At 35.2% G+C, this 283,393-nt stretch overlaps 2 pseudogenes; one reads left to right on the plus strand and one right to left on the minus strand.

Annotated features, from left to right (window-relative positions):
• Nucleotides 1-38,142: 38,142 nt before the first annotated feature.
• Nucleotides 38,143-182,795, plus strand: LOC117705693 (DCC-interacting protein 13-alpha-like; annotated as a pseudogene).
• A 12,892-nt stretch (nt 182,796-195,687) lies between these two features.
• Nucleotides 195,688-201,184, minus strand: LOC117705694 (large ribosomal subunit protein uL6 pseudogene; annotated as a pseudogene).
• Between the last annotated feature and the right edge of the window lie 82,209 nt (nt 201,185-283,393).

A 283,393-nucleotide genomic window follows, 5' to 3' on the forward strand; every position in this document is an offset into this window, starting at 1 on the left:
GGGTTTATAAAGAAAAAACTGCAAGTGGGGTTTCCAAGCCTTGACATTACATGAACAAGTAAAGGAATGTCCTTCAAACCTGATAACCTGTTTGTTCAGACAGCAGGGTGGGAAAGCGCAGCTGAAAAGGGACATTCCTGACCTGGGAAAAGTAACTTATTGCGTTATCGGAAGCTAGTGAGTTTTTATAAACTGGTCGTAGCTGTCTGGGAACACTTAATTGCCTCTTTCCCATAGTCTAATACTAGACTTTTATCACTTTGAGGATATTGGTTCCTGCTTACTTCAAGGGCAGGAGTCTGGATGCATTCTAATATTCAATAAAACAGACTTTCAACCAAAAATTTTCAGGAAACTTAATACTCGTCAAAGAAAAAAATTCACCAAAATGAATTCTTAATTCTGAACATATATGGCCCAAAATAAAAGAACAACCACATTCATCAAAGAATCTTTGCTAAAACACAAAACATACACTGAACCTTACACAATAATAGTGGAAGACTTAAAAACTCCGCTTTCACCAGTGGACAGGTCACTAAAATGGAAACTACGTGGAAACACAACGAATCTAACAGAAGTTATGAATTAAATGTATTTAAGAGATATCTATAGAACATTTCACCTTAAAAAAGAATATACTTTCTTTTTAGCACTTAATGGAACCTTCTCTAAAACTGACCATATAGTCAGACACACAGCAAGCCTCAAAAGATAAAAGAAGATTGAAATAATACCATGTATTCTATCAGATCACCATGGACTAAGGCTAGTCTTCTATAACACACACACACACACACACACACACACACACACGCACACACACACACAAAGGAAGCCCACATACTCATGGAAACTTAATAACTCTCTACTCAAAGAAAACTTGGTCATGGAAGAAATAAAGAAATTAAGGACTTTCTAGAATTGAATGAAAATGAAGACACATCATAGCCAAAGTTATGGGACACAATGAAAGCAGTTTTAGAGAAAAATGCATGGCACAAGGTGCTTTCATATAGAAAATGGAGAGGTCCTATACTAGCAACTTAACAGCACACCCGAAAGCTCAAGAACAAAAAGAAGTCAATACAGCCAAGAGGAGTAGACAGCAGGAAATAGTAAAACTCAGGGCTGAAATCCACCAATTAGAAACAAAGAGAAAAATACAAAGAATCAATAAAATCAAGAGCTGGTTCTTTGAAAAAATCAGCAAGATAGGTGAATCTTTAGCCAAACTAACTAAAGGGCACAAAGACAGTATCCAAATTAACAAGATCAGAAATAAAAAGGGAGACATAATAAAAGAAACTGAAGAATTTTTTAAAAATCATCAGATCTTACTACAAAAGCCTATACATCACAAAATTGAAAAGTATACATGAAATGGATGCCTTTCTAGACAGATACCACATACCAAAGTTAAATCAAAATCAGCTAACCTCTCAAAATAGTGCCACAACCACTAGGGAAATAGAAGAAATTATTAAAAGTCTTCCAACCACAAAACCTAGGGCCAGACGGTTTTAGTGCAGAATTCTACCAGACATTCAAAGAAGAGCTAATACCAATATGCCTCAAACTATTCCACAAAATAGAAACAGAACGATCATTACCTAAATCCTTCCCTGAAGCCACAGTTACTCTGATATGTACACCACACAAGGACCTAGCAAAGAAAGAGAACTTTAGACCAATTTCACTTATGAATATCAATACAAAAATACTCAACAAGATTCTATCAACTCATTTCAAGAACACACCAAAATCATCATTCACCATGATCAAGTAGACTTCATCCCAGAAATGCAGGGATGGTTTAAGATAGGAAAACCCATCAATATAATCCATTATGTAAACAATCTCAAAGAAAAAAATCAGATAATCATCTCATTAGATGTTTGAAAAGATTTTGACATAATACAACACCCCTTCACTTTAAAAGTCTTTGAGAGATTATGAATTTATGGCATATACCTAAACATAATAAAAGCAATATACAGCAAACCAATAGCCAATATCAATTAAATGGAGAGAAACTTGAAATAACACCACTAAAATCAGGGATAAGACAAGGCTGCACACTCTCTCCCTTTCTTTTCAATATAGTACTTGTAGTTCTAGCCAGAAGAATTAGACAACAAAAGGAGATCAAGGATATACAAACTTCAAAGGAAGAACTAAAGACATCACTATTTGCAGGCAATATTGTAGTATAAATAAGTGATCAGAAAATTTTACCAGAGAATTTCTACAGCTGATAAACAGCTTCAGCAAAGTGGCTGGATATTAAATTAACTCAAACAAATCAGAAGCTCTTTATATAAATGATAAATGGGTTGACAAAGAAATTATGGAAACAACACCTTTCATGATATTCACAAATAACATAAAATATCTCAATGTAACTCTTACCAAGCAAGGGAAAGATCTGTATAACAATGACCTCGAGTACCTGAAGAAAGAATCAAAGAACACTTCAAAAGATAGAAAGATCTCCCATGCTCATTGATCAGTAGGATTAACATTTTAAAAATAGCCATCTTAGCAAAAGCAATATACAGATTCAATTCAATCCCCATCAAAATTCCAACACATTCTTAACAGGAATGGAAAGATTCATTTTCAACTTTATATGCAAAAACAAAAAACCCAGGATAGCAAGAATAATTCTTAACAATGAAAGAACTTCTGGGGGAATCATCATCCCTTACTTCAAGCTGTACTACAGAGCCATGATGATAAAAACTGTATGTTATTGGTACAGAGACAGACAGATCAATCAATGAAATAGAATTGATGACACCAAAATAAACCCACACATCTATGGATACTTGATCTTTGGCAAAGAAGAGAAAACCATACAGTAGAAAAAAGAAAGTGTCTTCAAAAAAGTAATGCTGGTCTAACTGGCAGTCTGCATGTAGAAGAATGCAAATTGATCCATATTTATCATCCTGTACAAAGTTCATGTCCAAGTGAATCAAGGACCTCAACATAATACCAGATACACTTATAGAAGAGAAAGTGGGAAATAGCATGGAACACTTCGGCACACAGGAAAACTTTTTGAATAGAACACCAGTGGCTCATGCTTTAAGATCAACAATTGACAAAATGGAACTCATGAAACTGAAAAGCTTCTGTAAGACAAATGACACTGTCATTAGGACAAAACAGCAATCTACAGATGAAACTCAAATGACTTAGAAGCAATTAAAGGAATGTTCAACATTCTTAGTCATCAGTGAAATGCAAATCAAAATGACATTGAGATTCTGCTTTATATAAATCAGAATGGCTAAGATCGAAAACAAATCAAGTGACAGCACATGCTTTTGAGACTGTAGAGAAAGAGAAATACTCTTCCCTTCCTGGTAGGATTGCAAACTGTTACTACCATTTTGGAACTCAAGCTAGCAGGTCCCAGAAAATTGGAAATAGTTTTATCTAAAAACCCAGCTATACCACTACTGGGCATATATCCAAAAGATGCTCTACCATACTACAGAAACACATGCTCCATTATGTTCAGAGCAGCCTTACTAGCAATTGCCAGAAGCTGGACACAACCCAGATGTCCCTCAACTGAAGAATAGATATAGAAAATGCAGTTCATTTACACAATGCAATACTATGCAGTTATTAAAAATGAGGACATCATAAATTTTGTAGCCAGATGCATGGAATTAGAAAATATCATCCTGACCTAGGTAATCCAGACCCCAAATGACATGCATGGTATATACTCACTGATAAGTGGATGTTAGCCAAAAAGTACAGAATAGCCATTATACAACTAACGGGCCATATGCAATTTAACAAGAAGGAAGGCCCAAGTGAGTATCCTTCAATCCTATTTAGAAGGGGGAACAAATAATCATGAGAGGCAGAGGAAGGGAGTGACCAGGGTGGGAAAGGTGAGAAAGTGAAAAACAGGGTCCTGATCAGGTATGTGGGGAAACAGGATAGAAGCCCAAAGGGCCTGGAGAATGAATGGGAAAATGAAGCTGTGAGTCTTGCAGGGTCAGGGTGGGGCACCTCTAGATAGTCTCAGAAACCTGGGATGTGAGAGTCTCTCAGTACTCAATAGGGATGACCTTAACCAAAATGCCCAGCAGTGGGGAGATGGAACCTGAAGAGACTACCTTCAGTAGGTAGACAGGGCCCCTGGTGGAGGGATGGGACCATCTGCCTACCTTCAAAATTTTTGACCCAGAAATGTTCCTGTCTAAAGGAAATGCAGGGACAAACATGGAGCAGAGACTGAAGAAAAGTTCACCCAGCAGCCAGCCGACTAAAATTGGGATCCATCCCATGCACAAACTCCAAACCTTGGCACTATCACTGATATTATGTAGTGCTTAAAGACAGGAGCCTAGCATAGCTGTACTCTGAGAGACTACCTGACTTAGGCAGATGCAGATACTTAGAGCCAACCATTGGACTGTGGTCAGAGACCCCTTATGAAAGAGTCAGGAGAAGGATTGAAGGAGCTGAAAGGGATAGGAACTCCAGAGGAAGAATAACAGTATCAACTAATCCGGACCCCTCAGAGCTGCCAAACACTGAGCTACCAACCAAAGAGCAACATTGGCTGCTCTGTGGCTATCAGAACATATGTACCAGATGACTTCCTTGTATGGCTTCAGTGGGAGAGGGTGTACCTAATCCTTTAGAGCCCTGATGACACAGGGAGGTTTGATGATGGTGAAAGGGGAGGGGGCGCGGCTGAAAGGTGTGAATGGGTGGAAGAGCACACGCTCAGAGGCCATGATGAAGGGAGAGAAACCACAACCACATGGCCAGAAGAAATAGCAAGTATCTGGGGTACATTGCTGGGAGGTAGCCAGGCCTGTAGTTAGAAGAGTAGATTAGGGGTGACCCTCTTTAATTGTCAAAGCCAAATAAAACTAACCACAGTATTAATCTCATTTATTTGTAAGCTACTCAGGGATAAGTTTAAACTGTTTGTTCCACAAGTGTGTGTAGCATCCCCAGGTGAGCATGGCAGCTCTCTTAATCTCAGCATTCACGAGATAGAAACAGGATCCCAGTAGGAAGCTGGGACTAGCTACACTAGCCAGAAGTAATGAGCACAGGTTTAAGTGAAAGACTGGGCCTTATGTATAAGGTGGAAACTGATTGAAGAATACACCAGCCACTGACCTCCACATACACAAGCAAGCACCCACACATATGAATTTGCTTACAAGTTTGCCCACAGAGGTGTGAACATGTGTTCTCATACTACACATGTGTTGGCCCCACACACATATGCACACATGCACATAAACACAGGCATGCAAACAAGGACACAGTGAGACACCCTATACAGGCACATGCACACACATTCACTCAAAAACTGTAAACATATATTAACAAATATATTCATGAGTCTTATAAGATTAGGAAAAAGTGGAGGAGCTTATTTCATTAAGTCAATAAATGCCATTTTCCTGTTTTTATTCCTTATAAATATGAAAAGTCAAGATTGCAAAAACTAAATGAGACTGAACATTTTATTTTACTTACCGAATTTTTAAATTTCTTTTTACCTTATATTTAAATTATTACCTTATAATTGTCGTTATTTCACTTTCTAGTGATCATATTTGTATTGTTCTTTGTTCTTTCATGCACTGCATTACCTGTTTCACATTTGTCTGACCTAACATCAAATATATATGTATATATATTCACCTCAAGATTGAGAAATTCTTGAAAACTAGACTTAATGTATTAATAATAATCATTGTGCTATATTATTAAATGCCTCACAGATAATTTTATCTATGAATCTTCTTTAATAATTGTTCTATGCTGAAAGGAAAATATAATCCTCTGAAGCTTAAGCAAAAATTCTTCTAAGCATTTACATGTGCAGAAAGTGTTCAGGACCTATAAACCAAATCTGCTAATCATTATCTTGGTGATTGCTGTCCACTTAGTAATCTTCCTAGCTAAAAGGCTCTCTGTACCTACAGAGTTTTCAGGAGCCAACATAGGACAAACTAATAACTAGCAGATGATCTCTTAAGATGAGTCACCTTAGATTATAATCCACAATGGATTTGCCCCAGCAATCAAAGCCCAGGAAAAAATAATTTTAGAAACAATTCCTGCTACTAATGTGCTTTTCTTTCTATTAGTAAACATATGTAACAATCATTAGGTATTAGCTCACCCTTTTGAGCAAATCTCTGCAGAACAACAATGTACTGTCTTGTAGTGATATGATATAGACAGATTTCTTAATTCTTAATGATGATCCCATAAAAATTGCTAAATTTATATCAGTATTTATTAAGCTCTTTGTAGTGGAACTGCTATTAGGTTCTTTCTGCAGTGAAAACTCTGCCAATCTTTAATGTTGTGTGCTAATTGCTTCTGAGAGAGTAAGAAGGAGTTCTACTACTCAGAGCACATTCCAAAAGGTTGGAAAACCATTAAACAAAGGACACAAAAAGGGAACTAGAGATTTATTAGATACTAATATAGAAGATACAATATTTGCTGGGTTTATCTATACAAAACTTCACTAATCACTTTGGTATTTTCTTAGCTGTTCATGAACCTGTGGCTCTGTGACAGACGATGAATGCTTAGACATATAATTAATTACTCCTAATGATATTCATGCAAACATTCGCTGTTGTAAACTTCTTATTCAATTTGTGATTTTAATTTATGTGTAAACTTATGATGAACTTTTTACTATGTGATCATGTATTCTGAAAGATGTATAAGTGCTGGGGACAAACAGAGGAGAGCAATTCTTTTTCTCCTGGTTTTCTTAACAGTATTCCACTGATCACCTTTTTCTTAGACCCTTTATCCCCCTTTTCTTACAAGCCCTTTACACCTTAGGGAGCTTTCATAGGAAACATTTTACAACTTAGAAATAAATGCTAAAATCACGTCTCTTTTTTTTATTAGATATTTTATTTATTTATATTTTAGATGTCATCCCTTTTCCCCATTTCCCCTCCCTAGAATCCCCCTATCCCATCCCCCTTCATCCTTTTTGCTTTTATACCATAAAATCACTTTTCAAAGTGTCCTCTTTTCTTCTTGAGACTTCAACTAGCAAGCTGAAAGTTAGAGCTGTTCAGTTCCTGTAGAGGTAGAACAGAAGCTGCATTACTTAACCATCTCTGCCCCTGCCTCCTGTTAGGGTACACATGTTAATAGCCTAAGCTGGTGGCCTTTAACCCTCAGAATGAGCAAGAAAGTTTTTAAGACATTTTAGAAGTTATCATCAGCATTCAGTATAGTTAGAGCAGGAATGTTCAGAGACTATCAGTCTTTAATCCTACACTGGAGTCCAATTCTGTGTCTTGTTTCAAACCACTGCAGGTGGGTTAGAACAGAATAAAAAAGTTGACTTTTTAAAATGCAATGAAGCCAGAAACCTCACATCAGAAAAACTAAAAACTCTAGTAAAATGCTATGGTTACCCACAAGCAGGAGACGTGAATACTCAAGGGGCCAAAAATTACAGAGCCTGAAATCCATGCTATTATTTTACGTAAATTTTCAATGATAAATGTGTTATATCAAGACATGGTAATCTGCATATATTATAAATAGAGAACTTTGTAGGTATTAGATGTTTAGGAAGATAATTAGAAGTGATGAGAGCGTTCAGTATAATGTGGTAGAAACAATGTCTAAGATGGGTGAAATACCTGATACACAAACACACACACACACACACACACACACACACACACACACACACATATATATATATATATATATATATATATATATATATATATATATATAATTGATTTTATATCTTAATTCTTTCTCCCCTACTCTTTCATCACTTATTTATTGTATGTTCACTGTGAGCCAAGCATTGCAGTAATTGCTTAAATATATATCAAAATATAATTAATTTCTTGCCTTAGAAATAACATGGTAGAAGCAAATCACAAAATGTGAAAACAAATATTCTGAGATTGTGTGAGAGAATACATAATCAGATATATAATGTTAAGATAGTCATTTGGAAATGCTTCCTCTAAATTAAGGCAATCTAATGGAGAAAGAAACTTTTCCCAAAGGAGGAATTGAAAAGAAGTGTGGAGATAAGTGATTTTATTAAAGAACAATATCGATTTCAGACTTGGATGAATGAAGATAAACATATGGGTGTGTTGTAGACTGAAGCAAAAAGTGGTAATTTTGAAGACTTTGACTTTATTCTGCAGGCAACAAGAAGTCGTTGGAGGGTTTTTGGTTTTTTGTTTGTTTGTTTTTGTTTTTTGTCAGAGCATAGAGAATGGAGCTAGAGCACTGCCTGAATGTCATGATTGTTAGCATATGGTAGAAACAATGTCTATCCCACAGTTACCTGACAGCAGCCAGGTATGCCTGACTCACTATAAAAGGGGCTGCTTTCCCCTTCCTTACTGTCTTGCTCCTCTCTTGTTCTTCCTCTTGCCTTCCTGCTCATGCTCTGTCCTCTCATTCCTTCCCTCTCTCTCTCCATCTGCTCATGGCCAACCTCTACTTCTCTACACATACACACTCTGAAAAGTGGTTTGGCTACTCATCAACAATAAGATGATGGTCTAAATGCTTCCTTAGGACTAGCTGTGTGCTGAGGTTCTGTGCCTATGAACTCTCTAAATCCTTACATGGCTCTGTGGCATAGGGTTTATTGTTCTTTTCTATTCCCATTCTTCATGTGAGGAAACAAAGAAAGCCAGACTGAATATAAAGAAAGAGTGGAGACTGGACCAAGGAGATATGCTTCCACTGAATACAGAATAGGCAGAGACAGAAGCAGAGAGAGAGAGAGAGAGAGAGAGAGAGAGAGAGAGAGAGAGAGAGAGAGGAAGAAGAAGAAGAAGAAGAAGAAGAAGAAGAAGAAGAAGAAGAAGAAGAAGAAGAAGAAGAAGAAGAAGAAGAAGAAGAAGAAGCAATTTCAGAGAGTACCTAGGGAGGAAAAAAAAACACTGTTTCAAAAATAAGAGGAGCAAAACATGCAAAAGGGACCCAAAATTAAAGGAAGTCAGGAAGGAAGGAATATCTCATGGCCACATCACAAAAATAGAATCACTTTCTCTGTAATGAGGAATAACTAGAGCCAGGACCTGCAGCTCAGAGGAAAGCAATCCTGAATACATGCTCATTGTCTTCACCATATGTGTGTATATATATATGTGTGTGTGTATACATATATATATGTATATATATATGTGTTTATATATATATATAATCAACCATTCTGTTTCAGAATGTCTTATTGAACCAACATATATATATATGATAATGCATATATATATATATATATATATATATATATATATATATCTCAACCATTCTGACATTCTGTTTCAGAACGTCTTATTTGATCCAAGTTGTATACTGAATGGGATGATACAGAACAAACTATAGATAAGAGATTCAGAGATGTCAATGTGGGTCATTTCTAATAAAAGAATTTCTCTTATGCTTCTCTTTTTGAAGATTCTACTGCATCTACACAATACTTAAGTCCCTGTTGTGTTCACAACATGAAAAAAGTTTTTTGTGATGGGATATAAAATAACTTAGCTGGCAGTCATAACATTCAATAATTTAAATAAGTCTAGGATATAGTTACCTATAAAGGACTTTCCCACCTAGTTCTACTGAGTCAGGGAAGGGTATTTATTTATTGCTTGTGAATGATATTTAATAAGTCTTTAATTCTAAAAGCATTGAGAGGGGAAGTTCATTATAAAGTGTTGAGATTACTTATTTCTTTATTCATTTCACACAATTACAGAGCATACAGGGACTCATAAGGAAATTCTTTTCTTTTCTTTCTTCTTTTATAAAAAGACTTAATTGAGCACAACTGTGACACTGCCCAGCCTTAAAACAGGAAACAAGTATTTTGATAATGCTACATTTCCACAAAACCTAAATGTTCTGCGAAAACATCAGCAACAATCAAAGTAGTTCAAGACCTCCCATTTTCACAGATTACGGAAGAAAAAGAAGAGTTGCCTTTTTTTTTTTTTTTTTTTTTTTAAGCTACCCAGATATGCCAAAAGCAAAAAATAACAGTAAGTAGTAAAAAGACACTGTGGAGAGCTTTTGAGGCCACCTTGTAGGAATTTGGGAGGAATTTGGCAGGAATTTGGCAGGAATTTGACATTAGGCCCAGAAAGGGAAGTAGACTCAGGCAAGAATATTTACATTTGGGCTAAAACAAAGCTCAAGGCAAACTCAGATTCAGAATGTGTGACATTCTTTTTATCTTGGACATCCTGTTAAGCCCCTAGAAGCAATGATCAAAGGACTTTGTTTATTGTCTTGTTTCTTGACTATTTGTGTTTACTGCCTTACTTGTTCCTTGACCTATAAGTGACCTTATTCTTTGCATGTACTTAAAATGCTGACTGGAGAAAAATAAACCCTGTTCAGCCTTGGCACCGGCTGAAATCATGTTGCAATGAAGAACAGACCCTTTGGAAAATTCCACCAGGCCCCCTCCGTTTCCAAAAAAGGAGAGGTCCTTAGATCAAGTAGGCATCCCTCTGCTCCAGAAGGGAGAGGCTGATAACATTCCTCAGAAGACCAAAAAGCAATCAATCCTTGGCCACCTACAGATAAGGGAAAGCTGAGAGCATCTAGACACATTCCTCAGGACAGACTGTTGGTCCACACACAGATAATAGAAGCCCTTGCTATCTCATTTCCTTAAGGACCAATCAGTTTAAAAGTCACACTGTTCTGCCAATCACATTTTACCTAGTGGCTGTTGCTCTATTCTACCCCTGCCAACTGTATAAAAACTGGCTGAATGGGCTGCCCAGGGGCTTCACCACTCCTTTGGGTGCAGGATGACCTCAGCAGGCTGGAACAATAAACTCCCCTTGCTTTTGCATTGATCTCTGGCTATGCATGGTTCACTTGGGGGTCCCCAGTAGCTAAAGTTCATCAGAGTCTTACAATAGTATTGCTTAATTGTCTTTTTTTTTTTTTTTTTTTTAATTCTCGATCCCTCCCTTGAGACCCAGTTGACTGAGTTGGCTTGGTCAAGACACTTTAAAAAAAAAAAGAAGAAGAAGGAGGGTAGATACAAAAGAAGAGCAGACTGACATTGTGAACAGAATTTTTTCTGCTGTTACTGCCAAGTGTAATTTCACAGCTTTTGACTTAAGATCTATATTTTCAGGACCACTTACTCATCAGGAATACGGCAGTGATGATGTGCCTCAGCCCCTGGACAACATTCTCAAGCACTTCACAAGGGATTGGTTCAGTAAAGTTTTTGTCGTTGTTTTCCTCAATGTAAATAAGCATGTAGGAGTAACCAATCAATAATTTATTTGACTTAAGGACCACTCCACAAGATGAAAACCATATTTGACACTGTTTGGTTGACAAGAAACCTGACACTGGATAGTCCAAGGATCTAGGATAAAAACAAATGCTACTGATCCAAAAAAAAGGGGAAAAAAAGTCACGATAAATGACTCTTAATGATATTCTGTCGTACTTATAGAAAAGCATCTTGTTCAACCAGCATCAGAGAAACTTCCTCCTGCAGCTAATGGGAACAAATATAAAGACATACAGCCAAACATAGATTGAGAAAAATTGGAACACTTTGGCCAAATACAGTGTTTCCATCAAATCCCTTCCCTTAGAATTCAGGGAATCCCTTGGAAAAGAAGGTGAAAATACTATAAGAGCCAAGGGACTAGAGTATACCAAGAGAGCAAGGCCTTCTAAATCCACATGAACAAAGCTCATATGAACTTACAGATACAGAAGGAGCATGCACAGGGTCTGGAAGGGTTTGAACCAGAGCCTCTGCATTTATATTAGTGCTTTCAGTCTAGCATTTTGTTTGTTTGTTTCCTTGCTTGATTTGTTTTGTTGTTGTCCAAATTTGATGTGATAATTTTTTATCTTATATTTATTTTACTTTATTTTGTTAAAGTTTTTTAAAAAGAATGAATGAAAACATAGTCACTAGGGTAAAAGTTAACAGCTTAACTGTCATTCATGCTTACTAGGAAAGGGAAAATCAGTTTTCTTCAATAGAGTGACACTGGTTATATCAATCATTACAGGGCAAGTTTCATGCTCAAGTGTAGTTAAATAATTTATAATGTACTCCACAGTTTATTTTTTGTGCTTTAATTTGGCTACATTTTGGCATTTTGTTTTTTCTTTTTGGGTATTTTTTTTTTCTTATTTGGGTTTTTTTTTTTTTTTTATTGTACTGTAGAGATGAGGAAAAAATCTGAAAGGATTTAGGAGAGAAGAAGAATATGGTGAAAATATATTTAATTGTTTAAAATAATAAAAAAGTTAATAGAATTGTGAAAATTGATGTTAAATGTTAAAGTTAATTAATATAACTCACACCCTTAGTCCTGTGTTTCATTATTCCTAAACTGCTCTGTCCTATGCACTCACATTCTCAGCCATTTGTACTCACACTCTGAACCTTATACACACAGACTCTTAGCCCTGTGATGATATATAGTTTCTTCAACATGATGTCACACACACCCACTTTCATTCCTCTGCCACATATCAATTCTATCAACCCTATATCATAAACATTTCTTCAGCCCTGTCATACATGTCCTTTCAGCTCTCTCAGCCCCTAGTTTTCTCAGTCTTGTCATTACAACACCTAGTTCAGTTGAGGGTATATTGACATCACTGACAGGAAACCGTGCACAGTGTTATTGTTACTTACATCAGAAGAGAACTAGGTCTTTAGATCATTTGACTATTATATTCTTGGTCACAAATTCCTGAGTTTGGGTCAGCTGCAAATGTGCTCAAATAGTAACTTATGGATTCTGGTTTTCAAAGTAAATTTCCTTGAAGAAAATAAAAGGAAATCAAAAGAAACATAATGAAGTAATCATACACTAAAAATTATACACAGTATTTGCTTGTGGTAGATTCACCCTTAAATGAAAAGACACATTAAGCTATATAAAATTATCAATAATTGATCATTTTTTTCTGATAATTTCCTAAGATTTATTAGGTAGTAAGACAAAGCTAGTGAAAAAATATTTGGAGATTTTTTTCTGTAACATTAAAAAAATTTCATAGATGAAGATGTCAATCAATTGTACTTTAGACTATTGCATCAAAAAGATGAATTTTGCTTTACACTTTGATGAACAAATGGGGAGAACAAGAAAGATGGAGAAATAAATACTGTGACATCAACCCTCACCCCACTCTCACCCCTAGTCATAGCAGTAGTAACATAGAGGGCGTACGCCTGTATCAGTATTTTTCTCTAGAGTAACAGTGCTTATGGAATGAATGTGTGTGTGTGTGTGTGTGTGTGTGTGTGTGTGTGTGTGTGTGTAAAAAGAGTTCATTGGAATAATTTATAGGCTGCAGTCGAACTAATCCAATAATGGGTAGCTATGAGTGGAAAGTCCATGAATCTAGTAGTTGCTCAGTTTCATAAGGCTGGGCATCTCAGCTGATCTTCTGTATATGCTGGAGTCCTGAAGACGTGGGCTCCAATGCCAGTCAAGAGGTAGACTTGCAAGCAAGGGAGGGCAAGCCAGCATCAGCAAGGGTTTCCCTCTTACATATTCTAATATAGGCTTCCAGTGATAAGTATGGCCCAGATTAAAGGTGTGTCTTGCCAGCACAAGATCTAAATCAGAGGAGTATTTTCCTACCTCAACTGTCCAGACTGAAAATGGATTCATCCACTTCAAGCCAAGCAGAAAATCTCTCAGAGGTGTGTCCCCCATTTCTGGATTGTAGTTACTTCCAGCCATCACAATGCTGTTTATATTTTATATAAAGTTAAGTTAGTGTATCTAGTACCTTGTACAACTCACGAAAGTGCTGAACTTTATACAAAGAATACAATGTCATACTTAACCAGACAGATATCAAAATATGATCTATATTCTAGCACCATAGCTTCAGTCATCTCTTGGACTCCATAGGACATTTGTTGGCCATTTAAAAAAAAAAAGACAGAAATTTATTAAATTATACCTTCCATATATCAGGGAAATGTTTTAATATATTGATGTTATAATAAGGCACAGAACTTTCATCAGTTGTAGATTTCTGAAAAGTTTCCATCAAGTAAATGTAGAAATAACCTTCAGTGTGAATGGTACTTATGAACTACAGCCTGTCTGTAACAGTGAGAAGCTTTTCTAATACTCTTGCTTACAGCCAAAGAATGGGGAACATTTAGAAATGGACGTAGCAATGGTTAAAAGCAAACAAAATCTATGAGCAGCCAAGAAAAAGGAGGTAGAATTTGCACATTCTTCTGAGATCTGTATGAGACAACTGTATCGAAAATGTTTCCTCTAATGTGACTATAAGTACAACAAAACAGTACATTCAGATTAACAATTATAGTTTGGCCATAATAAATGTAAAGTAAGCAGGAAACGCAGACATTCACTAAGAGAGGGCTAGAACTTAGGAAAGAATTGATGACATTCCCATGATTGTTCAAAGGTTAAATATATAAATAATGGAAGAGAGGGCCAGGGGAATCTAATCTAGAAATTAAAGGCAGCAGTGACAAAAATATACATTTAAGTAACAACTCCAGAGATAACCAGAGGAAAGTGATATAGTGTACTCCAAAGAAAAGAGCACTATCCTAGCACACATAAACAAAGAAAATATTCATCTTGTGAGAGCAAGTAGGCTGTCCCGGAGTCAGCAGGTCAGTAACAACTTATAGGAGCACAATCTGACCAACATGGTGATGATATAATACATCTGGATGAAAAGGAAAGATGAGAAGTGCAAATTAGAAAACAGGCTTGTCAATTAGTTTTGCCACTATGATTACAAAAACTCTAACTGGACAATAAATGACAAATAAAAGTAAATGTTGTTAGAGTGTTGGCTTTTGGTTAGAATTGAAATGTTATTTAAATAAATTAAATACATAATAAATTATTACATTCATTCATAATACATGCTGAAGAAAAAGACAATGAATTCATTTCAAAGGGGTAAATACAAACACTAGAGCATTTTCCCCGTATTCAACATCATATGGTTAATTGCCAAGTAGGCAGTCTAGGCTGGGAGTATTATGAATTATGTGCCATTAAACTTATCTCAGCTTTATCACCTAAGTATTACTGCATCTGGGTTAGAATTGAGAAAAATATTTTTCTCTTAGAGCTTGGAGATATTTATAAGTCAAAGTCAGCAATTGGGCCTTTCTAAAGCTTCCTCCATTAAGAAAATTGGGGGTTGAAACTGGAGAGAGAGAGAGAGAGAGAGAGAGAGAGAGAGAGAGAGAGAGAGAGAGAACACACCACCTCTGATCTGATACTTTTTAATGCCTCATCTTATGATTAAGAATTAAGGACCAGAAAGTGCAATGATTCTTCCTAAATGAAAACATTCTGCCTCTACACATGAATTCTGGAACTTGTTACAGTTGACTAATATTTAACTTCTTTTAAATTGTTGGTTCTCTTTTTAGTCTTACTGTATCCTTTGAACACTTATCAGTACTATTAATTCTTTGTGCTTAAATCTTGCAAATCCAAGATTTGTTCAGTAGACACATTTGAGAGCACACTTTTCTTCTGTGAGTAAATGAAACCAGCATTCCCAGGAACGTAGCTTTCTTCTTCTGTGATAAATCAATAAAAGTACTTTTCTCTACCGAATGTCACTCAAGCTGCTTTTCACTTGTACAAAGAAATCATCTGCCAATGAGTCTCAAAAGGGATGACTCTATATATTATTCCCAGCAAACACCCAATGCTGAATCATTCTGAGTTCACCTAAGTTTTGATGAGACACAGTGATACATACAGGAAAAGGGCACCTATTACCTCAGGCCTCTTTCCTGGATATGTCTGAAAGTCCAACCTGTACACTGAAATTTTTTTAAAGATTTATTTACTTTATATATGTGAGTACACTGTTGCTTCTTTTGGATCCACTAGGCAAGAACATTGCATCCCATTACAGATGGTTGTAAGCCACCATCTATAATAAACCACCACGTGGTTGCTGGGAATTGAACTCAGGACCTCTGGTAGAGCAGTCAGTGCTCTTAATCACTGAGCCATCTCTCCAGCCTTATCTTTCCCTGACAGCAATAAAATATTAAGACTTCCAGAGTGCAATGTTTTCAGAGTGTAATCAGACTGGCAGGGTAGGAAAACATTTAATTTTTGTTTTATTGTAGTGATGGAAAAGGAGTAAAGTTATAATTCGTTGGTTCCAAAGTTAGAACTGAGATGCAAAAAGTTGTGTAATCCACTATTTAGGTCACCAAGAGATGGACCAGAAATTCAACAGTGCTTAAATATAAAGTGATGTGCAAAATGAAATATTAGAACACAAATAAAAAATCAGCATGTTTCAGAAGTTTAAGAGAGTGAAGACAGCTGACTTGTAGACATGAACCAATATAGTATTTTTGTCTTATATATTTTTAGCAATTTCTTAAAATTTCTCATAAAACTGAGTAGTTCATAACTTTTTATTCTTAACAATAATTGAGTTTGATACTAGGGAAAAAAAGCAAAAACTAGTGGTTCATTTTACCATGAGATGTTCTTAGAGCTCACATAAGAGTTACAGATGATCAGGAGGCACCAAGCTCCTCTCTGCCATAAATGCAGCTGTGGCCTGCTTGTCTTAGAAATTTGAGGGTTTTAAAGTTGCAGATAGTTGGCTATGTGACTGAGTCCAGGATCAGAAAAAACAAGCAGCCTTTAATTAATCTCAGGATACAATTTGTTACATTTGTCTTTGCATCCTGAACCAATAGAATGGGAAACTTGGGAAAGGGCACTGTTCTGGTAGAATGAGAACACAAAAACCACTCTGAAATACTGTCCTATCGAAAGAAGAGGAGGACCACCTATTTTCTACACCTCTACACCGTTTCCCCAATGCTGGCTCAAGCTAATTGCACTTTTTCTTCTTTCTCTTTCTTTCTTTCTTTCTTTCTTTCTTTCTTTCTTTCTTTCTTCCTTCCTTCCTTCCTTCCTTTCTTTCTTTCTTCCTTCTTCCTTCCTTTTTTCTCTCTCCTCTCTTTCTGTCTTTTTTTAAAATTCTAGTATTTTGATTTCCCTACTCTTTCTGTAAAGCTTCCCTCCCTACCATGTGACTGCTTGTCAGCCATGTGGCAAACTTCCATTTGGATAACTCAGGTGGCATAGTTTTTCTCCTGTCCCCCATTTGCCTTTTCTGAGAACCTTTTGAGAGCTGTGATTTGCCTGCCCTGAGTTTTTCTGTTAAGTTCTAATTAAATTTTCTGATTGAGTAAACTTCAGCTTTTCTTAACTTTCAACTTTATCTTGCCTTTTCATTTTTCAATGGGCGGAGCAAGAATAGCCCATTTCTACACCTCTAGACAGTATGGCATAGATGAAAGTGGTATAGCAGAGTATATTATTTTGCATGCTAACTACGCACAAAATAAAACTTAACTAAAACAACAGTGGATTTTTTTTCTCCAAATTTCCCCAATTTGTCTTTTACACAGATTGAAAATACTATTACTGTTTGGTGTGGCATATTGTTACCACCGTTGGGTTACAGTCTGTGCTCCAGCAAGTCACACTTGTCTTCTATGTCCTGTTCACATAGTAGTGAACAGCAGAAAAAGTAGGTTTAATCAGTGTGGTCGCATTGGAAAGAAGGCTAAAGAGATTCAGTGATTCCCAAAGTTCATTTTTAGGGTCTTAACCTGTGGGTAAGATTTGTGCAGACAGCAAGAAATATGCATAACTACAAAGTAAGAATGAGGTATTTTCATTGCATCTACTCCACAGCTTTCATTCCAGGTCATTTGTCACACTATAAATCTTACCCTAGGAGAAAATGCCTCCTCTGAATGTTTTTAGGAATTTATACTTCTATGAATAGGAGATTCGTGGGGAAATTCGCAGTTGAGTCCCTTGTTTCACTAATAAACAAATGAGGGAGTAAAGTATGGAGTATACATTCACTTCTGCCAGACAAGCAGGTTTTAGTGCAGGAGTTTATACACCAATAGTATAAAGAAAGAATGTCATTGAAAACAATGGGATATATTTTGCCTTACTGATTTTTTATTTACAGTTATTTAATTTAAATGTATGCATTTTGTGTGCCAAATGATGAAAAGAATTTCCAAAATTTAACTTTGAAATGAATAGTACAAAATTCCAGCAGAGCAAATAACATGGTCAATAAAAGTTTTAAATTCCAGCTCTAATTCTCATACTTGCACCCAAGATAGACAGTGAACCATGGTCTTCTCATATGTAAATTCCTTTCCAAATCCTTGGCTGAATGTAAAAATTTGATCTTAGACCTTGAATAGGCAATGTAATTTTAAGTTTCTATATTAACAATATTTTTTTGCTTGCACCTTGTTAAAAGAACTTCACTCTTGCTCTTGTATGTTCACTTGCACAGAGATGGTATTTAATTTACTGTCATTTAGGTTATGTGGCTCTTACTAAAAGATCAGAGCACATTTGAGACAAACTTATTTGAAGGCATTCTGCTTTCTAGAGTGGACTAGCTGTTCCTCCTTGCCTTCTATTAAATGAGTCAGTGACTTCATTATTCTATGCAACTTAATATGTTGCTAGTAAAGGTCACTGTTTACTTCAGTGCATACATTCTAGTTTAAAAGTGTAAGAAGCATAATATCCTGAAGGATTTCAGTATCACTTGTCAGCTTTTATTGATGTTAAGAATTACCTATACTATGGGAGATGCTATGTTGAAAACAATGTAAATAACATTATAGACTTCATGTCGGTTAAACACAAAAGAATTATGATTCCAATGAATTGAGTTTCCTGAGGAGTTAAATGCATTGCCGTGTTGTCTAGACAACAATGTATGTAACTGTAACTAGGGATAAGTAAAGAACAACAAATATTTTCAGTTATACAAAAAAACTTAATAGTCTTTCAAGTCACATATGTTCTAAAATCTCAATTCTGGGGTCTTGGGAGAAATTGCTCAGCTAATATGAAATTTTTATTCCCTATATCAATATCAGGCAAAGGAAAACCAAGTGGAACTCTAACCCCTGGGGATCCCTCTTCTTACTGTCAACTATCACAGCACTATTTACATGAGTATGGACTTACATAGGGTAGGGATCACAGAAAATAATAAAAGAAAACTTTAAATACCATCAGCAAATATTTATGCATACATTTGTATGATGTATACACACATGTACACATATTTGTGTATGTATAACTCAATATAACCTGACATACATTTCTTTTAACTTTTATTCATCTAAAACTTCACAGATATTTTCTGGACAATCCTTCAAAGATTAACATGTGTTGTAAATTGTATTTAAATATGGAAATAATGGATTAATTTGTTTGTTTAGTAGCAGATCTTACTCTGTAGCTTAGGCTGGGCTTGAACTTATTATTTATTCCAGCTACAAAATTCCTGTGTTGGCTTCTCACTCCCATTCAAAGTGTGTGTGCTCCTTCTTCATGAACTACAAAAAGAAACTCCAAAGTGATTCTTTGTATGTATGTTATTAAAGTTGGTGTTTAATTTTTAACAAAAGGTGGATTTATAGTGGATAGTATAGTGCTAGCCAAGAAACTATGAGGATCCAAATTTGATTCTTAGTACCCATGTTAAAAAAAAAAAAAAATGTAGGCATAGTGGTTAACACTTGTAATGCCAGTACAGGAGACATAGACCATGTAGTAGATCTTAAGGACATTCTGAAACCCCAGTAGAATGTTGAGAAAGATGTTTAAACTCAACTTCTAGCTCCCCCACATATGTGTACACCATGTACATGTATATTTCATTTGACATTTAAAATGGAAGTTAAGGGACACAGATAAACCTAGGAAAGGATATTTGAAAATACCAAAGAAAGGCATGAGTGGAGTTTACACATAGAAAAAAAGAAGAGGAAAGGAGGAGAGGAGGGAGGGAAACAGATAGATGGGCAAAGATATGCTGCCCTTTTAGATCTTGCATTGTACTTATGTGTGTATATTTATGATAAAGAGAAAAAATGAACTTCCCCCTCACCTAAGAAATATACAGGAGAAAACTTTCAGTTTTAGCTAAAACCTGGATACTTTCACTCAAGAGGAAACAGAACTTTATTGACAAATGCCCTCTCAAACATAGATTCATTTCAGTGTTGCATGAACATAAAATCAAACAGCTCTGACAGTTCTGCATACACAGCCATGCTGGAGATTCAGGCCACAATGTTTTGTGTTTTGTAGCAATAAGTTTCATGTCTCTTCAAAACCATAACTCTTTTTAGTCTGAATTTTGGAGAAAAAAAAAATTCATATAATCTTTCTTTGTTTGATGCCTTCAACTAGACTATGCTTTCTAAATTATACTTAAAAATCAAATTTGTATAATCATACAGGTTCTTAAAGGTCATAAATATGTGAAGTATTAGCATATTCTTTTCAAAACTATATAAAATAGTTAAGGGATAGTGAAGCTAGCTAACTGATGAGATTGACAGTTCACCTGAGATGACTACTCAGATAAAGTTTATAATCAAAGGTTTTTTCTAGGGGATCTAGGTATAGCTTCAAGTATCCCAAACACGGGGGAGTGGGGGGGTGGTTTAAAAGCAGAAACCATGTCATGTCATCTTGCTGAACAACTGCAAGGGGACTTTGCAGTAAATCTAAAACCCTAATAAGCCCTTGCAAAACCCAATATATATATATATAAAACCCAATATATATATATATATATATATATATATATATATATATATATATATACATATATATAATCTAGATTGGGCCAATCTCCCACTATACTAATCTATTCCTCAGCTATGACATCCCTAGCTACTTGTGGCTTCTCTGTACCATGTGATTCTGTTCCATCTTCCTTCCACCTCTTCTTCCTTAGTCCTTCTTCCTCTATCATCCCCTACTCTTCTTCCACTCTCTAAAACCTCCAGCCCCACTTTTCCCTTCCACTGGCCAATAATAGGCTCTAACCTTTATTTGACTAGTTAGAATGAAGAGAAAATTCACATGAAGTCACCTGAGTTATTAATGCACTCCTTGTCAGGGAAGCCTGGCTTGAGGAAGCAGAATTAACATCAGAATACAAACAGCACCAGGGCAAACCACATTTTCCCCTTTTTGTCCAATTAAAAGACTCTCTTCTCTCAGATGTAAATTGAGCACAATCATTAAAATTATGCAAATTATAAAGTATAAGATACAGTTAATATCCAGTACATCATATTTGTCAATTTAGATAAAGCACTCTACCATCTATCCTTACTTTAAAAGCCTACAATTCTATACTTGAATTATGTTCTGGTTTTAGCTTGTCTTACCATCTGAAAACCATCCTATCAAATCTATATCATCTCTCTCAATGCTAAACAACTTGAGTTGTCTATGATACTATAACTAGCCTTCAACCCCATCAGAATGACTTAAATATCACCTGAAAATATAGGAAGCATAAAATAATAACTTCCAAAATTTTACCAATTTGTAGAGACAGTTGACTACCTGGATAGTTTCTCATTCCTCAAAACATTGCAGCATCAGTCTTCAGCCTTCTGGCCTGGGGTTATCTGACAGACCTTTGTAAACATAATTATGAAGGACTGCTTACCCTGTCTTGGCAGAGCTATCAGTCAGTTAACTATTCCACATAGTATGTCCATTTCCCAGAGAATATTTTTGTCTGTAGATAAATTAAGGCAATTCTTGCTCAGTAGCTATCTTGCTGCAACTGGAGAAACTCCATTAATGCTCAATTTCTTCTTTGAACCAAGAAAGGGGTGCTGTCAAGAGCAGACATGTCTCTAGTTAAATGATCTTTAATAATGATATGGCCTTAAATGTCAAATTCTGTGGACTTCTAAACTGTTAAACTATACTTAGTCACTTCTATTTGAGTAAATTAAAAAACACTTTATTATAATTAAATCAGAATTTAATGTAACCATGAGTTTACTATCTGGGCCTTAACTTGTGTTACTTAATCATTCTTAACAGTTTATAATGGCAGTTAGTAGAAAGACTGGGTGTAAACTTTGTATTCTTACATGAGTTGCATAGGCACAATGCCTATCAAAGAATAAAATATTAACTTCAAATTTTGTATCAATATAAGAAATTTCCATCAATGAAAACCTTAAACCTGCATCAATCTATAAATTCTGTACTGATTTAAAATTATAACTCTAATTTGAATTAATTATAAAGATTTCTTCCAATGTAAGATATGATTATACAATGTTTTGTTTAAGCATAAATTTGACAACTTATTCCTATTTGTCTATTCTTCTAATTTCTATGATATCACTGTACACCCCCCTTTCTCTTCCTCCTCCCTTTCCTTTACAAAAGAAGAAAGGATAGAGAAAAGGCAAGGGAATGTAAAAATCTAGTTTCCTCCCTTTGAAAGTTACATTTGTAGATTATTCCTTAAAATGACAACATATCTATAATTCATAAAATAACCAGAACCATCTACCCCAACATAAGGGACTGAGATGACAATCTTCTTTTGCTTGCTTCCAGCTGAATTGGAACAAAGAATTCCATTGTGGGGGCCCAAAGGGAAGTAGGAAAATTTGTTTTGTCAAAGGAGGGCTAGCTGGCATCATTTGCCTTCCAGTCTCTATGTACTAAAAAGGTTCATGGCTTAGCTGACATCCTGACTATGATAGACTGAAAGGTGCATGGGTGAGCTAGATGTTCTGGAAATGTCCTGGAAGCAAGTCTTTAAAGGAAACAGCTTCAATTTAGTTGAGGTAGTACTAAACAAGGAGCTGGAATGGAAAGTCCCAGAATCTCAGCATCCCAGAGTGTGAATCTGTTTTTTTTTTTTTTTTTTTTTTTTTTTTTTGCAATTCCAAAGCTTATTGCTTCCTATCAATAGCTGGTCAATTTCATTATTACCTTGTGCCACAGGGCCTGCAAACCTGTACAGGATCTTATGAGTGTTATATATAGTAAATGACTTCTATTTTAGAGCATTAGATGTAGCTAAGTAAATAGTGGAGTCAATTCAGATTCATCCTGAATAAGTTCAGCAGTCTCTATGTGTGAAACAAACCATTCTTCATATTGAGAGTAAGTTACTATATTAAAAAAACTTTTGAAAATCTCACAGATCTATGAGTATTACATATAATTCAGATTTTTGAACCAACGTGTAGGAACTCTCAGCCATCTTACTTACATCTTCTGATTTATATCCTGCCTTTCCTGATTTACTAGCATCAGTGTTAAATGTAGGGACTCCAAAATTTGGAATTCTTTTTATTATATGAGGAAGAGTCCAATTTTTTTTTTTTATCAACTGAAGTCACTTGCTTTTAAGGTATCTGTTGTTAATCTCTCGCAAGAAATTATTGAATGCTCTTTTCCAATGTTTATCTTCTGCCCATGATGAGGTAATCTCTACATTAGCAAAAGGTACCACAATCTCAGCTGGATCCATTCCAGCTAATTATCAAAGTCTCATTTTTTTTTTTATTTTACTATCAATTCAAAGAACTTCTCTATGTAGGTTTTTAATTTCTAACTCATATTCATTCTAAGACATCATCTTTCCTCTGCATGAGAATTCTGTAGGGGAATGAGTAGAAGGTAAGATGTAGGCCTAAGATGTAGGCCATCTTTGGGTCAGTATAATCTAGATATGTATTTTGTAACTCCCTTTCTACCAGAGCTAACTTTTTCTCAGCCTTGGCTGATAATTTCCTTGAGCTTTTAAAAACTTTATCACCTTGTAAAGTTTGAAGTAATTTGCTTAGCTCTTGGGTAGCCAAGCCAATCCCAGGCTGCAGCCAGTTAATATCTCCCAGTAACTTCTGAGAATCATTAAGAGTTCTTAATTGGTTTCTTTTGATTCATACCTTTTGTGGCCTAACCATTTGCAGGCTTATTCTATATCATAGATAATTAATACAATCCCTTCTTTGTATTTTTTTTAGGGACTATTTGCAATCCCAGCAAGGCAAGGTATTTTTGTTTTTATTTTTGGTTTTGTTTTGTTTTCTTCATCAAACATTCTTTCCAGGATATTTATATCTGAATCAGCCAATAGTATACTATTACATATAATGATAAATAATGGATTGGGGAAATTGTTTGTGAATCATCTCCAATGGGTGCTGAACAAAAAATATGGACACAAGGTAGGGCTATTTAACATTACTTGTGGCAGGACTTTCCAATGATATATTTTTATTGGACAACATCTATTAAAGGTAGGTACTGAGAAATTGTGAAAAAGCAATATTTAGATCAATCACTATAATAGACCATTCTTTAGGCAACAAGGAAGGCAATGGGATTCCAGGCTACAAGGAACCCATTAGCTAAATAATCTTATTAATTGCTTTGAGATATGTCAACATCCTCCATTTGCCAGACATTTAATATTAATTTTATTTATTTATTTTTTAATTATCTAATCATAATTTTTACTTTTTTTGGTTTTTTTTTGTTTTGTTTTGTTTTTTTGTTTTTTGTTTTTTGTTTTTTGTTTTTTGTTTTTTTGTTTTTTTTTTTTTCGAGACAGGGTTTCTCTTTGTAGCCCTGACTGTCCTGGAACTCACTCTGTAGACCAGGCTGACCTCAAACTCAGAAATCCGCCTGCCCCTGCCTCCCAAGGGCTGGGATTAAAGGCATGCGCCACCACCGCCCATAATTTTTACTTTTTAACTCAGGGGTTATAAACACAAAAAGGCAAGTAATGGGAAAGGGTGTGACCCGCGCGCTTCTCGCCTGCAAGAACGCCCGCGGACACACCAAGATCCTTCTACAGCAAGCTTTATTGCATCATGAGGAGGAAGACCCCGAGCCCTGAAAGGGCTCTGCCTTTATGCCCCCTGGTGCGGCGTGTTCACTTCTCATTGGCTGTTTGCTCATTACTCATATCCTGCCCTGGTTTGGGCCGTGAGTTTGGCGCACTTTCACCACTTGCACATGTGCAGTCTACTTATTATTTGCAGGAGCACCGGATGTCAGTGCCATCTTGTAATGGCGAACGTTGTCACCACTCACCACGGCTCTCTACAAAAGGGGATGACATAGGAGCATAGGTGTTCAGGGGAGTGCAGATATCTTTTAGAACAGGGTATCAGCTGGGTAAAGGTTCAGGGGACAGGTGACTATGACTCTGCCTATGATTCACTTGTCCTTATCTAAGTTGGTACTATCCGCCAAGGCTGCCTATTTACAAGGTCTATAACTACTCAGGCTGGCAAATTTCTACAGAAGCTGCCTATTTACAATAGCTTATAGCCATCTGTTTCAATGTTTTTCCACATCGATGTAAGACTTTGTGTTAGCAGGCATGTAAGTCAGGCCTATTGTTGATTTTAGGCTTATGGCTGATTTTAGGCCTTCAGTGTATAAGCAAGGCTGTCTCTGACATCTCCTCCCTTCTCCAAGTATAGAAGGGCCGTGGTGATTCTAATCTTGCTAACGTGGGGATAGAGGCCTGACCTCCAGTAATTAAGTGAGACCTTGTAATGGTTCTGGTCCTTCTGTCATTGTCCAGTGAGGCATGAGGGTCATACCCATCCCGATGTCTTTTTCCTGGAGAGAGGAGATACTTTTGCCATCAACTACTATGCAGTCAAGCTTGTCCCTCAGGAACCCAGAAAGATATTTTTAACTTTTATTTATATTCCCTTGCAGTGCTTAGCCTCGCAGCCTAAGCAAGAATTCAGATTGCCAGTCAGAGGGGGTTCTGTGTGGCCCCTCTCTGCTTGGTCTAGGGGCAGAAGTCCCCTCTTTTAGGTTGGGTGGAGATGTGATTTGGAAACACCCTGGATAGAGTAACAACCTTATCTTGAGTCTCAAAAGACTGTGTATAGCTCTAGACTATGTACAGCTCCTAAAGAAGAATGCTGCTTTTACATAGACAAGACAGGGATGATTAAAGAGCATGAAAAAGGTCTGAGAAGGCCTTGAGAGAAGACAATGAGAGAAAGAGAAAGATGAGAGCTGGTACAAGAATTGGTTTTCAACCTCTCCATGGTTGTTAACCCTACTTCCTTCCATCTTGGGACCATTAATTGGGTTATTTTTGCATATTTCTTTTGGTCCCTGGGCCTTAAATAGGCTGACTAACTTTGTGAAACAACAAATCGATAATTTGATAGCAAAGTCTATTCAGATACATTATCATAAGTTAGCTATGGAGGAACAGATGTTTTAAAAGACAAAACCAGAGAATTTCAAGGGCTGGTGGACTCCTCTACAAGCTGAGCCTCCAGATGCTCCTGGACTAGCTATTCTAGCACCTGTAGTTTTTCTTTTGTCACAGACCATTGATCAATTCAAAAGTCAACCACATGAGTGGTAAGTCTGTTGGTGTCTTAACAGCAGTGGCTCCTTAATGTAAAGCTAAATTGTGAGCTCCAGCTGTATCTTGTTTGTGAACATCTTGGACAATCAGTAACTGTCTTTGATAACATTACTTAACTAATTTTGTTTTAGTTTTTTGGTTAGGAGCCTGACTGTTTTTGTGACCAGCCTCTGAAACTGATGTGAAATTAACTTGTGTTTTCCAGACCTTCAGGTGCTGTACATTTAAGCCATCTGGTACTTTGCTTTTTTTTGGGATAAATTCCCAAATCTTTGAAATTGGATGTCTAATTCTTGAAGTAGCCAACTTGCAGGCCAAGATTTTGGAAAGATAGTAGTGACATCTGCTCCAGATGATGCTCCAGACCATGCCTTCAATTTCAATATTGTTTACTAGTACTCTTAACTTAGGCCTTTTATACTCTATAAAAGTTTACCAAAATATTTATTTTTGGCCCCCTTTTAGATATTTTGAATTAACTATAGAATTTGTCTAAGCCTTGTTATCTGGTCTTACAACATCTGATTTCAGAGCAGTGATGTTTAATTGTCCTGAGAAAGAGAACTCCCTCTATCTGGCATTGGGGCCTTCTAGACACCCACTGAAGATTTTTTTTTTTTTTTTGTTAAGATGTTACCCCCATTGTCGAAGGTTGCTCTACATTGCCTAGCCCAATGTCAGCCTTTGCCACATATTTTACATATTCCAGGAGGCATATGTTCCTTTTTGGGATTAATTTAGGTTTTTTTTTTTTTTTTTCAGTTTATTCTGAGATGACCCTACTCACTACAATTAAAACAGTTCAAATTTTGGATCACTGCAAGACCTCTGGGGGTAGTCTCTCCTATTAAGATCATATCAGGAAAACAAGGTTTAATATCAGCTATATGTCTTATTCACTCATCTATTGATATTGGCCTTGCCTTCAACAATCTGATTACTTCCTTGCATTCAGCATTTGCATTTTTAACAGATAAAGACTCAATTATTGCCTTTCTTGCTGTTGGATCTGATACACCTCTTTCCACAGCTGAAGTCAATCTTTGCAAAAGTCAGGAAATGTTTCCTTTGGACCTTACATGACTTGAGGAAATGGTTAAAGGTTTTTCTCTGATTCTGCAACTTTGTCCCAAGCATTGAAGTCTGCCAAGTGACACAGTGCCAAGGTTTCTTCATCATATGCAGCCTGAAACTCTATTTCAGAAAAGCAACTTTTACTAAGCATCTGATTTTTAGAAATATCTCTACCCCTGGCTCTATATAGTCATGCTATCTCCTTCATCTCTTCTCTCCACCATGAGAACCATTGCATATGTGACACAGGTTCTAGTATTGCTTTTCCCATATCCTTCCAGTGTTTAGAGGTTATTCTATTCTTAAAAACTCAAGAAGTCAGGATTTCTTTTATAAATGGTGAATACATTACAAAATTAGTGACACTTTCCTTAAATTTTCTGTTGTAACATGTCCACAGGTTGCCATTCAAATTTCTGATAACCCTGCAGATAATCATCATTTGGAGGTCTCTGTTGTATAATAGTGAGATAAAGTAAAGTTTGTTTTCTAATGACCTGTGGTTGGCTTTCTCTAATTTGTCTTCTGTCTCTACCTGAGTATTTTCCTTAATTGAAATTTTAAGTTCCTCCCTTAATGTTTGTGCCCATGGTTCATATCTCTCCTTTTGTTGCTCCTCCTGTTCTCTGAGTTCCTGTATTCTCTGTTCGAGGTTCTGCTTCCACATTTTAAATTTTTCTTTATATTGCAATTCTAATACTTTGCTATTTTGATTGACTAATTTTTAAACATTCTCTGCCAAGCCTTGCTTCCAATCCTGTTTATCTTCTCTCTGCTGCTCAGTATGATCTGTGAGTTGTTACCTACTTTGTTCTAGCATCATTTCCAGCTCCTATCTCCAGTGTTCATTTTCACCTTTCTGTTCCTTATTATGATCTATAATTTCCTGTGCCTTCAATTCTAGTGTTTCCTCTAATCCATGGTGCCAAGTCTTAAATTTCCCTTTATACTTAAATTTTCCATTATTTCTGCTTTATACATTACTTTATCTTCTGTTCTAAGCCCTGCTTCTATAGTATCAACTTCTCTATATTTTGTAATTCTAGTATTGTAACATTTATCTTATTTTTACTAGTCTTAGTAAATTATCCTTTTTGGAAGGATAGACTCTACTTCCAAATTTTTTCTCGACTTCTTTGCTGTTCAGTCTAAACTATGAAATTCTACATCTTTTTTTCTAACATCTTTTTCAGCTCCTGTTTCCCAACTTTATTCTCTCTTTCTGTTACTTATCTTGATCTATAAAATTCTGTACCTTTGGTTCTAATGTTTTCTCTAATCTCTTTTCAAGACATGTAATTTTTTTTACCTAGGGCCCTATATTTTGAGAATACATAGTAAATAAAGAGAATAAAAATTGTAGTAATAGTAAGTGAGAAGTGTCTATCACCTTTAAATCCATCTTTGCTGAACCATTCAAAATATCATCCCATAAATCCCAAAAGGTATTTATTGTGTTTCTCATCTTTAAGTATTAATATATGCACACATACATATTTATGCAAACACACACACACTTCTTATTACCTGATTATCTGATCTGGAGCTTTTTGTACCTTTGTCTCCCTCTGCTGTTTGATTCAGAATACTGAAGTCCTCTCTGACACTTATTTGCAGAGAAGGGCTGACTTTAGAAAGACCTACAGCTTCTATGCTTCTGAGCTGGCTCTTTGTCTTCCCTTTGGGTTACAGATGACAGCAGGTACAGTGATTTCTGGCAGTTGCACTCCAGGGTCACCCACAGGTGTCAGTCCGGAAAACTATACTCAACAAAACATTTAATTACAGTATATCAAGAAAATGTTCTTTGATAGATTCTGATTTAAACAATATTAACCTATAAATCCAGCAGTACAGAAGGTACTAGTAAGAAAAATCCAACTTAAATTTTGACTACATCCATTAAAACACATGAAATAACAATAAATCCAATAACAATAAATCCAATAACAATAAACCCAATAACAATAAATCCAAAAAATAAAGTGCTGGGTCTGGCATGGCCTTGGTAGAAAGAGAATAACATGGTTCCTGCCCCCTGGGACAGGAACAGTAATCCTGGGTCTCTATAAGTGTCAATGCTGCAGGGGGCATAAGGCTAATTTATATAATAATATACGTATTTTATATTCCTCCTTCAAGGAATGTCCTCCCTGTTAACATTATGACTCCATGATAATCAGAAAAGCAGGAGTCTAGGAGTTGAAGTTGTGACTAAAGTCTCAGCAAAACAGTTAACACTGGAAACTTTGGAACATTCCTTAGGTTGTAGAAAAGAACTCTAAAGATGTGAGTTCAAAAATTACAATTTTTCAACTGTGCCAAACATAAGGATGCAATATGAATTTTGAGGAGCTTCATGAATCTAAAGAAATACAATCAGCTGAGCTGTAAGCCAACATATCAAATAGATACTAAGGAATGTAATAAATATAGTGATTGGTGATACCAGGAGTTTCTAACTAAGTTTTTCTTTGTTTTGTTTTTGTTTGTTTGTTTGTTTATGATTACAAAGGCAGAGAGATTGCTGGGCTCAGAGTTGGCCTGGGAAGAACCAAAGTTAGGCCCATGCATGGTAGAAATGGTAATTGTAGGACAGGATCCCATTCAGCTAGCTTATCACCTGTTCTTAATAAACAAGAAGACCTCTGATATTTTTTTCAATTAAAAAGAAAATGTATCATTTTTGTCTCCTAAGAGTTAAATGGCTGGCTCTATGGGATGGTGATTAATAGAATAATCAAAAGGAAACCTGGAGTAAATGACTGCATTGATATGTAAAATTAATGACAGGGCTTATGATCTTTGTGAGATGAGCTATCCAGAGGGTTTTTTTGTTTTTGTTTTTGTTTTTGTTTTTGTTTTTGTTTTTAGAATAGCAAGAGAGAACTACCTGGAGAACTGCCACGAGTAAACACAGACAGAGAGCTCTGTGGAGACATCCAGAGACCAGAGACAGAAGAACACAGAGAAACCAATACGGAAATGTGTCTCTAGCAGAACATAAACTCCCAGCTTGTACCCATAATATGAATTTGAGTCGACTGTTTTCACCTCTCCCAGATACTCCTTCTCTCAGCACCCCTCTCCCAGATGAGGCTGGTCCTTGGCATACACACATACTACCACATACTACCACCACCACCAAAATCAACAACAACAAAATGAAACAATCATTGGTGACTGGTATTTCTCAATATTAATTAGGGACTATTAAGATTCAAGTCCCTGATTTAAAACAAGCAAAACAAAATCCATAGTAAAAGAATCAAAAGAGGATCCATCCTTCTGCTGCATCTAAGAAACACACAACATCAAGGACGGACATTTTCTCAGAGTAATGGGTTAGAAAAAGATATTCCAAGCAAATGAACCTAAGAAGTAATCTAGTAAAGTCATTTAATATATATCAAAATATACATCAAACTTAAACTACTTGAAAGAGATGGGGAAGCATACTTTATACTCATGAAAGACAAAAAACTAATCAGAATATTTCAATTTTTAACATCTGTAGCAACTCAGCGACCATGGGCAACCTGGGTTCACTTGAAAGGGAGGCTGGAAATGAAAAGGAGATGAAGGGGCAAGAGAAACATGGAACCAAGACAAAGTTTCTGATTAAAGTTCAAAGTTTAATATTTAGCATATTGTATATATAGAGGAAGCCAATGGAATCCATTCTTTGTTTCAGCTGGATTATGTCACAAGCCAAACTCTGTGGGCAGTCTATTCTTTTAAGTTCCTGTAGGATATTGTACTTGCAGTCAGAGTGGATAACACCACCTAGGATCTATTGTAGCAAGGTCTATTGTGGTAAACAAGGTCTTTCTGGCCTGCTGAAGGTTGTGGGAGGGCAAAACATCTATGGATCAAACCCAACTTTTGTAAAAGAAACCTTACCACAGCTTAAATCATTTAATGTCCCTAACACAATTATAATGGGAGGTTTAATACCTCACTTTCACTAATAGACAGGTCACCTAGAGAGAAATGAAATAGAAATAGTGGAAGTAATAAAAATTATAAAAACAAATGGATCTAACAGATATTTATAGAACATTCAACCCAAACACAAAAGAATATATCTTCTTCTCTTCATGTCATGGAGGTTTGTTTGTTTTTGTTTGTTTGTTTTTCAAAATTGACCACATATTTAGGCACAAAGAAATTCTCAACAGATATAAGAAAATTAAAATAATTCCATGCATCCTATCAGAGAGCCATGGATTAAAGCTGGATATCATCAGCAACAGAAACAACAGAGAGCTTACAAGCCATGGAGTCTGAACAATTCTTCTTACTGAAGAATGAGCCTAGATAGAAAATAAAAAAGAAATTTTAAAATCTTTAGAATTCACTGAAAATGACTATACAACATGCCCAAACTTAAGGAATACAATGAAAATCATGTTAAAGACGGTTCATAGCATTAGGTGCTTACAAAAAAAAAAAAAAAAAAAAAAAATGTATAGAGATGATGTAGAGTGAAAAATTATAAAGACCATTTTATAAAATATATACAGGCTTTTTTCTTTACCCCTAGACCTGAGCAAAAGAATGCAGGTTCCAAAAAGCAGAACTGAATGTAAGATTTCAGGCCTTCACTGCCCCGGGATACATTCTGGGAAGAGTACATTATCCCTGAGTTAGAGGACACTTGCTACATTCCTCAAGCCTCAAGGAAAAGAATCCACCTGTGGGTGGAGAAGGCCCAAAGCAGGAAGACACATTCCTGACAACAAAGAGAAATGCAAGCCATCTAGGTGAGACTGAGCTAGTGACAGGGCAAGACTACATTTTGAGAATACAGAGTGTTTTCCACATAACCCTGATTCAGTTAGATTGCGTTCCTCTGGAATTCTCCACTGTTTTTATTGTTATATTTCCTTAGCAACCTTTCACCCCACCTCCTCACTCTCCAAATTTGTGGTTTCCCCCTTTAAAAACCCTTCTCAGACTGACTGGCTTTGTCAATTCAACTCCTACGTGAGTGAACCGAATTGACCTTGGCTAGCCAACTCTTCCTAATAAACCTCTGCTGATTGCATCCAGGTATGGTGTCTTGTGATTTTTGGTGGCCGTGATTTCCCGAGACTTCAGTAAGGGTCTCCCGAGTTTGGGGGTCTTCAATGTTATAATAGCAACTTAGCAACTTAACTCATACCCATAAGCTCTAGAACAGAAAGAAATTGTGAGAACAAAATTTGAAAGTGAAGACCCCCATACTTGGGAGACCCTTCCTCAAGCCTCCGGAAATCGAGACCACCCAAAAATCACAAGAAGCCATACCTGGATGCAATCAGCAGAGGTTTATTAGGGGAGGAGCTGGCGGTCAAAAACGACAAGCTCTTTAGCTCCAAGAGCAGGGTTTTTGGCCCCGTGTGGTGGGTTAAAGGGTCTTTTATAGCATGGAGTGGGGGGAGGAAGGCATTTTCGCACGCTTACACATGATTGGTTGTTTTACAAATTTTGAACATAGCACTGGGAAGACCAAGGGAGGGGTAACCAAGAACAGTGGAACATTTCAGAGAATCTAGCCTAAATGATCTAGAGTCATGTGAGATCACTCTGCACACTCATTCTTCTCAAAAATGTGGTTTTCACCATGCTATTGTGTCCTATCCTGCCATTTCAGATTACTATCTTTACTTTTTCCGGCTATAGGGCTATGGCCCCACCTAGGTGGTAGCATCTTTATCTGTAATCAGGAATGCCTTCCTGCCTTGGGTGAGGCTTGGGGAATGTAATCCAGCAAGTGTCCTTCACCTGGAATGTGAAGGCCTGAAATCTTATTTTCAGTTCCAAGTTCTGTAAGGCGAAAAATCTACACATATTTCATAAAATGGCCTTTATAATTTTTCACTCTACAAAAGCAGCATTGTAACAATAACAAAAAATTCATGGTCAGCAAAGACCACCAACAATTTGTTAAATATAGTCATAATAAAAATATTAAGCCCCTGCAGGGGCAGGGTGACCCAAATGAAAAGGCATGCTAGGACGTGCCCAGCCAAGTCCAGACAAGCCCAAGTGAGTAATGGGCCATCTGGTGTTTACTTTTCTCTCCCCCTTTTCGAGAAGTCCAAGGTTTCATGGTCAAAAATAACTAGTCATCTGCCAGCTCGCACATAGCCACTTCTGCAAGTTGCTGATGTTTGAAATATCCAATCATATGTAAGCATGCCAAATTTTCCTGCTCTCCCCAACCCCTACCCATAAATATCCCAAATTTCCTGGGTTCTGGGTCGGAACCTCTATCTCCTTCGTGAGATATGTTCCGGCCCGAGGGCCCTCGTCATTAAACCTCCTCTGCAATTGCATCAAGAAGGTCTCTCATGTGTCCTTGGGGCGTGCAGGTCCGGACTTGGGTGAGGGTCCCCTTGTGAGGGTCTTTCAAAATAAGTATACCCAAGAGAAGGAAAATAGCAAGAAATAATTCAACAAAGAGTTGAAATCAAATACAAAGAATTAATGAAACAATGAATTTATTCTTTCAGAAAATCAACTAGGTAGACAAACCCTTACAAGTCTAACTAAAAGACAAAAAGAGGATATCCAAATAAACAAAATCAGAAATGAAAAGGAGGATATAACAACAAGGAAATTTAGAGAATAATAAGAGATGACTTAAAAAAAAAAAACACCTATACTCCAACAAATTGGAAAATCTAAAAGAAATGGATAATTTTTTCCCATAGGTACTGTAGGAACCACATGTAAGAATTTCAGGTCTTAGCCCAATTTTAAAATCCCACTGTCCCAGGACACATTACAGGAGGAGTACATTCCTTAGTCAGAAGACACTTGCTGGATTAACATTCAGAGGAGGAAGGGAGGGGCTGATTAACATTCCTCAGACCATAGGGAAGGGAACCCACCAGTGGGTGGGGAAGGCCCAGAGCACCTAGACACATTCCAGGATGGGAGGTGGTCAGGAAGCCAACCCTTAACATAATAAACCTAGGCAAATGAAAGACACTCATTATCATAAAAGTAATGTGAGAATCTGAGTCATCTAGAGACCAGACCTGAGAAAGTTAGCCTTTGTGGTTGCCCTCCTGAACTTTTTATCAGAATTGCTCCCAGGTTTTGACTGGGGCTCTCTTCCCTGTATGTGAGAGAGCCCAGGTGCACTGGTATCATTAAACCTTATGTTGTTGCAGTGAATCCTCTGTCTATGTGTGATTCTGCAGGAGTGTAGCCCTTGGTTTGGATCTTAGAATCCAACATTCCAACAGTACCACTTAACCAAGTTAAATCAAGATCAAAAAAAGAATCTAAATAAACCTATAACTCCTAGTAAAATAGAAGCAGTTATTAAAAGTATCCCAACCATAGAAACCCCAGTGGCAGAGGGGTTTTGCACAGAATTTTACCAGACTTTCAAAGAAAAGCTTATGCCAAAACTCCTCAAAATATTTCACATAATAAAAACAGAAAGAACATTTATTAAATCACTTTATGAGGTCAATGTTACCTGATACCTAAACTACAAAAAGATTCAACAAAGAAAATTACAAATTTTCATATGAGTAGACATGAAAAAAACAATAAAATACTTGCAAACTAAATTAATTCATTAATTGTAACTATGATTTCCTATGATGTTGAATCATCAGGTTAAAAAGTTATTGAGAATGAGAAACTAGGATGAAGGTTCATGGTTAAACAATGAGAAATTACTCAAAATATTATCTTTGTACTTGGAAAAATGCAGTGAGATTTTGTAAACACAGTGACCAATAATTACTTTCACCTTGTTAAAGGAAAAGTAACTAAGATTTTTGTTTTGATATAGTCCTCAATTAGGGCAGCAAGAGCACAGTGTGCTGAAGCATATCCTTAACTATTATGACTAAGGTAAATAGCATTCTTAAATAACAGGTATGGTGCTCTGATACTGTTACCATAGATAAACTGAACTCTAGATATTTATTCAAATCACACTCCTTTTTTCTTCATCTACTCCTACAGGCTTGTAATCCCTTAGGTGCTAGAAATAGTCTTCCCACTAAATTAGACAAAATAAGGGAGTACATAGAATGTGCCTCCTTGAATCATATCTGTATACATCTATACAAATGCCTGTTCAATATTTTTTCTCTTTTTCAAGTAGTCATTGTTTATCGAAGCAGTTAAACACTGGACAAATAAAATACCTTTTGAGAGTATATTTTATGTGTTCTATAAAAATGATTATATTATCAGTGTAAAGACAGTTAAAATCAGATGTTATGGAGTATAAAAAACAAAGCAGAAATTTACAAAAAAACTGTTAGTTGTTGAAACACACTAAAGACCACTAAATAGATGCAAACTAACTTTCTTATGTTTTCTAACTCCCACTGCTCCAGGTATGTGACTAGCTACAGAGCAATGATATTTTTTTCATGACTCTATTCCTGAATAAATGTTCCCTCTACTCAAACTGTAGATATAAACATTGTTTGGCACTTTTGGTTAGAAATCCACCACTTTGATTTCTATGTATTTCCAATAGAATTAGGAAACAGCAGTTGATAAAGTAAATGAGTTTTTAAAGAGTTTGTTGAACAAAAGGGAAACGGAAACTGAATTTTCTCCCCAATAGTGCCTGTGGTCATGTTACAAGATACTTTAGGGAAAGCTTGAATTGGTACTGAACTTGCTGGATGTAAGTGAAGGGGTCCATTCTCACTGTCTTCCAAGCCTAAATACCATCAAGTTCAAGAATAATTTCATATTTAAATGTTAGACAGTTTAGCCTTTCTTTCTTTCTTAGAAAGTGGACCTTAGAATCCAATTTGACATTCTTGTCTCCATATGCAGTTTCACAAAAAGTTTTAAATTCAAGGACTGCTTCCTATAAGGTACACATTTGATCATCAAGATCCTGCATTTTTCAAAAGAGAGCATAGTCTTTCGGTCATTCAGAAATAGGGAGGAAATATTGTGTGCCTTTTCTGCAGAGATAATGCTGGAACTCTTGCTGTCTCTTAGGCAATTGATTTTCTAAGTGAAAAGAAGTGAAAGGAGGGTTTGAATGTCAGTCCATAGATGATGTGATCTTTCACTAGGTCTTCTGCAGATCATGATAAATGTGAAATGTTTTCAAGAGTGATTTTTAATACCCATTCTAAGACATTTTTATTCATGAAGTCAAGATATGAGGTCATAAACACACATTTAAAATATTCTCCTATCAAATATAATTATTTGCCACTGTTTTAGCTATAAAAAACGTGTTTTCTTGGATTTTTTACTCTTACTGAAAACAGATTATTTGCTCATACATTATATACTGATTATACCTTCCCTTCTCTTTGCTCCCTTCTCCAGTGCATTCCCTTTAGGTCTCACATTAGAAAAGAACATGGCCCAATTTGTATAACAGTGACATAAGAGATTCAGAAAAAAAGATTATCAAGAAAATAGTAGCAGATGCTGTTTTGTATTCTCTAAGCCTCAGAAGTCATCTCTGCTACCCAAGTCTCTTTCAGCATGCTTATTCTTCTGCTGTCATTATATTTCCAGATTGTCAAAACTTGATAAGAAGAGATACATGATAATTAACTTTGACTGTGTTCCAGAGGGAAAGATGAGTACTGCTCTCATTTAAGCAGAAGGCTATATGCTCACTCTACTTACACAGGTGGTGACTAAGATATAAACATTTCTGCAGGGGAGAATTGGGGAAGGCAAAATTACCAGATTACTATAAAAGTTCCTCTTATGAAAGTAAGCAGCTCCCTGTCTGTAATATTTTTTCTATTTGTCAGGGAGTCAAAACTATTTAAATATTTCACTTTGGGCAATAAAAATTTAAAAGGATAGAATAGCTATCCTTGGCTTTCTTTACTTTTTTTCTTGCTTGATTTTGCTCTTGCAGGAAAGCATAGACAACTCTGACAGACATAGAAAATATTGCCCTAACAATTTACCAACTATAATTTATTATAAAAAAAAAACTTTGTAATTACCAGAAATATAATGTTCACATGTTGGTTTGCAGATACGGTCCTTTCCAGGTATTTACCATATATGTTCACCCTCTCTCTACACATGAAACTTTAACCATATATTAAAAATAATAAGAAGAAAAGCAGAATTCTTTTTGGTTCATGTCAAAGAAACAATCTCAGGTCAACCACAGACCTTAAATATTGTTTTTAAGAGTTTTTTTTTTTTTTTTTCTCTCTCTCTCCTATACTAGTTAGCCTGGGTTCATTTTTTAGGCACTAATGTGATGACTGTGATGGGCACACCAACCTTCTAGTTTCTTCCTAGACAGTTCTATCTTGACAGGAAACTACCTAACCATTCAGAAATCTTATCCATAGCCATTGCCATGTTTTATGAATCTAAGGCTTGACAATGTCCTGCAATTAGTAATCTCTGAGAATGCATCAGAACTCACTTTAGCATTGCTGTTTGCTTGTGCTTTCATATGAAGCTCAGAAAGGCAACTAATACCCTTGTAGTAAATTGAGAAGAAGCATGTTGACATTGCTTTGAATTACATTTATTCTGTGGAATAATTGGGTATCTGAGAGGTTTCAGTTAAGTCTAGTTCAGATATGGCTTCTTATATTGCTAATATGGAAAATGATTTCAAATTAGTATCAGGGACTCAAATAGAATCAATGGATTTTCAGTAAAGCAGCAGGATCACACCAAATGTTGCCATAATCTGCTCCATGAGAGAAAACAAAGTTATATAAGGTAAAGTAGAAGTGAGATATGAGCGAACTGCCGGTGGCTCAGCCCTTAAGGCGCCCGCCCGCAGAGGGCGCGCATCTCTTGGTGCTCGCGTTCGACGTCTTGTGGGAAAAAAAAAAAAAAAAAAAAAGTGAGATATGAAAGACAAAGGAGGTCAGAGTAAGTTCAAGAAGAACAGAAATGCTACTTTATATGCATTTCCACACATTTAGTTAAAATAGAATCTTGGAAGACTCTTAAGGCAAGTTGGTTGTTTAGACTCAGAGGAAATATGATAATAAATGGGTGATTGCTGAAATGAATGTTAAAAATACTAGTGTTTAATCAGTTCCTTTGTTCAGCGACTTAAGAAAGCACCTTTGAAATCAGTCAGACACTACTCATATAACCACAGGCAACTTCTTCCAGAAGAATATGTACACTGCCTTTGGACCTTTCCCATCCTCTTTTATCCAAGACTCAGTTCTCAGGGTCACTAACAAACTGAAGCATAACACTAGCTAGAGCTTCCCCTTGCTGCTGTGCACACCTCCTGTGAATCACACAGGCCAGCTATCACATGCCCACTCCCGAGCTTCTTTTTCCTCCTCATAGCTATGTCCCAGTCCCCAAATCAGGTTGACCCCTTACTTGTCCACAAACCATACCTATTAGAAGACCTGGTAGTCTATCCAAGGACTTCCACTACTATCTCTATTAGCCAGACACAATTCTCAGGGTTGGCCTGAGTGTTGCAAAGGAAAACCTGGGGTACCTTATCCTTTGCCTTCTTTGCACTTCCTGTAGATCCCTCAGACCTTACCTTCTTCCTCCAGCTTCCAACATCTGTAAGCATTTCACTTGAACACACTAGCAGAGCAGGTATATAAAACAGAAAAAACTCAGCCAACACAATCTCTGAAAATCCATAGAGGAAACAGAAACCAAAGAACAAAATTTCTACCCAACCAAGACAACCCCAGAAATGAATACCTAGACCTGTAATCACTCCAAGTTCTGATGCCTAGACATCAGTATAAGAACACAATCAAAGCAGCCAGGTCAACATGTCACCACGAAAGTCCTGCCAGCCTAACACAGCAGGACCTGAATATTCCCACATGACTGAAGCACAAGAAAAAGACCTTAAAACCAACCATATTAATATGATAGAAATCCTTAAAGAGAAAATAAATAAATTTCTTAAACACCCCTTCATTGTAACAATTAGAGGAAATTAGTAATTCCTTCAAAGTAAGCCAAAAAAACCACAAACAATTGGAGAAAATATATAAGCCCCTTAAAGAAGACCACCCCCTCAAAAAAGAAAAAAAAACTGAAGAAAATAAATAAAACTCAAAATGTAAATAGAAGCAATAAAGAACAGACAAACTGTGGAAATCTTGGAAATAAAAAATTAAGGAATTCAAAGAGACATTACAGAGGCAAGTTTAACCAAAAGAATACATAAGATGGAAGAAAAAAACCCAAGCATTAGATTTTCAATAGAAAAAATACATTCATCAAAGAAACGGTTAAATCTAAAATATTCCTGACACAAAACATCCAGAAAATGTGGGTCACAACAAAAGGGACAAAAAATAAGAATAATAGGAATAGAGGAAAGAGGAAAAACTCAGATCAAAAACCCAGGAAATATTTTCTGCAAAATCATGGAAAAAATTTTTTCTAACCTAAAGAAGTAGATACCTATAAAGGTACAAGCATACAAAACACCAGATAGATGGCACCAGAAGAGAAAGTTCCCTCATAACAATAATCAAAACACTAAACTTACAAAATAAAGACTATTAAAGAAAAAAAAAAAAAAACAACCACTGAATAACATCTGAAAACAGAACCTCTAGATTTAAATCCTACTTTTCAATGGAGACACTAAAAGCTAGAAGGGACTGAGCAGATATGCTACAGACCCTGAAAGAGCACAAATACAGCCCTAGTTACTCTACCAAGCAAAATTTTTCAAACATCATAAATGGAGAAAACAAAATATTCCTCAATAAATTAAATTTAAATTTAAGTATAAATTTTGGCCCTACTCAAGGTACTAGAAGACTAAATCTAAACCAAAAAAAAAGGTATAAAAGGTATCTACACACAGGAAATAAATAATCGTGCATTAGAAAAATGAAATGAAAGGAAACCCACATCACCACTACCACCCACAGAAACAATAACAAAAATGATACAAATTGACAATCAATGTGGATTAATATCTCTCTATAACAATAGTCCCAATTCCCCAATAAAATTACATAGATTAACAGAATGGATATGAAAATAAGACCCATGCTTTTGCTGAATAAAAAAAAAAACGCACCTAAATATGAAAAATAAATATTCCTTTAAAGTAAAGGGTTAGAAAACAGATATTCAAAGCAGACAGGTCTAAGAAGCAAGCTGGTATAGTCATTTTAATATTTAGCAAAATAGGATTTAAACCAAAACGAATGAAGAGATGGTGAAGCACACATCATATTCATCAAAGGACAAATCCAAGATTACACTTTAATTCTTAACGTTAACAATATACCTAAACTTATGGGACACAATGAAAGCTGTGCCATTGCACTAATTGCCTATTAAAAATATTGTAGAGATCTCAAGTTAGCAACCCACAATATATTTGAAAGATCTAGAACAAAAAAAGAAGAAAGCACACCAAAAGTGGCTCTTTATGAAAATAAACAAGGTAGGGAAACTAACTAAATACAAAATAATAAGAAAACTGACCAATGATATACAAATTAAGAAGAAAAAAGAGTCAAAAGGGGGATTATAACAAATCCAAAGAATCATAAGGATATACATTAAAATTCTGTACTCCACCAAAGTAGAAACTCTAAAAAAAATGGAAAATTTTTTCCATGGGTACCACTTAACGAAGTTAAATTTACATAAACAGTGTACATTAACCTATAACCCCTTGTGAAATAAAAGAAGGCATTAAAAGTATGCCTTTCAAAAGAAGCCCAGGGCCAGATGATTTAAGTGCAGAATTCTACCAGATTTTCAATAAAAAATAATACCAAAAGTGCTCAAAGTATTTTACACAGTATAGAAACAGAAGGAACATTTCTCAACTCATTTTATATGGCCACGGTTACCCTTTTATCCAAACCACATAACATCTCAACGAAGACATACAATTTCCCTTATAACATAGATGAAGTGTACTCAATACAATACATGAAAGCTGATTTTAAGAACACCTCTAAAAGGTCATTCTCCATTATGAAGTAGGCTTCATTCCAAGGATGCCAGGATGGTTCAAATATAAAAATCAATGAATGTGATCCACCATATGAATAAACTAAAATTAAAAAGTTAGATGGTTCATTTCATTACATACCAAAATTTTCACTGACAAAATTCAAAATTAGTTCTTCATAACACATCTGAAAATATGAGGGATACAAGAGATATACCTAAACACAATAAAGGCAATTTATATAAACTTATAACAACAATTAAATGGAAAAAAACCCGAAAGGATTACACTAAAATTAGGAAGAAGACTAAGTTTTCCACACTCTCTGTATCTATTCAATTTATTACTTGACAAGAGAATGTGGGGGATAGCCTTGAATACAGTACAGTAGTCAACTGCCTGAACAGAACAATTGAGCAGGCAGCAAGATCAACAACTAATAAATGGGACCTATAACCTCAAAAGTTTCTGTAAATTTAAAGACCCCCATTCAGTGGGAAACAGAAGCAGCCTAAAGAAATTAAAGAGTTTTACCAACTTCACATTAGATAGAGGTCTATTATCCAAACTATATAAAGGACATAAGAAACTTATTATTATTATTATTATTATTATTATTATTATTATTATTATTGTTGTTGTTGTTGTTGTTGTTGTTGTTGTTATTTTGTTGCTGGTGGAAATACAAACTTGTGTAGCCACTATGGAGGGCAGCTATGCTCACCACTATACCACCAACGCAGTACATGTAGCCACTATGGAAATCAATATAGCAGTTCTTCAGAAAAGTGGGAATTGATCTACCATAAGACACAGGCATGTCACTCATAGGCATATATTCAAAGAATGCTACATCCTACCACAATGACACTTGGTCAAATACGGTAATTGTGGCTTTAATCATAATAGATAGAAGAAAGAAACAACCTAGATGTTCCTCAACTAAAAAATGAATAAAGAAATTGTGGTACATTTATATAATGAAGTATTTCTCAGTGGTTAAAAAATTACACCATGGAATTTACAGGTAAATAAACCCAACTATAAAAAAAAGTAATTTTCATTGGTCTTTAATATCTCTCAACATCAATGGACTCAGTTTTCCAATAAAAAGACACAGGCTAACAGACTGAATGCATTAAAAAGGACCCAGAATTTTGCTGAATACAGAAACATACTTCAGTAACAATGACAGCCACTTACTGTCATTACTTTTTCAGAGTAAAAAGGCTGGAAAATTTTTCTGAGCAAATAGACCCAAGAAACAAGTTGGAGTAGCCATTCTTATATAAAATAAAATAGACTTTCAAACAAAAGTTATCAAAAAAGATAAGGAAGAACACTATATACACACCAAAGGAAAAAAATCCACCAAAATGAACTCTCAATTCTGAACATCTATGCCTCAAATGCAAGAACACCTACATTTGTAAAAGAAATGTTACAAAAGCTCAATGCACACATTGAACCTCACACAGTAATAGTCGGAGGCTTCAACTTCCCATTCTCACCAATGGAAACAGAAACTAAACAGAGACAGGTTGAAACTAATTAGCAGAAGTTATGAACCAAATGGATTTAATAGCTATCTACAGAACATTTCACCCTAAAACAAAAGAATATACCATCTTCTCGATACCTCATAACACCTTCTCCATAATTCACCATATAATCAGACAAAATATCAAGCCTTCAAAAATACAAGAAGATTGAATTAATCCCATGCATTTTATCAGAACATCATGGACTTGGATTGTTCTTCAATAACAACATAAACAACAGAAAGCTAACATACTCAAGAAAGCTGGACAACTCTCAACTCATTAATGATTTGGTCAGGGAAAAAATAAAGAAAGAAATTAAAGAAATTCTAGAATTTAATGAAAATGAAGGCACAGCATACCCAAACTTATTGGATACAATAAAAGCAGCACTAAGAGGAAAACTCATAGCTTTGAGTGCCTTCATAAAGAAATCGAAGATATCATACAGAAGCAGCTTAACAGCACATCTGAAGACTCTAGAACAAAAGGCATATACCCAACAGATGCTCCAACATATAACAATAACACATGCTCCACTATGTTCATAGCATAATAGCCAGAAGCTGGAAAGAATCCAGATGTCCTTCAACAGATGAATGGGTAGAGAAAATGTGGTACATTTACATAATTTTACATAAATACTACTCAGGTATTAAAAACAATAACTTCATGAAATTCTTAGGCAAATGGATAGAACAAGAAATTATCATCCTGAGTGAGGTAACCCAGTCATAATATAACACACATTATATAAGTTCACTGATAAATGGATATTAGCCCAAAACCTTGGAATACCCAAGATACAATTCACAGACCATATGAAGCTCAAGAAGGAAGAACAAAATGTGGATGCTTCAGTCCTTCTTAGAAGGGGAAACAAAATACTCATCGGAGGTAGAGGGTGGGAGGGACTTGAGAGGAAGAGAGGAGGGGGAGGGGGAAAAGTAGGGATAGGATCAGGTATGAGAGGAGACAGGGATGATGTACAGAGGATGATGGACAGATGGTAGAAGCAGAAACTAAACAGAGATATAGTGAAACTAATAAACAGAAGTTATTAACCAAATGGACTTAACAGCTATCTACAGAACATTTTACCCTAATATGAAAGAATACTATCTTCTCGATACCTCATAATACCTTCTCCATAATTCACCATATAATCAGACAAAAAAAAGCCTCAAAAAATACAAAAATATTTGAAAAGAGGTGTGTAGCAATGGGTGATAGGAAACTAGAAGTAGCCACCAGCAAGTCCCAGATGCCAGAAAAGCAAGAGGCTCTCAGAACCCAACAGGGATGAGATTAGCTGAAATGCACAACAAAGGAGAGGTTAGACAAGGCCCTTGGTTGGGGGATGGGACCACTCACTCATCTCCAAATTTTTAATCCAGAAGCGGTTCTGTCTAAACTAAATAGGGGGACAAAGTGTGGAGCAGAGACTAAAGGAAAGGTCATCCAGAGACTGTCCCACCTGAGAACCCATCCCATATACAGACACCAAACCCAGACACTATTTTGGATGCCAAGAAGTGCTTGCTTACAGGAGCCTAATATAGCTGTTTCCTGAGAGGCTCTGTAAGAGCCTGACAAATACAGAGGTGGATGCTTGCAGCCAACCATTGGACTGAGCATGGGGTCCCCAATGGAGAAGTTAAAAAAGGACTGAAAGAGCTGGAGGGGTTTGTAATCCCATAGAAAGAACAACAATATCAACCAACCAGACCCCCAAGGGCTCCCAGGGACTAAACCATCAACCAAAGAGTACACATGGAGGGGTCCCTGGCTCCATCCACATATGTAGCAGAGGAGAGCCTTATTTGGCATCAATGGGAGGAAAAACCTTTGGTTTTGTGAAGGCTTGATGCCCCAGTGTAGGGGAATGCCAGGGCTGGGAGGAGGGAGTGGGGGTGGGAGGAGCAGAAGGAAAAGAGATGGAATAGGAAGTTGCCAGGGGTGAAACGGGAAAGGGGATAACATTTGAAATGTAATTACATAAAATATCCAATAAAAAAAGAAAAAACAAAGAAACACAATGAAGAGGAATAGATAGCAAGAAATAATTAAACTCCGGGCTTAAATCAACCAAGTAGAAACAAAGATAACTATACAAAGAAGCAACAAAACTCGATGCTGGTTCTTTGAGAAAATCAACAAGATAAATAAAATCTTAGCCAAACTAACTAGAGGACACAGAAACAGTATCTGAACTAACAAAATTAGATGAAAAGTGAGACATAACAAGAAAAACTGAGGAAACTTCAAAAACTCCAGGTAGCAAATACCAGGCAGCAAAGTTAAATCAGGTTAAAATAAATTATCTAAATAGTCCCATAACCCCTAAAAAAAAATAGAAGCAAAAAATAAGTCTCCAAACAAACAAAAAAACAAACAAACAAACAAAAAAGGGGGAGGGGGAAGGCCAGAGTCAGATGGCTTTAATACAGAATTCTACCAGACCTTCAAAGTTCTAAGATCAAAAATTGATCAATGGGATTTTAGAAAATTGAAACCCTTCAGGAAGGCAAAGGATACTATCAATAGAACAAAATCACAGATTGGTAAAAAAAAATCTTTACCAACCCTACATCCAATAGAGGCTAATATCAAATATAGACAAAAAACTCAAGAAGTTAGACTCCAGAGAACCAAATAACCCTATTTAAACATGGGAAACAGAGCTAAACAAAGAATTTTTAACTGAGGAATCTTGAATGGTCGAGAAGTACCTAGTGAACTATCCAATATCTTTAGTTATCAGGGAAATGAAAATTGAAATGATCCTGAGATTCCACCTATACCAATCAGAATGGATAAGATCAAAACTCAGGTGACAACAGATGCTGGGGAGGATATGGAGAAAGAAAAACACTCCTCCATTGCTGATGGGATTGAAAGCTTGTAAAACAACTTTGGAAAACAATCTGGTGGTTCCACAGAAAACTGGAAATACTTCTACCTGAGGACCCAGCTATAACAATCATAGGCATACACCCAAAAGATGCTCCAACTTATAACAAGGACATGTGCTCCACTATGTTCATAACAGCCTTATTTACAATAGCCAGAAGCTGGAAAAACCCATTTTTCCCTCAATGAAAAAATAGGTACAGAAAATTTGGTACATTTATAAAATGATGTACTATTTTGTCGGGCCTAACACAAGGTCTAATCTCCATTCCACCTTCACCCTTCAGTCATGTACACAGGTGGAGGGCAAGAACAGGCCCTAGAGAGATTTACATACTAATGAGGTACCTGAAGGCCAGAGGTGGAGCCGATTAAACATTCCTCCTCAGCCCCTCCTCCCTTCTCCCCTCCCCTTTTAACTCAGGTCCATCCTGGGTTTTTAGGGGGTATGCATCCAGATCCATCCACCATCCGCCATGTGGATAAACCGGGTTTTGGAAACCCAAGGACTTCCTCATGTGTTGGAGCCGTGCCACCATGAGGAACCGTGAGGAGCCAGGGAGAGGCTTTTAGTTAATGAGCAGCCAGGCCTAACTTCCAGCTGGAGGAACCCAGAGCATTCCCAGCCGACTACCCACAGCATGGCGGGAGGAACCCTGGGATCCCCAGCCTTATTTTTTCCCTACACTATTTTACCTATTTAAAACAATCACTTCATAAAATTTGCAGGCAAATGGATGGAACTCGAAAATATCATCCTGATTGTGGTAACCAAGATCTAAGACTAAGGGTCTTCCCTCCCATTGATTTCAGATAAGGACATTATCTGGTACATATGTAGCTAAAGTTATGGATTTTTCCATGTATGTTCTTTGGTTGGTGGTTTAGTTTCTGGGAGCTCTGGATGGTTCAGTTAGTTTACATTGTTCTTCCTATAGGATTGCAATCCCCTTCAGCTTCTTAAGTTCTTCCTCTAGCTCTTCCATTGTGGGCCCCAGGCTCAATTCAGTAGTTGGCCGTATCTGAATCTATATTGGTCAGCTACTGGTAGAAACTCTCAGGGAACAATCATACCAGGCTCCTGTCAGCAAGTGCTTCTTCATTACAGCCTTATTTAAAGTAGCTGGAAGCTGGAAACAACCCAGACGTTCCTCAACGGAAAAAATGGATACAGAAAGTGTACATTTACACAATAGAGCACTACTCCGTCATTAAAAACAATGATATCATGAAATTCGCAGGCAAATGGATGGAAATAGAAAATATCATCTTGAGTAATGTAACCTAGACACAACAGGACACACATGATATATACTCACTGATAAGTGGATATTAGCCCAAAATCTCAGAATACCCACAATACAACCCACAAAAAATATGGACCTTAAGAGGAAGGAAGACCAAAGTATAGATGCTTCAATCCTACAGGAGACAAGAGAGAAGTACAGAGGGTCAGGAAATTTAATAGAAATATGAAGCAGTGGGTGATGGGAAACCGGGGTGGCCACTAGAAAGTCCCAGGCTACAGGAAATCAAGAGGCTCCAAGGACCCAGTGGTGATAACTTTAGCCTAAATACCCATCAAAGGGGAGATAGAACCTGCAGAGACCACCTCCAGTAGATAGGCACAGTTGAGAAATGGGGCCAGCCATCCTTCTCATAATTTTTAACTCAGAGGTGTTACTGTCCAAAGGAAAAACTGGGACAAAAAAAAATGGAACAAAGACTAAAGAAAAGGCCACCTAGAGACTGTGCAACCTAGGAACCCATCCCATCATCTGATATAAACCACTCTTAAGGCCAGGCTTCATGCCTACATATAAAAATCTCAATAGAATCATTGAAAGTTTTTTGTTTCTCAGTGTTTCGTCAGAGAACTTATATATGCAATTAATTTTTATTTTTCTTTGTATTATGCTTTATTCTTTTACCTTAAAAGACATTTGTTAATGTATAATGGCTTCCATTTTTTGTGCTTTATGAGACTCCTCTGTATGAATATTGTAGCTTTCCATCTATGTTTCTTATATTTTTTCTTTGGCCTTTTTTTCCCTCTTACTTTGTTTTATCCTAGTCAATTTGATTATTTTTTGTTTTATCCAATTAATTCTACTAATATTCTTTAGGGTTTATTATAAATTATTATAAGTATTTATATTATATTAATATATTGATTATTATATTATATTAATATTATACATTAATATATAATTATATATTATTTATTATTTAGTTTTTATTATAAATAAAGACAGAAAGTGTAAGAATTCACTGGTGAGGGAAGGTGGGGAGGATCATGGAAGAGTAGGGGGATAGGAAACCATACCAAGAATATAATATATGAAGAAAATTATTTTCATCCCAAAATTGAAAGAAACATATGCAAGTACAGATTAACTTTTTTGATCAGAAAATGAAGTGTGCTTTTAGATCTAGAAACTTTACACCTTCTCACAACACTAAGTCTCAAAGTTGCCTAAGATTTCTATATTAACAGAGCTGTTGCCTTCAATGATTTTTCTAGTCTCCCTGACAAAATAAAGTGCTTTGAATATATTTTTCTTTCTTTTGTTGTTAAAAAGATTATGGAAAAATATCTAGCTTGCATAAGATTGGAGTTTTATGTCTCATCAGGCTGGAGAAAGTTGATGAGAGCTGCCAAACCTTAGGTGCATTCACTGGGCTTCATTAGTGCTCATTCACCTTCTGAAGAGAATATGGATCTACCTGACTGTCAAGGACTCCTGGCTACAATACACAATGCTAAGAAATTTTTCCCTGAAACTGGAACTAGATAACATAACAATATGCCAGATACTGAGTGGCTTCAGAACAGCAAACATTTATCTTTCCTAGCTGTAAGCTGAGAAGACCAAGTTTGAAGTGATAATGTGTTTAAGTCTGATGACAGCAGCCAGCCTCTTCTGTCTGCAAATTTCATGCTAAATGGCTGAATGTCAAGGCTATGGTGAGCATTCTCAGCTTGAGGTTTTGCTTTGCCAACTATGTGCAGATGGAAGTATGTGTAGGGAGTACAGTGGGCAGTTCACATGAGTGGTCTTGGAAGTCTATACATGGGAATGGTAATAAACACATTTAGTTCCTGTGCAGTTTCCTGACTCTCCAGTCAACCATTTAACATCTGGTAAAACACTGTGTGAGACAACTTGAGATATCATGTCTTGATAGAGGAACCTAAGTAGATGTAAAAAGAAAGTATTAAAACCTTTCAACTGGGCACTGTTATGCAGTACACACTTATAAATTTATTATCTGAGGATACTTCTTTATCACTCTAATACACATTTTAGCAAGCAGTTGCCTGCTTTTGGTGTGTGTGTGTGTGTGTGTGTGTTTCGTTAGTAGGCAGTTAGAATAAAGTCAACATTGAATTATGGCATGTTACTCTGATCTGGAGTTCTATGTAACCAAAGGCAGAGAAGGCATTCTTGCTGCTGGCTAACTGAACTATTTTTAGTTTACCATTTTCACTTCAGTTTCATAGAGAAACACACATCTCAGCAGAAATTTATGTTACAGTCTTTGTATGTATAAGTACATTGAAAAACTGAACCAAGTATACCAGTATTTAGCCAATTGTTATATACATGGTAAATTCTTATCATAGAAAGTTTATTGCTTTTATTTACTCAAGGATACTTGGTTTGACTTCCAGGATCATCATAAAAATCTGTGTGGATTTGAGGAAATAACAAGGCTTCTCTGGGCCTCAAGGTGTATACTAACAATATAAACTTGTGGGATGGGTAAATATCCAGGTTCCCCTGCAGTTTCACACCTTATAGCTCATGAGAAGAAAAAGTCTCAAGAACCATGTAACTGATCACTACGCCAAAGTAAGTTAAAAATGTGCTAAATTCTCTCATAGATCACCCTTTCCTCACTAATTTAATAGTGTGGTTTAAGCATCTGTGCTAAGAAGCCTTAAGTTTATGTAGACCCTGCACATTTGCAGAGGCATTATTTTTTCAAGGTTATTGAGCACAAACCTTGTCTTTTCATGCTTTCAAGGAGCAACTACAATGCCCTCTAAACCCCACAACCTTGGCTTTTCTCTCTTTGATAATTGTGTATTGAACAAAGTTACTACCAAGTAGTATTCTTTGGAAAATAGATTTCCTTTGATTATACAATAATCTATTATTTCTTTCACTAAAATTTTGGTCTCTAGTAAGTCATAGGCACTGTGATCTTTATATACATGAACAAAATACCTTCCAGCCAGTTGATACTTTAATGAACTAAAAAATAACTTATCAGGAGACAGAGCTATTAAGAAACTCACAAAGCTTCCCACAGTGGAGGGTATTCTATAGGATTTCTTTAACTGTTGAGAATAATGATATTGAGGAAAAAACTCTTGAAATAAATACAATTTTTTAAATTAATGTATCAACTTCAAGAGAATAGGAAAGTCCAAAAGCTAATAAATAATTTTTATTGAAGCAATACATCAGAGTAAAAAAGACAGACACGTAAATATGCTAAGAAAATTGTTCATGCCTGTGCCAGCTAAAGGTCCATTAAAATATTTATCCTTCTGTCTATTCTGTTATTTATTAATTACATTTTATGAATCAAATATGCTACAGGAGAAAACAAACACCTTTTTCCAGTAAAAATGAGATGGAAGAGATTCTGAAGATGGAAAACATTCTCTGTTGTGGACAGTGGTGCATGAGAATTAGGACTTAAGGGTTTCCTAAAGTGAGAATTGAAACATTCATTTAAAATCAGACTACATATTGAAGAAATGGGGGGTGGGAATCTTGCTCCCCACATAAAATACCTGGCTGGTTCACACAAATGTCAAGAAAAGAAAACAGAAAGTTCAGTTTGATAAAATATTGATTTCCAAGTGTGCTAAGGCATGGCATGAAATGAGGTTGGTAATCAGAGAGACATTTTTGAGAATTTTTTTTTAAGGGATGTAAGCAGAAAAATTATGTGTTTGTTTCTGGATATTAAAGTAATTATTTAAAATACGTCAAAAAGACATTCAATACAGTGATAACAAATAGGAGACTAACATCATAGACTAATTGTTGCTCCAAGGGTGAAATGGATTGAACTAAGAAATCACTAATGGCTTCTAGAAAAGCAACAATTTTGGGAAGTCATTATTAGTAAGTAGAGATGAGACACAAGTTGTTGATTAGATAGGAGAATGAATGGAAGAAACTGAATTTCTTCCTTGATTTTGACATCATTTTGCAAGTGAGAATTAAAAGCTGATAAGGAGGAAACTAAATTGCTTCTAGTATTTTGAATTTTATATGTACACTGTAGAAATAAAATAAAATCTTCAAAGATCAGTTCAAAACCTACATCCAAGGAAGATAGAAGGATTTGAGATTTAAAATCCATCACCATAATAAAAAATAATTGAAGGCAAAGGAGTGTATTACCCATTGTCTAAGGTTTCCATTACTGTGAAACATCATGACCAAAAGCCATCTTGGGAGGAAAGGATTCGTTTTATGCTACATCTTGTAGTCCATCATCCAGGAAAGTAAAGAAAATGTGGTGACATGCAGCTTAGTTGGTTTTTGTTGTTGTTCTTTTTTCTATCTGACACAAATTTGCCATATTTAAGAAGGAAACTTAACTGAGAAAATGCTTCTATAAGGCTGGCCTATAGCTAGGCCTGTGGAGGCAATGTCTTGAGTAATAATTGAACTAAAATGGCCTGACTCACTAGGGGCAATGCCATCCCTATGCAGATGGTCCCATGGTGCCTCAGAAAGTAGGATGAGCATGCCATCAGGAGCAAGCCAGTAAGCATCATTTGTCTGTGGTTTCTATTCAATTCCTGCCTCTAGGTTCCTGTCCTGACTTCCTGTGATAGACTATGTTTGAAAGTATAAGCCTAACAAACCCCAAGTTGCTTTTAGTTGTGGTGTCTTGTCACAAGAATACAAATGCAAACTAAGAAAGTGCTTAACCTTGATTGTCAACTTAATTAGATTGAAAATGATAGAAGAGACAAGATCCTTCAATTCTCTATTCTGAACCCAGGAGCTGAGGCTGTCCCAAAGCCCTCTGCACACAAATCACACCTGGAGAGAGCTGGTCTCCCAGGAGTGCTCTCACTCCTTAGTTCAGAGATGAGATTACCACTTTTGCTCTAATAACTATCCAAAGCAGGACCCAACCGGAGTGTACAGGGCACAGGGACAGCGAAGCAGCTGAAGACAGGATCCTTCTGTTCTCCATCTACACCAAGGAACTGAGGCTGTCCCACAGTGCTCTACAACCAAATCTCACCGAGGAGAGAACTGGTCTCCTGAGAAATGTTGACACACCTAAGATCACAGGCTCACAGGCTCAAAGGAGAGACAAGCTCCAGTCAGAGACAGCAAACGCAACTAACACCAGAGATAACCCAGATGATGAGAGAAAAGCACAAAAATATAAGTAACAGAAACAAGGCAACTTGGCATCATCAGAACCCAGTTCTCCCACCACAGCAACCCCTGCATATCCCAACATACCAGAAAAGCAAGATTTAGTTTTAAAATCACTTCTCATGATGAAGATAGAGGACTTTGAGAAGGACATAAATAACTGCCTTAAAGAAATACAAGAAAACACAGGTAAACAGGTAGAAGCCCTTAAAGAGAAAACACAAAAATGCTTTAAAAATCAGAGGAAAACACAATCAAACAGATGAAGGAACTGAAGAAAGTACTGGAAGAAGTAAGTCTGGCTTTAAGCAGAAGCAAGAGGGTAGTGGGCTTGATTATTGGGTATAACAGCTTTAATTACATTCATTGCTAGCACTACTGCTTCTGCAATTGCTGTGACACAAGAAGTTAATAAAGCTACTTTTGTTAATCATTTAGCAAAAAATGTTACTAACGTGTTGAATATACAAAAGGATTTAGATAGGCATTTAGAAGAACAGACTGATGCTCTTTATCCTATTCAAATTACTGGAAGGAGGTTCAGAATTTAAGGGTATAGAGTCATCTTGAGTGGCATGCCAAATGGTAAATAAATCCAATGGTAATTGGATTTATGTTAGTTCTATAATTTACAGTGATAGTCATTATTAGGAAGACGTTAATGACACTTGCAGTGTATTTCACATAACTCTAACACCTCTCTGGATGTTTTAACATTGCATAGTGAGCTTATGAATTTCAAGAATGCTGCTCTGCTGAGTGTTGATGCAGTAGATACTGCAAAAAAATACCCATGGCCTGTGGTCAGTATTTCTATTTTGGTCAAGCGTCAAAAATGACACATATAGCTTGATCATGATAGCCGTTTTGTCCGGGGAATACTTTTATTCCTGCCCATTGTGTTAAAGTTTTCTTTAACAACATCAACATGTTGACTGCCAAAGTACATGGCTTGAACCTGAAAATGGATCCCCAGACAGAGTTATTAAATTAACAGGCTGGCAAGCCAAGGACAGGTAAGATTCTGCACAGAGCCTTACCAACCTAATACATAAGTGCATTGCTTTTGATAATGCATATTCTGTAATGGGTAAGGAAGGCATTCTTGTCAGAATGACCTAAGACAGGCTCAGTCTTGTTAATGAAATAAAAAGTGGGGAGAGGCAGAGAGACGTTGGGGCTGCTAGGCAAGAATCTGACATGGGCCAAGGACAAGGAAGTAGGTTTCAGGCAGGAATCCGACATTAGGCTAAAACAAAGAAGTAATCTCAGGCAGAAATCTAAATATCTGGCTAGAACAAAAAAGTAATTTCAGACAGGAATCTAATTTTTAGGCTAGAACAAGGAAGACATGAAATGACTTTGGGCTAGGACAGGAAAGTTGGCTCAGATATTTTGGTCATCCTGATAAGCCCTTAGAAACAGTGATCACAGGAGTGTTCACGTAATTGGGTGTAATACCTTGTTTTTCTTTGACTATTTGTGTTTATTGTCTTGCTTGTTTCTTGACTATTTGCATCTATTGTATTGCTAGTCCCTCAACCTAGAACTGACCTTAATATATGCATGAAACTAAAATTATATAAAAGCATAAAGGAGGAGGGGGATGGGATAGGGGGATCTAGGAAAGGGAAATGGAGAAAGAGGATGGCATCTGTATTGTTAAAAAATAAAAAGCTCAAAGCACACATTGCACCTCTCACAATAATAGTGGGAGACTTCAACATCCCATGCTCATCAGTGGACAGATCCTGGAAACAGAAATTAAACAGAGACCCAGTGAAAGTAACAAAAGTTATGGATGGAATGGGCTTAACAGACATTTATAGAACATTTCATCCTAAAACAAACAAAAAATACCTTCTTCTCAGCACCTCATGGTACCTTCTCCAAAACAGACCATATAATTAGTCACAAAACAGGCCTCAACAAATTCAAGAAGATTGAAATAATCCCATGCATCCTATCAGATCATCATGGAATCAACAAAACCAGGAGCTGGTTCTTTCACAAAGACAGTATTCATATTAACAAAATCAGAAATTAAGAGGGAGACATAACAACAGAAACCAAGGAAATCCAAAAACATCATCATATCCAACTACAAAAGCCTATACTTAAACAAAACTAGAAAATCTGGATGAAATGGGCAGCTTTCTAGACAGATTCTAGGTACCAAAGTTAAATCAGGATCAGATACATTATCTAAATATTCCTATAAACCCTAAAGAAATAGAAGCAGTCATTAATAGTCTCCCAACCAAAGGCTAGGACCAGATGGGTTTACTGCAAAATTCTATCAGACCTTCAAAGAAGTCCTAATGCCAATAGTCTTCAAACTATTCCACAAAATAGAAACAGAGGAAACACCACCCAATTCACTCTATGAAGCTACAGTTTCGCTTATAGCTAAACCACACAAAGACCCAACAAGAAAGAGAACGTCAGACCAATTTCTGTTATATGTCGATGCAAAAATACTCAGTAAAATTCTCGCAGTCTTGTAGGTTTGAAGTCAAAGCTGATGGATAGCATTGTACAGTGTTTGATCTAATCCCAGTGAGAATCATGTTGAAAGTACATGTCCTCCCTGAGCGTAAATATAACAAGCAGATAAGAACTTTCTTCTGGAAGCTCTCATGAACAATTAATTTATATCCCCATTAATGTTCATAGTTTTTTGCTGCTATAAGAGGAAGGAGTGACTTCACTGTTTTCTCAAAGAATTATATATACTTTACTAGATTATTAGATTATTCTCAAAGAATTATATATACTTTATTAGATTATTGCTTAATCAGTTTGCTCAATCAAAAACTGTAACATAAATCCTGTGCCTCAGTTTTCATTTTTATTTGTAATTGACTCTTAGCAGTCTATAACTCTTTTCTACCTACTTTAAATGTTTAGATAACTAATTAGGATGCTTGAATTATGTTTTGTTCACCAGTACAAGTATCCAATTTTACAAGTAACTGTTTAACTCACATATTCTATGAAAAGAACTTGATGAAGTTAAAGGACTCAAATGGGTCTATAAAATGTTCCAGAGAAACAGTCTGAATAAATTCAATGTGCTTCATTTGTTTTCTTTCAAACTGTCATACATTGTTTGCTGATGATTTATACAGCAATGTATTTCAGATAACATCAGACATTTATTAGTCAAATTCTATTTTGCTCCTATTAATAGAAGAAGCTCAAAGCTCCTATTAATAGAAGTTCCAGAAGCTCAAAACTATAAGGGCTACATGGGCCACAGGATAGCAATAAATGAGTTCTAACAAAAAATCATAACATAAACTTTAAGAATGTGATGTGTGTGTGTATGCAAGCTCATGCATATATCCATACACATGTATGCTGTACAAATGTGTGCATATATAAGTACATGTCTGTGCTCTCAGAGAGGCCAGAGTAGAACATCAGGTAACCTTCCGTATAGATCCCCACACTAATTTTTTAGGATAGCATTCTTAATTTAATTGAAACTAGTCTGAGCAAAGACTGGGTTAAGCATTATTCCTATATCTGCTCACCTCAGTAATGAGGCTGCAGATGCATGTGTTGTCATATCCATATTTTAACATAGGTGAAACTAAGTATTAAAACTAAAGTTATATAATTGCAAAGAAAGCTCTCTTACCCATTGAACCATTTCATCAACTGCCCATCAAAAGACTTTTATTTTTATGTACTTAATTATAAGATTCTGTAGTGTGAACTTTGTTGAAAATCCTGTCTGTTGAAATGTCAGAAAGTTAGACAAAACTGTTAGAAATTAAGTGTAATATATACATTATCAAGATTTTCTGTGCTAACCAAGAGCAGATGGAAGCACAAAAGCAGCTATTTATCCTAGAGTTATGGCTACATGCTACACAATTAATAGTAGGTTTAAATATTTTTTCATTTTTTATTTATACTATGTCATATATGGTAGATACCAGAGTTCTGAGAAATTATATATTAATGTTAACTTTTTTTGTCTACTAATTTAACAATTCACTCAAAACACATTGATATTGAAGTACATCCATTAAATATGTATAATGATGAATTAGAGAAGATTGGGATGATTATTTGTTAAACTGTTTAGATATCAAAATTATGTTTATGTATCTTAGAGTATATATAATCTATATGTATATTTGTTTCATGTTTCAAAACTTTGAATCCTTTTCAACATTTCCCATAGAAACTTTTATTGTCACTGTGTATAATCTACATTATATAGCCTTTTTTATTATATTATATTGAATGCAGACAGATTAATATGTGCCTTTAAAACAACAAATTTCAGGCTATTATTCGAAATAATAAAGGATTTGAGAAAAAAGAAAATGATTAGAAGATTAATGAAGTACATTTTTTCCGGTGTCTCTGAGGAACGAATGTTAGGAGCAGCATCCTGTAACCTGGGTGTTGACATGAAAGAAAAGTGGTAATAAGGAATCAACAGGATTGCCATTCTCTTTCTGTCTCCTAGGTGCCATATATGCGCTACTCTTCTCTACCTCATCTTTCCTCACGTTGAATCTTTGTATCTGAGCTGGTGTATATTTGTCCCTCTTAAGTTGTTTCTGGTGACATTTCATGATAATTTTGATTTTAAAAAGTGACTGATACAGGAAACATGCGTGTGATAGGCAGGAGGATTTATTGGTTATCATTGAGCCAGTACACGGACTTTAAGGGGAGTGGCAGAGTTTTTAAACTGTGAATAAATTATAGATTTAGGTTCAACCTTCAGGTCTCTACAGAGTTTATCTTCCCAAAAAAATTGGAAAAAGAAGAATCAAATAGTTCTTTAGAATGCCCACTTGGTAAGAATAGGGACAGATGTTAATGCAAAGGCCCTTACCTCAAAGATGTTCCAAAACTTCAAAAATAGCAGGCCTTATTATTAAGCACAACTATCCTGTATCGTCAACCTTTCCAATATCAAACATCAAACCAAAAATTGTATTTTAATATGATGTTAATATTTTATGAGGCTACACAAGTACAATCATGGGTGCAATGAAAGCTAGACTGGAGATGGAGGAAGCAGCTTGTCAAAACCAGCTGGGATACTGATTGACATCACTTACTTTTTTCATTAAATGAGATCGAAATTTTTTCGAGATCACTTTAAAGTTACATATGACTGTGTGAGTACAGAAAATTTATAAAAATCAGTCACATGCACTGATTTTTTATAAAGCACTTTAATGGCTTCTGTTTTAATTTTACATATGTGGACAGCCCAGGGGAAATATGAATATTTTCATATCAATTATATCAATTTCTCTTCTCTCTCTCTCTCTCTCTCTCTCTCTCTCTCTCTCTCTCTCTCTCTCTCTCTCTCTCTCTCTCTCTGTGTGTGTGTGTGTGTGTGTGTATTTGCATGCACGCACAAGTGTGTGCATGTACAGGTGCACTTGCCCATAAAGTTATTTGTAGAAATCAGAGACTGTTCTAAGGATGTCTATCTCAACCAATTCTTAATTTTATCTTTTTAGGACAGGGACTTGTAACTAAACCATAAGTTTCTGTTTTAGCTAGACAGACTACCTAGTAAGTCCCCAGGAAGCTTCTGCTTCTGCCTCCCAGTATAAGGGTTACAGGACTATGCTATGGCACCAGTTTTTATTTGGTTCTTCAGATCCAAATTCAGGTCCTCAGTACTTTTATAGCAAAGATGGTACAATTAGCTACATCTTTAACGTCAAAAGTGAAATTTAAATGAATTATTTCATAAACTGTGCTTGGAAGGAACTCTTATCAAGATCTATTAATCAATTTTCTGATTATCCCTGTCATCAATCAATGAGTGTGTGTGCATGTAAGTATTTTAGAATCAAAGTATAGTTAAGTGTCATAGCTTGACAATTCAGCTTTGACTGCATCATAAAAGCTGCTTTCAAGGTTAATGCTGCTGATCTGTTTATAAATTCAAAAATCTAAACACACACACAGTTTTTTTCATTCATTTTCAGAAACCAACAACACTTACAAATATTTTCCTTCCAAGCATATGTTATCTACCCTTGGATTCAGCAGCAGCCATATGCTTTCACATATGATGTACCATCTTGTACCAGATACACAAAATTCAGATCTGAGAAAATGAATAATCTACATTTGGGCTTTCATAGGCTATTGGGTTTTCTCATGTTCACTATGTGAATAAGGCAGAGGTGATGTTCACATATGTAAACCTCAAAAGCATCCAATTCTATGAATGCATGTGTGTTTACCTAGTCATTCTTAAAACTACAATAGAAAATTAATGTCTTTATAGTATAATTTAATGTTGTGAACTTGTTCTTGCCTTACAAACCCTATCTGCTACAATATAATCTGTAGATTATTTTATATGTAGCAACCTGACATATGCAACACTATCTTGGAAATAGAATGATAAAAGTCATTCATAAGTTTTATGCAATCTATCCAAATTAAATATTTTATCACAGTGGCATTTTTTTATATTATTGTTTTATTAGTTTACAAACCAGCTAGTTTTCTTATGGTATTTTTTTACCTATTCAGTTTTGTTTGAACCACACCCACACACCCTGTGCCCATCTTCAAGACTCTTATTGATGTTCTTCTTTCCTATTGGAAATATTCTCCTTTATATCACATATATTTTACTAGCCTTCCCAGTCTTCTAACTTAATGCATCTTATGCCATCTCATGGGCCCATTTATGGTTTCATGGCCTATGCACACACTAACACCACCGTGAATGTACACCTCACTTCTTATAATGTATTTTTCAGTTTCATTTATTTTCCTGCAAATACAATAATTTCATTTTTATGGCTCAGGAAAAATCACATTCTGTGTACAGAACATATTCTTCTATTTATGTCTTAATGAACATCTTGTATGATTCAATTTTACTGCTATTGTTAATAGAGCAGCAGTAAACATTTTTATGTGTATTTCTATCATATGATATAGAATCTTTGGAGTATATGTGCAGGAGTGGTATACCTTGGCTATTTTGTAACCTTTTGAGATAGTTTCACATGGATTTCCATAGTGGCTGTAGTAGTTTATACTCCCATAAACAGTGAATGAGAATTTCTCCTTTATCTATATCTATGTCATTACTTGTTCCCCAGATCATATCAATTTATTTTTTTTTTATGACAGATATTTTGACTGGGTTTAAATAGTTATTTCAAAGTAGTTTTAACCTGCATTTGTCTGGCAGATAAGGATTTCAGACACTTTTAAAAGTATTTATTGGCTATATTTCCTCCTTTGAGAAGACTTTGTTCAGATCATTAGCTTATTCTTTGACTGGGTTGTTTACTTGTTTAGGTTTTCTTGTGTGTACTTTGAATATTTTAAGTATTAATATTCTGTTGGATATATAGCTGTCAAAATATTCTGTTATTTAGGCTGGCTCTTTGTTTGATTAGCTCTTTTCTTTGCTCTACAGAAGAAGCCTTTTAATTTTGAGAGGGCCCACTTGTCTATGTTGGTTTTAGTTAATCAGCTAATAAAGTAATTTTTAAAAAATTTCTTATACTTGTTTCTTAAAGTATTTTTGTACAGCTTTCTTTAATTAATTTTAGACTTTTAGATCATATATTTAAGAATTTTATCTATTTAAAGTTCTGTGTGTGTGTGTGTGTGTGAGAGAGAGAGAGAGAGAGAGAAAGAGAGAGACAGACAGACAGACAGACAGACAAGCATTTATATTATTTATGTTCACTCGTTTATGTGGCTATGCAGTTGTGCAAGAATTCTTTGTCTTTTCTTCAGTGTATTTTAAAATTTTTGTCAATATCAGGTGACTATAGTTGTAGGAATATTCTGTAACATAACATGAAATCAGACATGGTGATACCTCTGGCATTATTCATTTTGGTCAGGATTTCTATGTCTATCTAAGAGCTTTTGTGCTTATGGATCAACTTTAAGATAAATTTGTGTATTTGTTTGAATAATATTACTAGAATTTATGAGCATTGAAGTCAGTGTATAGACTGCTTTTGATAAGATGGTCATTTTCATAATATTGCATCTCCATGAGCATGTGGATCAATCCATTTTCTTATGTCCTCAATTTCTTTCTTGAGTGTTTTTAACTTTTCTCTATAAGTTGACTTTCACTTTCTTGGTTACACTTATTCTATGGAGGTTTTTGAAGTAATTATGAATATTATTGGTCCATGGTTACTTTATTTGTATGTTTGTTATTGATACAAAATGGTTAAATAATTTTGCATGCCAAATTTGTATCTTGTCACTTTTTGAAAAAAAATCTCTTATTTCTAAGAGTTTTATGATCGAGTCATATATAAAAATTGGGATGTATATGTATGTGCATATATGTATATTTGTATATATACATATATACATAATTATACCAACTTCAAATAAAAATATGGTGACTTATTTATAATTTGCATCTCTTCTATTTGTTTCTCCTGTCTTACTGCTTTAACTTCCAGTTCTATACTGAGTAAGAGTGTAGAAAGTGAATTCTTTTGTCTTCCTTTTTATTTTCATGAAGGCACTTGGAGTTCTCCACTCAGCATAATGTTGGGTATAGGATTGTCATGTATAATCTTTATGACCCTAAATATATTACTTCTTCTCCAACTTTCTTCAAGGCTTATATCATGAAGAGCAATGAGTTATTTTTAATGGCTTTTTAATTTTCATATGATAAGATGACTGTGATTTCTGATATTGAGTCTGATTTTTTTGTATTAACACAACCAAAATATCCATATACTGACCAAAGAAGAGACGAGAAAGAATTTGGGCAAAAAAACAGTATATCATTAAATCTAAACACAGAATTCTACTCAGTGAGAACTAATGGATCCTGGCATGAGTCATTGACAGACAAGGAATCCTAGGACACGTGGACACTGAAGTCTACATGGCTTAGAAGGTAGAAAGACCTTTCCTGTATGTCCTTCACAGAGAGAATGAGTGTAGAACATGTGAGCACCAACAGAATTTGGAGTAGGTTCTTGGTAGCTAGTGCTACAGGGACAGCTTTTGGAGTGGGATACTTTTCTGACCTAACATTACCTAGGGGTTTACTTCTAAGGAATTTCAGCTACATATATAAGACATAAAAATTCCTGGGTAGCCATGGGAGAGCTATGCTATTCCTATTCACAGTAAATAAGAATAGGACCAAATTGGTGTTAGGAAATACAGGATGAGAATTAATAACAAGAAATTGATGAGATAAAAAAGCAATATAGAGCATATTGGACTTATTCAAATATGGGACAATGAAGGTTGGAGAATAAGAAAATGCTGAAGGTAAAGTTAATAAAACTTAATTAATAAAAAATTAATAAAAATTAATAAAAGTGATCATTGAATTCTATTCCTCATCAGAGGTACTTTTCCCATTTCTTTCCACTTTTTACTTCACTCTAAAAATTTATATTGCCTGCACACCAGGAACTGCCTGTTTCCCAAATCATCTCTTGGTTTGCTTAAGGGATTATTTTTGTGGTTGTTATTCAAAGAGTATTAACCTAACTTAAATAGATGGAAAGCCTAAACAAGGGCTTTGAAAAGCCAACTATTTTATATGATGCATAGTACCTTAGATTTTCAATAGATTTAACATCCTACTGACAGAAAATGCTAGGCCTATATATTTCTTTGCATTTGCATGGTGAATAATTTAAAATGGAGACAATTGAGGTGGTAGGAAGAAGTGTACCTTGCCTCTTCTCTTGTCCATCCAAAGGCTTTAGCCTCCTATAAAGGTCAAATCGAAATCCCTAAACATTCTAGGCAAATACTCTACTACTAAGTTCTCTGGGAATCTTAGAATTAAGGAAAAAAAGAGGCACATTTTACGTTCATTAATCTTTTCAGTAATATATTTATTTTCTTCCAAAATGTTTATTTTCCCTCCATTCAACTTTTTAAAAGAGGGCACATAGGCCTCTAGAGCTGCTCAGATTAGTAAATATTCATTCTCCCCTAAAAGGCTTATCACCGCCATCCCTATTAAGAGGGTGTATAAGCCTTTAGAGCACCTTGGAATTCATGATAGTTATTTTATTTCATTTGATACTTCTTTGTGTATAATCACATTCATTACTTTTCTTCTGTTAATTGTCAACTATAGGGGTGATTCTGATGCTAAGGTCCTGTTCCCCAATTGGTTTTTGATTGGTCAGTAAAGAGGCAATTGGTCAATTGAGAAAGGAGAGACAGAGTTCACCATGCTTTGGAGAGATAAAGCCAAACAGCTATGTGAGATCTCAGGAGGAGTGGCAGACTGTGGCTACTCCTACAGGCAGGTAATCAGGGATGTTTAACAGGGAATAGATGTGACTGAGCAACTAAAGTTTAGGGCAAGTGGAGAGGTGCAAAGATATGCATAATAATGAGGGCACACTTTTCCAGGCTGGAGATAGTAAAGCCCAGCAATTGTGTCAGAACGAAAGTTGAAAATGAGTAAACTGTAAGCCTTTTATTCATGGATTCAAGGAAAGCTGGGTAAGGGTTAGTAGTGGGACTCATACCCACAACTTAGGCAGCGTAGCAAAAGGTCCACATAACTGTGAACTGTTTTTTTGTATACTAAAATTTTTAAGCATTTTAGAAACATACAGAGTGTAAACTTGACAATGTAATTTACCATACATACTACTAAAACTCCCCCTTCCAGAAAATTTGCACCCCCATTCCTACAGGTTTCTGCACTGACAGTTCAGAGAGCAGCTCCCTATAAGTACTGAAGGTGAACCTATCAAAATTACTCTGCTTTTGAATCATCATGCTTAGTGGGTTACACGACTCTTCTTTTTTCTTATAACCTTTGCTGTGAGCAGAAATAGAGAAAAAAAAAAAAAAGAAAAGAAAGCAAAAACAACAAAATGTCCAGTATAATCAGATAAATATTCACATAAAAATTCTACTTTTCTTCTTCTTCTTCTTCTTCTTCTTCTTCTTCTTCTTCTTCTTCTTCTTCTTCTTCTTCTTCTTCTTCTTCTTCTTCTTCTTCTTCCTCTTCCTCTTCCTCCTCCTCCTCCTCCTCCTCTCCTTCTCCTTCCTCCTTCCTCCTTCCTCCTTCCTCCTTCCTCCTTCCTCCTTCTCCTTCTCCTTCTCCTTCTCCTTCTCCTTCTTCCTCTTCCTCTCCCTTCCTCCCCCTTCCTCTCCTCCTCTTCTTCCTCCTAAACCTAATAAACAACTTCAGCAAAATGGCTGGATACAAAATTAACTCAAACAAATCAGTACCCTTCCTGGACTCAAAGGATAAAGGGGCTTAGAAAGACATTAGGGAAGTGACACACTTTACAATAGTCACAAATAATATTGAATAACTTGGTGTGAATCTAACCAAGCAAGTGAAAGATCTGTATGACAAGAACTTAAATTCTCTGAAGAAAGAAATTAAAGATGACCTTAGAAGATAGAAAGATCTCCCATGCTCATGGATTGCAAGATTAACATTGCAAAAATGGCCATCTCACCTAAAATAAAGCAAACTACAGATTCAATGCAATTTCCATCAAAATTCCAGCTCTATTCTTTACAGAGATAAAAAGAGTAATTGTAAAATTTATCTGGAATAAGAAAAACTCAGAATATCAAAAACTATTCCCAACAATAAAAGAACTTCTGGAGAGATCACAATCCCTGACCTCAAGCTGTATTACAGAGTAGTAGTCATAAAACCCATATGGTATTGATAAGAGACAAATAGATAAATCAATGTAATAGAATTGAAGACCCAGAAATGAACCCACAACCTATGGTCACTCAATCTTTGACAAAGGAGCCAAACCTTCCTGTGGAAAAAAGAGCATTTTCAACAAATGGTGCTGGTTCAACTGGAGGTCAGCATGTAGAAGAATGCAAATTGATCCATTCTCATCTCCTTGTACAAAGCTCAAGTCCAAGTGGATAAAGGACCTTCACATAAAACCAGATACACTGAAACTAATAGAGAAGTAATAGAAGACCCTCAAATACTTGGGCACAGGGGGAAAGTTCCTGAACAGAATACCAAAGGCTTATGCTCTAAGATCAAGAATTGACAAAAGGGACCTCATAAAATTGCAAAGCTTTTGTAAAGCAAAGGACAATGTCAATAGAACAAAATGGCAACCAACAGATTGGGGAAAGGTCTTTACTAACTCTACATTTAATAGAGGGCTAATATCTAAAATATACAAAGTACTCAAGAAGTTAGACTCCAGACAACCAAATAATCCCTATAAAAAATGCAGTACAGAACTAAACAGATAATTCTCAACTGAAGAATTTCAAATGGCTGAGAAACACTTAAAGAAACGTTCAACATCCTTATTCAACAAGGAAATCTCTTCAGTGAATGTATGTGCATGTGCCTGATTTGCTTTTGCAAGTTTATAGGGTATTATATTTCATACGATTAAGAACAATTTATTTATCACTCTTGGCCTTGTTTAGAGCTAGACAGGTGATGGGTATATACTGGAACAAGTTATATCCCATCCTAAAGAAAAAAAAAGATTGTAAATGTGATGTATTAAGTACTTGTGTTCACTATTTTTTAGTTGTCAGTTTGACTTCATCTGGAATAAACACTGATCCATAAGCCTTATCCATCAAAGTTCATAGTTCAAGGAAAGTCCCTAAATGTATTAATTTTGCTTTTTTGGCTGTAGTTTCACTTCTGGCTTACTATTCTAACTGACACAAACCCAAAATACGTTTTTTATACTTAAAAGCTCACCATGAGAAAGGATTGGAACTACACTTGGGTCCCAAACACTCAATATCTGGCTAGCTACTAAAGACTTCTATTGTTCTGGACACATGCCTGGGTAGTTTTCCCTAGTGGATATATAACAATAACTCAAAGAAACTAAAATATATTTTAAAAATTTTATTTATTTGTATGTGTTTGCAATATAGATATAGGTGCCTGCATAGGCCATAAAATGGTGTTGGATCCATGCCAAGGATCAGCTTCAGCTTGGAGAGGGTTTCTGAGAGAAGGGGTATCTGGAGCAGGAACATTGAATACAATGACTTGAAGTCAAATCATGAATTTGAGCTGGTGACCTGTGTTCTGCTTGATACAGCTATTCCAGTCTGCTTCACTCTGTGTTCTTCTTTCTCTCTGGAGATGTCTCTGTGTATATTCTGCTTTCATGCTATTTTAAGAGATCTCTCTGTCCATGTGATGCTTGCGTGTGTGTGTGTGTGTGTGTGTGTGTGTGTGTGTGTGTGTGTGTGTTATGCACGCACAAGCAATTCTCTCCATTTTATCCTTAAAACTTCTCTGGATAACTCACCTATTTCAAAACATAGGTCCAGTCTTTTATTTTACGTATCAATCTAGTCATTTACTCCAGGTTTCCTCTTGATTACTTTATGAATCAGCATCACATGACCACAGCCCTTTGATTCTTAAGAGACAACAATCATACATATCTTTCTTAGTATTATAAAAGAATTGAGAGATCTATCTGCCTTTGTTAAGCACAAACTATAAACTAGTTGTGTGGAACTCTGCCCTGGAATTGCCATTTCTACATAGTTCAGCCTAACCTTGATCTGTCCTAGGCTAAAGTTGAACTCAGGTGTCTGCCTACATTTGTATCTTCCTGTATCTTACTGACAAGCTGGATCATAATGTAGCTGCCACTGTTACTTTAGAATCATGAAGTCCCTCATATAATTCATATTGCATCCTTATTTTAACAAAGTTGAAAAATTATATATTTTTGAACTCATGTATTTTGAGCTCTTTCCCACAGTCTTAGGGGCTGTTCTAAAGGTTTCTGTGTTTAGCATTTTTACAGAGGTATAGCCACACCCTTGACTCCTGGAATTCTGCTGTTTCTAATTATCAAGGAGTGATTAATTTTTAACAGGCAGAACTTTTTTTTTTTTTTTGAAGGAAAAAGTACTCCACTGCTAGTGGGTCAAGAAAATATAAACATTATTACACACACACACAGAGAGAGAGAGAGAGAGAGAGAGAGAGAGAGAGAGAGAGAGAGAGAGAGAGAGAGAGAACCCTTAAGCCCAAAGCAGCCATCTATACTCTTGGAGACTAACACAAGCCTTATCCAAGAGTCAGGAACCATGTCATTCTGTCCTCACCAGAGCCACTCCAGGTTCAGCAGATCCTATGCTAGTAACTGAACTCTAGTTTTCTGGAATGCCAATGAAAGAACTAAGACAGGCTGACTCCATGACAGGCTTCAATTTGGCAGTTCAGGACACTAGGCCTAGATCTCTATTTTCAAGAACTGAGCAAGTCCAGGCAAGTCAGTTACTGGAAAAACCACAAGCCTCAGGCAGCCAATTAGAAACTCACTGTCATCAGTGACTGTCTCACCTCCTGGCCTCAGGCAAGGACAATATGTCAGCAACAGTTTCCAGACTTCCCCAGAAATAATTTCCAGCCCCCCCCCCCCCCCCCACACACACACACTCCCAGTCATGGTTATAAAATGCCCCTAGATATAGAATCAACCAATTAAGATAAATGTCACCTATACCTCCCTGCAATTTCCTTAATGTGTTTTAAATTGGCTTGCAAACTCACTTGGGGTTTTCCATCTAAGTAAATGGAAGACCCAGCATTCAAAACTTCAGCAGAATAAAATGCTGTTTGCTTTTGCATAGTATTTGAGACCCGGGTATCATTCTTGGGTTTATCATGGACCTTTACACCAGCAGGTACACTGAGCCTTCTTTCCAGTCCCAAAATTTCTATTTTTGACATTATTATTGAACTAATTTATTTTTAACTTTTGTTTGAGAACAATCCTCACAGTAGCTAAGAATTAAATGTATTCTGAACCACAAATGACCCTTGTGTTGAACAAAGAGGGAAAAAAGGCTTGTGGATGTCAAGGGGAGGATGGCTGATGAGCAACTTGGTAAGAAATTGGAGTTCAGTGGTTGCCAGCTCTCACAACTGCCTGTAGCACATTCCTGAGGTCTCACTAATAACTTCCCCTGTTCTCCCACTCTGATAGGAAATAGCTTGAAACCTTCCCAGAACATAAAGGTGAGCCTGAATTTGTAGATGTGCTGGCAGGGAACTCAAGAGGTTTTGCAAGAGGACCTGGGACACTGCTTCTGTTTTGTCGTCGTTGTTGTTATTTGTTTTGTTTGATCATTTTTGTTTTGGTTGTTTTGTTTTTTCTATACTGTCCCTCTTGTCCCCAGCTATGATGCAAGGGTGATGCTGTAGAGAGCAGGATTAAGGCTTCAGGAGATATGCCTAATAGAAAAAGAAATTAAAATATTTGTGGGTAACAGCAGGGTTTGTGAGGAAAATGTTTCTCCTTTTCTCCATCTTTGAAATAGGATTTGTGGTAAAAAATCAAATGAAATAATCAAAAATCTTTCTGATTCCTCACAGAAAGCCCTGGGCCAGAGGTATACTTTCAGGAGAGACCTTGTTGTTGCTTTTTCCAGCATTCTCTAACCAGCTCTTGGGAGGAGTTGATTTGCTGGTTATTGAACCTGTAATGGTGAGCTGAAGGTTGACTTTCATTCAGAATTAGGTAGAAATAGAGGATCTAAACTGCTTAAAATTGATACTGACAATGAAATATGGAATATATTTGTCATTTTTTCCTTTTTATACAATTTTTGTTCTAACTAGACAAGTTTAATGACCAAGTTATTACAAAAAAAAAAAATTGGCAGTTTCATCAGGGGATTTAAGAAGAAGAGGTATTTTTTTGATCCCACATTTGGGATTCTTTGAAGCTCCTGTGGAGAAGTCATTGTCTTTCTGAGAAGCTGAATCATGAACATTGCAATAATATAGACAAAAACAAAATCACTTGAAAACTCATAAGTAGCTTAAATGCAGGTTAGTTATGTTTAAGCAATGCTTGACATGTTATTGAAAGCACTTCTCAAAACTAAGATATGGATGTCAATATCTTAGTACAGTAGTAATTGTATTAGTACAACAAATGCATCTCCCCAACATATCGAGGGAGAGAAAGAGAGAAGGGGGAAGGGAAGAGGGAGAAAAGCATTGTCTTCCTGTAGACTCAAGCTTCTTATGTGCGTTGCAACTCCCTAAGCAATTACATAACTGAAAAATATGACAACAGCTAACATGTTCCCGAACACGTCTTAGCAAAAATTAATTAAAAATTAAATTCATAATGGGTCTGATGTTTTTCTGGTAGCACTTGACCATGATACCTTATGTGACTTGACTTTATCCTTGGATATAAGTATATAACATGCCACTTTATACTATGTTACTATACCATGTAATAGTGAGTGCTGGTGGAACATTTGAATGCATACACTAAACTATTGTAAGTTATAAACTGCTGTAATTTCTTTTATGTTCACACAGACTTTTGTGCTATTCTAGAAATATGATTTAACTGCAGAAAACAAACAGCATTCTCTTGCCATTATTCTTTAGCATATAAGTGTGACTTTAAGGTGTACTAAATTAGAATGTTTGATTTAAAATTTCGTCATTTGTTGAAAAGCTGGATCAGCTGATAATAGCACTTCTTATTTTGGCACTTGATTCTGGTTAAATTTTCAGAAGTTTCATGTTAAATAACTATACTTACAGGCCTAAGGGATGGGGATCTAACATGCTCTCCTGACCTTCATAGGTACTGCATGTACATTATACACATACATTTATGCACACAAATAAATAAAAACAAGTAACTGTTTTCTTCTAAAGAAAAGTGCTCTGTGAAATGGAACTAGGACAGAATTTCCAGGAACTTCGCAGATGGTTCTAAACACACTTCTGCCACTGATGTCTTTTTAAAAGACAATGATGTGTTTTATAGAGAGAAGTATGCTGTGGTGGGAAGGGGTACATCAGAAGGTTCATGTTGAGGCATCCCTCCCTCTGAGGTACCAGGCATATGGTGGGTCTAGTATAGAATAGTGTTTAGTTGTGGGCATAGGAAGGGGAGTTGAGAAGGGAATAGAGGTAGAGAAAGGGGGGACAGAGAAAGAGATGAGAAGAGGAACACATGAAGGGGGGTAAGAGAAAGGTGGGAGAGAGAGAAAGGTATCAGAAAGAGAGAAGGGTGTCAGAGAGTCAGAAAGATTTAGAGAGGCCAAACAGTCCATTTTATAGCAAGCCAGGCCTACCTGGCTATTGCTAACTAACTGTTAGGTGGAGGGAGGAAGGAATGCCATCAGCCATTTTATATTAGACTTTTGTGAAAAGCTGTATTCTCACCATTATTATAAAATAAAATATATGATAAAAATATTTATCAACTCTGAGAAATGATAAGAATATTCTACAACATGTATCATTAGCCAAGACTTAATTGTTTATATAAAAATAAATGTCTTTTTTAATAAGACCCAATTTTTTCTTTTGTAATATAGCAAAGTTATATGCATACCAAAGAAACATTTTAATTTTATGTGACACTTTTTGTCAAAAATGAAAAGATATTATGTAGCATATAAATTTGAACATATAAGTTGGCTTTGATGATACTAGATATGTGCTTAAAATTTATTATCTACACAAGGCACTTCCTTGTGTTTCTTTCTAGGACCTTCACAGTGAGATTCAAGAGCCCAACAAATGGATGTGTCTGACTCTGTTCTTTCTTTTAAATAATTTTTATTTAAAATTTTTTTATTTATGCATATGTATATGTACTTACATGTACCCACACAAATGCAAATATTTACACATATGTATGCATCTTTACATGAACATTACTATGCACCATGACATTTGTGTGGAGGAGGTCAGATTGTAATTTGTGAAGTTATCACCTTCTATATCATGTGTCTCTCAAGGACTAAGCTCAGCATATCTTGCTTATGGCCAAACACATTACCCCTTGAGCCAGATCACTGATTTCTTTTCAAACAAACAAATAAAGATTACATAGTGGCAAAATGTCAGGCTCAAATAGCCATAGAAAATCCTCCTCCTACCCAAGAATCTATTGTGTCAGGCATATCACATCCACTACTACAGAAATGCCACCAAAGGATTTCTCATTGAAATGTTGACATCTCTTATTTTCTTTCCTGTAGATTCTGTACTGTCATACTTTGGACTCTACTTCTTTAAGGAACAAAGACTGCTAATTAGAAAACTGCTAATTAGAGACAGGAAGATACCTGAAGCTCATTGGCCATCTGCTCTAGCTTAATCCATGAGGCTAGATTCAGTAAAAAGATCTGTGTCAAAGAATAAGATGGGCAGGGATTGAGGGAGATACCAAATATCTCAGTACACACACAAATGTACATTCCATACACAAAATATCATAGATTTGTCTACATGATTTTTTTTTAGTTTTAGTCAAGTCCCCTTATTCTCCATTAGTATGTCCCAATTTAAAGCATGTGGGTAAGAAGTGAGAAACAAGGAAATGATTTCTTCCTGCAGTACAACAATACCAATCTTGAGTCACAGGCCATCTACTCCTGTTAGAATACTGCATGTTCCTACTTCCTCACGACTAAATACTGCAGCTACTTTTCTGTTCCTTTTGCTTCACATTTCATTCTGTGCCATATTATACTATCCAATTTAAATATTAACTGAAGTTCCTTGCTCACTCTGTGTTTCAAGTCTGAAATGTCACAGTTGAGGTAGGAAAACATTTGGAGTAAAGCTAGAGGCACATGATAAATAGAATGTTGGCCACCTAGCATCCCCTAAAGCTATCTATTGCACAATAGATGGATGCCACATCATTGACCAGGCCTCTGTATGTCTGCCTGATGTCTAATGTCAAAATTATCCATATGGCTAATGGGTAGCTTCCTTAAGAAGGATGAAGATGCATGGAATTGGGCTGCAAGTAGTTCCCAAGTTATTGTCCAGCCCATGATCCTCCTGCACTACATTCCATCAACAGCTGATAGATAGATAGATAGATAGATAGATAGATAGATAGATAGATAGATAGATAGATGATAGAGATAGATATATAGATATATAGATATTTAGATATATAGATATATAGACATATAGACATATAGACATATAGACATATAGACATAGATATATAGATATATAGATATATAGATATATAGATATAAAGATATATAGATATATAGATACATAGATACATAGATATATAGATATATCATGTCTCTCATTCTCTTTCCTTTCTCCAATTCCTCAATTCCTCTCATTATCATCCCTCTTCCAATTTTCTGGACTTTCTTCTATGTTTGTTATTGGTATATAAGCAGACACGCTTAAATATATAAATACAATATCTTGAATCCATTTAATATTACTTTTATGTATATGATTTCTGGGCTGACTACTTAGTAGTGGATAATCAATTAGGAGCCTAATCCCTGGGAAAGAGTACCTCATGTGAACTCATGTCTCTTAGTTGATTCCAGTTCTTTGTTTAGGGAGAGTCCTGTGAAATTTTCCCCTTCAGTGTTAATATGTATCTTAGTTGTAGTTCTATTGCTGTAAAGAGACAGTAAGACTAAGGTAACTCTTATAGAAGAAAGCATCTAATTAAGGGTTTCCGTATAGTCTCAGAGTTTTAGTGTGTAATTATCATAACGGGAGGCATAGTGTCAAACAGAGAGGTATGGTGCTGGACCAGTAGCTTAGGGTTTAAATCTGATTCACAGGTTCATGGCAAAAATAGAGTAAGTCTTGGCCTGCAGTAACACACTTTGTCCAAGACCCCAACTGCCAATCAGTCCTTAAACAGTTCAGAAAGTGGTAACCAATCATTCAAATATTGAGCCTATGGGCAATATTTTTATTTAAGCCACCATATCATATCTATGGGAGTTATACTTGTTCAGGTTTTGTTTAGGCAGCTGTGTACTGTTGAGCTATTATGGGTAGAGTTTTCTTGTTATGTATGGAAGATACAATCCCACAGAAGATTTCCTGTTCCTCTGGCCATGGAAAGTATTTGTTCTCTTTTCTCTTCCTTGATGGTCTCTGTGCTTTAGATATAGAAATTATGTGGTAGAAACATTTCATGGAAATGGGTATTGCAGATAAATTGTTCTCTGAATTTTGATAAGTGGTGGTTTTCTGTAATAGTCTCTGTCTATATTGTTAAGATAAGTTTCTATAGTAAGGTTTGGGAACTACACTTCCTGGGGATATAAAGATAAGTATTTGTAATGCATATATGCTGATCTAGTAAATTGGTGGTAATAGGTTTGCCTCTAAGATCCATGACTACACAAGCCCCAGGTAGTTGACTAGGTTTTCTGTTTCAGACATGATTTACATTTTGTTGAGAAGGCCTTAAGTCCAATTAGAAAAATATTCATTAATACCAAGATGGAAGTGCCAGTATTATACCTTTAAAGTTATATTGTTATGCTAGTGGTCTTTGTTGTGTTTCATGGTTTCCCAGCTAGAAAAAAAAAAAAAAAACCTGATTGTTGCTTCTTTCTTTCTTTGGCTTCTTGCATAAAATGTTCCAGGGCTATAAAACTTATTTCTCAGAGAGGAGGTTGTCAGGTGGGAAATAGCTCAGATCCTCCTAGTCTTTGTCTGAAGCATATGATATCTTTAGCAATAGAGACTTACCTTCCACTCCAGATGGCAACAGTAATAACTGGTATTGTTCTGGAATTCTCTCGTATTTCCCAGAACAATAGCTCAAAAGGCAGCTTCTCATAGGTGGTACCTGGGTTTTGTTAACTGTCTATGCTTCTTGGTGGAAGGATTGTTAGCCCTTGTAGTTTAGTTTACAGTCATTTAAACTATGTATGTATGTATGTGTGTATATACACATGTATTGATATATATATATATATATATATATATATATATATATATATATATATATTGTAATTTGGGGTGACTAAAAAAAAGTATGATTCCTTATGGAAGAAATTCTAACATCCTTGTCTTATTTTTCTTTTCTCTTCCTTCTCTTTATATATTCACCTCGTCTCCTTCTTACTTTCCTAATTGCAAACTCCTCAAGTTTTCCTGATTTCTTCCTTTATAGCATAACAAATTATTCTATAAAAAATAGTTGAGAAAAAAGATTAATTGATTGCACATATAAATTTAGGAGGCTCTGTAAGAAGGAACCACAGAGAGATTCAACAAAAATTATGACAAGCAAAGAATAAATCATCAACACTGAAATCATTTCAAACAATATTAAAGGAGAAAAGTTTTAAGTACTACATGCTGGAAGAATCAAAGTGACTTTCAGAGATTTCCTCTGATCTCCACATGTCTGCCATGACACATGCCCTGACACCCTAATATACATAATAAAAAAATAGACAAACAAATAAATAAATATTTTAAAGATGTTTACAAACAAATATATGCCTAACATATTAAGTCCTAAATATATGAAGCTAATGTTTAAAAAAATTGAAGAAAGAAACTGAAACACAGCAATAGTAGAAAAATTTAATAACTATTTTATAGCAAATAAAACAATTAACAAAAGACAGTTAAGGACAGAGTACTTGGAATCCCATTGACCCAAGCAAACACAAATGCTATCCTCAAAAGCATTTAGAATGCTCTTCAAGCTGTTATAAATTAGGTCACAAAAAAAAAAGTCTGAACAAATTTAAAGGAAACAAACTAAAGACCAACTTACAAAGTCTCAAGTGTGGAAATTTAGCAACACACTTGCAACAAGGAAACAGTACAGGGAACATCAAAAACAATTTCAAGAAAATGAAAAAAGACTTAAATCACTCAGCATCTTGCAAAAGTGCTACAGAAATCAAGATTTACAGTGATTAAAAAAAAAAACCAAGTCAATAACCCATCTTTACACTTCAAAGAACTTGAAAAGAACAAACCCAGACTTAACTAAAGAAAGGAGATAATAAAGGTGTTAGCACAAATTGAGAAGAGGTCAACAAGAGAAGAAACAAATTTTCAGTCTGGAGATGGCCCAGGAGCTAAAACACTGGTCTTGCAATTATGAAGACCAGAGTCTGCAGTCTCAGCACCCACATAAATTCTGGCTGTACATGCCAACTGATTTCAGAGTTTAGATGATGAAGAATAATATCTGGAGCAAGTTTAATCAGTGAGCCCTGGGATCTAGAGGAAGACCTTCCCTTAGTATATTAAGGTAAGAAGTTGAAGAAGATATTTGTGGTTGAATGTAGCATCTATATGCACATGAACACACACACACTCAACCACTACCATACACACCCCACACACATGACTGTTAGATTCTGCATGGCTCAGGTACTACTCTGACTCAACAGACTCTGGAATTAAAAAAAAAAGAACAGGAACACAGACACATTTACAGAAAATCTGAAATTAGGTGAACCATTCATGCTCTGGTAGAGACACACCAGCAACTGGTAAACCCAGCATATTTTTATATACAGCTGAACAGGGAATCAATTTTAACCCTTCTTTTTTTTCTTTTTCTTCTCTCTTTTTTAATTACTTTTTTATTAGATATTTTATTTATTTACATTTCAGATATTTTCCTGTTTCCCCATTTCCCCTCTCTAGAACCCCCTATCCCATCACCCTCCTCCTTTTTGCTTTTATACCATTTTAACTACATACATGTATTAACGTCTGTTCTAGGTTGAGGGACTAGCAGTACAAATATTAGATGCAAATAGTCAAGGAACAAGCAAAACAATCAACACAAATAGCCAAAGAACAAAGTTATAAACAAAATTCTGTGAACACTCCGATGATCACTGTTTCTAAGGGCTTATCAGGATGACCAAAATAACTGAGCCAACTTTTCTGTCCTAGCCCAAAGTCATTTCATGTCTTCTTGTTCTAGCCTAAAATTTAGATACCTGTTTGAAATTACTTCTTTGTTCTAGCCTAATACTTAAGATTCCTGCCTGAAATCACTTCTTTGTTCTAGTCTAAGATTTAGATTTCTGCCTGAAATTACTTCTTTGTTCTAGCTTAATATCAGATTTCTGCCTGAAGCCTACTTCCTTGTCCTTGGCCAATGTCATATTCCTGCCAAGCAACCCATTTCCTTGTCCTTGGCTCATGTCAGATTCTTGCCAAGTAGCCCCCAAAGCTCTCCACCTCTCCCTCTTTTTTATTTCATTAATAAGACTGAGTCTGTCTTGGGTCCTTCTGACAAGAATGCCTTCCTTACTCATTATGGAATATGCATTATTAAAAGCAATGCATTTCTGTCTTAGGTTTGTAAAGCTCTGCACCGAATCTTACCAATCCTTGGCTTGCCAGCTTGCTAGTTGGGGTTTAGGGTTTTTTATAAAATGATAATTATCCTTAAATCAGTTCATGTGGTGGTTTAAATGAGAATTTTCCCCATAAGCTTTTTTATTTGAATGTTTTTAGTCCCTGATTGGTGAAAGTGGTTGGGAAAGATTAGGAAATATGTGCTTGATGAAGGACAAGTGTTTATAGTGGGGTAGACATGGTTTCAAAAGTTTACAACATCATTCATTATCTGTTGATCTCTCTCTCTCTCTTTCTGTTTCTCTGCCTTGTACTAATAGATCAAGATACAGTTTCTAGTTATGTTTCCAGAATCATGCTTCCTTGTCTACTGCCATTTCCCTGCCATCATGGTCATGGATTCACCTTCAGAATCTGTAAAACCTAATAAACTCATCTTTCTATAAGTTGTCTTGGTCATGGCATCTGCCACAGCAATAGAAATAACCAAGACAGAAATTGATATCACTGTGACAGATATGACAAAAACCACTATCAATGATAGAAATATTACATGTCTGTGCTTGCCAGTGTGATATCCAACTAGTCACATGGGGTTCCTGAACAGTCAAGATGTGACTATCATGAGAAACAAAATGAATTTAAAATTTTACTGAATATAAATTGATTCCTATATAAGTATCTACATATGACATGTGACTATTTAGGTAATAAGGTGTTTCCACATGTTGACTTTACTAAATATGTATTTATTGACTGCTTTATAAAAGTGTTTAAAATTGTGAATCCTGTCTTAGAAAAGTACTTAATATAAACCCATAATTTATAAGTACACAGAAATACTCAGAGATACAACTATAGGTTTGTGGTAATGTGTGGTTGTATGGCTAATAGTCAAAAAAGAGACATGTTGGGATTTAATTATGGCCACATTACACTGACTAAATCAATTACCTCTTAATCTTAGACATGCCCCCTGCCTTTGAAGTGGGCCTATTAAATGCTTTATTCTAATGTGTAAGAACAATATTACAAAAATTATTTTCATTAAGTTTAAAAATTGGGTCTATGAAAAAAATTGTAAAACTATTACATATTACAGGTACCAGGACCCCATGAGCTATTGTACACATCAGTTTATGATTACTCAGGAGACTAGAGATACTTATATGAGTTATAGAAACAGATTCATGTATGGGGCACATAACTGTAGCCTCAGCATTCAGTCGGCTGATGCAAGACGGTATTCCACATTCCTGGCTAGCCTAAGTTACAAACTGAGTACCAAGCCAGACAGAGAGCTACATGATATGATCTTATCAGACACACACACACACACACACACACACACACACACACACACACAAAACTGAGACAAAACAAAATACTACATAAATATAAAGTGTAGGTTCCTGTGATAGGAATGAGAGCTTACATGAATAAGGGGAGGCAAAAACATGGAGGTAAAGAAAGGAAAGAGGAAAACTGTGGGATTTGAAGAGACAGCATGTAGTTCATGAAGTTGGTGTTAACACACAGGAGGCCACTATGCGCTTATAGTCAGGTGCTAGTGGCAGGCATGCGGTAACAGTGGGTCAACAGCACCAGCACTCAATAAGGGAAGGTGAACTCAGAATGTGAGAGATCAAAAACTAACCAGAGATCACATGTCACGTTGCTACCTTTGTGTCTGGCTGTGAAGTTTTTGCTAACAGTTATGGTTCTGATTCACTTTCCAAATTTTATGCCAGGGCATATCATGGTGCATAATGTTCTGTAAAAAGTGATTGCTGTCTAATTACATTTGCACAATTGGTTGGGAGCATAATTCATACCCAGTGAGAATAGCGCCCCTTTCCACAGGAAAAGCTGTTCTGAGAGATCCAGGTCCCAGTGGTAAGTAAGCCTATTTGCCAGAAGGCTTACAGCACATGGCCCAGACTTAATACTTAATAAGTGATGTTAACTTTATCATTTATAGCTAGAAGTAATGTTTAAATTATTTATAAGAGAATCTTCAAGTAATTAGATACATTTACTCTTCTATTTGACAAATGGTTTCCAGAATACTATTTAACTGTTGGCACAAGAGAAAAAATGGGAGGTTAGGACTTGACCCCAAGTCCTATGATTCTTTGTCCAGAGAGCACTCTTTTATGCCATAGAACCTGACAACAGCTGGAAGCATTTGTCCTGATTTTCCTTTCATGCTGTTAAGAGAATGGATACAAAAGAACATCTAGTCTTTCATTCAAATATAATAACTACTCAAGTGGATCCAGCCAGATAATCACCAGAGAGCACAGAAAGAATTTAGTCTGATTCCCTGATAAGGTCTTCTGTGCCTTTGTGGCTCCATGGTCTTTGACTAAAATTATGTTATATCTTTATAAAATAAGATTAATATTACCTTAGTGGTAATCAGGGCTATTGAGATATATGGTAGTCATGTTAATACTATTGTCAGCAGTGAAGATAAATTGGTCACCATTCTTTCTGCAAGAAGCTAACAGAAATAAATATGTGTAAGTAAATGTAATGCAATTGAACATTTTTATGTAACGGAGACAGTTGTTCATATTAGTTGTCAAGTTATAAATAGCTTTCGACATTAAATTTTCTAAGGGTTTGTTCTTTCTTCTTATCAAGTGTACATATGATTTATGAAGTCAGATTGAAAAGATAATAAAGAAAATGTGGTTTGCTCACAGAATCCAGAGATGAATGAACATGAGCTCTAAAATGTACTCACCAGGGGTGATACTATAAAATAAGTCTATATGCTTCATTCCCAAAATAGAAAAATTAGCAAGTAGTAATAACTCATACTTAACATTTATTACCCAAATTTTATATAGGTGGTATTATAAAAATAACTTGTGTGGAAGCAGAAATTTCTTTGAGGTCAAAGTAAATACAGGCACTTGTTCACATGGTGTAGATAACAGTAATAATAGGACTAGCTTGGCTTGTCCTCATACTATAAAGAAAGTTAATCGCAAAGATATCTTAAAGTATACCAAAGAGCCTCAGACTGAGATAAAATTTACAGCATTTTCAAACTTCTATGATTCATTTCTATAGAAATTTTGATAAATTATTAAAATGGAATGCAAAATGTTACAATGACATTGGTCGAAGAAAAGAAATCAGTCTAGCTAAGGACTGTCTTTCCTCAGCAATATTTTCCACTCTGGAAAGATGTGAGAAATCCTTATCAAGTTCTTCACCAAACAGTCCTCTCTCTGTCTCCATGGAGACTGCTAAAGTTGTCAGCTGAGTATCTCTATCTATACATTCATTTCTTTTTTCCATGCATAATCTAAAAAAGTGTACAGTAATTATTTGTTTGTGTTCAAATAGCACCTAATTTTTTAATACTGATCTGGACAAGTTCTAAATAACTTCTAAATAACAACATCTGGCCTCGATTCCATTTTGGACAGAACAAACTTGGAGTGTTCTTGACTGGAATGATCATAATTCTGTCTTTCCCACAAATACAATAGTGCTTTCTCAAAGTCTTCTTTAGTTCTAGCCTAAATATCCCATAACACAAACTTTAAATAAAGAGTATGATATTGAAGAAAACAGTTGGACAATGTATTTGTCTTCAACTTTGCTATACTAAATAATTGTGTCACTATTAGTTAATTATCTTATTTTGTGACAAGATATCTGGCAATAACAACTTAAGAAAGAGTGTTTTATTATGGCTTACAGTTCCAGGGACTAAAGTCCATTGTGACAGGAAAGGTATTGTGGCAGGAACAACATATCAGTGTGTCCAATCAGGAAGCACAGTGAAGAAGCCTTCTACTAACCTAAATTTCTCTCTTTTATTCAGTCTGGAACACCAGCACATGATTTGGTACTTCTTATATTAACAGTTAATTTTTTCAACTCAATTAACCTAATTTAAATAATTGATCTTAATCAAATTTAGCAGTTTATTTCCTAGTTACTTCTCTTTCTTGTCAGGTTGATAGTCAATGTAAAGCATCACAATGCTTTAGTTTCCTTACATGTAAATACAAACATAATGTGATATAAATATTGCATGGCTATATAGTACATTTAGAAATTCTAATATGGGTAAGTTCTACTAATGTTATTGATTCAGATTTATTAAATTCTTGTTTCTGATGTTTTTACTATATATCCTATACATTTTTTCCTATTATAAAATTTTCTTTTTCATTATTAGCATGTCTAGCTTTTCATTTATCTAACCTGTTCTGTGTCTACACACTACTTCATTTATATCCAATGTTTATTATCCCCATATGCAATAAGACATGTTCTATATTTAATATCATGGACCACACAATTTTTAGAAAGAAAATCTGGTATTTTAGGATATTTTTCAGATATAGAGACTAGATAATATGCTGGTTAATTTTATGTCAAATTGATACAACCTAGAGTTATGTACATATGATTTATGAAGTCAGATTGAAAAGAAATATTAGGAAGCATCAAGTAAGAACACATATTTATAAGATGAAGCTGTAGAAAACCCTGTATAGCCTTTTCTTAATTAGTTATCGATGGAGGAGGGCTCAGCCTATTGTAGGTGGTACTACTCTGTGCTATTGTTCCTAGGTTCTAAAAGAAAGCAGAATGACCAAGCTACGGGGAACAAGGGAGTAAGCAGCACATTTCCATGTCCTTTCCATCAGCTACTGCTTCTAGTGTTTTGCCCTTGTTGAGTTACGTCTCTGACTTCTTTCAATAATTGTCTAAGATGGCAAAGTATAATTCAAATAAACTATTTCTTCCCTGATTTGCTTTTGGTCATGGTGTTTCATCATAATAATAGTAATCCTAATTTAGAGAGTTATATTGCAAAGTATGAAAAGTACTAAATGGGGTTATCTGAGTAGAACATCATTCATTACAGGAGCTATGAATCTTCTCTTTCTTCCATCAACCCAGAAAAATTATATGGAAGATGAAAGAGAAGTTTTTAGGATTTGGAAGAAAACAATATTTTGAAATAAAAAAACCTATATTATAATATCAGATGTACTGTTTCTTGAGTGATTTTATATAGACCTGGAACTTGGGATCCTAATGCTCCATACCCCATGTGATAGGATTACAGGTATGCACCATCATGCCTGAGTTTCTTTAGATGATTTAATTATGTGACATTTTATATTTGCTTTGTGTCCTCAAATAATAAATTAGGCATAAATTCTGTTCAGCTTTCAAAGTCTTCATTCCAATGAAAATTAAGATATTAACTCACTTTCTCTTCCTGGGCATTTCAGTTGACTTTTCTTCTGTTAATGTTTCCCAGAGGTGAGGCAATAAGTAGATGATATGTCCATGTCAGACAAATAGGTTTACTTGTCTGAAATGTTTCTTTTTGTATTCATTATTCATTATTTCTGTTTCTTGGAAGACTCTGGTCAATCTCAGTAGCTTGTTTTTTCTTTGCTTTTTGCTTTTCTCACTTTCCATTTGCTTTTGTTGAAATGTAGTTACTACGTCTTTACCCACTGTGAAGGTCTTTATTTCCTTGAAGCAGTGTTTTTTCTTTAAGAGGGAATTAAGATTTGATAGTGTTTTTTTTTTTTTTTTTGAAGTAAGGGTAGTAAATGCTCAAGAAAGCATTCTTATTCAATATGCATCTATTATAGTGAATGATTAAGCTAGATTTTTACATTATTTATAATATATATATATATATATATATATATATATATATATATATATATATAATATGGGCAGGTATAGCAGACACTTATCCAAGTCTGTTTCTCCTAATTGCATATATGTAATGCTGTGTGTGGGGGGGGTGTTTGTGTATGTGTGTGTGTGGGTGTATGTGTCTGTGTGTATGAAGGCACACTCATACACATATGTACTTCAGAAGAGCAAAACTTTGGGAATACTAAAATCCCAGGAACAAGAGACTGAGGAAGAAGCATTCAAGGTCAAGGACATCTTGAGCCACATAGTAAGATCATGTATCATATCATGATATAATGACCCTCATATGTTGGGTCATTATATCACTATTCAAACAATGTCAAATAATGTTTTTAAAAAAAATTATTTACTTATCTATTTTATGTATATAAATTGTTTGCCATATATATGTATAGCATGTGTAGTTTTTAATCCATGGAGACAAGATGAAAGTGTTGATAGTGTCAGGTCTTCTTGAGCCAGAGATACAAAGAGTTGTTCAGGGTGAATAACTGAACCTCAGTCTTCTGCAAAGTCATCAAGTAATCTCAACTGCTGAGTCATCTCTCCAGCCCTATAAAATAATTTTTAAACTAAAAACACAAAATAAAACATTGCGAGGAAGAATATAGCAAATTTATTTGCATATAAAGGAAAAATAAGATGGGAAAGGGAATATAGAAAATATGTATGAATTCTTTAATGTACATATTTTTCCTAATGTTTCTATGCTATATGTGTTGAGCAAAACAATGGCTTTGAGATCTGATATAAATATTCTTTTTAGTAATAAGGCAAACATTTCTATAGTAATATAAAAGAATTTAGATATTAAAACTTATAAATAATTTTCTAGCTATTGTAGTATATATTCTGTAACTAATTTAAAAGCATAGGCTGAAACTAGAGAGATGGCTCATAAGTCAAGAGTTCTGACTGCTTTTTAAAGTTTTTGAGTTTTGTTGCCAACATCAGTAGCTCTCAATTTCCTTTATGCCCAGATCCTGAGCTTCTTCTGGCTTCTATGACCATTACATTCACACACACACACACACACACACACACACACACACACACACACACACACACACATACAAACACACACACACACACACACCTTTAAAAATTTAAATCTTTTTATCATAGAATGAATTTCAATATAGAGCAGGTAAATTTGGGAAGAGTTGTGATGGAAGGTGATCATGATTTACAAACCTCAAAGTTTAAAGAACTAATTTAAAAGTTAATAATAACAAATGAAATGATGTATATGTTATGTTTAGCATAAACTAATACTATAATAATTTATCAATACTGTTATAGATTAAGATATATTCCTTAAAACATTGTGCCAAACTATATCTTCTCCACAAAAGAAAGTCAAACAAAAGTACATCTTTAGTAAATATTATAAAAACCATTTAGTAAAAGAAACAAAAACTTCACTACATACAGGTCCTGATTTTAAAAGTAGAATTAAATCAAATTAGTTATGAAGCTGTATCCAAATATTGTTCTGGCTCTAAGACCGAATCATTTTCTTAGAGAGCTAGTGTCCCATCTGGAGATTCTTTCAAAAGTAGAGGCTTTAAATTTTGTCAATCTGAATTTAAAAGGTCTTCTTCAGTTTAACTACAAATATTCCATTTTCCCCTGTTATAATTGGTACCTATTTGCTAAATTCTGATTGATAAATATAATCCATATCTCTTGTGTTGTTTTCATCCCAAATTGTTCTATGGAACTAGAAGTGTATATGAGCCTCTTTTTATACTTTAGCAATTACCTTTGTCCTCTGAATCTTAGCATAGTGAGATATTCCTGACTAGAGCTGGGGCAACAGAAAAGAAAGATCTGGACAAAATCTAACACCAAACCTGTTTAAAGAACTAAGTTTGTGTTTTCCAGATCAATATAACCAAAGTAATTCATTCTATGATGATTCTATTATCCAGACTTGAGGTTCTAATGTCACCTCCATTAGGATTCAGTTTCTGGCAATCTCTACTCTCTATGCATTTATAGATTTCTATACATTATTGTCTAAAATATATTCTCACAGTCCTGTGTTTATGAGGTGGCTAGCATCTCTTTAAAAAAAAAAAAGAAAGAAAAAAAAAGGACTGTTTTCCATAAAAATGAGTTAAGTCAATGATACACTTGGTTTTTAAAGTGTGAAACTTTCTTTTATTAAAAACACATTCTTTTATTTTAAATGTTTTCATGTAATGGTCCTTAATGTTTTGTAAAGCCAATGATATGTTTTGTAGAGCCCAATATGGTGCAGTGGGAATGGTTGCCTTACTGAGGCCATGCTGAGGCATCTCTCCCTTCTGGTGTACCAGCCATATGACGGGTCTAGTATAAGATAGAGTTTATTTGGAGGCATGGGAAAGGGAGTTGAGAAGGAGTAGAGGCAGAGAAAGACAGGGAAGAGAAAAGAACAGAGAAAGAGAAGAAAAGGGAGAGAGGGAAGGAGAGAAGAGTAAGGGATCAGAGAGATAAAACCGTCACAGAGAGAAAAAGGTCAGAGAGAACCAAGAGAGGTCAAGCAGTTCCTTTCATAGCAAGCCAAGTGTACCTGGCTATTGCTAAGTACGTGGCTATTCCTAGATAACTGTTGGCTGGAGCCTAGAAGTAATGCTAACATGCTAAAAGTTGTAATAATCATCCTCTTGTTTAATTGTTTAATCTTTGATCATTCCAAATTTAAACAGGATAAATGTTTACTGTACTACCAGTGCAATTGATAAGAGAAGGGTTTTTTTTTGTTGTTGTTGTTGTTTTTGTTTTGTTTTGGTTTGGTTTGGTTTGGTCTGTTTTGGTTTTTGGTTTTATTTTTTGTTTGCTTGGTTGGTTTTTGTTTTAGTTTTGGGTTTTTGTTTGTTTGTTTGTTTTGTTTTGTTTTTTGTCCTTGTGCTTCAAAACCTGGAAGCTCTATAGTCTTTTCCCTGACTAGATTAGTAGTTCCTATAGGATAGACTATACAAAAGGTACCCAACATCTACTCTCTTTTCTGAGAGATAAAAGTCCTATCTTTTAGAACCTTCTTAATGCCTCTGTACCACAATAAATTCCTGTCTACAATATCCAGTTTTATGTTTTAAAAACTGTATATATGAGAACAAAACAAAGAAAAATCAAAAATCCACACACATCTGATGTTGAGCATGCTTTTCTGAAAATTTATTTTAAAGTGTTTGTTTTTGTTAATCAGAGTAAAACTAGCTAGTTGTGGTAACTAATAAACAGGTAATAGTATTATGGAGTAAAACACACATATCTGTTCCATATTGATGTTTTTGTTTCATAAGTGGGGTTTAATGAGTCCCAGTAATGATCTTTGGTTGTTGAGGACTCTGCCTCTGTTTACTTTCTGCCATGGATATTACTGTGGATGATTTATTCAAAGAGAATATGAAAAGTAGCACAGCGATTCATTGTTTCTTCACTTAGTAACGCTGCTTATACTGCATGAGTGAGTATTAACCACAGTTAGACTACAGAATCCAATTCCTCAAGAGATTACAATCGGTATGAATTATGGACAGAAATCCTACAACCTTGATCAGTTTATTTTCTCCAACATTATTTCTATCACCATACTTCTCACCAAAAAATACAAGGTATTAATTCAATTTTTGTTAATATTCTACTTTCATCCTTCATTTTGGCAGACCAAAGCTCTTATTTTTTCTTCAGGCATATAGCAAAATTTCAGACTTCTGTGAACTTACACTTTGAATTTTTGTTTCATTTTTATCACCTGTTTTTCTTTCTTCCTTTCTTCCTCTATTCCTTCCTTCCTTTTTTCATTCTTTTTTCTTTCTTTTATATCTTCTTGAATCAAAATAAATTTGTTTTTCTGGGTTTCACAGCAGAATATTCCTGTTTTCAAAGAAAATCTTTAATACTTTTGTGATTGAACTCTTAACTAATATTATGATTTTGAAAGAAATGAACAGGAGGCAAAAATATTTATATACAGTCTTCTCTATGGGTAAGGAGGGGAGTAACTTTCTTTGATATTGGTTACAAAATATAGAAATAGAGTTAACTTTCTTTCTCAAAACTTCAGTACATATTATCAGGTAGAAAAAAATTAAAATATTCCATTGTTTTATAGATTAGGATGTTACAACATGGTAAAATACAGTTATGTCCTGAATTTTAGGTTGAAGTGACTTTGGGAACATAGGAAATTTTTGTAGTTACAGTTTATATAACCTAAGTATTGTGTAGAGTGAGAACATTAACATTTATTGGTGAGAACTAAAAACAGAAACTTTCACAACTATCTGGACAGTTGCTGAATGATAAAATAAAATCTATTTAGAAAATCTATTTAGGGTTTTTTAAATATTTTAAAAGGCTCCACAAAATGTTTTCAGAAGTGTCATTACTATGAGAGAATTTGTTTCTATTGGCTCTATGCTGGTTGTCCTATGTTGTGCATGCCAAGGAGCACTTAGGCAACTCAATGAATGACTTCATTATGTCTAATAGTCAGTGAGCTTAAGTGTTATAAAATGGCAACATCTTCGAGAATAAAAATCCTTAGTTGTCCAACCTCCTTTCTTTGTAGAAAAGTTGATGTCTTTTCTCAAACAGCCATGCAAAGTTTGAAATGGTGATTAGTAAAAAACAAAAATAGATTTTACTCTGGGATCATTATGTCATTATCAGTACTGAGGCTAGAGAGATAAATATTTGTTTCTTCTCCAGACAATCGCTTAAATTCATGTCCTGAGTTTTTAATTAATGTGTTCAAGATCCTGTTCCAATTTTCTGCATAATGAATAAAATTTCTTCATTTAATCTAAGGCCTTCTCAGACAAGAGAATTCTTAGCTCGTGTAAGTGCAAACTTTTATTAACTTTAAAATCTAGATTCTACTGCTACTGTATTTACTGAAGCCTTTTAGAAAATGTCTATTCAGTTTGGGAAGATAAAGTAGTATGAATAGAGAGTAACCTACACTGTCTCTGTGAAATGAAAGTACATCCCAGCTCTGATGGCTGCAAAAGATTCACTGTGACTCACTCCTTCACTAAAAAGCAACCTCTCGACAATGTTTACAGGAAGAGTTTATTTATGAGCTTCGAAGGGAAAGGAGTAGCCACACTTGGGTAGTGTGACTACTGGATTGCAGTATGTGGACGTCATAGATGATCTTGCAGAAAGCTGTAATGCTGAGGTGCTCCTTTGAAGCTTTTTCAACTTGATGGTCAGACAGATGTTTAGACTCTTGATTCACTATTAACTATAGACAGAGAGTGATGAAATAAAGGCTTCATGAGTTCCCATGTTAGGCTTGACTGCAGATAAGGCAGTGCCCAAGAAAATATTTTAAAGGCTACATAAACTAATATTCTAGATCTTATACAATTAAAGTTTTCATTCCTGAAGAACTATTCAGAAAGAGTATCTACACAGGATAGGATCTCTACTTTCTGTTGAAAATATAGAAATTGAAATTCACATTAACAGCAATGATAAGAGTAACTTTTGTCAAGTTATAAAGAGATGTGTCTATCCCTGGAAAACCATGAGTGTTAGATAACACAATTTGTTTCCTTACTTAGAAAGCTCAAACCTTTAAAACTGTCACAGAATGTTAAGAGAAATGTGACAGAGACTGTCATTTGCCCAATGATCCCTATCTTCCTCCTGGTCTCAGGCACTGAAGGTAAGTTAGAAAAGCTAGAAGTATGGGAGTCTAGGCAGAAGTTGCCCAGAAGGTAGTCACTATCTCAAGATAGTCTGATCAACAATCTATGGATAAAATGCTCCTAAGCTATCTACACTATATTTTCCAGTGCTTTCTCACTGGCCCCACTAGCTAGCTATTGGAATCTTCCCGAGAATACTAATCAATAAAGCAATAAGTAATTTTCTTTTTGTAAATACAGTCAATCAAGAGGATATATTACCTGCCAGTGGGACTCTGCAAACTCAACAAAGCCTTTATTTCGTCGCTCTTCTACTAATTTTGCTTCCATGGAGAAAGGAGAATCATTTCTTGAATTCTTACTTTCAAGCTTTAGAAAGTCCTGATACAATGGTACATGATACTCTGAGCATGTAAAACCCAGCCATTGCAACATGTACTGTGTGGAGATTGGAGAGATGGTTAAACATTTAAGAGTACCATTTGCTACTCTTGCAAAAGACCAGAGGTCAGAACCCAACACCCTTGTTGGGGCTGAACACAACTGCAAATTAAACAGCCTTTCTAGCATCTGTGAGCATATACCCCCACAAAGACACATAAGAATAAAAGTAAGTTCTCTAGAAATCATAACATTTTACAGTCTTTGGCACCACATAATGTCAAATACAATGTTAATTATAAATAAAAAGAGATTAGAGAAACCAATTTGAAAACTCTAAGCATGTTTATAAAATCTGTTGCAATGCAAAGCAAATACAAAACACTCCTTGCGGAATGCAATTATTGTATCATTCAAAATGTGCCAGGAATGACTCTAAGGACAATAAAACATTCACTTTGTAATCTGGATTCTATTAACAATAAATACTCAGTTACACTATTTCATGTTTTCTAATCCATTAAGTTGATGTCTTAAAATTAGTTATACTGAAATGTTCATGTGGGATATAATAAAATACCAGACTGTCACTATAATGGTTGAATCTTAATTGCTACTCATATAAAATATAAATTAACACAATATAATTTACCAGAAATTTAATTATCTTGCTTTGGTTATCATGATCAATGACTAAAATCCTCAAATAATCTTTACAAAGTTAACATATTAATAGAAATATGATTATGCCCTGCCCCAATTTAATATCTATTTAATTATGTCGCTAAACTTGGTTTGTCTTCCAGCAAAGTATCAATTTTGTTCAGACTGTAACAGTCATTTGATTCTTGGTCTTAAAATCAAATCAGTGAAGCAATCATTAAATACATCTCTGCTTAATGTTCAAACGTCAGTTCCCTGCCACTCTAACCCAATTTCTCTGTTCCAGGATTTTTCTGAAGTATACATAAAATCATAACTGTCTCATGCCCTGGGCATCTGCCATGATAATTCAGCTGTAATAGAAAGCTAGAAGAATATGGGCAAGAGAAAATAATCCTGGGAAATATGGTGATCTGAAATATACTGGATAACTAAGGTACCATTTGTAAAATTTCACACTTAAAGCACCAATGATAGACTAATCTATAATTACTGTTTGATATTTGTGTGAATAAACTCAAATTATCGTTGTTAAAATAATAACTTATGATCGGTTGTATTGTGGGTTGCTCTGGTGCTGTTTGTATTCTGATGTTAATTCTGCTTCCTCAGGATGGATTTCCCTGAGAAGGAGTAGATCACAAACTCAGGTGATTTCATGTGAACCTTCTTCCTAATTTGCCTGGTCAAGTAAAAGCTAAAGCCTGTGATTGGGCGTTGAAAGGGAAATGTAGGGCTGGAGGTTTTAGAGAGTGGAGGAAGGTAGAGAATGATGAAAAAATAAGGATGGAGGAATGGAGTGTGGAAGAAAGACAGGACAGAACCACACAGCCTGGAGAAACTGCAGGTAGCAACGGTTATCATAGCTAGGGAATAGATTGGCATAATGGCAGATTTGCCCAATATACACATACAGCTTATAAATATTATAACTGAGTTGTGTAGTTTTTTTACACAGGCTTATTGGGGTTGAAGATTTGCTGCTACAAGTTTAAATGATGGAAAACAGTTACTTCTCTGTCAGCTTTCCACAGACCCGTGCTAGTGGTATAATATACATATGCATTGCTAGATCCTAAGGCCCCTGTTTGACATACACTTTTGGACTTATTAGCATCATTGGGAGACTGAATGCATTATGAGAGTGACCAATAGTACTTGCTATATTCTAGTGCAGAATTTTTGTAAACTGCCAAATTTTGCTTTTTCTAGGGCTTCTCTGGAAATCAGCCTCTTATATTAATGTTGACATAAAAGGAGAAGAAGTGAGGATGGTAAAGTAAAACTTTCTGAGAGTACTGCTACCATCACTTTTTCCCTTTACCAGTGAAATTTCTCGTTCTATCTTAAGCAATCAAACTAACTCCTGGGTCTTTAAAGTACAAAATGGAAGAGTTGCATATTTCCCATAGCAAATTTCATAGTCTCAAATGTGTCTTTATTTGGAGAGATAACTAGAAATAGTCCAATGTATGAAGCAGTTCACTCCACTGGTAAAGGAGTTGCCAAGAAATGTATACAGTAATGTCTTGCCCTGAAAATACATCAAGATATTTGCTAGTTGTCAAGAGAAAATGCCAGATTCATTTTTTTATTTCTTCTAAAGTTCTCATAATTTAGTATGAGTCCATTGATTGAATATTAATTTTAAAATTCTTTAACACATTTTTCATTGAACAGGGCTATTATATGGAAGACAGTTAATAAAGAATAAGACAAATCAAACCTCAAAAGGCCATCTCAACTCTCCAAAGGAAATTGGAAAAAGCATAGATAGGTGAAAAACTAATAAAATTAGGAGAGATAGCAATAATATTTTGTTACATCTTCATTATCATTATTGTCATTGTCATTTTTTGAGACAGAGTCCCATGTAGCCTACCTTGTCCTAAAATTTTCTGTGTAACTACAATGATCTTGAAGTTCTGATTCTCTTACCTCTCCATTTCAAGTGCTGAGATTTCCAGCTTGTACCAATGTTCCCAGTATTATGTAGTGCAGAGAATCAGAACCCTGATGCCATCTAATTCTAAGAAAGTATTCTTCTCCCTGAGCTATATATCCAGTACCTCTTTTTTTTTTTTTCATAAACATTCTCGTAGTAAGCAGGAAGTATAGGCTAATGAAATGCTTCAGCATTTTGGTGTTTGTCACCAAGCTTTATGACTGGAAAACATTCACAAAAACCCTAATGGCGGAAAGAGAACAGCAACTCCTTCAAGCTGCTCTTTAATATCTAGGGATTTGAACACACAACTTACACTCCAGTATAGCAGAATTATTTAGAGGGAGGATGGTCTATTTCATACATGAGGAAATATATACTGAATACATTGAAGGACTTTGTTCAAATTTCTTTAGCAACATGTTGCTTCTAAAACATAGATTCAGAATGGTGAATGTTACAGCCCAACTCCCAAAAAGGTTCAAAAAGTGGTTTTAGGGGAAACATCATTTCTTTCTGCCTCTGTTGGTCCTTCATATGGGAGAGATGTTTTGTAAATAAATTAATTTTTGAGCCCCAACTTTTGTAATCAACATTTGGATGACATATGTGCTTCAAGAAAATTATATTTGTCATCTTCCATTCATTCAGGCTCTTCCTAGACTAAAAGGGATTATGATTGTTGCTTGCCTGAAATCAGATCCTGTCAGGTCTGGAGGTCCTGAGATCTCAAAGCCATCATCATTGATCCTCAGAAAATTAAAACCAAGCTACACTGACAAAGAGTCAAGAATAAAGCACATCACAGAGGTTTTGTTTGTTTGTTTGATTGATTGATTGATAATTTATTGATTTTTACCTTGGCTTTTTGCTATCCCATTAAAAACTCTGAGATTTTGGAGATATTATCTAAGCAAAAAGTATAAGGGCATCAGCAACAATGATAAGAATTGCTGAACATACAGAAAAATGCTGATGGCTCTATAGTAGGTTATAGGAAGCCTAGGCTCCTGGTTAAAATCACATGTTGTGGTCCCCTGACCTATTAGGGAAATATAAAAATATGATCGAGGCAAATGGCTTTCAATGGTTAATAAGAAAAATGTCTAACATCTATTTACATCTACTATCTAGCAATCATCTTTTTTATCTATCATCTATCTACTATTTATATATCTCATATCATCTATCTATGTATATCTACCATCTATATATCTCCTATCATCTATCTACATATCATCTATCTATCTCCTAGCATCTCTCCATCTCCCTATTTATCTATCATGGATCTACCTGTCATCTATGCTTCTTTTCTAATTTCTAGACATAGAACAGTTTTCTATGATTTCATTTTGCTAAATCTAGATCATAATCTTAAAGGGTACGGCTGATATACCCTCTAAGAGTATAAAAAATCCTTCTTGAGATGAAAGATCCCTTTTATTTAAAAATTATTCTATTTTAAAATTATGTATAGTGTATATCTGTGTGTAAGTATGGAAATATGAATGCAGCAACTCACTAGGTTCAAAGCCATATGATCCTCTGGAGTTGGCGCTGTAGTTACAGCAGCTGCAAGCACCATGTGAATGACTAGAAAACTAACTCAGTTCCTCTCTAAGAACAGCAAGTAGTCTTAATGATTGAGCCATCTATTCGACCCCAACAAGAGTCTTTCTCACTTTATGGATAAAGTTCAGCTATTTGTATGGCCTATACATTGACACCTAGTATAATTGTGCTAATTTTTTTAATGTATAACCATTTAGGGAAGCAAATCTTGTAGGTTCCTTTGGGTAGATAATAGAGACAAGATTGCAAAAGGTAATCCAGTTGTAATCCAGTTGAAAAAGTTTAAAAATTGCAGATGGGCTGCATTTGAAATACCTCATAAATATAGGTAGGTATCACCCCCCCACACACACCTTACATCATTTTGTTACTCTTCTCTTATGACAGTTTCTACACTGTTTTGTTTTTATTCTTCTTATGTAAGTCATTGTGTTGATACAAATTTGACTAAATGTTTTACAATTTAGCAGGAGGCCATAGTCTGAGATCTTTCAGAGCTCTTCTATAACAGGCTCTACAGACTCCATCATATTTCTTAACCCCTCCCCATAAACTCAGGGCAGAATACAGGTACTACAGCTGCTGAGTCCAGAGCAGAGATAACAAGTTTTCTAGGTAGTGCACAATATTGAAGCCCTATCAGCAACATTCCAGCTCCTCCCTCTTGGTCATGAAAGTGTATTCCCTTCAGATAATTAGAAGCCTTTCTCCAGCCTGAATCTCTGGGAAGTCCAGAGAAAAATAACTATGTCTACCTCAATTAGAAGTGTGGCAGTTGGGAATGGGGAACTAGGGGTAGTCACTAAAATGTCCCAGATGCCAGGAAAGTAAGAGGCTCCCAGAACCCAATGAGGATAACATTAGCTGAAATACTCAACCAAGGGGAGAGAGAGCCTGTAGTCAGCTGGAGCTACAAATCCATCCATGTGTACTCTTTGGTTGGTGTTTTAGTCCCTGGGAGCTCTTGGAGGACTGGTTGGTTGATAATGTTGTTCCTCCTGTGGGGTTGCAAACCCCTTTAGCTCCTGCAGTCCTGCCTTTAACTCCTCCATTGGGGTCCCTTTGCTCAGTCTGCAGTTGCCTGCAAGCATCTACATCTGTATTGATCAGGCTCTTGCAGAGCCTCTCAGGGGCAGCCTTACCAGGCTCCTGTCAGCAAATGCTTCTTGACATCAGCAATAGTGTCTGGGTTTGGTGTCTGCATATGGGATGAATCCTTAGGTGGGGCAGTAACTAAATAGGCTTTCCTTCAGTCTCTGCTCCACTCTTTGTTCCTGCATTTTTTTAAAGACAGGAACAATTCTGGGTTAATATTTTTGAGATGGGTGGGTGACCCCTGTCTCTCAACCGAGGGCCTTGCCTAACCTCTGGATATGGTGTTTACAGGTTCTCTCTCCTTTTTGTTGAGTATTCCAGCTAATGTCATCCCCATTGGGTTCTGGGAGCCTCTTACTTTCCTGGCATCTGGGACATTTTAGCGACTACCCGCCACTTCTCTATTCCCCACTGCTACACACTTCTGTTCAATTTCCTGACTCTTTGGACTTCTTGTACATCTCCCCTGTCTCCCCCACACTTGATCCTGCTGCCCTTTTACCTCTCCCTCCTCTCTCCCTCCCAAGTCCCTCTCTCTCCATAGCTCCCATTATTATTTTGTTCCCCCTTCTAAGTAGGAATGAAGCATCCACACTTTGCTCTTTCTTCTTGAGCTTATACCATCTGTGAGTTTTATCGTGGGTATTCTGAGCTTTTTGCCTAGTATTTACTTATCAGTGAGTACATACCATGTGTATTCTTTTGTGACTGAGTTACTTCACTCAGGATGATATTTTCTAATTTTATCAATTTGCCTGCGAATTTCATGAAGTCATTGTTTTTAATAGCTGATTAGTACTCCATTCTATAAATGTACCACATTTTCTCCATCCATTCCTCTGTTGAGGGACATCTGGGTTGTTTCCAGCTTCTGGCTATTATAAATAAAACTGCGAGGAACATAGAGGAGCATGTGGCCTTGTTATACTTCGGAGCATCTTTCGGGTATATGCCCAGGAGTTGTATCAGCACTGGGGAAAATTTCCTGAACAGAACATCAATGTCCCAGGCTCTAAGATCAACTATAGACAAATGGGGATCTCGTAAAATGGAAAAGCTTCTGTAAGACAAAGGAGACTGTCATCAGAACAAAACATCAACCTACAGATTGGAAAAATTTCTTTACCAGTTGTACATCTGATAGAAGGTTAATATCCAATATATACAAAGAAATCAAGAACGTAGACTCCAGAGAATCAAATAACTTTATTAAAAATGGAGTACAGGGCTAAACAAAGAATTCTCAACTAAGGAATCTTGAGTGGCTGAGATGCACCTAAAGAAATGTTCAACATTCTTAGTCATCAGAAAAATTCAAATCAAAATGACCCTGAGATTCCAACTCACACCAGTCAGAATGGCTAAGATCAAAAACTCAGGTGGCAGCAGATGCTGGCAAGGATGTAGAAAAAGAGGAATTACAAGTTAGAACAACCATTCTTGAATCAGTCTTTTGGTTCTTTAGTAAATTGGACATGGTACTACCTGAGGACCCAGCTATACCACGATATGGAGTATGTATTATTGGTTCCAAATTTATTAATCTTTGCAGCAAGTTTAAAGCCTCTGTAAAATATACTGTTAGTCATGTGAAGCTCTAACTTTATGTACCACATATCAATGTTTTGTGGGCTTCTTAAATAGAAAACCCAGAAGTCTGCCACAGAACTGTGTTCTTTGCTGCTACTACTTTAAAAAATCTATTGCAATGCCCACATGCTGACTCTTAAAAATAAAGTTGTATCTTAAGGAGAGTGGAGGTGGGAATAGGGGCGAGAATGAGGAGTTCTGCATAAAGCAAATATTAGCAGTGTTTTAATAGTCCAGTTTCATTTTATTAAACTATGCTTGCCTTTGGCATGCCTTTTAAACCTACTCTAATTTCTTTCAGATGCTAGGCCAGGGGCTCTGTGCTAAACACCAACTGATGATATTTTATAATATTTAAAATTCTTTAATTAATAAACTTTCAGCTCAAAGGAGAATGGCTTTACTTTCTTCACTGTTAACCACTCAACTTCCTGCTTTGTCCAATTAATCCAATGTCTCATACTTTGGGTTGTTTCTATAGAAAGAAGCAGAATATTAAGGAGCTGTGTCTGTATACACCAACTACCTGTTGGATGCCTGTATACTTAGCAAGCACCCGGAGCACTGTAGATGCATAACTGACAGAAAAACAAACAGTGGGGAGGCCTACAGTTGGGTAGCCAGCTTCTTGCCATGCCAAGATATTCTTGGAAGAGACAATCATCTTTCACAGCTCTCATATAGCAGACCCTACTCTCTATGGCATCTGGAGTATAGGATCCTTAATGATATGATTAGAAATATTGCAAAAAAAATGAGATAGTTTAATGGAGGCGAAAAGGAAGTAGAATTGGTCAAACTTTTAGCAAAGAACTAATAAATATTGAAAGATGAAAAGAGGCTTCTGAGGATTGGGCCAAATTACTTCATCTCCATATTTTAGCAGAGGGCTCCACATAATTAAGCGAGTTTTGTGAATCAGAAGTAGCCTATTATAACTGCTTCAGTGGCCAGAAGTGCACATATGTATTTTCAAACTCCTTTATTATGGCTTCACTACCTCTCAATTTATTGAGGATCAAAACAGGTGGGTGATCTATTCTGCTTTTCCCCTGAGAAACTGATCTTGGTAGTTAGGAACTCATGTCTCCTTTGAGTTCTAGAGGACTATTACTTTAACTAATTGTTGATAAACTGATTGTAAGGCTTTCTAGGTATACTAGTGTTGGTGAATATCATTTACAATCCTGTCTCACTTGTTTACTGTTCTTAGAAATTCTGTCATGTCACTATATGTCTTTTCCCACTATAATATCAGAGATGCAAAATCATTATTGTGTACATAGATAGAAACCTAACATTGTCTGCATGAGTATTCTTTGAAAATGGAGTTTAAGGCTGTTTGTAGGGAAAAGTATTTGTTTTTTACTAATTTACTAGCAATCTAAGACTATTTGATAGTTTTAACTCTGAATAACTAATACTTTGCTTCAGCAATTTAGTAACGACATGTACATTTTAGACTTAAGTCAGCTTTCTAGTAAAACTCTTCATGTCTTTTATCAGCAGGGCTACTTGGAACAGAAACATACTAGCAAGTAAGCATTGGACCTACCTCACCAACATCTATAGATCTCTGTGCTATGATGCTTTCTGTCTCTTTGGTTTGCTGTTCAATCTAGGTCACACAGATCATCAGCTGGCAGAGTGAATAGTCAAGAAATACTTTTTTGAAACAGTTAATAAATGATTAGTTTCTCCATCAGAAGTCCTGACCATGAAAGCAGTACTTCTTTTTCTTTACTTCATTCTTTCACATTTTAGCGAAGATCCAATATGAATAAGCATAGAAATGTGATCCGACTACTCCTGTAATAGTTATGCTATCAGCCCAACTCAGCCTAGAATCAGGTAAGGAATGGACAAGTCTGTTGGCATTACATGATTATGTTGAGGTGGGAAGACCCACCCACATTTTGCTATTTTACATAACTACTTATAGTTCTCAATTCTAAAAAAATACAATAAAATTTATTGCTTTCCCTTTTTTCTTCTTCTCCTCTAATCTCCTTGTTAGTTATTTATTTTTATATCTTCTTTGTCTTTGTTTATTTGTTTCAATCTAATATTGTATTAAACTGCCTAGTATCATAGCAGTCCACTTCTTCTGCTGAAAGGTCTCTAGACTCAGTTTCAGAGGAAGAAGGTTAATTTAAAAGTTGTATCTGTGCAGAATACATTCAGGATGTTTTTACACACTCATCTTTCTATTGCCTTCAGAATTGCAGGAACATTTATTATGGTCATTAAAATAACAATTATGCCCGTGTTGAATGGATGTTTATAGTTTAGTAGAAACAGACCTAGAGAAGAATTCATTTGGTTCACAGTTAGTTGGTGCTGCCTTGCTGTTGGTCACTTTAGAATTCTCTCACCCTAGTATCTCAATGAAGCCTATGACAAATCATATGTCAGTGGTTGGATGAGAGTGGTGAAAGGGAATTCTTGATAGAATCTATTATCTCAAACTTTCTGTTTGCTTGTGCTGTGTTCTTTGCTTGATTTCACCATATTCTCACTCCTAAAACAAGTATCCCCAAACATCTTTTGAAAGAGAATGAAAGGGCATGCTTGCTCTTGCTCCTAGTTTAGCTGACCATGACTTAAGGCTCAAAGCTAAGTATACAACCTGTGGTGCAATACAAGTTGTGACGACGGAAGCTATTCAGCTCAATGCTAAGTGCTCACTGGCATTCCCTAAAGGCCACACAATGAAAAAAAAAAAAAAAAAAAAAAAAAAAAAAAAAAAAAAAAAAAAAAAAACAAAAAAACAAAAAACTAATTCTTTCACCCTGCTCCAAAATGGTCTAATTTAATTATTGTAAGTTTGAGCCTGGGCTTTGGTATTGTTTCTAAACTATCTGATCTGACGTATGCCACCCCTCCCTATAATATAATAATACCATCTATCCCATTACTTAGAACACATTTGATGAAGATGTAGATACAGTTGAAAGCTTCAGAACTCTATGTAAATACAGGTTTGTTTACACCTCAATCTTAGGTGGTAACATAGATAATGTTAAATGGTTTGAATTAGAAAAATATTGTCACCACCTCACCGCCAACCTCAAAAGGTCTTAGGAACTCTTACTTGCATTCTATGACTAAAGTAAAACTTGTGTTTCACTGTTAAACTTGTGAAGTTGTTTGTCTTTAATGCTTTATAAATTACATCTCACTAAACCTCAGATAACAAAACTAAATTTTATCTTAATTTTATGTTTGCTTAGTTAATTCTTGTGCACTCCTAGTTATCCTTATTTCCATAAGACTCATTCAGATTGTAATTTTAACACAAGTTGTAGCTCTTCAGAGAGGGACTGCTTGTTTCTGAAACTGGATTATAGCTCAGAGTCTCTCCAGGATGTGCTCTTCCTCACTGATAATTGACTAGAGCATGGGGAGAAAGAAAAGTTACTTGAAAATAGGGAACAAGGGAGGGTAGCAGGAAATACTGGAAGGAAATACCAGAGCAACTCCCCTGAGCAAATTGCTAGGTATGAGGAGACATTAAGGCTGATGAACAGGGAAGAAGTAAAAGCTAGACTAGGGGATGGAGAAAGCCTTGGTATGCTGCCAAGAAGAGGAGAGGGTTGTGAAAGCTTGTTATACAGATCAATGATACTACCCCATAAAATATCTGTACTCCACAGCAAAATTTCTGCTGATCCACCCTATGCTTTTGCCTCTGAGTCAGTTCCCAATAATACAGGAGTCAAATTGTGGTCTAGGCACATTCCATGCTTGCTATAACAGAGAAGAGCATTTAGGATTCTTACACAGGTTTCCCTCACAAAATCATAGCAGATGGTTGCCAGTACTTACACCAAAAGTTCCCTGTGGGTCTGTAGCACCCGTGAAGGTTGGGGGGTCCTGTTGGGCTGAGTTGTGGGCCCAGGGTGTCTGCTACAGCTCAGAGAGGCAGAAGCATGGGAATTTGACTGAGTTTACTCCACACAGCGCTGTGCTGGGTGGATGCTGAGCTATGAGAAGCCACTGAGCTCCACTCTGGGCATAGGGAGATCTCAGTCTGAGACCCCACGGTGGCAGAGCTCTTGGGTTGGGGGTCTCCAGGACAAGGCAGCTGGCATGAAACAGGTGGTCTCAGCCCTTGGGCACCCAGTAGCCACTGGGAGATTGCAGAAGGACTGAGGGAGTGGAGGGGGGCGGGGACGGGGGTGATATGGGCTGAACCGCCCCACAGTTCTCTACGTTTCTCTCTCTAAGGTTTAATGATCTCCATACTTTGATCTTTTTCAATGACGCTCTGGGTGAGAGGGTTTGTATCATTAAATTCAGGCTCGAGTCAAAGCTGAAAAATCACATATTGTCCTTTTTGTGACCTCACATTAAAGACATCTGTCATTCCTAGAATAATTTCAGTATGTCTAACCTTTGACATTGCATGCTTTTGACTGAATCCCCTGCTCCTTTGTGCATGACTGTCAAGCTAATTTTAGAGCCAGTAAGATATATTTATATATGAATAACTCTAGAATATGAGCACATGGTCTTAAAACTATGTATGCAATAAATAGTATTTCTGAATGAATCATCTCAGGAAACAGTGAAATTTCTATTCCAGGACTTTGCTGATCTGCATTTGCTTTGAGGCACACATTTAAACACTGCTGACAACTAGAAACTTGGTGAATATGCAACAACTCATGCATTGCCTCATCTCACCTTCCTTGCCTCAGAAAAAAAGGCATCTGTACTATACACATCACATGTTATTTTTGATTATCTTGTAGCCAGATGCATTTTGGAAACCTCTAAGTAGATGCCAGTGCCAGAAAAGAATGAAGGAGGATATGACTTCCTATCAAGCTTTGTAAAGTTTAAATCCTCTCTGAAAATATGATGACGAGCAGACCCTTCATCTTCCTTGGGGTTGTTCTGGTGCCAGGTACATGCTCTGAAGAGTCAGGCATTACCTTGACTTCCTCTTTGTCAATTTGTATCTCCTTAATGTCCTTTTGTTGTCTTATTGCTTTATCTAGACCTTGGAGTACTATATTGCATACATACATGGAGAGTGGGAATCCTTATCTTGTCCCTGATTTTAGTTGAATTGCTTCAAATAGCTCTCCATTTAATTTGATATTGGCTATTGGTTTGCTGTATATTATTTTTATTATAGTTAGGAATGGGCCTTGAGTTCCTGATCTCTCCAATACTTTTGACATAAAGGGGTGTTGTATTTTGTCAAATGCTTTTTCAGCATCTAATGAGATGATCATGTGATTTTTTTCATTGAGTTTATTTATAGTAAATTACATTAATGGATTTTCATACATTGAACCAACCTTGTATCTCAGGGATGAAGCCTACTTGATCGTGGTGAATGATGGTTTTGATGTGTTCTTGGATTTAGTTTGTGAGAATTTTATTGAGTGTTTTTACATTGATATTCAAAAGCGAAATTGGTTTGAAGTTTTCTGTTTGTGGAGTCCTTGTGGTTAGGTATCACAGTAATTGTGGATTCATAGGATGAATTAGGTAGTGTTCCTTCTGTTTCTGTTTTATGAAATAGTTTGAGGAGTGTTGGTATTAGCTCTTCTTTAAGGGCTGGTAGAATTCTGCACTCTGGGCCTTTTTTTTTTTTTTTTTTTTTTTTTTTTTTTTGGTTAGGAGGTGTTTAGTGACTTCTTCTGATTTTTTAGGAAATATAGGCCTGTTTAGATAGTTTACCTGCTCCTGCTTTAACTTTGGTATGTGGTATCTGTTGAGAAAACCATCCATTTCATGGTTGGTTTTGTTGAGTATAGGCTTTTGCAGTAGGAGCTGATGATTTTTTTTTTTTTAATTTTCTTAAGTTCTGTTATGTCTCCATTTTTCATTTCTAATTTTGTTAATTTAAATACTATCTCTGGGCCCTTTAATTACTTTGGCTAAAGATTTACCTATTGTGTTCGTTTACTCACAGAACCAGCTTTTGGTTTTGTTGATTATTTGTGTCTTTCTCTTTGTTTCTATTTGGTTTATTTTGGCCCTGAGTTTCACTGTTTCCTGCCTGTCTACTCCTCTTGGGTATGTTTCCTTCCTTTTCTTCTAGAGCTTTCAAGTGTGCTGTTAAGCTGCTAGTGTAAGATCTCTCCCATTTCTTTACCAGGATACTTAATGCTATGAATTATTCACTTAACATTGTTTCATTGTGTCTCATAAGTTTGTGTATTCTGTGTCATCATTTTCATTGAATTATAGGAAGTCTTTTGTTTCTTTGTTTATTTCTTCCATAACCAAGTTATCACTGAGCAGAGAGTTGTTCAGTTTCCATGGGTATGTGGATTTTCTGTTGTTGTTGTTGTTGTTGTTATTGTTGTTGTTGTTGAAGACCAGCCTTAGACTGTGTTGATCTGAAAGCATGTATGGGATTATTTTAATCTTATGTCTTTTGAGGCTTGCTTTGTGACCAGTTATATGGTCAGTTTTGGAGAAGGTTCCATGAGGTGCTGAAAGGAAGTATATTCTTTTGTTTTAGGGTGAAATGTTCCATAGATACCTGCTAAATCTATTTGGTTCATAACCTCTATTAGTTTCACTGTGTCTTGGTTTAGTTTCTGTTTAATGACCTATTACTGATAGTATGGTGTTGAAGTCTCTCACTATTATTGTGTGAGGTTCAATGTGTGTTTTGTGCTTTAGTAAAGTTTCTTTTATGAATGTAGCTGCACTTGAATTTGGGACATAGGTGTTCAGAATTGAGACTTTCTCTTAGTGGATTTTTTCCTTTGATGAACATAAAGTGTCCTTTACCACTTGAAAGTCTATTTTATTAAATATTAGAATAGAAACTGCAGTTTGTTTCTCGGGACCATTTGATTGGAAGAGTTTTTTTCTAGCCTTTTACACTGAGGTACAATCTGTCTTCATTATTGAAGTATGTTTATTGTATGCAGCAAAAAGCTGGGTCCTGTTTTTGTATCTAGTCTGTTAGTTTATGCCCTTTTATTTTGAAATTGAATCCATTGATATTGAGAGATATTAGACAGATGATTATTGATTGTTAGTTTTTGTTATGTTCGTTTTTGTATGTGGCATTATGTGCATGTAATTCTCTCCTTTTTGCTTTGTGGTAGGATAATTAATATCTTATTATTTCCGTTGGTGTAGGTACCTTCCCTCTTTTGGAATTCTCCTTCTAGAATCCTCTGTAAAGCTGGATTGGTAGATAGATGTTGTTCAAATTTGGTTTTGTCCTGGAATATTTTGGTTTCTCCATCTATCTTGACTGAGAGTTTTTCTGGGTATAGTAGCCAGGGTTGACATTTATGTTCTTTTAGGGTCTTCATGACCTCTGTCCAGGATCTTTTGTCTTTTATGATCTCTGTTGAGAAGTCTGGTATAATTCTGATAGGTCTACCTTTATATGTTACTTGGCCAATTTCTCTTACAGCTTTTAATATTCTTTCTTTGTTCTGTGCATTTAGTATTTTGATTATTATATGGTGAGAGGATTTTCTTTTCTGGTCCAATGTATTAGGTGTTCTATAGGCTTCCTATACATTTATGGTAATCTCTTTCTTTACATTTGGGAGGTTTTCTTATATGATTTGTTGAAGATGTTTTGGGGTACTTTGAGCTGAAAATCTTTGCTCACCTCTATTCCTATTATTCCTGGATTTGGTCTTTACATTGTGTCCTAAATTTTCTGAATGTTTTAGGTTAGAAGTCTTTTAACATTTTGAATTTTCTTTGAAATTTGTGTCAATATCTTCTAAGGGATCTTCTATACTTGAGATTCTCTCTTCTCACTTGTATTCTGTTAATGATGCTTACATCTCTAATTCCTCGCCTCTTTCCTAAGATTTCCATTTCAAGTGTTGCCTTCATGTGTGCTTTCTTTAGTTTTTGTACTTCTACTTTTAGGTCTTGGACTTCTTTGTTCAATTCCTTCACCTGTTTGATTGTGGATTGTGTTTTCCTGTATTTCTTTAAGGGATTTATTTGTTTCCTCTTAAGTGCTTCTACCTGTTTACTAGTGGTTTTCTGTATATTTTTCAGTGAGTTATTTATATCCTCCTTAAAGGACTCTATTATCTTCATGAGATAGAATTTTAGGTCAGCTTTCTGATTTTCAAGTGTGATGGCATATTCAGGGTTTTCTGTGGTAGGAGAACTGTGTTCTGATGATGCCAACATATGTTGATGCCAATGTATATTCTGTTGTTTATGGTCTTGCACTTGACTCTAGCCATCTGGTTATCTCTGGTGTTAGCTCTGTCTAGAGCTTGCCTGCCCTCTCCCTGGGTTGCTGCAGGTCTCCTGGGAGGCCTGTGGTCCTGGCTGTAGCAAACCTTCTATGAAGCCTTCAGACTTTAGGGTCTTCAGAGAGAGACTTTTTGTCCTGGCTGCATGCTCTTCTAGGAGGCCTTCAGACTGTGGGGGTCTGTTGCCCTCTGTGCAGCAGAACTCCTGAGAGGCCTTCAGAATGTTGGGTCAGTTGCCCTGTGTGCATCAAAACTCCTGGGAGACTTTCAAACTGTGGTGTTTATTGACCTGCTTTCTGAGAAACTCTTGGGAGGGCTTCAGACTGTGGTGTCTTCAGAGGAGCAGGTAAGCTGGTGATCTATGCATGTGCATGCAGCAGAATTCCTAGGGGCCTGTGGTGTCTTAGGAGTAATATGTTCAGGAAGAAGATACAGGCTGGAAGGGGTTTCCATTTTATTTTAAACAGTATTATGGAATATGGTTCCCTAAGGGGAATGGGAAATACTAAAATCCAAGAGGCTTTACTGGAGAAAGGGAGTTGACTCATGTGGGATTAGAACAAAACTCTGCTATTTGTTTCTAGGATTTATTTTAGCCCATCCAGAACTTTGTATCCAACTGAAGGTCATTGTAATGTTTTATTTTATTTTTGACTTTTAATTAGTATGTATTAATTCTGCAGAGGAATAGAAATTTGAATTGGGTATTACTGTCGCTTCTTTAGAGATGAACACTAAAGCCCAGAGAGCAAAAGTAATCATACAAAACAAGCCTGTCATTTCAGTCTTCTAGACCGGAAACTCTTATAGAAACTAACTCTGAAGTTGATATGGAATTGAGTTTTAACTGTGATTAGTTTTTGTTTTCTTTAAAATGTATTTTTGAAATTTTATAGGAAAAAGAAAATTCTGGAGTACAGATTATTCATTTAGGTTTTGTTTTAGAAGGCTTGATAACATGGGCCAGAAATTTTATTTGCACTGTATACTTGCTATAAATATTTATCATTTCTCTAATTAATATATGCTTGCATATTTATATTGTAAATGTATTGTTGCATATATATTTTATCATCTCTGTCATCTATCTCTTTATATCTATCTATCATCCATCTCTCATCTATCTTTCTATCTATCTTCTATTTATCATATAATGTATATAATTGAATATTGGGAAATATCACAAAAACGTAGAAGAAAAGAGTCAAGTCTAAAACGGTCATTTAGTCTTTGATAATTATTCTTACACTTGCAGTAGATTCTGCACAAAGAGAACAAGCCTTGATTAGCATGTGCCATTAATCACTCAAGTTTTAAGAAAAGGCAACTTAATTTCATTGGACAATACAGTGTCAGATAAAAATGATGACAGTGGATACAGATGCTTTGCTTATTTCTTAGAATAAGTTTGATACAATAACAGAAAAAAATAATTATTACTTCAGACGCATTCATTTGGGGTTACTAAATTTATTTTTATAGCATGTAAATATGTAATTTGTTGAGTATTTTTTATTTATTTTTTATTAGATGAAGTTTTATGATCTGAAGGTGACCTAGTTAGTTTTACTCTAGTGATAAGCAAATACTGACCAAAAGCAACTGATGGTGAAAACAGATTATTTCATACTGTAGATTTTTTTTTTTTCATCAAGGCAAAAACACAAGGCAGGGGGACACTGCTTGCTGGGTTGCTTTCTCTTGTTTGTTCCCCATTGTTATTTTCAGTTTGTGTCTCAGGTCCAGCTCCATGGTGATAGTTCCAACTACAGTATGGTAGGCCCTCCTACATACTGTGAGCAATTAACCAAATGCCCCACAGACATTCCCATAGTCCAGTCTAACATAGTCCTGGCTCAACTGAGCCTTTCTCTTTCTGGGTCTATCAAGTTGACAACCAAATAGCCATAACAGCGATTGTAGCTGCAGTATCTTATAAGTCTTACAAGATAATTGTCCGCTGTCAGAGATCATCATCAACGAAACCAGTTGTGGGAAACTCTAATTTAGAAGTGAATGCTCAGACCCAATGAATGCTGAGATATACAGCGCATGGCTCTCAAGCAATTGTGTGGCTCCATCACAAAGAATGAATTTGAGTTTTAGCAATTAGTGTCCAATCAGGAGAAACATACACACACACACACACACACACACACACACACACACACAAATATTAAATGGGGAGAACACAAATAGTTACTAAATAACTATGAGGAATTAGTAAAGAGTCTTATAAGGAGCTCTAACCGTGGGATGATGTACCAATTAATTATCTTAAAGGTTCAGAGAGACTGATCACTCAGATGAGGTTCCTAGATATCACCCTGAGGAAAGAAAGACTTGGACCATATTTCAGAAGAACAGAGACATTTTCTAAAGTATCATGTGATAGAGTTGAAAGACAGTAAACTGACAGGCAGAATGTGGTGATAGTAACTGAGAAGCTCCTTTTGAAAGTATCAGCAACTGGGATTCTCCCTGAATCCAAAACTAAAGAACACTATTGAAATTTACCTTATGGGGGTAGCAGAGATGCTATGAGTATAAACTAAATGCTATAAAAAATAAAATAAAACAAACAACCCCCACCCCCAAAACAAGAACTAGCTATCACAGATACTTTAGTGACCTTCCAGTGCTAACTACAAAGTGACTAGACATTGTTCTAGCTGTGAAAGAATATTATCAGAGTTCAGATAAGCTACAGAAAAAAAGGCACAGTAGGATTTGAAATTGAAAGAAATGAAGGAATTACTAGCACAAATTTTAAGAATAAGAATATATTTGAGGCTGGCTAGATGTTTGTGTGACTGAAAATCTTGCTATGAAGAAATGGCATCAAGGTCCAAACTTGAAAAATCTTGTCCTTAGATCAGCAGGAACAAGATTGTTTGCTCCTTCCCAGACTCCTGTCCCAGGCCTGTGAGTCTCTGAGCACATAGCCCTCTTCCCTCCCCACCTTCACCCACCCACTGGAGGTCACAAAGCCCAATAGAGGGTTAATCTTCCTCTCCCTTTATAATGCCAGGTCCTCAAGAACCTGGAATTCTTCCTTATGCAAATGAGGCAACCCCAGGACCCTGGCCACATCCAATGATGTAAGCTCACATCAATGGCTCCTACTCACTCCAGAAAGATTTAAATAGCATTTGTCCCCTCCCAAAATGGTCTTTGTTGTGTTCAATGTTGCCTGAAGTCTCTTTTTCTCCCTGGAGTCCTCGCTTCACCTCTCAGTATCCACTGATTGTGATCCCTGGCTGAACACTCCATTATGGTAGTATTTAATAAATATATACAGATGAATGTGTATCTTAGTTAAGGTTTTATTACTGTGAAGAGACATCTTGACCACAGCAACTCTTATAAAGTACAAATTTTAATTTTGGATGTTTTCTAGCTTCAGAAGTTTACTTATCATTATGGCAGGAAGCATGGCAGCATACAAGCCAAGATGGTGCTGGAAATGGTGCTGAGAGTTTTACATCTTGATCCACAGACAGCAAGGAGACACTGTGTGCCATACTGAGCAGAGATTGAACATGGGAGACCTCACAGCCTGCCCCCACAGTGACACAGTTTCTTCAGCAAGGCTACACCTACTTAAATAAGGCCACATATCCTAACAGTATCTCTAAAATAGAACAAGTGTTCAAATACATGAGTCTATAGGGACATACCTATTTAAACCATCACAGTGAGTTACTTTATGTATAAAACCACGAGTTTAAAATATAAGCTACTGTCTTTGTTAAATATCTTCCGCATGGCCTCATAGTCAATAATTACCATCACAGAATATATTTGTGCATTTACATATAAAACATTTTGTGTATGACAAAAAAAATTCACGAAGTTTGCATTTTTTCAGTGTTTAAAGTAAGTTTCAGGTCCAACAAAATCTGTGTGAAATTTGAGCCTACCTCAAGGGGGTCTCAATTTTTAAATTTTAGACAAATCAGTGAATATGAACCATAGAATGAGATTATGTACATGTCGTGAATTAAAAAACATAATAATGGAAAACAGGAAGGATTGCATCATAAGCAGTATTTGCAGCATTGTAATATAGGATAGTATAATGAGATATTATTATATCTAGCCCAGCAGCTGCCTTTGTGCCTTTAGGACAACTGAAAGAGAGGACACATGCAAAATAGAAACAAAACATATATATATATATATATATATATATATATATATATATATTCAGAATAAAAACAAAGTAGAGAAATAAAATGACAGAAGAAATTTTGTAGAAGATATAACTATGTGTCTATTCCTCATAGTCATGCACACAAAGGCTTTGACCCTACACTCATGTGCATATTCTCACACAGAGACACAATATGTATACACATAATTTTAAATGACTTTTTAAAAAGCCATCTTTTGAAATTAAAGGTCATCTTGATTAGTGAGTTTTAAAATTTTGCTCATTTGTTTTAATCTGTAAATTAAAAATGAGATACTTTTTAATGAAATTTGGTGCATAAGAAACAGCAGAACAACAAATGAAATGACATGAAATTTCAAAAGAAGAGTTTATAATATCAGAAGCTTATACTATCAGAAAGTTCTATATAATGGACCTGGCTGGTGAGCAAGTTGGTTTCAGGCTGGATGACTTTAGGTCTTTAATTGGGTTCAGATTATGAGAGGAGAAAATCAGCTGTTTAAGTTGTACTGTGACCTTCACCATGTACATTGTGGAGTACACATGTACACACACATGCACACACACACATACACAGAGAGAGAGAGAAAGAGAGAGAGAGAGAGAGAGAGAGAGAGAGAGAGAGAATAAATGGGTAAATGTAAAATAAAATGTAAATATATAAAATATAAAATAAATTTTTATATAAATATATAAAATAAAAACAGAAAAAAACTTTTAGATATGTGACAATTACAAAAAAAGAGGCAATTTCTGTTACACCTCTGATCAGGGTGTCACACAGAACAATCCATATTGAGAAAACACAGGCAAAAGTCTCAGAGGAGTCAGTAAATTTGAAGTAGATTACATTCGCTAGAAGCGGGCTCCCTAAAATGAACTAGAATAAGTTATTTTGAATTTGTCCCGCCCAGGGAAGTAATATTTGATCATCAATGTAGGGATGTGCTTGTGTTTTTTAGTAGAGTAAGTATTCTTAAACCTTAGATTATTATACCATTTTTTTCTGGTGTGCCTTCTGCCTTCAATAGTGCATTTTATGGACACAAAATGGACAGAACCTAGAATTTGATCTAAGATGATAAAAGCTGAATTCTTTAACTTTGTATACTATCAGTATCCTCACTGACAAGCTAATGTTATATAAATACATAAAACTGTGTTAATAAATGACATGATGTGTACATGCCAAGCTAAATACATTCCTTACAGCATCTTTTCTTTTTTCTTCTATTTTTTAATCTTTCATTTATTTTTTATACACTCCAGATTTTATTCCTCTCCCAATCCATCCTCTGACTGTTCTACATCCCATACTTCTTCCCCACACTGCTGTATCCACAAGGATATACCCACCACACACCACACACCCCAACAAACCTCTAAACTCCCTGGGGCCATCCATCTCTTGAGGGTTAGGTACATCTTCTCTGATTAAACACAGACCTGGCAGTCCTCTCCTGTATATGTGTTGGGGGCCTCATATCAGCTGGTGTATGCTACCTGGTTGGTGATCCAGTGTTTGAGAGATCTCGGGGGTCCAGATTAATTTAGATTGCTGGTCCTACTACAGGGTTGCCCTCCTCGGCATCTTTCAGCCTTTCCCTAATTCAACCACAGGAGTCAGCAGCTTCTGTCCATTGGTTGGGTGCAAATATCTGCATCTTACTCTTTCTGCTACTTGTTGGATCTTCCGGAGGGCAGTCATGATAGGTCCATATTTCTGAGCACTTCATAGCCTCAGTAATAGTGTCGGGCCTTGGGACCTCCCCTTGAGCTGGATCACACTTTGTGACTGTCACTGGACCTTCTTTTCCTCAGGCTCCTCTTCATTTACATTCCCTTCAATCAGGAACAATTATGGGTCAGAGTTTTGACTGTGGGATGGCAACCCTCTCCCTCATTCGATGCCCTGTCTTCTTGCTGGAGGGTGGCTCTGTAAGTTCCCTCTCCCTGCTGTTGGGCATTTCATCTAAGGTCTCTCTCCCTTTGAGTCTTGAGAGTCTCTCACCTTCCAGGTCTCTGGTGCGTTCCGGAGTGTCTCTTCACCTCCTACCTCCCTGGGTTGCCTGTTTCCATTCTTTCTGCTGCCCCTATGGGCATCAGTCCTTTTCCCTCTCGCAATACCAGATCAGGTTCCCCTCCTTCCCACCCCCATCCACTTTCCATCCTAAGTCTCTTTCTCTCTCCTCACTAGTGATTGCTTTCTTCTCCCTTCCAAGTGGAACTGAGGTGTCCTCACTTGGGCCCTTCAGCTTGTTAACCTTGTTGAGTTCTGTGGCCTGTATCTTGGAAATCCTATATTATTATTGTTGTTATTATTATTATTATTATTATTATTATTATTATTATTATTATTTAGCTAATACCCACTTATTAGTGAGTACATACCATGTCTGTCCTTTAGGGTCTGAATTATCTCACTCAGGATGATATTTTCAAGTTTCATCCATGTACCTGCAAGACTCAGGATATCCTTAATATGTTCTTAATAGCTGAGAAGTATTCCGTTGTGTAAATGAACCACATTTTCTGTATTCATTCTTCTGTTGTGGGACATCTGGATTGTTTTGAGCTTTTGGCTATCACAAACAAGGCCACTGTGAACATAGTGGAACACTTTCCCCTGTGGCATGGTGGAGCATTTACACAATGGAACGTGCATGGTATGAGGATGCCTCAGTCCCACTGGGGAGGGAGAAGACCAGCAGTCTCAATTAATCTGGACCCCCAAGATCTCTCAAACACTGGATCACCAAAAAGTCAGCATACACCAGCTGGTATGAGGTCCCCAACATATATACAGCAGAGGACTGCTGGGTCTGTGTTCAATCATAGATGATGCGCCTAATGCTCAAGAGACTGGAGGGCCCAGGGAGTTTAGAGGTCAGGTGGGGTGGGTTGATGGGGTTTGGGTAGCCTTGTGGAGACAGGGAGGTGGGTTGGAGGTATGGAATGTGGAACAGTTGGAGGGTGGACTGGAGTGGGGAATAAAATCTGGAGTGTAAAAACTGTGCTCATCTAATTTTGTTTTCATAAATTGAGTAATTTCATTTTAAGTGGGGACTAGAAAGAACCCACTGCTTTTGCAGAGGACTAGAGAACACACAATTCTTAGTATACAAGAGACTCACAACCAATTTTAATTCTAGCTCCTGATGGTTCGATTCCCTCTTTTGGACTATTGGTGAACTCATATGCACATAAATAAATTTGTGTTAATCTTTCATATATATTTAATATATATTTAATTGGAGTATTTTAATGTTTCATTTTGTTATAAAATTAATGTCACTAGTTAATAACAGTTGTCTAAAAAAACAAATTTACTCTCAAAAGCTACACATAGAACTTTTTATCTGTTTTAATATTTAGCTTAATTTAATATTTAGCTTCAAATACACATACACACACACCGACACATCAATTTTTCTCATTTGTTTTTCTTATTTTCTGTCATATGGCCAACATTTAGCATTCATTAGTTTCTAGAATATACACTTTTTTAACCATTAAAGAATGCTCTACCCCTTTATTATAGGACATGAGAATGTTCCTATTTGTTCTTTCAGTATCATAATTTAAAGAGCGATTAGTGTGACTTGCTCAAAGCACATAAACTTTTCTATAATGATTATTTGGTAATTAGACCACAAAAGATACCTAGCATTTTTAAATTCATGATTGAGATTGGGGAAGTAGTTCAGCTTGTAGAGTATGTATATAATATGTGTGTACTGTGAGTCCAGTCCCCATCGGCACATAAAATTAGAGAAGGGTTTAAACTCCTTTAAGGCCAACACTAACAAAGTAGAGTCACAAGGATCAGAAGTTCAAGGTTGTCACCAGCTGTATATCAAATTTGAGGCTGATCTGTACTTGTTGAGGTTCTACCTCAACCCTTCCCCCAAACAAATATGCATTTTGGATGGTCACATTAGCATTAAGGTGATTTTATTTTCTAATTGAAATTGTTTATAATAGTTCTGTAGTGATTGGGTCAAAGGCAGCTAAGTTTACTACACAGGCTTCTTTTTATTTGTCATGTGAGGGGAACTTGGCCTTAATTTTTCCAAATAAATAGAACTATATTGCTCTAACTTTTAAATTTTTAAAATTTAATTAATTCATATAAAAATGGACTAAATAAAAAACATGAAGAAGATTCCACTATTTACTTTTTATTGGCCAATACTTTGGGAACCTTGAAAAGTCTCTGGGAAATATCTCTGTGCAGTTGATTGAATCAGCCAGAGAGTCAATAAAAATTGTGTCTTCAGGCAGTATTTATCACAAAAATATGCCTATGAGTGGTGTGTGGCTATAGGCTTTCACATCTTACACTTCCATGTTTATATAGGAACAGAATGTGCTCCTCATAATCTGTACTTTAGCAAGAAATCTTTGCTTCTTGAAATAAGATTATGACAGTTGTCTAAGCAGGTACACTAGGTAAATGAAAAATGATACAAGCTGCAAAGACAGAGCCTGCTCTGTCATTGCCATTGACATGATTTACTGTTTACCAGGTGTGCTGTCATCTTCAGTCTCCAGGTACTGCCAAAGAAAGGAACAAATGACAGTCAGCACAAGACAAGAAAGAAACAAATACCCAGGATCTGTAGAATGGCTTGCAAGATAGATGTGTGATGCTCATTCCCTTGCCTTGTTGTACATGGTGAAGAAAAATTCCCCTAGTTGAAATAACAGTCTCTTTGAAGCAAAGGTAGAGGTGAGGTTGACAAATTAAAACAATGACCAAGGTATGAAACTTGCAATAGAATCTTCATAACTTTGAAAGTCTGTGTTTTCTCTCCCTCTCCTCCTCTTACCCAAAGATGGAGGGACGCAAGGTGTGCAGAAAGTGGATGGGGTGGCTCTTTTTTCAGTGATTCACTGAACATGTAAATCTCTCTGAAAATTTATTTGCTTGTGAGAGATCACATTGCATAGCAGCCTCTGTATTATAGCATACATTATTTTTTGATGTGAGCTACTGTCCTCAGATATTAATTTTATTTTTCTGTAGTAACTTGTATTCCTGATTATTATGATAGAAAATTAATTCACTATTTTGGAAACTGACTGAATTATAAAATTGTATAGAGTATGTAAAAGCTACTTAAAATCTGCCATGCATTGCAATTTCTTTATTTCCATTTTTAAAAAGTTGAAACTTTCAAATATGTTTGTCTATAAAATGCTAATAATTCATAAGATTATTTTCAACAGATAATTATCAAGAAATACATTATGATAGTTAATTTGAAAATATATTCCTGTCTCAATAAGCATATATATTTTTGAAATTCTTAAAATGCATGCAGTGAAAACATAGACACACATGGACACAGACACACACAATCTCTTTCTCTCTCACGCACACACACACACACACATAAATACACACAAACACACCCTCATTTATATTCACATCCTTTTCCCAAACATAATATGTAAAACTTTACAGATTCTCATTCTCTTGTTACAACAGCCTAAAAAGCAATTAGTTTTATAATTAAACTTTAAAATTTTAATTATGTTATTATTTGCATTTACACACTTAAAACTTGTTTAAGTGAAGGATTAACCTAGGTGTATTAAAATTAAATTTGTACATTTTTAGCTTCTGAATTCACTATTCATCCACAAGTTTTGCTTTGCTTTGTTTTCTCTCATATGTTTATACTTATTATCATCAAGCCAATCAATTTTCAAGAGTTAAACCATTTCAGAAGACACTGTTGAATCAATTGCAAAACAGAAGAAAGGCTAATTCTCAGATTCTCAGCCCTGCTATGTCAGAGCCCATTACTGATTCTACATCACTATGGACAGTTCACCTGCAGGATGAAAAGTATATGCTGATAACCAAACCTGACAGAAGGAAAAACAATTTTTCTCCTATTTTAATGGCAACTGGTTGTTTTACTACTTGAAGCAAAGCTCCTCTTCTCTAGAATTAGGCTTTTACTACCTTAGAAAGGAACATCAAGGCATACTGCTTTGCTTAATAATTCTTCCAGATAGATACTCCTTGTACCTTAAGATAGTCTAGAATTAGGTGTGATGGGGCATACCCATATTCAAAGGCTAGTTGGACCATATGTCAAAGCTCTCTCAAAAACAGAATATAACAGAAAACGAAAAAAAAAAAAAAAAAAAAAAAAAAAAAAACTTAAGACTAGCTGTAAATTGGTAAGGAGCTTTTAAGAAGACTTATAAATACCACAAAGCCTCAAGAAAGAATTTGTAATTTACTGGTTTCATAACCAAAGGGCTCTAAGAAAAGAGGGCAAAGCCAAGAATCTTATAGTTTAGTCTAGCTGAGCAAGTGAATCAGGAAATGAGTGAGGAATAGATCTAATGAAGCTGAAAAGAATGTCAAGGTTATCTGGCTTATAGAATAGATATCTCTGGAAGTTTGGGTGCCAAATTATACATTTTCCCAGCTTGCTTCTTCCATTTTTTACTTGTATGGTTTTTGGAAATTTATGCCCTTATAGAAGCATTTTATTTGATGAAATAATTAAATGTTTTCAAATGATTTATACTGGTTTAAAAAGGCCCTTTGGGTCAAGTTTTAAAGCACTTCTGAGGCCAAAAAGATATTTTAGCCTGTCTTAACTGCTGCCAAGCTCAGGAACATAAGTTTAATTCCCTGAACCCACGTGATGGAAGAACAATCCCTGAAAGTTTCCTCTGACTTTCATACATGTACCATTAAATGCATGTGCACATACACACACACAGACTCACAACACCTTTTGTTTTAATTGTGTAATCAATTATTAAGTCTTGATGTGGGTCGGGCTTCCCTTTTCTAGAAAAAATAGGTGGTTAATGTGTCTAGAGGGCAGGGTGTCAATGAAAGAACCCAAGATAAAATAAGAAATGTGAACTTATCCAAGCCATCCTGGACACAGTAATCATGGCTATTGTTGTTAACTCTGTCTGACAAAACTCAGTAGTGAGGGACAAAAGTCAGCTTACTGATCCTCTGAAGGAGACTGGAGGTAGAAAATTTATGTCCCTATCCAGGAAATCTTTGTGTTCTTGTCTCATAGTCTAGTCTTCATAAGATGTGAGTTTCTGAAGAGAAAGCCCAAAAGAAGGATGGTGGTACTTGCACTGGTTAGATTGCGACTCCTGGAGACCAAGCCATCAAAGCGGAAGTATGAAGTTAGCTGCTCTATCTCGCAAGATCTCACTTTCTATTTATATCCCACTATCCTCTCTTTTAAATACCAGAGACCCCATCTTCTTACATTCTTTTAAAAAATACACTTCATACTTTCATAACAATTTTGCCACTCTTGCAGCAGTATATTAATAATAGCTGAATATTATTCTATTGTATAAATGTACCACATTTTGTTTATCCATCTATCAGTTAGTGGACATCTAGCGTATTTTTTCAGATTCTGGCTCTTGTAACAATTAACATGGATGAACAAATAACTCTGTAGCAGAATATAGAGTTTAAGATATATGCCTAAGAATAGTACAGCTGTATCTTGAAGTAGATTTATTTCTACCTTCCTAAGGAATCACATCTCTGATTTTCATAGTAACTGTACAAGTTTTTACTCTCCTCAGAAACAACTATTTGTTTCCCCTCCCTATTTCTGTGTCAGCATGTGCTGTCATTTATTTTATTGATCTTGAGCATTCTGACTAGAGTAAGATAACTTTGATTAGGTTTTAAGAATACTTCATGAAATTAAACCCATACCTGAAGTTGCTAATGAAGTTATGTACCTGAGACTAGAAGCATTAAGGCCTGATGAACAAACCCAATACAGTCATTCTGCTGAAGGAACAAGACAATAAAATAATTCCTAATCACATACTACTGTAATCATAGACAAGCGACTCGCTCACTAAAACAACATTATGGACACACGTTGCTGTAGAAGAAACTTAATCTCCTCCCATCAAGGTTCAGGGATCTATGAATAAGAGGAGGCAGAAAGTTGTTAGAGTCAGGGGTGATCCTAGACTCCAAGTAAATAGTGTCTTCCAGTTATAAAAGAACTGATGTATAAATGAACTCAAGAGACTATGGGAGCACTTATAAGACCTGCACAGAATCAGCATTGAGAATGAGATGTGGACATAGGGTAGCACCAATAAGCACAAAGCTGTCAGCAATTGATACAGACTGGCAAAATGAATATTAGTTTATTTGTTCATTTGTTTGTTTTCAATAGAGTGTTACTAGGTATGTGAACCACACTCCAGGGAGGTCCCACGCACAGCCATGAGTTCCTGTACTGACTTCCTTTGATGGTGAACACCAATGTGGAAGTATATTGAATAAATACTTTCCTCCCCAACTTGCTTTTTGGTCATGATGTTTTGTACAGCAATACAAACCCTGACTAAGACAAATAGTAACACATCTATGTCCCATTTCTGGAAAGAGTTAATATCCTGTCATTCATGCAGATAACAACTACACCTGGGTTTGGCAGAAAGTTCTTGGCTTGTGATTTTTGCCTTTATAAACACCTCTTTAGAGTCGTAGTCACAATAAATAGTACATTCCCCTGGTTGGGTTTGTGTGTCTTAATAAAAACATTCAAATTCATAAAGAACGTGTCCTAGACTTCTCTTAAATGTGAACAGAATAACTGCAACAAATTCAGTGGTATCTTCATGGAATTTTTGTTGCATTTTTGCATTTTGATATTTTTGTCTTATTGGTCTTTTTTGCCTGAACATTTTTGTTTTTATTTTTTTGTGTTCACAGTCATGGGGGCAGTATTTATTGTTTCTTTTTTGTTTTGCTTTTCTTTATTTATTTTTGAAAGAGAGAGAGGACATAAAGTTTAAGTTGTGTATATAGGGACTAATAGTGGTTCTGGGAAGAGCTTGGAGAAGAGAAAAAAGAAACCAAATATATTCTTGGAAAAGTAGCTGACTATTCAGTGATATGATATCATGATTACTGGAGAATTTACAACCTCAAATTTACTAACCCAGAAAATCTAATAACAATCTATATTATATTTGTTGGTAAACAAATATAAATAAGAGATAAATGTAGTCCTCATTCCTCATCAAGAAAATTTTTCACTTTTGGCTGGGGCAGATACCTGACTGGTCTGCTCCATGCAGACACCATATCCTAAACCTTCCTAGAGCAGCAGGTAAGAATCCTTCCCCACAACTCTAAGTCCCAGAGATACAAACCCTCTCAAACCCCAAGAATTCCACTCCCCTTCAACCCTTCGATTGGTCCTTTTGGCTGGGGCAGACACCTGGCTGGTCTGCTCCATGAAGACACCTTATCCTGAACCTTCCTAGAGCAGCTGGTAAGAACCCTCCCCCACAACCCTATGCCACAGAATTGCAACTGGGTGCCTGGGGTACTCTGGACCTATCACCCACCCAAACTCTGCCCCTCAGGAAAACTACTCCCCTTCCGCCCCTCCCTTGGTCCTTTTGGCTGGGGCAGACACCTACCAGGTCTGCTCCTGTGAAGACACCATATCCTGAACCATCATAGAGCAGTGGTTGAACCACTGGACTCGGAGCAGCTGAGGAACCACTGCACTCAGAGCAGCTGAAGAACCACTGCACTCAGAGCAGCAGAATTTCAGAATTCCAGAGGAAGCCTGAGTCCCAGGAGCTCTTCCACCCAGAAACTCAGGATCATAGACCACAGGTTCACAGGATCACAGAGACATCAGGACTCTAAGGAGTTCTGACACAAGCAAGATAACTGAAAAGACAGTCTCCACTCAGAGACAGTGAGTGCAGGTAGCACTAGAGTTAACCAGAGGGCGAAAGCAAACCCAAGAATATAAGCAACAAAAACCAAAGTTACCTGGCATCATCAGAACCCCGTTCTTCTACCATAGCAAGTCCTGGACCCCCAATCCCATGGGAAAAGCAGGTCTCAGATTTAAAATCACTTCTCATGAGGATTACAGAGGACTTTAATAAGAACATAAAGAGCTCCCTTAAAGAAATACAGGAGGACACAGGTAAACAGGTAGAAGCCCTTAAAGAGGAGACACAAAATATCCCTTAACGGATTGCAAAAAAAACAAACAAACAAACAAACAAACAAAACAACCAAACAGGTAAAAAAAAAAATTAAACAAAACTATCCATGATCTAAAAATGGAAGTAGAAACAATAAAGAAATCTCAAAGGGAATCTACCTTAGAGATAGAAAACCTAGGAAATAAATAGAAGATAGACTCTCATGTACAGAAGATACCATGGAAAACATTGACACAACTGTCAAAGAAAATGCAAAATGCAAAAAACTTTTAACCCAAAACATCCTGGAAATCCAGGAAACAATGAGAAGACCAAACCTTGAGCATGAAGATGCCCAACTTAAAGAGCCAGTAAATATCTTCAAGAAAATTATAAAGGAAAACTTTCCTAACCTAAAGCCAGAGATGTCCATGAGCATACAAGAAGCCTACATACCTCCAAATAGATAAGATCAGAAAAGAAATTCCCCCCATCACATAATAATAAAAACATCAAATGCACAAAACAAAGAAAAAAATACTAAAAGCAGTAAGGGAAAAAGCTTATACTCAACAAACCTGGAAAACCTGGATGAAATGGACAATTTTCTAGACAGATACCAGGTATTAAAGTTAAATCAGGAGCCGATTAACCATCTAAACTGTCCCATAACCCCTAAAGAAATAGCAGAAATAGCAGTCTCCCCACAAAAAAAAAAAAAAAAAAAAAAAAAAAAAAAAAAAAAAAAAAAAAGCCCAGAACCAGACGGTTTTAGTACAGAATTCTATAATACCTTTAAGGAAGACCTAATACCAATACTCTTCGAACTATTTCACAAAATAAAAACAGAAGGAACATTACTCAGTTCATTCTATGAAGCCACAATCATGCTCATACCTAAACCTCACAAAGACCCAACAAAGAAAGAGAACTTCAGACCAATCTCTCTTATGAATATTGATGCAAAATAAAATTCTTGCAAACTGATTCCAAGAACTCATCAAAACAATCATCCATCATGATCAATTACCCTTTATACCAGGAATGAAGAGATGGTTCAATATTTATAAATCCATCAATGTAATCCACTATATAAACAAACTCAAAGAAAAAAAACACACGATCATCTCATGAGATGCTGAGAAAGCATTTGACAAAATTTAACATCCCTTCATGGTAAAAGTTTTGGAAAGATCAGGAATTCAAGGCCCATACCCAAACATAGTAAAAGTAATATACAGCAACCCAGTAACCAACATCAAAGTAAATGGAGAGAAACTTGAAGCAATCCCACTAAGATCGGGGACTAGACAAGGCTGCCCACTCTCTCCCTACCTATTCAATATAGTACTAAAAGTCCTAGCTAGAGCAATTAGATAACCAAAAGAAGTCAAAGGGATACAAATAGGAAATAAAAAAGTCAAAATATCACTATTTGCAGATGATATGATAGTATATTTAAGTGACCCCAAAACTGAAACCAGAGAACTCCTAAACCTGATAAACAACTTCAGCAAAGTGGCTGGAGATAAAATCAACTCAAACTAATCAGTAGCCTTCCTCTACTCAAGGATAAACAGGCTGAGAAAAAAGTATTAGGGAAATAACACTCTTCACAATAGTCAGAAATAATATAAAATACCTTGGTGTGAATCTAACCACGCAAGTGAAAGATCTGTATGACAAAACTTCAAGGCTCTGAAGAAAGAAATCAAAGAAGATCTCAGAAGATGGAAAGATTTCCCATGCTCATGGATTGGCAAGATTAATATAGTAAAAGTAGCCATCTTGCCAAAAACAATCTACAGATTCAATACAATCACCATCAAAATTCCAAATCAATTATACATAGAGTTAGAAAGAGAAATTCTCAAATTCATTTGGAATAACAAAAACCCAGTATAGCAAAAACTAGCCTCAACAATAAAAGAATTTCTGGAGAAATCACCATCCCTGACCTCAAGCTGTACTACAGAGCAATAGTGATAAAAACTGCATGGTATTGGTACAGAGACTGGCAGGAATACCAATGGAATAGAATTGAAGACCCAGAAATGAACCCACACACCTATGGTCACTTGATCTGTGATAAAGGAGCTAAAACGGTCCAGTAGGAAAAAACCAAAACAGCATTTTCAACAAATAGTGCTGGTTCAACTGGAGGACAACATGTAGAAAAATGCAAATCAATCCATTCTTATCTCCTTGTACAAAGCTCAAGTCCAAGTGGATAAAGAACCTTCACATAAAATCAGATACACTGAAACTAATAGAAGAGAAGGTGGGGAAGAAGCTTGAATACTTGGGCACAGGGGATAAGTTCCTGAACAGAACACCAATGGCTTATGCTCTAAGATCAAGAATTGACAAATGGGACCTCCTAAAATTGCAAAGTTTCTGTAAGGCAAAGGACACTGTCAATAGGACAAAATGGCAACCAACAGATTGGGAAAAGATCATTACCAATCCCACATCTGATAGAGGGCTAATATCCAATATATACAAAGAACTTAAGAAATTATACTCCAGACAACCAAATAGCCCTATTAAAAATGGGGTACAGAGCTAAACAAAGAATTCTCAACTGAGGAAACTCGAATGGCTGAGAAGCACCTTAAGAAATGCTCAAGGAAAAGGGGGCATGAGATAGGGGTTTTCTAGAAAGGGGAATTGGGGAAAGGGGATGGTATCTGAAATGTAAATAAAATATCAAAAAAAAAAAAAAAAAAAAGAAAAAGAAAGAAATGCTCAACATCCTTAGTCATCAGGGAAATGCAAATCAAAACCCTGAGATTCCACCTCACACCAGTCAGAATGGCTAAGATCCAAAACTCAGGTGATAGTAGATGCTGGGGAGGATGTGGAGAAAGAAGAACACTCCTCTATTGATGGTGGGATGGAATGATGGTGCAACCACTCTGGAAATTAGTCTGGTGGTTTCTCAGAAAATTGGACATAGTATTACCTGAGGACCCAGCTATACCACTCCTGGGCATATACCCAGAAGATGCTCCAACATAAAACAAGGACATATGCTCCACTATGTTCATAGCAGCCTTATTTATAATAGCCAGAAGTGTTGGGGGCCGACTTTTAGCAGAAAGCAGCTATCAGCTTTGCAGACATCTTGAGCCATATACCCTGACATGAGACTTGTATTACAATAGCCTACAACAGCTGAGCACACTCCGATAATCTTGGTTTAGATACCTTGGGTGTATGAGATTAAAGGTGTGTGAGATTAAAGGTGTGTAACTTAAGAGTATGACTTAGAAGTGTAGAGATCAGATTTAGAGACAAGACCTAAGGGCATGATTAAAGGTGTGACTAAAAGGCATGGCTTACAAGTGAGACATATAAAAGGCAGAGGCAGACTATATAGAGAGAATCAGACAGAGGAGACAGAGAAAGAGACACTTCAGAGAGTACAACTTGGAGTACAACTTGGAGTAGGAATTAGGCATTAGGTAGCAGGCACTTGGGAGAGAACTTGGAAGAAGAAACTTGGAACTTGGAGGCACTAGGGACTAGAAACTAGGGACTAGGAACTCAAGACTTGAGACACTTAGAGGAAGAGAGACTGAAGAATAAACGGGATTGAAACACACTCTGTCTGGTCTGCATTCTTCGAGTCCGCCCTCACCCTCTCTCTTGCTGAACCCTGACCCGTGGACCGGAGCGGCAGCTTGGACGGGGATACAGTGGTCGCCAAACGTGGGGCAGCCTCAACATTTTGCTTGGGCCGTTACATTTTTGGCCGCCCGAACGTGGGACTAGTGCGGTTCCCAACACAGAAGCTGGAAAGAACCCAGATGTTCTTCATCAGAAGAATGGATACAAAAAATTTGGTACATTTACATAATGGAGTATTACTCAGCTATTAAAAACAATGAATTCAAGAAATTCTTAGGTAAATAAATGGAACTAGGAAATATCATGAGTAAGATAACCCAGTCACAAAAGAACACGCATGGTATGCACTCACTGATAATTGGATATTAGCCCAGAAACTCACAACACCCAAGATTTAACTCACAGACCACATGAAGCTCATAAAGAAGGAAGACCAAGTATGGGTACTTCGGTCCTTCTTAGAAGGAGTAACAAAAATACTCAAGGGAGCAAATATGGAGACAAAGTGTGGGACAGAAACTGAAGGAAGAGCTGTCTGAGGACCATTCCACCTGGGTATCCATCCCATGTGCAATCACCAAAGGTAGACACTGATGTGGATGTCAGGAAGTGCATGCTGACAGGAGCCTGATAAAGCTGTCTCCTTAGAGGTTTGCCAGAGTCTGACATATTCAGAGGTGGATGCCCACAGCTAACCATTGAACTGATCAAGGAGTTCCTAATGTAGGAGTTAGAGAGAAAAAGCTGAAGGATCTGAAAGGGTTTGTGGCCCCATGAGAAGAGCAGCAATACCAACCAACCAGTGCCTTCAGAGTCTAAACCACCAGCCTGAGAACAGAGAGGGAGAGACCAATAGCTCCAGCTATATATGTAGGGGAGGATGGCCTTGTCAGGCATAGGTGGGAGAGGAGATCCTTGGTCCCATGAAGGCTGGATGTTGTGTGGGGGGAATTTGAGGGTGGGGTGGTGGGAGTGGGGGGGGTAGATGGGGCATATCCTCATAGAAGCAGGAGGAGGGAGCGTGGGATAAGGAGTTCCTGTGCATGGAGGGGAACAGGATAAGGAGAGAACATCTGAAATGTAAATAAAATATCCAATAATAAAAAGTGGGCACACACGCCAGGCTGTGGGTTAGGCAGCTTTTACTATGCTCCCAGGTTGTACCAGATCTCTGAGGCACAGAGCCAACAGTGAAGCTGCCATCATTCAGTGGCATCCATGCAGACTGTTGTGGGTCAGTGTTTAAGCTTTGGAAAATATCTCCACCTTTTCTTCAGTAATATTAAACATTAACTTCCAGCAAAAGAAAGGAAGAGAGAAAGAAAGAAAGAAGAAAGAAAGAAAGAAAGAAAGAAAGAAAGAAAGAAAGAAAGAAAGAAAGAAAAATTTTCTTTACAACAAATTGACACCACCACAGGAAACCACAGTCAGTAAATATACAGACTTGGGGAGTGTATCTCAGAATATAGATACACAAACACAAAACACTCCTGTATTTAAGGCTCATAAAATATTGTTGAATAAAGAGCAAGAAGATTGTAAGAGAATTAGAAACTTTTCTGTGAGATTGTTTCATAGTAATATCAAAAGCTACAAGAGCATAATGTCTCACCACTTTGACTGCCTAGTGTGAACTGAACAAGAAGAGCACCAACAGACATGCCAGATTAGATGAGGAAAATATCCCAAGACCTCAAGCCTACACAAAGAACTACAGACAGATTAGTAAAGCTAGGAACAAGAGAGGTTTGCCATCACAGGGAGGAGTATCTCAACTACTTGTCTGGTGCCAAACAGCCATGAAAGTATACATACATACATACATACACACATATATACATACATATATACATATATACAAGTAACATTATTTGAACTCAACAGATTACACACACATGCATACACACACACACACACACACACACACACACACACACACACAGGCCTATTTCATGAGAATAGATGGAACCCATACTCAGCACTGCTTGGCTGACCAAAAACCTAAGACTAGATAGCTCAGAGACCTAGAGCGAAACTAAATATTACTGTTCTAAAAAAAAAAAATTGTAGCAATAAAATGATTCCTAATGACATTTTGCTATCCTTGTAGGTCAGCAGTTGGACTCTTTTCTTTCTCTTTGTTTTGTTAGCAGTTGGACTCTTTTCTTTCTCTTTGTTTTGTCCACTCCAATGTGTTGGGTTTTGTGTTAGCTTATATTTTATTTTTTTCCATTTTATTTTATTGTTATGCCTTAGAAAAGTCTTGGTTCATAGTATGAGACAGAGTTGGCGTGGATCTAGATGGGAAGAGAAGTGGGAGGAACTAGGAGGAGTAGACAGAGAGGAAGTCATTAGGCTTATGTGACAAAAATATCTTATTTTTAACAAATGGGATTTGTTTTTTCAAAAGAAGAAAAAATAGACTCGTTGAAAATTATAAACTGGCCTATATTTTATATTTACTTTACCTAAAAAATACACTTATTACATAAATAAAAGTGCTTCATCAATTGCAGTTGTCATCCAACTGCAGTTTTCATTTTGAAGATTTGACAATCCCAGTATAAATGGGTGCCTAAGATGCAAAGACACATTTTCATTACCAAAGGATTGCCAGCCTTATCCTAAGTTCCATTGTCCAGAACTATTCAGTGTTTCAGTGTCATAAACTTTTCAATCTTTCAGACCGTTGTCAGTACAAACAAAATTTACTAATATTTAAATATTAATGTTTTCATCATGTATATCGTGTAACTATCTATAAAAAGCCCACCCAAAATTCAGTTGAGTGCCTTGTTTGGTACAGAGGGTTATGCAGAGAAACCATACTCACAGGTGAGTGTCTGAGTCATTCCAGTTGCTGATATCATATCTACTTGTAGTGACATGCATGGTAAAAAAAAAAAAAAAAATCACAAACTTCTTTCCAGAACTTCCATTATATAGCCAACAAGTTCATTAGGAGGAAGCCTTTTCAACATGATTTAAAGGTGCAGAAGGTAGATCTTATATTCTCTTTTTCCACCACTGTGATTGTGATCTTATGAGTACATTGTTCTGTCTTTCTGGTTCTATTTGACTAAAAGAGGGGATATGTTATGACTTCACTCTTCGTACTTCTTTATGGATAACATTAACAAAGGAACAATTAAGTCAAATCAAACATTTGTTGGCTATTCCAGCAAGTTTTGGGCAACCTAGCATATCTTGCAGGTAGGACAGATTGGAGGTCAAAGGATTTATACCTGGATTGGTCTACCTTTCTTTTTTGGTAGCCTGAAGAGTAACTTTCTACAGCAAAGAAACTAGACCATAGAGATAAAGGCTTCGTGTAAGCTCTGACTTGATTGACATCTCTATTTTCAATGAATTGCATAGGATTTTGCCCTAAGCAATGAGGCCCCACTATTAGTTTGTGGAGAGCAACAATTCTTTGTGTTAGTCACAGCCTGGGTTGTTTGGGAATTTCTATGCTATCCCTTGGCGAACAACTCAATCTAATGCAACCTAGTCTCACCACTAGAAGCCTTATGTGACTATAAGGCTATAGACTCCATACTCCCTGTTACTAAGAGTCTTCATTAGGATCATCTTCATATATTCCAGGCAGTTTCCACTGCACTAGGTTTCCATACCATTCCCTAAATGGACCACTCCTCCATTTCAGTTGTCGCTCTGTACTTTTTCCGCACAATCTCTCCATAACCTGACCCTCCCTGTTCCACTCCACCCTGCCAGTAAAACATATATCACTATTGTGTGTGCTCTTGGGATGTCTCTTCTCCTATTGTATTACCTTGTTGAATATGTTGAACATGTTAGCTTTTGTTTCATTGTATATTGTTTTATTTTGTCAAGTTTGGGTGATATCTCTTATCAGCCTGTTCTCTCCTAACGAAAGACAGAAATAGAAGGGAACCAAGGTAAAGAAGAACTGGAAGGGGTACAGAGAGGTGAAACTACAATCAGAATATATTGTATGGTAAAATAATCTATTTTTAATAAGGAGAATAAATAAATAAAACAGGAAATAAAAAAGAATAAACAACTAGGTCAATATTTTAGAAACAAAACTCATTGTTACTGTTATTGTTTGACAAGAAAACAGAAAGACTGTTATAGAACCTTAAACTAATGAATATCCTTCTCTCGTGATTTATAATATAACATCTATAACATCTAGCTATAATGTGGATTTAATTTAGTGATACTTTTAATGGTAATTTTTGTTCACCTGTATGAAAATCCAGCAGAAAAAATATTAAAAGTATCTTAATATAAACTACCTCACAGATGAATATTGTTCTCAAAACATTATTCAATAAAGGAAAACCTTTCTACTTTCCTATTTTTTAATGTAGAAATATTTTGCCCAAGGTAAATATCTGAAGCTTGTGGCATACATGGACATCATTTTGAGATTCTGTGATCACTGTCTTTCTTTCTAATTTTACCTCATCTGAGAATATTTCATGTCTAGAAAGATATGTAAGCTTTTTCTAGATGTATATTGTCTTTGCTAGCATCAACTATCAGATTGAAATAGCCTAGAGTCAATTAAGAAGAAATCTCAATAGAATAATTATGTTTCTCATGTTGCTCAGTGAATATGTCTATGAGGGATTTAATTATTTTAAATTACATTTTTAAAATTGTAATTATATTGACCCTTTCTCTTTTTTTCTCCCAACCTCTCTCATGCCCTTACTTGCACCCTTTCAAACTCATGGCCTCTTTTTTAATACCATTTCTGTTTTACACACACATGCACACATGTACACACACACACACATGTATAAGCCTAAATATATAAAACCTCTTCAATCCACTTCATTTTACTTGACTGTTTATTATTTAGAGGCTCATCAATTGGTTTTAGACAACCAACTCGGTGATTTACTCCAGGGACAATTATTTCTCTAATTTTGAAGATTTCTTAGTTGCTCTTAGCTCTTTGCTGAGTGTTAACGTCTATTATATTGCCCCCTTTCCATGTTAATGTGTATATGGGCATTATAAATCCCATAGAATGATATGTTATATATGCCATATATTACAATGGGTGTTCAGGTCTTGTTTAGACAGCCATATTCTTGAGGTATGATTGAAGATACAACTCACAGCAAATTTTCTGGTCCTGTGGATCTTATAATCTTTCCACTCTGTATGATATGAGAAATCATTTTGATTGGTAATTAATATAGTAAGGGCTATCCCACTGTAGACTGCACCTTTTCCCAGGAAAGTTGTCCTGGACTGATAAGAAAACTAGCTGAGGATGAGCCTGAGAAAGTCAGCGGTGAACCAACAAATACTTTTCCTTCATGGCTTTTATATCCAGGTTTCTACTTGAGTTCCTGCATTGACTTCATTCAATGTTGTCCCATGACAGAGAAGCATAAGTTGAAATGAACCATTTCTTTCCTAAGTTTTTTTTTTTTTACAACAGAATGAATATAGAACATGAGTGTTTCAGAATGATCATAGCAGCAATTGGAGGATACTAGTGCTTAATGAGAAGTAGAAAATTCACGAACTGCATTGCCATGCTTCACATGCTTCCCTTACCATGTTGTCTTGACATATAGCGATCGAAGTTATAACATGTATCTCTTCTTTACATTACATGAATGAGGAACTATGTCACAATAAAGCAACATTTTATTTCGTCAATCTACATGCATTTTAGGCAGTCCTTTAAAGTCCAGCAATTATAAACATTTATAGAAAGTGCTACAAAATATGTATTATTCCTTTTGTTACAGCTAAGAAAATACATGTTTTTAGTTCACCCCAAATTTATCAGAAAAAAATAGATCATTTCACCCTCTTGTAATAATCCAGGAAGATTTTCATGTGGCAGAGAATTAATAAGAAAATGGTATTTCAAATACCATATCTATAAAGAAACATATATATGCCTTCTGAGTGGAATGGATTATTTTCAACATGAAAACCACTCTGCTGTAGGTAAACTGTCCACTTCAGGTAGATATGGCTGTCCCATTGTTGGGTGAAATGAGGAACTATAATAAAGACACATTTTATTCTTCGCTACAATGAGTGGGTTGGTGTTCTTATCCCTCCAATGAGGGTCCAGCTTGCCTACAGGAAGTGGGAATTTCAGGTTCCCTATCCATACTTCTAGGAGTCTCATCTAAATTCACTCCCCTATAGACTTCTGGGAGCCTCTGCAGTCTCAGGTCTCTGGCATGTTCTACAGATGCCTTCCCAAACCCTGCCAGTCACTGATAATCTGTTTACTCTCTTGGCCTTTTGGCTCTCCTGTCTCTTCTCATACCTAATCCTGAACTAACCCCCCCCCCCCCCACTACTCTCTCCATACCTTCTCCCACCTAGTTTCCTCCTTCTATTTGCCACCTATGATCATTTTATTTTCACTTCTAAGTGAGATTCAAGCATTCTTGCTTGGGGCTTCCTTTTTGTTTAGCTTGCGTCTATAGAGTACATCATAGCATCTTGTACTTTCTGGCTAATATTCACTTATATGTGAGTATAAGCCATGCATGTACTTTTGGGTCCAGGTTACCTCACTCAGCATGATATTTTCTAGTTCCATCTATTTGCCTGCAAAACTCATGTTGTCCTTGATTTTAATAGCTGAGTAGTATTACATTGTGTAAATGAACCACATTTTCTATATCCGTTCTTTTGTTAAAAAGCATGTAGATTGTTTCCAGTTTTTGGTTATTACTAACAAAGCTGTTATGAACATAGTGGAGTACATGTCCTTGTGGTATGGTGAAGAATCTTTTGGATATATGCCCAGGAGCAGTAAAGATGGGTCTTGAGGTAGAACTATTGCCAGGCTTTTGAGAAACCACAAGGCCTACATCCCTACTTGTACATATGTACCTAAGTTTGTGTGGATGCAGATTATGATACACAGTATATTTTATATACTAGTATATATAATGCTTTCTAAAGACATGACAAGTAGCCCTAACCTGACGGCACTATGATTTCGCCTGCCCAGAAACAAGCTGTTCTATTCCAGTCGTTAAAGTGCTCAGACCTGAGTAATGATTTACAAAACACTAAGTACTGAAGAAACTTAATTTGCAGGCTGGCATCACACGAGGGACCTTTTGCTCTAGAATCCACGAAAGATCCTAGAGGCCTGCAGATAAAATTTAGATAATAGGCTGTGAGTTATTAAAAGCTGCCTTTGCATTTGTAAAACTGGCTTATTGCTATGGGAAAAAGGATACAATGTGCTTTTATTACTATGAGTGAGAAGTAGAAGAAAAACACACACAATTTTCTTGCCCAATATAAGTTCCATGCATCCATATTTGTAATGCATACCTTTCTGATGTCTGCCCATATCCATACCCCCAAACCCCCAATCTCCACCTAAGCATGGCATGATATATTGTTTCTAAGGCTGCTGTCCTTCTTCTAGAAGAATAAATTTATTTAATCTGAATTTGAATTGAGTCTAAGTCAATGGTTTCTCCAAGTTATTTCAAATACCACAGCATTCTAAAGAAGGAAAAGAACAAGACTTAATTGTAATTGTCACTGTTTTATAGCCAGAAAAGACCACTTCTCCTTAGCTGTGAGAAAAGTGTTATCTTTTCTTCTTTGTGTGTTCTATTTTGTCTGTGGTTCTAAGGCTATTTGTTGAGTGTTCATAGTCAGATCAGGATTCTAAATGAATTGTGCTCACTGTTTTATTTATGACAAGAAGAAAAAAATAGCATTTTTTTTAAAAAAAAATAGTCATCAGTCCATATGCTACATGGACACAATCATGAAGATATCGACAAAGAAGAGAAAAATAACAGAAATACAATAATGCACTTGGTGGCACCATTGATTGTTACCAAAAATTAATTTGTTCTTTATTGTGAAGCTTTTCATCAGGAGAAAGTCCATCAAGCACAACATGATGTTTGCAGTGGATAGCCTCAAGGCAACAAAAGGCAAAATTCACTTCAAGCTTCAGCAAATACTAACCCTGAAATAGAACAAGAGTAATGAATTCAATTCCAAACAATAGCATTTAAACAAATAATAATGACCTTCAGATTAAGGAAGAACATAATTAAAAGACAGTCTTTTGATAGCAGAATGGATTTTGAATGAAAAGAAATTATTCAGTTTTGATAGAAAGAAACATGTTTAAAACTCTAAGCATGTTTCAAAATAATTAATGTAAGATAAAAATCCTTGATAGTGTCTTTGCACACACAGATGAGCTAAGGAACACAGTACTTAGTTGGGCACAGAAGGAAAAATAGGCTATTTAACAAGATTTTTTTATGGTTTATTGTCTTTGTTTATTATAATGTGTAAGATATTTGATGAAAGTAATTAATAGCTTCAATGTTTTAGTTACAGGAATGGATATTGTTTCCTTGTATTGTTGCTATGATGAAATACCTGAAAGAGGCAAGTTAGAGGAGAAAGGATTTATCTTTATTCATTGTTTAAGAAAACATAGTCTCCATCAATGCATAAAATACATGGTGGTGGGTGTCTCTGTAGTTATGGAGGAATTTGAGATTTGGCAACTCACATGTTACTAGCCAAATAAATGGAGATATACAGCATGAATATGTGACATGGATATAGTACATAAACCATACCTTTATTGCTCTAAATTTACCAGCTTGATCCCTATGGTTTGAATAAGAATGTTCCCCATAGGTTTATGTATATGAATGGTTAGTCACTAAGAAGTAGCACTATGAGAAATAATTAGAACTAGGAAGTGTGACCTTGTTGGAACAGGTGTGTCTCTTTTTGGAATAAGTTTATGATTAGAGGTAGGCTTTGAAATTTCAAAAGCTCATGCCAACTAACCCTCACCCATATATATATATATATTTCTTCTCAGCCTATGTTCTATATATATATATATGTTCATATATATATAGCCTATGTTCATATATATATTTCTTCTCAGCCTATGTTCTGGAAGATAGCTCTCAGATACTTCCCCAAGGCCATGTGTACTGCTAAGCTTCATGCCATTATCATCAAGATGGACTAAGTCTCTGAAACACTAAGGAAGCTCTCAATTAAATACTTTCTTTCATAAGAGTTGCATTAGTCATGGTGTCTCTTCAGAGTAAAGGAGCCTTGACTTGGATTAAAGTTGGTACCAGGGAGTGGGGCATTGCTATGACAGGCTTGACCAAACTGCTTGGTAGAACAATGTGAACTTTGGGTCTTTTTGCATTAGGAAGGCAACTTAAGTGGGGCATAATGAACAATACTAAGAGAAGCAAGGAAGAAAGTAATTCTGAAAGCAAAGTGGATTATGACAGCCCCTCTCAAGACTTTTCAGAAAAGAAGAATATTAATGAGTGGCCTAGAAACCATTCTTTTGATATTTTTCCAAAGATAGATGATGGCTTTCACCCTTGTTCCAAAAATCTGCCTGAGGTTAAATTAAAGAGTGTTGGATCAATGGCAATAGTAGATGTGATTTTGAAGTAAGCTTGTATTGACTCCTTTGCATAATTTTACAGGTCTATAATAAAAAGGAGTAAGCTGGTCAAAGAAAAGTAAAAGATATACAGTTTGAGGGGAAGGGGAACAACAGAAAATGAAAAAAAAATGGAACTAAATCCAATGTTCAAAGAGATAGAGTTATTAAAAACAAGCCTGGTATTAAATGGAATGAAGGTAGTAGTAACAAGATGGCAAGACACCATCCAGCTAAGCTTACAACTTGTGAAAAAAAATTAAAAGAAAGCTTAAGCAGTAAAGGCAGCATGGGCAGCAGAAACTTAATATAAGCCTAATTAAAGAAGGGGCCAAGTTTCAGGCCAATCAAACTGCAGAACTTTGACTTTGGCCACCAGGTGTTGACATTAAATACCAGAAAGGAGTTATGGAATCTCCCTTTATGGGTAAAAGCAACCACTAAGGCCCTGTGTTAGGGGAGTCTCATGGAGGTTCCGAGAGGCCATTGTATGAAGGTATAATGATGAAGCCTGGATTGTATTGCAGACACCAAGATGCTGGAGATTCCAGATTTGAGGGATATCTCACAAAGAGAACTGCATACTGGGTGCTAAAATTGTCCAAGAGTGAGAAGCATGTTGCAGTCAATAAAACTGAAGAGTTAGAGTTCTGAAGAGAGCTTTAACATACAAAATGGAGCTGAAGAATTTGCAGTCGTCCATGTTGCTGGCATTCATTCTTACTTTAGCCTACTATTTTCATTCTATCTTCCCTTTCCTCTATCTTGGGATAATAATGTATGTTCTGTACCACTGTATGTTGGAAGTAAGTAATCTGCATTTTTATTTTAATTTTACTGAGGTTTGTACTTAAGGAATTGCTTTGAGTCTCAGAATAGACTTTGAACACAGGACTTTTAAATTGTGTTGAGACTATGATAGACTATGGGTTCTTTAGAAGCTGGATTTAAGTCATTTTGCATCATTATATAGCTATGAGACTATGGGGAAGCAAGGAATGGAGTATAGTGCTTTAAATAAAAGTTGCCCCCATAAGTTCGTATATTGTAATACTTAATCCCCAAGGAGTGGAATTAATTGAATTGATTAGGATTAGGAGGTGTGGCCTTGCTGGAGTTGTGCCCTTGTTGTAGGAAGGGTGTCACTGAGTGTGGATTTTTCAGGTTTCCAAATCCAAATTCAAATTCAGGGGCTGTCTTTCTGTCTGTGTCTGTCTATTGCTCTGTCTCTTCAATCTCAGTCTCTCTGTCTACCTCTATTTCTCTGTTTCTCTCTATGTGTCTCTGTCTGTCTCTGTTTCTCTTTATGTGTCTCTGTCTGTCTCTGTTTCTCTCTCTCTCTCTCTCTCTCTCTCTCTCTCTCTCTCTCTCTCTCTCTCTCTCTCTCTCTCTCCTGAAAGGATATAGTTCTCAGATACTGCTCTAAAGTCATTTATGCCACCATGCTCCCTACCATGATGATAACAGATTAAACCTCTCAATCTATAAGCAAATCTCTAAATGTTTTTCTCCCCTAAAAGTTGGCTTGGTCATGGTGTCTCTTCACAGGATTAAAATATTGACTAAGACAAGTTCCATATGATTGAGCTTTTTCTTAATTGGCTATTTTCTTTATTTACGTTTCAAATGTTAATCTCTTTTCCAGTCCCCCCCCCCAGCAGAAAGCCCCTATCCCATTTCTTTTATCCTGCTTTTATGAGGGAGTTGCCCCACTCATCCACCCACTTCTGCCTACCTGCCCTCTAATTCCACTATACTGGGGCATTGAACCTTCACAGGACAAAGGGTCTCTTCTCACATTGATGCCTGTCAAGGCCATCCTCTGCTACATATGCAGCTGGAACCATGGGTCCCTCCTTGTGTACTCTTTTGGTTGGTGATGTAGTCCCTGGGAGCTCTGGGGGGGGGGGGTCTGGTTCATTGATATTATTGTTCTTCCTAAAGGGTTGCTAACCCCTTCAACTTCTTCAGCCCCTTCCCTTACTCCTCCTTTGGGGACCCCATAGGGGACCCTGTGTTCAGTCCAATGGTTGGCTGCAAGCATCTGCCTCTGTATTTGTCAGGCTCTGGCAGATAGCTATAACAAGCGTCTGTCAACATGCACTTCTTGGCATCCACAATAGTGTCTGGGTTTAGTGACTGTCTTCTTGGCATCCACAATAGTGTCTGGGTTTAGTGACTGTATATGGGATAGATCCCCAGGTGATGCAGTCTTTGGAAGGCCTTTTTTTCAGTCTCTGCTCTACACTTTGTCTCCATATTTGCTCCCATGAGTATGTTGTTCTATTTTCTAAGAAGGACCAAAGCACCCACACTTTGGTCTTCCATCTTTTTGCGTTTCATGTGGTCTGTGAATTTTATCTTGGGTATTCTCGAGCATTTGGGATAATATCCACTTATCAGTGAGTGCATACCCTGTGTGTTCTTTTGTGATTAAGTTACCTCACTCAGGATGATATATTCTAATTCCATCCATTTGCCTAAGAATTTCATGAATTCATTGTTTTTAATAGCTGAGTAGTACTCCATTGTGTAAATATACCACATTTTTTCTGAATCTATTCCTTCATTGAAGAACATCTGAGTTCTTTCCAGCATCTGGCTATTATAAATAAGGCTGCTATGAACATAGTGAAGCTGGTGTCCTTGTTATATGTTGGAGCATCTTCTGGATATATGTCCAAGAGTGATATAGCTGGGTCCTCAGACAATATTATATCTAATTTTCTGAGGAACTGCTAGACTGATTTTCGGAGTGTTTGTACTAGCTTGCAATCCCACCAGCAATGGAGGAGTGTTTCTCTTTCTTCACATCGTCACCAGCATCTGCTGTCACCTGAATTTTTTATCTTAACCATTCTGACTGGTATGAGGTGGAATCTCAAGGTTGTTTTGACTTGCATTTCCCTGATGACTAAGGATGTTGAACATTTCTTTAGGTGCTTCTCAGCCATTTGGTAGTCCTTAGTTGAGAATTCTTTGTTTAGCTCTGTACCCTATTTTTTAATAGGGTTATTTGATTCTCTGGATTCTAACTTCTTGAGTTCTTTATATATATTGGATATTAGCCCTCTATCACATGTAGGACTGGTAAGGATTTTTTTCCCAATCTGTTGGTTGTCATTTTGTCCTATTGACAGTGTTCTTTGCCTTACAGAAACTTGAAGTTCTAGCTAGAGCAATTAGACAACAAAAGGAGGTCAAAGTGATACAAATTGGAAAGGAAGAAGTCAAAATATTACTATTTGAAGATGATATAGTACTATACTTAAGTGCCCCAAAAATTCCACCAGAGAACTCCTAAACCTGATAAACAACTTCAGCAAAGTGGTTGGATATAAAATTAACTCAAACAGATCAGTAGCCTTTCTCTACTCAAAGAATAAATAGGCTGAGAAAGAAATTAAGGAAATGGTAGCCTTCATAATAGTTACAAATAATATAAAATACCTTGGTGTAACTCTAACCAAGCAAGTGAAAGATCTATATGACAAGACTTCAAATGTGTGAAGAAAAAGATTAAAGATGATCTCAAAAGATGGAAAGATCTCCCATGCTCATAGATTGATAGGATTAATATAGAAACAAATGTTCGTCTTGCCAAAAGCAATCTATAGATTCAATATAATACCCATCAAAATTCCAACTCAATTCTTCATAGAATTAGAAAGAGAAATTCTCAAATTCATTTGAAATAACAAAAAAACCCCACGATAGCAAAACCTATTCTCAACAATAAAAGAAATTCTGGGGGAATCACCATCCCTGACCTCAAGCTGTATTACAGAGCAATAGTGACAAAAACTGCATGGTATTGGTACAGAGACAGGCAGGAAGATCAATGGAATAGAATTAAAGACCCATAAAAGAACCCCCCCCACACACACACATATGGTCACTTTATCTTTGACAAAGGAGCCAAAACCATCCAGTGGGGGGGGGGAACCCAGCATTTTCAACAAATGGTGCTGGTTCAACTGGAGGTTAGCATGTAGAAGAATGCAAATTGACCCATTCTTATCTCCTTCTACAAAGGTCAACTCCAAGTGAATCAAGGATCTCCATATAAAACTAGATACACTGAAACTAATACAGGAGACAGTGGGGAAGAACATTGAACACATGGGTACAGGGGAAATTTTCCTGATTAGAACACCAATGGCTTATGCTTGGACATCAAGAATCAACAAATGGAATCTCATAAAATTTCAGAGCTTCTATAAGGCAAAGGATGACTAAGTTTTTATATAATCTTCTAAATAGTGTCACTCTCTGGGAACAGCTTTGAACACATGCATCTTTGGGGGACATTTCATGTTCAAACCGTAACCCTGACCCATATAGTCTTATGGCCATCTCATTACATAAAATCCATTCTGTCCAACTTCAAAGTCTCCATACTCTCCACAGTATTAACAATGTTTATAATATTTTCTGAGCCTCAAGGCAATTTCATATCTGTGAATGCCTGTTATTTTTGTTGCTTGATTGTTTTTTGTTTTGTTTTAATTTAGACACTCACTGTCCTAGTGTAATAGCTATTCTTGGTTATTACATCTGGAATTAATGAAAGCCCCCCAAAAGATGGGGCATATTTGTGAAGATATTCTTGCTTTATTTGAAGTGGAAAGATCTATTTCTCACCTAGATATTTGAGGTAGGAAGACCTATTTCTAATCTGGGTCATATCTTCTGCTGGAAGACTATATAAGGACACAGGAGAAGGAAACTTACTTCTTCAGGATTCTAACATATTGACAAGCCATTGACACTTTCAGCCTCATGGACTGAACAACTACTGTATTTAGACTTTCCACTCATATGTAGCCGACTGTGGGTTAGCTTGATCACATCCTGCAGGTCATTCTAATAAATCCCCTTTCACACTATATATAAATCTTCAGTCTATAAATTCTGTCACTATAGAGAATCCTGACTAATACACCTGGCTAGTATTATGTCAACTTCAAACACGCTAGTGTCATCTGAAAGGAAGGAACCTCAACTGAGAAAATGCCTCCATAAAATCAAGTCATAAGGTATTTTTCTAATTAAGGATTAATGGGGGAAGACCTAGCCCACTGTGGGTGGTTCTAGCTCTAGGCTGTTGTTCCTAGATTCTGACAAAAAAGACAGGCTGAGTAAACCTTGATGAGCAAGGCAGTAAACAGCCTGTCAGCCCCCACAGCTCCTGTATCAAGTTCCAGCCTCTAGGTTCCTGTCATGTTTGAGTTTCTGTCCTTGCTTCTCTAATGATGGATGGAATAACCCAAATACCTTTTCTCCTGAATTTTTTGGGTCATCTTGTTTTATGACAGCAATATAAAACCTACCAAAGACAGTTATAAACAATATGCAGAGTAAACATTTCCACTCCAGCAGAAGAGACCAGAGGATAAGAAGGAAGTATCCAACCACAAAAAGAAAAAAACATTAGGAAAAACATTAAACCCTGAAGTTCAATGTGTAGCATGTGGAATTCATGACGTTCTTATTCAGTATCCAAAGTGATTGTGCACCCAACCTCCAGGTCTGCTATCTGCTGTGTATGTAGGTTCCTTCATAAGGTGATGTCCCGCAGTGCTTACAGCTCTCCTCTGCAGATATCTCTTCTGCATCTACACAATCTTAGGATTTCCATTGTAATTTGGGCTTTAGCATCAAAGCATCACACACTATCCTTTTAAGGTACTTGTTACCTTTTCCTGAGCAACAACAGCCTTTGTGTACTTTCAAAATGCATCTGGGAAAACACTGCCCTGAGTGGCTGGCAGAATACACACTAGAGTTTACTATTCTAAGGTACCGAGGTACGTACTGTATTTATAGATATTCTTCCTCCAAATGGAGCTTTTTCCGATGGTATTTTAGTGTAGAAACCTACAGTGTTCCATGAGCTAATTCCTGCCCCACAACACCTTTTCTATTGTCCAAGTAAAAAGAATGAGGTTTCTCTTTACTGGTTTTAATCTCTTAATATCATTTTGAAATTATTTGAAATTATTTCAAACACATTATGAAGAATTCTGTTGCCATATACCCAAATTCTTCAAATATTAGCATCCTACAAAACTACAGTTAAAAAAGAAAACCACCAAGTAAGGAAATGCAGCTGTATGCACTATAAACCTATGAACCTATAGACCAATTTTCAAACTAAGTCACAAATATTCTTATGGTGACAACAGGATCATGCAAGTTCAGAAGATGTCTCTTTTTGCCGTGGATTTTTTCACTTCTATGTTTCTTTGTCTTTCACAGTCTTCGCATCACCAAGACGACTGGAATATATTTGTAGAATGCTTTTAGCATTACTTAGGCAGATAGTTTCCTAATTTTCTGATTTCATATTTGCATAATGATACTGCATATATGATTCTGTCTTTTCAGCACATCATTTTTAAATAACTATTTTCATTCATATTTTTCTGTTGCATGTAATATTAAAATAAAAACAATCTACTGCTGACTTGGCACTGGCCAGCAGTCATGGTCTGTTCTCAGCCAGGCACATAGCCCAAGACTGCATGTTTCCCCTTGCGAAGGCCTTTCCCACAAATACTGGCTCTGCTTCTCCAGATCTCTGAGATAGTTCTCTTGATCACTGCTGGCAGCTGTGGTTGGACTGTCACCAACTTACACTCTACTCACTACCTTTCCCCTGGAGCTCAGTCTTTGTCCAGTCTTCCCATTCCAAAGCCTGGCCAAATTCCACCTCAGCTATGTTCTTTCACTTTGGCCTAACTGAATTGCCATGGAATGGAAAACACCAGACAAACTTAGTTTAGAATCAACAGATAACACACTTGCTCCGCCTGTATCTATCATCCTAAATTCATCAACTACTCTATGTTAGAAAACTTTCCGTGGCAGATCCTGGTAGATTCCTCCACCAGATCTAACAGTCCTTGCCCTACATCTTGTCTGCTTTGCTCCTGCCTCTGTGTCCAAAAGAAATTGCCCTGCTCCTGCTTTTCCTCTTCTTCTCTCAGACGCAGAAGGCCTGCCTCTTCCTTGCCCAGTGATTGGCTTCTTGTTATCTTTATTACCCAGTCAACCAATTAGGGAAAAAATCTGCTACATTTTTCTATGAGTGTATACACATGCACATGCATGTGAGTATATGAAGTGGTCAGAAAACAACATCAGATCACTAGAGATAGAACTGCAGGCTGTTATGAAACAGGAAGTTGTGCTTTACCTGATGTAGTGCTAGAAACCATGATCAGGTCTGTGTTTTAGTTGGGATAGATGACAGAGGTTCTGGTTAGTAAACAAAATGATGGACTGGATATTAGGACTATCTTGTACTTCACTGGTACAAATTGGCATAATTATGTTCTAATTGTATTTTGAGAGAAAAGTTTTATTTTAACAGGAAGGGTGATATATAGGAGGAGCTAAGGTGGGAGGAGTACCGAGAGGAAAAGAAGTAGTAAGGAGAGGAGGAGGAGAAGGAGAGGAGAAGCTAGGTGATGAGAAAGAGAGAGAAAGAGGGGGGGATATGGAGGCAGATGTTCACGTGTCTCCACCAGTCAAAGATAGTTGATATATCTAGATTGGGAATTGGGTTACACTTCTGATTGAGCATTACCAAACTTATAAAGCCTTTGATTAACATTTTTTAAAAGTATATAAAAGCAAAAAGGAAAAGGGGGCAGGGATAGGAGTTTTCTGGGGGTGGGGGTGGGGGTGGGGGAATGGAGAAAGGGGATGGCATCTGAAATGTAAATAAATTATCCATTAAAAAAAAGAAAGAAAGTGCAGTGATAATGTTTAACCACTGAACTATCTTGCCACTCTTTGATATCTAATTTTTGCCTCAGACTCAGGAGTTCCTATGCTTTAGTAAAGTGAATATCCCTTGGCTGTCTTCATTTTATGAAGTTACTATTTTTTTTGTTGAGATGAAGTAGCATATAAGTAGTTTCTTTAAAAGTATGCTTTAGCCTAATATCTATAGCTGACAGTTTGCTGAAAAATGACATTCAATCCAAATCCATAAATTTTGAATTTTGCCTTAAGAACCAATCATCATTTTCTACTGTTCATTTTCTTCCATCATTTGATCAATAAGGACTCATTAATTTACTCTGAGGGTGGTATCTTCTTACTATCATTGCTTATCTTTCACAAATTATTCTAGGGATACTATGAAAGCCAATGTGTCATGTGTGGAAGTAAAGAAACAGCTATAAAGGTAAATGTCTGTGACCTGGAAAGAGCTGTTCTCACATATAGGTATCATGTCATTTTGGCAGGAAAATAGGCCCTCACCAGAAAGGGCTTACAAAAGATACCTAGCTTCACTGCAGTCTAGATGTGGGAGGCTAAACTCCTGTCATATTTCACATGATTAAAATACACAGAAAACATGAGAAATAATCTAATGCCTAGACTCTAAGTCTCAGTTCATTCAGTACAAATGAGAAAAGGTACGTTATAAATTTTCATTAGAGTAAGTCTAATTATAAACCTAAGAAACAATTATCAAGTATAAAATACCAATTATTATTTAGTTATAGTTTATATATCAGATACTTTCCAATATGGTAATAGCCAACAATACACAGGTAAGTTTCAGAACCCCCACTTCTATGGAACTCACACTTTTTCAAAATTATTGATTCATGGATCTTTTTGAGAGGCCGAAGCCATTTATAATATAACACATACCTTTTACAACATCTATTTGGTAGAAATGAAACTGGAATAATGTCACAACTAGGCTAGGGAGGGGCTAGGGTGTGATGGTAGGGATCCATGGTTACTTTACATAACAAGGAGCATCAGATTTACTTTCAAACAAAAAATGATTTAATGGTCATATCTGAATGATAGAGGAAAAAATAAACAAAACAAAAACAAATGAAAACAACAACAACCCCCCTTCAAAAACAACCAAGAAAACACTTTAGTCAAAAGAACTAAATAATCTGGTTTGTCCTTGAGCCCTGTTCTCTATCATAAAGGCAGATCACTGAATCCTAAAATGAGCTTTAAGACTCTGTGTTTCATGCCACAGGTTTCAGAACACCCACACCTTGCTTACTGCAGAAGCTCATCCACAACTTTTTGAAATTTTACCTAAAACCCAGACTCATTTGCTGAAGCCATTCTAGACATCCATAGCGACAATGTAGTTTATCAGCTTGCATCTCAGAAAGTTTTGTTTTATTGTTTGTTTGTTTGTTTGTTTGTTTACAAAGGAGACTATGAAGTATACATCAAAAAAGATTCCAATATCTTCTTCATCCAATACTTTAAGAAAAAAAAGGTATAAAATGAAAATGACGTGAATACATGCATGTAATTAAAGTGGTATAAAAGCATAAAGGAGGAGGGGAAATGGGATGGGGGTTCTAGGGAGGGAAAATGGGGAAAGGAGATGACACCTGTATTGTAAATAAATAAAATATCCAATAAAAAATTTTAAAAAATGTCTGATAATAAGTTTTGTTATTTTAAAGAACAAAGTTTGTGATAATTTGTCACATCTTTGATTTAAAAAATATAGACCCGATATGACTATTCAAGACTTTAATTTTGTACCATTTTGTCAAGAGAGGTTGTACCATTGACTATGTGTACATATGGGTGTGTGTTATAAACAAAGAAAGCTACTCATTCAGAAAATGATACCAGATTTGAAAGTAAGATTACATATTTAAAAAATAGCCAAATATATGTCACATTTTTAGCAAACTAATTAATTAATTATATTTAATATTTTGCATGCTGTATATAAAATGATATGTTATATGTAAAATATTTTGGTATTTTTGCTTCAAAACACAACATTTTACATTATTTTAAGGGTAAAATCTTTTTTTATCAATATTCACACTTTTTTAAATGGAGTCTCACATAACCAAGGCAAGCCTTGAACTCACACATAGAAAAGTATCTACTGATCTACTGATCTTCCTGCGTCCGTTTCCTGAGTGCTGGAAACATGCGCAAACTCTTACATTTGATTTCTATGCTAGGTAAGTATATTACAAACTGAGCTATATCTCAACTAAAAGATGTGTTCTCAGTTAGTCTTAAGCTCATGATGCTCTTGCCACATCTTGTTTAGTACTCCCTTGCTGTTTTGAGGTGCTACAGCCAGGATCAATGTCCTCTTCTCAAATAACTTAACTGTTAGTATTACAAGAATTCATAGACAACATTACTGAGAAAAAAATATTTTCAAAATATTTTCTAATGTTAGAACACCGCCGTATTATTGCTATTTACTCAGCTGTACCTCCTTAAATCACTGATTTTTTTCTCTCATTGTGTCACCTAATTACATTACTATTTCAGTGTGGTGTTCGAGATTGGTTCTAATGCTTTGAATTAATCTGGCCCCCAAAATCGGGAATCTGTGTGTCCAAATGCTAAAGGTTCTTGTCCCCAACTGGTTTTTGATCAATCAGTAAATAGCCAATGGCCAATGGCTGGGCAAGTAGACTGAGGTGGGATTTTCAGATTTTCATAGGCTAGGAACTGGGAGAAAGGAAGAAGAGATAGCCATATGGGGAAGAAGAAAAGCCAGAGCTAAAGGTACACAGACATGTGAGAATCAGGGAAAGTGGCCGCATGGGACACATCCCTAATTGTGTTTGGGGTAGTAGAGATGAAATATAGATTTAAAAAGATGTTAACTCGGGATTAACGGAAGGCAGTGCTTGCTAGTACTGGAACTTGCTAGTAGGAAGAATTAGAAATGCCCAGCCATTAAACTACTCAGGGCATATTAAAGTTAACTGGTGTGTGTGTGTGTGTGTGTGTGTGTGTGTGTGTGTGTGTGTGTGTCTTTTATTTGCAAATCCAGATAGCTCTTGGGCAGGTGTGCATGTGACACCTATTGTGAGCACTGCCAAGACAATGTGGCACTTTTATTTTTTATTTTTTCCATAGGAGATATAAAAATATACCCCTGATATATGCCTAAAACAGTACAAAGTACTGAATTCTGTAATTTAGTCCTTTCTCTATTTTAACCAAGCAGCACTCACTGTGACCCAAGTTTTATAGTTTAAAATGAAAAAGCAAAAGCAGCCAAAATTTCTTGTTGCCTCCCTAAATTTCACAGAAGATGCAGTCTCAACTATAGAGATTACTAATCTCAGCACACTATTTTATTTCACAACCTGCTTTTATGAGCAGAACCACTTTAAAGTTTCTCTTTGGTGTCTCCTAATTATCATCATCTCTAGTCTTCTATTTGGGGGCCATTATTAAGTAATATGAGGATTGATGGATTCTCTTAAGAATCAATTTGATAACTGAGAGGACTATTAACTGATGAATAACATATATAAAGTGGACACATTAAACCAGGGATGATTTACATCATAGAAAGGATGGAGTGTTATACTTAGAGTCTATCCTATTACAATTGTCAAAATTGAAAGGTTCCATGAATGCCATAGCTGATGTGTTGAAAATCCTTGTTTCATGTGCAAAAGACTCAGAACCCAGAAAATACATAGGACATCAGTAAGGAAAGAGAGGCCAGCCAATTGCACTAAGGTTGTTTACTATTATTTTCAGTATCATTGTTACAACCAAAGTGGAGAGTTAAAAAGCTTCAGTACACAGTTGGGAATCAAGTTTTTAAATGCCTTGAGCAGTAACTCTAAAATTCTTAGAGTAGAAATATCTCTCACCATCAATATTGTACATAAATTTGCACAGTATGACAATTACGGGTGTTTAGCTTGGTTGTGACTGTAATTTGGGGTATGATGCTTTAGAAGCTCCTTCTTGTTTCTTGTGTTTTATATTTGGCACAGAGCAATGCAGGCATGAGTGTTTACAGACCTAAAGCCCTTGAAAATGTCAAATGCACTTTTTAAAACAAATAGATAATCAAAATGACCTAAGAGATTCTTTTTGTCTCCCCTTTTGTTCATTTATTGTGGTTCATGAAATGTATTTTGTTCCATTACTTAAGATATTATAAAAGTTCTTTAGGAAGATGCTGTTAAATGATTCTCATGATTTCTCTTCTCTTGACAAGTAATCACTGTCTCATATCAGTTTCATATGTTTTCAGAATAAATTCTTTCTTCTACCTTCAATTTTTGTGTCTTGGTCTTATTTCCAAGAAAGTTCCTCCACCCAACCAAATTTATTTATTTAATATCTTTCTCCCCTTCTTCTCCTTCTCCTTCTCCTTCTCCTTCTCCTTCTCCTTCTCCTTCTCCTTCTCCTTCTCCTTCTCCTTCTCCTTCTCCTTCTCCTTCTCCTTCTCCTTCTCCTTCTCCTTCTCCTTCTCCTTCTCCTTCTCCTTCTCCTTCCTCTTCCTCTTCCTCCTCCTCCTCCTCCTCCTCCTCCTCCTCCTCCTCCTCCTCCTCCTCCTCCTCCTCCTCCTCCTCCTCCTCCTCCTCTTCTTCTTCTTCTTCTTCTTCTTCTTCTTCTTCTTCTTCTTCTTCTTCTTCTTCTTCTTCTTCTTCTTCTTCTTCATCTTCTTCTTCTCCTTCTTTTCTTCTCCTTCTTTTTCTTTTCCTTCTTCTTTGCATATTCACTTCTATTGTCGATATTAAAATCCATTGATCACAGCATTTTTTCATAAAACTGTTCTTTGTTACTCCCTTCCATAGCACATTGCATTGCATAAAAATCACTACTGGTATAATCAAAGCACTGCCTCTCTTCTTATTTAATGCCTCTTTTCATTTAATGCTTTTGGGACAACAAATGATGTGTGACAATAATATGTGTCATAGAAGTACAACAATTGATTTTAGTAGCTGATTGTATTCTAATGCTAATTTGGGCCCTCCAAAAATGCTTGCACAAGAGGATCTGCATGTAACATCTAGGAATCTTCCCACAATTAATTCTGTTTGGTAAATAAAGATACCAGCAGCTAATAGCTGAGGAGGAGAGAAAAAGGCAGGGTTTAGGTTGCCTGAACCTGAGACCAAGAAAAAGGAAAGACACAGAAGCTGTCAAGGATGGATAATAATGTGGGAGCCTCCATGAAAGAAGGAGAACATGTAGGCAGAAGAAGGAGAGATGCCATGTAAAAGACAGATAGCCGCTCAATTGCATCAAGTGCAGCCAAGATGGAACTTAGTAATTAACTTGGAGTTATTGATGGGAAGTAGATTCTAACAGCATGGAGATTAGACAGGTGCCAAACTATTGTACTGCTCAAGGCATATTAAAATACAAAGGCTGTGACTTTGATGAAAGTGAGGGTCTTTCATCTGGAAATATAAATGGTCTAAGGCAGAAAGTAACATTGCACTGGGATTCATTAAAATATTCATACTACAAATTTTGAAAATCTTTAAAATAAGACAATATTGACAACCCCCAAATTATCTTTAGGGTAAAGTAAGTTTGAAGATTTACCAATTTTAACACCCAAAGAAAGTATGGGAATGCCTCTTTTTTGTCTTGTTTCTGATTATGTAGAAGTAAGGCCCAAGCCTCACTATATTTCTGTATTTGAGGACAACTGCCTATATACAATTATTGCACATACTGTGTTGAAATCACAATGTACTTTTATTTAAAAAATTATATAACTTGGGGTACAGCTAGGTGTTAGATCAAATAACCCTCTGTTCAAATCAATTTAAATGTAAAATAAATCATAGAAAGATAGACAGTGTGGAGATGAGGAAGAAGTTCAACTGGTTAAGAAAGAGAAGAAGAGAAGTCAATATTTGTGATAATCTTGGAAACACATTTTCTGAGAATTGAATAATTAATTCAATTAATTTCCCTCTAGCATAACAATGTGCTTTCTTGGTCTAACACTAATATTATGTCCTTTGTTCAATCTCTGTAGGCTTTCACCTCCAAAATAGAATGTTTTAAAGAAGTCCATGAATATTCTTTTTCCCTGCCAGGTTATTATAATGACATGTAATCTACATTATGTAAAATTGTGTTTGTATTTAAAATAATCTTACTTGATTTTCCTTATTTCCTCCCCTTCCTTCTTTCTTTGTGAAAAAAAAAATTCAGCTCAACTTGAAAATATTACTTCAAATTCATATCTTTGAAGCCTTCAAATAAGATATGTTCCATAATCATGACCTGAGGATGGCATAGAAGTTAAGAGTGTGTAATAACTTGCTGATTTATTGCGGTCATAAGATTCTGGCCAAGCAATTAAAGGAGGAAGGGGCCATCATCAAAAAAAGGCAGAGAAGAAACTCCAGCCAGGAACCTGAAGACTAAAACAAAGACCACAGAGTAATTCTGCTTAATGACCTCCTTGAAGGCCCACATTCAGCTCACATTTCCTACAGAACCCAGTTTCACCTACTTAAGTGGGATAGGTCCAACTTCATCAATTAACAATGTAAAAATAAAATGCACCACCCTAAGGCAGACATTTCCTCAGTTGATATGCCTTCTTCCCAGATGTCTTTGGTTTGTACTGACTTGATAAATACTAACAGCAAAGCATGTTTAGTGCTCTTCCTGAGGACCTGAGTTTGATTCCCAAACCAATTTTGAATAGTTCACAACCTATAACTTCAGGAATCAAATGCTCCCTTCTCATCTTTGCAGTCATCAACAAACATAGCAAACATATATATATATATATATATATATATATATATATATATATATATATATATATATGTGTGTGTGTGTGTGTGTGTGTGTGTGTGTGTGTGTATGTATACACATATATGTATATATGTATATATATGTATATATATATATATGAATAAAAATAAATCCTCATAAAAAAGAAATGTACCATAATCTAAATTGAAAATATGTAATCCACTGGGCAATGGTGGCACATGCCTTTAATCCCAGCACTTGGGAGGGAGAGGCAGGTGGATTTCTGAGTTCGAGGCCAGCCTGGTCTACAGAATGAGTTCCAGAACAGCCAGGGCTACTCAGAGAAACCTGTCGTGAAAGAAGAAGAAGAAGAAGAAGAAGAAGAAGAAGAAGAAGAAGAAGAAGAAGAAGAAGAAGAAGAAGAAGAAGAAGAAGAAGAAGAAGAGAAGGAAGGAAAGAAAGAAAGAAAGAAAGAAAGAAAGAAAGAAAGAAAGAGAGAGAGAAAATGTAATCCACTACTTCCATTTGTTAACATATCCTATCTATCAACAGAGGCAATTTACACATTTAGCTTACTTGGTATTTATAAATCACCCATATCTCTGTCATTGATCTTCCTGAAGAAAGTATTTGAAGAGTTTCTTCAATGTTTTTTTTCTTTCTGATATTTACTTCATAGTTAAAAGTAACAATTTAAGTAAACTCAAAGTTTATTCTTTTACAAAATTTAGGACTCCTTAAATCAGACTTATATGTATATATTAATGACAACTTAGTAGTCTATATCATTCATGTACCTTTGAAGTGTTTTTAACAGTATATCAATTTCAACTGTTGTTTGAGTCTATTTGTCTCAACCAGAGGACCACATGAGATTATGTCTTCTGTTCCACATAGTGAGAAAGGAGTGACAGAGAGAAAATGACCTTACACCTATGTTCATCTTTCTGCAGATTAGCACAATGAAGTTCAACGAATGCTTTTATCATTTTCTATCCCTCTTAGTAAAGAATATGTGCTTCACAAATATACTACTTAAGTGTTTACTGCATATATTAATTAGAGAAATGCATTACTAAACTTTCCTATGTAGTGTTTGAAACTCTGATATCATTATAAATTTCTAATGAGAACATGTACAATAAATTTATGCTTATAGGTAAAATTAACCTTGTTTTGCAGATTTACATGTTGTGTGCCTTTAATAAAGAAATTAAACAGAAAAGACTAACACAGCCTGTGCCAGGATATCTCATGAGAATATTTGACTTCTCCATTCATGTGTGTGTTTCTTTGGAAGAAAAAAATTCCACTAGTTTCTAAAATAAAAAGTATTATGACTAAAGAACGTTGCTTATTTTTTAATGCTAATTTGTATACTCCCCTTCAAAAAATCTGTTTACATGAATCTGACCCCAGTTGGTTCTGATAGGTAAATAAAGATGCCAGAAACCAAGAACTGGGAAGGACAGATAGAGGCAGGATTTTAGGTATTCCCAAGCTTGGGACTAGGAGCAGAAGAGGAAGAAGGAGATCTGTCATGTTGGGAGAGTGTGGAAGAGAGTGCCTGAGAAGAATGCAGGACAGAGAGGCATAGCTGCTATGTGAAAAAGCCAGGAAAGTATGGCCCAGGAGGCTGCCCAACTGGGTCTAGAGCAGCCAAGATAGTACAGAATTTAATAAGTAATGACTTCGAATTACCAGCAGGATGTAGACTCTAGCAGTATGGAGGCTAGGCAGCTGCCCAGATACTGCTGCATAAGGCGTATTAATAAATAAGGTCTGTGTGTGTGTGTGTGTGTGTGTGTGTGTGTTTCTTTCAGGAACATAGACCATTGAGGCAGGTAGTGACCCTATGCTGGGATTTAATAATTAATAATAGGATATAGGACTTATTAATAATTAATACAACAAAGGTTCACTATTTAAGGAAATTAGAGTGCTCCCCCCCACACCTTAGGCTACTTAAGAGTTTGCTCCTAGAATAGATTAGTGCTGTTAAACAGGTCACAGAGACCACAACAACTTCTTGAATTATTGTGGAAAGTGATGAGTTTTGACAGAGCTGTAGACTAGTGAATCCCAAGAAGCCACAGTAGTGTTAGTTATTGTGAGTTATAAAGATTATAAGAAAAGTGGCAGAGAGATCATAAGCTATAGTCAGCTCTTATCCAGGAAGCAATGCCAATATACTTTAAAATGCATATGTCATCTTGTTAAATGTTTTTTTACAATATTGTTAATTAACTTTAATATACATTGTGATGCTATATAAAGTAATCTTCAATCACTGAATAAATGTTAGTGTCATCTGTATGAAAAAAGTTAGAGGCTAGTTAAGTGGTGAGCACTGATTACTTTTCTTATAGTTATATTCAATAACTGTTAAGTAGAAACTTGAGGTAAGAAAATTTTATTTTGTGTCAACTTAGGATCATGCTGACAGTCTATCATACTGTAGAAGGAATCATGACTGGAAAAGCTGAAACTATGATTGATGAGGGAGCCCAAGTTTTTATCAAGCACAACGTACATTTAGTTGTAGCACCAGAAACATTATACAATTGAGTCAAATTAAGTAGACAATTTTTTTTTAACATCTGTACCTTCAGTTTATCATTCAGCATCAGATACCATTCAGTGAATAAGATTTGATTATTGTTAGATAACTTGGTGGGAGTGTGTAGTAAGTTTAGTCTAATGCTGCTTGTATTCTAATGTTAATTTGGGTCCCTCAAATTGTTTGCATGAGAGTGTTCACATGTAAGACACTGAGGGATCCTGCCCCTACTTAATTCTGATTGGTAAATAAAGATGCCAGCAGCTAATAGCTGGGGAAAAAAGAAATAGGGAGAGATTAGGATTTCTGGGCTTGGGACTTGGAAAGGAGAGGGAACAAGGAGATTCAGTGCTGGGAGAGGGTAGCGGAGAAGACACCATGCCTGAGAAGAGTGCAGGATAAGGAGGTATGGTTGTAGGCAACATTCCCTGATTGCCTCTTGATTGGGTCAGTAAAGACATCAGAAGCTAATTAGTGGGCAAAGGATACGGTGAGACCGGAAGAGAAGGGGTCAAAGAGAGGATTGGGAGTCAGATAATGTGGAATTTCTGGGCCAGAGAGGAAGAGAAGGAGATGGACAAGGGATTGAGAGTTGGACCAGACTGTGGAAAAGATAGAAAGCTGCAGACATGTAGGTCTCTCTGAGCACCTCTCAGGGTGGAAAAGATGGAAGATGGGACAGGATAGTCTTCACCCAGCTTTTGAGTTATCTGGTCAGTTTTAAACTATAAACATCTCTAGTGTTTTCCTTCCATGGAACTAAAGGGAACTGGTTGAGATAGTCATTGCTGGCAACAGGCAAGAAGGAACAGGTGTCACTCTCGGGAATAACAGGCAGCGGCAGTTCTTGGAGCATAGCAAAGATCTCTGGAAAAGCTTTAGCTAGCATTGGGCTGACTAGACAGCAGGCCAGCTATACTGTTACACAGAGCCTACACAGATCAAACATGATGTTTAAAATTATGTGCAACAGAGGATATCCAACGTGATAGGCAAGAATCCACTAATAATTGAGTATTCTCAGACTGATTCAAATACAGTGAAGCATGTCTTGAAGGAGAGGGAGAGGTGGTTTCTCAGGGAGCAGAGTGGAATCATACAGCTCAAGCACACAGCCATCTTAAACAAAGAAACAGGGGCAGACTCAGATTACTAGCTCTAAAGTTCCCTGCTGTGAAAAGAGACAAGACTGAGGAAGAGAGACAAGCAATAAAAGCTGCCTGCTTCCTACAAGCAGGTAATCATAGGATAGAATTCTAAGTTTGATTTTATTGTTTTAAAATTTAAAAGAGAATATGGATTTGTTCTGAGCCACATGAGGAATTTCTTCCTGTGGTTTGGTACTAATGCAAGAGTTTGGACCCAGATGCTACGCTGGGACCCGTGCTGTAGGCAGAAATGCTGCAGCCTCCAAGAAAAGATTCAGAAAGATTGTATGAAAATAAAATGCTCTCGGTAGAATTAAAAGAGAAAAACAAAACAAAAACAACAACAACAACAAAAAAAAAACAAGATCAAAGGATACAAATTGGCGTTTGGCGGGCACTGTATCCTGGTCCAAGCTGCCGCTCCAGTCCGCAGGTCAGGGTTCAGCAAGAGAGAGGGTGAGGGCGGACTCGAAGAATGCAGACCAGACAGAGTGTGTTTCAATCCCGTTTATTCTTCAGTCTCTCTTCCTCTAAGTGTCTCAAGTCTTGAGTTCCTAGTCCCTAGTTCCTAGTCCCTAGTGCCGCCAAGTTCCAAGTTTCTTCTTCCAAGTTCTCTCCCAAGTGCCTGCTACCTAATGCCTAATTCCTACTCCAAGTTGTACTCCAAGTTGTACTCTCTGAAGTGTCTCTTTCTCTGTCTCCTCTGTCTGATTCTCTCTCCATAGTCTGCCTCTGCCTTTTATATGTCTCACTTGTAAGCCATGCCTTTTAGCCACACCTTTAATCATGCCCTTAGGTCTTGTCTCTAAATCTGATCGCTACACCTCTAAGTCATACTCTTAAGTTACACACCTTTAATCTCACACACCTTTAATCTCACACACCCAAGGTATCTAAACCAAGATTATCAGAGTGTGCTCAGCTGTTGTAGGCTATTGTAATCCAAGTCTCATGTCAGGGTATATGGCTCAAGATGGCTGCAAAGCTGATAGCCGCTTTCTGCTAAAAGTCGGCCCCCAACACCAACCCAAGCTGTTTAGCATTGAAAGAGATGATATAAATTTTAGAGAATGGTTTTCAGATGGCATATAAGCTAAACTAGGACATAATTCAGGTATATAATTGTAAACCTTTTAAGTTAGCATAGATGGTAGAGTACTTTATTTAAATTGACAAATTAGGGGACTGGATGTCATTTGTACCTCATACTATGTAATTTACTTGTCTTTTTTTTTTTTTTTTTTTTTTTTGACAGAAAAAGTGAGATGTAGGCAGAGGTTCCCTAATTGCCTCTTGATTGGGCCAATAAAGATGGCAGAAGCCAATCACTGGATGAAGAATAAGGTGAGATTTCTGGGCCAGACAGGAAGAGAAGAAGACAGAATGAGGATTGGGAGTTGGACCAGGCTGTGGAGCAGATAGAAAGCTGCAGACATGTATGTCTCTCAGAGCACCTCAGGGTGGAGGATAAGGATGATAGGGTAGGATATTCTTCGTTCAGCTCTTGAGTTATCTGGTCCGTTTTAAATTATAAATGTCACTAGTGTTTTCCTTCCATTGTGCTAAAGAGACCTGGGTGAGATGGCCATTGCTGGCATCAGACAAGAAGGAACGGGCAGCACTCTTGGGAATATAGGTGGTGGGGCTATTCTCAGAGCATAGCCAGTAACTCAGGAAAGTGTTAGCTAGCTGTTGGGACTGACTAGACAGCAGGTGAGCTATGCTATTCCGCAGAGCCTAGCTGGATCAAGCATGAGTTTAGTAATGTCCTTATCTCTTCCCTTAAAGTTGATGCAGGAGATGGGTCAGTGACCTGCCTATAGTACAAACACTAAGAGCTGCCTTTTGATTCACCTGGAGCCTTCCCTTTCTTTTTTATTTTTATCTTGTTTACTTTTGGATATTGACTAGAGCCTAAGTATGTTTTTAAATTCCCCAGCACTTTGAGCTTCCTTGGTCATTTTCTAAAGCTTCTATACCTCCATGATATAGTCTTTTTCATTCATTTCTGGGACACTGCTCGATTTATAGTTTGCCTGTTTTAAAGTTCTCTTTGTAAACCTCTAATAAAGTGTCTTCTAGTATCCATTTATGACTGTTTTTAAATTATTATTTTAAGGAGACCAAGAGCCCCAAGAGGGGACCTGGATTTCCCCAGCATTTTATGTTCTACTGGGACTCACCAGCATTTCCAAGCACACTTCCTACCTGGCTTTTAGTTCATTAATAGGCAGAAATAAATCCATTCCAGAAACCTAGAAGATGTTAATTCCTTTCCTGAAGCTTAGAAACAGTGACATTTTATGAAAACTCCTAGCTAAAAATGTAGATAGTACAATGTGATAGAATTCTTAGAATAGAGGGAGTCATAACCAAAAAGAATAGCCAGTAAATGCAAGGAGAGTCAGAATAGAAGGACAAGAGAAAACAAGGCTAAAGCTGTTGCAAAGGCTAGAACATGAGATTTGCTGTAAATACTGATTATTTTTTCTAATTTTTTAGTCTCTCTTGTATACTAATGCCAAACTTGAAGCTCTACAAATGGCACATGCAATCATCAGGTTTTTTGGCAATGTATCCTACAGCTAATGGAATCTCTATTTGGTAGATGACAACATGTTTCAAATCTCTGTCCCCTTGATATTCATTATGGAAGATACTTTTATCATAAGAGTGTGCCTTTCTTTTAGTGGCACATCTCTTTCTCTCCCGTTGTCTTCACATAAAACCATAATGTCTTCTCTGAGAGTGCAGGGTTGGTGTCAAGTAGAATTGATTATGATTCAGTAATCAGGAACCATGACTTCAGATGTGTAATAGTGGTTAAGAAACCAGGGGGTTTGATTCCAAGTAAGTTCTCTCAGTGGCTGAAGTGAGAAAGTAGAGTGTACTTAGTGATGTGCAGAATGGCCTGAGAACTGGAAGGCTTCTCATTCATTTTGCCTCTGATATAAGCTCGGCTATTTCTTATCATTATGTCATAGTTGTTGGTGCTAAAATAATTGATCATTGCCACTTCTTTGTAATGTATGTGCATACTTCCATGTATTTCAAATCATTGTCACTCCATTATAATATAATAGGTAGACATTTTCTATGGAACATTGTTTAATCAGCTTCTAACTGAAGTAGTTTGCTCAGTGATTTGAGGCATACTAATAATTTAAAGTTCCAATTCTTTTTTGGGTAAAATTGAAGAAAAATACCATGCTTTTCATTCTGAAAATGTAGATTATATTTTCAAAATGCCTACATTCATGTTTGATCCATGGATGTGTTCAATATTTAGAAGCTATGGTTATTTTTTTCTTCTCAGAAATTCATCTCAAATCACAAATAACATCTTTGTTTTGCAGATATATTCTTTTGTCTTTGATAGAATTTGTTGAAGTTCCCTCAATTTTAATTTCAAATTTGGCCTTTCAACATAGATAAATTATCTAATATATTCTTCCAGTATATATTTGTCTACTGAAAAATTGGTTTCTCATAACTGAACTTTTACATGACATTATCTGTGTGAGTGTGTGTGTGTGTGTGTGTGTGTGTGTGCGCGCGCGCGCGTGTGGTGTGTATTCCAATTTTTAAATATAATCTCATCATGTAGCTCTGGCTAGCTTTGAATTCATAGTCTTGATACGTTTGCTTTGCCAGTGCTGGGGTTACAGGTGGATGTCACCACTCTTAAATATTATTTTTATTAACTGCTTTTTAATTGAGAATTTTATACACATGTACAATGTGTTCTGATCACATTCTTTTTCCTTTAAATTTTCCTGGATTCACTTCACTCTCTTCCCTTCCACCTTGATATCCTTTCTCTCTCTCTCTCTCTCTCTCTCTCTCTCTCTCTCTCTCTCTCTCTCTCTCTCTCTCTCCCTTCCTTCCCCCCTCTGTTTTTTGCTACTGTTATTTCTTTGTTTTAAATAATCCACTGATTCTAAATTATGCTGCTCATGTACACAAACATATGGGGCCATCCATTGGAATGTGTTTTACCTACCAGGAGCCCCTGATAATCTTTCTCCCAGAAAACATCCACTGTTAATAGCTCCTCATCTAGGTGTGGATGATCATCTGCCCCTAGAATAGACCACTATTCTAGGACAAATGTTTTTTGAGACAAGGTCTCCCTATGTAGCCCTAGCTGGCTTGAAACTTGCTATGTAGAACAAGCTGGCTTCATTCACAGAAGCTCTACCTGCTGCTGTCTCCTGAGTGCTACTTTTAAAGTTTGTACCACCATATCCAAGTTTTAAAAATTATAGTTATAAATAACAACAAAAAACTTACATATCCATGACCAGCATCCTACCAAATTACAAAATAAAATAAAATCAACTCCTACATTGCTTCTATTGATTTTTATTTGTATTTCTTTATATTAGCACAGAGGGGTTATATTTGAATTATTTAGAGACTGGCTTTTTCATGAAGAATATGCTCTTGAGATTTTGCCTTTTTCATAGTCTTTTTGAATTTTAAATATAAAGTTTTCTCTAGTTTAAGGTTGCTTATCTAGGAAAAAAATACGCTTGCTGGCATGTTGGTCGGTATTGACAGGTTGCCAGATAACTTACCTTGATGAATGGACAGCTTGCCTTTTTATTGGCTGAGGTTGTTTTTGTTATTAACTATTCCTGTGGTGACTATCTGTATTAGTCAGGGTTCTCTAGAGTCACGTAACTTATGGAATGTCTCTATATAATAAGAGAATTTATTATGATGATTTACAGTCTATAGTCGAACTAACCCAACAATAGGGGTCTGTTCATGGGAAGTCTAAGAATCTCGTAGTTGCTCAGTCCCACTAAGCTAGTTGTTTAAGCTAGTCTTCTCTAGAAGTGTGTTGCAAGAGATGTGCTGGTAAATAAGTGCAAGAAGTCAAAAACAAGTGAATCTTTCTTCTTCCAATGTTCTTAGGAAGGCCTCTAGCAGAAGGTGTGGCCAGATTAAAGGTGTATAACACCAAGCCTGGATCTAGCACTTGTTTGTCCCAGTCTGACCTTGAATTTAGAGATCTCTTTGCCTCAGTCTCCTGGGATTAAAGACATGTATACCTTGACTGGGTCTAAGCTTTTCATGACCACTATGCCTCAAGTTCTCCTTGTCAAGATCCAGGTCAGAAAATTGTATCTTCCAGCCTCAAGATCTGTGCCCTCCAATTCTGAATTATAGCTCATTCCAGATAGAGTCAAGTAGACATCACGGAATAGATACCATAATTCACCCCTTGTCAACTTGACAAAGATCACATTTCATGTCCAAATGAAATAATAACCAGGTCATAAATAAGCCTAACATGACATAACATTCCTTGTATAATCATAAATACATTGCAAATTTAGAATAGCTCAATGTCCCTTTTAAACATTCTTTTACTATCTCCACTTAAATACTGATTTTTGTTAAAGTAATTCAAAGAAAACACAAATATATATGCAATTATGTTCTTAACAAAATGAAACAAAAGCATTCATATTACTTTATAATCCTCATTTCTGAAACTGGTCACATAGCCTTAGATGCTATTTATAGCTACCTTTCTCTATTACCCATTCTGTATTTCCTCTCCCCTCTGCAAGCACCTTAGCAGGTTTCGGCTCTTTTCCTGGTGGAGTGACCCATACCTTAAAGGTGTATAACACCTGATGGGTCTGTGCTCTTTGTCATCCTGCTTGGATTAGGCTGTTTTCGCTTCCCCTTGATGTTAATCACAGGATGCGGTAGTACTAAGAGACACCCTAAACGATCTACTGTACTCCAGACATAATCCTTCTTACCTCCATTGTGGAGAGGCAATCCAATTTCCCGACAGTAATCTGGACCTATCATCCTTCCTAACACTGTTATTCCTTTCCTGGCCTATTGGCATAAGGGCATTAGAAGCCCAAATGGCTTCTTAAAAGGGGAAAGTCTGAGCTTCCAGTTCAATGGAATGTTTGTTGTGACTCCTGGCAGGAGCACTCCCGCTCTGGAACCAAAACTTCTAGGCAAGCAGAACTCAGGGTTTTGGAGATAGGAATCAAAAACTTTTCTAGAGGGTCACTAGGAGTGATAGTGAGTGGAACTATTCCCTTTTCCACCCCTTGATTCCTGGACCTGTAGGATCCTGACTATGAGAGAAACTGTACTACACATCGGATTCTGATTCTAAGCATATACTGCCTTCCGAAGAACCCTGCCCCAGTCCTTCATGCTGCATCCACCTAATTGGCACTGTAACTGTGTCTTCAAAAGGCCATTCCACATTTCTATCAGACAGGCTACTTCAAAATGGTGGGGAACCTGGTAAGGCAAATAGATTCCATGATACTGCTCCCAGTATAATGATGTCCTATTGTCAAATGTTTAGTTTTCACTAAGGCACAATAACAGGCCAAGAGCTGTTTTTCAAAGGGAGAATAGTTGTCTACCAGATGATGGTAGAGCTTTGCTCCAAAATCCCAAGGGTCTCTTCTATAAGTCACTTGTGAGGGCCTGCCAGAGGCCCCAAACAGCATCTCTATCTGCCAGCAACACCTCAGGTATCATCCAGTCTGCTGGATCATATTGTCCAAGTGATAGAGCATCCTACATAGCAGCCTGGGCCTGTTGATGAACCTTCTCTTGTTCCAGGCCCCACACAAAACGAGCTTTCTGAGTTAGTAAATAGACCTGAGTAACACACCCAAATGAGGAATGTGCTGTCTCCAGAATCCAAGTAGACCCATTAAACATTGTGCTTCTTTTTTGGTGGTGAGAGGGGCTAGGTGCAATAACTTATCTTTCACCTTAGAAGAAATATCTCTGCATGCCCCACACCACTGGACTCCTAAGAATTTCACTGAGGTAGACAGTCCTTGAATTTTGGTTGGATTTATTTTCTATCCTCTGATACACATATGTGTTACTAATGAGTCCAAAGTGGTTGCTACCTCCTGCTCACTTGGACCAATCAGTATAATGTCATCAATATAGTATACCACAATGTGATATATTGTAGAAGAGACAGAAAACCAAGACCCCTTCTAGTTAAATTACAACATGAGAGTTAATAGATCCTTGAGGCAAAACTGTAAAGTATACTGCTGACCTTGCCAACTGAAAGCAAATTGTTTCTGGTGTTCCTTAAGGACAGGTACTGAGAAGAAGGCATTTGATACATCAATAGCTACATATTAGGTACCAGGAGATTACTGATTATTTTGTTAATCAAGAATTTAAAAAAGAGAAAAAATAAACACTAAGCACTCAGAGTTAATCATGACATATAATAAGCCTAATCAGATTTTCATACTATGCCCATAAATGTTTTATTAAAATTACAGCATTAAAAGTAAATTTTAATTAAAATTAAAATGTAAAAAGACCATAGGTATAGAATTAACAGCAATTTTAGTGTATTATACTTGTGTGTGTGTGTGTGTGCTTCAGCAGACACGTGAAAGTCAGAAGATACCACCAGGTAGGTAGTCCATTATGTCCTTCTTCCATGTGGGTCCTGAGAATTGAACTCAGGTCATCAGACCGGGGACCATTTACACAGAATCTTGTTATCCCTAGTTTTATTATTTATTGCTAGCACCTGGCCTCCTGAGGCTTTCATTACTTTCTGTTGTTTTTGTTTCTTGTTTTTCTTGTTGTGTTATCCTTTAATTAATGCTATAAAATCAGTAAACAGAAAAGCATGTTATTATCACTGTTATAACAGCTACAGAATAAACCACAATGTTCTATACAACAAATGAGTATCTGGTTCTATTTTAGATAAATTTCTAGATACATTTCCTGATCCTCCCTTTCCCCCTTTTCTCATATAAAATCACATCAGATAAAGAATTAGAATTGACAACTTGGATGCATCTTCATAGTGTCCAGCAGATATTATTAGAACATTTTGACATGTTCTCATCCTCCCACAGTGATATTTAATGTCATCATTTGTATTTTAAGGGCAATTGCATCAAACCAAATGAGTCTCAATTGATTTTTGCCCAGTTAACAATGTTATATAAAGCTATGTGTAGGCATGTAAATTTATTTTTAGTTCAAGACCAACTTTGCTATGTGTAATATGACCTTTTCTCACTAAACCAATGAAACAAATTTCTATATATGTATATAACATTTAATATACATAATAATACATAAATATGTAACATTGAATATACAGAAAAAAAAATGCTTTCATTCTATGATTAACTTGGTGATGAATAATGGGCTGAAATTAAAGATAAAAGTTTTTGTCCAGACTGGAAGGATGGCTCAATAGGTAACATTACTTTCAGTGTACATCTGATGAGCTGTGAATTTGAATCACTGGAAATCCATGGGTAAGACATTACTGTTATCCTCCATAGATGATTCTTTTCACTTAGTGCCCCTCCACACTACATTTTAAATTTAAACTTAATGTGAGTCCAATGTAGAATGAATTTGTTTAAACTTACTACTTTAAGAAAGAATGTTGCATTGTTTGTTGTTTTCAGAAATACATTGGGATATGAAAAAATAAAGGATTTTCTTTGATAACAAATAAAAATAGCCCCACTGCCTTAACACCCTCAATATCTCCTGAAATAGTTGAGTTACCTGTCTTTTATGTGTTAAGCCTCAGGCATGTCATGAAGTCTCAGCTATTCAGTAACTTAGGTACTTCAGTCGGTACCTTAAGAGGTTTGTCATTTTCTATGAAATTCAATTCAAGATTGTATTACATAAGTATTTGAAAACCTGTTTCCTCTGCTCAATGATTATGAGTTTTAAAATATACTTTTTATATAAATAAATGCTGTTTAAGCATTTATAATCATATGATATTGTACAAGTAAATACAAATTCAACCCAAAAGACAAGAAGGACCAGCACATTCATGATAGTCTCAAGCAACCAGGAAGGACCTATTCCTCTACTTCAGGCCACTGCTCAGGTCTATTGGAACAGTTTGTTTACTCAACTCTATTTTTTAACTGTATTAGACTATTATACTAGTGGTACAGATGATAGCATAGTAAAATGTTATGCTCATAGACCTGAAGGACATTGTTTCTTGCACATGCTCTCAGCTCTGGACTGTTAAAGGTCAATATGTTAACTTCTTCAACGCCATTACTGAAGGAAGTTTGAGATAAGTATGAAATTTTCCTCTATGGCTGTGCCATAGCATAAGTACAACTGAGAGGGTGAATTTTGGTATGTCCTGGAACATAGCAATCTGTCATCCCCAAAAGATAGCTTATGGGAAAATGTACAGCCAAGAAGATGGGATATTTTACAGAATTCAGAGTTTTCTGGTCAAAAGACAGTTTTATTAATTTCACTGAGAACTACTTTAGCTTTAGATTAATTATACATATGTGCTCTTATATTTCTTCTGTCTAAAATATAATACATGTTTGTTAATATAGTAAATATGTAATTGGGCTAAGTATCTAAATTCTAATTCCAAAATAATTGTGAAACAGGAATTGATACTTATCTTTTTATTTTAAAAATGTTATTTATTACATTTATTTTTCTACTCCCTCACACACACGTGTGTGTGTGTGTATGTGTGTGTGTGTGTGTGTGTGTGTGTGTGTGTTCGTGTGTGCTATGCACGTGTAGTGTAAAGGTATGTACATGCCGTAGGTTTTGTGTAGAGGTCATAAGACATCTTGCTCACCTTGTTTTTTTTCCTTCTAAGATATGGATCCTAAGATTTGAACTCAGGCTATCAGGCTTAGCAGCAAGCAGTTATCTCAGAATTCCTGAACTGATATCTTTATATTGGTATTTAGTAGTGATTGGCTTTCCAAAAAACTCTGCTTGCAATGTTTATTTATAACATTATGGCATAAGCTGGATATGATGTCAAATGTCCATTTTTCCCAAAATCAAATGGCAGAATTGTGAGGAACATGGGTTTCAGACCATTCTTGGCTAAATAGTGAAAACCTCTTTCAAAGTAAAATTGTTCATTAAAAGTTAGGCCAGGAGGACAACTGGATTCAGATTTGAAACATATTGATAACTTACTGATTGGCTCCAACATCTGAAAGATAGAAGGAATAATTGCTTAAATACCTCCCCGGTTTCCAGTATAATTATCAATTACTCATTCTTTATCAGCTATATTTATTGAGATTACATTGCATAACATCGTAATTGTTAGCTATTAAGTAATTAACACATAGAAAATACTCAGCTATGTGATGGTATAGGCACTACTGAAGATATCTTGAGAAGTGTTCAATTAAACCTTGGTTTGGGTATAATTTCAAATAATGTGAGCTTGCCCATAAAGAGGTGTCTTTTCTATTATTTACGTGCTGTATTTTGTTGGGTTATGGAGTGTGGGTCCCGCATTTGCCCCCCAAGGGGCTTCCTCTCTGTGGCTCAGAGAGGAAGAGGCAGGAATTTTAACTGTGCTCTCCCCATGCAGGTGCCAGGAAGGCGTTGGGCTATGTGAAGTCACAGGATCCTTGGGGAGAGCCAGAGCTAGCTCATCTCGTTCTCAGGCTCTTGGGCCCCCAGGCACCGCTGGGGCGCTACAGAAGTGCCAAGAATGGAGTGGGGGCATATGGGCTAGATTGCCCCTTGGCTGAAGGGGAAAGGAGAAGAGAAACTCTGGCTACATCCAGCAGGGATGAGAGCTCTTGGTCACAAAGGCTCGATTGGCTTGGTCACAGCTGGCTTGGCTTGCTTACTTGTTTGGGTTGATGGTCTCTATGGCTGAGAATACAGAAAGTTCTTTTTTAGGGCAATAGACAGTGGCTCTATAGACGAAGTCCTGCACCACTGTTCTCCACAGTGGATCCCAAAGAAGAGAAACAGTCTATGGTCTTAAGATGTTTATTGTCATGGCAGAAAGTAGATGAAAATTGTATCCCAGTTTTTCAAGGCAGGCCTGAGGTTAAATACCTTTTGCAAGGAGGAGAGTCTGGGGAGAAATGTTTAATTGGCTAAGCCTCTCTGGCCTTTAGGTACCTCATTAATATGGAGATTTGTCTTGAGGTTCCATGGCCTATAGTCATGCTCTCTACCTGTGGATGGGCTAATGGGCGATGTCCTATGTGACTGAAGGACTCAACTCTCTGGGGGGGGGTTGTGGCCACATGTCAGGAGCCTGGAGTCTGAGACAACGCCTACATCCCTTGCTGGGAACCCTGCGGGATCACCTGCAGGGTCACCAGGGTCTGAAATCTAGCTCAACCAGAAATCAGGCTGCCTTTCACAGTCCTACAGTATTTCTGCTCTGAGTCATGACCTAACTAGGTCTGTGTTCCAAGGAATGTTCACAAGCAGGAAAGGCTAATTCACAGTTACCTGTTACCTTGAGGTCTTGTTGTCTTCTATGTAATGTGTCCACCCAGTCTGTGAGAATGAAAATGCCCTTTGTCTGCAGTATGGAGTTTGAAAACTACTTGCCATATTATAATATTGAGTAACTGAAATGTAATGTGTAACTAAAGGTTGAATTTTTAAAATTTAATCAAAACTAAGTAGCTGTATGTATTCACTACAATCTGAGACTACACTGTAACTGAAGGCAATTTTCACAAGCATTTATTTTGATTGTTTTATTATGAGGCATTAAAATTTACTTTTTCTTTATTTTTAGTTTTTCTTTTTACATGCATGGCTGTTCTCATGCTTGCTTGTGTGTTTACCTCATATAAAGGCTGGGAGTCAAACCCATGTCCTCTGAAAGAACAACAAGTGCACTTAACTGATAAGCCATTTCTTTAGCCCACTATTATGAATTCTATTATACAGATGTGAAACTATAGCTATGTAAAAGAGTATCTAATGAGTGTGATCAAGATCTGATGTCCTCACTGTCAGGTATACGACATAAAATATTGGTCATATTCATCAGTTCCTTATTTTTCCGGGAATGGCCCAGCACATCCCCTTATTCATGTTGGCTTTCAATAATAGACATTTTTTGTAGAGTTGGAACCAACAAGAATAAAGAAAATATAACACTACTTTTAAAAAAATCTACATTATTATAATGTAGAAATTAAATAATGTAGAAATTTTTAAAAATTCTACATTATCTTAAAATAATGTAGAAATAGGAAATATTATGACAAATGAGAATAACTCAATTAAAAAGTAAAGACCGTTAAATTAGAACTATGTGCAAAAAAATATAGACAAGCTGACAATGAAGCATGTATTTAAAGATACTTTTCAATACTATGATCAAGCATAGATTTTAAGTGTTAGTGCCTGCTAGTTTAATATTTTGATCTTTCTTTTTAAATAAACATTGAAATATGTAGGTTGTGTGAAGAAATTGATTTGGCAGAACTTCAGGTACTTATAGACAGAGGCTAGAATGACACTTTGCAAACTTTACCCAGACTCTAACCTCTAAGTTCTTCATGCATTTCTTGATAATAATTCTTAAAATTCCTCAAAAGCAAAACTATAAAAATACTACAAATAGTATTTTAACTCTGTGTGTGTGTGTGTGTGTGTGTGTGTGTGTGTGTGTGTGTAAATAAGGAGTTCAAGTACAAGTGCTCATAGAGGCCATAGAATGGCAGAAATAGAATCCCCTAGAGCCAAGATCATAGGCAGTTGTGTGCTCCCTAATATTGATGTTTGGAACCAAACTTAAGTCTTTTGCAAGAGAGGTATACACTTTTAATTGTTACCTCATGAGTTTTACTTCTTGATGAAATGAAAGCTTTGTTCTTTATGCTTGCCTTTCTTGTTTTTTATACTTACAAGACTTAAATTTTTCTTTTTGTGTTGAATTTACATCTTGTCCTGCAACTTTCAGAATAAGATCCTCCTGATTGGCTGAATACCATCTGACTCATGTACTGTGTTTTCCATTGCATAGAATATTCAGCAAGTTGGGAATTGTGGTTGTCTGCTTATTACCATAAAGTAGACTTCCTATGACTTTTCATAAAAGATAAATGCCTGTATGTAAACCAACAAACCATAGCTCAAATGACCTGGTAAACAGCACAGCTAGTAATATCTAAAGTGGCAAGGATCTCAAAAATCTAAGGACACTGCTTTAAAATTCTACCTTCCTGATGTACATACATTAGAGTTGCAGAATTCTTCCCACTGATGATATTAGGGCTGACAATACTGTAAGCAAAAGAGATTATCATTTCCTTACAATTTCTCATCACTCCCAGACTGTAGATCATGGGTGTTTTGAAGCATTTACCAAAACACTTCAGTGAGCTGATAAAAATAGTTGCAGAAGACTATTTATATGTAATCCCAAACCGTTGTAGTCCAAGCTAGACTGGTACATATATATTCTTCTACTTCAGTTACACATGGTTTCAAAATTCTCAGTTACAGTCCTAATATATTGAAAGGGGGTGGAAGTGCCTTTGAATACCACACATCTTTAAATTCAGGGTTAATATCAATTTTTATGGCAAATCTTGGCTGTCAATGCCAAGAAAACTTAATTTAATGAAGTTATATTGTGTTTGAATTTGGTGGCAGATAATATCTGAAAATTGTATTTCAGTTCAATTTTGAAAATATTTCACAGTTACCCACTGGTCACAGATGGTCACAAACTTCAGATAAAGACAAATATAGCATCAGATCTCAGATTCTGAAGGCAGGTTGTAATCTTTTTTTTTTTCTTCAGTACTGCAGATATTATTACTTGATATATTAATTACCTTCTCTCTGCCTGTCCAAATGAAACTATTTTTAAAAGTCAATTAGCTCTTCTCAAAAAATTTTTATAATTGAGGAAATCTTTCTATTGTGTTAATTATATTGCATAGTGAATTCTAGATTTCTGAGGGTCATTCTTGATCAAATTTAAAGAAATTAACACATGTGAACAATTTCTATCTGAGTCTATAAATGGCTCCTGTTTTCACTGGCCTTCTACTAAAAGGAACAATAACACAATCCATTTTTATAAAGATTAGTATGCTTCCAGTTTAGAGATGTTGCTTTAAGTACTTAATAAACAGATGTCAGCATTAAATGAAAAATGGTACTAGCACTATATATGGTGATGGTAGTTTATAGGATCAAATTGAAAAGAAGGAAATGGAGAAGATAAAAATCAAACAGCAAGGAGGGAAAATGAAGCCAGGATTGAATAAAAGACATTATTAGAATAACCCTGAGGAAGCAGCTAGCCTAGGTGAGTTCCATTAGAGACAGAAAGTTGAGGCAAGCCAAACAAACCAGATACGCAGAAGATTCACTCTCTACCATCCTCACTCTTGAGTCTTCACAATGCTCAGGCAAGGGGGAAGGAAGTCCAGAATCTGTGTAATCTTGGCTGAATGATGAGGCTGACCTTGAATGTGTCAGGGTTTTGTGAACTTTTTTCCATGCTGCAGGTTCTTAAATGGAAAGTAATTTGTGCATCTCACCTTTATGGTCATAAAGGAGAATGGCTAAAGATTTTATGTCATCAGTTGTATTAGTTTCAAAGTTTTCTAATGGAGACTTATGCTGACATAATCTCAGGTAATGTAATATATTTACTTTAATGTAATTTTTCTATTTAACTCGAATGAATTTGCAGCATTGCTTTTTAGGATGCCCACCTATCATAAAGAATATCATTGAGTCACCTGTAATTCATCAGAAAAAGATGTCAGGCTATTTCCCAGAGTTCTTTGAGAAAGCAAACATCTCCCATGTTAAACCTAGGGTTGAGTTATAACTAGAGACTAAAAGATAAAAGGACTTAGAAGCTAAAACCACACATACAGAGACTAGTCATATCTCTCAGGGATTCTTCTTTTTTCATGTTTATTTGATGTTTTGCCAACCAATTCACTGAACAGAACATAATTCAAACTATACATTTTGAAATAGAAGTATAATAATGAATCAACCTACTCTAATGTATAAGTCAATTTTGACATTATATAGTTTTCATAGATAATGTTCAGCAAGTTATATGTTTGCTCTAAAAACTGTCACTTTTATGGCTATTATAATCTTTTTTATATTATCACACTGTAAAATTGAGTTGTTACATCTTCACGTTTTTTCCCACAATTAACTTCTATCCTATATCAACCAGTAGTGAGATTATAAAAAGTTCAATTACTTGAACCATCTCTTGGTATAAACCTTAATATAAATAAACAATTCTAAAATAATAATTTGAACTGAAATTCTATGATATGATCATATTTAAAATATTAATTGTGACAAAATATTAAATACTAATTTAATATCTTTCAAAAGGTTGCCAGTGTTACATCATTTGAAGCATAAGTAATGCTTACCAATATTATATTTGAAGAACTGAGCTGTCACTATAAAGAAAGAAGTAATTTCATAAAAACATCCATGAGTTTAATGTTAGAAATAATATTATAATGATGTTTATAATAAAGTCATATATAAATTGATCACAATGTTTTGCTTTTATGAGAAAATATTTTAAATTTTTATTGTTGAATAATAACTTGCTATTTCAAATTCAGCAATATAAACAATACATATTTTGATCCCACAACTTCTATAAGACAAAGATCTCGAAATATGCTCGTTATTTTTCTAGGGTCTCATAAGGCTGTTGTCAAGGAACTGGCCACATTTCATTTTTATCTGGAGTTTGACTGAGAAAGAGTCTACTTACAGGTTGAAAGAGGTTGCTAAAGAACCCATTTTCCCTGGACTGTGTGTTTGAAGCAAGCACCAAACCTTTGTCTGTCAACTATATGTTTTCCTCAGACTATGGATACATCCAAAGTTTCTAATACCAATCCAGCTGACTTTGTATGGCTGTCCTGAACATAGCTATCTACTGGTCTATTCTAGACTGCAAAGGTAATCTTGAGCTCTAGATGGCTAACAAAGCAGTCCTATATAGCACAATCCCATTATAGGTTTTTGCCAAATCGCCTACACTATATAGCAATGACAGCAAAATGTGTATATCTATGATGTATAAATAAGTCACAGGTCTATATAGCACTTAGAATAGTAAAACATGCTGAAAAGAGAGCTTGGCGGATAAGAATATATACTGCTCTTGCAAAGAAATTAAATTCAATTAAGAACAATTATAAATTAATGCCCAAATGTCTGTAACGCCACCTCCAGAGTATCTGACAATGTCTTTTTTATTTTTGCAGGCACCTGAATTCACACACAAATACACTTATTCAGTACAAGTGCATACACATAATTAAAAGTAAAATTTTTTAAAATATGAAATATAACTAAAAATAATAAGTGATTTATTACTTATTGTAATACAAAAGTATTGGCACCAGCAAAAAGGGCTTACTGGAGGACTTCTTGGGATTATCTACCACAAAAACACTCCATTATACTTTAAGAAAATTAGAAATTCAAAATAAATTAACATATTTAGGTAATGCAAACATTTATTTGATAAATGAATAAAGTCATAGCTTACTATAGTTTATTGGCTATGTAAATACCAAACTGATATATTTTAGTATATGTTTATACCAATTTAATAGTTCTAGATCTTTTTGTAATCAATTTTACTTAGAACTTATCTTAATTACTCAGACACTATGAACCTATTACTCAACAACTGTGGGTTTATTCAATACCAGTGAAAATCTGGTTTTCCATCATTACCAAAGCTGTCTCTTTACATTTCCTTAGAGGTTTCTTTAATCATAAACATTATTCCTGTCATTCCATAACTTATTTAAATTAAATATTTCATGTGTATATGTAAAGTACATTTACTTATGTTTATTATTGTGGTTTAGAAATTTTATGCTTTATAATATTTACATATAATATATATATACATATATATTTAGATTATTATTTTTATTAAGCTTTGCCTATCAATTTTACTCTACCTCCATAACACAGACAGGAAAGTATGTTGTTCATGAGGATCATGACTCTTGAATATGATTCTTTGCAGTAGATTTGTCATTAAGAGTCAAAAATAATTATACACATACACAAGTACAAAATTTGAAGAAAAACAGTAGTTTTTAAATATTTAAACAGTAGTTTTTAAATTTAAACAGTAGTTTAAAATGACTATTTTATTTTTAATTGAATCTTCTTTTTAATATTTCCTACTTTGATTTCTAATATTTCTTTCTTTAAATGCATAGCACAGTATCATGCTATATCATTGTAAACTTAGATACAGTATTATATGCCTTAAATTATGAATGAATGAATGTTGTGTAAAGCACATAATCAGATACAAATGAGAATGTTGTGTTTTATAGATCCTCATTTCATGTTGAAACTGAGCAATAATGTCACTGAACTCATTAAAACCTCACAAGGCTCATGGTACACCTTCCTGGTCTGTATAAATGCTAACTACTGATGCGAAGATGAAGAAAATCATCTGATGATACAGCACCATGAAACTGTGCAGGGAACTACAGTACAGCTTTGTGAATTCACATCTGCACAAAGGTCTGTGAATCTTTAAAAAAAAAAAAAATGCAGTTGATCAAGTCACTTATCCATGCTCCTATCACAGTAAACTCATTGGTGCATCAAACTTGATTTGGATGGATTTTTTTCACGTCATCTGCTGTTGTCCTCTTTTATTGAAGTCAATGTAACTATCTTTCCCCCCAAAAGACTAATGCAACACATGGCACCTGAACAGAAACAAAGAAAACCAGAGGTGGGTCTGGGAAAACATGTTTGCATGACTCTAGTTATGTGTCCTAAGACATGCAAATTATGCTGCACAATCTGAGCTAGGGTGTTTTACAAAATATTTAACTTCAATTTAGGTCTTCTATCCCACCTTTGATCACTCAGTTCCTGGATAAAAGACACACAATTTTATTATTTACAATAAGCCTTATTCGGCACAAGAGCTGGGCAGAGATCTACCATCTATGCTATTGTGTTTATTTCCCAGCCCTTATTCCCATTATATAATTTACCATGCTTCCTCTGGATTGTTCTTTACTCCAATTAGCTAGCCCACAGCTACATATTGGTGCCCACCATATGGCAAAAACTGTAATGATTTGTATTTGCTTAGCCCAGGGAGTGGCACTATTAGAGGGTGTGGTCCTGTTCAAGTAGCTGTGGCCTTTTTGAAGTAAGTGTGTCACTGTTGGTGTGGGCTTTAAGTTAGAGTAGGTGTGTCACTGTTGGTGTGGGATTTAAGACCCTCAGCTGCCTGGAAGTCAGTATTCTACTAGCACCCTTCAGATGAAGATGTAGAACTCTCAGCTCCTCCTGCACCATGCCTGCTTTGATGCTGCCATGTTCCTGCCTTGATGATAAGAGTGAACCTCAACCTGTAAGCCAGCTTTAATTAAATGTTGTCCTTATAAGAGTTGTCTTGGTCATGGTGTCTGTTCACAACAGTAAAAACCTAAATAACACACTAAATTAAAAAAAAAAAAAAAAAAAAAAACCCTCAGATTCCCAAATAAAAAACACATGTTGTTCCTTTAAAATTAAGAAGGTCAGAAAAATGGTACGTTCACAATGTTTACTTTTCCCAAAGCCACATAAAAAGCCATGTGGGATTCATGACAAGGGCTGAAACACACACTGGTTTGGTGCATGATGCTGGGGTTCAGACAGTAAGCTAAGACACAGCTACAGCCCCCCAAACCAATCCAAACAGCATGACAAGTGACAGGCTTAAACAACAACCTGGGCTCTTTCCAGGTGCTGCTCTAGGCTGCCTTGGAGATGCAGTATAATCACGGGAATGCTGGAAGGCCCTGCTGTACAACGTAGCAGGCAAGGTCGTCCTGCCCAGAGAGCAAAAAGCAAGGCTGAATGCTTCCTGCAATCAAAAAATCATAGAGAACAACATGAATTAAGATGTCATTGCTATCTTAAGCAACTGATTTTCTTCAATGTGGGCTTCATGACAGTACTGGGACTGCTTGGTCTACCCCATAACACATACATGATGGCTTGAAAATATGTGTATGCAGTAAATAGATGAGAATTTAAGTAAAGTTGAATGTAGAGATTTTATATTAGTTTATATAAAAAGAAAGGGGACATAAATATATTTATTCACATATTCACAGAGATACTAATATCTAAAGAAGAAAGAAAAAATGAGAATTAATATAAATGTTTTCAAGGATACATAACTATACAAATAAATCCAGGCCTTTGATCTCAATACTAAGGGGATAAAGGGAAGAAAACATTGGTTTCTTGTGAGTCTGAGACCAGTTGAATCTAAAGAGCAAATCCAAATCTTCCTGGGCTACACACACAAACCCTGGGTCAATTAATAATAATAATAATAATAATAATAATAATAATAATAGTTTTAATTGCTTTGAATTGTTTTAAGTTATCAAGGATATTAATCTCCAAAAAAGGAGAAGGAAATAAAAATTTATATTGAGATACATGGATAAATAAATAAATTCAGGCCTTTGACCTCAATACTTGGGAAACAAAAGCAAGTACAAGTAAGCTCCTTTTGAGTCCGAGGCCAGCCTGATCTTCAGATCACATGCAAATTAGCTTGGGTTACACAGAAAAACCCTATTTATATAAATTGTAATAATTGTTTTACATTGTTTTAAACTGGTTTTATTTTCAAAGTGTGTTCTACATGCCTCCCGTGTCCCCTTTCGCCCGTGGAAGAGAGACACGAGAGGCAGAATTTGGGTGGTTACCACAGACGAGGCTTTAATCTTGTATCAGCAGAAGTGATGACCGCGGAAGGGCCAAAGACAGGAAGAGGCACAGCTTAAATACACCCTAGAGTGACGTGTTCACTTCTGATTGGCTGTTCACTCATCACCCAATATCACGCCTTGGGATTGGCCAGTGACTTTGGCGGGCTTTCTGCCTTTGCACCTGCGCAGTTAATTGTTTACTAGTGGGGAGGACATGATGTCCGTGCCATCTTGGAATGGCGGATTATACCACCGCTAACAGCGGCTTCCTACATCTCCCCCTGTTTAAATTATCAATATGGAACAGCCTATTGCCTATTAAGTGCAGCACCAATCAAGATTCGAACTCAAGCCCGATCAAGCAAACTCCATCTTGGGGGAATAAGCGATCAAGAGCTTACAGCCCGAAGATTCTCCCTTACCCTACCAGGTGCAATGGAAACAAGTCCTCTGGGTGCAAGGGCTAAGGGGAAGTAAAGAGGAATTGACACCCGTCCCTGTGCAATGGAGTATAGCTCCCAGGAGTGCAAGGGCTGTCAACCTACTATTCAGGTACCACAGTTATTTAGGCAAGGGCTGGCTGAACTTAGACCTCTCATCGACCCAGTGCAATGGGCTGAACCCTTGGGGTGCATCGACTGAGGGTATCAGTCATCGGCTACTTTCTTAGCCTAGATAGCCAAATTTCAGGGGGAGATCCTTGCTCCAAGGCTTCGAGTGCTTGGGCGCTAGCGGCCTTGTCACGTTTTTGTTGGGCTCTGAGCTTACAGACCAACCATCATGAACACTAATCCACAACATAGGGCTGCACCAAACAGGCCTATCCCCACCCTTTAAGAAAGAAGGAAAAGGCAGAAGAATTGTGTTGAAGCAGGGTAAACCCAAGAAAATACACATACGATTTAATTTAGGACTTGCATCCCTTTGAAAACATCAGAGGTTTAAATCCTCCTATGGTAAGCTTAAGATGAGGTTTTAGCCAATTAAAATCTCTTAACAACTTTTAAAAATCACTAAGAGCAAATCAAGATTAAAAGTAAACCATTTTCTTTTTGTATGTACACTCACAAGCCAGAAGATGGCATTAAATCCCCACCACAAATGGTTGTGAGCCACCATGTAGTTGCTGGGAGTTCAGCCTTTATATTTTAAAAGTCTAGCCTTTAATGGATGAGCCATTTCTCTAGCCCCAACTTGTCTCAAATATTGAAAGACACTGTCTTTGAATCCTTTTTTGGAGTAACAAGTACTCTAAAAATTTTTAAAGCTCGTTATATTGGAGCAATGGCTTGCAGAAAAAACTTCTTTAGAGAAATCCACTAGTAAAGTATCACACAATGAATAATATACACTAAAAGATTTAACCTCTTAATTTTTTGTATTAAAGCAACAACAACAACAATATATATATATATATATATATATATATATATATATATATATTAAAACAATTAACCATTTTCTGAAGCAATTATTTCTAACAAATATCGCTTCATGGGCTCTTAAAAATTATGAATAAATTTACTGCCTGTAAACCTTTCACCTTTACCAGAAATGTAAAGGGATGGTATAAAATATCTTTTATATCTATAATTCTATAAGCATTTATTGAAATGGCAGCTGGAGTAGGCAAGTTAGGCTGTATAAATCTTAAATTTGAACTTTATTTTGGATTAATTTAATAACCAATCTTCCCTAGTCTAATGAGAACATCGGACAAAAGCCAACTTTATACGAGGGACAATGGCTGTACGGCCTTCAGCTGTGGCATTTTCAAAGATCATCTGTTCTATCACTGGCATTGCTTGCTCTGAGCTCCTACAGCGGCTTCCTACAAAAGTGAAGGTTGTTGTAAGTTTGATCGTTATAATGGTATTAAGAAATCTTCTATAAGAGAGGTCAAAATAGAGCCGACTTAAATTAAAAAGGGGCTACTCGACTGAATCAATCTATACTTTTGATGAATTTGTGTTGCTGGACCAAGAAAATATTATTTTGGGAGACAGACTCTAGGTTTGTGTTAGCAGAAAAGAAGAAAAAGCTTTGGACTTCTTCCAACATAACAAAGATCAGATTTCATGGAAAAAGACCCCATGAAATCTTGGCTGGAGACAAGAAGAATGAATTCAAGAAGACAAAATAGGACAGGTAATATGATTTGTTGATGTCTCTATATGGGAAAAGCCCTGAATCTGTCTGACATATAAAAATATCTCTAGCCAGAACTTCAGCTATATATAGACGATTGATCTTGTCGCTACAGAATCCTCAAAATTCATCATGCCATCATTTTAGGAATGAATATTTATGTTATAATTTGGTTGTATGATCAAACTGACCCTTAAACAAAGGCTTTTTCCTGCTCTAATGAAGAGCAAAAATTTATCTTTAACTTATCTGTGCATATTGCACATTCTATTCTTATATTGATAAAGAAACATATATTGTTTTATTTTTGTGGATAAAAACAACCAAGAGGAGAGCTGTGACAGGATTCACTCTCAGGGATGTGAAATGTTGAAACCTGCTGCTTCATCTTCCTGACCAATCCTACCTAATGCTGTTTTCAGAAACTTGCTTCTAAAACTTCAGAAAGGACTGCTGATCCCAGATGACTTTGGATCATCCAGACTTTTAGATTATTCTACTCAGAATTTCGGTTAAGACATAAACTTTCTCAGCACATAGAGACTGGACAACAAATAATGTAGACTAGTTTTCTTTTGACTTAACCATTATTTCCAATTCTCTTTTTGGGCCCCCAAAAAGGAATTCCTTGCCTCAATTAAGCAAAAAGCAATTATAAGAAGACTGTCATCCCAGTAACTTAAGTTGGGGTAGATGGTTTTGGTCATTTCACTAATCATAGAATTTTTGTCATTTTAAGGAATGATTACAAATAATCATTTATAATCCCACAACATGTCTACCTGCACATTACTATGCTTCTCACCACAATGATAATGGAATAAACCTCTGAAGCCAGCCCCAATTAAACGCTTTCCTTTATAAAAATCATATGTTTACATTATAGGCCTGCATAGGTGGAAAAGGAAATAGAGCACTTAGATTTTGTGACTTCTATTTTTCTTTCTTAGGTAAAGATAAGAGAGTTGAAAAGAAAAAAGGGAGATATGGTAATATAATAAAGTAGACAAATAGCAATGAATTATTAAATCAACTCTTAAACAAAATCATTTTATAACCATAAACTTGATAGAGATCTTTATATTTGGATAAAAAAATATCGATACAGACTTTCTGTATAGATACAGGTTTAACGTTTTCATTGAGGGTCACTCCATTATCATCAAGCCAGGAACATGGCTTCATCAAGGCAGGCATGGTGCAGGAGAAGCTGAGAGTTCTACATCTTTTTTCTCTTATATTTGTCCCTTTCTGATTCTCTTACTTTTCTGTGTCAGCACATCCATTGGTCTTATGGCACTTATAATTTGAGCCCATTAAAATTTAATTTGATTTAATTATGTAAAAAAACTCAATTATAAATACCACTATATAGGACATTCTTGCAATAACTATTTTTCAAAATAGTTATTTCAAAATTTATCAAAGCCAACTGCTTTGATAAATTCTAGGGAGATCTACTATTTGACCCAGAAAATAATGACAGCTTTCACAAGCAGATAACTTCAAGCTTAGTTCCATCAAGAGGGTCATTAGGAATATGTATTTCCCAGTGCTCTACTTCAGTCAGCTTGTGGTTAGGAACACAATAGGAGGAGTGGTTTCATTAGACTCCATATTATAGCTTTGCACAATCATGATGAAAAATGTAAACTAGCATGTCTTTCATTGTTCTTTTGTATTAGGCCAAAAAACAAACAACAAATTCTTCCCATAATCTATACAGGAACAAACAGGCCAGTGTTGAGTCACATTCCTTGCTGTGGTTATAAGACAGAACTAGGGAGGGAAAATCAAACACTCACTTTCTTCTTTGATAATTGATGACAGGTTTCACAAACATTATTAGAAAAGAGTCAGGGTTAGCTGTAGAATTTGAAAACAACAAAAGGAGCCTGGATGTAACTTCTGAGATTATTGGAACCACTTATATTTCAACATAGCTGTCACACATGTAATGATATTTTTAATGTTATCACTTTAAAATGCCTCCTTTATGTTTAACTTGAAGATTCAACATAATATCCTGTGCCAACAGAGTTGCTTACTTCCCTGGACATTATTACTTTTCTGTGTTTCAAAATTTTCAGTATTCAGTCCACACAAAGTATATCATAATAAGTGACTACTAAATAGATTTTGAATACAACTTCTATTCAATTTTAATAAACACCTAGATTTCTTCAACTAAGCATTTTAGTAATTGTTATGAAGGCAATACAGAGCTAAATATTCAGTTTGTATTATGAAAAGGCTTATAAATTAATGTTAGTGCCAAGTATAAATACTTAAAATGAATGAAAATTTAATATACCAAAATGCTCAACTACCATAGATGAAGAAACCAAAATATTCCATGACAAAACCAAATTTACACAATATATTTTCACAAATCCAGCCCTACAAAGGATAACAGAGAGAAAACTCCAACACAAGGAGAAAAGTTATACCTTAAAAAAAGCAAGAAAGTAATCTTCTTCCAAAAAAAAAAAAAAAAAGAAGATAGCCACACAAAAATAATTCCACCTCTAATAACAAAAATAACAAAAAGCATAATCACTTTCCTTCAATATCTTCAAACATCAATGGACTTAATTCTCCTATAAAAAGACAAAGACTAACAGACTAGATATCTAAACAGGACCCAGAGTATTGCTGCATATAGGAAATACACCTTAGTGACAAAAAAAAGACAACACCTCAGAGTAGGCAGCTGGAAAACAATTTTTCAAGCAAATGGTCCCAAGAAACAAGCTGGAGTAGTCATTCTAATATAGAATAAAATTGACTTTCAACCAAAAGTTATCAAAATGATAAAGAAGGAGACTTCATACACATCAAAGGAAAAATCAACTGAGATAAAATCTCAATTCTGAACATCTATGCTCCAAATGCAAGGGCACATTGATTAAAGAAACTTTACTAAAGCTCAAAGCACACATTGCACCTCACACAATAATAGTGGGAGACTTCAACACCCCACTCTCATCAATGGACAAATTATGGAAACAGAAACACAGTGCAACTAAGAGAAGCTATGAACCAAATGGATTTAGCAGATATCTATAGAATAATTCATCCAAAAACAGAAGAATAGACCTTCTTCTCAGCACCTCATGGTACCTTCTCCAAAATTGACCATAAAGAGCATGGTGGCTGCCAGAGTGACAGGTAAGATATGTTGGTGCTGGGACAAAGAATGATGCTAACCTGTGAGCTTGCTGATTGCCTTGACAATGGTGACTGGGAAGCTGTATTGGACATATATTCCTGACTCACCATTGCTTACCTATACCCCTGATGGCATAAGCTGCCTTGCCTCAAGTTCTTAGACCTTGTGAAACAGAGAATCAAAAAGAGAAGTTATAATGCCTCTAGTATTGTTTTTAAATGTGACCAGTTATTCAAACTCAATTATGGACTGGTCTAGAAATCAATCCAATATTGGAAATCACAGTCTTCATTTGGAAGGCTGGTTCTGGACATTTTCAGAGACATATTTGGAAGTTAGCTGCAGTTCTCTATGATGTTATGTTAGCAAGAGATAAAGTTGGGACAGAATCTAGAGTTCAAACAAGTGTTGGTGCATGTGTTAAGGCTCTTTTAAATGTCAAGTTAAATTTTCTTTTGTTTCTTCTAGAGTATTTAATGTAAGCTGCATTGATTGTACACTTTCTAATTGTGTTAATGTGTTGAAGCCTGGCATATCTATTATGGGAGTCTATCAGCCAGCTTTTGTTTTATTGCCTTGAGTATTACATAACCTTGGTATTCTGTAAAAAGCTTGCAAGTACTGGAAGAAGTGAGTCAGGCTTTAAGCAGAAGCTAGAGGGTAGTGGGCTTGATTATTGCTGGTATAACAGCTTTAATTATATTAATTGCTAGCACCACTGGTTCTGCAATTGCTTTGACACAGAAAGTTAAGACAGCTACTTTTGTTAATCATTTAGCAAAAAAATATTACTAATGTGTTGAGTATACAAGAGGATTTAGATAGGTGTTTGAAACAATGGATTGATGCTCTTTATCCTCTTCAAATTATTGGAAGGATATTCAGAGTTTAGGAGTAAGGACCCATCTTGAGTGTCATGCCAAATACCATTGGATTTGTGTTACTTCTAAAATTTACAATGATAGTCATTATAATTTGGAAAAAGTTTAAAGACATTTGTAGTATATTTGGCATAATTCTAAAACCTCTCTGGATGTTTTAACTTTGTATAGTGAGCTTATGAATTTAAAGAATGCTGCTCTGCTGAGCATTGATGTGGCAGATGCTGCTGATAAAATTACCCTTGGCCTGAGGTCAGTATTTCTATTTTGGTCAAGCTTCAAGAATGGTGTATATATATTCTGATCATGTTAGCCCTTTTTGTCCTGGGAATACTTTTATTCCTACCCATCATGTTAAAGCTTGTCTTTAACAACATCAACATGTTGGCAGCTAAAGTACATGGCTTTAACCTGAAAATGGACCCCCAGACAGTTATTAATTTAGCAGGCTGGCAAGCCAAGAACAGGTAAGATTGTGCACAGAACCTTACCAACCTAAGACAGAAGGGCACTGCTTTTGATAATGCATATTCCATGATGTGTAAGGAAGGCATTCTTGTCAGAATAATTTAAAACAGGCTCAGTCTTGTTTACAAAATAAGAAAGAAGGCGAGAGGTGGAGAGCATTTGAGGCTGTTTGGCAAGAATCTGACATTGGCCAAGGACAAGGAAATGGGCTGCTTGGCAGGAATATGACATTGACCAAGGACAAGGAACTCATGGCTTCAGGCAGGAATCTAACATTAGGCTAGAAGAAAGAAGTAATTTCAGACAGGAATCTCAATATTAGGCTAGAACAAAAAAGTAATTTCAGGCAGGAATCTAAATCTTAGGCTAGAACAAAGAAGTAGGCTTCAGACATGAAAATGACTTTGGGCTAGGACAGGGAAATAGGCTCAGATATTTTTGTCAACCTGATAAGCCCTTAGAAATAGTGATCATGGGAGTGATCACAGAACTTTGTTTATTGCCTTGCTTGTTCTTTAATTATTTGTATTTATTGTCTTTCTTGGTCCTTGACTGTTTACATCTATTTTATTACTAGGACTTCAACCTAGAACTGATTTTAATACTTGCATGTAATTAAAATGGTATAAAGGCAAAAAGGAGGAGGGGGATATGATGGGGGTTTCGGGGGGCTGGGGAAAGGGAATGACATCTGAAATGTAAATAAATTAAATATCCAATAAAAAACAAAAAAATAATATTCAAGTGAGCCCTAAAACAGTAATTAATTTTTCTAGTGGTTTTTAAAAGTAGCTATTATCCTAGCTACTTTGGATACTGAGCCAGAAGTATCACAGGTTGAAGTCTGAATTGCTTACAGAATGAGGTTAAGGATAGCATGCAAAGGAAAATAATGCCTCAAAATAAAAGAGCAAAAGAGAGCTAGGGATATGTCTTAGTTCTAGAGTTCTTGTCTAACCTGTAGGGTTCTGGGTACAATTCCTCCTATCACAAACAGTAACAACAAAACTAAACAAAAACATTCTAGTTTTGGTACCAGTAAGGATATTTGAGGAAGGCTGGTTTCAGGATAGAATGGTGAATGTAAAAAAAGATAGCAACATGGCTTGATGTGTAAATTATTTTAAAAGGACACTATAGAAAGTCAGTGTATATAATATGCGTGGAATACTATGATCTATTCTGAAGTGTGTATCTCTTAAACATCAACAGGAAACTGAGTTTGTTATTTGAGATAATAAAGTGTGAGCACTCCTGACATGTCAGAGCTAGACAGGCAAAGAAAAAAACAGTAGTATGGCAGAAAATGAAAAGAACTAGAGGGGAGGGGTAATTTGTAGAATCCCACCTTCATTGGAGGGACAGGACATCAAGTGGAGGGATGGGTTTGCCATCCCATTGTCAAAAGGTCTGACCCAGAATTTTTCTTGAAGGAACTGCAGGGAAAAAGATGGAGAAGAAACTGAGGAAAAGGAGGTCCAGTAACAAGCCTAAATTGGGATCTAGCTCAAGTGGAGGCCTGGGGCCCTGACACTGTTACCGATGCTGTGGTGTGCTTACAGAAAGAAGCCTACCTAGCATGGCTGCCCTCTGAGAGCCCCAACAAGTTGCTGAAAGAATCAGATGTGGATACTAGCACCCAACCAATAATCAGAAGCCAGGGAACCCTGTGGATGAATTGAGGAAAAGCTGGAAGAAGCTGAGGAGGTTGGCCTAATGGGAAGACACCAATATCAACTGACTTGGACCCCTGAGTTCTCTCAGATACTGAGCCACCAAACAGGCAGCATATACCAGCTAATATGAGCCTTCCCCCCACCTCCCCAACACATACCCAGCAGAGGACTGCCTGGTCTAGCCTCAGTGAGAGAAGATGCACCTAATGTTCAAGAGACTTGAGGCCCCAGAGAGTAGGGAGGCTTGGTGGGGGTGGGGACAGGTGAATGGGGACATCCTCTTGGAGTGGGCAGGGGAAGTGGTATGGGATTTGAAGATGGAGAGCAGTGTGAGGGAAGACTGGGAGGGAGAGGAAGTCTGGACTGTAAAAATAATTTTAAAATAAAAAAAAAAGAGCTACAACTCAAGAGTAGATATTTCTAAACAGATAAGCCAATTAGATAATATATTTAAGCATTACAAAAACTACTCTAGAAATCAGACTGTGAACAGCCTCACCAGCAAATATATAGCACCCCAAGATAGCAGTAAATACAGTTCCCTGATGATATGCATGTGGGCAGTCCAACAAGACTTTGAAAATGTTTAGATTGTTTACTTGGAATTTTAAAAAGTGACAATGTAGATGTGCCTATATGGAAACTCAGCTTGTGGTTGTAACAGGCTCTTTTCTACCTGCTTTTTTTCGTGTGCTTTTTGACATTTATGTTGGATATTCTAGCTATTTTCATGCCCAGGCTTGTGTATAGGTGTATTATAACACAATTAGGGAAATGCTTTTAAAGTCAATTGTTTTGAAAAAATAGATATTCCTAGTTTAAGAAGAAATGCCGTTATTTAAAAAAAAAAAACAGGTAAAAAAATGCCTTTATTGAAAGAGTATATTTTTCACATCTGCTAAAGTAGATCCAATAATCTTGAACATAACATTCACAGTTATATTATTGTAGGAGGCAATGAACAAAAACAACATTATTTATTGTCTTGATTCTTAGAAGAAGAAATCTTCAGTTGAGGCATGATTAAAAAGATCTCCATATACTAGACATTATGCAATTAAAGCACATGTGCAAACTCAGACACTGCAATGCACAGATGCATTTTAATTAGCCACAGGTGCTACCATACAACATTCATAACCTGCTGGGTCAAATTTAGCAATGTGGACACCTGGGTTATTTTGGCTAGATAAAATATAGTCAACCTGTCATTGTATTATAAACAGATGATCTGGGACACATTTTATATCTGCATGCATAGCAAGCACAAACCATCACAATGATGCAAATAAATGGATATGAATCCATGCACATCTTTCATCTGTCATTCAGAATGTCTTCATCTATAAATGAGTTTTTACATATAAAAAAAGACAACTGAAAATACTTCAAGCTTATATATTTCAAGTGAAAAATACTCAAAGCACAGTAGATCTCATAATAAAGCGAATTGTAATAGAAATTTAGATACAGGAACTATCTGGCAAAGAATTTTAGCAGCTAATTAGATAATTGAATACCCATGACAGTCAGTTGATTTCCAAAATGAGTGGGTCATTTGCTAGAAATATAAGTTTATTTGTACCCTTTTGTGTGTACAAACAGGCATGTGTCCAACTGTCTGTAAAGCCAAGCTCAGAGCTTCCATCTGATTTTTCAAAAAGAAACTTGCCTACCATTTGTCATCCATTAGTCTACCATAGCAACATATAAGCCCTTAACTTGTGGCTTTCAAAAAAGAGTAATTTGAGGCATGTTTTTTGTTTTGTTTTGTTTTGTTTTGTTTTGTTTTTAAGAGAAGCTTTTAAAAGAGAATCATTTCTAGCAATGAAAGTAGCATTGGAGGAAAAAAAGGGTGAATAATTGTGTTCGCTGCATTTTAAAACAAAAGGTAATTGTTCCTAGTCACTTAAAGCTTCTCAAATGAGACTTTTATAACTCATACTATATTTAAATGTGGAAGGCAACAAACAAAAGTAAAGAAAATTATGAACATATTCACACAGACAGATAGTTTGCTACTACCTTTGCAGCAAGATTTTCATATTTGTATACTTTAAATACAGGGCACTGTATTAAAGCCTCTGTGCTGGAAAACTGAGAATCTCTGAGTCTGAGGGACAGAAAGGACATCTCAGCCTTTGATGCTCACTTCCATACTTACTTACCAGACAAAAGTTGCCATGAAAATCACATTCATTGGAAGTAGATATTATATGAATAATCAAAAAGCTTCCCCTGAGATAAACCATACAATATTTGAGGCTATTCATTATTGCAGCATAATATAGCCATCCTACTCAGAACTGTTTATAATTCTTGAATATTCATTATATGTCTACTTCCTATGATCTATTGCACCTAAGGACCTGGATCCAAATCAAACACTCTAATAAGCTAATGTAGAAACACCAGTAAACAATGAAATACTAACTCACAAATAAGTTCTCACCCCTCTTTAAGGTAAGTTCTCTTATCAAAAGACAAAAGCCATAGTAAAAACCCACAACCAAACAAAGTATAGAGTTGTTGAGCCCAGCCTCAATGGTTACATCTACATATCAACTTTTACATCTAAGTTTGTAAGAGCCAGAGTTTACTAAAAGACTGTATCTCCTAAAAATGCCAGAAACTACACCCATAAAATCTCAGCTCTATGACTGCCTAAACATTGGCTGAGCAATTCAGCAATAACAGACATGCCAGCAAATGAGGAAAAGCTCTTGAGGCCTCAAACACACACACACACACACACACACACACACACACACACACACACACACACAAATAGTAATTAAAGAATGCTTAAAATGCTAAAAATCATCATTCCCTGAAGCAAATCAGTTGGTAATCCAATACTAAATAGTCAGTCCTGAAAAGACACATGAATGTAGTATTATTCAAAAGAAAGAGGTTATAGTTACTAATATACACATGTTCATATAACAACAATTCATTTTAAACATGAATTATAAAAGGGAACAAGGAAAGTGATATATAGAATGGTTAGAATGATAAAGATGAAGGAAGAAATGACATAGTTATGGTCTTAAAAAAAGAAAAATATCAGAAAGTCCAAATCAAGAATAATGAATTACAAATCCTGTTATTGGCCAAAAAAATCCTAATAAATCTCATAGTCAGCTCAACATGGAGCTGAATTTTTAATATTAATAATAATAATTAACTTAAACAATCTTTATTTGAGTAAAGTATAAGTTTTTCACCAAAGAACGCTAGAGTTCACTTTTAAAAATATAAAAGGATAATAATTTCAAAGCAATGAATTTCCATTTTTTTTCACAGTCCTCAACAGCCTCCTTGTGGAAAAAAAAAAGATTCAAAGAAATCAATGATCAAGTGCCATAATCAGAAATTGAATCCACATCTCTATGTTTCTAGAAAGAATACACCTGCTGACTTTCAAATTAGGAAGATCCTCTCTCATTTCAGAAGAAATCGGAATGTGTGGTCAAAGAGTTGGTTTCTATCAAAGACTTGTGTTCTTTCCCCATTTAAAAAAATTAACACTAGGAAGTTTCTCAGCAATTGCTCAAACACTTTATTGTGTTAAAAAGTGATCCGTCAAACAAAGACAAAAATATAATTTCTATTGCATCTATTTTTCAGTAGTTAAGTAGTGGGTTTGACTTTATAGTCTATTCTTTATTTACAAAATAATAATACTTGAAAGGGCACTCTTAGTACTATAAAGAACAGTTGACTCTGATCTGAGAAACTGGGGACAGATTCTGTTCCCCACCTTTCAGAGCCCTTCCTGAGGAAGGTCCTAAATTTGGACTATCATCTGCTTTGAAGTGTGGTTCTTCTTGACATATTCCAAAGAATTCACTTAAAACTTAGATACTCTTTGAGATTTTCTGAAACCAAGTGTCAAAAAACATAGCAAGTAGTGACAGCTGCTCTTCCATGTTGTGGCCTCTCATAGGTATTCGAGTACTTTAAATAGACAATCATCTAAAATTATAAAACATACACAGAGTATTAAAGAATTAGTACCAAAATATAAATTATTAATAATTTCTGTATTGCTTTATTAATTTTATGTAGTTAATTAGTTTTGTTATTGATTATAGTGCTTTTATATAATTTATTAAGTAGAAATTATCATAATTTGAATATGTTGCTCTTTGGTTTTCAGAGCTGGGCACTGAACCCAGGACCTTTTGACATGCTTGGCTATCTATAGCATGGAGGTGATTCTCAAGCCCTAGATGTAATCATATTAAGAAAACTATATTAACCTCTTTTTCCAGTTTTTATATTTAGCTACTAGATATTAAGAACTACATAGAGGTCTCACATTATGTTTCTGCTCAACAACATTGTGTAGAGATTTACAAAGTAAATTATTTGTTCTACCACAATCAAATCTCAAATATAGGTATGGGACATGAATGTTGATGCATAGAAGCAAAGTCATCAAGAAAACATGAAAAAGTTTGAAACATTATACTTATTAACGAATGTGCAAATGAACACAGTACCTTCTCAAGTTGAAACTTCAAGGACCCTGAAGACAAAAAAACAGCAGACACATTACAATTAAAGAAAAGCAACAACAAATCCTTTATGACATCCTATTGTCAGTGAACTTTCAATGCATTTAAAATTTCCATGCTTTTGTTTCTAGGTAAAATAGTTAAAGCAGAAGTGACTGTATTTGCTTTCTTGCCAGTACTAACATTTGGATAAAAAAAAAGATACATCCTGGAGATCCTGGACATCTGCAAATCTTACAATCCTAATCAAAGATAACCCACTGGGCTGAGGATGTACATTGGTAAAACCCTGGCCTAGTAGTTAAGTTGTCAAGATTGCTAGTGCTGCAGCTCCTCCAGCCCCAACGAAGTGGCCAGTTACTCGACAAGGTCTTTCCTGGGTGTATTTGAAGAAGATATTACTGCTATTTCCAATTATATGAACCCATTGTATCAAGCTATGCATCAGATTTTCAATGCGCAGAATGAATTAAGTGCAGCAACATACCTAAATTCGAAACTTTTGAAAGAATATGAAAAATGGAATTTTCATCTGGGGGGGAGGTGATAATGAAGTTATGAGCTCTACTTTGCAGCAGTTTTCCAAGATCATAAATGAGATTTGCCTCTTTGGAGATTTTATATAAATTAACCTATGTAATGTGTGGATTGTAAGCTTAGCTCTTGTCATGCAGTACTTTCAACTCAACTTGTTGATGTCATGATGTTCCCAATTTCCTGGTTTAAAGAAAGAGATCTGAAATAAATATTGACACTAAAAGAGGTGTTGCTAGTAATGACCATGATGCTGCAATTAATAGGTACATTGGTTGTCAAAAAAAAAGAGAGAAAATGATAACATATAAAGTAACAGAGGATGTGTATACTTCCAGGAAAAATACAACACAAGACCATGATACATTATTTTTGTGCACTAAATACTCTTCAGTATAAGAAGAAAATAGCTTTGTTAGAACCTCTATTTGGATACATGCAGGCTCAGGTAAGTTTCTTTAAGATGGGTTCTGAAAATCTCAATGGACAACTGAAAGAATTTTTAGCTAACATTGGAACAAGTGTACAGAATGTTCTAAGGGAAATAGATGTTGATGTAGAGACCATGCAACACACAATAGAAGACATGGAGATAGCCAGTGTCCCTTATACCTTCCTTACCCAGTTCCCTGTCAATTGAAATTTTACCCAAAAGGCTGGATACCTAAGTTCTAGGAATAAAAGAAGCTTGGTGTCATCTATCTAGGATAGACAGTTTTACCTTATGAAACATAGAAACTTAATGAGTCAAGCCCGAGGATATGTGACAAGAGGCCTAGCCATAGGCATAGACCACTGTTCAGTGATGACTGTGAACTGTGAAGACAGATGATACTGTTTTCAGATCATTTATTTTGATGGAAAAAAATCTTCAATTTTGTAAGCAGAGAGTAAAAACGGCCATGAAGAGTGGATCTGTACAATAAACAACGTATTTAAGTAAATATACTTGAGTGAAAATCCAGAGGAAACTGCCGCACAAGTGAATCAATGTTCTAAAAGCAATCACACCTTCCCCATCTTTTCAGCAGATGATAGAGACATGAGAGCTTGTGTCGAGGAGGACAGCCTCGGCCACCAACAACTCAAACCAGCAGTTCAGGATCCTTGGGATTGGAATCTACAAATTTGGCTGCCCTCTCTCTCAATTCTCTTGTTGCTCCAGATACTCCAATACAGTTTGGTATCATTTCTTCTGTATGTGAAGATTAGCCTGACCTGGCAAAAGCCTTTGACCAAGGATACAAGTGTACAGATTCATTTGAAAAATCTGGAGGAAGCACAAAATCAGAAACTGAAGACTCCTTTCTATCAGTGACTTAATGTCCAACTCGGTTCTATAGAGGTAAAGTCAGATGATCCTCCAAATGTTGTCTGTGAAACAATGTGCTAGATCTTAGCTGCTCAGAACATCCACATCATCTTTCATATGATAGAATCACATTTATTAGTCACTTATGACTCTGTATAAATAATTGATCTACATACCCAAGTTACAAGGCTCAGATTTTCATTACCATGTACAGTTCTGTATGTTATGCACAAGGAAAATAAACGACTTTTTGGATTTATTCTCTGGACATCAGGCAGAAGAAATGAGAGTAATTTGTCATCAGTCTGCTATATATGTAAATCAAACATTGAGGGGGAAAAGATTTGTGATTCTGTTGTATTGGCAAAACACATGGCTTTGTATGTTGAACTGTATCATGGGGCATCAGAAAAACAAAAAGAAATCGAGAGTAAAGAGAAACAACAGAAAGAACTCAGCAAACAAAAACAGATTGAGAAGGACTTGAGAGAACAGAGTCAGTTGATAGCTGCCTGCAGTAGACCAAACCAGGCTGGTAATGAGGGTCAGCTTGTTCTTAGCAGTAGCCAACCAGAAGTGAATGATTTGGGAGAAGGAAAAAAAGAAAGAGTCAGAAGCATAAACCTTTTGCTTTTTGACTGGAATGTGGGAAAACGTATCTCTGCTAAAAAGATTAAGAAAAAGATTAAGCTTTATATTTTTGTGTTTCAGCTTCATTTAAAAAGACTGAATTTGATAACAGGTTATATTGAGCATTTCCCCTTAAAAAATAAAATACTATGCTTTGTCATCCAAGTCTGCTTTCCTAAACAAGAGCTGCTTAATTGTCTGTAGTAGATTGCTGCAGAATTACACCTACTCAAGATATTTTTCCTTTAAATTGTGAGCTTTTTATCTTGCACCGTAATCAGCCATCTCCATAAGAAATCATTTACTCTCCAGATTCTGACATTCATGTGTGTACGCTCTCCTTTTCATTAGGAATGCATTGTGGGTAGTAGTTAGGGAGTATTCAACTAAATGAGCTTAAAATCCTTCTTGATTCTCCTTTCCTCTCCTCTGTGTCCCCCACTCTGTAACTTTTAGCTCTGCCTCCCTTTTCCCTGTCTGATCACAGGCCTCCTGCTGCACTAATGTTTAAATAGATTGGACAGGGAGCATCTTGTCACACCCGCACACCTTTAAGCAACTGATTTTGCTTTGCTTGTGTTTTATTCTCTCATATAATATTTCCTGACTATATTTTTCCTCTCTCATCTCTTCCAAGTCCTCACTCAACATTTCTTTTTCCCCACATCCACTCCTCTTCTATTACCCTTCAGAAAAGAGTTAGTTTGGACAACTGATTCTAGATAATGAATTCAGAAAACAACCTGGAAAAAAGACAGCATCTTTGACAAATACTGCTTGTCCTACTAGATGTCTACATGTAGAAGAATGCAAATAAATACTTACAACTCTGCAGAAAAAAATCAACATAAAAACAAATATACTGTACCTGATAGAAGAGAAAATGGGTAGTACCCTTGAACTTAGTTGTTCAAGAGGAGACTTCCTGAACAGACCACTGATAGTACAGGCACTAAAATGAACAATCACTGACTGAGATGTGATGAAACTTAAATATCTTCTCTAAGGCAAAGGGCACTGAATTTCAGACAAAGCAGCAGTCTACAGCATGAAAAACTATTTTTACCAACTTTATATCAAATACAGGGCAAATATCCAATATATGCAAGTAATTAATTAAGCTAGGTACTAAAATACCAAATACCCCAACTTTTTAAAAAATGTAGTAAATATAATCAGAGAATTACTAAAAGAGGAAATTGAAATAGATGAAGACTTAAAGAAATGTTCAATATCCTTAGCTAGCATTTAAATGTGAATCAAAACTACTTTTTTTTAACCTGTCAAAATGTAACTCAAGTGACAGTTCATGCTGGTGATCATGTGTAATAAGAGAAAACCTCACTCACTGATGATGGGACTGTAATCTTGAAAATCTATAAGGCAGTTCTGCAGATAGTTGGGAATTGATTTTCCTCAAGATCCAGCTATACCATTTCTGGTCTTATGCCTATGGGACATTTCATTCTATCACAAATACCCTTGTCCAACTATGTCCATTGCCGCTCTTATACATAATAATGGGCAGAAACTGGAAACAGCATAGATGTCCCTGAGCAGAAGAATGATTAAAGAAAATGTAGTTCGGTTACATAATTTATAATTATTCATTTGTTTTAAAATGACATTGTGAAATTTGCAGGCAAATGGATAGAAACAGAAAAAACAATCCTTTGAGTGAGGTAAACCAGACACAGAAATGTTGCGCTTACTGGAGCCCGATGTTGGACGCCAAACTGTTGCAGCCCGTACTGCCCTTTCCGGTCCGAGGGTCAGGGTCTAGCGAGAGAGAGAGTGGGGATAAAGGGGAAGAGACGCGAAGAATGGAGACAAGACAGAGATTCTGATCAAGTCTCGTTTATTGAAGGGAATTCTGAGCTATTTATAGGCTTTTGCCACGTGCCTTGTAGGCGCGTGGATACCACGTGCCTTGCAGGTGTTGATATGACGTAAGCCTTACAGGCGTCTATAGCGTGGACAGCATGTGCACCGCAATGCCTTGCAGGCGTGGATAGCACATGCGCCTTATAAGCATGTATGGTGTAGATAGCACGTGGACAGCACGTGAACTGCAATGTCTTGTAGGCGTGACTACCACGTGCGCCTTGCAGCTGGGGCCAGTAAACAGCAACACAAAATATGTGGGATATCAGAGTGTGCTTCAGCTGTTGTAGGCTATTGAAAATCAAATCTTTCGTCAGGGTATATGGTTCCAGATGGCTGCAAAGTTGATCTAGCCACTTTCTGCTAAAGTCGGCTCCCAACACAGAAAGACAAATATGGTATATATTTGTTTGTATATGGATATTAGCTATTAAACAAATGACAATCAGGCTACAGTCTATCAATCCAGTGTGACTAGATACAGCGGAAGGGACTAGGGAAGATATTTATATTTCCATCTGAGGGCAAATACAATACATTTCATGGGTGGCTTGGTAGGGTGTGATTGCAGGATCTGAAGATCAGTTGAGGAGGAGATGAAGGAATGGAGGTTGAAGGAGGGAAAGTGGGGAGACATAGCTGAAATTGAGGAATACTTGAATAGGTTATATGAAAACAGTAGAGCAGAAAATTCCTAAAATATAGGACAGTGATTTTAATGAAGCTGACTAATAATTAGGGAGATGGAATCCCAACTGGCCATCTCATGTCACCAAATGTGGCTTCTAGTACTGAGACTGGGTTACTTCCAATTGAGTTGCTGAATAAAGGGATCCCAAGGAAATTCTCAAAAAACATAGGCTGTTGCTAAGACAATAGGTTGTTCTCCTCAAATTTACAATGAGTCTCTATTGCTGAAGACAACACTCACATAATTCATTGAACTTCATGAGTTCAAGCTGGTGTCTACATATAACCTCCACCTCTATGTTTTAATGTCTTTATTACTGGAGAGTACTCTACAGACCACTAAAAGAGAAACATGAACAGTAACACTTCCTTTCAAACTTTATCTAATATCTGTCCTTCCTGTAAAATATTCAATGGTGGCATAAATCCTTTGAGAGTGGAGTATCAATATGTGATTTGACTTAAAGGCCTACTCCATAAGATGGGACCCATACCCAATATTGCTTGGCTGACAAAGAGCCAGAGACTAAGTAATCAAGTGATCTAGGGTAAAACCAAATACTATTGGTTTGCCTTGTCTAACTTCAATGTTACAGTTTTGTTTTGTCTTGTTATATTTTAATTTTAACAAAAAAATTGTTACCTTTGTGTGTTATCTCATAGAAGCCTGTTCTTTTCTAATGGGAGACATACAGGGAGTGGATCCAGATGGCAAGAAAGTTGCGGGTGAACTAAAACAAGTAGCTGGAAGTAAAGCAGGATATATTGCATGAAAAAAAAATAATTTTTAATAAAAGGGAAAATTACAACAAAACAAAAACAAAATCAACAACAGAAAATAGAAAATAAAAAGGTCTCTAATGGATAATAGTAAAATGTAGTGAGATAAAATAAAAACTAACACATTCAAATGCGACAAGGAAAGTATGAGAAGGAAAAATGTTAAGAAGGTACAAGAAACAGAGAGATCTTTGAGATCTGAATGTTTGATTTCAATTCCTTTTAGAACTTATCCACTATTTCTAACTCAATCATCATCATTGGCAAAGCCCTTATATCCTCTAGTGTTCAATAAAACTTAGCATTTTTCTATACAGAAACAAATGGATATATAAAATATATAAATAATATTTTATTATTATTATTTTATTATTTTTTATTTTATTAATATTTTGTTTTTAAATAATATTTAAATTTTCTTTTGTGTCTTTGTATATGTGTGTGTTAATATATGTGTACTTACATCCAATTTCAGATAAGCCACAGTATGTACATATGGAGGTAAGTGAAAAGCTTTCAGGAGTAGATTCTCTCTGTCTTCCATGTGTGTGTGCCCCAGGGATTGAACTCGGGCTCTCAGACAGAGGATGCCTTTGCAAGCTGAGCCTCTTCATTCACCTTGATGTGTTACAAATATTGTTTTTGGTTCAAAGCAAGCCAATTATAAAAATTATGGATTCATTATAAAAATAAATATGAATATTAACTAGCACTCACTTTCCTTGTTATAAAACATTTAATTAGGTATGAAAATATTAGAAAATGTAAATCTTACCTTTCAGCAGTAAATTATAATGAACTAAAAACAGACAGCACTATATCCCATGACATCTGAATTGAGATGTGACAGACATGTTACATACATACTAGATTTAAAGGTTTGATCTAAAGAAAAGAAATAATCTCAATTTTGTTCTTATCACATCTTGAAACAATATTTTAGGTATCATTGATGGAACAATCTATACTTAATTATAATTAATTATATATAGTTATATTAATAAATACTAGCTTAATATTGTTTATACCTATATATCTTATCTTTATTAAAATCCCTATTAAGGTTCATAAAAGTAAATATTCAAATTTATATTTACATTTATTTATATTGGCATATATTGAGAATAAGAAAAGAAAATAGGAAACACCATAATGTAATGTCTTAAACCAAAAGTTAGCTAAGATACATTTATGCTTAAAAGAAACGTTTCATAGGAGTGGAGCTTAGAGAAAAATAAGAACCAGAAAAAAAAAGAGGAATTGTTCTCGTTACAAAATTCAAGTTTAAATAAAATGGAGAACAAAGAAGCATAAAACAGAGGCTAGGAACAGTCCAGAGAAATTACACAAAGACTTAAAATCTTTCTACTGATGATGTATATTATGATGTCTTCAATTTTCATTTTTAATCTGAGTGCACTTATCTAGCATTTTTGAAAGCCCCAAGGCATCATACATAGTGATATTTTATATGAATTGTACTTTCAGGAAAGATTTCAGAATTCTATATCTGGATCTAAGTAACACATAACTGAGGTAGCTTAAGTGAAATTCCTGGACTAGGGCATGCTTTACGTCATAATTTAGTGCATGGCACAGAGTTAACTAAGAAAAGACACATCCCGTTCACTTTATATTTAATATTGAAGGTCTAGAGATATTTGTTACTGAGGAAGACTAGAGAATTAGCAGCAGAGACAGCTATGGTTCACAAAATCACGTTTGCTTTAATAAAATGGCAGCAGAATATCTGATTTGTGCTTTCAATTTCTAGCTATTTTTCCACATCTAGATATAGATATAGATACGGATACGGACACGGACACGGACACGGACACAGATACAGATATAGATATAGATATAAATTATGTACATTTAAATCACATTTGCCAATTTTTAGCCATACACTAAAATTAATTGAAAATATATTCCTTTTTTATTTGATAAATTGTGGCTTCCAGGAGAGCCATTATCTCCTGCTATAGGGTAATTCCTTTTGTAGGTGTATACCTCTGTAGCATTTTCTAAGTCTTTATTGTTAGCAACCCTTTCTTCTCCCACAGCACCTGCAGCTTATCCCATTGTCTTTGAAATTGCCTCTCACAGCCCCTTACTTCTTTCTTGACTTCTATGAGTACTCCATTTTAAACATGAAGATCTGAAGATTCAAATGTAACATCTGTTTGCTTATTCTCAGCTCCATCCATTAACCTGCAAATTTTCTAATTTCAGGGTGTTTGTTTGTTTGTTTGTTTGTTTGTTAATCTTGGCCATTCTGATTGGATAAAATAAAATTTCAAGTGAGTTTTCATTTTTATTTCCTTGTTGTATAACAAATATACTTTGAAATATTACTCAGCTATTTCTGTTTCTGCTTCTAAGTACTCTCTAATTCTAGTCCTCAATTTTAATGAGGTTCTTTCTTGTCATTTAGGAGATTTTTGTACATATACACTCTAGATACTGACTTTGTGTTTGTGTTTATGTTTATGTATATGTATATTATATGTATATGTATTTACTCAAATACACATTATAAGAGCCAACTTGCTTCTGCAATGTTCATATCTCTTAGTTTGAATACTGAGAATCCATGTAAAACATCTGGGTTTTGGAACAAGTTTACATATAATTCCAGCATGTCTACAGGGAATGAGAGTTGGAGACAGGATTATCCACAGAAGCCTCTATACCAGCTACCTTGGCATACACTGAAGCAGAAAACAAGAGACCCAGCTACAAACAAGGTGAAAAGTGAGGACTGAAATCCAAGGTTCTGATCTCAACACCTATGCTGTGGTACACATACATGTATATGTACCATATTTATACCTAATACACATACACAGCATATACACATAAGATACATGTTGAATGTTTGCTGGGGACTAGGAACTGTCCAGAAATATAACCTTAGTAAATAGAACAGTCGAAAATTCCTGTGTTCATGGTGCTTACTTTTAATTGGTAACAAATATATAATAATTTTCTGATAAGTAACTGGAATGATATGTTGGAAGGTGATGAATCCAATAAAGAAATAACAAAGATTAGAACATAGGTTTCATATTTGGAGAATGGATATTGAAATATTTAAATATTAAATATAAGTTGATACTTAGAAGAACAGAAATAAATGAAAATTTATGAATAGTTCCCAATGTAAGAAACTAGGAGAAAGACTCCTAAGATGGTACTCGGTGCTTCAAAGAATGTGTTACTGTTGCTGGTTCAAACTAAATGAGAAAAAAAATCCTCTTAGGTATTGTAAAATATTATTCTGAGTGACAATATTAAATGTCACTTATTAATGCCAATTACTAAATGGCTTCATTAGAAAAATGGGTTTTTGTAAGAAAATGATTTTAGGTATAGTTTTTAGAGGATGTGTCAGACAAGGTGATAACTGGTTCCAATGCTCCTGGTTGGAAGGATTTCTGAAACACAGGATTGTTAAAGATAAAACAGGAAAGTCACCCCCCCCCCAAAAAAAAACATATTTATTTGTATCCCCAGTACATGAGAAGGTGAGATGAAGTAGGAAAACTGTTTAGGTGACTTTCATAAACTTATTTAGCGATGATGATGGTGATGGTGATGATGATGGCGGTGGCGGTGGCGATGGTGTGGTGTGGTGGTGGTGGTGGTGGTAGTGGTGTGGTGTGGTGGTGGTGGTGGTGATGGTGATGGTGATGGTGATGATGGTAATGAGGTGATGGTGATGGTGATGGTGATAGTGATGATGATGGTACAGCCAGTATTGCAGCCATGAGGTGACAAGGATGATTATGTTCTGGCTTATATTGAAGATAGAGACACTGTTCTATTGACAGGTGCGACAGGTGGAGGAGTCTGAAATTCCTACAAGATGAAAGATTAAACTGACATTAGTTAAGTATAGAAAGTGTGAATATAATATTGAATATTCAAAGTAAAATATCTACTTTGTTTCATGGACATCATCATGTGAAGACAGTTAATGGTGCAAATCTGTAAAGTCTGGGCTAGAAGTCATGGATCAAAAGACAGCAACAAGGGTCTAATTGAAAGTGTGATACTACATGAACACTGAGTGACTGGTAGATGGAGAAGAAGTCTAGGGATCAGATGAAATCATACACTTAAAGTGTAAACAATGCTCTGAGAGACAATAGTGAAGCATTTGATATTTATTTAAGAAGGAAGACATTCTGGTGTCATATAAAATTTTATGGAAGGAAATTAAATGCATGGGAGAAAGAGAGAGGCTGAGGCAGAATGAAAAAGCCAGTTCATTCACAGTAACACAAGCAAAATACAGATTGTTCTTTGACTACAGTTTAAATTTGGTAGAATCATTTTCAGATTTGATTCTCAATCAACCCTAGTTAGTCTATGATAACATGCAAGGGTACAATAAATAGAGCTTTTAAAACTCCACTACTCAAGAATTCAGGAAAACTATGCTCCAAATTCAAGTCTAATGTGTGCTTTACTTGCTCTAATTTGAAACTCTGCCATTCTCTCCACCACATGCCTATACAACGTTTTCTCTTTTTTTCATTTTTATTGGATATTTTATTTATTTACATTTTAGATGTCATCCCCTTTCCCTATTTCTTTTCCCTAGAACTCCCCTATCTGATCCCCCTCCTCCTTTGTGCTTTTATACCTTTTTAACTAAATGCAAGTATTAAAGTCAGTTATAGGTTGAGGGACTAGCAAGACAATAAACACAAGTAGTCAAAGAACAAGCAAGGCAATAAACAAAATTCCATGAACACTCTGTGATCACTGTTTCTAAAGGCTTATCAGGATGACCAAGATAAACAGAGTTATTAAATTAACAGGATGGCAAGCAAAGGATGGGTAAGATTCTACACAAAGTTTTCTCATCATCAAGAAAAACTATACATTTCCTCTGACAGAATGTTTAACAGTGAAAAGAATGACTGTAGATGCTCAATATGCTTGAAGTGTCAGGCATATATGATTAATGGTAAGATATCCCTTACCAATGTAGAACTGAATGGTAACATTTTACAGTCTTTTCTGGCGGACCTCTCAGAACTTTGAATGCTCATAGCCTATAAAATGAATGGTAATGGAAATAGAAAGAGTGAAAACACAGTTTGTCCTATCTGCTTAAAGACAGACGTTTTATTTCAGAATTAAAAATTATTTTTGATTAATAACAAACTTGCAAATGCAGTAGCAACAGAACACAAAGTATGAAAAAAATGTTGTCTAAGTAGCAGAGGGGAGACTAAAGTACAAGGAATTTTGCTGTTGAAAAACTTTTGTTTCATTTGTTCTGTTTGTCTTTGAATTTCATATAGAAATTCTGATTATTAGATAGTAATTATGGTTATCATTAAGACAGAAAAATAAGAAAAGATATCAAAAAAGTTCTTAGACTTTTATTTATTTTATTTTTTGACCATAATCATTGTATGAAATGGTTGGTTTAATAATGACATTTTCTTCCAGGCCTGCAATGGGAACAACAGTGACAACAATCAAACAAACAAACAAGCAAACAAACAAAATGTGCAATTTGAAAAGAAAATGTTTGTGAGCAAATTTAAATTACCAGAATAAGAAAGTGAAGAAGACAAAGCATCTGTAATTGCCACTGAAATTTGAACTAAGTGAAGCCAGGTCACAGGTACCTGAAAGGCAAGTCAACAGACCAAAGGCTCTAATTTGTACAAATCCAATTTCTTTCCAAGAGCGGAGTTTAAAATGAGAATGTCATCAAAGGACTCCCCTAGTCAAAACTAGCACTGAATGCGTTCTGAAGGGTGAAGTAAGACAAAGCGCTATCCTGAGCTGGCAGTAGAACTTTGTAACAGTAGCCATGTGATGCTGGTTTTATAGGCATAAAGATGGAGTATTGAGAAGATTTGTGGTATCTTGAGCCATATTTCCAAAGAATCATTGAGGCCAGACAGGCCACAGCATACAGTCATGTAGCCGCCAGCAGCTATGGGAAACCGGGTTCACCTGAGAGGAAGCCTGGGAATGAATGGGAATGGAGGGCGAGAGAAACATGGGGCCAAGACAAAGTATTCTGATCAAGGCCCGAAGTTTAATATTTTGCTTTCACATATAAAAGGTAAGCCCCACCCCCCAGAGTCTCTTCTCAGTTCAGCCCAGGGGCTGGGTTAGGAGATAGCAGTCCCGAAGGTGTCAAGGCTAGCTCAGCAGGCAGTCCATTCTTCTTAGCTCTGTAACAGACTGTAGGGCAGCCAAGGCTGGCAATGCAATGCATCTCAGGTCCTACTGTTGCTTGGTCTATTGTGGTAAAAGACTCGCAGGCCTGCTTGGGCCTGGGGGAAGGGCACACAATCATAAAGATAAAACCTAAGTAAAGTGGAAGGCCCATGGTTTTAGAGATACCAGCATCCTGGGGAATCTCTGAGAAAAGCTTTGTATATCAAGAAGAGTTAGTTCCAAACTCTTTGGAAGTCAGCTAATTCCATCACAAGTCCCAGATAATAAACATGGAGCTATAGAGTTTGTTGATTTCCTCTTAACTTTTGTTTGTATTATTTGCTTATTTGATTTTTTTTGTTTTCATTCAAAGAAAGAATTTCATTTGTAAAGATTTATTTTTAGTTTTATATTTGTGAGTGTTTTGCCTTCATGTATGTCTGTGCACAACATGCATGTAGTACTTTGAGATGACAGAAGAGGATATTGGATCCACTGGAACTAAAATTACAGATGGTTATGAGTTACCATATTAGTGCTGCAAAATGAATCCTAGACATCTAGAAAAAACACTAATTGCTCTTATCCTCTGAGTCATCTCTTCATCCCCAAACTTCTACTTCCTTTTTTTGTACACAATATCAGGGATTTAATTGATGGCCTTGTTCAACACAAGTACCTACCTCTGAGCCACATCCCTGTCTCCTTCCTGGCTTTTGATCTTGCTTTGACATGATACTTCCTTGCTATACCTGAATTCTTTTCTTTTGTTATGTTTGTATGTGCCATTGTGTATTTAAAAGTATTTAATTTGCTTTGTATTGTGGGAGAACTCACAATTAAAAGCTTTCCTGAGTCTCAAAGGAGAGTAGGACCTTGGATTTTCTTAATGGAGTTGGAATCTTTAAAGACTATAAAGTCTTTTGAAATTAGACTGATTGCATTTTGCATTATGAGATTGACATAAGTCTACAAAGACAAGAGATAAAAAAATGGCTTAAAAAATCACTCAACATATTATGAGTAATAATATTTATGTCAAAATAATTATGAGTAGTGTTATGTGATGAATAATCTTGATTGTCAATCTCAGGATTTGGCTGTGAGGAATTATCTAGATGAACTTAATTGACATGAGAAGAACAATCTACAGCATAGGCAGTAGTGTTTCATATCTGGGGTCCGAGACTGAATGAAATCAATAAAGGGAGCTTGTAGGGATCTGCGGCAAACGGTGACAGCATTCGTCATTACAAGATAGTGCTGGCATCCGGTGCTCCCACAAGTAAACAACTAAACTGCGCAGGTGCAAGAGGCAAAAGCGCACCAAGCCACTGCCCATCCTGGGGCGTAATATGGGGTGATGAGTGAACAGCCAATCAGAAGTGAACATGCCACTCTAGGGCACATATAAGCAGTGCCTTTTCCGGGCTTGGTGTCTTCCGCTTCAGCTGATACAAGAATAAAGCCTCGCTGTAGTAACTACCCGAACACTGCCTCCCGTGTCTCTCTTGCAGGCAAGGGGACTCGGAAGGGGTGCGGAACAGGAGCTAAGCACCAATATTCATCTTTCTCTATTATCTGACAACAGAGAAATTGTAACTAGCTGCTTCAAGTTTTTGTCACCATGATTCTTCACCATAATGAACTATATGTTCAAACTGCGAGCCAAAAGGAATCTTTTCTTTTTTGTATTGTTTTTCTCAGGTATTTGTCATAATTACAAGGAAAATAACAAATGCACTTTTCTTCCCCCTGACCTCCTGATTCTGTTCACTGAAAATAAAAACATAGCCCATGTATTATTATGCTGTGTGAGTGTTGTATGCACATGGTATTCATATGTGTTAAAACAAGATTCTACCTAGGAAAGATGATATGTAATTTTTATCATTCTGAGTCTTCCTCATTTTGCATACTATGACAATGATCTCTCATTCCATCCTGTGTTTTGGCTTTTTTTTTTTTTTTACTATTATTATTCCTGGCTGAATAAAACTTCATTGTATATATATCCTATGTTTATTTTATCTATTCTTATGTTGCTAGACATCTAGATACTTTCTTTAAATTAACTGCTGTCAAAATTGCACTAGTAAACATGAATGTAAAGCTATTTCTGTTATATGAGCTATTGGTTTAAGACAAATATTTTATGAATAATTTATTTGGTTTAACTTGGATTTCATTGTCAACTATATTCCAAAGGAATTCTATCTTGTTCTTTTAATTCTACCCTCAATAAAAACAGCTATCATCATAAAAACAAAACACAAATGTTGACCAGATGTAAGAAAAAAAATCAAAACCTTCTGCACTAGTGGTGGTACTATAAATCTGCTGTTGCCACTGTGGAAATCACTATAGCTGTTCCTCTACAGAGTGAAATAAAATTAATATGTGATCAAGATATGCTACTCCTAGGTATGTGACTCTAGGTATTTATCCACAGAGATACTTATAAATACATCATTATTACAACATTATTAACTAAAAACTAAGATTTGAATGAGGAGGAAGCACACCAGTCAATAATGGTTTTTATCACAAATTAATAAATACAGTGCATGTATGGAAAGGTTGTGATTTAAATCAATATTATAAAAAATATGATGATCTTTTCCTTTGGGAAATATGCAAGTTAAAATGAATATTTTAGAGAGAAAGGTTTGTATTGTAAGAATTGATACTGCAGTGAAACACATTTAAAAAGGCTCAGAAACCTAACTAAGGCATAACATAATCAAAGCTATCAATAGCAGGAGTAAAGAATAGGGTAGAGTGTTAGTCAAAGGTCCCCCTGTGCCTTCACTCCTGCCATTTTCTTTCCTGTTGGGAACTAGAAGCATCCTCTTACTGTGATAATTGTCCTGTTCATACTTTAAATCTTTTTGTCTAAAACCAACTTAGTGTGTGACACTGACACATTTCCCCAAACTTGAGAACTGTAGAACCCTTATATGTACCAGGAGTTTGAAACAGACAGCTTTTATTTGTCGAAAATTGGGGCCAAACAATATGACAGTGACCTCATTTTCTGCTTCACTGAACTTCCATCAGAAGCCATTTCCACGCTGCTTTCCTTTGTGCTTTCCTACCTTGTACCTGTTGTGTTGAACATTGATGAATTGTGACTTGGGCCAGCTTCAGCCCTTCAGTTTCTGGTGATCTGTATAGATACTTAAACGCTGGGTAAAATGGTAAGAAAATAGATAAGTTAAAAATCTACCTTCTTGATACGGAGTATCCATGAGTATAGAGTTATTCTACAAATGTCAGTTGGAAGGAATATAATAGGAGCCTTTGAATGACAAGGCATGGTCTAAGAGGAGGGCAAGACTTTAATTGTGTATCATTACCTTCACACTTAACTTTGAAGATAGTGAAAGCTTTCACTAATGACATAAAATTCCAAGCACACTTGTTTTTTCATTTGTTTGTTTGTTTGTTTGTTTGTTTTAATACATAAGTCCTTTATTGTCCTCAAAGAGCCCAAATTATACTTGTGATCAGGATCTTGTTTCTGGAGCTAAGAAAAACTGAGGACTCACTTGTCAGCCTGCTGCATGGTTTCCTTCTCAGACACATAGAAGCCATCCAGAAACTTTCTGATATCTTTGTTTTAACTGTTGTAGCTTGCTGAATCAGAGCCACTGAATTTGAAACAAGTTCAATATCATTTCCTGCAAGGATTAATTAATCCTTCTGAGCTTGAGAGACAGAACAAGCAACACCTGTCCTTATTCGAACCTTGAAGATATATTTTTCACCCAAGAAATTTCAGATTTCAACCAAAGACCCATTCTCCTGAATAATGTCATTGATGGGGAAGTGAGCATACACAGACCTCATCTTGTAATGGAAGCCCAGTGTAACACCCTTGATCATGTTCTGAACATGACTGCAGATGGTTCTGACAGTGGCTAGGTCCTTTCTGTTACCCCACCATTTGTCAACCCAGAGGGAGCCTTTTCTTTTTCTTTCCAAGAAGACTCAACTCTACATTGATGTGACTGAAGTCCCTCCGCAGAGTTCCCCTGGGGCCCTTCACAATGACTGTGCGCCCCTTCAGAGTGATGTCGACATTTTATGGAATGTTGACAGTCTGATTGCTGAGAATGGTCTTCAGTCTCGCAGTAGATGGGGCAAAGAGCACACAACTGTTTTTTTTAAGATTCTGTTGTATTCTCCATCAAATGCTTTTAGTATGAGAATACTTCAAAGGAAAAGTAATATCAGGGCACATGGGACACAAAAAAAAAGACTTGCTGCTAAGTGAGCAATTCTAAACAGCTATAAGACACTACACACTGGAGACAGTATCTAAGATGGCTTCTGAGTACTTTCCCTTGCTATCTTCTCTACCATCTCAAAGCAAGGTCCTATCATTGATCATATTCTAACAAGATAACATGATCCAGAGGAGATACTCATGGACGGGTAGTCTTAAGGATTAAGGAACTACATGTTCCATATGTCTACTCCACTTAATAAATGCATAAGCCTGTCCAAAGTATACAGCAAAACCCATAAAGTTGGAATGCAACATTAAGCCACTAACATATTATTATGATTTCAGAATAAAATATTCTTCATAGGCTCATATAAAGGTGGTCTGGTTGCCAGGAGGTAGGCTTGTAGGAAGATATTAGATTCTGAAGACTCTGGTTCAACAAAAGATAAATCTCTTTATGTGTTTACAATGTGCCAGTATTGATGAGATGTAATAAAGAGCAGGAAGTGGGGCTGGATTAGAAAAAGGTCACTGGGAATAAACCTTATTGGCTGCATCTTGGTGCGCTTTTTCTTATACTTCTTTACTCTTTTGCCTTTCTCTCTCTCTCTCTCTCTCTCTCTCTCTCTCTCTCTCTCTCTCTTCCTTTTTTTTCTCCTCACTCCTGCATTCCACTGTCTGTTTACCCTCTACCATAAACTGAGTAGTCTGCACCATATATGCCCACCACCAATGCTCAACTTCATCATAGGACCAGAATTTGCAGAGCCAGATAAGACCTGGGGGCAGAGTTTCATGAAACCCAAATCAAAGTAAATCTATAATTTACTAAGTTGTTTGGTCAGATGTTTTGTCACATTGGTAAGTCTGATAAACAGTAATCTGTATTCACTTTTCTCTCATTTTTTGTTTGTTTTTAAAGAAAAGTCAAACCTCATTGATTACCATATATTAGAGTCTATCTAAGTAACTAATGATTAGGAACACTCTGGAAATTTCTTTTTTTCTAGATGTTAGAATGAAATCGTTGTGATGGTTAATTTCAATAGTCAACTGCATGAGATTTAGAATGATAAAGGAAATTGTACTCTGGGCATACCTATGGGAATCATTTTGATTAGTTCAAATGACAGAGAATATCTACCTACTGTGGGTGGAAATATTCCTTGTACTTGGATCCTGAATTCTATAAAATGAAAAAAAAAGTCATCTAAGCATAAGCATCTTGACTCAGACATAAATGTAAGCAGATGTGTCAAATTTTTGCCATGATGATGGGATATAGCCTTGAAGTGTGAGCTAGAATATGCTTTTTGGCACCTTACGTTTCTTGATTAGAGTATTTCACCACAAAAAATATAAAGGTAATGAAGAAAAATAGGCTTGGTTTATGTCATAAAATTTTATGGGAAACGTGAGAAAATATCTGTGAAAAGTAAATCACTATGCAGAAGTAAATGGGTCATCTAAGTTTTAAATGGAGGAATGGCTGCCCTAAGAAAAAGTGAAATCAACAAAGTCAAAGCCGACTATTTATTCAGAACTTTTACCACTTCTTCACATTTTCCTGGACTAGATGGAGTTACTTATTTTAAGGTAGCAGTGTTAGTTTTTAATTATTTTTTGACAATTTTACTCATGAGAATAGTGTATTTACAATTAAATCATTTTCCACCCTCTCTTCCCATCAAATGCTTTCTATAATTTTCAAAGCCATAGCATATATGTTAAATATTACTACCTATTTTCTCCAAGATTCAGGACCAGCTAATTCTATTTTGTGTTTAAACTCCATCTTAGGTCCAGCTTGTCCTCACTTTGAACTTGTAAACTGAAAAAAACCCACAGCTTATTCCAGGAACAAAGGCACCCCCAAAGTAACAGCCACCCCACCCTTAATAAGAGAAAATGGTCAGTTTCATGGTCATGGCAAGTGACTCAAGTTATAGCAAAGTTTATGATGTCATCTAAAATTTCCTGTAAACTATGCTTTCTAAAATGCCAACCAATCATGTAACTGACAAGTTAGAAAGCACTTTACCCAGCTTAAACTGTATAAAAGATAAGGCTGACACCATCTGAGCACCTTCCATACCCATACACTGTGTTGGAAATGTTGGAGATGTCTGTGCTAGAGCTTGAATAGACTCTTTGCTTTTGCATGAAAGCTGGACTCCTGGTGGTCTTTGGTGATCTGGGAGACTCCAAGGTCTGAGTTTAACACAAGATTCTGTACTTTCCAGTATCTTAGGAAATAATATCAAAAGATGTCCTTCCACTGAACAAGGTATATGGTAGACACTTAAAATACTACTTCTTGAGTTTAAATGCTCACTGACATGTCCTCCAAGGTATTGCAGCCCTTACAAATGGCAATAGAATGGCTCTTGCATTTGACAACTAGGCTGCTCATCAAAACTGGAAAAAACATGTAGAGTAAAGTTGACCTTAGTTCTAGACAAAATACTTTATACTGGGTTGTGTGATCTATTAATATTAAATGGTTTAATAAATAAACCATCTTTCAGAATACATTGCTTTCAATTGAGCATAAGCCACATTGGCTATAAGACAAAATTCATAAGACTTTTAGGTTCCAAAAGACAGAGGCCAAAGCCAAACACTAAACATATAAGAGACACTAAATGAAGTGTGCCATCTACACTAAGCAGGATGCATTAGGAGGCAAGTGGTTCAGGGGCTGAAGAATCGAGGACATGAAAAAAGTAACAGTATAGTTAATGTGGCAGGGGATTTACTAAAGCTTCCAGGTTGCTGAGAGAAATCTACATGGTATCCAGGCTCTGCATTTAGTTTTATAGTCTCTGAATATGTGACTATAAAATTCCTCATTTTTATAAATTATATTTTTCTTGCCTGTGAATGAGAAAAAGGTATATTTATCTTCCAAAGATCTAGTAGGACAATAATGTAACAATAAATAGTGAAGCACAATGTTTCAAAATTAACTCTCAATTCTGAACATTGATGCTCCAAATGCCAGGACACCCACATTGATAAAAACAACTTTACTAAAGCTCAGAGCACATATTGCATATCACACAATAATAGTGGAGGATTTTAATACCCCACTCTCATCAACAGACAGATCATGGAAATAGAAACTAAATAGAGACACAGTGAAACCAACAGAAGTTATGAACCAAATGGATTTAACAGAGATCTATAGAACAATTCATCTTAAAACAAAGATCTTATTTTAAGCTCTTCACAAAAGAATTTATGTCTCTGTTTAATATTCTTAAAAGAGATGCAAATGTTAATTTCCTTCAACAATTAATTGACAAAAGAGGAGTAATTTTACAAAAAGTAGAAGAATCTCTCACTAATTGATATATTATATATGTTTAGAAATTCTGTATCTTGTGTTTGATGTGTTCCCCCTCCCCAATATTATGGTTTATTCTTTAATGCCTTTTAATTTGAATATAATAGCTTGTACTTTAGATTTTGGTTGCTATCTTGCCAAAATAAGTGTTACTGTTTTTCAAGTTTGATTCTCTTCCCCAATTATTTTATTTAAAGAGAAAGTTAAACTCGTACTTCTGGGTCAGAGCCTGCATTTTGGTTTAAGACTTGGGATATTTTTTACTTCACATTGAATATAGCTGAATACCTGAGAAGTCTGCTGATGGCTACTGGGTGAGTGCATCTAGCTAAGGCCTGACCAGCCCATTCAGAGCCTTGGACTTCAGACACAAAAATGAGTTTCTTACCCACTTGCTGGTGTAAGCTCTATCTAGGTCCTGACTATATTTGAATATTTGTCTTCAATATTAAAAACATAGCACATATTTCTTTCCACAAAAGTGCATTCTGGGAGTTAAAAACCCATGTGGATGATTTGTGTGTGCCATGCTAGCTCATACATTATTTGGATCTTATTCTTTGTGTCATCCATCTCACAGATTATAAGACTAATAAACATGCAAAAAAATAATCTGAGTTGAAATCATACAAACATTTGGTAAAATTTAAACCTTGATAAGTGTCTGAGTGTGAAACAGGAGCCATATTCCTAGAATGGTAACAAGGGAATGTGCTGTGTCACACCAAAGAAGTGGTACTTGGAAAGTCATTTGTCTTCTGGGTTTCAAATTCTTTGTTGCATGGCCAGTGCATCCATTTGTCATTATTTTGAGATTCTCAAGTAGATCAACATGTTTGGCAACAGGTTGGCAAGATTTTGTCTTAGAGCTGTTGCTTTAAAGGGAACCTGTCAGGTCTTAAAGACACTTAGGAAGGTGATAGGCTTCTGTTGACTCTGGTGTCAAACCAGTGGGATTCAAATTACACACAATCTGGTTTTTATTCATGGAGGATAACCAGATAAGAGTAATCCTTCATTGCTCTATTGGGATGCTTTAAAAAGTTTTTGTTTTAAACAGCTACATTACTTAATTGAAATAATGTTAAATTTTTAAATAAAGAAATATGTAAAGAAATACAGTTCTATTCAACATTTTTGTAGAAAGAAAACAAGAGCTAAAAAACTAAATTTATTTTATTATCTCAGACATAAACTCTGAAAGAAAAGGTACAAAAAAAAGTACGAATTACCTTATTTCGTTTCTCAGAGAATACAGAGCTCTCTGAAAAAGATAGGCCAAAGGTGAGGAATGACTGAAAGAATGTTTTCTGAGCACAGCAGGAAAATTGCCTGCATCAACCTGAAAAGGTTGTGACAATATTCACAAGCCCTCTGTAAGCTCAAACTAAGCAAAATCCCAGTGAGGTGAGAAGAAGTATGTACGGAGTGCCATTCCTCAGTAAGGTACTTCTCTATCATTGCTAGTTGGAGGGTGGTTGGAGAGGGAGAATCAATTTTCTTTAAAGGTATGGCTCTTGTAGGTCAATCAAGCTCCATGACAAATCTCACTGTCAAAAATTGTTGAGCAGCCCAAATGGAACTCATTTTCTGGAAGAAAAAAAAAGTGATGCAGAATTTGGGAAATATGGAAGAAAATGTATCCGGAAGGAGTTTGAGGGAACAAATGAATATTATCAAAATAAAGAGAGCTACTGAATTTGAAAAACTCGATTATGAAGACTTAAAAATGTTTATGTTTGAGCCAATAAATCTTCATCTCCATTTTAAAATTCAGAATTTATGAATATCATTATGAGCCTGAGCAACCTTTAGTACTCGTGGTAGTCATTGGAAATCACTAATTTAAAAGCTGTTCCAAATAATTTGGTTAAGTCCTAGAGACAGGAATAAGTATCTTACTTGATCTGAGTCTCCAATAACTGGTTTTGTAATTACATGAACCAGAATATACATATGATACATTTTTTATGAGTAGCCTATCAGCAGTATTTCTAATAATAAATTGTATTTTTTTAGCTATATTTCACAATAGTTTTATAATCTCTGCAAGGTTGCCTAATTCATTTTAAGCTAAGGTTTTTCCTTTCTCTTCTACCCATATGAAAGCTGTCAGGATCATTTCCAATCTGAAGAGTATTTGGAATCCCAGAGGAATGAGATGTTCTCTAAGCAATATTTTAAGGCAATAACAGAATCTGGATCAAAATTTAACTTCCTCCCAGATGTTGGATTTTATACTCAGTTGGATGTGGTCCATATGACATCCTTCAAAGTCTGCATCTTTATCTGTTTTATATATCACTCCAGGGAAAAAGATTTCTAAGCAGATGAAATGTGAAAAACACATGAGAAAAAGAAAATTTTGTAGATATAGCAGTATCAATTAAACTAAAATTAGTTGCCTTCTGTTTCTTTTCTGTTTGACCCAAAGTGCACGAAACTCATTGGTTGAATCTGACAGTTACCAGGTAGGAGAGATTCACTTTGTGTGTGTGTGTGTGCATAATATATATATATATATATATATATATATATATATATATATATATCTTAGGTTCAAGCAAAATGTAAACTGTATTAAGGTGGAGAAGTCTTTTCAGGCCAAGAAAGGGAAAAGCTTTCTTTTAAGGTACAACACAAATGTTGTATTCCATAGTTATGACAATACAAATTAATGTCTTTCTCAGGTGTGTATTTGTAGTTGCTGTCTATGTGGCTAAATAAAGAGCTTGCATTTCCAGTCTGATCTCTTAAACTTTCAACCCTTAAACTTAACTATATACTAGAAGTAAAGTGGTCTTTTCAAGTCTCTTGAATGTAGAAACCAAGAATTTATATTTCTACTTTGTCTCTATGAGAAAGTGAAGGAGAATTTGTATATCCTCAGAGGTAATCAGACAATTAACAAAATAACCAGGATTGGCATCTGCAGGCATCTATCTACCCTTCTGCACATTATCTCAGACTTAGCATCATCTGAAAATTGAGTGACAGATTAATTGTATAACTTACTACTGAAATGAGACACTTGCACAAGTTAAAAATTGTAGTGCTTATCACTAAGCTTAGGCAGAGTACTCACAGGGGAACATTCCGTGTCACAACTGGATTTTATGCATTAACTCACAACATGCACAGCCAAATGGTTATGAAGCACAAGTAACTATTGTCATTATTTCCTTCAACAAGCCAGTTTTCTCCCATTTTCAATCTATATATTTTACTATAATTCTCCCAGGCTTCTAATTTTAATCAAATTTCTTAGGCTATTTGTGGTGACCACAAATGGGTTGATAAATCTGAATATGATGATTATGAAAATTTTCTCAACTGTAAAAGACTTCTGAACAGAAAACAAGCAAAAATGTGCTCAAAAGCCAAAGGTACTCAACCTGAACAGATAATAATACAATCTCTTTTGTGTATGAATTCTTTCGCCATTATTCTTCTCCAAAAACCTCCAGAATACCTGTTACACTTAATTAGTTATTTGGATTACAAAAGTATAAGAATGGTGTCATGAATTTGAAAAGTAGTAATGGGGAGAAAACATGACTTGGGAGGGGGCTGCAAGAGAGTTAAAATAATATATTTATATTTCAATTAAACACCGAAACAAGAAATAATAAAATTATGTTCCAGAAGTTTCAGTGTGCATTGACTGAGAACTCCTATGTGTTATCCAGGAATGCCTTCTGTGAGATAGTCTTTCAGACCTTTAAATAAAGTATTTGATGTACTTTGAATAGATTTTTTTACAAAATAAAAGATACAAATATAATTTTATTCATCTCTAAATAAATATCAACTTTTGACAGCAGCACTTGTTGAATAGTCTATCTTCATTTTGTTTTTTTTGTTGTTGTTGTTAAGATTTTATTGGCTATTTGTAGTCTGTTGTAGTTCCATAAGAATGCTGCTCATTGCTTTACTTAAAAACTGTGAAACATAATATCAGAATTTGATAACCATTGCATTAAATGTGTAGATTAATTTGGAAAATACCAGTCATTCTCACAAAAGACTAATTTACTTATCAACATACTTGCAAAATTGTCAAGAAAACACTTATAAAGCAAGTCCAATATCAAATTAAAAAGATCAAACATTACATTCAAGTCAGATTTATCTCAGAAATGCAAGCTTAGTTTAACATATATAAATCAAAGAATATAACACAACATTTAAACTAATTTAAGAACAAACGCCACATAATCATTTCAATTGATGTTGAAAGGCATCCAGCAAAGTTTCACATATTTTCCTGACAAAAGTACTAGAGATGTTATGAATAGATGGAACATACCTAAAAAGCTTCAGGATATGATACCCTCTTCTATCTTACACCGACACCTGTGCTTATGTGTTTGCACAAACACAATTTAAGAAAAATAAAATGAAATGAAATCAAAACAAAACAAACAAAAGAAAACCTGGGAATGTAGCACAGTGTTTAGTATAGTTACATTTGCTTAGAAAATGTAGTGGTTATTAGAATGCTAAAAAGCTATTTTAATCTCATAATTGAAAAATAGATGTAAGCAAAACAATATAAAACAATGTGAAATATAAACTAGGCCATAAAAACAGTAGTTTTCTTAAAAATATTACTGAAAGATCCCCAAGAAAGGAGTCCCTTACTCAAGTCTCAGGATGTCACGGACACCCAATAATTCACAAGACACCAATCTAGATGCAATAAGCAAGAGGTATATCACGGGATCAACCAGCTGATGGTCGACTCATAACTCACACAGGAGCAGAGGAATTGACAAGACAGTCTGTTTAGGGGTGGTCTTATATAGGGGAACCCACAAACGAGGGGAGGGTGTGAAGGGATAACTAAGGAAACATAACATAAAAGCAGTGGAAAGTCTCAAAAAAGTCCCAAACCATAATTCAGTCAGAGTCACACAGAAACATCTTGTACACTCATCTTTTGCAAGAATATAACCTTGTCCAACCATCTGTACTTTGGGCCTTTCCCACCCACAGGTGGGTTCTCTTCCCTGGGGTCTGAGGAATGTTAATCAGCCTCTCCCTTCCTCTCCTGAATGTGAATCCAGCAAGTATCCTCTGACTCAGGAATAATGTACCCCTCCCTGAATGTAGAATGTGTACTGGGGCAGTGAAGACCTAAAATCTCACATTTAGTTCTGCTTTCTTGGTAGAACTAGTGAAACAGCTAGCCTGTATTCTTTTGCTCAAGCCTAGGGGTCACAAAAACTTTCTATATTTTTCATAAGTTTTCTATACATTTCATTACTTCTTTCTTACTTACCTTCTTTTTTTTTCTTCCTTCTGTTTCTTGTTATTTTCTCTTTTTTGTTTTCTTTGTTTGTTTGTTTGTTTGTTTAAAGAAAGTCTTCCTTTATAGCCCAGACTGACCTCAAACTTGTGATTTTCGTTGTCCATTCCCCAAGTGCTATGAACACATGTAGGTCATGTGTATGTTACCACACTTGGTAACAATACCAATGTAACAGTTAGATAGACATAAGTGAAATGAAAACATTGATGCATTAGGAAAACATAAAAATTAAAAATTTAAGCCATACTCTTTTAAAATTCAAAGGAATAAAAGAGAGGAAGAACATTATATTTTAAGAGAAGCTGAACAGGACCTTTACGAAAGCAATCAGGTTCAGAATTTCCCCAGAACCATGTTTTAATTTTCATGTAATCTGCAACTAGAAATGATATAAAAATATCAGTTGAATATTTGGAGACTAGAACCAGTGCTTACCAAATTTCTGGAGAAATTTAAAGCAGACTCACAGAAGATTACTATAAAAGAGCTTTCCCATTTTCTGTATAATTACCTTTGATATATTTTTGTGTCTTAGGGGAAAATGCCCATGAAATTTATAGAATTCTGATTACAAAGGAAGTTTTAGTGTATATAGCTTACTTTTACTTGGAAATTTGGCTAAATAGTGATAGAACCAGTTAGACCAAAGTTGAAAATGGGCCTTATTGAAAGAAAGCATACCTTTCTGTGTAAAATTGTCTAAAAATGGGAAATAAAGGACAAAGAAATCTAATAGAACAAAAGATATCCTTGGCTAGCTTTTTGCAAGAGCACACATATAATTTCATAGCAAAATCTATAACATGTAAAATATAAATTTTGGAACTTAAAAATAAAGAATAATTAAAACATTCTACTAATTATCAAAGAAAAATTTACAAGTAAATGAGTAAAAGCTTAACTGAACTCCATGGACAGAATGGGGAAAAAAATGAGAAGTGAAACCAAGGGGATACCCTGATTTGGATGACAGAAATACATTATAAAGACCACATGGAGAGAGGCATAGATCCTTATCAGACCCTACAGCTATAAGTTCAACAATATAAGCAGCAACTGTTGAAAGCATCTGCTAAGGCAAATTCTACAGTTAGAACAAGAATGAGGTTAAGAGATAAAGCATTCACAGAAAACAACCATGTCAATTACTACACCAGAGTGAGTGAACCTTCCATTGAAGTTTATTTTACATGTGTATTCACCATAGGAATTATCAAATCTCTCTTACTTTGGAAGTTCCTCCATACCTATTAAGATTAAGACATCTAAATTGTGATGCAAACATACTCCAGGAAAAAAAAAAAAAGATGCTTTTGAAAATTTTAAGCTCCCTAGGTGGTTTCAACATTGATACAATCAAGATACAATGGACCATGGTGACACATCACCCAGTAGAAGTTACAGTCAGTAAAACATTTGATACCAACTAGTGTGATCCAAGATCTATTGACAATTAGAGAGTTATGTTTAGAAAGATTTGAAAAAAATAAGGCACAGTGAAATCCCTACTGCCTAAGTTTCTCCAAGCTTTAGAAGAAGATAGTAGAGTCTTGCATATCCCCAACTACAAAAAATAATTTTTCTGCTCTAGTACAATGTGCAGAAACCATCTTCAAGCTTGTCACAGTTAAGCTTATGACAGGACAAACAATTTAGACACTTCCCAGCTCCAGTGGAGTCAAGGATATATTTGTATTTTTCCACTCAGGGTCCTAATAAGCCAATGTGAATACATAAAAGACTGGCTAGACCTGTAGAAAATGGAAAGAGATTTGTAAAAGGGGCCATGATTCACTGAAAGAATGATACCTTGACTCAAATAGTAGGTCAAAACAAAGAGTTTTATTCTGCAGAAGTTCAGCATGCTGAGGTCTCTCATTACCAAGACAGAAAGGCAACCAAGTAAGCTCATAGGCCTGATTGAAAGTATATTAAAGAATTCTGGGATAGGTGATTTTTTTTTTCTTGTTCCATCTCTTAGGACATTACATTGCTGAGGAACAGCAGCGTATGAAAACTGTGGTCTAGAAATTGTTGCTGAGGAAGTAGCTGAGGAAGTCTAGAAACTGCTGCTGACCTTGCCTCAGGCCAGGTAGCTGGCAGCTTCTGAGTCCTGAATTTGCCAGGACTTGCCCAGTTCATGGAAACAGAGATTTAGGCCTCGTCTCCTTAACTGTCAATTTGAAACCTGTCATGGAATCACCCAATCTCATCCCTTTCAGTTTCAAAAGCATCTCTGAAACACCTAAAGAAAAAAGAAAAAGTTATGATGGTATCATCTAACCAAAAGACTGGAATTTCCCTACCAAAAATGACTCTGATAAATAAAATAAGTGACTGAGTGAAAAGAGTTGGAGAAATCTCAGGGGAAGGGTATTGCTGAAGAATTACTGTTTTTGATGTTTTATTTCTGCTGAATGCATCTGTTACTGCTGAGCCAGTAGTAGGCTTATATGCCTGAGCCTTTTGTGCTTCACTTTGTTTATAGGGAAGAATAATGTTCCTTTCTCTGTAAATGACTCAATGATCTTCTATGCCACATTGCTAATCATATTGTTCCCTAAGCAGTACTAGATACATGACAATTTAAGTATTCTTGGTCAAGCAACACATGATAAAATATTAACTATTCAACATTCAAAGTTAGATAAATTCTCTCCTTCAAAACTCATATTTCAACCTTATTGTAGTCATTTATTTTTATGAGCATTTCCACACAGTTAAAAACAGATAATGGTGCTGTTTTTATTAGAAAGAATTTTAATAAATTCTTTGAAGAACAGAAAATTCAACATATCTCTGTAATCCCTTATAAGCCACAGGGTCAAGCATTTGTAGAATGTACACATTATTCCACCCTTAAAAAAAAACTAAAAAAATAAAATGGGGGCAACCATACCCTAAGATACTTTTGTTACCTTAATTATTTTAATGTTTAAATTTGTCACAATAGAACTTATTACTCCAGCTTCCCAGCATTTTTAGGATGCTCAACCATACTTGTAGCCATCATCCTGTTCCATGTGGTAGAAAGAACTAGACAACTTGGTACCAGGATAAAGTTCTTCAGATGTTTTCTAAATAATTGCCTGAAATTTCAGGACAAGAAATCAAAAAAGGAATTAATGATGCCTTACAAGGATTGGACCTGATAGCAAAACATCTGCATAGTGTTCTTGCATTTAGTATTGTAATTATCAAATAAATTTCTATATTTCTCTTAGGATCTTGATAACTCTAAAGCATTATAAATATCCTAAAATTATTTTTTAATGTGGAAATATATTAAAATATGATCAAAAGTATGACAATCATGCATAATTGACAGTGCTTTGGCAGCTGTGAGAGAGGCTCCAGGAGAAAAGACAGAGGGCCTTTTATTGCAAGTATACTTGGTTCCCTGCATTGCTCTTAGAAATAATTTCTTGCCTCTTGTGACAAAATATTACATTTGTTTATAAGACATTTTAATTGTTGTTGAATATAAGAGCCCAATATGGTCAATGCATCCTGAATCTGAATATGACATTCAGCCTTGCTTTCATGATTTCCAAGATACAATATATAGAGAAAGCATATCCTAGACCGTTGTGTTTCAATTGGTCTGTGCTAAGATCATTCTGAAAAAGAGCTGCTCTGTTAATATTTATTATGTGCTTATTGACATTTATTTACATGGTTTTTAATGAACTCAACCTTCTTTGAATCATTACTTTTTTACATTCATTTTACTTCTTTTATCCATTATTCATTTCATGTCTTTAATATATTCACTGAAACTGAAGTAAGTTTATAACTCTAAGTAAGTTTGTCTACAGAATTAAGCTATAGGTAGGCCCATTCTTTGTTGGGGGCCAGCTTTTAGCAGAAAGCGGCTATCAGCTTTGCAGCCATCTTGAGCCATATACCCTGACATGAGACTTGGATTACAATAGCCTACAACAGCTGAGCACACTCTGATAATCTTGGTTTAGATACCTTGGGTGTGTGAGATTAAAGGTGTGTGAGATTAAAGGTGTGTAACTTAAGAGTGTGACTTAGAAGTGTAGAGATCAGATTTAGAGACAAGACCTAAGGGCATGATTAAGGTGTGACCAAAAGGCATGGCTTAGAAGTGAGACATATAAAGGTGAGAGGCAGACAGAAGAGAGATGAGAGAATCAGACACTTAGAGGAAGAGAAACTGAAGAATAAACGGGATTGAAACACACTCTGTCTGGTCTCCATTCCTCACGACCATCCTCACTCTCTCTCTTGCTGAACCCAGACCCGCGGACTGGAGTGGCAGCTTGGGCCAGAATACAGTGGCCGCCAAACGCGGGGCAGCCCGGGTCTCAACATTTTGCTCGGGCCCTGACATTTTTTGGCCGCCTGAACGAACGTGGGGCTAGTGCAGTTCTCAACAATTCTTTTATGTCCTCAGAATTTTAGGAGTTCTGCTGCATACAGAACAACAGACCCCACAGTCTAAAGGCCTCCCAGGAGAACAGTTATACACAGGGCAAGAGATTGACTGCTCCTCTGAAGACCCAACAGTCTGAAGGCCTCCTAGGAGATCTGCTGGACAAGGGAAACAGATCATCAGCTTGTCTGATCCTCTGAAGACCCCACAGCCTGACATTCTTCCAAGAGATCTGCTGTATACAGGCCAACAGATAAGTTTGTCTGCCCCTCTGAATATCTCAAAGTCTGAAGTCCTCACAGAAGGTCTGCTACAGCCAGGGACAAAGACCTCTCAGGAGAGGTCTGCAGCAACATGGGGACAGGCTCCAGACAGAGACACCAAGACCAGCTACCAGAAATAACCAGATGGCAGAGGCAAGCTCAAGATTATAAGCAACAGAAGTCAATATAACTGGCATCATCAGAACCCAGTTCTCCCACCACAGCAAGCCCTGCATACACCAAAACACCTGAAAACAAGGATGCCGACCTAAAATCCTACATCATGAAGATAATAGAGTCCTTTAAAGCAGATATAAATAACTCACTGAAAAAAATACAGGAAAACAAGGGTAAACAGGTAGAAACCCTTAAAGAGAAAATAAATAAATCCTTTAAAGAAACATAAGAAAGCACAATCAAACAGGTGAAGGAATTGAACAAAGCAGTCCAAGACCTAAAAGTGAAAGTAAAAACAATAAAGAAAACACAAATGGAGGCAACCCTGGAACAGGAAAAATCTAAGAGGTCAAGAAATACAGATTAAAGCATCACCAACAGAATACAAAAGATAGAAAAAAGAATCTCAGGTGTAGAAGATACCTTAGAAGGTGTTGACACAATAGTAAAAATAACTCAAAACATAAAATCTTGGGTTTTTTTGTAATCAGCAAGAGGCATATTTTAATCAGTATACTGAGGTCAAGACCTGTAGCCCACGCAGGGGCAATGGGGTCTGACCCCCAGGCTTTGGAGACAGAGAGAATTTAAAGCCCAAAACCACAACTCAGGGGAGGAAACCACAACCCAGGGGGAGTAAAGGAGGGCTATTGGAGAGCACCTGTGGAAAGTCTCAGACCATTATTCAGTTTGTGACAGGGTACAAGGAACAGGCTATTCTTTAAGAGTCTATATGTCAGCCAAGTTCCTGGTATCCAGGGTGCACAGGCATGCTAACTTCAACTCCCAGTTCAAACCCTATTCAATCTATCTTATGGTCAGTTTTTAGTTCTGGTACCCATAGCATTTGGTCACGCTGTCCTGAACTCCCAGCTCTGAACTCTTATCTTACTTATTCTGTCTTGTGGATAGCTAGTTTCCTAGGACCCAGAGCGCAGAACAAGCTGATCTGCACTCTTGACTCCATCTGTGGAAGGTTTAAAAATTTTTAACTCTTTCAATGCAAAGGCAATTCAGTGCCAAAGGGAAATGGGGAAATGTTTTTCTTTCTTTTTTTATTATTTTTTTTCATTTTAAAAATTTATTTATTTTTATTTTTTATTTACATTTCAGATGTCATCTCCTTTCCCCATTTCCCCTCCCTAGAAAACCCCTATCCCATGCCCCCTTTTCCTTTTTGCTTAACATAAAATCTTCTAACTGAAAATATCAAGGAGATCTATGACACAATCAAAAGACAAAATCTAAGAATAATGGGAAAAGAAGAGAGCAAAGATTCCCAGCTCAAAGGACCCAAAGATTTTATCAACACAATCATAGATCAAAACTTCCCCAACTGAAAGAAAGAGATGGCCATAAATGTACAAAAGGCCTACAGAACACCAAATAGATTTGATAGGGGAAAAAAAAAACTCTTATCACATATCAAAACACTAAGTACACAGAACAAAGGAAGAATATTAAAAGGTGTAAGGGGGAAATGTCAAGTATCATATAAAGACAGGCCTATCAAAATTATACTAGACTTCTCAACAGAGACCCTAAAAGCCCTAAGAGCCTGGACAGAGATTATGGAGGCCCTAAGAGAGCACATATGCCATTCCAGGTTACTATACCGAGCAAAATTCTCAGTTATAATACTTGGAGAAACCAAACTATTCCATGAAGAAACCAAATTTAAACAATATTTATATACCAATCCAGCCCTACCAAGGATTCTAGAAGAAAAACTCCAACCCAAGGTTACCTACACCAATGAAAAACCAAGGTATTAATCATCTCATTACAAAGCCAAAAGAAGAAAATCACAAGCACATATTGCCACCTACAGCAAAACACATAACGGGAGCTAACAATTATCTGTCTCTAATATCTCTTACCATCAATGGTGGATATGCAAACAGGATTCAGCGTTTTGCTGCATACAAGAAACACACCTCAATAACAAAGTCAGAAACTACTTCAGAGTAAAAGGCTGAAAAAAAGTCTCAAGCAAATGTTTCCAAAAAACAAGCTGGAAGTGCCACCCTAATAGCCAATAAAATAGACTTTGAACCAAAAGCTACCAAATGAGATGGGGAAGGACACTACATGATCATTAAAGAAAAAATCCACCACAATAAACTCTCAATTCTGAATATGTATACCCCAAATGCAAGAGCACCCATATTTGTAAAAGAAACATGACTAAAGCTCAAAGCACACATTGAAGCTCACACAATAAGAGTGGGAGACTTCAACACCACATTCTCACCAATGGACAGATAATTTAAATAGAAACTAAACAGAGACACAGTGAAACTAATAGGGGTTATGGACTAGATAGATGAATTTAACAGATATTTACAGAATATTTTACCCTAAAACCAAAGAATGTACTTTCTTAGCACCTCATGACACCTTCTCCAAAACTGACCATATAATTGGTCACAAAACAAGCCTCAAAAGACACAAGAAGACTGAAATATCCCAAGGATCCTTTTAGATTACCACGGATAAAGATCAAACTTTAATAACAAGAAAAACAAAAGAAAACCCACATACCCATGGAAACTGAACAACTCTCTACCTTATGATAACTTGGTAATGGAAGAAAGAAAGAAAAAAAGAAAGAAAGAAGGGAGGGAGGGAGGGAGGGAGGGAGGGAGGGAAGAAATTAACTAAAGACCTCCTGGAAGTAAATGAAAATGATGACACAGCATACACAAACTTATGGACCACAATTAGAGCAGTGCTAAGAGGAAAATCATAGCACTGAGTGCCCTGGTAAAGAAATTGGAGAAATCCTACACTAGTAATATAATAGCACATCTGAAAGCCCTAGAACAAAAAGAAACAAACACACCCAAGAGAAGCTGACATAGGAAATAGTCAAACTCTGGGTTGAAATCAACCAAATTGAAACAAAGAGAATGATACACAAAATCAATAAAACAAAAATTTGGTTCTTTGAGAAAAATCAACAAGATAGATAAATCCCTAACCCAACTAACTAAAGGGCACAATAAGCAGCCACTGTCCCTGACCTCAAGCTATACTAAGAGGAATAGTGATTTAAAACTACATGGTGTTGGTACAAAAATAGACAGCTTGATTAATGGAGTAGAATTGAAGACCAGAAATAAAAACACACACTTATGGACACTTGATCTTTGACAAAGAAACCAAAAATATACAATGAAAAAAAGAAAGCGTCTTCAGTAAATAGTGCTCATCTAACTGGCAGTCGGTACGTAGAAAAATGAAAATAAACCCATATTTGTCTCATTGCACAAAGCTCAAGTTCAAGTGGGTCCAGAACCTCAACATAAAACCAGATATGCTGAATCTAGTAGAAGAAAAAGTGGAACAGAGCCTCCAAGTCATTTCTTAAACAGAACTCAAATTGCTCAGGCCCTAAGATCAAGAAATAATAAATGGGACCTCATGAAACTGGAAAGCTTTTGTAAAGCAAAGTGCATAATCAATAGAACAAATGGGCAACCTACAGATTGGGAAAAAAACCTTCAATAACCCCACATCAGGTGTAGGGCTAATATCTAAGGTATATAAAGAACTAAAGAAGTTAACCTCCAAAAAACCAAACAACCCAATCAAAAAATGGTGTATAGAGCTAAACAGAGAATTCACACCAGAGGGATCTCAAATGGCTGAGAAGCACTTAAATAAATATTCAAAGTCCTTAGTCATCAGAGAAATGTAAATCAAAATGGCCCTGACATTCCACCTTACACTAATCAGAATGGCCAAGACCAAAATCTCAGGTGACAGCACATGTTGACTAGAATGTGGAGAAAGAGGAATACTGCTGTTGAGACTGCAAACTGGAACAACCACTCTAGAAATCAATTTGTAGTTCCCTCAGAAATTGGAAACATCTACCTGAAGACACAGGTATGCTACTATTGGACATATGCCCAAAAGATGCCCCACCACACCACAGGGATACATGTTCCACTATGTTCCTAGTGGCCTTATTTGGTATAGCCAGAAGCTATAAACGGAGATGTCCCTTAAGGGAAGAATAGATACAGAAAATGTGGTTCATTTACACATTGGAGGACTAATCAGATATTAAGAACAAAGATCTTCTGAATTTGAATCAATTTGCAGGCAAATTGATGGAACTAGAAAATATCATCCTGAATGAGGTAACTGAGACTGATAATGACATGCATGATATGTACTCACTAAGAACTTAGTATTAGCCAAAAATGTACTGAATACCCAGTATACAATCCATAGAATTCACAAAGGTTAATAAGCAAAAAAATCCAAGGGAGGATGCCTCAATTCCACTTGTGAGGGAGAAGAAAAAAATTATGGGGGCCAGAGGGAGGGAAAAACCTGGGTGGGAAAAGGGACAGGGAGGGAAAAATAGGTACATGATCAGGTATTGGGAGTGGTGGATGGGAACAGTAATGAAGCCAGAGGTCCAGTAGAATAAAATGGAAACAAGCAGCCTTAGGAGGTAGGAAGTGGGGGTACCCTCTAAAATGTACCAGAGACCAGTGAGGTGAGAAATGCTCAGGACTCAAAGAGAGAGGGACTGTACATGAAATTCTGAAAAGTGGGGAGACCAGACTGTTAAAGTCTACCACCAGTAGAAAGACAGGGCCTATAATAAAAAGATGGGGTTACCAGCTCATAGTCAAAAGCTCTGACCCAGAGTTGTTCCTGTCTAAAAGTATTGTAGGGATAAAAATGGACAAGAGACTGAAAGAAAGGAGGTTCATCCCAAATTGGGACCGATCTCAAGGGGAGGCTTCAAGGCCTGACACTATAACTGATGCTATGGTGTGCTTATAAAGGGGAGCCTAGAATGGCTGCACTCTGAGAGTTCCAACATGCAGCTTAACCAATGCAGATACTTACCAATGGACAGAAGCTGGGGACCCCAGTGGTTGAATAGGGAAAGACTGGAAGAACCTGAGGAGGAGGGTGACGCCATAGGAAGACTAGCATTCTCAACTAACCTGGACCCCCAAGATCTCTCAGACACTGAGCTACTAACCAGCTGATATGAGGACCCGGATACATATACAGCAAAGGACTACCTGTTTTTGCCTCAGTGAAAGAAGACGCACCTAACCCTGGAGAGGCCTGTGGCCTCAGGGTGTGGGAAGGTCTGGTGGAATGGGTGGAGGTAGAGACATGCTCTTGGAGACGTGAGGAGAAATAGGATGAGGAACTGTCAGAGGGCAGATGAGGAAGAGGATAATGACTGGACTGTAAAAAAATAAAGAATAATAATAATTAAAAATTAATTTTAAATATGCCCAGAAGGATCCCAAATAGCTAACCACATAATGTAACTCATGGTCTTATAAAACAAGAACCAAAAAAACCTAAGCAAAATGAACAAAGAAAAAATAAAATAAAGTTGAAAATAATGAACTAAAGACTAAAAGGACAATGTAAAGAATCAATCAAAATGTATGTCTTTGAGTAACTAATCAAACCTGACAAATCTCTAATCAAACTAACAAGAATAAAGACATAGAAACTCAAAGTAATAAAATTAAAATTTTGCAGGAGTAGATTATAAAAGATCCTAGACAAAATTGTTAGAATCACTAGGGAATACTTTAAACAGTCCATAACACTGAAAAATACAGATGTAGAATAAGTCCTACACACATAAAACCTTCTAAAATCAAGAAAGTAAACCACTAAAATAGATTAATAACATATAAGATAAAATTGAGGTGAAAATAATGAAAAATTTCTACCAAGAAACATCCAAGACTGGGTAAATTTATTAGATTCTAACACTTCATGAAAAACTAACACGGAGGGTTCTCAAATTGTTCTAACAATTAAAATGGAAAGGCACAAACCAAGCAATTACCCTGACACTATAGCCAGAGACGCAACAGATAAACTATAGAAATATGAACATAAATGAAAATATTCCATAATTTCCTACAGATTATGTTCAATAAGAGTAAGGAGAATATATATTATAAGCAAGTTGGTTTCATTCAGGAATTTATGTTTTGTTCAATATAAAAATTCAATAAAATTAATGCAACACTTCAGTAGAGCCAAGGAAGAAAATCATATGTTTAATTCAGAAGATATTAAAAATACATATGACAAAGTTCAGGATCCATTCATGTTACAAGCCCTATAGAAATTAGGAGCAGAACACACCAAAACATAATAGACTAAATATGACAAATCTGTAGCCACCATTATACTAAATGGAAAAAAACTAATAAAATTTACTATAAAATCTAGAAATAGACAAATCTGTTCCTTCCTTCTACTGTAATTAAGTACAAAGCTAAAGTCTTATATCAAAAAGTAGGAGAAAGTAGTGTAATTAGTACAAGTAGAAAATGAACTCAATGTATTTCTTACACTTAAGGTGGCAATAACACTTTAATTATAATTTGATATTATAGTAATTTAAAGAACCCCAATGATCACCAGAAAACTCTTTGAGCTATTGAATATATTCAGAGGAGTAGCAAAATATACATTTGACATGCAGAAATATATAACTTTCTGTTTATCAATAACAAATATGCAAAAATGGAATCAGGAAAAAATCACCTTATAATATCTTTAAGATATAAAATATCTAGGCATAAATCTGAAGGGCCAAAGACTTCTACCATGAAACATAAGAAGAAACTGGGTGTAAGGTTTAGTTTGCTCATAAGTTGGTACAATCAGTATTGTATAAATGATTGTTTTACTAAAATAATCTACAGATTGAAATGAAAACTATTATAATTCCATCTATCATTATCATAGAAATACAAAATTCCTGTAATGACTGTGGAACTATAATAGACCCTCAAATTTCCAAACAATCTAAAGTAGAAAGAGTTGGTATTGGAGACATCACAATACTGATGTCCAACTGTATTGTAAAGTTTTAGTAAAAGAATCAGCATGTCAATGTGCATATAGTTTAAAAATAATAGCTTACCTAGAAGTATCCCATCACCTCAGCAACATCCACCTAATATTAGGCAAATTTAACAAAAAATGTACATTGTAAAGGTGACACTCTCTTCAACAAACATTGCTGGGAAAATTGAACATCCATTTACAGAATAAGAACATGAAAAATGAAACTAAAGTAAGTTATAATCTTCTGCATGTCAAGATGAAAACAATTACCAGAGTAAAGAGACAGAATGTAATATAGACAAATATCATTTCCAACTATCTATCCAATAAGGGATAAGTATATAAAATCCATAATCATCCACAAGACTTAGCTGTAGAAGGCAAACCAAAGCAAAACAAAAACGTATGTAATTGATAGGTTGATAACCTGAGCACCCTTTTTTAAAAAAATACATATAGTCATTAGATATTTGAAAATGTTGTTAAACATCCTCAAACACTAAGGGAATACAAATTTCAAGGGCTTTGAGATTACATGTTACTCCAGTCATAATGTCTCTTATTAGGAAAATAAATGATAACAAAAGATGTTGAAGGGCTGAGGAAAAAAAAAGCCTGTGCATACCACTGATGGGAATGTAAATAAGTACAGTCTTCAAGGGGATTATAATAATAATAACAACAGCATCTGGAGGGGTGGCTCAGAAGTTAAGAGAGCTTATTGCCCTTCTAGAGGACCAGAGTTCAGTTTGCCATAACCGCATCAGAAAGCTCATAGCCTCTTGCAACTGCACTGTCAGGGGACTTTTCAATTTCTTCTGGCTTCTATGAGCACATAAATACAACTGAAATATATCACATAGACATACATATGTGGCAATAAAATTTTGAATGATTATTACATTATGAAAATATATAATAACAATGATTCCACTATATCTTTTCTGGGTATATAGCTTTCCACATGGTAAAAAACAAAGCAAGAAATATAAACCTATGCAATGACATAAAATTTCATTCCCCCACACAAACTACTAGCAATGTTTACTTTTACCAAGATAAAACAACGCAAATCAAATTTTGCCTTCTGTCTAATGGTAAAATAAGAGAGAAAAAGAGATATTACAAAGGGACATAAACAAATTTCTGTCGGACAGTCAACTCAGTTACCTTATCTTCATTAGTAATGATTGCTTCAAGGCTCTAATTACAAATCAAAACTTGAATAGTATGCATTTTGAATGAAGGAAGTAGTTGGTTGGTTTGTTCCTTGAGATATAGTTTTAATGTATCCCATACTGATCTTGAACTCATGATCCCCTGCCATATTCTACCAAGCTCTGGAATTATAGGAATAAATAATATACCTGGTAAATGTGATATGTGATATGTGAATATTATTGTACTTTAGTTATTCCTTAAGAAAACAATTGCATTCATACACACACTCTTTCCTAATACTACCACACAAACAGGATAAACTGAAAAAGTAAGACCTTTTCTTTAATTATTTCAAATACAGAAAGATCTAATGTGTTCCTTTAATTATTTCAAATACAGAAAGATCAATGTGTAAGCATTTGCTTATATACTGATGATAAAATCATGTTTTATAGAATTAATCAGTAGATAAGATTAGCTTGGTCTATTCATATTTTTTACCCAGAAATTACATTTGGATATATAAGTGTGATAGTTTGTAAATACTTGGCCAAGGTAGTGGCAGTATTAGGAGGTGTGGCCTTGTTAGAGTAGGTGTGCTCTTGCTGGAGTGGGTGTGTCATTGTGTGTCATTAAAGCAATGGCTTTAAGACCTGGGGGCTTTAAGACCTGGAAATCAGTCTTCTAGCTCTCTTGGAAACAAGAGGTGAAACTCTCAGCTCCTCCAGCTCATGTCTGCAGGGACACTGCCTTGTGCCTACCTTATTGATAACGGACTGAACCTCTGAACTGGTAAGCCAGTCCCATTTAAATGTTGTGCTTTATGAGTTGCCTTGGTCATGGTGTCTGTTCACAGCAGTAAAACCCTAAGATAAGCATAAATTATAAATTCATATAAATATTTACATGAAGGTGTGCTCCACAATGCTTATGAAAGTATATTCATTCATTGGGTTGAAACTGTAGTGCTTTTCTACAGTGTGGTGTTATTTAAATGGTTTGAGCAACTACCCAATCTACCATAACCCAATCTATGACTTGCTCAGATACACCATGCTGAGCAAAAGAATGGTATATTGCAGAGACCCTGAACTGGATTTTAAAAAATGTATTTTAAAGACCCAAAAAAAGAAGGTCAGTGGTTATACACCTGATGAGTACTTGAGATCAAGCTGAATATAGTTGCAAGAACAAGGCATAATCTTAAGAATTTAGGCTGTGTGCAGTCATAAGAATAACCTATGCTTGGAAACATCATCTCAATAATAGTAAAATATGGGTAATCTGATGTAAAATCACTCCTATCTACTGAACCTAAGAATGGCATGAAAGAATACTTTAAGAACAATCCTGTGCTTTGGAGGGATAAAATCATAGGACACTTGTCATGTTTTATTGGCATTTTCTCACGTGCAATCAGAATTCTCCACATACAGCTTTATTCATGGACCATTTTCTGATATATGTCCACTGTTACATATGCGTATTACCCTTCAAGAATATTAAACAGAAAAATAAGGTGGAGAAAGTTCTATGTACTTCTTTGTATGATTTTCCATTGTCATTATATTGATTATAGCCACCAGAGAGAAATATGACATTTAAAATATTATTACTGTTGTTGTTGTTTCATTTTTGTTCTTTTAGAGTGGAATTTCCTCTAATGACAGTTTGGCTAAGTAAAGAGATGGCAGCATGATGGCTGGTGACACCATCAGCCCTATAGGATATTGCCTATAGGATATTTCTTTTTTCAGATTATCTTCTAAATATTTCTGTTTTTATGTAGTGTCTTGGCCTAACACTGCTTGTATTTTAATGGTAATTTGAGATGCCCCTGAGTCTGGTTGCCCCAGAGAGAAAGAGAGTCTGCACATAAAATGCTTAGTGATTCTGCCCTAAATTATTTTTAATTGCTAAATAATGTTGCTGACAACCAATAGATGAGCAGAAGAGACATAGCAGGGTTTAGTTTTTGTGGGCTTGGAAGAGAGGAGGACCACAAGGAAGAACTGTACAGGAGAAGCCACCATGAGTTAAGGGTCAAGAGAGCATGGCCCTGAGGGCTACCCAATTGGATTTAAGAGCAGCCCAGGTGAAACAGAGTAAATTGTAAGCAATAACTTAGAGTTATTGATAGGAAAATAGATTCTAACAGCATGGAGGGCAGGCAGCTACCCAGCTTTTGAGCTGCTTAAGGCTTATTAAAAATATAAAGGCTGTGTGGGTTTTTTTCCAGGAAATCAATAACCATAGGCATAGTAGAAACCCCAGGCCAGGATTTAAAATAATTTCTATCCATAAATCTATGCTGCTCCCAGCCTTCGTCAGAGAGTTTTCAGTGGGAAATGGCTAATGTAGAGATACATTAAAGTGTTGAGAATAGGTGACTGTGAATGCTCAGTTAGGAAATATATATCAATTACTTCAAGGCTGAGCCAATACTATAGAAAAATTATGGAAGTCAGAAGTTGTGAAGAAGTGCTGTGAACTGGTGTGCTCTGGCCAAGACAATGCTGTCACACACATTTAACTCACAGGTGCAGTGGATGTCAAGTCAGTTAAAAATTCTAGCACCAAGAAGTCAGGGGCTGCCATAACTAGGTCATTCCCTAACTGAGGAATTATCAGTAGTTAGTGTCTGTTGGAGACGTGAGAGCCATGTTTCTTTGTGTGTGTGTGGTGGGGGAAGGGGATAGCTAATTGATCAACTACCTCTGACCTAGTGGACATCTCCATACCTAAGTATACTGGGACACCCTTAATTGGACTTGGGCATTAAAACAAATAATTAATTTATAAAAGGATGATATAAAATTGGAAGGGTGATGTGTTAGAGGATATTCTGGGAAAAGTTCAAGGGTGGGAAGGGTGAATGGATATGATCAAGATTCATAGTATAAATAAATATATGAAAGTTTCAAAGATAAATATGAAGCAAAATGTAAAAGAAGAGGTGGCAGCATGAATTAATGGCAAATTCATGGTCACAAGAAATGGGGCCACTCCAGAAACCTCTCATGCTATTAGGGTTCTTACTTCCCCTGTCATCATTTCAGGTATAATCTTTTGTTTTTAATAATTATTATTAGAGTCTGAAGCAAAGAAAGGCTATGCTGAGGCTGACTAAATTGTTTTAATTACTATAGGGAAACAGAAAGTTTGCACATCTGTCTTTTGGTCTTTATCCTGTTTCCACTTCATTTGTCTCATGAATATTAAAGTAGAAGAAACAAAGACAGCTTCACCATCCTGTGAGCCTAAGGGACTGTCAAATTCTGATCTTTCTCACCTACTCCCACTTCTACCTATGGCTTGACTCACATCTCAGCCTCAGTATCTTAGATATTGACATCACTTCTTCACCATGTAGCAACACTTAAACCAAATTTTTGTTCCAGACACCAATTCAAATTATTGCTTATCTATGCAAAACTCCTTTCTCTCAAGATTAGACTATCAAGCCATCAAGCTTTCATCAATAATTTTTTAATAATCACATAATACTCTGCAATTTGTACCTTGTCTAAAGATTGCAAAATCATACACTGAGGAAAGAGCTTTCATAGTGTCATAAATATTTTACTAGAAGCTGCTAGAAGATGAACTTAACCTGTAGAGAAAACAATACAATGATTTGTGCAGACTGTCCCATACAACAGCTTTTGAAGTTGAAATACATTTCATAATACTTTGGGATGCATATTGCTTCATGATGTTAAAGATTTGAATTGTGTGCTGTGTTTCACATCCCTGGCTTCCACCTGCAAAGACTCAGAAGCAGTCTTCATGTATAACTGTCTCATTCCTTTCTCTGGAGTCTGTGCTTATTTTATGTTTGATTTGACAAAAGGATATATGGCTCTCTGACTTTGTCAAGGTGTTTAAAAATACCTTTTGCTCATGCACAAGCTTATTTTTTCATGAGCGTCAGTCCATATTTAAAGCAGGCATTTAAAATAGCCTCATCTTGTCAGGTCAGACAACAGAACTAGAAAACATTACATTGCCACCCAAACAAATATCTAAGTGTCCTCAGAGTGAGGTAAAGCAAGACAGACTTGAAGAGGAGGCCTGCAGGATGAGGTCACATTTAACAGAATGAGCTTGGCCCAAAGAGTGAGATTCAAAAACTCCTGACCAAGGGTATCCTGGGTGTCCATCTTGTCCCTGGCACAGAGCTGTGATTTTAAATGCCAAAACTCACAGAGAATGGACTCCTTTCATATGAAATCCATCTGTGACTCCTATCCATCTCCAAGTTTTTATTATAAACACAGATTTATTTTCTAGCATTATCTGTCTTCATTCCAACTTTTGAGCTAAGCAATCTGGTGTGACAAGGTCATTTCCTTCTGTTGCAATTAGTAACTTTCATTTATAGAATGATTTGAAATGAAAATAAAACAGTGCACAATTTCTACAACTAAGAAACACAGAGGCTTCAATTCAATATGACAAGTACTTGATGATGGCCACATGTGTTGCTGCTCTGTAAAAGTAAATGTATAATAACAAGAACCATTCACATTCTTGAATAACTTTCCTTGGATTGTAAGACATTCTAAGATACCTGTCAATCCTTACTTTTCTTGTTTTCTCCTAATTTTGCATCTTTTTCTTTCACTGCTGTAAGTACAAATGTGACTCCTTATCTGCTGAGTAAATCAAACTACGTAAACTCTTAATAAATTACTATCAATGCTTCTTCTTGTCAATAAATGTTTCAAATGTGTAACCCTAGAGGGGTATTTCTACAGTTATTTCACTCCTGCAGTTAATGTCAGTTGGAATAAAAATGACTTTTAAGCTCTTTTACTCTAAAGCAACATCAGAATGTGCTTTAGTGTGAGTTCTTGTCCATGGAGTAGAGAAAAAAAAATGTCATCTATTCTGACTGCTTGTATTCTGACTGAAAAATCAAGTGTTAATCTGAGATTTAGCATACACAAATTGCATGGGAATGAATAGTGATGTTGAGAAATTGATCAGCAGTTACCAAAACTTGTTGTTTTTAGAGAGGTCCTTGGTTTAGTTCTAAACACTCATATTCAACTCCAGTTCCAGGGTATCTTACACGTTCTTCTGGACTCTGTGGGCACCTGAATATACATGGTGTACATAAACACACAGGCATACAAGCTCACAGGTAAATAAAATAAAAATATAAATCAGTAAAAAAGTCTAAATTTTTGAGGTGGAGACATGATTCATTAGTAATAGTCATACCATCAGCCAAGTATGTTATTTGTTCTTTCTCTTTTATACAGTAGGTCCCTAGAATTTCAAACTCTCTATCAAGGTAGGAAATTTTTACAGACTTCTATGACCAAGTCAGTTCAGTAAAAGCAAGCATTCTGAGAGAAGAGAGATGTACGAGAATGAAGAGCCACGCAGGTATGGAGAAGAGTCCCAGGTAACAACTTATATTTAGGTTAGCTAATTGGGAAATACCTCTAATTGTATGGGCATATTGTTATTGAGCATTACCAAACGTATAAAGCCTTTGGTTAATTTTTAAGCATTAGAGTTTCATTCATACTGGGAACAGCGTGGATGGTGGAATGGTCTGGGCTCAGCCCAGCTATGTGAAGACAGTGTGGAAGATTGGCAGAGCAATCTCCCATGCTGGCATCTCATGGGTGGCAGGGACAGTGTCTCTGGCCTCCTGAACTGGCGGTCTCAGCTGACTGTGAAAATACACCACAGGCCTTGCCTAGTCAGGAATATGGCGGCCCCGTATAGCAGATAGATCGAGTGCCACTGTTTTAAATATCTCCCACTACAAAGTATATCAGATGAATATGGAGGTATATGGATATGCTGTGGTATATGTTTTTTTTTAAATATAGAGGATTTCATTTACATGATTGGATAAATCTTAGATGAGATGTTGAACTTTGGACTTTTACCATTTTTGAGACTACTATAGATGATAAGAACTATTGAATTTGGAGTGTATGTATTTTGCATTATGCTGTGTTTAAGTGTGATCCCCATACACCCATGTGTTTGAACAATCATATGGAGGCCAGCAAGTGGAATGTGGTAGTTTGAATATGCTTGGCCCAGAGAGTAGCACTATCGGGAGGTGTGGCCTTGTTAGAGGAAGTGCATCACTGTGGGGGTGGGCTTTGAATTTGCACCCAGTGCTGAAGAGACCCTCCTATTCGCTCCCTGGAAGACAGTCTCTTCCTGGCTGCCTTTGGATCTAGATACAGAACTCTCAGCTCCTTCTCCAGAATCATGTCTGCCTGCATGCTGCCATGCTTCCTGCTATGATGAAAATGGACTAAACCTCTGAAACTGTAAGTCAGCCTCAATTAAAAGTTTGCTTTTATTTATTTTTTAAAAGCAAGCATTCTACTGTATTCCCTCTTTCTGACTGAAAATAAACTTTCAAGTACCCTAACGATACTATGTCTTCCAGCTTATTTAAAGACATTTTCCCAACAATTGCTTTTCTTTACACTATATAATTGATTTTCCTAATCAAGTGAGTAATTTTTGTCAAAGTGTAAGCTCACTATTATTTAGATTTTCATAAAATTACTTAAAGAGACTTTTTCTTCTATCTGTCTGCCAGACCCCATTATTGCTACATTTTACAGCTAAATTCTATGAGGCGCAACCTGTTGTCATTTTCTCTAGCTTTCTTTCCTTAATGTGCTCCTGAATCTATACAAACTACAACTTGGTCTTTTTGTTTTGTTTTGTTTTGTTTTGTTTTGTTTTGTTTTGTTAGTTTTTTGGTTTTTCGAGACAGGGTTTCTCTGTGTAGTCCTGGCTGTCCTGGAACTCACTCTGTAGACCAGGCTGGCCTCGAACTCAGAAATCTGCAAACTACAACTTGTATAGATGCTGCCATAAGGATCATTCTCTAGTGTTGGATAGAGATGCTGACTCAGATAATCCTTTCAAGATTGATTTAAAAAATTGAAAACGTGTGTAGAAATTTTCTGGTAAAATCAAAGATTTATGTGGAAAAAAATTATTTAAAATTGAAGACGATTATAGAAATATTTCTGATGAAATTAAAAATTGACATGGAAAAAAATTTCTGATAAAATTGAAGACATTCATGGGAAAATTACTGATGAACATGAAGACAAATATAGAAAAAAATCATGAAAAAGTTGAAAATGTATGCAGAAAAATTCTGGTAAAATTGAAGATTCATTTGTAGAAAATTTCTTAAAAATTTGAAGATGGTTACAGAAAAACATAAATTTGAAGTCATTTACTGAAACTTATTGATAAAAATTATGACAAAAAACATTATTTAAAAATTGAAGAAATTAAAGAAAAAATTACTGATAAAATAGAGACAAATGTTTGAAAATATTTGTAGAAAAATTTTTGATGAAGATTGATAGGGAAAAAAATCTTTAAAAAGTTGAAGACATTCATAGATAATTTACTGATAAAATTGATGTATAATACAGAAAAAAATAGAGATAATACTGAAAACATTTCTAGAAATATTGACAAAATGAAGACAAATATGGAAAAATTTTATTAAAAATTGAACATATATGTACAAAATTTTCTGATAAAAATGAAGATTTATGTGAAAAAAAAATCTTAAAAATTGAAGGTGATTGTATAATAGAATATTTACATGGAAAACATTTCTGATAAAATTGAAGACATTTATGAAAAAATTACTAATAAAATGAAGGCAAAAATAGAAAAAATTTATGAAAACATTGAAGACCAATGTAAAAAAATTAGTGATAAAAGTGAAGATAAATATAGAAAATACTAATGAAATAATTGAAGACATATATGGAAAACTACTGATAAATGAAGACAAATATAGAAAATTTTACCAATCAATTGAAAATGTTTGTAGAAAAATTTATGATAAAATTGAAGATTGAAATGAAAAATTAAATTTTGATAAAACAAGGCATCAGTGGAAAAATTACTGATAAAATTGAAGACAAATTCAGAAAACAATTCAGATAGTATTGAAGCCATTTCTAGAAATATTACTGATAGAAGGAAGACATGATTGACATGAAAAAAATGGTGATAAAATTCAATATATACATGGAATAATTATTGATAAGAGGAAGACAAATACAGAAAAACTGTTTGAAAATTGAAGACATTTATGGAAAAATTACTGATAAACATGAAGACAAATTTAGAAAATAGAAAATAGAAATATTTTATTAATGAATTTTAAAAGTTTATAAAAAAATTTATGATAAAAAAGATGATTATACTGGGCGGTGGTGGCGCACGCCTTTAATCCCAGCACTTGGGAGGCAGAGGCAGGCGGATTTCTGAGTTCGAGGCCAGCCTGGTCTACAGAGTGAGTTCCAGGATAGCCAGGGCTACACAGAGAAACCCTGTCTCAGAAAACAAAAAATTTAAAAAAATATATGATTATATAAAAAAATTTTTGAAAAAATTGAAAATGATTGTAGAAAAATTCTGATAAACTGACAAGAAGAAATTGGTGATAAAATTGAAGATGTATGTGGAATAATTACTGATAAACACAAAAATAGAAAAACAATAAAAAAACTTAAAGACAAACATTGAAAAATATTGATAAAAATGAAGACAAAAGAAATTTATGAATGAATGGAAAATATTTGTAGGAAAATTACTGATGAAAATGATGATGAATATAAAAATTATGAAAAAAATAAAAATGTTTGTATAAAATCTTCTGATAAACTCCAAGGTTGACATAGAGAAATTTATGAAAAATTTAAAATATACATGAAATAATTATTAATAAATTGAAGACAGACACAGAAAAATAAAATCAGATAATATTGATGACATTTATAGAAATATTACTTATATAATAAAGACAAATACAGAAAAAATTATGAAAAATTTGAAAATGTAGAAAATTTTCTGAAAAAAATGAAGACTTATGTAAAATTTTTTTCTTAAAAATTGAAGATAATTGTAGAAAATTTTCTGATAAATTGATTTATCTAGAAAAATTCTGATAAAATTAAAGATATTTACGGAAAATGACTGATGAAAATGGAGATACATGTAGAAAAAAATTTTGAAAAAATTGATTACAAATATGGAAAAATTACTGATGAAAATAAAAACAAATATAGAAAAATTTCATGAAAAAATAAAAAGTGTGAAGAAAAAACTTTGGTAAAATTGAATATTGACATAGAAAATGTTTTTGAGAAAATAGAAGACATACAAGAAAAAAATTACTGATAAAATTGAAGACAAATACAGAAAAAAATATTACTAAAAAAAGAAGAAAAGAATTGGAAATTTATTTGGAAAATTTTCTGATAAAATTGAACATAGACATGAAAAATATCTAAAAATTCAAGACATGGAGATTTTTCTGATAAAAATGTAGACAAATAAAGAAAAAATATATGAAAAAATTGAAAATGGATGAAGAAACTTTCTGATAAAATTGAAGATTCAATGGAAATTTTTCTGATAAAATTGAAGACAAATAGAGAAAAAATTAAAATAATATTGGAGATATTTCTAGAAATATTACTAATAAAAAAGACAAATGAAAAAATTATGAAACAATTGAAAATATTTGTAAAAACATTCCTGATAATATTCAAAATTGATATGAAAAAAATTTCTGATTAAATTTAACACATATATGTAAAAATTACTGATAAAATTAAGACTAATATTGAAACAATGTATATAAAAATTGAAAGTAAATATAGGAATATTAGTGATTAATAAAGAAAAATGTAGAAAATTACAGATAAAAATGATTACCAGAATAGAAAACACTTATGAAAAAAATTGAAAATATTTATACAAAAATTTCTGATAAAATTGAAGATTGACATGGAAAAACATTCTCATAAAACAGAAGGCATCACTGTGAAAATTACTGATACAATTCAAGACAAATACAGAAAATAATTTTGAAAAAGATTGAAAACATTTCTAGAAATATTACTGATAAAATGAAAACAAATATCAAAAATTATGAAAAATTTAAAATGTTTGCAGAAAATTACTAAAAATAATGATAACTAAAAGAGAAAAAATTCTGAATGAAAGTACATTTACTAAAATTTCCTATAAAATTGAAGCATGACAGGGAAAAAAATTCTCATAAACCTGAAGGCATCAATGGAAGAGTTACTAATAAATTTGAAGACAAAGAAAGAAAAAAAATTGAATGTAATTGAAGACATTTATGGAAAAATTACTGATGAAAATGTAGAAAATGTATGAAAAACATCAAACTATCTGAAGATAAATTTCAGATAAATTTGAAGATATAATTTGAAAAAATTCTGATAAAATTGAAGACATCCATGGAAAAATTATTGATAAAACTGAAGACATTTACAAAAAGTTTATAATAACTGAAACTGTTTGTAGAAAAATATATGATATAACTCAAATTTGACTTACAAAGGGTTTTCAAAAGTTGAAGATAATTGTAGAAAATTTTCTGATAAATTGAATACTTAGATGGAAAAAATTTCTGATAAAATAAAAGACACACATGGAAAATTACTGATAAAACTAAAGACAGATATAGAAAAATTTATTAAATAACTGAAATTGTTTGAAGAAAAATTTCTGATAAAATTCAAAATTAACATGAAAAAAGTTACTTAAAAATTGAAGCTAATTGAAGAAAAATTTCTGATAAAATTGAATACTTAGATGGAAAGAAATTCTAATAAAATAGAAGAGATAGAAAAATTACTGAGAAAACTGAAGAGAAATATAGAAAAACTTATGAAATATTGAAAAAATTATGGAAAAATTTCTAATAAAATGGAAGACAAATACAGAAAAAAATTGGGATAATATTGAAGACATGACTAGAAATATAACTAATAACAATGAAGACAAATATAGCAAAATTCAATGAACCAATTGAAAATTTATGTGGAAAACTACTGATTAAAATGAAGACAAGCATAGAAACACTTATTTAAAAAAACTGAAAATGTTTACAGAAATATTACTGATAAAAATGACCAAAATAGAAAAAAAAATTATGAAACAAATGAAAATACATTTACTAAAATTTTCTATATATTTGAAGCTCGACATGGAAAAAATTTCTCATTAAACTGAAGGCATCATTGGAAAAGTAACTGATAAAATTGAAGACAAAAACAGAAAAAATTTAAATAAGATTGAAGACATTCATGAAAAAATTACTGAAGAAAATAAAGAATATATAGAAAAATTTATGAAAAAATTTAAATTACATGAAGAAACATTTCAGAAAAAAATTGAAGATTTAATTGAAAAAATTCTGATAAAATTGAAAACATCCATGAATAAATTACTAATAAAACTGAAGACAAATATAGAAACAATATTTAAAAAATGCAACTGTTTGTTGAAATTTTTTTGATAAAATTCAAATTTGAGCAGATCTCAGGTGACAGCTCTGCAACCAATCTCAAAAATCCCAGAGGAAGTGGGCCTCCCAGAAGCTCTAACCTAGGCAGTATCTAAGGTAAGGAGATAGCAACAACCACCCCAAACAGGGAGTAACTAGGACCCACTAAGACCCAGGAAGTCACTCCTGGCCCAGAGCACTGGTTTCTTCCTGTCTGGGCCCAAGCACTGAGAAGATCTTGGGCCCCATATCTAACCCCAGTAGTAACACACACCCTACACAGTTCTGATACAACCAAGATAATAGGAAAAACAGGCTCCAGTCAGAGACAGGGCAGGTAGCACTAAGGATATCCAGATGGTGAAAGGCAAGCACAAGAACATAAGCATCAGCAACCCAGGGTACTTGGAATCATTAGAACCTAGTTCTCCCACACAAGACAGTCCTGACTTCCCCATATCACCAAAAAAGCAATATTCAGATTTAAAATTATGTCTAATGATGATGATAGAGGACTTTAAGAAGGACATAAATAACACTCTCAAAGAAATTGAGGAGACCCAGGTAAACAGATAGAAGAAGCCCTTAAAGAGGATACACAAAAACCCCTTAAAGAATTACAAGAGAACACAACCAAACAGGTGAAGGAATTGAACAAAACCATTCAGGACATAAAAATGGAAGTAGAAACAATAAAGAAATCATAAAAGGAGACTACCCTGAAGATAGAAAACCTGGGAAAAAAATCAGGAGTCATAGACACAAGCATCACCAACAGAATACAAGAGATAGAAGAGGGAATTTCAGGTGCAGAAGGTACCATAGAAAAGACACAATTGTCAAAGAAAACACAAAATGCAAAAAGTTCTTAACACGAAACTTCCAGGAAATCCAGGACACAATGAGAAGAGCAAACCTAAGGATAATAGGTATAGAAGAGAGTGAAGATTCCTAACCAAAAGAACAAGATGCCCATAAACATACAAGAAGCCTACAGAATGCCAAATAGGCTAGACCAGAAAAAAAAAAAAAAAAAAAAAAAAAAAAAAACCCTCCTGTCACATAATGATCAAAACACCAAATGCACAAAACAAAGAAAAAATATTAAATGAAGTAAGGAAAAAAGGTCAAGTAACATATAAAGGCAGACCTATCAGAATTACACCAGACTTCTCACCAGATACTATAAAAGCTAGAAAATGCTGGACAGATGTCATACAGACCCTAAGAGAACACAAATGCCAACCCATGCAACTATACCCAGCAAAACTCTCAATTACCATAGATGGAGAAATCAAGATATTCCATGACAAAACCAAATTTATAAAATATTTTTCCATAAACCCAGTATTACAAAGGATAATAGCCAGAAAGCTCCAATACAAGGAGGTAAATTATAACCTAGAAAGAGCAAGAACGTAATCCTCTTCCAACAAATCCAAAAGAAGATAGCCACACAAAGATAACTTCACCTCGAATAACAAAAAAAAACAAAAAAACAAAAAAACAGGAAGCAACAATCACTGTTCCTTAATATCTCTTAACATCAATGGACTCAATTCCCCAATTTAAAGACATAGGCTAACAGACTGGATGCATAAACAGGACCAAGCATTTTGCTATATACAGAAAACCCGCCTTAGTGACAAAGACAGACACTACCTTAGAGTAAAAGGCTGGAAAACAATTTTTCAAGCTAATGGTCCTAAGAAACAAGCTGGAGTAGCCATTCTAAAACCTCCAGCCTGAGAACACAAAGGGAAGGACCATGGCTCCACCTGTATAGGTAGTTGAGAGTGGCCTTGTCAGGCATCAGCCTTGGTGCCTGAAAGTTTGGATTCCCTAGTGTTGGGGAATTCAAGAGCAGAGAGGCGGGAATGGGAGGATGGTGGGAGCACACCCTCATAGAAATAGGAGGAGGAGGGATGGATAAAAGGTTTTAGGGCCAATGGGAGAGGAGATAACATTGAAAAATAAATAAATAAAATATCCAATTAAAAAAAAAAAAACAGATAATGGGTCTGGCAATTGTAGTTCAGCAGTTGAGACTTTTTGTCAACAGTTTATTATGGGGATTTTGTATGATCCTCAAGGAAAGGCATTGTGGAAGAGGCCCATGGAACTTTTAAAAAATTGGTGAGACATACTGTTGCTGAGACAAAGAATGATGCCGACCTGTGAGTTTGGTGAGTACCCCAACAAGGGTGACTGGGGAGCTGTATTGGACATATGTTCCTGACCCACCTTTGCTTGACTATATCCCAGATGGGACAAGCTACTTTGCCTAAAGTTTTTCGACCTTATGGGATAGAGAACGAAAAGAGAAATTATGTCTCTTGTATTCTTCCTAAAGGTGCTCAGCTATTAGGACTCAATCATGTACTGGTCTAGGTATCAACCCAATATGGAAAATAACAGTCTACTTTTGGAAGACTGGATCTGGACTTTGTCAGAGACATATTTGGAAGCTAGCTGTAGCTTGCTATGATTTTAGGATAGCAAGAGATAATGTTGGGACAGGATCTGGATTTCAAACAAGGGTTAGTGCATGTTTTAAGGCTCTTTTAATTGTCAAGCTAAAATTGCTTTTGTCTCTTCTACAGCATTTATTGTAAGTTGCATTGACTGTATAATTTCCAATTATGTTTGTGTGTTGAAACCTGTCATGTCTGTTACGGGAGTCTATCAACCATCTTTCGTCTCACTGCCCTGAGTATTAGAAAACCTTGATTCTCTGAAAAAAGCTTGAAAATGCTGGAAGAAATGAGTTAGACTTTAAGCAGAAGCAAGAAGGGTAGCAGGCTTGATTATTGTTGGTATAATAGCCTTAATTCCATTAATTGCTAGCACCACTGCTTCTTCAATAGCATTGACACAAGGAGTTAAGACAACTGTTTTTGTTAACCATCTAGCAAAAGAATGTTACTAATGTACTGAGTATCCAAAGGATTTATATAGGTATCTGGAACAACAAATTATCTATAACACATTCAAATTATCTGAAGGAGGTTCAGTGTTCAAGAGTTAGGAGTCATCCCAAGTGTCATAACAAATATCATTGGAGTAGTGTTGCTTTTGAAATTCACAATGATTGTCATTATAATTAGAAAAAAGTTTTAAAACACCTGTAGAATATTTGGCATAATCCTAATACCTCTCTGCATGTGTTAACTTTGCATAGTGAGGTTATGAATTTATAGAATGCTGCTCTGTTGACCTTTGATGCTGCAGATAATGCTGATAAAATTATCTATGGCCTGAGCTCAGTATTTCCATTTTGGACAAACCTCAAGAATGGCATATACAGCTTGATCAGGCTAGCCCTTCTTGTCCTGGGACTACTTTTATTCCTGCCCATCACATTAAAGCTTAACTTTAACATCATCAACATGTTGGCAGCCAAAGTACATGGCTTGAACCTGAATGGACCCCCAGACAGAGTTATTAAATTAACGGGCTGGCAAGCCAAGAACGGGTAAAATTCTGCACAGAGCCTTACCCTAAGACAGAAGTGCATTGTCTTTGATATTCCTAGGTCAGAAGACCTAGGACAGGCTTAGTCTTGTTAATGAAATAAAAAAGGGAGAGAGGTAGAGAGCCTTTGGGGCTGCTTGGCAAGAAGCTGATATGGGCCAAGGACAACAAAAGGGGCTGCTTGGCAGGAATATGACATTGGCCAAGGACAAGGAAGTAGGCTTCAAGCAGAAATCTGACATTAGACTAGAACAAAGAAGTAATTTTAGGTAGGAGTCTAAATCATAGGCTACAACAAAGAAGTAATCTCAGGCAGGAATCTAAATATTAGGCTAGAACAAAGAAATAATTTCAGACAGGAATCTAAATTTTACATTAAATAAGGAAGTAGGTTTCAGACATGAAAATGATCCTGGGCTAGGATAGGGAAGTAGGCTCAGATACTTTGGTCATCCTGATAAGCCCTTAGAAACATGGATCATGGGAGTGTTCACAGAACTTTGTTTATTGCCATGCTTGTTCTTTGACTATTTGTGTTTACTGTCTTGCTTGTTCTTAGACTATTTGCATCTATTGTATTGCTAGACCCTCAACCTAGAACTAACCTCAATACATACATGTAATCAAAATGATATAAAAGCATAAAGGAAGAGGGGGTATAGGATACCACCTATAGGATAGGGTGTTCTAGGGAGGGGAAATGAGGAAAGAGGATGACATCTGTATTGTAAATAAATAAAATTTCCAATAAAAATATAAATAAATAAATAAATAATTCGAATTTTACATGGAAAGAGTTTCTTAAAAATTGAAGATAATTATAGAAAATTTTCTGATAAAATTGAATACTTGGAAAAATTCTGATAAAATGAAAGACACATGGAAAAATTACAGATAAAACTGAAGACAGATATAGAAACAAATTTATTAAATAACTGAAATTGTAGAAAAATTTCTGATAAAATTCAAATTTGACATGAAAAGAGTTATTTTAAAATTGAAGCTGATTGTAGAAAATTTTTTTAAAAACTGAGTACTTAGGTGCAACAATTTTTTAATAAAATAGATGATATACATAAAAGTTACTGATAAAACTGAAGACAAATATAGAAAAAATGCATGAAAAAATTAAAGAAATTTGTGGAAAATTACTGATAAAAATGAAGACAAATAGAGAAAAATAATGAATAAATGGAAAATGTTTGTAGAAAAATTACTGATAAAAATTATGACAAATATAGAAAAAAGTTATGAAAATTTTGAAAATACTTGTAGAAATTTTTCTTGTAAAAATCAAGAGTGTTTTGGAAAATTTTCTGGTAAAATTCAAGACTTACATAAAACCATTACTGATAAAATGACAACAAATATAAAAAAATTATTAAAAAATGAAGACAAATATAGGAAAATTACTGTTAAATATGAAGACAATTGTAGAAAAATGTTATGAAAAATTAGAAATGTGTGAAGAAAAATTTCTGATAAAATTAAAGACTGACATGGAGATACAAGACATACAAGAAAAATTTAATGATAAAATTGAAGACAAATACAGAAAAAATTTTGGAAAATATTGAAGACATTACTAGAAATCTTACTGACAAAATGAAGACAAGAATAGGAAATATTTATAAAAAAATTGAAAATATATGTGGAAATTTTTCTGATAAAATTGAAAATAGACATGGAAAATTTCTAAAACATCAAGGCAATAGAGAAATTTTACTGATATAAATGTGGAAACATTTTTTAAAATGTATGAAAAAATGGAAAATGTATGAAAAAAATTCTAATAAAATTGAGAATTCAAAGAAAAAAATTTTTGGTAAAATTGAAGACAAATACAGAAAAAAGTTGAGATAATATTAGAAATATTACTAATAAAATGAGGAAAAATGTTGGGAGCCGACTTTAGTAGAAAGCGGCTAGACCAACTTTGCAGCCATCTGGAACCATATACCCTGATGAAAGACTTGGTTTTCAAAAGCCTATAACAGCTGAAGCACACTCTGATAAATATATTGTTTATCCCACATAGCCTGTTTTCCTGTTTAGTGACCTCAGCTGTATGGTGCACGTGGCATGAGTTCATGGGCTCCTGGCAGGGTTTATAAGCTGTGCCCGGGAAGGGATCCCGGGCTGGCCATCTTGACTACCAACTGCTAAGCATCCTGAGTAAACTGCTGTGAGAAGGAACCGGTTGTTCCATGTCTTAATTCCTGCTGGTCAGGGTTGGTGTGGCACAGAAAAATATAGAAGAAACTTATGAAAAAATTGAAAATTTTGAAAAAAAAATCCTGATAAAATTGAAGATCGATATGGAAAACATTTCTGATAAAATTGAAAACATACATGTAAAAATTACTGTTAAAAATGATGACCAAATAGAAAAAAATTATAAAAAACAAATAAAAATACATTTAATAAAATTAACTGTAAAATTGAAGCTTGACAGGGAAATAAATTCTCATTAAACTGAAGGTATCACTGGAAACGTTACTGATAAAATTAAAGAAAAATATAAAAATATTTAAATAAGATTAAAGACATGTATAGATTCAGATTACTGATAAAGATAAAGAACATATAGAAAAAATTATGAAAAATCGAACCTATATGAAGAAAATTTTCAGATAAAATTGAAGATTTAATTGAAAAAGAATTCTGATAAACTTGAAGACATCCATGAAAAAATTACTGGTAAAACAAAAGACAAATATACAAAAAATTATCTAAAAAATAAAACTGTAGAAAAATTTTTGAGAAAATTCAAATTTGACATGGAAAGACTTTAAAAATTGAAGATGATTGTAGAAAAATTTCTGATAAAGTTAAATACTTAAATGCAAAAAAATTCTGATAAAATAAATGACATACATGGAAAAATTACTGATAAAACTGAAAACAAATATATATAAAATTTATGAAAATATTGAAGAATTTTATGAAAAATTACTGATAAAAATGAAGTCATATACAGAAAAATTAACGAATTAAACTGAAAATGTTTATATTTTTGATAAAAATGATGATAAATATAGAAAAATATTTTTAATTGGAAAATGTTTATATAAATATTTCTGCTAAAAATCAAGAGTGGTATAAAAAAGTTTCCAGTAAAATTCAAGACATACATGTAACCATTACTGATAAAGTGAAGACTAATATAGAAAGATTTTATAAAAAATTTAAAATGTGTGAAAAAAATTTCTGGTAAAATTAAATATAGACATGGAAAAAATTTCTGAGAAAATAGAAGACATACAAGAAAAAATTACTGATAAAATTGAAGACAAATGCAGAAAAAAATTCGGATAATATTAAAAACATTACCAGAAATATTACTGAAAAAAATTAAGACAAGAATAGGAAATATGTATGAAAAAATTGAAAATTTATTTTAAAAAAATTCTGATATAGTTGAAGATATACATAAAAAATTTCTAAAATCTCAAGACATATATAAAAAAATTACTGATAAAAATATGTACAAATAAAGAAAAAATGTATGAAAAAAATGGAAAATGTATGAAGAAAATTTCTGATAAAATTGAAGATTCAGTGGAAATTTTTCTGATAAAATTGAAGAAAAGAACAGAAAAAATTTAGGTAATATTGGAGATATTTCTAGAAATATTAGTAACTAAAATGAAGAAAAATATATAAATAACATAAAAAATTGAAAATGTAGAAAAAAATTCTGATAATACTAAAGTTTGATATGGAAATTTTTCTGATAAAATTGAAAATACACATAGAAATTTTTCTGGTAAAATTGAAGATTTTTTTAGAAAAAAATTCTAAAAATTGAAGTTAATAAAAATATTTATGATAAAATTTAATATTTACATGGAAATATTTCTTATGAAAGTGAAAACATTTAATTAAAAATCACTTATGAAAATGAAGAAAAACAGAAAGAATTTATGAAACAATTGAAGACATTTCTGGAAAATTAATGATAAAATTGAAAAAGAATATCAAAAAAGTTAATTAAAAAATTGAAGACATATGGAAAGATGACTGATAAACATAAGAACATAAAGGAAAAAGTTATGAAAATTGAAACTGTGTGAAGAAAAATTTTTGATCAAATTGAAGATATACATAAAAAATTGCTGATAAAATGGAAGATGAATATTAAAAAATAACTTGAAAATTTGAAGATATTTTTTGAAAATTTCTAATTAAATTAAGTCAATATGAAAAAATTTATCATTTGAAGTAATTCCTGCAAAAATTACTGATAAAAATTGAAGATAAATGTAGAAAAAATTATGAAACAATTGAAGACATTTCTGGAAAAATAACTAATAAAATAAAGTCCAATATAGAAAAACTTTATTAAACAATTGAAAACATTTCTGGAAAAATTACTCATAAAATTGAAGATGAACATAGATAAAATTTATGAAAATGTTGAAGAGATTTCTGGAAAAATTACTAATAAAATTAAAGAAGAATGTCAAAGAATTCATGAAAAACTTAAAGACAAAAACACAGAAAAACTTTAAAGAAAAATTTAAAATATTTAAAAAAACAGATAAATTTGAAGATTAATGTGAAAAAAATTGGATAAAAATGACACACATGAAAAAATTACTGATGAAAAACAAAGACAAATATAGAAATTTTTTCAAAAAACTTGAAGATTTTAATGGAAAAATTACTTATAAAAATGAAGATGAATATAGAAAAAATTTTAAAATTGAAGACACTTATGGGAACATTACTGTTAAAAATGAAGACAAATATAGAAAATTTAATGAAAATATAGTTGACATTAATGGAAAAATTATTGATAAAAATGAAGATAAATATAGAAAATGTTTATAAAAAAATTGAAAATGTATGAAGATAAATTTCTGATAAAATTGAAGAATTACCAGAAAAATAAAATGACACAATTGAAAATAAACATGTAAAAATTACTAATAAATTAAAAACAAAAATATGGAAAAATGTATAAAAAATTAAAAATACTTTAGAAAAATTCTAATAAATTTGAAGATATATGTGAAAAAATTCTGATAAAAGTGAAGACATACATGGAGAAATTACTGATAAAATTGCAGATGAATATATTAAAAATTGATGAAAAATTGAAACTGTAGAAAATTTTATGATTTATGTTCAAGATTGAAATTGCAAAATTTCTTAAAAATTTGATGATGATTGTAGAAATATTTGATAAAGTTGAACATTTAATTCAAAAACATTTTGATAAATTTAAGATATAAAAAACTTATTGATAAATTGAAAACAAATACAGAAAATATTGAATAAATTTGAAGACATTTATGAAAAATTACTGATAATAATAAAGACAAATATAAAAAATTATTAAAAAATTTGAAGAAAAATTTGGGATAAAATTGAAAATTTATCTGAAAAATTTTTTTATAAAGTTGAAGAAAAACATTGAAAAAATTTCAGATAAATTTGAAGACATTTATGGAAAAATTACTAAAAAACTGAAAAACAAATATGGACAAAATTTATGATATAATTGAAGAAATTTATGGAAAAATTAAAGATAAAAATAAAGACAAGTATAGAAAAAGATTAATTAAAAAACAGAAGATATCAATAAAAAATTATAAAAATGAAGAAAAATATAGAAAAAAATAATTTAAAAACTCAAGGCTTTTAAGGAAAAAACAATAATAAACATGAAGAAAAATAGAGAAAAAAATATAAAAAAAAATAGAAGATCTTTAAGGAAAAATTACTGATAAAAATGAAGACAAATATAGAAAAAGGGTATGACACTACTGAAGATATTTATCAAAAAATGACTGATTACAAAGTAGACAAATACAGAAAATTTTATAAAAACATTAATGAAATTTATAGAAAAATTACTGACAAAATAAGACAAATATAGAAATTTATTAAAAAATTAAAGACTTGTGGAAAAATTACTGTTAAAAATGAAAAAAAATATTTAAAAAGTTATGAACAAAACAAAAACTGTTTATAGAAAAATTTTTCATAAAATTGAGGACTGACAGGGAAAAAATTTCTTAAAAATTTGAAGATGATTGTAGAAAAATGTCTGATAAAATTGAATATTTTTATTGAAAATTTTCTGATAAATTTGAAGATATATATAAAAGAATTACTGATAAAAATGAAGACAAATACAAAAATAATGAAAAAAGTTAAAGAATTTTATGGAAAAATTAATGATAAAAATAAAGAAAAATATAGAAAATAATTTTAAAAAACTGATGACATTTATGGAAAAGTAACTGATAAAAAATGAATACAAATATAAAATATTTGAAAAAATTAAAAATGTCTGTAGAAAAATTTCTGATAAAATTGAGGATTGACACAGAAAAAAATTTTAAAATATTAAAGATGAATTTAGAAAATCTTTGTAAAAAATTAAGACATCTGCCCAAAAATTACTAAAATCAATGAAGAGAAATACAGAAAAATTAATAAAAAAAATAAAGACATTGATGGAAAAATTACCAATAAAATTAAAGAAAAATATAGAAACAAATGATGAAAAAATTGAAAATGTCTGTAGAAAAATTTCTGATAAAATTGAAGACTGACATGGAAAATTTTCTTAAAAATTTGAAGATATTATAGAAAATTTTCTGATAAAATTGAAGGCATTCATCAAAAAATTACTGATAGATTTGAAGAGAAATATAAAAAAATGCAAACAAATTTAGACATTTATGGAAAATTACTAAATGAAGACAAATATAGAAAAATTCATGAAAAAATTGAAAATGTTTAAAGATTTTTGATATAATTGGTGATTTGCCTGAAAAAAATCTGATAAAATTGAAAACAAATATAGAAAAATTACTAAAAATTTAAGACAAAATTATAGAAATAATTTATGAAAAATTAAAAATATTTTAGAAAATTTTCTGATAAATTTGAAGATTAATGTGAAAAAATTCTGATAAAAGTGAAGACATACATGAAGAAATTACTCATAAAATTAAAGGCATATACAGAAAAAAATTCAGATAAAATCAAACACATTTATGGAAAAATTGCTGAAAAAACTAAAGACAAATAAGGACAAAATTTATGGTATAGTTGAAGATGTTTATGAAAAATTTCTGATGAAAAATGAAGACAAATATAAATTTTTTTAAAAAAAATTGAAGATACTAAAGGAAAATAACTTATATAAGCGAGAAAAAATATAGAAAATATTATGAAATAATTGAAAATGTTGGTACAAAAATTTCTGATAAAGTTTAACATTTACATAGATAACATTTTAAATAAATTTAATGACACAGAAAAATTAACAATAAAAATGGAGACAAATATTTTAAAATTATGAAAAAATTGAAGGCTATTATGGAAAAAGTAATGATATAATTTGGGACAAACACTGAAAAAATTATGCAAACAGTGACATTTATGGAAAATTTACTGTTTAAAATAAAAACAAATATAGAAAAAATTTATGAGAAAATTGGAAAGGTTTGTAGAAAAATTTCTGATAAAGTTCAAAATTGACACAGAAAAAAATTCTTAAAAAATCGAAGATAATTTTAGAAAAATTTTTTATAAAATTGAAGATACATTAAAAATTACTGATAAAAATGTTGATAAAAATAGAAAATTTTCTGAAAACTTTGAAGACATTTATGAGAAAATTACTGATAGAAAATGAAGAGAAACATAGGAAAAATTTATGAAATATTGAATACATTTATGAAAAAATTATTACTAAAAATTAAGACAAATATAAAAAATATAAAAACATTGAAAGTATGTAATAAAATTTCTGATAAAATTGAAAGTTGACATGAAAAATGTTTTAAAAATTAAAAGATAGTTTTAGAAATTTTTCTGATAAAATTGAACATTAATGTAGAAAAAATTTCTGATAAAACTGAAAATTAATATGAATAAAAATTTCTGATAAAATTGAAGTCCTACATGGGACAATTACTGAAAATTTGAAGAGAAATACAGAAAAAAATCTGATAAAATTTAATCATTTATGGAAAAAACTGACAAAAATGAAGAAAAATATCAAAAAATTATAAAAAATTGAAGACTTTTATGGATAAAAATGACAAATATAGAAAACGGTATGAAAATATTGAAGATATTTATGGAAAAACAACTGATTAAAATGAAGACAAATACAGAAAAAATGTGAAAACATTAATGACATTTATGAAAAAATTACTGGTAAAAATAAAGACAAATGTAAAAAAATTTATTTAAAGATTGAAAGTGTCTGTAGAAAAACTTCTGATAAAATTGAAGATGACACAGAAAAAATTTTTCAAAAATTGAAGATGATTTTAGAAAAATTTCTGAAAAAAATTGAAGACATATACCCAAAACTTACTGAAAAAGAAGACAAATATAGAAAAAGTAACAAAAACTGTAGAAATTTATGGAAAATAAATGATAAAAATGGAGACAAATAGAAAAAATATGAAATAATTGACAACATTTTTGTAAAAATTACTGATAAAAATAAAGACAATATTTTAAAAATTATTTAAAAATTGAAAATGTACAATAATAACTGATAAAATTGAAAACTGACACAGAAAAAAATTTTTAAAAATTCAAAGATGATTTTAGAAAATTTTATAAATAAAATTGAAGACATACTTCAAAAAATTACTAAAAAAATGAACTGATATAGAAAAAATTGTGAAAAATATGAAAACAGTAATGGAAAAATAACAGACAAAAACTCAGACAAATAGGAAAAGATTATGAAAAAATTAAAAATGTCTGTAAAAACATTTCTCATAACATTGAAAACTGACACAGGAACATTTTCTTAAATATTTGGATGTTATTCTAGAAAATTTTTCTGATAAGCTTCAATATTTACAAAAAAATCTGATAAAATTGAAGGTTAATGTGGAAAATTTTCTGATAAAATTGAAGATGTGCATGAAAAAATTACTGATAAAATTGAAATGAAATACAGAAAAAGTTTTGAACAAATCTAAAGACTTTTATGAACAAATTACTGATAAAAATGAACACATATAAAATAATTTATGAAAAAATTGAAAATGTATGAAGAAAAATTATTGATAAAATTGAAAATTTACATTAAAAATTCTAATAAAATTGAAAATATGGAAAAATTACTAATAAGTTGAAAATAAAAATATAAAAAAACTTTATGAAGAAAATAAGACTTTTAGAAATTTTTCTGATAATTTTGAAGATTAATGTGAAAAAATTTCTAATAAACAGTGAAGACATACATGAAAAATTTACTGGTAAAATTGAAAACAGAAAAAAATTAGATAAATTTGAAAACGTTTATGGAAAAATTACTGAAAAAAAACTGGAGACAAATATAGACAATATTTTTGATATTACTGAAGATATTTATGAAAAAGTTACTGATAAAAATCAAGAAAATATTAAAAAGTTTTTATTTGAAGATATTAATAGAAAAATTACTTATAAAATGAAGACTATATTTAAAAATTATGAAAATTTTGAAAATGTCTGTAGAAAATGTTCTTTTAAAGGAGTGACTTGGAAAAAATTTTTTAAACATTTGAATATGGTTGTAGAAATTTTTCTGATAGAACATTTACATTGAAAAAATTTATGATAAATTTGAAGACATGCAAAATTTAAGAAAAAATTACAAAAGCTTGTCAAAATATTACTCGTAAAAATCATGATGTATTTAGAGAAAATTTATGCAAAAATTGAAAAATGTATAGAAATTTTTCTGATAATATTCAGGATTGACATGGAAAAAATTCCTATGAAATGAAGTCATATATAGAAAAATTATGGATAAAATTGAAGACAAATACAGAAACATATTTACATAATATTCAAGATATGTAGAGAAATATTACTGATAAAAATAAAGAAAAAGCACACCTTTAATCCCAGCACTTGGGAGGCAGAGGCAGGTGGATTTCTGAGTTCAAGGCCAGCCTGGTCTACAGAGTGAGTTCCAGGACAGCCAGGGCTATACAAAGAAACCCTGTCTCGAAAAACAAAGTAAACAAAAACAAACAAACAAAAATAAAGAAAAATATAGATAAAATTTATGAATTGAAAATATATGTACAAAAATTTCTCATAAAATTGAAGATATTTATGAAAAAATTACTGATAAAAATGAAGACAAGTGTAGAAAAAATTATGAAATAATTAAAAGTGAAGAAAATTTTCTGATAAAACTGAAATTTACATGTAAAATATTTCAGATGAATTTGAAGACATACATGGAATAATTTCTAAAAAATTTGAAGAAAAATAAAAAAATTTTATACAAAATTAAAGACAAATATGGAAAAATTACTGATAAAATGAAAACAAAGAAAAAAATTATGAAACATTTTAAAATACTTTTTGAAAAATTACTGAAAAAATGATGAGAGACATAGAAACAAATTTATGAAAAAATTGAAAATGTCTGTAGAAAATTTCTGATATAATTGAAGATTTATGTGGAAAAAAAATCTGATAAAATTGAAGCCATGTATGGAAAAATTACTAATAAAAATGAACACAAATACAAAAGATAATAAAATAATTAAAAATGTAGAAAATTTTCTCATAAAATTAAAGAGTGATCAGGAAAAAATTTCTGATAAAATTGAAGACAATTATGGAAAAATGTCAGATAAATGTAAAAACATTTATGAAAAAATTACAGATAAAAATAAAGACAAATACAAAATAATTAATGAAATAATTGAACATGTAGAGAAATTTTTCATAAAATTGAAGAGTGATCAGAAAAATAATTTCTGATAAAATTAAAGATGAATGCAGAACAAAATTTGGGTAAATTTGAAGACATTTATGGAAAACTTACAGATAAAAATAAAGAGGAATATAGAAAAATTAATAAAAAATGAAGACTTAAGGAAAATTACTAACAAATATGGAAACAAAAATAATAAAATAATATAAAAAATAAATACATTTATGGAAAAATTACTAATTAAAATGAAAAAAATATTAAAAATATTAAAAAATTTGATATTTGCAGAAAACTTACTTTTTAACAGTAAGTTTTTTTTAAGAAAGACATGGAAAAAATTAAAAAATTAAAGATGATTGTAGAAATTTTTCTGATAATACTGAATATTTGCATGGAAAAAAATCTCTAAGAAAATTGAAGACATTTACGGAAAAATTACTGATTAAAATGCAAACAAATATTTAAAAATTATAAAAATATTGAAGACATATAAAACATTTCTGATAAACATGAAAACAAATATAGAAATATATATAAAAACTTGAAAACATATGAAGGAAATTTTCAGATAACATTGAAGAACTATGTGGAAAAAATTTCTTAAAAAATTGAGGATGACTGTGGAAAATTTTCTGATAAAATTGAAGATATACTTGAAAAAATTACTGATAAAATTGAAGACAAATACAGAAAAATTCAGATAAAAATGAAATAATTCATAGAAAACTTTCTGATAAAAATGAAGAAAATATAGACAAAATGAATAAAATTGAGGACACTTTAAAAAATTACTGGTAAAAATGAAAAAATATAACACAATTTATGAAAAAAATGAAAATGTAGATAGAAAAATTTTCTGATACAATTCAAGATAGACATTGAAAAAATTCTTTAAAAAAAATAGAAGATGATTGTAGAAAATTTTCTGATGAAGTTGAATATTTACATGAAAAATATTTCTAATAAAATTAAAGAAATTAATGGAAAAATAACAAAAATTTTAAAAAGTATATAGGAAAATTCTTTAAAAAATTGAAGACATAGAAAAATAACTGATAAAAAAAGAAAATGGAGAAAAAATATGAAAAATTGAAAACACATAGAAAAATTACTGATTAAAATAAAAATAAATATTAAAAAAATTTATTTAAAAATTGATAATGTTTTCAGAAAATTTTCTAATAAAACTGAAAATTTACATGGAAAAAAATTTTTAAAAATTGATAATGACTGTAGGAATATTTATGATAAAATTGATGACATACATGATAAAATTACTGATAAAATTAAAGACAAATACAAAAAATTATGGATAAAATTAAAATTATGTATGAAAAAATTACTGATAAAAATGAAGAAAAATATAGAAAAAATTATTAAAAAATCAAAGACATTTATGGAAAAATTAATAATAAAAATGAAAAGAAATGTAACAAAGTTTATGAAAATTAAAATGTATACAGAAAAATTTCTGATAAAATTGAAGATTTTGTGGAAAAATTTTCTTAAAACTTGAAGATAATTGTAAAAATTTACTGATAAAATTGAACATTTAAAATAATAAAATAAAATTTTTAAAAATTTTTTTTCAAAATAAGGATGATTATAAAAAATTTTCTGATAAAATTAAAGATATACAGCGGGCAGTGGTGGCGTACACCTTTAATCCCAGCACTTGGGAGGCAGAGGCAGGCGGATTTCTGAGTTTGAGGCCAGCATTGTATATAGAGTGAGTTCCAGGACAGCCAGGGCTACACAGAGAAACCTTGTCTCAAAAAACAAAACAAAACAAAACAAAAAAAAAAAGATATACATGAAAATATACTGATAAAATTAAAGACAAATTAAAAAATTGGATAAAATTGAAGACATTTATAGAAAAATTACTGATAAAAATGAGGACAAACAAAAGTATTAAGAAAAACTTGAAAATGTACTTAGAAAAATTTTTGATAAAACTGAGGAGTAAGTGGAAAAATTTCTGATATAATTGAAGATATACATAGAAGGATTACTGAAAAAATTGAAGACAAGTACAAAAAAAATTTGGATAATATTGAAGACATTTTTCAAAAAATTACTGATAAAACTGAAGATAAGTATAGAAAAATTTCATGGAAATATTAAAAATATCTTGAGAAAAACTTCTGATAATATTAAAGAATAACTTGCAAAAATTTCATAAAAATTTGAAGTTTTTTGTAGACAAATTTCTGATAAGATTCAACATTTATATAGAAAATTTATTGATAAAATTGAAGATTAATATGGAAAAATTGATAAAATTGAAGACATACATGTTAAAATTATTGATAAAATTGAAGACAAATAGAGAAAAAACATATAAACATGAAGACATTTATGAAAAAATTTACTGAAAAAATGAAGACAAATATAGAAAAATTTTATGAAAAATTGAAGGCTTTTAAGGAAAAATTACTGACAAAATTGGAGACAAATATAGTAAAAAATCAAAAAATTGAAGACATTAATAGAAAAGTACTAATAAAATGAAGAAAATGTTGGAAATACTTACGAAAATATTGAAAATTTGTGAATAAAAATTTCTGATATAATTGAAGACTGACATAGAAAAAAATTCTGGTATTAATTGAAGACATACATGAAAAGTTACTGATAAAATTTAAGAGAAATACTGAAAAATTCGGACAAAATTGTAAACATTCATAGAAAATTTACTGATAAAAATGAAGACAGATATAGTAGAAGTTTATGAAAAATTAAAAATATTTGTAGAAAATTTTCTGGTAAAATTGAACATTTATTTGGAAATAATTTCTTAAAGAATTGAAGATCATTGCAGAAAATTTTTTGATAAAATTGAAGACATACATGAAAAATTATAAAAAACTGAAAATGAATGTAGAAATATTTCTGAAAAAATTAAAGATTTATGTAGAAAGAATTTTGCAAAAATTGAGGATGATTGCAGAAAATTTTCTGATAAAGTAAAAACATACATGAAAATATTACTGATAAAATTGAAGACAAATACAGAAAAAAGGTGGATATAAAATTGAACACATTTATGGGAAAATGACACATAAAATTGAAAACAAACAAAAAAATAGGAAAAAAATGAAAATGTAAATAGAAAATTTTCAGATAAAATTTAAGATTTACATGGATAAAATGTCTGATAAAATTAAAGCCACACATGGAAAAATTACTGACAAAGTTGAAGACAAATATGGAAAAAAAATCAGATAAAATTGAAGATCTTGACAAAAAATATTGTAAAATTGAAGACAAATAAAGAAAAATGTATTAAAGAATTAAAAATGTATGTAAAAAAATTTCTTAAAAAAATGAAGTTTTATTTGGAAAAAAATTCTTAAAATTTGAAGATGATTGTAGGAAAATATCTGAAAAAAATGAACATTTACATGATGAAATGTTTTGATAAAATTGAAGTCATTTATAGAAAAATTACTTATAAAATAAAGGCAAATATAGAAAAAATTATGAAAAATTTTAAAATGTATAAAGAAAATTACTGATAAAATTGAACATTTACATGAAAATTTTTTCTGATAAATTTGAAGACATTTATGGAAAATTACTGATAAAAATGAATACAAGTATAAAAAAGTGAAAAAATTGAAAATGTATGAAAAAAAATATGATAAAATTAAAGACATAAAATTACTGATAAATGCTGTGAGCCAAACCCATAAAATTACCTGCTGCTCTGGAAAAACCTAGTCAGTTAAAATACAAGGTTAAGAAAGGATGTTCGTGGTCTCATCCCCCAGGAACTTAAAGAATGTCTGGTATTTCCCGGAAGCCAATTATGATAGTGGGATAGCCTTAAGCAATGATCCTTGCCTAAACTTCCTGTTTTGCTATATCTTTATAGCCTGCCACCTGAAATTAAAATTTGAGCCCTTGACCAGACTTTTAGACTTGCGCTTTTTCTTTGTGTCTCTTGTCCTTTCATTCCTCCACTCCCTCCACCCCCAGGTCCTTGTTGAATTCTCAGTGGATCCGGGCAAATAAAAATGAATACAACTATAGAAAAAAATATGAAAAAATTAAAAATGTAAGAAGAAAATTTTCTGATAAAATTCAAGATTGATAGAAAAAAATTTCTTATAAACGGAAGCCATAAATGGAAAACTTACTGGTAAAATTAAAGAAATACAGAAAAATACTTGGATAATATTGAAGACATATAGAGAAATATTATTGATAATAATGAAGTAAAATATAGAAAAAAACTTATGAAATAATTGAAAATATATGTAGAAAATTCTCTGATAAAATTGAAGATTTATGTGGAAATTTTTCTGATAAAATTGAAGACATTTATGGAAAAATTACTGATAAAAATGAAAACAAGTATAGAAAATATTTATGAAACAATTAAAAGAGTATGAAGAAAACTTTCTGATAAAATTGAAGACATACATGGAACCATTACTGAAAAACTAAAAACAAATGATGAAAAGATTCCAATAAAATAGTAGAAATTTATAGAAAAATTACTGATAAAATTGAAGGCAAATAGAGAAAAATACTTGAATAAATTGAAGGCATTTATGGAAAAAATACTAATAAAAATAAAGAAAATATATATATAAATTATAAAGAGACTTATGGAAAAATTACTGATAAAAGTGAAGACAGAAAGATTTAGGAAAAATTGAAAATGTATGTAGAAAAATTTCTTATAAAATTGAAGATTTATGTGGAAATTTTTTTTTAAAAAAATTGAAGATGATTGTAGAAAAATAATCTGATCAAATTGAACATTTCCACAGAAAATATTTCTTAAAAAATTGAATATGATTATGATTGGAAAAAATTCTGATAAAATTATAGACATACATGAAAATATTACTGATAAAACTGAAGACAACTATAGAAATGCTTCAGATAATATTAAAGACATTTATGGAAAAATTGCTGTTGGAAATAAAGAGAGATATGGAAAAAGTATATGAAAAAATCAACAATGTTTTTAGAAATTTTCTGATATAATTGAAGATAGACATAGAAAAAATTTCATAGAAAATGGAAGATTATTGTAGGAAATTTTCTGATAAAATTGAATGTTTACATGAAAAATATTTCTAATAAAATTAAAGACATTTATGGAATAATACCTAAAAATGAAAACAAATATAAACAAAATTATGACAAAATTGAAAATGTAAGTAGAAATTTTTCTTATAAAATCGAAGATATATGTAGAAAAAATTCTTAAAATTTGAAGATGATTGAAAAAATTTTTCTGATAAAAATGAAGATTTACATGAAAAAGATTCTTTAAAAATTGGAAATTATAGTAAAAATTTTCTGATAAAATTGAAGACATTCATGAAAAAAATTACTGATAAAAATAAAGACAAATATAGAAAAAAATTTTTAAAATGCCAATATCTGTAGAAGTTTTATGATAAAATTAAAGATTGACATGGAAATACTTTCTTAAAAATTTGAAGATGATTTTAGACAAATTTCTGATAAAATTCAACATTTACAAGGAAAAAAATTACTGATAAAATTGAATATCAATGTGAAAATTTTTCTGATAAAATTAAAGACATTTATGGATAATTTACTGATAAAAATGAAAACAAACATAGAAAACATCTATGAGAAAAATGAAGACAAATATGGGGAATTTGCTGATAAAAATAAAGACAAATATACGAAAAAATTATTTAAAAATATTGAACGCATTTATGGAAAAATTACTGATTAACCAGAAGACAAATATAGAAAAATTTATGATGAACATTTATAAAAATTTTACTGATAAAAATGAAGACAAGTATAAAAAATTTGTGAAATAATCAAAAGTGTATACAGATAAATTTCTGATAAAACTGAAGATTTACATGTAAAAAAATTTAGATAAATTTGAAGACATACATGGAACAATTACTGATAAAACTGAAAAGTGCAGAAAGTTTTCAGATAAAATTGAAGACAAATATGGAAAATTTACTGACATGAATAAAAAGAAATAAGAAATTATGAAAATTTTGAAAATGTTTGTTGAAAACTTACTGATAAAAATGATAAGGAATATAGAAAATTTTATGATAAATTTGAAAAATGACATGGAAAATTTTCTAATAAATTGAAGACATATAAAAAAGTTACTGATTAAATGAAGACATTATAGAAAAAGTTATGAAAAAATTGAAACTGTAGAAAAATCACTGAAAAATTCAAGATTGACATGGGAAAAAGTTCTTAATAATTAAAGATGATCAAAGGAAATTTTCATATGAAATTTAACATTTACATGGAAATTTTTCTGAAAAAAATTGAGGACTGACATGGAAAAACTTTCTTAAAAATTTGAAGAAATTGAAGACATGGAAAAATTACTGATAAAATGAAGACAAATATACAAAAATGTATAAAAATGGAAACGTTTATGGAAAAATTACTGATAAACATGAAAACAAATATAGAAAAATTTGTGAAAAAATTGAAAAAGTATGGAAAATGATAAAAATGACTAATAGAGAAAAACTTTATGTAAAAATTGAAAACACATGTAGAAAAATTTCTGATTAAACTGAAGATTTACATGTAAAAGAATTCCAGATAAATTTGAAGACATACATGGAACAATTACTAACAAAATTGAAGAAATATACAGAAAAAGTCATATAAAATTGAAGACATATATGGAATAATTACTGATAAAAATAAAAACAAATACAGAAAAAAATTATAAAAATTTTGAAAATGTTTGTTGAAAATTTAAAGATAAAAATGATGACAGATATAGAAAAAAATTAAAATGTATGTAAAAAAATTTTCTGATATAATTGAAGATCTATGTGGAAATTTTTCTTAAAAGACTGAATGTGAATGTAGAAAATTTTTGGATAAAATTGAAGCTATTTGTGGCAAAATTACTAATAAAAAGAAAGACAAATACAAAAATTATGAAAAAATTGAAGACATTTATGGAAAAATTACTGATAAAAATAATGAAAAGTAGAGAAAAATTATAAAAAAATAAAATTAAAGATTTACATGGATAAAATTTCTAATCACATTGATGCCATACGTGGAATAATTACTGATAAAGTTGAAGACAAATAAAAAATAATTCGAATAAAATTAAAGCCTTTGTGGAAAAATTACTGATATAATGAAGACAGATAAAGAAAAAAATTATAAAAATTGAAAATATATGTAGAAAAATTGTTGCAAATCTTAAAGACTTATTTGGAACAAATTCTCAAACATTGAAGATGACTGTAGAAAAATTTCTGATAAAATTGAACATTTACATGGTAAATTTTTTGATAAATTGAAGACTTTTAGAAAAATACTGATAAAAATAAAGACAAATATTAAAAAATTATGAAGAGCCAGGCAGTGGTGGCACATGCCTTTAATCCCAGTACTTAGGAGGCAGAGGCAGGTGGATTTCTGAGTTCGAGGCCAGCCTAGTCTACAGAGTGAGTTCTAGGACAGCCAGGCTTACGCAGAGAAACCCTGTCTCGAAAAACAAAAAAACAAACAAACAAAAATTATGAAGAAATTGATGACACTAATGGAAAAATTACTGATGAAAATGAAGAAAATTATGAAAAAATTCATGAAAATATTAAATAGATTTATGGAGAAATTACTGATAAAAATGAAGACAAATATTAAAAATTACGAAAAATAAAAATATATGTAGAAAATTTTCTGATAAAACTGAAAATTTACATAGAAAAAATTTCTGAGAAAATTAATGACATACAAGGAACAATTACTGAAAAAATTAAAGACAAATACAGATATAATTCTGATAAAAGTCAAGACATTTATGGAAAAATTACTGATAAAATTGAAGAAAAATAGAGAAAAAATTGAATAAGTTTGAATATGTTTATGGAAAAACTAACTGATTAAAATGAAGACAAACAAAAGAAAAAACTTATGAAAAATTAAAGATGTTTAAGAAAAAATTACTAACAAAAATAGAGACAAATAGAGAAAAACTGAACACATTTATGGAAAAATTACTGTTGAAAATGAAAAAAAATATAGAAAAATTACTGATAAAAATGAAGACAAAAAATTATAAAAATTGAAAATTTATGTAAAAAAATGTAAAACACAAAGATTTATTTGGAACAAATTTCTTAAAAAGTGAAGATGATTGAAGAAATAGTCCTGATAAAATTGAACATAAACATGGTAAATTTTTTTTATAAAATTGAAGACATTTATGAAAATTACTGATAAAAATGAAGACAAATATAGGAAAAATTAATAAAAATTTGAAAATGTATGAAGAAAATTTTCTCATAAATTTGAACATTGACATGGAAAAAATCTGATAAAATTGAAGACACATGGAAAATTACTGATAAAAAAAGGACAAATATAAAAATATTTATGAAAAAATTGAAATTTTGTAGAAAAATTTCTAATAAATTTCAAGTTTGACATAAAAAATTTTCTTAAAAAAATTGAAGGTTATTTTAGAAAATTTACTGAAAAAAATTAATATTTACATGGGAAATGTTTTAATAAAATTAAAGACATTTATGGAAAATTACTTATACAAATAAAGACAAATATAAAAAATTATGAAAAAATTGAAAATGTATGAAAACAATTCTGATAAAATTTAAGATTGACATGGAAAAAATTCTGATAAAAATTGAAGACATATATCTAAAAATTACTGATAAAAATGAAGACAATTATAGAGAAATTGAAATTCATTGTAGAAAATTCTAATTAAATTTTAAGATTGACATGAAAATTTTTTTTTAATTTTGAACGTGATTTTAGAAAAAATTCTGATAAAATGAAGTCATTTATGGAAAAGTTACTGATAAAGTGATAACAAAAGTAGAAAAAATATGAAAAATTTAAAATTTTTATAGAAAATTTTCAGATAAAATTTAAGATTTACATGAAAAATATTCTGATAAAACTGAAGCCATACATGGAAAAATTACTGATCAATTTTTAGACAAACACAGAAAAAAATGGAAAAATTGAAGACCTTTATGGAAAAATTACTGATAAAATAAAGACAAATATAGAAAAAACTTTCTGAAAAAAAAACGATAATCTAGGGCTGGAGAGATTGCTCAGTGGTTAAGGGTACTGCCTGTTCTTCCAGAGGTCCTGAGTTCAATTCCCAGCAACCACATGGTAATTCACAGCCATCTGTAATGGGATCTGAAGCACTCTTTTATTGTGTCTGAAGACAGCGACAGTGTACTCATATAAATAATAAATAAATAAATAAATCTTAAAAAATGATAATGTATTTAGAAATTTTTCCAATAAAATTGAAGATTAATTTCTGATAAATTAAAGACATTTGTGAAAAAATTACTGATAAAAATGAGGAAAATAGAGAAAAAATTTATTAAAATACTGAAAATGAGAAAATTTTCAGATAAATATCAAGATTTACATGAAAAAAATTTTGATAAAATTGTGGCTAAACATGCAAAAATTATTGATAAAGTTGAAGACAAATTGAAAAATATTCAGATAATATTGGAGACATTTATTAAAAATTACTGATAAAAGTGAAGACAAATAAAAAAATTATAAAAAAATTGAAACTTTTTGTAGAAGAATTTCTGATAAAATTCAAGATTGACATGGAAAATTTTCTTAAAATTTGAAGGTGATTTTAGAAAATTTTCTGATAAAATTGAACATTTACATGGAAAAACTTGTGATAAAATTGTAGACATTTATAAAAAATTACTGATAAATGATGACAAATATAGAAAAAATTAATGTAAACATTGAAAATGTTTGCAGAAAATTTTCCTATAAAATTACATGGAAAAAGTTTCTGGGCCGGGCGGTGGTGGCGCACGCCTTTAATTCCAGCACTTGGGAGGCAGAGGCAGGTGGATTTCTCAGTTCGAGGCCAGCCTGGTCTACAGAGTGAGTTCCACCAGAGAAACCCTGTCTCAAAAAAAAAAAAAAAAAATGTAAAAAGTTTCTGATAAAACTTAAGCCATACATGGAAACATTATTTATAAAGTTGAAGACAAATACAGAAAAAATATTCAGATAAATTTGAAGACATTTATGGAAAATTACTGAAAACTGAAGGCAAATAAAGAAAAAAATTATGAAATAATTGAAAATGTATGTAGAAAATTTTCTGATAAATCTTTAAGATTTATTTGAAATTTTTTTTAAAAGTGAAGATGATTGTAGAAAATTTTCTGATAAAAGTAAACATTTACATGGTAAAATTTTTGATAAAATTGAAGATATTTATGGAAAATTACTGATAAAAATGAATACAAAGATAGAAAGATCTTATGAAAAAATTGAAGACAAAGAAAAATTACTGATAAAAATGAAGAAACATATAGGAAAATTTATTTTTTAAAAATGAATATATATTTAGTAATATTTCTGATAAAATTGGAGATTTATATGGAAAATTTTCTTAAAAACTGAAGATGGGGCTAGAGAGATGGCTCAGTGGTTAAGAACACTGACTGTTCTTCCAAAGGTTCTCAGTTCAATTCCCAGCAACCACATGGTGGCTCATAACTATCTGTAATGGGATCTGATGAAAAAAAAAAAAAAAAGAAACGAAAAAGAAAAAAACCTGAAGATGATAGTAGAAATTTTTCTGAGAATATTAAAGATTTATGTGAAAAGAACTTTCTTAAAAAACTGAAGGTGAGTGTAGAAAACTTTCTAATACAATTGAACATGTATATGAAAATTTTTTTCTGACAAAATTGAAGACATTTATCAAAAAATTACTAATAAAGATGAAGATAAGTATAAAAACAATTAAGAAAAATAAAGACATTTATGAAAAATTACTAATAAAATGAGGACAAATAGAGAAAAATTATGAAAAAAATTCAAAATATATGTAGAAAATTTTCAGATAAGTCTTAAATATTTATTTGAAAAATAAGCTCTCAAAAATGAAGAAGACTGTAAAAAAATTTCTGATAAAATTAAATCTTTACATTATAAATTTTTTTGAGAAAATTAAAAACATTTATGGAAAATTACTAATAAAAATTAATACAAATGTAGAAATAATATATGAAAAATTAAAAATGTATAAAGAAAATTTTCTGATAGAATTGAAGATTGACATGGAAATAAATTTCTGATGAAATTGAAGACATATATGGAAAAATTACTGATAAATACAATTTATGAAAACAATTGAAAATGTGTGTAGAAAAATTTCTGATAAATTTAAGATTTATGTGGAAAAAATTTTTAAAATTTGAAGATGACTATAAAAATATTTATTATAAAATGTAATGCTTACATGAAAAAATACTGATAAATTTGAACACATATATGGAAAAATTACTGACAATATTGAAGACAAATATAGAAAAAGTTTGTGAAAAAATTGAATTTATGTAGAAAAATATCTGATAAAATTGAAGATTGACATGGAAATTTTTTTTAATATTGAAGATTATTTTAGAAAAATTCTGATAAAACTGAAGATTTATGTGGAAAATATTTCTAATAAATATTAAGCCATATATGAAAAAATTTCTGATAAATGAAGACAAATATAGAAAAAATATTTCTGATAAATTTGAAGACATTTATGAAAAAATGACTGGTAGAAAAAAGAAAACAAATATAGAAAAATATTATTAAAAAATTGAAAATGTCTGTAGAAAAATTCAGATGAAATTGAAAAGTAACATGGAATAATTTCTAATAAAATTGAAAACATTTATTTGAAAATTACTGATAAAAAGATAAGGGGCTGGAGAGATGGCTCAGCAATTAAGAACACTGTACCCTCTTCCAGAGGTCTTGAATTCAATTCTCAGCAACCACATGGTAGCTCACAGCCATCTGTAATGGGGTCAGATGCCCTCTTCTGATATGTCTAAAAACAGCAACAGTGTACTCACATAAAATAAGTAAATAAATAAATGTTTTAAAAAATGAAGACAAATTTAGAAAAAAATTAAGAAAATATTGAAGACAATTATGGAAAAATTACCAATAAAAATGAAAACAAATATAAAAAATTTATGAAAAAAATTGAAAATGTATATAGAAAAATTTCTGATAAAATTGAACATTTACATGGACAAATTGCTGATGAATTTGAAAACATATATAGAAAAATTACTGATAAAAATGAAAACAAATATAGAAAAATTCTGATAAATTTGAAGACATTTACAGAAAAAATACTGATAAAAAAATGAAGACAAATTTAGAAAAAATTGAAAATATCTGTATGCTATTTTTAATAAAATTGAAGGTTGACACTGAGAGAATTACTAAATAAATTGAAGATGATTTTAGAAAAAAATTGTAATAAAACTGCTGATACATTTGTTTGCAGTCCTTGTGATATGGTAGTAATTTATGCCCCTCAGAAAAGTACTCTGGAGCGTTTATGTTATATTGTGGTTGTGACCAGTGTTACTTGCTGTGGTAAATCTTCAACTCAAATAAGCCCGGTCAAAGAGAACACAACTCAATAATTATGAATGGAAACTGGATGCCTAGATTGGGCAGATTTACCACTACACTACTCTATTCCCCTTATAACTTTTGGTTTTTCCAGGCCACATGCTTCTCTATTGTCCTTCCATCTCTTCTTCCTGCATTGTCTTCCCTCCCCTCTCTCCCCAAAACTTTTTCCCTCCACCTCCCCTTCTATTGCCCAATCACTGGCTCTAGCCTTTATTTTAAAAATTAAGGTGGGCAGAAGGTCCACAAGAAGTCACCTGTGTACTGATTCACTCCTCGTCTGCAGCCCCTCCCAGGAAAGCAGAATTCGCATCAAAATACAAGACCAGGGCTATCCACAACAGTTACTCATGTGTCATAGGAAGTAATTGGTGGCCCATTGCTGAAATTATCCATCAGGTCTTGTACAATAATCCCTAACTTGTAAGTCATGTTCATAACATTTAGAAATGCTGTTATATGAAATGTGTTGTCCAGTTTTTTACCAAGAGATGTTTATGTATATTTGTGTTGACAAAAAGTAGCACATGAACTATTCCAGTAGAGCAGTGGGAGCCTACTGCTTTCCAGTAGGAAAGGGCCTATTGCTTCAGGTGGGAATGCAGGCTGTTTGAATGCACTTGGATCCTCACTTGGGCTTGTGGTCACATCTCCTTTCAAAAATGTGCTTGCCAGGCTCCCCTTACATGTCACACATCAGGTAGCAAAGAAACTCATATTTTTTTATAGAGGGTAAAGATTATATTCTCAAGTTTACTGACTGAAGGGACAACAAGGCTCATGCTTTTTGTCTTATTTGGGCTCTGTTGCTAAACAGATTACTTAAGAGAGTCCCTCAAATAACAGCTACTGTCCTTTCCATCCCAGAATTCTCAAGCTAATTTGTACAGACAAGGATCAAGAAGTAGAGGATGTTAATCAAGAGTCTTGAACTAAGACTTAGTATGTAATAAAGTGATGCCAAGTCTTTATTCTCAACATGTTCTTTAATGGTTCTTTATTTCATGGTCCTAATGATAGCAATAGGCCTGTGCATTGGTAGAAACCACTTCTTATTCACTAGACTGTAAGTGTTTACTATGCTCCAGTCTTAACTTGCTGCCTAGTGGTCAGCAAGAGACGCTGTTGCTGTAGAGTATTGCTTTCTTCTCCCACACAGTGATTCAGTTTGTTACCATCTATATTTATTAAACTTGTCAAAATTGATAAATAGAATTGCAGCTCAGACCCAAGAAGATATTTTTGAAAATCGGGGTTTTATTTAAAGTACTTTCTAATATCTCTTAAATGACAAGAATCACGTTACTGTTAATGAAAACGATCTGCTTATTATAAATGAGAGGATTAACAAATAAGTAATACAAGCTAATTTCTGCAAGTGTCTGTTGCTGAGTTGTTACTTGAGAGCAGATTATTGAATCCCTCGTTGTTATTGTGAGTGACTCAAATCATGCTAGTCACAGCTCTTGTCCATCACAGAGGAAGTTCTAAAATGCTCTCATTATCCTCACTCCTCGTATCTGTTATGGCCTCTTACTCTTATCCAGCCACACCTCTGTCTTTGCCATCACCTCTCTAGCTATAAAAATATTTATTTATTTATTTATTTATTTATTTATTTATTTATTTATTTATTTATTGGCAGAGGAGACATGTAGGTGCCAAACTTGGCCCCAGACACAGGTTTTTCCCCCTACCATGTGAGGTCCTAGGGATTGAACTCTGGTCCTCAGGCTTGGCAGTGACTGCCTTCACCCACTGAACCATCTTGTCAGCCCCTCCAGCCTCTATTATTAGGGAATTTGCAGATAATCTCATGAGCATATTGTCAGGCACGGTGTTGGTATTTGGCTCATGCTTTGAGGTTGTGTTTCAGCGGTAGAGCACAGCCTGGCTAGTGCAGAGCCGAGTTCAATCCCCAGAGTGCAGAGAAGATGGAGAGAGACACTTGATGCACACCAGCGCTCAACCACTTGATAAGTTGATTAGTAAAGCACAACAGTCCATGTTCCTTAAAGTAACAGTGCTGGTCCAGTGTGTGCCAATCAGCCAATCAGCTGCTCTGTGTATAAGTGAAAGGTAAGTCATGTGGATTAGCTCAGAGTGAGCCTGGAGTAGGACTGCTGGGTGGTCGTTTCCTCACAGCCTTCCTCCCTTCACCACTCTTCCCTGGCAGGCTGCTGACACATTAGCCAAAGGCTGGAAGTGGTGTAAGATAGAAGTACATGACAGGCTATGAAGGTGGTGAGTCATTGAGGCTGTGGTGAGTTGTTGGTCGTCCTAAAACAGCAGTCAACTCTGGGAGGGCAGCCTTCTTACCACAACCTTCTTAGCACAAAACTGTAAGAACCGGCCCTCAGTTTTATGCTCTTGTGAATGTTGTTGTATGTCCTAAGCTATTTCCACAGAATTTCAGACCTTCCTCCTATGAAGTGGTGATATCTCTTGTCTTCCCCTTAAAACTGAGCCCACTTCAGTGAATTTCAGTGACTCACCAGGCCAGCCTTAGTAACTATCTGTGAAACTGGGAAAAGGTAAAACTGATTCTGCGGCTAGGTCAAAAAATGATACACAAAATTTAAAAAGAAAAAAAAATTAAAAAGGAAAAAATTTAAAAAGGAAAATAACAAAAAAAAAAGTTTAAAAAGGAAATAATTTTAAAAAGAAAAAACCAAAAAAGTTAAAAACAAAAAAATTAAAAATGAAAGAAAATGATGCACCGTTCACATCTGTCTGTGGGAAAACAGCTCCAGCTGGCAGCCAGTGCAAGCACCCAGCCTTGTGAGTGTCCCATCCTGGACATCCAGTACAGCCAAGCTTTTTGGTTGCCCTAGATGCAGCCAACATCATCTGTGACATCGTGAGACACCAGAAACACGTACTGCTGTGGGTCCCTGCCCCCAGATTTCTGACCCACAAAATTGTGGACAATAAAACAGACTTTTAAAGTCAGAGTGTTAGTGTGCTTTGCTATACAGCCACAGTGTCCTGACACATGAAGCCCCAGTCTCCAAGTTCCTCATCCTATTCCCAGCATGCAGAGCTGTCTGCAAAGAAAAGCTGCAGCCCACAATGGTAGAACACTGGCTTCCTACAGAAGCCAGCTGCTTTTCCACCTGGGCAAGCTGAGGCCATTTTCTCCTTCAACTCCTTCCCTATACTGACCCAAGACTTACAAGTTTTTCTTTTGACTATACTGATTTCAGTTTTGAACCAACAGGCATGTGATAATTACATATTACTATATTAACTGAATACAGAGGAACTGGAGGTCTACAGTGTTTTTATAAATTATGCATGGTGATTAGAACATTCAGAAAAGTTACTGAATCTTCTGCAGTGAAACAACTGTCTACTACCTGTGATTTTTGTCTTTTAAGTGTGTACTTTTGTTGACACCCAGTTCACTTGTTGGAAACACTTCTTGAACACACAGGGAAGCTCCAGCTGTGGTGAGCTTACATTCTTGCAGAGGGAAACAGTGACCCAGGTAATGTGACCCAGGTAATGTGTACAGAGTGCCAGAAAGTAATAAGTGGGAGGAAGCAAACAAATGGAGCAGGTTTCTGGAGATGGAAGGCAGATGGGGGGGGGGGGGGGGGTAGGAGGCAGCTTGCCAAGTTAAACTGTGGTCAGAGTGACAAATGTGCAAAGATTTTAAAGGAGGAGAGAGCAAAGCCAGAAACAAGGAAAGTGGTCCCAGGGAAGAGAAAACAGCTCACATATGTGTTTAGTCTGCTCCCCAAAATGCATGTGGTCAACAAGCTATGAATCCAGCACAAGGTTGTAAACATACTTAAAACACTAGGTTCTTTTTCTTTTCTGCCTTTCCTTCCTTCTTTCTTTCTTTGACAGTTTAAAATACTTGATGCAAAGTTCTCATGCATGTACGAACTTGGTTATGACAGTGCTGTGATGTGATATCCAAAAGCCAGACACATCTGGTAGAGCAAGGGATCAAGCCCTCATAGTAAGCTTCATGTGTCTGGGGAAAAGCAGTGATCTAGAGTGTGTATAGACAAAGAAGTGATGGAGAGCCTTCCCAGAATCTGTGGAAGTTCAGGGCAGCGGTGTGTGTCTTGGAGGAAGGAGGAGGGTGTCCATCATTCAGGGATGCTGCAAAGCCCATGGCCTTTCCCAGGCATAGGAAACCTGTTGCGTTTCTGAAGGTCTTGGGTACCAGGCTGACATGGCTTTTCTTGTGCATTGTGAGCATATCGCTCTGGCAACTGCTCCACCAGGTTTATAAGGGGTAAGGTACAAAAGGTGGGTGCTGAAGAAGCTGAGGTGCAGCCCTGTGGAATCAAGGATAGGATGGCAAGGGAAGCGTGAGAAAATCAGCTGTTAGGTATATTTTGGTGAAAACCTGTACATGGCTTCCTGATGCGATGGATAAAAACATAAGGGAGAAATCAGGAGTCAAAGACAACTGTGAGATTTGGCCTGAGAAATAGCGAAGTGAGTTGGGGAGCTAGTGGAGACAGAGTGGAGCTGTAGCTTCCAGCCAATCCACAAAGAACAGGAACATAAAGCCTGGCATAGGACCCAGATGGAAGACCAGATGGACAGAAACACTGATGATGCAGTGTGTCTCTTCAGGAAATGGGGCTTATGCTGAACTGAAGTCCTAGAGACAATTAGGATCTTCTGCTTGCCCATTCCTTGATGCACACATAGTGCCGTCACAATATCACAATGTTAGGTGTCTTCTTCATGCGGGTATTGAACCTCCCTCAGACAGCTGTGTTTGATAATTTGTTGGGTCTGGCTTTTCTTAATAAAGTTTTAATAAAGCCAGTGTTCTTATGGTCCCAGCCTACCTTGTTAATTTATAGGTTTAGGAATCAGGTCTTATGATTGTTCCATGGGTGATGTGGCCAGGTGGTAGTGTCTACATGCCCAGTGCACAGTAAACTTGCACTAATCATTTGTACTTAGAATGGAACCAAATGCTACTTCTTAAAAAACAGTCATCTAGGGGGTTACTGACATTGTTGCGTCCAAGTCTGAGCTTGAGGAGCCCTGGCCACCCACCCACCTCTACTACTGCCTTTAAAGAGGCAAGCGACACAGGAAAGAAGAGAATAAACTTACTCATTGTGGCCACATTTGGGAGCAGTAAGAAATGGGGATGAAAGCCAAGTGTGTGGCACACCTTTAATCCCGACACACAGGAGGCAGAGGCAGGTGGATCTTTGTGAGTTTGAGGCCAGCTCTTTCTACAAAATGAGTTATGGGGCAGTCTGGGCTGGCACAACCCTGTCTCAAAATGCAAAAGAAAAGGGGTGGGGGGTGAAGTACAACTTTAGTGTACTAACACGAGGTTTAGGTTTCAAAAGAGCATAGAGGTACGCATATTTAAGCAGTCCTGGTTAAGTTGTAGTCCTAACTGTCACTGATACAATTCATTCTGCAACTTCTTGGGGAAGTTATCAGAACTGTGTGAAGTCTTCCTGGGCAACAGCTTTACATTTTTTTTTTTTTTTTTTTTTTTTTTTTTTTTGTATTTTCCCTTACAGGAGATTTCTCGGGAAGTTGTTCAGGGGCTCATTGTTCCAGCAGCCAGACAGCACATCTGTCTCTTTTTAAAATCTCCTTGTCTCTGCCTGGATGGTGACAAGGTCAAGGCACAGCTTGAAAGACATCCAACACAGGGAGTTGCGTGCCTCTCTGCTTCCTGATGGAGTCTCCATGAGACTGGGTTGCCTCGATAATTACATTTCTGTTGCTGTGCTGAGGTATGATGATGAAAAGTAACTTAAGCAAAACGTGTTGCTTTTCCCATAACTGTCACAGGGTGTGTCACAAAGTGCCTGTCCTAATGGCACTAATGTCCTAAGTGCCTGGTGGTGGGAGCAAAAAAACGAGTTGATCAGATCTTCAGCCTCTCTCCAGAAGCAGAGAACCAGGAAGTACAGCAAGCTCTGAGTCTTCCAATTCCACCTCCAATGATATACTCTCTGTAGCAAGGCTCCACTCCTAAAGGCTTCATACCTTTCACAAACAGCAACAGCACAGTGTTCAGTGTTCCCTATGGGGGACATTTCCTCAATCTGCTACAGGCGCTTTTAGTCTTATCCCTTACCCCAAAGTAAACTTTTGTCTCCATAAAGCTTGGGTGTCAATGCTATTAGTTTAATGAAGGTTTTCTGTGGTGTTGTTTTGTGTTTTTGTTTTGTTTCTTTTTAACTGTCACATTTCAAATATAACTTGTGAAAATCCACAAATGAAAATTACCAAATATCTATTCTAGACAAGAATGAAAGTGCTTATCTTAATTTCTAGCATGGGAGAAGTCAAACCAGAAAGATCATGTGTTCCTGTCTCAAGAAAACAAAATTAAACAAACAAAAGGTTGTATTTTAACATAGTGTCCCTTCAAATCCTTATACAAAATTATAACAAAATTTAAATTTCTAATTACTCCATAGTGTTTTGCCTGGTATCTGGAAATGTGAGGTAGATACATTTCATGATGTTGGACATAAACCTAACCATACTCAAGAGCCTGGTGAAAATATAGCAGTTTTTAATACCCAGTCCTGCAGGAAATGGTACTAGCACAGAGAAGAGGCAAAGATGCTGGTGCACTTATTTAATGCAAGATTGGTTTTTAAAGTGCCCTGATCCTGAGAAATCCCTGTTCTCCCATTGGCTAGGACTTGCCCCTTTCCCAAACTCCCCATCTTGTTGATTTAGTACTCAGATAATTATTTATTACTTAACAAATAATCTGGAGCTTGAGACTGCCCCTGTTTTCTGATTGTGGGCTTTGGTCACTTAGCAAGCTACCTGTAACTTTTCATCATCGCTCTGACTTCTGAGACTATCTGGCCTATGCTGCCAGCTGGGGGAGGTGCCTAGGACCTCCGGCTCATCTCTAACTCTGAAGAACTCTAAGTACACATCATGTTTAAAATGGAACATCACAATTCATTTATTACAAAATATATTCTCAGAATTATTAAGAAAACATTTAAATGTTCCTTGCTAATATTAAGCAGATTATAGTTGCATGAGTTTGAACCATTCATCCAGTTATGGGAAGATAGGAAGAAGAAACTTTTCTGATTCCCAACAGGCAGTAGATGAAGACAGCCTTCTGAGGAATCTAGCATTTTCTGTATTATGAATCACAGTATCCAATTAGGCATCTAATTTGCAAATGCAATTGCATTTTTACAAATGCTCTTGCACATCACAAAGTTGCTTCTGTGCTCAAACAACCATTTCAATTACTCTTGAATCTCTCAATTTAAACTATCTGCTGTGTCTTCATGAGTGCAGTGGAGGCTCTACATATGCAGTGATTGATTTATTTACACCTCTTGCCAATATCTCAAATCCCGAGGCACAGCCTAATCCAGAGGTGAGTGGCATTCAGAAGGTAAATACCATTACAGATGTTACCTGGTGCTTGTTCCTGGTATCTGGAAGCTGAAACTTAATGGAATGTAAAAGGCAGTTCACCTATGTCTAGTAAGTCTTGAAGCCTAGCTACTTTCTTCTGGTATAAAGGGACCTTATGAGAATTAATTCAGCATAGATAGATAGATAGATAGATAGATAGATAGATAGATAGATAGATAGATAAATCTTCTTAGGTATTTCTGGTGAAGTGAAAGAAAATTAGGTGTTACATAAACTGGTTGATGAATCTTGTTGCTAGAGGTTGTAGGGGGAGACCTTGGTTATGAACTTAGATGCTACCAGATGACCTACAGCCTTTGGTTGGTAAATGCTAAGTTAGTACAGTCTGGAGGAAAGCCAGCCCTGCCTTTGTACATTCCATGGGATTTACCTAATAGTCACAAAGCTATTAGGTACAAAGGAGAGCAGGAAGAGAGCTAAAGATGGATGCCCCAAGATGATTTGGCTCTGGCTTTGCAACATTCTAAACTCTCTACAGTCAATTAAGTTGTATTTGGCTAATCAACCTTGAAGAAGGATCACCTTGAAGGTGTAGCTTCTTCCTGGAGTTTTTTTTTTCTTCATACGAGCTAGTCCTGTAATCGTTGTCTTGCTCAGAAGTTTACTGCTGAGTAACCCACCACCCTTTTTCTAGCTCTTTCTGAACTCTAACTGGCTGATTCAACTCAGCCATTCTGCCTCAAACTCCTTTCAAACTGACTGACTCAATCGGGCTTCTCTAGCTTCTCACTGAATTGCTCTGCTTGACCCCAAATTAACTCTGACAATCTGTTTTAGTCTTCTGGCTCCTTCTCATTCTCTGGCTCCTTCTGTCTTCACTTGCAAATGGTCTCTGTAAAACTCTCTCTTTCTCTCTCTCTCTCTCTCTCTCTCTCTCTCTCTCTCTCTCTCTCTCCTGCTGCTCTCTCTAAGTTGCCTCTCTTTCCCTCTTTTCTGTCTTTGTGATAGTTTGGCATATTATATCTCTTACTCATTCTATCAAATCTTTCCCTGATTCATCATTTTGTCTGCCCTTCAATTAAATGTTACTCTCAAACATGGATGCTTCCTCCTACAAACTAATCTTACCTACACTGTTTGAAATTTCAGGTGTATACTAAGGGTGTGTTTCTATTTTGGCCAAAGGGATTAAACATGTGTGTCATGTCTGCATTCCAGCAGGATTACACACATGTAGGTCTTCGGATGTGATCCCTTGCCAGAGTAGCCAAATTGCTCGCTTAAAACTCCTCCACAAGCCTCAACAGGTGAAATAACACCAATCATAGTTGACCATGTTGGGAAAAAGAACAAATTCAGAGGTCCAGTGACACCCTCTCCCCCAAGGGTCCTGACATAAGATTTAGGTTTTCATAGACTTGGTGGAGGGGTAGTCCTGCTCATCACTGCTTTGCCATTGTCTGGGGCTTCAGTCTCTCATGTAAGATAGTCTGACAAATTCTCAGAACTGTGTGACTCCTCTGGCTGGCACCATTCTTCAAGCTTTTCTTTTCTCTAGCATGAGATACCTAGAAAAATTCTAGCTTTTTAGAGCACTTGTTCAATAGTCTGCTATTCAGTGAGAGGGTTTTAAACATTCATTTGCGATATCTTGATTCCTAAACTAGACAAGATGTCTCAGGACAGTAATCCTGATACTTGGAGGCAGAGGGAGGTGGACCTCTGAGCTCAAGACAAGCCTAGTCTCTATAGTGAATTCCAGGCCAACCAAGGATGCAAAGTGAGACAATACCTCAAAGCAAGCAAGCAAGCAAGCAAACAAACCTAAAAAACAATTTAAATAAAAACAACTTTATTCATATTCCTGAAATTAAAAAAAAAATCTTTGCCTGCTACTTGAGTAATACTAGCATTCTATGAGAGGAAGAAAAGATAAAGACTTTTGAGGAACAAAGGATAGCATCTGTCATATCTTGAACATCAGAAAAAAATATTTTTTCACTTAATATTTGAATGATAGTTTCATTATGTTATCAAATGGAATTTTTTTTACTCAATATTGAATTTTGGGTTCTCATATTGGAATGAAGAACTTAACCCATTCTGATTCGTTTCTTTGTGCTTTTTTTTTTTCTTCCTCGAGATAGGTTTTCTGTGGGTAGCCCTGGCTGTCCTGGAAATTTCTCTGTAGACCAGGCTGACCTTGAAGTCAGAGAGCCACCTTCTTTTGCCTCCTGAATGCTGGGATTAAAGATAGGCACCACCACCTCCAGACTCCTTTGTCTTATTCTTTTCCTAGTTTGGTTTCTATTGCTGTGATAAAGATTATGATCAAAAGCAACCGGGGGGGGGGGGGAAGCGTTTATTTTAGCTTATTGTGAAACAAAGTGAAGTCATAATTTGTACTGCTACAGTGACCTGGGCCCTCCCATGTCAATCATTAACTAAGAAAACGCCTCACAGACTTGCCTGTGGGACAGATTAATGGAGGCAATTCCTCAACTTGGATTCCCTCTTTCCAGATATTTCTAGGTTTGTGTCGAGGTGAAAAAACAAACAAACAAACAAACTAGTGAAATTTTCTTTTATTGTACTGTCTAATGACTACTGTGGTTGTTTGATTAGGTGGCCCCCATAGACTCATGTGTTTGAATGTTTGGCTATAGGGAGTGGCACTATTAGGAGATGTGGCCTTGTTGGAAGAAGTATGTCACTATGAAGGTGGGTATGCCAAAGCTACACCCAGTGTGATACAGTCTCCTGCTGCTGCATGGGAATCAAGATGTAGAACTATCAGCTCCTTCTCCAGCACCATGTCTGCCTGTGTGCTGTCATGTTTTTCACCATGATGATAATGAACTAAACCTCTGAAACTGTAAGCCAACCCCAATGAAACGATTTCCTTTATAAGAGTTACTTAGGTCATGGTATCTCTTCACAGCAATAAAACCCTAAGACAACCACAAAAGAAAAAAATTAGGATCTTCTCTTAACCCTTAGTATTCTGAAACTGCAGAGGGAATGTCTTCAGATGAATCCTCTTTGCCTCAGTACGCACTCAGTAGATTCCCAGAATCTGACAATCTGTTTCTTTGAATTCCAGGCAATGTCCCTGGACTACTTCCATTCATGCTGTCTCTAAGGCATTTTTGTTGTTGTTGTTGTTCTCTTTATGCTTTTATCTCTGATGGGTCTTCCAATTTTCCCCTCATTTCCTGATTTCCATCTCTTTGTCATCGGCTCTATTTTCTAAATGATTTATTCTGCTTTATGTTACAATTCTCTATGGGAACATTTCATATTTGCTTTTAGATATGCAGTTTCCAAGAACTCTTTGTTATTCTCTGAATTTTCAAAACAGTTTCATTGGCTGTCCTTGGTCGACAAATGCAAAGGCCCTGCTGTCTTCCTGCAGAATCAGAGGATGACTTCCGGTTGTCTTGTCTTTGGTTTTTGTTCCCATCTGCCCTCTCAACAGTCCCTGCCTGTTTCTGCCTGTCATTCACAGAAAGAGCTTATCGACAGTGTCTTGAGACCACCGGCTATCAGCTCATGTTTCAAAACAGCACTGAGAAGATAACATCACTGTACTTTGTAGGGACATCTGTCTGAGCTCCTTCCTGGGGAACTCCTGATGGTCCTGGTCTGTGGATCTGGAGTGTCCCAGTCTCTCTCTGGGGTTTATGAAACCCAGGTTTCTGGGTGCTGAGTTAATGAAGCTGGTAAGAAGGTAGCACCTCACATATCCAAACATAAATGTATAGATTCCCTGTTTTCTGAGTCCTAAAGACAGAAAAGAGAGTTGGTAGGGCCAATTGCTTCTCATCCATCCCCCTAGCTCATCCCACAGACACCAGCTGATGTTAGGGTTATAGGAGACAAGCCATGTTCTTGTGTCCTGCAACAAAGAAGTAGATAGAGGCGTACATAGCAGTTGGTAAAAAGAGAATTTAAAGCAGAGTATGTGTCCAAGTCTTCACCCAGGCCCCTCTAGACACCCTCTCTTGGTCCCACTCTCTTGCCCACTACTGTAATCTCACCTCTACCCTATTCTTCAGAGATACCTCCAGCCCAGCCACCTGAGCTCTCTACACTTCTGTCTGTAGATTTCATTGATCTCATCACTCTCTGAGCTACAAAGTCAACTAACCAAAAGCTCTGACATTTTTCTGTAATTACAACTGTCCTTTAAAGAACAATACTTTTTTACTATTTTTACTTTTTCAATTACTACTTCAATTACTTTTTAAATTTTGCATTCAGAACAATAAGGTTTTGTTATAATGTTCCCATACTTGTATGTCATTGTACTTTGTTCATTTTTTTCATATGCTAAGAGCAAATTTCTTTATTTTTATTAATTTTATTTTTTATATTTTTAGGTTTTATAAAAAGATTTCTTTATTTTATGTATGTGAGCACACTGTTGCAGTCTTCAAGACACACCAGAAGAGGGCATCGGATCCCATTACAGATAGTTGTGAGCCACCATGTGGTTGCTGGGAATTGAATACAGGACTTCTGGAAGAGCAGTCAGTGCTCTTAACCATTGAGCCATCTCTCCAGCCCTCAATTTTTTTTTTTTTAATTATTTTTACGATCACTTTTAGAAATTTTAGAAAAAGTTTCAAGAGAATATATGTGATGGAAAATGAATATTTTGACTGCCTTGCTTACATGCTTATTTATACATACATGCCTAGCAATGTGTTAAAGATGCAGGTAGAAAAATATGAATTGGAAACTAGGCAAAACCACGTTGTGGTCAAAGATTCTTTAGAAATGCAAATGTAAGCAACAGTCTTTCTTTTTTTTTTTTTTTTTTTTTTTTTTTTTTTTTTTTTTTTTTTTTTTTTTTGAGACAGGGTTTCTCTGTATAGCCCTGGCTGTCCTGGAACTCACTCTGTAGACCAGGCTGGCCTCGAACTTAGAAATCCGCCTGCCTCTGCCTCCCAAGTGCTGGGATTAAAGGTGTGCGCCACCACCGCCCGGCTCTGCAGTCTTATTTTTTATTTCTAATTTATAACTCTTCTTATATTAGTTCCTTATAAATACAGTCTTAAAAGAACTTGAGAAAGAATGTTCCAATCCAGCTTACCATGTTTACATAAAAATAAAGTTGAGATTGTGTGCCTTCATAGGATCGCTTTTTATATCCAAAGAATAAAGAAGCACATAATATGTATCATTTTTTTTTTTTTTTTCTTTTTTGGTTTTTCGAGACAGAGTTTCTCTGTGTAGCCCTGGCTGTCCTGAAACTCACTCTGTAGACCAGGCTGGCCTCGAACTCAGAAATCCGCCTGCCTCTGCCTCCCAAGTGCTGGGATTAAAAGCATGCGCCACCACTGCCCGGCTAATATGTATCTTCTTATATGCTGTTTCTTGATTCAACAGTTGCACTTTCGCAGGGGAAGAATTAAGGCATTCATTTGGATACACAATGTTTTTAGTGTTCTACAGTCTTTTTGTGTTCCCTTTGCAATTCCTTTATTTGAGTGTAGGTAGTTCATTTAAAAATTCTAACCAGGGCTGAACTAATTTTTCTATTCAAAAAAAATATTTGCCATCAGACTAGATTTTAGATTTTTATTAATTTGAGTCCTGGCCTGTATGGATACGAAGCTGTACAAATATTTGCTGTCAGCATATGAATTGAGACTGCATATTTGAAGGCAAACCTGTGCAGAAGTCCAGAGGGATGCACCATTCCCACCCCGCCCCACCCCCACCCCCACCCCCAACATCAATGCTGCCCAGCAGTTTTTTAATGGCTAGATATTACTGCTTCTTTTATGTGAGGCCCAGTGTTGGGTCACCTGAGTCCAGATTTGAAGAGGATGGGAACAGGTATTGCTAATATGCCTTGTCATTCGTTTGCAATTCCAGTGTTAAATTATTTGCCTGGACTATTTTATTTAATTCTTTCACAAATGCTCCAGGTCAGCAATTATTTCTATTCACAGTTCATAGATAGCAAAGCACTTATCAAACTCTACCTTTTGTGACGCCAAAATATATCCTCATACTTTGCCCAGTGATTCTGGGATGCAGAATTATTCAAGAAGAAGCATTAAGGCCCACCTTCAGGTTATCATAGGGTAGAAATAGCTTGAGCCTGAGCTTTGGAGCCAGATTCAATGGTCTTTAAACTTCATCTCTGGGTATCCCTGGCTATGTTAACATAGTTACAAGTTATACAACCACTGTGGACACTGGCCATTCTCATCACCTGCAGAATGTGCACATAAGGAAGACTAAAGCATGTAAAATAGTGGTGGCTGCCCTGGAATCTGCTATAGAAAATGGCTATTATTTCCTCCTTCTTTCTTCTTTCTCTTGGAAGTGACAGAGATGACTTCATATTTGAAGTTGCTTTGGCAAGGGAATATGGAGGAAAACACAACCTAGCTTGGGAGGCTGGGAGACTCAGAGACCAAGCTCACATTGTGAGGGAGGGTTGAGGCATGTGGCCTGGTCTCATCCTGAGTCCCTTGTTCGTGGCCTTGAAAGACCACAGGGTGCTTTCACAGAAGGTCTATTCTGGGCAATGCCACGCACAAGTTCTCAGAACCAATCCTTGAGAGAGCCTTGTTATCTAGTCTCTTAAAGAAGGGACTCATGAAGACTGAACAAGACTAGGGTTTGGATGATGCTGCTCCCCAAGGATAGCCAAGAGTATGTGCTACAGGACATATCTGGAGGCTCTCCTGAGTGGGGTCTTGATGGTTGTGAGTTTCATCTTGGTTCAGTGAGAATGTACCCATTGAACCCAAATGTCGCAGGATATTTAATCAAACTGTGGACCCTGAGATTGGTTTACTTTCTTAAAGTTATTTGCTTTTAGTTGTGGTATGGCTCAATCTTAGCAAGCACCATTCATCCAAGAGCTTTCTGTTTCAACTTCGTAAACAGGATTAAATAAAGTCAACTGTAGATCAAAAGGGGGGAGCAAGCAATCAGATGACAGGAAGTGAACATAGGATTATTAAGAAAAAACCTTAGAAAGGAAGAGGAAGTCAGGTCAGGTGTCCGGATTGATAGTGAGATGCACAGGAAGTAGAAGGGAGTGACATTCAGTTTGAGGTGGTTTTGAGGCTAGAGAGAGGGCATTCCTGGTGGGTCAGCTGAGGGGGAAGGTCAACTGGGTGATTTCTCTAACTGTGAGCTAGCAGGCTTTCACCCCAACATCTGGCTCCTGAACCTTCATTGGTAAAATCAATGTCAAAAAACAACATCCAAATGCTGTTGCATGTGTAGGGCTTGGTGGGGAGAAGTTGGAGGGTACAAAGACTGTGGGTTTCTGTTTGATTTCCCAGAGCATTGTTGTTAGACATTAACATGCAGCTTAGAACAGACCACTCCAGACCAAACGGTTCCAAGAGGGGATGGGGGGTTATTCAGGAGATAGAGCAAAGGTGGGGGGAAGATGGAAGAAGAGAGAGAAGTCAGGGGGTTCTGCCTGTTTTATATGGGTGGTGACATAGCCTCTCCCAGGTAAAGGTGAGGTAGCTAGGTGGATCCTGGGAATGTATGGCGATTGCCTAGGCAATGATGTGGGGGTCGCCTAGATGTGATGTCACTGGGTTCCGAGCCTGATACCAACAATTGTGTCTTCTGATCCTGTGTCTATCAGTTTAAGAGTAAAATTGCCTCCAGAGAGTGCTGTAGCAAAGATGTAAAGAGCTATTGCTTATCGGGTGATTTCAGCATTGCCTGCCACCTGCACCCTCTAAAGGAAATCTATTGTTACATACCAGACTGGGTCAGATCATCAATTTATAGCCTAATAGTCATTTCTGAAATGGATCAGGGCTTTGGTCTTTTGCAGCTAACGAAGGCAAGGGTAGTACTATGTAGAACCCAGATTCAGCTTCCAGTCCTGAGAGATGGGGTTTGAGATGCCCACAGCTTCACAGTTGACTCTTTCTTCTTAGACTCCCAGCTGATGTTATGCCTTTCCGTTTGAGGACAGCCCTCACAGAAGTAACCGCAGCCTCACAACCAGGGCTGCACAGGATGATCACAGGCTTAGAGAAACTGCAGTGATGATGTCTTGAGCAAAAGAAAATTTACAAATGTGAATTGCGTCCGAAGCCCCGGGGGAGGTCACCAAATCCTGTTCCTCAGATTTGGAAAGGCACCAGCCATAAACACTCACAAAGTTAGTGAAGTTCTTGAGAACTCTTGTTTATAAAGAATATTTTCCCCATAGAACACTTAATTTGCTTTAGAAAAAAATGTCTGTTGGGGAATAAGGGTAGAGAAAGAGATGGAGGGAATAAAAAAAAAGCAAGAAAAGCACATTTTTCCTGGCAGCTAGCTATTACTTATGATGAACACTAGATGTCGCCACTACCATGTTTTAATCTAAAAAAAAAAAAAAAAAAAAAAAAAAGGACTTGGTCTTTAAGTCTCCCAAGACTGTTAGAACCCAGTTTTTAAAATACAAGACAATACCAAAAGATAATTTTTCTCCATTCTGCCCTTCATTTGATCAGACATTCAACTCTAAGCTAATATTCAGTTGATATTTGTGTTGATTTGAAGCAGTACCGTCTAGATCAATGTTGAACAAAGACTGATGGCAGCAATGAAAAAAAAATGGCAGGCACTCCTGATAACCACACCCCAAGAGAGAGGGATTCCACATGTTGTGTGTTGAGCTGTGAGATGGGCCCCAGCTGACAAGGACTTGGGCATAAGGATACCATTTGCAAATGAATTCAAAGGGAAATGGTAAGAGAGAATGGGCCAAGGAATCATTTCATAAACGTTGTCCAGAAAGGGGAAAGGAGGTGCTTTTCCTATAAACCCCCAGCTTTTTACCAGCATCCATAAAGCCAGGCTCACCTAGGACCAAGATCTTCTACCATCTGCTGCTCTGTGCTCCGGCCCTACCTGTCTTCATTCAGATCCTCCCTCTCAAACCCCACCTCACTGGACCCCTTCAGATTTCAAGTTAAAGACCATCCTTCAGAGTCTCTTCCTGAATTCCCCAGACAAGTATGTTTACCATCCTTCCCTATTCCTGCCCCTGGCTTTATCAATTCTGGACCTTACCCATGCTATTTCTGTTTCTATACTTGTTGCCTTCACAGTTAGATTATAAACATATGTATGGCAGAAGTACCAGTCCTACCCCATACCTGTGCATGGGTGACCTTCACTATGCTAGACCAGAGAAGGGACTTGAAAGAACTTCATCAGGTTCAGGAAGGAAATAAATGATGGTGGATGGATGCCTGTGAGCAGAAAGGCCTCCTCTAGTGGTATAATAATTAACATTCATTAATTAGTAAATAATCCAAGATCTGCAGTTATTGATATTTTAAAACGGAGCATATTAATTAATGCAAATTCTTTATGCTCATTGGCATATAAGCGTGAACTATGTCCCCTGCCTTGAAGCTGGTATTTTCAACCCTGGGTAGGCCTTCTTATCAGAAATTGACTGGAAGCAAATCACTGGGTAGTTGGAACAAAGTTAACTGAAAAATAACTCACATAGGAGCTTGTTACATGAAGTGGAGAAGGGAAGTCAGAACCTGAGCTCTGCTGTGGAACTTCTGGGCAGACAGGGTCCAAGTGGGAATGATATCCTGGTGCAACTGAGAAAGCTTCCTGAACTATGGTATCAACTGGAGCTGTTAACTTTTTTAAAAAGATTTATTTATTCATTTTATGTGCATTGGTGTTCTTGTCTGTATGTATGTCTGTGTGAAGGTGTCTGATCCTCTGGAACTGGAGTTACAGACAACTGTGAACTGCCTGTGGGTGCCCGGAATTAAATCTGAGTCCTCTGGAAGAGTAGTCAATGCTTTTAATTGCTGAGCTATCTCTTCAGTCCTCAGAGCTGTTAACTCTTATTCAGTGTGTCTAGATACTAGCATCTTAGCAAGCACTTTCCAGTGTGTTGTGGTTAACTCTCACAATGATGTTGAGTCAGCCTCTGCTATGGCCTCCATGTACAGATGAGAGAGCTTGGGCAGACGGAACATGTAGTGAGACAGAAGTGAAACCAGAGCTATGCAGTCATCTGAGGCCACTGCCACCTCATCATGAGCCTTTGGACTGACCTGTATCTATGTTCTACAGGGCCAGTTGAGTTGGAAGGCGAAGCTGTTGGGTGTCCCCTCAGTGGTTCCCTACATAGTTTGAGCCTCACTGGATCTGAGGAGAGAGGCCTAACATCTCATGACATCTCCTAAGCCTTATTAGGGTGTTTGAGTTCTAACTTGTAGTCAGACAGACTTGTACCTATGCATGAGGTATCAACTCCACGCTACAAGGTGGAGAAACCCAGTATGATGTAATGTACAGGACACGCGAACCTCTTCAGAACTGTTTCACAAAGGACTGGAAGTGTACTTTTGAGGCCGAGTGCTCGTCTAGCACATGAAGATCTGGATTCAGTCCACAAGAAAAGTTAAGTCCTCCTGCCTAGAAACTCTCCACAAACATGGAATATTTATGCTGTGATTAGCATGGTAGATGTCCCTCAAAGATGAATGTGTTAAAGGCATAGTACACTAGGTGGCTCTATGGTCTTCTGGGAGATGAGACACTCTCTAAGAAATGGGAGCATGCCCTTGGAAGGGATTGTGGGTCTCTTTTGTCAATTTTGCTCATACACTGTGCCCAACGTGTCCACTGTAATATACGACCTCCTCAGAGGCACAAAGCAATGGGGTTGCTGGATCATAGACTAAGCTTCCAAGGCAGAAAAAGACAATAAACCTCATTTCTATGCACATAAATTTGCCTCCATTTGTTTGTGGTGTGTGTGTGTGTGTGTGTGTGTGTGTGTGTGTGTGTGTGTGTGTGTGTGTGTTTTGGTTTTGCAATAGGGTCTCACAGTGTAACCTAGGCTTTTTAAATTTGACACTCCCGCCTCAGCTTCTAGAGTTTTGAATTAGAGATTCGAGCTAGCATATCAAAACTATCAGAAGACTGTTGTTGTTCATCTGTTTGAGATAGGGTCTAACACTCTCACCCCCAGGCTGTTCTTGAACTGACTATATAGCAAAGTTTGCTGCTTCGCTTCCTGACTGCTGCGATTATAGACATGCCTCCAATTTTAGTTTAGTGAGAGATCGTAACACATTTCACAGTTCTGAGTCTCCGCTTCCCAAACACAGGAACATACAGCATATCTGGGACAATCTCAGCCTTGTAATGAGTGGTATGTGAAGAAAAACAAGGGGGAGGCAAAGACTGTGGCTAAACAAGGAAGCTTCTTCATCAGCCTCAAACTAATGTCAGTCTACGACTGGTAACAACAGCTGTAGTTACTGAGTACAGACCATTTAATGTTTCCAGAGTCTTTAGACATGTGTGAGTTAGTATCTCTGTTTTACGTAAGAGGAGACAGAGGTGGATGGGTAAGTATTTTGTGCTATTAGTTGTTGAATGATCACTGCAGGCATCTGGCTACCTCGACTCCTGTGAGGCCAGCTCAGAGCCAGGACAGGTGTGTGGAGCTGCATTATCTCAGACAGGGATTTGTTTTCAACCTTTCCTCTGTCCCAATTCATCTGAGGCTAAGTGACTTTGTTCTGACGTTCTTCACATTCTGCGCTAGATTTTGAAACTACTGCCTCGAGGTTCAGTCCATTTTCCAGTACATGAATTTACCCAGTGACTCTATTCTTCATGCCCAGACTTTATGGGGCCATAAGATTATAAAGGGAATTCATCCTAAAGCTTCCCATACAAAGGGTGTTACCATGACTGACAGTTCTGTTTAAGTTGAATTTAAATACTACCAGCCAGTCATGGTGGCAACATGCATGTAATCTCAGCGACTTGAACTGAAGAGGATAGTGAATCTGAAGCCAGCCTGAGTCACTTAGCAAGACCGTATGTCAAAACAAACAAACCAAAACAAAAAGCATTCCATAGCAGGTTGACAATGTCATATACCAATGTGACAAAATTGATGAGGCCAAATTGAATGGCTTTATGTATGTCTGAGGCTGCCTCCCCTGCATACTCGTTGTTCTGGCCTCAGCATCTTCTACGTTTTAGGAGACATATTCATAATACCTGCAACTTTAAATTATAGCCTTTACAATTGCCCAGAAACTGCTAGATGTTTAAGAGGGTGGCACTTGTTTGAATATTCAGAACTCCAAAGCAGGATAGCCATGGGGGAAGGGAGTGTCAGCAGAAGTCAGAGCAGAATGCAATCCTCTAGGTAGGAGCAACACTAATCCCCTGAAACCAAAATCTACAGCTGAGAAGGGAAGTCTCCCAGTACTGACTGCAATATCAAATCAAAGCTGATTCTCACACAGGAATGCATCCCTGTGACTTCAGAGGCTCCACGTCTCTGTGACCACAAATGGTACGGTGCATTTTTTTTTTTTCTGAGGCTATTGTTGCCAGACATTCCCAAGGTGCACCTGCATACCACTTAGGGTGATCCTCTCAGCATAGTGGTGATAACATCAGCACGCATTTTTGAGGTACTGTGTAGTTAATAAGACTAAACAGATGAAAGAGTCAATAGCTGCTCCTCAGGAGGCCAGCTTGTCTTCAGTTTAGTTAGCCTTTAACCAGACTCCCACAATGGTCTCTGTTCTAAAGCAAAAGACCTGTTTGTTTCCCAACAAGTCTTGTTTGAGGACTCCAGATGAGTCTATTTGAAGATCCCAAAGATTACTGGTGAGAATTCATCAGGCTTCTGGAATAGCCAGAAGACAGAGATAGCTATCTGCCTGTGTCTCTGCACTAATATATAGGGATCAACTAAATTAAGATACCTCTTATGTGAAGATAAAGGTAAAAATGGGATTATTGTGCTATTCTGTAATAACGTCACATTCCTACTGTTCTGTAATGTCTATACTAAAAATTATGGGAGGTCAGACCACTCTCAGTGGTATGTGTGAAGCTATATTCTAAGAGAGCTGATGTTACTTACAGACAATGGACAAAGCTGATTTATGAATGGCTAAGTCTTAGGATTTCTCTGAAATGGATCCACTGGCTGGAGAGATGGGTCAGCAGTTAAGAGCACTGACTTCTTCCAAAGGTCCTGAGTTCAATTCCCAGCAACCACATGTGGCTTACAAACATCTGTAATGGAATCCGATTCCCTCTTCTGGTGTGTCTGAAGACAGTGACAGTGTACTTACATACTATGTATAAACAGATAGATAGATAGATAGATAGATAGATAGATAGATAGATAGATAGATAGACAGATATGATATGATATGATATGATATGATATGATATGATATGATATGATAGACATTTAACCTTTCACCAAATGGACACTTAGTAGTTTGAACAGTAGTTCCTTTTACCATTATGTGCCTATGCCCTGTGCTCAAATATGCTCTCAAATTAACCTTCAAGCACACCTTCGTACCAGACATACTGACCCCCTAGTCTACTCCCTCACTCTTCCCATCCTTATCTTGACTTAACGTCCTTCTGTACATCCTACTTGTCTAGTTACTCAACTGGTCTTTAAGGACCCAAACCTACGCTGGCAGCTTTAGAACACCCACTATCCTACTTTCCTGCACGTGTCATGAAGGGAGAGGAAGGAGTAGACCAAAGATCCAGCTGGAGTATGATACTGCTTAGAGGTTTGGATGGTAAGAAGGGCTTTAACAAAGTCAGAAGGACCAGAGCAAGAAAGCAACAGGACCCACTGTTTACTGGTGAGTGGTGCTTCCTGATTGGAGCAGTTCAAATGCAAAAATATGGAGTGTGGGTGCTAACCATCAAGGAGGGATATGTGCCAAAGCCTCATGGAAGAGGGTTGGGGGCAGAATGCAAAGAAGTAAAGGCAGGGTATACAGGGGAGCAGAAAATGAGGGTGCCTGTTAGAAGTTATGAGACTAAAGACGTTCTCCCTCCAAAAGATAAAAGAATTGCTGTGTGTTTGAACAGAACAGAAAATCTTCAAAACAGAAAATCAGGATGAATGTGGAAATTGTTGAGTTAGGTCTTTGTCTCCATGAGGGAGAGAGAAATACTGTGCTCAGTTGAGGATCCATGCAGATGATTGTTTATAATTGCAATAGAGATGGTACAGGAAAGAGCCAGAGACTGAGGCAGGGCTGGGTTGGGGTGATTGATGTTTAGGTATGACAAAGTGCTCTTTTGATTGTTTCGCTTGTCCCAACAGGAAGGAAGAAGGATGAGAAGGATGCTGAAGGAGGAAGGGAATCAGAATAAGGGAAGGAGAGGTCGTCAGAGAGCCTCAGGCCACTGAGTTTCACAGTTAGGAACTTAAAGGTGTTCCATCAGCACTGGGAACAATTTCTTTGGTTATGAAGACATAACTGGGAATACTCCATGTTAAGTTGTAAGGCCACAGAGATAACAAATTATATTTATTTATTATACTTATTTATTCAAAAAAAGATATGAAAAGTCCAAGAATGGACTATTTTATATCACTTAAATATTATTTTTTTCAAACTAGAAATTGACCACAGGAAATTCTCACAATGTAGCAGTAAATAAAAAACTATTATCTCTTTTCTATAGTCACCACAACAGTTTTCACTGGAAATCATTTGGAACTCTTGGCCAGGGTCCTTCATCTTTTCTCACTCATCACTCCCTTTAATCCCTGATGTTTAGCTTCCCATGCTCCATCAGTCATAAGGATTACTAAAGGATAATTTAGTAGTATTTCCAAAACTCCTTCTTGCAGGTTTTCTGTGAGCCTTTGATGGCCACCTTTTGCTTAGTTTCCATTGTGGGCAATAAATGACACATCTCGACCTGCAGGGAATCTTTGCTTACCGGTTCTTGATCAGAATCAATTTGGTAACAAGCAATATACCAAACTGGTTCAAATGACTAAAAATTTTTAGGATTTGAGCCTCAGGAGACGTCAATGGGCCTGATCATATCTCTACCAGTTAACCCATTTTTTTTTTAAATATATATTTTACTTACCCTTTGTCAATGATACATTTGTATAATACACCTCAATCATCTACACCACGATTTTTCCTTACTCTTCCCAGACACTCCTGTGATGGTTTGAATGGGTTTGGCTCCCATAGACTAGCGTGTTTAAATGCTAGTGTTCTTGTTGGAGGAAGTGTGTCACTGTGGGGGTGGGCTTTGAGATCTCCTCCTATGCTCAGGCTCTACCTAGTGTGGAAGAGACAGTCTCCTCCTTGCAGCCTGGAGATCAAGATGCAGAACTCTCACCTCCGATATCTCAGAGTTTAGTTTTGTTAGTTTGGGCTTCTTGATTCTGGACATGTGGCCTATTTGAGAATCAATAATTATTACTGTAGTAAATCAAATTACTGATTGACATAGACTAGGTTACCTGTCATCTATAAAGTTCATGTGGATATTGAGTCCCCAAACCCAAACTAGGAATTACAAGACAACAGGACACTGGACTTTGGAAAGGTAAGCAGGAAGTGGATCATCCGGAAGGAATTGCTTTATTAGGTCTCTGCTCCTGCTCCTTTCCTTTCAAAGTATTGGAGATAAATACATATTCCTGTAAGCTATTACTTGCTGAATGTGTCTCCTGCATAATGCTGACCACTCACTTAAAATTTTATTATCTATCTATCTATCTATCTATCTATCTATCTATCTATCTATCTATCTATCTCAGTGGTGAGACATGAACTTGTCATGAAAGGGGTGTGGTAGGCAGAAGACCACTTTCAAGTTTATTCTCTCTATCCATCACTTGGGCCCTGGGGAATCAAACTTAGGTCATGGGGTTAGCAGGAAGCTTCCCTTTACCCATTGGGCCATCTCACTATCAGTATACACTACACTATCTTTGAGAGAGACCATGTCTTCTGTTCCCACTCTTATTTTTTTTTAATCCAGTGATCAGCACAGTTCTTAGAGTACATGTCCAATAAATGTCTCCTCAAGAACTTTGATGCTGAAAAATAAAACAGTAGAGTGCAAGGGAATATCTATATTAGGTGCTTTAGTCCATTGTGCTACTATAAAGAACGGTCCAAGATTGTATAATGGATGTTACAAGCAAGCAAGCAAACAAACAACAATGACAACAAACCCAAAAGTGTGTATCTTTCAGTTCCAGAAATACAAAATCAAGATGACTGTAGTTTTGGTGTCTGGCGAGGGTTCATTATCTTTTTATAGGTTAAACCTTGTGGAACAGACTGATATGTACTGGACAGAATCAAACAGGGCCTAATCTAATTCCCACCAGCTCTCTCATAAGGACTGAGCCCTTATGACTTAAGTATATTCCCAAAGATCCTACTTTGTTTTGTTGATACAGGATCTTACTCTATAGGTCTTCCTGGCCTAATACTCAACATGTAGCCTGGGCTGGCTTAACGTCATGGCCATCCCCATGCTTTAGCCTCTTAAGTGCTAGGGTTGCAAGTGTGCAGCACAATGCATGGCTAAAGACCCTGCCTCTTAATATTCCCACCAGGGGAGTTAAGTTTCAACATAAATTTGGAAGAGGACACATTTAATTCTTAGTGTCTGGTCCAAAGTGAGCCCAAAAAGCCAGCCTTGACTCAGCTCAAGCTGAAGGAGAGATAAAAGCTCACCTGCAGCATCCCTTAGGGCCCCAGGAAATGGGTTTCTGTCTGCCAGAAAGGTCCATTTCCCTCGGCTATACCTGTAATTACATATCAAAGCCCACGTTTAGCCTCTAGACAATTCTGGTCCCTATTCAGGTGCACTTGTTGTGCATTTCAAAGCCCACAATAGCCTCCTGGCTCTTCTCTTCTACCCTAAACTCCCAGGCAGCTCTAGTTCACAGGCTTTCCTTCCTCCACCTACACATCCTTCTTATAACCTGCATGGTTATTCCATCCCTTACTTATCCGGTCCTGGCCATGTCCAGTCTGCTTCTTTTTCTATCTGCTTTAGATTTGTCCAAATGTTTCTGGCTATTCTCTCTCCTGTTCGTGTTCTCTCTCTCTCTCTCTGTCTCTCTCTCTCTCTCTCTCTCTCTCTCTCTCTCTCTCTCTCTCTCTCTCTCTCTCTTCCTTTACCTTCCCCCTAACCATGGAATTGCCAGTTCAGTGATTTTTTTACTGCATTTAGGAATAGGGTTTGGACATTTGAAACCTCTTTTCTAGGTATAGGGGTACTGCTTGCAATCTCAGTATTTAGGAAGCAGAGGGAGGGGGGTTTACAGATCAAGTAAAGCCTGAGCTACACAGGGAGGCCCTATCTCAAAATCAAAACCTATTTATTTCTCCCCCTGGTCTTCTGCTACAGAGGACAGACCTGGATGAAAAGGTAATGCATATACCTGGAGGTGGAGTTAAGCGTGATGTGTTAACAGAATAGTTGCTTGCACTTTCCAATGTTAGCACGGAACCTCTAATACCTTATAACTGAGCAGTTTCTGAACATGTTCTCTAGAAACATATGGTTAGGGTTTTCTGCTTATAACTGGCTTGTTGTGAAAAGCCAAGGGAGTCCCTAAAGCACTTAAGGCCAGAGACTGAAAGTTTCACCGTGGCCAGATGGATTCCTTGATACCACAAAGGGATTTCTGTAGATGGTGATTGCCAGGGACATTAATAGGAGAGCAGAGAGGAAAGCCCAGCAGGGCTAGGCCCAGTCACACTTCCTTGTTGCTGCAGTAGCGCACAAGCTGACTTTGAAGACAGCCTTTCCTTTGCTTCTCTTCTTGTTAGTACTTGGAGCTTGATGGCCCTCGTTTTCTAAAGTGTTACTACTTTGATTTATCAGCCTTTGTCATTTTGTCATTTTGTTTCTTTGTCACTCTCCAAGTGTCCCCCCCCCCACCCCCACTGTGATTTCAGAGCTAGTCTACTGCATTTTCTGTTTCTTTGATTTTTCTCAAAATTGAAACTTCTACATCATGGTGTCTAAAGTCCTGACAAGGTGTTAGGTCACATGTGCATGCCCAGAAATAACCTAACCCAAAGTGTATAACATAATGGCTTCAGGCACATACAACAGATTGTGAACACAAGAGCCTCTTAGGGGCTGGATTAAGGACTCATCTCAGAAGTGGGATATCTCTAGCTACTAGGACTTTGAGTCTTCTCTGAGATGATTGTGACAGTTGACAGGTATCAGTTGATGGCCTTGATGCAGAACCAGAAATTAAAAAAGGAGCAAGATAGGCCAGGGCCCAGGAACTCAGGGGGCTGAGTTCAAGGCTGTCTGCGATCTAGGTAAACCCAAATTAACTTAGTGTCCTACTTAGGTTTCTATTGCTGGGATAAAAACCATCATCAAAAGCAACATGGGAAGGCAAGGGTTCATTGGCTTAGAGGTTACAATCCATAATTAGGGGAAGCCAAGGAAGGAACTCAGGGAGGACACTTGAAGGCAGGAGCTGAAGGAGAGGCCATGGGGGAGTGTTGTTTCCTGGTTTGCTTAACTGGCTTTCTTGTACATCCCTGGACCATCTGACCAGGGATGGCATCTTCTGCAGTGGGCTGGACCGTTACATATCAATCAAGAAAAACATCCCACAGACTTGTCAGTTTAATGAGACTTTTACTCAGTTGAGGTTCCTGTACCCAAAATGACCCTAGTTTATGTCAAGCAGACAAGACAAGACAAGACAAGACAAGACAAGACAAGACAAGACAAGACAAGACAAACCTCTAACCAGGACACTTAGTGAGACCCTTTCTCAAAGTAAAAAGTAAGAAGAGGGCTAGGGATTTAGCTTAATGTATGAGCTCTTGCCTAGCATGTGTGAGATCCTGGCTTCAATCCCTAGTATTGAAAGAAAGGAAGGAAGGAGGGAAAGAAGGAAGGAGGGGTTACTACACAGGCTATTCTGGCATCTGAGAGAGGGGTCCTTCCCCATTGCTATGTGCTCAGTGCCTCTTAGGACTCAGACTGGATCCTGATTCGTTTGTCCCTTCCTAGCTGAGCCTGTTTTGGCTTTGCCACCTAGAGCCTCAGGCATTCATCTGAAGAGTACAGTGGGCATCTTTCTCATTTTGATGGCTGATGAGATAACCTATGTAAATGTTCAGCCCATTGCAGCCCTTCCTCTCAGCATGACTGGGTAAGCTGTGAGAATGTGAAGAGAATCTCTTTAGACATCAGAAGACCAACACAGTGTCCAGCTACCCATCTCAGCAGGGTCAGAGGAAAGGCAAAGCATGCTACTCACTTTAAAGTTAATGTCTAATTTCACCCTCTCCAAAGTGGGCCGCACACTCGGGAACTTTCTCATTTCAGTATTTGACTTAAGTCTTACCTCACTGACACAGAGTTTTTTTTTTTTTTGGCTTTGAGGCTCTTCAGTAATCCCACCTCTTTCCCACTATAGATAAAAAAAACGCTGGAAACAGAAGGCTTTGAATGCTTTGCAATTGGCTCACCAAGGTGAGTGGTGCAGAGCTGTGCCCTGCACTGGACAGAGTGAGAGAGCCATGATGGAAGCAGGCATGAGATTACTGCAGCTAGGTGAAGCCAAAGGCAGGGAGGCCTGGCCAGCACAGGAATTTAGAAAGGAAACTTTCTGATGTTCTGCTCCTTTACAGCAGGCAAAACTACCCCACAGCCTGGGGTTTACTTCTGGTCAAACAATCCTCTTCTGCAGATGTCACAACACCAGCTTAAAAGGAACGTTAGGGTACATAGCAACTAGGAACCTTGGAGGCAGAGAGGTTTATGGGAACCTGGGACTGGAGGCTGTGGATGCAGGAGTGCCTCTAGCTGGGTCTCTATGTTCCTTCCCATCCCTCAGATCTTCCTGGCACCGCAGGACAGCCACTGAGGCGGTCTATGGGGTTCTATCCAGGACATGTTGTAGGGCTTCTCTGGACAGCCTATCACCTCACCAGAGGTCACGCTACCTGGCTTCCAGGTAATTTACACTAGCTAATCTGTGCCTTGCAAGTGGCAATTGGGGTCTTTTAGCACTTCCTGGGCTTTGTTGAAACTTGTATATCACCTATTGTTCCGCTGGGGATTGTGAGCACCAGCAAAAAGCCAACCTGCTCCCCTCAGCTCTCACCAGGACTTCCCATAGGGCCTGGCAGGAGGGAAATACCGTTTGTGGCAGGAATTCGGGAGCCCAGATGGAGTTCTCTTTGCTTTCCTGACCTTAGATTGGGGGGTGGGGGCGAGTCTATATCCTGACTTGTGGGTGTAAGAGCC

Source organism: Arvicanthis niloticus, chromosome 3, assembly GCF_011762505.2.
Source record: "Arvicanthis niloticus isolate mArvNil1 chromosome 3, mArvNil1.pat.X, whole genome shotgun sequence".
NCBI lineage: Eukaryota > Metazoa > Chordata > Mammalia > Rodentia > Muridae > Arvicanthis > Arvicanthis niloticus.